Below are 274,196 nucleotides of genomic sequence, written 5' to 3' on the forward strand. Positions count from 1 at the left end.
CACTAAATTTATAAGAAAATCATGTGTGGCTGAATTGTACAATTTGGCAAAGTTTTACTGTTATTCTGGGATTTGAATCAAGTATCAGAACTATGTCACTGCCCGCCAATCACGTCAATGCAGTGTATAGAAAGTGTTGATTCATAAGTTCCACAGTGCCTGCGTGTCCTGAAGGTGTTTGAGGACGACGGTCCGTCTTTGTTAAGCTGTCACTCACGATGATACGCCCTTTCAGTTGATGCCCCGCACCCGTAGCCAAGTCAGGGCTTCTGTCGGTTCCTGGGTTCTATCTGAGGAGCTTCTGTCGGTTCCTGGGTTCTATCTGAGGAGCTTCTGTCGGTTCCTGGGTTCTATCTGAGGAGCTTCTGTAGGTTCCTGGGTTCTATCTGAGGAGCTTCTGTAGGTTCCTGGGTTCTATCTGAGGAGCTTCTGTCGGTTCCTGGGTTCTATCTGAGGAGCTTCTGTAGGTTCCTGGGTTCTATCTGAGGAGCTTCTGTAGGTTCCTGGGTTCTATCTGAGGAGCTTCTGTAGGTTCCTGGGTTCTATCTGAGGAGCTTCTGTCGGTTCCTGGGTTCTATCTGAGGAGCTTCTGTAGGTTCCTGGGTTCTATCTGAGGAGCTTCTGTAGGTTCCTGGGTTCTATCTGAGCTGCCAGCTGTTGTTTCACATGTTTGTTGATCTTTCCTATGGAGAGACAGCTGATGTCTGGGAGATTTCATTTGTTGCTTTCTGGAATCCGTCCGTTCTGCAGCTGCAGCTCTAAACTATCTGGATCGGATTACAGCCCTCCCCCCCCCCCCCCCCCGTCCCAAGAAACTAATGCAGATTCCTTTGAGCTGTGGAAAACTTTGTGGATCCACCTACAGCTCTGAGAATAAGCAACTGAGATGTTAAGAGGAGGAGACCAAGAGCGCTCTCCTGGCCCTCAAGCTGTCTCCTAGTTCTGTTGCTGTTGTTGTTGCATCATTAGCTGTCCACACGATGAGAGCAAACCATTCTATGTCCCACTCCTAAAACAAGAGTTTGGTTATTCTTTTATAGTCTGACCATGAAGGTCTAACCTCTGAGATCCATCAACAACTGATCAGTTATGGAACAGATGTCTGGGACGGGATCTGCAGTTTGTTTGTACTCTGCAGCTCATTCACAGGAATGCAGCACATGACTGACCTGAGCGCAGCGCTGCATTACCCACATGCTTTCCATCTGATTCACTGTGTGTGTGTTAATGTCTGTATGTGAGTCTGTTGTCTCATGATGTCTCAAAATTCATCATAATATCTAACGTTACTTCTCTCTGGGAAAGGAATTTGATCACTAACGCCTTTGCGCCCAGTTGAGCTGTTTGTCGCTATGTGTGTGTAAAAGCATGGTGAGTTATGTACAAACAGGCTGCGGGAACTGAAAAGGGAAAATTGTGCTTTCTGTGTCATGTATATACATTCACTGCCAGGGGAAAGTGGGAGTTTCCCATGAAGGGATAGTAAGTGATGCGTAGAGTGCCGCAGTATGCACAGAAACCTAAGCTTAGTATCACAGAGAACACTATCTGTGCGTTGGCCGTGTGCTACGTTGTGTACGTACATGAGGGCCTTATTCTCACAATGTCTAATGATGTCTAATAATGTCTCTGCATGTCTTGTACTGTCTGATAATGTCTCATAGTGTCTCAAAATGTCAATGTCCATTAGAACTGTCTCAGGGGGAGAGATGCTGGACTAGTCAGTCAGCTACAGGAGCTGGACCGACAGATTAGTGACCTGCGGTTGGACAGCGAGGTGTCACGTGACCAGCTGGAGACGGACAGCAGACCCAGTTCAGGTATGACAGTGACGTCCCATGATGAAGATGTCAGTTTAAATTATATTCATTATTAAATACTACAGTATCATCTGCATAAAGACAGCTATTGACTGTCTGTTTCTCTCAGGGTTCTTTGACTTGAGTGATGGGTCGGTCTCTCTCTCCAACTCCTCCAACTCCGTCTTCAGTGAATGTTTCTGTTCCTTTGCTGAAGCTGATGGAGGACTTCTGTCTGCAGGTATACAACTAGCACGCCGCTAGTACACGCCCAGTAGACAACTCGTACAGAACTAGTACACTCATAGTACATGCCTGTAGACAATGAGTACATGCCTAGTACACAGTTCATCACCACACTTTGTAAGTTCTGGTTCACTTTTTGTCAGCTGGTGACATGTTATTTTTCTTTTTCCTGTTACATTACACGTCTTCTCATCCCATCAGACCAGCCGGCCAGCTGTCTGCACTGCAACGGCTCTGTCGGAAGATTTCGTGATGACTCTTCCTGTTCTGGCGGAGTCCACCACTCACTCTTGGCTCCTCACCCGGCTCCTCGCCCGGCCTCACTGCTAGACCCGGTCTCCCCGCGGGACTCCCAGTCTAAGTACCGCTGCGACCTGGTCGCTCCGAACGGAAGCGACGTGTTTTACTACCCAAGCCCGCTGCACGCCGTGGTGGTCCAGAGCCCTGTCCTCTTGCAGATGTTGGGTCACGGAGGCGTGGGTGCCGTCGTTGAAGGTTCTGGTTCTGGTGCAGCTTCTTTAATATCCCAGAGTTCCACTTGGCCGGCTTCTTCTTCTTCTTATCCTCACGCTCAGTCCTACAAGCGGCTGGATGGGTACATCTACAGTCTGTTGCAGCGGAGGGTCCTGCCCGTAAGAACAAGCAGACCCAGGACCAGCATCAGCACCGATTCGTCAAAGAGCATCCTGAGGCATGCCGGCTTCTGCATGAGACAGGTTTCTGGCTCCGGTTTTGTGACTTTGAGGGGTTCTGAGTTCCGAGGAGGAGCCTTGGCAGGAGCCGCCTCGTCTCCTCAGAGGTCTGTGGTCAGTAAATGTGAAGAACAGGTTTTTCCTGATGGCAGCGTTGACTTCAAGATAAGCAACAGTGAATCGGACAAGAACCAGAACATCCAGAAAGGGTCTAACAAGGACTTTGATCCAGAAAGCGGCCTGCTGAGACACACGAGCGGACCTCCTCCTTCTCCCTCATCAGTGTCAACAGCTTCTTTGCCTCAAGAGTTCAGGGAGCCCGACATTCCCAAAACTATCTCATCCACCATAGACACCAAGCAGCCATGTTGCTTGGCTGACTCGGCCCTGCTCCTTAAGATCAGCACAAAGCCTCCAAAGGCGTTACGGACAAAGAAGGTAGAGGTGGCCGGTCGAGGTTCCTTCCCCATGAGTCTGAACAAAGGGGGTTGCGTGGCGATCGCTGAAAGCCTTGCCGCGCACCAGGAAACCATCAACTCCTGCAGATGCCGGAAGAAGGTCAAGGTTAAGACTGCTGTGACACCGAGGACAGGTCGGGGTTTGGAACCCAATGAGAGGGACGAGAGAAGAGGGGACCAGACCCACCGCCGGTATGGTTCTAAAAAGTCCCGGCTACCAGACGGACGAGGCTCCAGGATCAGGCATATTCCGTCGTCCATCCCAGAGGGCAGAGTTCTTGGCAAACACGCCACACAGGGGACATCCAGGCTCTGTCGCCATGGAAACCACCACCACAGACGCGACCAGGTGGCGGTTGTCCATAAACCGAAGCACAAACGGAACGACTACCGGCGGATGCACGCGATAACGGCTGCACCAGACACCGAGGCATTCAGGCGCGCCCAGCAGCATCAAAGGGAGGAGCTCCGCCTCCTCTCCGGGCAGACGAGTGGACCGTACCCCCGGAGCGACTCTGAGTACTCGGCTGAGTGTGGGTCTCTTTTTCACTCCACCATCGTAGACACCAGCAAGGACGTCGCATGCGAATGCAACACCAACCGCTTCAGAGACAGAGATTCCGTCAAAGCGAAGCACGCCGAGGAGAGTGGCGCCAGCAGCAACATGGAGGAGATTGGGGGAGGTGAAGCCGGAGGCAGAACGGGTGGAGCAGGGCGGGGGCGGGCTGTGACTCCGGCTCAGGCAAAGGTCTTCATCAAAATCAAGGCCTCTCACAACCTGAAGAAAAAGATTCTTCGGTTCAGGTCCGGTTCTCTCAAGCTCATGACGACCATGTAAGTACATCAAACTGGACCGCAACCCTGACCCTAACCTCTATAAACATCTGCATCTGCCAAAATGTTATTCTCGTATTGTCCTTCATACCAGACTTGTATCACACTGTAGAACCAATGCATTCTAGGGAAATATCCTTTCCACACCCTTGTGGGAACCTTAGGTTGTCACTTAATGTCTCCAGACGGCTCTGAGAGAGCAGGATTTTAGGGAGTAGTTCCAGGGAATTCTGGGGGGGGACTTCCACAGGGTTTCTGGGGAGGAGGTTCAGGGGGTTCCTCTGATGTTCCAGTGGTGTGTTGAGGTTAGAGCCACAGGGGGGACGCTGTAATTTGTTTTAGCTTCGCTTTGTATTTATCATCACCAACAAACTACTGTAAATATATTTTTTATGTCAATATTGTTGCTATTTAAAACCTAATATATTTGCTTTGCTGCTTCTTGTATAAAACACATGGTGCTAGCTGATTACATCTCTACTCCTGAAGTATCCTTTCTCTGCACCTTCTCCTGGGATAACCTGAGATGGTGCTGCTCTTAGATCAGTTGAGGGAACCTATTTCTCCTCAAACTGAGACCACTGGAGACAAATGCTTTAAAGTAGATTCTTTCAAATCTGAATGTTTGTGGTTGTTAATTCAATCAACTGGATGTTTGTAAAACACCAAATGGTGCCAGGTTTTACCTCGTTGTTCTTTTATAACTTTAATTTTTTTAGCTTTGTTAGCTCAAATGAGACGTAATCTGTTAGCCTAGCTGTGTTAGCCTAGCTTAGCATAACGACTGGAACTGCTAACCAGTCCAGCTGCAAAGCAGTAAAATCTCCATTAGATATTTGCATTTTATAAAATGTGTTCTTTGGTTTATGGGTGATTTTCTGGGAGCTACTAACAGTTAGCATGAGCAAAGGCTAGCATGTAAATGCTATAGTAGGTAACAACTCAAAGAAACACGTTAAAGAATGAAGGAACCGGAAGTGAATAACCAATGACATCATTAGCATTATGACATGACTATCTCTTTGTGCTAAGCTAGGCTAAACGCATGCGAATAAAGCTGAAACAATGAGTTTATTCTGACTTTTTATTGCTACACAGAGTTTCCTTCTGTCTTTCTGTTGAGATGTATTTCAAGTTTCTGATGATTTTGACTTTGTAAAACTTCATATTTACAGACTTTACAGTGAGTGAGTCAATGATCGTATGACTAGAGACTGTTAGTGATGTCACGCAACGTTTCTACGCTTCAATAAATGTGGACTTCAACAGTTCTGGGTTCTGGGTTCTGTTCTCCTTTGATGGCCAATGTTGGTCTCATTGTGTCTCTGACTGCGTGTTTTGCGTTTGTGTGTCTTGTTTTGTCTCTTTTTGTGTGTCTCTTATGTCTTAAGGTTTTAAACTTCTTACAGTTCTCTTTGTTTTTGCAGAAACCTTTTGGTTGTAATTTTACCACAAATCATCCTGTTGATGTTGAGATGGTTCAGAGAGAGTTCACACACACAGACACACACACACACACGCACACACACACACACAGTTGTTTTAGATGAAAGGATTTGATGCCACTTGTCCTCAAACAACCTGCGTTCTACCAACAGAAAGACAAACATGGAGACTGGATTACAGACTACATTTTAATATGCACATAAAAACAGAGAGAAGTGATTTATACGCTCCCTGCACAGGGTGTGTGTGTGTGTGTGTGTGTGTGTGTGTGTCTGTGTGTGTTTCAGCCTGCTCTGCCCCCCCCCCCCCCCTCTCCTCCCACTTCCTTTATTCCGCCTCACAAAGTGATGAACGCTAAAAACCTGTCCTTCATTTTTTCAACTCTTGCTTCATTTTGATGTGTATTTGTCTCTAACACAATGATAGTCCACATCTGACACTCACACACACACACACATTCTCACACACACACACGTTTGTTCAAAATGATTATTGATTTAAAATCTGAATGCAGCATCAAATTAGAGATATTTTTCCCTTTTTCAGATTTTTTAGGTCCAAGCTGCAGATTTGGCTGCAAGACGACAACAGACTGACACACACACACACACACACACACACACACTCACACACACACACACACACACACACACACACTGCACCACCCTGTCAGCTCGGAGGGAACAGAGGAATAACCTCACACACAAGGACTAGAGAGGGTGCTCCGTGTTCCATGTCCAAGTGTCCCTGAGCGAGACACCCAACCCCCATAAACCCCCCCCCCCCCCCCCCCCCACACACACACACTTCAGACACAGTAAAACCCTGCTGCCCTTCACAGACGTAGCTTTGTGTCGCTTTCCTGCCTTCACCTCCTAAAAATGAGGACATTGAACCTCAACATGAAGTAGAGTGAGAGTCAGTGAGGGGGGGGCGGCCCGACTGCAGAAGAGAAGAAGCTGTTGGTGTGGCGGGAGGTCTTGGTCCTGATGGACCTCAGCCTCCTGCCAGATGGAAGGGAATCAGAATCCAATTGAATAAAACAAGGTAAAGTGAAGTTAGATTAAGTTAGTACGTTAAAACATGTATGTACATTTATTTTGTGAAGCAAAGGGACAAAATGCATCTGATTGAAGTTTAAAATCAACAATAACAATGTTCTCTTGAGATGGTTTCATCAACATACAATGTTTTAATGTGAAAACCAGAACAGGAAGTGAGTCATGACAATAACAAAATCCGTGTCTGCAGCTCCACAGAACCACCTGCTGGACATAAAGTACTACTACTACAGAGGAAATACTGCTCTACAAGTACTACAGAGGAAATACTGCTCTGCATGTACTAGTACTACAGAGGAAATACTGCTCTATATGTACTAGTACTACAGAGGAAATACTGCTCTACAAGTACTACAGAGGAAATACTGCTCTACATGTACTACAGAGGAAATACTGCTCTGCATGTACTAGTACTACAGAGGGAATACTGCTCTATATGTACTAGTACTACAGAGGAAATACTGCTCTACAAGTACTACAGAGAAAATACTGCTCTACATGTACTACTATTACAGAGGAAATACTGCTCTACAAGTACTACAGAGAAAATATTGCCCTACAAGTACTAGTACTACAGAGGAAATACTGCTCTACATGTACTAGTACTACGAAGGAAATACTGCTCTACTAATACTACTACTATAGATGAAATACTGCTCTACATGTACTACTATTACAGAGAAAATACTGCTCTACATGTACTACTATTACAGAGGAAATATTGCTCTACAAGTACTACAGAGGAAATACTGTACTACAAGTACTACTACTACAGAGGAAATACTGCTTAATACAAGTACTAGTACTACAGAAGAAATATTGCACTACAAGTACTACAAGTACTACAGAGGAAATACTGCTTAATACAAGTACTACTACTACAGAGGAAATACTGCTTAATACAAGTACTACTACTACAGAGGAAATACTGCTTAATACAAGTACTAGTACTACAGAGGAAAATATTGCACTACAAGTACTACAGAGGCAATACTGCTCTATAAGTACTAGTACTACAGAGAGATGCATAGCAGGGGGCAGGAGAACCCACACACACAAACACACACACACAAACACACATATCCGTATACTTATGTCCTATAAAACAGGCATTGTTGTGATCTGGATTAAAATGTAAATGTAAATTTAAAATAAAGTGCACTAGCCCCCACTTTGACATACACACAGCATATGTGAAAGGGACAGGTGTATGTGCAGGTGGGAGGAGGGTCACTGCAGGAGAGTGAGTCAGTCACATGTCGTTTGTGTCTTCTTCTGCACTGCAGTGCGTCTCCATGGAAACACACAAAGGAATAAATCATAAAGGAAACACAAAAATGTAAAAAGAACATTCGCTTTGGATTAAAGGGTCAGCTAATATCCACATATACATATGTATGTAAATGTGTGTAAAACATATTAAGTATATATATATATATATATGCCAATACTCACAACCTCACAGAGAGAACGTACGGTTCACTTTAGTCTTACGAAACTCTGGTTTCCACAGCAACGCAAAGCAACAAAGTATTAAAGCACTTTGTGACAAAGAAAAACAAAAGTCGATCCCATAATAGAGTTTACATGACAACGCTCCTAAACACAACCAATGTGTATGTGTATATATGTATGTGTGTGTGTGTGTGTGTGGGTGTGTGTGTGTGTGTGGGTGTGTGTGTGTGTGTGTGTGTGGGTGTGGTCTAGTGTTGGAACAGGGCGAGGCTCTTCTCTACTTAAAAGACTCTTGTTTCACAGAGTGAGTTTCTGCAGCTCTCTCAGGTACGTGTTCTCCTACTTGTACTACTTCTTCTACTTCTTAATCTACTTCTACTCCTCTGTTTTGGCTGTAAATCGTTTGTTTACAGAAGCAGAAGTCTTTATTTCTGGTGTTTTCGTAGATGAGTAATAATACCACACAGTATAACTACTCTCTAACAGTACAAATACCCCGCAGTATAACTACTCTGTAACAGTACTAATACCACACAGTATAACTACTCTCTAACAGTACAAATACCCCGCAGTATAACTACTCTGTAACAGTACTAATACCACACAGTATAACTACTCTCTAACAGTACAAATACCCCGCAGTATAACTACTCTGTAGCAGTACTAATACCACGCAGTATAACTACTCTGTAACAGTACTAATACCACGCAGTATAACTACTCTGTAGCAGTACTAATACCCCGCAGTATAACTACTCTGTAGCAGTACTAATACCACACAGTATAACTACTCTCTAACAGTACAAATACCACGCAGTATAACTACTCTGTAGCAGTACTAATACCCCGCAGTATAACTACTCTGTAGCAGTACTAATATCACACAGTATAACTACTCTCTAACAGTACAAATACCCCGCAGTATAACTACTCTGTAACAGTACTAATACCACGCAGTATAACTACTCTATAGCAGTACTAATACCACACAGTATAACTACTCTGTAACAGTACTAATACCACGCAGTATAACTACTCTGTAACAGTACTAATACCATGCAGTATAACTACTCTGTAGCAGTACTAATACCACGAGGTACACAGTAGAAGTACCTCCTGATCCAGACTGGTCATTCGTGTTTCTTTGTGTTTCAGATCACAAACCAGCAGCATGAACGTGAGTCAGATTCAGCTTCTCCTGAATATCTTTGTTCCTTTTGTTCGGTCACATGGGTTTTGTGCTCTTGTTTTCTACCCTGAGGCAGAGGGAGGATCCATCTTGTGTTGCTCAGTTTCTATTTCCAGAGGAAAAACTGACCTGAAATAAGTTGTTTATTAACGACTTCTTCTTCTAACCGGCTGTTAACATTATATTAAATATATTCTACTACACATGAAGACAGTTTACATATATAAATACATAGACGTTTATGAATAGATGTGTATACGTATGAATATGAACACTGAACAGTAGGAAGCAGTGTGTGTGTGTGTGTGTGTGTGTGTGTTGGGGGGTTATGAATGTCAACGAGGTGGCATTCATCCTTTAAACCAACGCCTTCCCACAGAACATTCCTGATGAGTCCGTCACTAACACACCCTCCAACACGCCCTGCAGAGCACACACACACACACACACACACACACACTGTGCTGCGTTCAGGGACAGCAGGGTTCCATCACTCTGTCTGTCCCTCATGGATCAGCCAAAGTTAAAACAGTCAAAACAAAAACTCAGTGACAACGAAGTTACTGCTGATGCTGTGACTTTTTGATCCTGAAGCCAATAATTGTAAAGTCGGGAGGAGTTTAACATCTGATTGGTCGTCCTAGCATTTAGCCTCAGAGAGTTGTTTAACATTTGCACTGCATGGACTATTGTTTTCCTCTCTTTCCACTGGCTGAAGTGGAGTTTGGAGTATTACGGCTTATTGTAGCCAGGATTCTAACGCAACACACCAGGTGAAGTATTCATACCTGTGTTCATGCTGAGACACACTTGCTCTGTTGTGGATCTGGTGTTATGACATATTCAAACCAAGTGAAGCATCCATGTATACTTTTACATGATGAGTACCCCAACATGTTGCTTCCAGTTCAGTTCTGACCAGATGTTCTGGTACTGGGTATCCCACTTGGGAGACTTTGGGGAGAAGAGGTTCTAATTGTACCAGATGAGTGTCTGTCACAGCGTGGAAGCAGGGGGGTCTTGTCTTGTACCCCCCCACCTACCTGGGAGTCTGACAGAGAAGAAAGAGCAGCAGGGGGGGGGGGCGTGACGTCCCAAGTCTCAGGCGGAGCAAGGATATACACTCACCGGCCACTTTATTAGGTACCCCATGCTAGTAACGGGTTGGACCCCCTTTTGCCTTCAGAACTGCCTCAATTCTTCGTGGCATAGATTCAACAAGGTGCTGGAAGCATTCCTCAGGGAGTTTGGTCCATATTGACATGATGGCATCACACAGTTGCCGCAGATTTGTCGGCTGCACATCCATGATGCGAATCTCCCGTTCCACCACATCCCAAAGATGCTCTATTGGATTGAGATCTGGTGATTGTGGAGGCCATTTGAGTACAGCGAACTCATTGTCATGTTCAAGAAACCAGTCTGAGATGATTCCAGCTTTATGACATGGCGCTTTATCCTGCTGAAAGTAGCCATCAGAAGTTGGGTACATTGTGGTCATAAAGGGATGGACATGGTCAGCAACAATACTCAGGTAGGCTGTGGCGTTGCAACGATGCTCAATTGGTACCAAGGGGCCCAAAGAGTGCCAAGAAAATATTCCCCACACCATGACACCACCACCACCAGCCTGAACCGTTGATACAAGGCAGGATGGATCCATGCTTTCATGTTGTAGACGCCAAATTCTGACCCTACCATCCGAATGTCGCAGCAGAAATCGAGACTCATCAGACCAGGCAACGTTTTTCCAATCTTCTATTGTCCAATTTCGATGAGCTTGTGCAAATTGTAGCCTCAGTTTCCTGTTCTTAGCTGAAAGGAGTGGCACCCGGTGTGGTCTTCTGCTGCTGTAGCCCATCTGCCTCAAAGTTCGACGTACTGTGCGTTCAGAGATGCTCTTATGCCCACCTTGGTTGTAACGGGTGGTTATTTGAGTCACTGTTGCCCTTCTATCAGCTCGAACCAGTCTGGCCATTCTCCTCTGACCTCTGGCATCAACAAGGCATTTCCGCCCACAGAACTGCCGCTCACTGGATGTTTTTTCTTTTTCGGACCATTCTCTGTAAACCCTAGAGATGGTTGTGCGTGAAAATCCCAGTAGATTAGCAGTTTCTGAAATACTCAGACCAGCCCTTCTGGCACCAACAATCATGCCACGTTCAAAGTCACTCAAATCACCTTTCTTCCCCATACTGATGCTCGGTTTGAACTGCAGGAGATTGTCTTGACAATGTCTACATGCCTAAATGCACTGAGTTGCCGCCATGTAATTGGCTGCTTAGAAATTAAGTGTTAACGAGCAGTTGGACAGGTGTACCTAATAAAGTGGCCGGTGAGTGTATATTATATCATATTTTTAAAGTCCAGTGTTTATATTTTGGAGAAGTTCCGTCATCAAACGTTCTGCTCAGGAAACAGGAAGGAAGCAACCGCACCCCGAACAGAAGACTTGTTTCCTGTCCGTCACTACTTTCTGTTCTTCCTGCAAACCATGTAACACCTGGAAAAAAAGCAGTTAGAAGCTATTAGGACTGCTTTTGAGATTCCGTTGTCTTTACAGTAGACAGGTAGTTAGACATGTTTGGAGGTAAGCTGATTCAATAGCTGGCAGCTTGGAGAATTGTAGTTGGAGCTCAAAACAATAAACTAAAATGTGAACAAAAGGATAAAAATGATGCAGCTTTAGATCTTATTTATATGATCTTGTCTACCTTCTATTTGATGGAGGTGTTTTAAAACCTGAAGTACCTTGTGGCGCTCTGCAGTAACCATAACCGACTCGGTGCCGTCTCTCCATCATTTCAGCACAGACAGAGCTTGGTCAAAGCAGAACCTGGACGTCAGAGGAATTGGATCCAATTGCGTTTCTCACTCCCTGTTGTTCTTCACTTCTTTCTTCCTGCAGCTGGAAGATGCTCTAGGAGGTTGGCCCGCCGGAGGAAACAACCAACCCCAAGGCGGACCCTGGCCAGGTACTGTCACCATCATTAGCAATTACTTTACGTACATTTAACAATAAAAACAGTAGCAGATTAAATAGATTCAGTATTTATCCAGGTCAGCCTGCTAATCCCGCCTGGCCGGGAAGTCAGCCTGGAGGAGGAGGAGGAGGAGCCTGGCCCGGACAGCCCACCCAACCAAGCCAGCCCGGTTGGCCCGGACAGCCCACCCAACCAAGCCAGCCCGGTTGGCCCGGACAGCCCAGTCAACCCAGTCAACCTGCCTGGCCCTCTCCCAGTCCCCAACCATCTGCACCTGGAGCTGTAATTGGACCTGGACCCGGTTTCGGACCTGGACCCACTGCCCCCCAAAAGTTTGTGGTGAGTTCAGAATCAGAAACATTTATTGCCAAAGTATGTTGGACATACAACGAATTTGAAATGATAATGGATGGTTAATGGATGGATGGTTGATGGATGATGATGGATGGATGGTTGATGGTTGATGATGGTTGATGGATGGATGATGATGGATGGATGGTTAATGGATGGATGGTTGATGGTTGATGATGGCTGATGGATGGATGATGATGGATGGATGGTTAATGGATGGATGGTTGATGGTTGATGATGGCTGATGGATGGATGATGATGGATTGATGGTTGATGGATGATGATGGATGATGGATGGATGGTTGATGGATGATGGATGGATGGTTGATGGTTGATGATGGTTGATGGATGGATGATGATGGATGGATGGTTAATGGATGGATGGTTGATGGTTGATGATGGATGATGGATGGATGGTTGATGGGTGATGATGGATGGATGGTTGATGGTTGATGGATGGATGGTTGATGGATGGATGATGATGGTTGATGGATGGATGGTTGATGGTTGGGCCTAACAGCTGTTTCCCGTTAACAGTCAGCTCCATACAACGAAACTCTGCATAACGGAGTTTATGACAAACTCCTCATCACCATCGTTGGAACCATCAAACCCAACGCTGACAAGTCCGTATGAACGTTATATTATTAACCATCGACGGATGACCGGTCACCTCCGGATTTTCCGTTAAGTGAGCTGGTTCTGTTTCAGGATCACAGTGGATCTGTCATCAGGACAAGACCTGGCGTTCCACTTCAACCCTCGTTTCAATGAAGGTGGCAAGAAGAGTATTGTGAGGAACAGCTGCATAAGCACCAAATGGGGGAAAGAAGAGAGAGACCTTTCAGGAACCTTTCCCTTCACCGCAGGACAGCCGTTTGAGGTCAGAAAGCTCATTTAAGTCACAAATACTAATCAATAGGAAGTCCTTCTTAGTTCTTTTGAAGTGTCTGAAGATCCCTGAATGAACCATACGGTGTGTTAAAGGTGCCAGTCCGTGAGAAAGCAGGTTGATGATGATCCGTTTGTGGCTTGTTGTTGCAGATGAAGATCATGTGCACCAACACAGAGTTTAAGGTTGCCGTCAACAACTCCCACGTGCTGTCATTCAAGCACCGGGTCAGCAACCTCAAATCCATCAACCGCCTCAGCATCTACAACGACCTCACCCTGAGTGACGTCCGCATGGAGACTCTGCCCTGAGGCCGGTAGATCTATATTTGATCGACGGAGATCAATTGTAGATCCACTGGAGATTTACAGGAGATCTACTGGTGATGAACCAAATGTCTACAAGAGATTGTCATTAGATTGTCAGTTAAAACAAAATGTATCTTCAATAAATCAGTGATTCTCTTTGTTACATCAACATTCCCAGAAAGTTGTCATTGGGTTCACTTTTACAGTTTTTTGTTTGCCTCAAATAAATACAATTTTAATCTTCAAATTGAGTTTTGTCTTATTATATCTATTAGTACAACTACTACTAACTAAATAACCCCGTGTCTGGAAGAAGGACCTGCGGTACCTCTATTATATACTACTATACTATTACTACGATTACTTTTACTATTCAATTCAATTCAATTCAATTCATTTTATTTTGTATAGCCCAAAATCGCAAATTACAAATTTGCCTCAGAGGGCTTTACAGTCTGTACACATGCAACATCCTCTGTCCCGAAACCCTCACATCGGCACAGGAAAAACTCCCCAAAATATGAAAAAACCCTTCAATGGGGAAAAAAGGGAAGAAACCTCAGAGGGGAGGGAGAACGTCAGAGGAGGGATCCCTCTCCCGGGATGGACAGACTGCAATGGATGTCATGTGTACAGAATCAACAATGTAAAAGATGTACAATACATTCAATTTCTCTAACTGAAATGATACAAGTAATTGCAAGTAGCAGAACAAGTGTACAGCAGGACCACTGCAGGGACAACCTCCATCAGATAGAACCACCATCAGATTGAACCTCCATCAGATCGAACCACCATCCACAGAGGCTTCTGTGGGGAGGGAGAGCAGAAAGATGTTGGTTTTTGATGACAGTAATATGAATCATATTTAAAGTAATGATGATGGCAGCAGCAGGTGTCAGCAGAGCCATGAGCCAGGAGTCAGAACCGGGGTCCGCACGAAACTATGATCCACGGAGACCTGCTAGGCGAGAAAGCACAAAAAACTCCCGGAAAGAAGCTTAATTAGCGATGTACATTAATAAAACATGGATGATTGTGGGAGGAGAGAGTGAGAGTGTGAGAGTGAGAGAGGGGCTCGGAGTGTCCTAAGAAGTCCCCCGGCAGTCTAAGCCTAAAGCAGCTTAACTAAGGGCTGGTCCAGGCTAACCTGAGCCAGCCCTAACTATAAGCAATATCAAAGAGGAACGTTTTAAGCTTTATCTTAAATGAACTGACCGAGTCTGCCCCCCGGACTGAAAGTGGAAGCTGGTTCCACAAAAGAGGAGCTTGATAACTGAAGGCTCTGGCCCCCATCCTACTTTTTAAAACTCTAGGAACCACAAGTAGCCCAGCATCTATGGAGCGTAGATGCCTTGTAGGACAATACGGTGTAACAAGCTCTTTAAGATAAGACGGTGCCTCACCAGCAAGTGCCTTGTAGGTGAGGAGAAGTACCTTAAATTCTATTCTTGATTTAACAGGAAGCCAGTGCAGAGAAGTTAATACAGGAGTTATATGATCCCATTTCTTAGTTCTTGTTAATACACGTGCTGCAGCATTCTGAATCAGTTGGAGAGGTTTAAGCGATTTACAAGAGCAGCCTGATAACAAAGAATTACAGTAATCCAGTCTAGAAGTAACAAATGCATGAACTAGTTTTTCTGCATCACTTTGAGACAGGAAGTTCCTGATTTTTGATATATTCCGTAGATGAAAAAAGGCAGTCCTTGAAGTCTTCTTTATATGAGAGTTGAAGGACATATCCTGGTCGAAGAGAACTCCAAGATTTCTGACGGTGCTGTTGGATACCAGAGCAATTCCATCCATAGAGACTGTATCACGTGACAGCTGACTTCGAAGGCGCTCTGGGCCGATCATGATAACTTCCGTTTTTTCCGAGTTTAACATCAGGAAGTTGCAGGTCATCCAAGTTTTGATGTCTCCAAGGCAGTCCTGAAGTCTAACAAGTTGGTTGGTGTCTTCTGGCTTGATCGATAGATACAGTTGAGTATCGTCTGCATAACAATGGAAGTTTATGCGGTGTTTTCTGATAACGTCGCCCAAAGGAAGCATGTACAGGGTAAATAGAATCGGTCCAAGCACAGAACCTTGTGGGACTCCGTGACCAACATTCGTGGTCCTCGATGATTCACCGTTCACAAACACAAACTGGGATCGATCCGATAAATAAGATTTAAACCAGCTGAGTGCAGTTCCTTTGATGCCAATCAAGTGTTCCAGTCTCTGCAGCAGGATACGGTGATCGATGGTGTCAAATGCAGCACTGAGGTCCAGCAATACAAGAAAAGATACAAGTCCTTGGTCCGATGCAAGTAGAAGATCATTTGTAATTTTCACCAGTGCCGTTTCTGTGCTGTGATGCATTCGAAATCCTGACTGGAAATCCTCGAACAAAGCATTGTTTTGTAGAAAGTCACATAATTGATTCGCGACAGATTTCTCCAGGATCTTAGCGAGGAAGGGAAGATTAGAGATGGGTCTGTAGTTAGCCAACACCTCTGGAGCTAGGGTAGGTTTCTTCAGAAGAGGTTTAATTACAGCTACCTTGAAGGACTGTGGTACATGTCCTGTCAACAAAGACAGATTCATAATATCCAGTAGGGATGTGCTAATTAACGGAAAAACTTCCTTAAGCAGCTTAGTTGGAATCGGATCCAGGAGACAAGTGGAAGAGTTGGATTTCAAAATTGTAGAAGTCAGTTGATCAAGGTTGATGGGAGAGAAACCATCCAAGTAGGTTTACTACTATTGACCTAAGTCCATAAAGGATTATACATCCCCCCCCCCCCCCCCCGGGACATTTTTTTAAATGAATTTAAAATTAGCATCCATACAAACATCCTTTTAGAAATAATTATTTAATAAATATTCAACAAGTGCAAGTTCATAAACTGAATTTTCTCTTCAGTACCCTATTTATCCTAAAAGCCCAGAGTCTCCCCCCCTGTCATCACCTGTCAATCACTGCGAGGGGAACCCACCCACAGCTCCGTTAACAGTTTAACAAATCACACACTGATGGTTCACCTCTGTGTGGTACTTTCAACCAATAATGAACTGCTCCAGGGTGGACTATATGGGAGTGGCGGCAGGTGGAATTGTTTTGGTAGGATTAGCCAATCAGTTTCAGTGAACATCCCAGTATGATTCAATGCAAAAATGTACCATCATTTTATGAAATTATTTTAGATACAATATCCCTGTTTTCATCCACGTCCTCTTTGTGTGTCCTCACCACAGTCGTGTGTGCGTCGCAGCTGGTCCTTCAGTATATAGTGTAGCGATGTTCACGCCCTGTGGGCTGCGTGAGGCTTGTGACGCAAGTCTAGAAAAATTGGTCAATGCACGCAAACACCCAAGAAGCTCTGTGTGTGTACTTGTGTTTCTCTGAAAACGCAGAAGCATAAACTAGGCTTTAGCTTCCGTTGTGACGCCCGCCCCGGACTTGTTTGTCACTGTTTGTCGCTGTTTGTCACTGTTTGTCACTGTTTGCCACAGACGTGCCATTGCTTGCCACTGTTTGTCACTGTTTGCCACAGACGTACCATTGCTTGTCATTGCTTGTCACTGTTTGTCACTGTTTGCCACTGTTTGCCACTGTTTGTCACAGACGTGCCATTGCTTGTCACTGTTTGTCACTGTTTGCCACAGACTTACCATTGCTTGTCACTGTTTGTCACTGTTTGTCACAGACGTGCCATCTCTTGTCACTGTTTGTCACTGTTTGCCACAGACTTACCATTGCTTGTCACTGTTTGTCACTGTTTGCCACTGTTTGTCACAGACGTGCCATTGCTTGTCACTGTTTGTCACTGTTTGCCACTGTTTGTCACAGACGTGCCATTGCTTGTCACTCTTTGCCACTGTTTGTCACTGTTTGCCACTGTTTGCCACTGTTTGTCACAGACGTGCCATTGCTTGTCACTGTTTGTCACTGTTTGCCACTGTTTGTCACAGACGTGCCATTGCTTGTCACTCTTTGCCACTGTTTGTCACTGTTTGTCACTGTTTGTCACTGTTTGCCACTGTTTGTCACAGACGTGCCATTGCTTGTCACTCTTTGCCACTGTTTGTCACTGTTTGCCACTGTTTGCCACTGTTTGTCACAGACGTGCCATTGCTTGTCACTGTTTGTCACTGTTTGTCACAGACGTGCCATTGCTTGTCACTGTTTGTCACTGTTTGCCACTGTTTGTCACAGACGTGCCATTGCTTGTCACTCTTTGCCACTGTTTGTCACTGTTTGTCACTGTTTGTCACTGTTTGCCACTGTTTGCCACTGTTTGTCACTGTTTGTCACTGTTTGTCACTGTTTGCCACTGTTTGCCACTGTTTGTCACAGACGTGCCATTGCTTGTCACTGTTTGTCACTGTTTGCCACAGACTTACCATTGCTTGTCACTGTTTGTCACTGTTTGCCACAGACGTGCCATTGCTTGTCACTGTTTGTCACTGTTTGCCACAGACGTACCATTGCTTGTCATTGCTTGTCACTGTTTGTCACTGTTTGCCACTGTTTGCCACTGTTTGTCACAGACGTGCCATTGCTTGTCACTGTTTGTCACTGTTTGCCACAGACTTACCATTGCTTGTCACTGTTTGTCACTGTTTGCCACTGTTTGTCACAGACGTGCCATTGCTTATCACTGTTTGCCACTGTTTGCCACAGACGTGCCATTGCTTGTCACTGTTTGTCACAGACGTGCCATTGCTTATCACTGTTTGTCACTGTTTGCCACAGACGTGCCATTGCTTGTCACTGTTTGTCACAGACGTGCCATTGCTTATCACTGTTTGCCACTGTTTGTCACAGACGTGCCATTGCTTGTCACTGTTTGTCACTGTTTGCCACTGTTTGTCACAGACGTGCCATTGCTTGTCACTGTTTGTCACTGTTTGCCACTGTTTGTCACAGACGTGCCATTGCTTGTCACTCTTTGCCACTGTTTGTCACTGTTTGCCACAGACGTGCCATTGCTTGTCACTGTTTGTCACTGTTTGTCACAGACGTGCCATTGCTTATCACTGTTTGTCACTGTTTGCCACTGTTTGTCACAGACGTGCCATTGCTTATCACTGTTTGTCACTGTTTGTCACTGTTTGCCACAGACGTGCCATTGCTTATCACTGTTTGCCACTGTTTGCCACAGACGTGCCATTGCTTGTCACTGTTTGTCACTGTTTGCCACAGACGTGCCATTGCTTGCCACTGTTTGTCACTGTTTGTCACTGTTTACCACAGACGTGCCATTGCTTATCACTGTTTGTCACTGTTTGTCACTGTTTGCCACAGACGTGCCATTGCTTGCCACTACCACAAGGAGTCTCGATGTCTCTCGCTCTAGAGGACCACTCTGTACAAAATGGCTGATGCCACTACACAGTCGAAGACGGTCTGCAGGGGCGCTCCCTGCATTGCGAAAGACCTCCGTCTCCTCAGCTTTCATGAAGTGCATTAGTGTGATTACTCCAGTTCAGAATATAGTTCAAGTGAAAATCAATGCCTGTTCCCTGGATAGTTTGGTTTTACCATAGTTGATTTTAATGAATACATCTCCATGTATTTATATAGCTCCATTTATTTCTGGAGAACAAATTATTTGTAAATATGAAACTGTTCAAATTGATTAACTTGATCAAATTGATAACAAAACAGTATTTTTAGATTTTGTGTTTATACCAAAAAAAGAGGGGAAAGAATCCTGTCGAACACAGACGATCTTTGAAAGGCTCCTACGTCATGACGCAGCGACTGCCGCTGGACGTCGGTGGGTAAGTAGCTAGTTGTTAGCTTAGATGATCAGAATAGAGTTCCGCTTATAACCGTGATTTTGCGGTTAAAAGCATCGTTTCATCCGCAGCAGACTGGAGGTACCGACGGACAGGGGGTCCAGAATTAACGGGATTAAGGGGAGGAGCCCAGGAAACAGGGCCCTCGTGGTTAGTTTCACCCTCGGCCTCTTCCCCGTCAGTCGGTTAGCTTCTGGAGCTAAGCTAGCGCCGTCTAAAGCACGAGCTAACACGTAAAGCAACCAACACAACACGCTCACATTTACTCCAAGCACCTTGACCGTGACGTGTCCTTCGTCGCAGCTCAGTAGTTAGCTTTAAAGGCTAACCTGTTAGCCAGGTGAATCATGGCTTCAGACGGCGGTTGCTACTAGCATGCTAGATAGTGTTTGTATAGTGTGTGTGTATAATATGTATGTATGTATGTATGTATGTATGTATGTATGTATGTATGTATGTATGTATGTATGTATGTGTGTGTGTGTGTGTGTGTGTGTGTGTGTGTGTGTGTATATAATATACATCATAAAGTCTCATCCGATGGTGTGTGTGTGTGTTTTCTTCAACAGAGTGTGTTTAATATGTTTGTGCGTGTATAATATGCATGTGTGTATATAATGTGTGTGTGTTGATAATGTGTCTGTGTGTGATATGTATGTGTGTGTGTGTATAATATACATCATAAAGTCTGATCCGATGGTGTGTGTGTTTATAATATGCATGTGTGTATATAATGTGTGTGTGTGTGTGTAATATACATCATAAAGTCTGATCCGATGGTGTGTGTGTTTATAATATGCATGTGTGTATATAATGTGTGTGTGTGTAATATACATCATAAAGTCTGATCCGATGGTGTGTGTGTTTTCTTCCACAGAGTGTGTGTGTGTGTATCCTGAGGAGGAGGAAGAACCAGTGAACATCTGAGAGATGTGAAGCTGAAGGATCAGAGGAGCTGTCACTCAATACAGGACCACGCCCTCTGCCCCCACGTCGGCCAATCAGCACGCAGTCTGGAGGTAAACGCAGCGTGACACGAGAGTTATAACAGATAATTAATCAATAAGGTACCAGAGGTTGTACTATATTGTCCAATAATAATTAGTAAATATCTGCCTTTCTGCACCAAACGTTGTGTGTCACATGTCATCATTTTAGAGACAAATAGTCCTCATAGGTTCATGTGAACATCATCGGGTCCCTCACCACCTCATTCATTCACATCATGACGTCACCTTAATGTCTGCTTGTGAAAACTCAAGTTGCCTCAAAAGGATCATTGTGGGGGGGGGTTTAACCTCTCATCACTTCTGTAATAATAGCCCAAAGCGCCTTTTCAACCAGATCAATGATTTGTAGTCTGTTTTTAAAGGTAAAACTCTGAATCTCCCCCAACAGTCCAAATCACTGTGAGAAGTACTTGCATTGAGTACTAGGTTATTTTTGGACTCTAATGAAAGGGGACACTGAGGTATTCTTACATCACACGTCATTTAGCTGAAGCTTGTATCCTAGCAACTTACAATAAGTGCATTTCAACCATAAGGATACAAACATGGTGAAACCCTCCATCCCAACATCAAGCTGCTTGTTCCTCACTGAGAGCCAAACACTGGACTAGATCTCCACTCTTTGCTGTCCTGCTCCTAGATGGTGGAAGGAGCTCTGTGATGACATCAGGACCACAGAGAGCCTTCACATCTTCACACTAAACACTAACACACTGTAGACCTTAAACTGGACTCATAATGGATCTGATCTAGAACTAGTTGTACATCAGCTTATTTGATGAAATTACACTTTGTTGTTTCTTGTTCTTCTGGGTTTGTATCTCTATGGTTGAAATGCACTTATTGTGAGTCGCTTTAGATAAAAGCTTCAGCTAAATGACAAGTGATGGAATGTAAAAGAACAAAAAAAAGGTTGCAAGTTAACAGTCAGGTCCTCGGTCACTCAGTCTTTTCTGGGAACAGAAGTAGTTCAGTCGGGTTGATCTTCAGGTGGTGAGCGGACCTCCACTGAGAGATGTCAGTCAGACAATCAGAGATCTGTGTGAGGGGAGAGAATTAGTTGGGAGTCATCAGCATAGCTGTGGTAGGAGAAACCATGCGAGCGAATGACTGAGAGTTGGTGTAGATAGAGAAGAGGAGGGGACCCAGGACGGAGCCCTGAAGAACTCCAGTAGTAAGAGGACAAGGTTCTGACACAGATCCTCCAGGTTACCTGGTAGGTGGGTCCATCAAGGTAGGACGAGAGAAGGGAGAGAGCAGAGCCTGAAACACCAAGTTCCTGAAGGGAGGACATCAGGATCTGGTGGTTTACTGTGTCAAAGGCTGCAGGTCCAGAAGGACGAGGACGGAGGAGAGAGAGGCTCCAGCAGTGAGGAGATGCTCTGAGAGTAAAATGCGTACCTCGTGCAGAGCTGAGGCTGAAGGGCAAAAGTCGCCCCCATGAAATCAGACCCTCTAAAGGAAGGGGATGCTTTGGAGAAGACCATCCGCTCAGTGCTCAGTTGTTGGAACCAGCAACCGAGAGGCCATTGCTCATTGAAACGTGGTCATGTGATTCGAGTGCTTGGTGAAGTGTAACATTCAGGGTGGAATGGAGCTGCTGTTCCACCCGGTTCCACTTCTGGCTTCCATGGATGTTTGCGTGATGTACAGTTTGTTTGCATACGATATTTTTCACATTCAAACGTTTTTGTGACTTTGTAGTCCAGATCTCTGCAGCCGAGTGTGGAATCATCATCATATGGGTTCATGATCAGTGCCTGTTAGTCAGAATTAAACACTTTCTCTCTTACTGCTTTGTCCATCGCCACGTAGCCCCGAAGCTCTGAAGGTCTATCAAGTCCTTTGCTTGGGTCAGAACTAAATATAACACTTGACTTCTAGTTTTCACTGTCTCCTCAGGACCATCATGCACCTGAAGTCTTACCCTAAGCTCGCCCGCTCAGAGCTGCGTCTTGACGCGTCGTCCCAGTGCAGCCTGTTCCTGAGGACGTACGGCGGTAGCCATGGCAACATCCGCAGCAGCCGGCTCCCGCCCGGAGTCACCGAGGAGGACGCCGATACGCCACCAGACATCTGGACTGTCATCAGGCCCGGTCACGTGCGAGAGAAGATCGCCATCTATGCCTCCGACTCCGAGCGCGTCTCGCCCGGCAAGGTGAAGGGGAGCTGGGAGGAGAACTGCAGCTTCAAGAGGCGCCGCAGGTCGGGGAGCAACCAGAAGCTCCAGGGCACACTGCAGCCGTCTCCATGGCAACCTGGCAGCGAGGCGCTGACGGAGGAGCAGAAGGTCTCCGTGGTGGAGATGGTGGCGTTCCTGGAGCAGAGAGCCAGTGAGAAGCAGCTAGACTTCAAACCACTGCTCGCACTGTCCAGAGCTCCGCCCCCGGAGGTCAGGGGGGAGGAGCCAGAGAGCGTCAGGGTGTCTGACATGGTGGCCAAGCTGGAGTCAGAGTCTCTGAAGAGGAGGTCAGAGGGAGATCTGTCGAGGAGCAACAGCCTGAGGACGGTGGGACGTGTGCTGCTGGCCCCTGGGGACCAGAGCCCCGCCCCCTGCCAGCCTTCATCAATGACGTCATCGCCGGTGGCTCCAACTCGCCACCCAGAGCCAGCTGTGTCCATGCAGACACCAAAAGAAGCCCCGCCCCCTCCGCTCAAGGAGGCAGAGCCTTTGCCAGGCTTGTTGTTTCTGTCTCCACCTGCCACCTCACAGCCCCCCCCTCATCACACAATTAACTACCACGCGGAGCCCCACCCACCTCGTCCCAGTTTGGACTGCGGCGGCCAATCTGAGAAGAGGAGGAGGGCGGACCGGGCTCGGGACGACGACGACGAGGAGGAGGAGGAGGCGGCTGCTGGTGTGCCTCTGACTCGCCGCGCGTCGCAGGACTTCCTGTCGACGCGGCGCCGCCTGCAGCAGCTTCTGGAGCCGCGGCCGTTCCTCGCCGCGCTGCCCCCCCACCTCCTGCTGGCCGTGCTGCAGCTGCTGCCCACGCAGAGCCTCGCCGCGCTGAAGTGCAGCTGCCGCTACTTCTGCTTCATCATCAATAGCTATGGCGTGCGACCCGCCGACTCTCTGTGGGTGTCTGACCCCCGTTACCGCGACGACCCCTGCAAGCAGTGCAAGAGGCGGTACGGGCGCGGAGACGTGTCACCGTGCCGCTGGCACCACAAGCCGTTCTGCCAGGCACTGCCCTACGGGCCCGGCTACTGGATGTGTTGCCACGGCGCCCACAGGGACGCGCCCGGTTGTAACGTTGGTCTCCATGACAACCGCTGGGTGCCTGCGTTCCACAGAATGAATGTGCCGATTCACAGGAGCAACCACTGACTGTGTGAGAACTACAGCTCCCATCATGCAACGTTAAAGTCAGTTTAAAGGTCACGCTCCAGGAGGAGGAGTCTCAGACAGGACCTCCCTCTGCTCCTCTTCCTCTCCTTTATCCTCCTCACTGCTGCTCAGATGATAGAAATCTATATTCTTGGTTATGATCGTTGACGTTGACTCTGACCAGACCCCTCTCTTCATCTTCATCACGATGAAGAGTCAGGTCACCACAGAATGATGAATCAGAGCCTTTAATCTGCACCTTGTTTACACTTGTACATAAATCATAAGTCTTCAATCAGCTGATCGATAATCATCGTATTGTTTGAAGGGAAAAAGGAGAACGTGGCCTTGTGTCTGGAGACGCTGCAATATTACAGATCCTAAATATATATATATATATATATATATATAATGTGTATAAAGAGTGTTGTTTTTAGAGGTGGTGGTTTTCAGGCTGCTTCACTTCCTGTTTAATAAAGAGCTTTCTCATCTTGTTCAGGTTCAAAGAGACTCGACTCTTGTTTCACACGCTGGAGGAACCTTTATTTATGTCTCATGTCCACATGCACGGTGATGTCATGCTGTGATGTCACGGCGACCCCGTGACCTCAGACAGCGCCTCCAGCAGCTGGAAGTAGTTGTACTTGATGTCGTACTCCATGTCGTACCAGAAGTTAACTGCAGCAGAGAAAACAAATTCAGTACTTGTGATTGTCTTTATATTTGTACCAGTGGTGCATTCAGGCTCCCAGTGTTTGTACCTGCGATGCAGCCATGTGACTGCTGCACGTGGTGGAACCACAGCGACGGGAGGTACAACATCTCTCCGGCCTTCACGCTGCAGCGGAGCGGGCGAGCTCTCCGGTACTCAGGGTACCGGTCCAAATCTGGGTCCAGAGGGTCCAGGGGGATCCACGGGACCTGGGGGGGGGGGGGTGGGGGGTAGGTTCAGCTGCAGGGTATTAAACAGAGCGCTGAGATTAACTGGCCATCGCCTGAACGCACCTTCTCAGAGTCGCTTTGGTTGACAACCTCAAACTCACCGTCGTCCCGCTGGTGGTAAACGGCCGGCTGGTAAACACCTGACGGACGGGTTGTCATGGTTACTGCAGGCGGTCACCATGGCTGCTCTAACGGATGTTGGGCGCTATGGTTACCGTAAGGAATGAAGGGTCGGTCAGTGGGCGGCAGCAGGATGAAGTTCTTCTCCCCGGAGATCACGCAGTACAGATTCTCATAGTGATCTTTGTGCACTAAAACACACACACACACACACATGTATACTGAGACGTGTTAAACACACACACAACAGGTGATGTGTTCAGGTCTTACTGGAAGTCACAGCACTCTCCTCTCCGAGCCAAAAGTTTACGGCGTCTGGTAACTTTCCTGGTGGAAAAATAGAGCATGTCATAAAAAAATGGTCTACGTCTTGTGATGCTACTGAATATTACATTAATATAATAGTGAAGAACATGCAGCACATCTACACGCCATGTAGTGCTGTGATGCGCTGGGAGCCGCAAGGTGGGCGGTTAGAATCCCGGCTGCTCCATGTCGAAGTGTCCTTGAGCAAGACACCTGACCCCTAACTGCCCCCCAGGCACCTAAATGACATGTAAGATTTTCTTCATCACATCAGCTGTTTTTCAGCCATGGTGAGCGACCTTGGAGGACTGCAGCAAGTCCTTAAGTCCAGAGAACCTTGTGGCGTTCAGCTGGGATAAGACTACTTCCTGGACTGAGGAGAAGCGTGAAGAAACAAGGAGGATCTGACGGTTCAGGTACCACACGAGGTCCAGGACCCAGAGAGCCTGAGAGACCGCATTTAAAGGGCCAGCATCAAAACGACAGCTTTAACATTACATACATGGATCCATTGTAGCGTTGAACTCATCGGGGAGACGCTTTGAGTTTAGCAGCTTGTCCAATGAGCAGCATGAACTCACCCAGCGCGTCACTCATCCAGGGGACGTGTGACTCGAGGTCGGCGGTGAGCTCTGGGAGCTCATCCAGGAGGTTGGAGGACTGCTTCTGAACGTAGAACACACCCACGTGCTCCTGCAGCAACAGAACACCTATTACCTGAGAGGTGAAGGCCGGGACGCAGTAGAACCAGAGTAGACATTGATATAACGCGTGATAATTGATTGGCGGGGGCGGAGCCTCTCACCTTCCCCTCGATGATGTCGAGCACCGAGGAGAAGCTCATGCGTCTCTCCTCAGGCATCACGAAGCGCTCCCCGTTAACCGCATCAGCAAAGCCGTTGGGCGTCACTGCCACGCTGATGACCTTTGACCCCACCTTCTTCCTAAGGACGACAGGAAGCCGATGTGAGGCTGCATTCAGACGCCACAAAAGACGAAGAGCGGCGTCCTCCTCACCGCAGGTACTCCGGCGTCCACCTGGTCAGAGCCGGCCAATGGTTGCAGGCATTGCGGATGATGCAGGGCTTGTTTGGACCAATCCAGTCGCGGTAAAACTGCAGTGGGTCAGGTGACCCGTCCAGGAAAGGCACAGATTGGTTCAGATACAGATCTGAAAGGTAATCAATAAATAGACAACCTGCCACTGTTACTACCTGTCAGGAGCAGTACTTCTACACTAGCACTAGTCCCTACCCACCAGTACTAGCAGCCAGTAGTAGTACTTGAAGTATCCATAGCATTTGTGCGTATTTAACAGTGCGAGTAGTAGCAGTGCTGTAGTGGTACTACTAGTACTAGTCGCAGGGCTAGCAGTAGTACTAGGAGTAGTACGGGCAGTAGAGCTAGTAGTATTACTAGCAGTAGGACTAGCTGTAGTAGTAGCAGTAGAGCTAGATGTAGTACCAGCAGTAGGACTAGGAGTAGAGCTAGATGTAGTACTAGATGTAGTACAAGCAGTAGAGCTAGATGTAGTACTAGCTGTAGTACTAGCAGTAGGAGTAGAGTTAGATGTAGCACTAGCAGAAGTACTAGCAGTAGAGCTAGATGTAGTACTAGCAGTAGTACTAGCGGTAGAGCTAGATGTAGTACTAGCAGTAGAGCTAGATGTAGTACTAGCTGTAGGACTAGCAGTAGTACTAGCAGTAGAGCTAGATGTAGTACTAGCTGTAGGACTAGCAGTAGTACTAGCTGTAGGACTAGCAGTAGTACTAGCTGTAGAGCTAGATGTAGTACTAGCAGTAGTACTAGCAGTAGAGCTAGATGTAGTACTAGCAGTAGTACTAGCAGTAGGACTAGCAGTAGTACTAGCAGTAGGACTAGCAGTAGAGCTAGATGTAGTACTAGCTGTAGGACTAGCAGTAGTACTAGCAGTAGAGCTAGATGTAGTACTAGCTGTAGGACTAGCAGTAGTACTAGCTGTAGTACTAGCTGTAGGACTAGCAGTAGTACTAGCTGTAGAGCTAGATGTAGTACTAGCAGTAGGACTAGCAGTAGTACTAGCAGTAGGACTAGCAGTAGTACTAGCAGTAGGACTAGCAGTAGAGCTAGATGTAGTACTAGCTGTAGGACTAGCAGTAGTACTAGCAGTAGAGCTAGATGTAGTACTAGCTGTAGGACTAGCAGTAGTACTAGCTGTAGTACTAGCTGTAGGACTAGCAGTAGTACTAGCTGTAGAGCTAGATGTAGTACTAGCAGTAGGACTAGCAGTAGTACTAGCAGTAGAGCTAGCAGTAGTACTAGCAGTAGTACTAGCTGTAGGACTAGCAGTAGTACTAGCTGTAGTACTAGCTGTAGGACTAGCAGTAGTACTAGCTGTAGAGCTAGATGTAGTACTAGCAGTAGGACTAGCAGTAGTACTAGCAGTAGAGCTAGCAGTAGTACTAGCAGTAGTACTAGCTGTAGTCTCACCATGAGCCTCTTGTGAAAACTCAGCCACACGTTTCCTCAAAGACTCCATCTTGTTCCTACGTCATCACAGATAAACAACCGGAAGTTTGAAACACCTGCGATGTGATCAGGTATCGATTTATCGTTCATCGATCACCAATGAAGTCCTTCAGGAGACCACGGCGCCATGCCGCTCTGTTTACACCCGCTGCGCATGCGCAGAACTTCGTCCCTGGAGCGAATAAGGTGAGAAGGTTCCCCCTGCAGGTGGGAGGATGAAATAAGGTAAGAATTTAAAATGAGTTGTAAACTAAGTATACGAAGGGTATGAAGGAGATAACAAGTGTTTACTTGTGTTTACTTTATTTCCATCATGTAATGGTTTGTAGTTCACTGTGTCCTTCAGTTCACACACTGGGAAGTCGTGGAGGACCTTCTCAGCTGAAATCTGTTGATGAGCTCAGGATTGGAGGCACCTGTGCAGCTCTCTGTGTGGACCCAGAAGGTTCCGGATCAGGTCCTGGATCCAGAATACAGTCCGATGGTGCTTCTCTCATGGACGAGTCGGCACTGGAACGTTACTTTGATGACTCCATTGCAAATGTGAGTAGAGAGGTGAAGTAGAGGAGCTTTGCGTTGATCATCAGGGAACATGTGATGAGCTGAGAGTTAGGCCCAATCCCAGTGTCCCTCCTCACCTCTGACCGCTCAGGGCTTTAAACTGTGTAAATATGAAGAGACAGCATTTTGCTGCCACATATCACCTCATCATGACGACATCAAAAAATATGACTTAAACTGAGGGGGTTCATTTCAGATGCTTCACTCTGAATTAGCAAACGTATGATTTCATGTGTTTTTTTCTCCATCTTTAATCCTTAATGTTTAAAGATTCTACTTTTTATTTTGACCGTCTGAACACACGTGTGCCGTCCTCTTTGTTTACCTTTGTTTGGCCTCCATGCTTTCACAGTTATGCTGTTTTTAACGTCACAAATACTTGGGAAAGGTTTCAAAACGTTGTGACCGAACCCTCAGGTCCCCTTCAACGTCTGGGTCCGTTTCTCAGTACCGGACTCCCGTTGACTCCCAGACACATCTGGAACAGCAGCAGCAGCTCGTCTTTTTTGATGAATTTAATACAGTAATTCTTCCATCAAACCAGATGACTGCTTATGTTTCATTTAAAATAGAAAAACGCCATATATAGTAAAACACAGAGTAGGCTCACGTGTACGTACGTATGTATGTGTGTACATAAGTATTTATGCATGTACGTATGTACATACATACAGAAAAGGAAAGATTTCTATTGGCCCTAAACTGGTGTTGAGGGGGGGCAGGTTCTTCCCCCACCACACAAGACCCAGTCACTTACAATTTAAGGGTGTTCTAATCGTAATGTAAACAAAACGACCAAAGTGTGTGTGTGTGTGTGTGTGTGTGTGTGTGTGTGTGTGTGTGCAATGATTCTGTAGCACTAAGAAAAAGCTTTTGATTATCACATGTACGCATGCATGTATGTACCTACGGTACGTTGAGCAAAAACACTGATAAAGAGTAATCTTCCATCAGCTGACGGCTAATTTAAATTGTTAAATTGTTAAAATATGTATTAATTGTTTAATAAAGATTCACCTTTCACTGCAAAATAAAACAAGAAGGTGAAACTAACAACAATAATTTTTTTTGAATGAAACAACCTCTCAATAAAAGCACGATTGTTTTATTTGCAGGAAGCTGACTTTCTTCTGGAGGAGGAGCTGGACCTCCAGAGCCCGGCCCCCTCGGGACAGGGTCCCGCCCCCTCCCACCTACCTCCGAAGGCGGGGCTGAGCAGACAGGAGGAGCTCGACCTTAGCTTCTTACCTGATGAACTCAGTTTACGGGACGAGCAAAGTCGCCACGACAACACAGGTATGAACTCACCGATGACACGACAGGTAGCGTGCAGAGAAGACCAGGTCACATGATCACCTCTGTGCTTTGGGTCCAGTTGACAGTCAGACCGTCCCTCTGGACGTGTCTCAGGACAGCGGCATCAGCGGAGACTACAACTTCCAAGATCCCACAGCACAGTCCCAGCAGGGGCCGTCCATGTCCGGACCGGGGGCCGGGGTCTCCCCCTTCTACCCCATGACCCCCATGACCCCTATGACCCCTGTGACTGAGAGGTCAGGAATCATCCCCCAGCTACAGTAAGCTACTGCTTCCTCAGAAGTACTAGTGCTTCATTCGTACCTCATCTGTAGTACTAGTACTTTGAGTGTGTGTCCCACAGGAATATCGTCTCCACTGTGAACCTCGGCTGTCCTCTGGATCTCAAGTTCATCGCCCTCCAGGCCAGAAATGCAGAGTACAACCCCAAGGTACTGTAGTGTGTATGGGTCAGTTTTAGCTTAAGCACACAGTAAACATGGAGTGATTGTTGTTGTTGTTGTTTTCCAGCGTTTTGCGGCTGTCATCATGAGGATCAGAGAACCACGAACCACCACACTGATCTTCAGCTCCGGGAAGATGGTCTGTACAGGAGCCAAGAGGTCTGTCTGCCCACCTGATCACCTGGGGCCGGCATTTCAAAATGATCCCACAGGATTAATCCTCCTGGATTGGATTAAATCAGGATCAGATCCTAAAAACGGGCATTTCAAAGCAAATCTGATCCTGAAGATTCAGATTCAAATTTGGGAATCCAATCCTGCCTTTGATCTGGATTAAAGACTGTAGAGTATTTCAAAACTTTAGTGGGAAATCTGAATCGGTTTGATCCTAAAAATCAGGATGACCCTGATCCCACCTCGGAGGTGGATTTGAGGTTGGAACAGCATAAGTTTAACTGTTGCCAAAGTTCTGTTTAATACAGATATTTAAGTTTGAATATGAATGCCTTATTTAAGTAAGTCTTTTAAGTTATACCCACTGATAAAGGCCTCCAGTGAAGATCAGTGAAACGTATTTATTCACATGCATTGAGCTCACAAAAGGCCATTTGAAGCAGGTCTGTGTTAACTGACTGTTTTCTCTTTCCAGAAACATCTGTAAAGGAAAAACAAATATTAAGGCTTTAGGGCTGTCCCTTTTGTTAATAACTCATTCTTAAAAGATATGTACAACACATTTTAAAATGTACACATAATGCCTTGTGAGTAAATGCATTAAAATGTGGACTTTGGACTATAACTCGACTAAATAGACTAACACATTGTGACATTTAAACTGTACTTATAATGGCTCTTATCTATAATAAGTTGAAAATCAGCTTATTTCATGAAATTGTAATGTAATGCTAACTTGTTAGCTCCTTAACACAGAAGTCAATGGAGCAGCGTTAGCTCGCATTATCACAAACTCTGCTTTATTTGACTTCTCAGAGCTCTTCTTTCAACTTTGTGCTGATTTACGTAATTTGTTAACTCAATATATTGCTTCATCTAGTCTTAGGACGCATCAACACTTACCAAGTGTTACTAACCTGTTTCCTGTCTGTAATCCAGGGGGCGGGACAGAGTTGGAGATCTCAATCTGCCGATATCAGGATCACTCTGATCCAATCCGGCAAAGTTTTGAAATACCGGGATGGATCAGGTTGATCCGTGGCTGAGGACAGGGGGATTTGGTTATCCGGATCATTCTGATGTGGATTACACGTTTTGAAATACCGGCCTCCGGTTACCTGTCTGTGTGTTTACCTGTCTGTCTTTTACCTGTCTGCCCATCTACCACGCAGTGAGGATCAGTCTCGACTGGCAGCCAGGAAGTACGCTCGGGTGGTTCAGAAACTCGGTTTCCCCGCGCGCTTCATGGACTTTAAGATCCAGAACATGGTGGCCAGCTGTGACGTGTGCTTCCCCATCAGACTGGAGGGACTGGTTCTGACCCACCGGCAGTTCAGCAGGTAAAGACGAGACGGGCTCAGTCTAGATTATAATAAATACTGGAAGCAGGGGGAAACTGCTCGCCTAGCTCTGTCAAAAGAGAAAAAAATCAGTTAACATTTTAAAGAAGTTTACTTCTAGTGTCTGTTAGCTTCTAGATCCCGTTAGCCTGAAAGTCGGTTCTAGTATCTGTTAGCTTCTAGATCCCGTTAGCCTGGAAGTCGGTTCTAGTGTCTGTTAGCTTCTAGATCCCGTTAGCCTGAAAGTCGGTTCTAGTGTCTGTTAGCTTCTAGATCCCGTAAGCCTGAAAGTCGGTTCTAGTGTCTGTTAGCTTCTAGATCCCGTTAGCCTGAAAGTCGGTTCTAGTGTCTGTTAGCTTCTAGATCCCGTTAGCCTGGAAGTCGGTTCTAGTATCTGTTAGCTTCTAGATCCCGTTAGCCTGAAAGTCGGTTCTAGTGTCTGTTATCTTATTGTTATCTACTTGTTAGCTGTTTTCCTGAATAATTGGGTTATTGTGATGAATGCAATTACTACAAAGATAAAAAACTTCTTGGTCTCCACAGTTATGAACCGGAGCTGTTTCCAGGCCTCATCTATCGAATGGTGAAGCCTCGTATCGTCCTGCTCATCTTTGTGTCGGGGAAAGTGGTTTTGACCGGTAAAGAAACTCATATTAACGTTTGGAGTTCTTATAAGTCCCTTTATTCTCAAAGGTAACCACTGGTTTAGAGGGACCCAGCACTTGAATGTGGTTTAGAGGGCCCAAGCAGAAGAGGAGCGCTCACTTTAATCACCTTTAAACCACTGACTCCTGTTGTTGCCATAGAAACCAATGTGTTGTCCGACTGTCAGCTAAATGCTAATCTTTGTGCGTTAAGCGTATTTAACTCACAACAATCTGTGGATGTAATTATGAGATGGAAATATGAGTGTTTAGATTAATGCAGATGTCCTGATGCCTGACTTTGTTGTGGCACTCACTGTTTTATGAATAAAGTTGTAATAACTACAGAGCTGTGTGTTCGATTCCAGGAGCCAAAGAGCGAGAGGAGATCTACGAGGCGTTTGAAAACATCTACCCAATCCTGAAAGGTTTCAGGAAACAGTAACATCACTTCCTGTTTATCTGTAAATACATAATCTATTTTATTTTGGTTAGTGAGTCTCTGTTGAACGTTGTCCAGAAAGAAAATAAATGAGTTTAAAAATGTTCATTATATTCTTTCGAATCAGATTTAAGCTGATTCAATTTGAATAATTAAACACATGTATTTATTCATGTAATTATTTGTGTTAAATAATTCAGACTGTTACAGATGTTTTTCCTTCATGGACGTATTTAAATCTGATGTCACAAAACCTATAAATATAGGTTTGAATTATCAGTTTGAAGTTCAAATCATTTAAAACTTGTAACTTTTTTTAAATGTTTACGTACTACCTCATATTTCCATTGCATCAATCTCAGAATATTCAGTCTAACTTTTGATTTATTTACTTAATCTAAGTAACTATTTATAAATCTGAGTGTACAAAATTACTATTGTTTTATTTTGTAATTACTAACCTTTTACTTTTTTTGAATTTCTTATTGTTCCACAATTTTTAATAATCATGGGTAAATAACTAGTTAAGGTACTATAGGTTAAGTGAACTCAACAAAAACATATTGTATTTCTTCTACCCCCTACTCTTAAACATATTGTTCAGTTTTGCTGCAAATTTAAGTTAGTTACTTCACAGATTCAGTTAATTAAAACTAAATATAATCAACTAATAGATGACATTTTGTGACACCCACCAATGTGTTTTGTAACATTTACAAACAATATAGTTTAAAGTATATTTCATAGAAATGTTCTAACTTGTGTAGGGAAGTGAAATAGTTACATTCCACCCTCTATTTCGCTTTAGACAGGCTTCACAGCAGAGAATCGATTTAAGATGACGTTTCCTCCTTCTACGGATCGAGGCACAAATTGTGTGTCCTGTTTACAGGTGGGTGAGGAAATAATGAGTAATCAATGAGTTGGTTTGGATAAAGGACACTACAAATCTTTACAGGGTTGCAGACTTGATGCAGCGTCTCAATTCATTCTGTTCAGCTCGGATCTGTATTTTGTTTAGAGAGGCAACAGCAGTCTATTTAATGTGTACTTTTGTATGATGGGAAGTTTGCAATGCAAAGTTCTTGAAATATAATAATTCTGAAAATACCCGTGCGACCCACCTTCAATACTACTGCGACACACTAGAGGGTCGCGCCCCACAGTTTGAGAGACACTGGTGTTACTGAAGTTGCAGCATTTCCTTGACTCCGCCCACAACGATTACGTCACTTCATAAACAAACCTGTCACGTTTTTCAGAGAAAACCGGAAGTGGCGGACTCATCGTTTGCGGATCAAAACAAAAACACATCTGTTGGCTCGTTGTTTATTCTGGCCGTTAAAGCCACGTGACCGACATGGAGGGGTAGAACGCGCCGACAGCTCGTGCTAGCTTTATTACCCTAGCTTAGCTTAGCCAGTTAGCTTAGCTAGCCCCTAGCTGTCCCGTCCATGGCGTCCCCGGCGGGGCTCCAGACACTCGGCCCGGATCGCGCTGCCTCATCCTCCGGCGGCGGGAGGCCACCCCTCCGGCCCCTTCAGCCGCCCCCGGGTCCCTCCGCGCCGGGCTGCCTGATGGTGGAGTCGGTGGACGACGCGGAGGGTCTGTACGTGGCGGTAGAGCGGTGCCCGCTGTGCAGCACCTCCCGCCGCAGGCTGACCTGCGCCCGCTGCGTCAAGGCCGGAGACTTCGTGTCCCTCGACGGGAGGAACGCCGAGAGGTAGGTCCGGTGTGAGGAGCTCTGCATGCGGCTGGTGAAGCGACTTTCTCCGCTTCCAGCTGCGGCAATGACGTCATTATTCAAAGAAACATGGATTCCAACAAATCATCAACTTTTAGTGATTCACATCATTGGAGGAATAAACAAGTGCTGCAGATCACGATGCGAGGTTTAAAACAGAATGAAAAGTGAATATAATGAGAACAATACTCATATGTTCAGTTCGGATCTGTCCTCATGTCAGAAAAACAAGGCCTCCACGGGACCACCAGGGGACCCTGTGTTCCCCCTACCATTATAACAGCCCCCCCCCACGCTGATTGAGCTGCAACACGTGTGTGCGTGTGTCTGTAGACGTGCACACGCTTACCAGTGGACCGACTCCAGCACCCCCCCCTGAAGTAGTAAACCTAAAGGAAACACTGGGACCACCAGGGGGTCACAGCGAGGCCTCCTGGGTACCACGGCAACAAAATGAGCAACGATGACATCATTCCTCATGCTGATCGGATCATCTACATATTCCACTGTTTTGTTCTGCAGGTACATTGAAAAGTTGGAGCGACTGAAGAAGCTGAAGGAAGAAAAGGAGCAGCTGCAACGAAGGTGAACATAAAGACATGGTGATGTTAATATCAGCACCTTTAGACCATAACACGCATGGTTTGGTGCACAGAAACATCAGTGGAAAGTCCTTCAAATGCTAACGTTAATACGGCTACATAAACCTAGAGGACGTTGTCTCTCCTCATAGAGTCCTCCAGGACATGGACAGGAAGCAGCAGGCTGATGAGATGGTGAGTTTTGACTGGTCCTGTACACACACACACAGTGCTTTGCATAAGAGCTTCATCTTCTAGCAGGACGATGACCCTCAACACAGAGCCAGAGCTACGATGGAATGTTCACATCAAAGCATGTTCATGGTTTAAAAGAATGTGTGTATTTATATATATTTACATACGTGTGTGTTGATAATTTGTACTGATGAAGTGATGCCGCTTGCTCTCAGAAATGGAAGATCATGTCGTGTAAGATGAAGATTGAGCAGCTGAAGGAAGCCGTCGCTGGGGGCAACGAGGAGGTAAAGGCTGGTGAGTCATTTTGATGTATTCTCATCATTTTGTCCGTTTAGGTGATTTTTCTAGAAGTGTTTTGTTGTTTGCAGAAGTAACTGCAGAAGTTCAAGGTCTGTTAGTCCTCTCATGAAGCCTCCTCCTCCGTGACCTCCTGCAGATAAGGAGCTCCTGCTGCGCTGCCACGAGGAGAGCCAGCGGCTGCAGCGCCGGGCCGGACGTCACCAGGAGAAACGGGACAAGATCGAGCGGCACAACGGGCGCCTCGGGGACCTGCTGGAGAGACGCAGCCGGGAGCTGCAGGGACGCCTCGGACAGCTGGCGGCTCTGAGACGAGACCACATCCTGGAGCTCACCACCCACATCTTCCACACCCAGGAGGACAAGCAGGGCAGCAGGTGAGCCCCCCGGGGCCCGGAGGGGTCGGGGGTCTGGAGGAGTGTGAGGTCCAGAGGGGCCCGGGGCCTCTTCAATGAAAGGTGCCAACACACCTGTCCTCTGGCCCTGCGTGTGTCCCTCAGAGACCCCGCGGACGTGGTGGCGGAGTGCGACCCCGCGTTGACCTCCAGCACGGTGAGCGAGCTGGCCGAAGCCCGGAGGACCACCTACCTGTCGGGCCGCTGGATCTGGGACGACCAGAACGGAGAGACCAGCATCAGCATCACGGGGCCTCCTGTCACCCTGCCCAGCAACGGGGACTGCTCCGCCTACTACAGCTGGGTGGAGGAGAAGAGCACCAACCAGGGCCCAGGTGAGGGAGGGGGGGCTTCCTCGGGTACAAATAGTTGATGAATCAACCATTCGACCAATCGGCTGACCTTTGACCCCTGTCTCTTCAGAGCTGGACCACATCAACCCGGCCCACACCATCAGCGCTGCTCTCTGCTACTCCACCCAGCTCGTCACCGTCCTGTCTCACATCCTGGACGTCAACCTGCCCAAGAAACTCTGCAACAGGTGAGACAGGAGACGCCTGCTGCTGCGTTCAGGGCCTCGTTACAACGTCTGTAAAACGCGGCGTCAACTACTTTGAACCAGTCTGATTTCTCCTGTTTTCTTCAGTGAGTTCTGTGGAGAGAACCTCAGCCGGTACCGCTTCACCAGAGCCCTGAACAAACTCAACACCAACATCCTCCACCTGTGCTTCTCCCAGGTCGGACTCACAGAGACTCAGAGACCCTCTAATATGAAGGCTAAACAAAAAGTGGACCTGGTTTCTCCTTCTGTGTGTCTTCAGCACGTGGACAGTGAGAAGCTCCACCCACATCACACGCTGAGGAACATCATGTTTCTGGTTTCCCCCGACAACACCGACCTGGGCAGGTGTGTCTTTGTCTGAACGCAGACACGCGCTGTGATGTAAGCCGTTTGTTGGACGTATCTGACGGGTTCTGTTGTGATTCTGCTCCAGAACGGGTCCGTTTGAGGTGAGCGCCGACCTGGAGGAGTCGATGGAGTTCGTGGAGCCGGAGGCCGCCGGTCCAGCAGAGGAGAGCGGAGACGAGGCGGTGACGGACGAGGAGACGGACCTGGGGACGGACTGGGAGACTGTGCCGAGTCCTCGGTTCTGTGACATCCCATCGCAGGTAGAACACCCGGACCCACCTGGACCCACCTGTCCTCGGCTCAGACAGGTCCGTCACGTGGGTAAAACTACATAACGTGTCTCTTCCTCCTCCAGTCCATGGATCTTTCCCAGAGTGCATTGCAAGTGTCCCAGCCCTCTGCTAACGCTGGAGGGATGATCTCGTCTGCTGCAGCCTCCGTCACCTCCTGGTTCAGAGCTTACACGGGCCAGCGCTGAGCGCCCGGAACCACGCCACCCGAACCGGGTCAGGTCTCCGACTTTGGACCGGGGTCAGAGGTCATCGGCTGTACGAGGATGTCGACATGCAGTCCGACACTGATGTCCTGTACGAGGTGTCCTCTACAGGAGCAGGTGGGTCGGACCGAAGATGAAACGCATGAGCGGAGTTAAAATATTTCTTTGTTGAGACGAGAATGTTCGTGTTCTTCTTTCAAAGGAACAAAGTATGTTTTAAAGTTTGTGTATTAAAACAATTTAAAATAAAATCCTGTTTTTTGGACACTTTTCATGTTGATCTTTTTTTTTAAAGACTTGTCTTTAATAAGAAAGGAATGTCCCTCCCTGCTTTTCATCCACGTCTCATTCAACTGATTCTGTCAACAAAAGGGCTCCAAAGCTGGTTAAATATAACATCATAATAATAATAATAATAATTATAATATAAAAGATGAAACGGCAGCTGTAGACGAGTAATAACAGTAACTTTACTAACAACATTTAACCCTATTCATCTTTGCACGTGACAGTTTGGTGCACAGATCCGTTGAGCTGCAGATTAGCATGTTAGCTATGTTTGGTATGCAGCGCTGCAGAGGAACTGATCCCAGAACACGGAGCCGTGTGAAGGTTCTACGATCAGATCCAAGCTGTTGTGACGACGTTTGTCCACTAGAGGCCGCCGGCAAGTTCAAACGTCGCAAATTACACTTCCAACTTGAAACGTCCCATCAAATCAAAATACGTCTTTTTGTTTTCACACCTGTGGGCGTCTTTCTCTACGATGTTTTGGACTTTTTAAGTAAATTCCTGGAGATCCGATGCAAGAGGCCGACTGTCGGGCTCCTCATCTTCTCCACGTGGACCAAGTATGTTGTTTGAGGCGGAACAGCTTTGATGTAGCTACAGATTAAACCACGAAGACATCTGAAGGTTTGTCCTCTGAGGAGCAGGAATCGTTCTAAATCCATCCTGGTATTTAGAACGATTCTGACGGCATCACTTTTTCAAGTAAACATTCATTCATTCACAAGCCGCTTCAGGAAACTACTTCACCTCTGGAGCTTTGGGCCAAATAACATCTTCTTCAGATGATTGTCCTTAAACTCGAGATGTGTAGATTTAGCATTGCGGTTAGATGTCTCACTCCAACCCAAATCCCCGAACCAACCTTCTGACCAAATCTACTTCAGCCATTTAGCAGATTATTGTATTAGATTAAATAGAATTCTGGAGCTTTCTAACAGAAGTGACGAAACTTGTTTCTGTGAGTCGACTCATTGATCCATGCAGAATCCACCAGGATTACTGTGTGTGCGTGTGTGTGTGTGTGTGTGGGGGGGGGTATATAAGATGTGGGAGTGTTGTTCAGTAGCAGGTTTTGGTTTCAGGATGAATTCTGCTGTTCTGGTTCTGCTGCTGTTATTCTGTTTGTCACCAGCCATCGGTTGGGGACAGTTGGTGGATTCTGTCCCTCAAAAGCAGGTATTGGAGACTAGATTAGAAGATGTTATGTTAACAGAGGAGGACATGAAGATGGAGGAAGACGACGTGACGACCAGATCGGACGGCCTGAGGACCGAGGCCAGCGTCACTCCGGAGCTCACTGTCCTCTGGGACGAGCTGCGGGGTCTGAAGGAGCTGGTCCTCAGCGTGAAGACGGTGGAGGTGGAGCGGCGTCAGGCCCTGAGGAGCATGGAGAGCCGGCTGAGGGACCGGGAGGTGGAGGCCTGGCTGCAGAGACGCAGCCTGGACGGACTGGAGGAGACAGCGGTTCGGCAGAAGGAGGAGCTGAGAAGCACTGAGGAAATGATGGAGGCCGACAGGAAGCTTCTGACGGAGCTGAACTCTGATCTGAAGAGGAAGATGGAGGAGCTGGAGGGGCAGAGCAGAGGTTGGTGAAGGAGTTTAAAAGCTCTATAAAAATGATCCTCATTAGTTTTTGTACTAGAGAAGCTCAACACCAGAGACGGTGAAGACTTTGTTTACAGAAACCATCATGACTTCTGTGAGCTCATAAAAGATCATGAATGAGAAGACTGCATGAAAAATGTAGTATTAATGACATGTTCATAGGACCCAAGATGGAACCTTGTGGGACACCGTTAGTTTCTAAAGTCTCCCATGAGACAAAACCGGGTCAGAACTAGAACCGACATTTTGGGTACTCTTCATAAAAATATATGAAGCATTACTGTCTTGGCTACAATAAGCCAAAATGCACTTGAAACTACTCCAAACACAACTTTATTCAATGTAATGAATATTTATATTCTTCTCAGAGAAACCTACAGTAATGAACCCACCACCTCTTTGCAGCGATGAATCAGAAATATGGACACAGATATGCATCCTTGCATTAAGAGTCCTGGCTACAAAAAGCCATTATCCACTTTAAAATACTCCAAACACAACTTTAGCCAGTGGAGTAAGAGTAAAAAACATATTCCATGCAAATCAGTCCAGAGACTTGGCACTTGGTTATACAAAAGCCAAACTATTTTTTGATGCTAAATGCTATGACAATAAATGACGAGTAGGTTGTGCTGAATCATTTCTCTCAGACAAAAGCCACCAAGCCATCAATTCTACAGAAGTTATGGACTAAATCCACTTGGAGCGAGCAGAAGGGAAGACGTTCGTCTGCCATGAGGCCTCCGCAACTACGAGTAGTTTATCCTTACTCTATCAACCTGAAACTTGACATGTGTACCGTCACGTAGATTTAGCCTTGTTTATAAGTCTTTTATGGGATTTATAGGGCTGTGACATTTTTGAATCTCTAAATTTGAACTTTTTCTTGACAGTAACATGAACTGACCCTTACACATTATAGCACTCAGATGGGTTCCCTTTATCCCCACAAATTGACAAAGTAGTTCCAGAGTTGATACACTTTATCATGGATGTGCCTTTTTCAGAGCGAGGGCCAAAAATCAGGTTAAAAAAGCTAGAATATACAACTTAGACACTAAGTTATTGTGAAGTTATTGTTTTCATAATATTGGTAAAACTACATAAGATGTCTCTTCCTCCTCCAGTCCATGGATCTTTCCCAGAGTGCATTGCAAGTGGAGGGACAGGAGCAAACATTTTTCTTTAGGGTCCGTTGCATTTGTGACGTCAGTATTGTTTTTGCTTAATGGTGGTCAGGTTGACCACTAGAACGGGTCAAGAGCTCCAAACAGCTGGTGAGGTGCTCCATGAACAGCTAGCGTGGTATCAATTACTTTGGTTAATTATTGGTTGTTAATAAAAACGTTAAAAATCACGTTGGTTATTCATCATTTTGGTTAATTAATGATGTTAATAACTTGGATGATTAATAACTTTGGTTATAAATAACGTTGGTTAATTAATAACCTCGTCAGCTCTGGCGTTGGAGCTTCCCTTCCTGCAGACCAGACTGAGGGCGACTGAGACCACTGTGGAGCAGCTGAGGAGAAAAAGCACAGGTCGCCATCTTCATCATCTTTATCATCATCATCTGAGTATCAACGTTTACAGTTTGTTTCTTTGTGACCTGATTAGGAAACTTTGGAGGTCAGATTCACAAGTTGAAGACTTGGACAGAAGGCAGGAAGCCTCGTGGCTTTGAATGTAACTTGATGACTCGTGTTGTGTTTGGTCAGGAATCAGAAACAGTTATTGCCAAAATATGTTAGACATACAAGGTTTGACATGGTGGTCATTAGCAAGTAGGAAACTAAATCATTGACATCAATGGAGTTATTCATGTCAAGATTAATAACTATAATTAATACAGCGGGGCTCCATCCTGAGATCGGGGACCAATAACCAAATTCTGTACTCAGTAGGTCAATAGCCAGCGTAGTACTATTACCTCTGCTTGGCGACCAATCAGATCTCCATATTGAGAAGAAGACTACTGCCGACTTACCACCTCCGGCTTTTTATTTGGCCTGAATGAGAACAAACACTTTGGTCCAGCTTTCAAATGAATGTGACCAAGAACACACTAAATCACTTAATTTCAGTGCACCATGAAAAGGAAATTATTTATTAACCATGAAATGAACAAGAAAAGACACATTTGCAATGAGTGGGCTGAATGAACCACCAATTCTAACTATTGTCCTAATCGACTGTTACAACACTAACGTAACAAATGTAAGTGCAGTTCAGCTCTGAAGGTCATGTGACTCCAGTCATGTGATGGTTTAACTGAATACTGTGATGCTTTGTAGCGACTCTATACTACTCTACCATATACCCCACGACCAGTCTATACTGATCAACCATATACCCCATGACCAGTCTATACTGATCAACCACGACCAGTCTATACTGATCAACCATGACCAGTCTATACTAGTCCACCATATACCCCACGACCAGTCTATACTGATCAACCACTCTATACTGACCACTCTACATGACCACTCTATACTAGTCTACCATATACCCCACGACCAGTCTATACTGATCAACCATGACCAGTCTATACTAGTCCACCATATACCCCACGACCAGTCTATACTGATCAACCACTCTATACTGGCCACTCTACATGACCACTCTATACTAGTCTACCATATACCCCACGACCAGTCTATACTGATCAACCATGACCACTCTATACTAGTCTACCATATACCCCACGACCAGTCTATACTACTCTAACATATACCCCACGACCAGTCTATACTGATCAACCATGACCACTCTATACTAGTCTACCATATACCCCACGACCAGTCTATACTACTCTACCATATACCCCACGACCAGTCTATACTGATCAGCCATGACCAGTCTATACTAGTCTACCATATACCCCACGACCAGTCTATACTACTCTACCATATACCCCACGACCAGTCTATACTGATCAACCATGACCAGTCTATACTGATCAACCATGACCACTCTATACTAGTCTACCATATACCCCACGACCAGTCTATACTGATCAACCATGACCAGTCTATACTAGTCTACCATATACCCCACGACCAGTCTATACTGATCAACCATGACCAGTCTATACTGATCAACCATGACTAGTCTATACTAGTCTACCATATACGTTGACCTTCGGTTTGTTTCCACAGTTCTTGCAGTCAGATTGTGTCACACTGAGAGTCTGATGGAGGAGCTGACGAGGCAGTCTTTAGGTCAGATTCACCTCTTGGTTTCCTGTACCCTGATGGATCATTACTAATCAATATGTAAACATGGGTTGATTAACAACATATAATGTAGCTGTGAGCAGATCTAATGTGTCTTTACATAAGTTATCTTAAAGCTCTAATTTTCCAGCGTTCCAGGATTCTAACAGTTCCTCTCAGGCTGCATCGTCCGAGCTGGAGGAGCTGAACACAAATACTCGAGGTGACCGTACTGATCCACCGATTATTCACCAATTAGTGAGGATGCTGCTCACATCGATCAATTATTACAGTTACAAGACGTGTGTTCCTCTTTGTGTATAGATTGAAAACGTGCTGCTGCAGACAAAATTACACTTATGTGTCTGTCTGTCTCCATCTCTGTCTCTAAAGTAACACACAGACAGATGTAGCACACATTGTGAGAGTGAAACAGATGCAATACACGGTGTGAAAGAGTGAGAGAGACTTTACACACAGTGAGACTAATGTAACACAGAATGTGAGAGAGTGAGACTAATGTTACACAAAATGTGAGAGAGTGAGACTGTATGTAAATGTAACAACGAAAGAGAGGGAGAGAGAGATTTTTGACTTTTAAAAACCTTTATTAGGGGTTAGGGTCAATATCAACATGAGGACAATCTAACAGGTAAATAATATAAAATGTGTCTAGTGTAATCAATTAGGTGATCTGGACTCCGCCGTAGTCCTCCATCTCCTTCTGTCAGTGGGCCCCCCCCCCCCCCGCTCAGGAACCTCCTCAGCCGGACTGACGCCCCACTCGGTCCCGGTAGTGCTCCCCCGTTCCTGGTTGAGCTTGAGGAGGAGCTTCCTCAGCCTGAAGACCTCCTGCTGGATGCTCCTCTCGTTCTTGGTGGCCAGCAGGTGGAACTCCTTCACCTGCCCCATCCCGTACCTGCTGGTGACCGTCCCACCTGAGGAGACGCCCGGCACCCTCCCAGTTCTGGTCCTGAGAGAAGGGGGTCTTCACTGGACAACCCCTCGCCAGGCGTCCCTCTCCACCTCAACGGAAACACCTCCCATCGTCCGATGTAGCGAACATCACATATTCAAACCCCTCGATCCTCACCTTGGTCACCAGGTTGAGAGCCTGGGCCTGTGGATGTGTCTCCTGTGAGACACCACATGTCTCAGCAGAGAAGACCTGCACCCTGAGGACACTTTCCTCATCTGGGACACCACCTTCCCGTTCACCTTGCGAGCATTCTGCACGCTGTCCACGTAGATGACCAACGCATGGTTCATCCGTGCAGCAGACTTTACGCTACCGTGACCCACCAACCCCCCCACGGCGCGAGCTTCAGGCCGCCCTTCCTCATTAACCCCGTGAGGTCCATCGTGCAGCACGCTGATCGGCTGAAAACAAACACAAACTAACACAGAAAGAAACAAAAGACACACATACACACCAGAAATACCCGAAAATAAACGAAATAACATGACAATTCACGTCACGCAATTCACTCAGAGAGAAAGAGGGAGAGAGAATGAGAGTAAACCAAAGCACTCAGAGCAAGTGAAAGGAATCTTTGTGATCAAAACATTGAGTACTTATTTTTTATACCTGTAAAATTGGATGAATCCAACAGAACTGTGCTGCTGGTCTGAGTGACAGCAATCCATGAGTGAGACTTCAATACAAACATTTGAGTTGAAAGGTTTAAGACACAAACAGAACAAAATAATCTTTATAAAGGCATAAGAGGGGAAATCTGTGAATAGTTTAAATCTGCCCTCAACACAACAGTGTTTACAAAGAGAAGTTAAAGATGTGTAGTCAAACTCTGGAGGATCTATGATGGTTCCCAGTTCAACTTTCCTTGGTGGAGTCCAGACTGACAGAGAACCACAACAACACCACAGGTATATTTATATCCCTTAATCAAACTAATCCCACAGGTGTTAACCAGATGTTTACTGTTTTCTCTTCAGAGCTGGAGGTCAGACTGAGAGTCAGTGAGGAACATCTGTATAAGCTGAAGAGGGAAAATACAGGTAACACTCTGAAGGCTTTAGAGTATCTGAATATTAGTACATTTTATCTTAATAAAGTGACACAAAGTGGAACATGATTTATTTGAGCTCCAACTGTAGATGTAATTATTCTTCTCACTGAAGTTGTAGAGGATCCAGTGAGGTTCCCTGAGGAACTCCATCTTCCTGATGGTCATTGTAGGAACCTTTTCATGATTTTGAAATATACAGGAATTCTAGCCTCCACTATTCAAAACGCAATGAAATGCCTTGATTGGTATTGTATAGTAGATGTATGTTTCTGCTTCTGCTCTGGACAACCCCGATGGTTCTTGTAGGAACCTTAGGTTTTAGAGGGTTCTTTAAGGAACCTGCTCCTCCTCTGAGCTCAGTAAGAGACTAATAATATAAAGTTGTATTTTTTTTCAACTGATCACAATATGCGTTATTGTTGTATTTTCTTTTAAATCTTAGACATTTGATGATTCTGCGTTTGTGTTTCAGTTCAGTCTGTCCAACTTTCCTCGATGGAGTCCAAACTGCAAGAGAACCTCAACAACACCACAGGTAGAGTCATATTTACAGTAGTTATTCAAGTATCTATCAATGATGTAGTATGTGATCGATATAGACTTTACTGAATACTTTAAATACCGACCCATTAAATATATGAATAAATCCATTGTGAGTGTCCATCAGCTCTGGAGGTCAGACTGAGATCGAGTGAGACACAGCGGGAGCAGCTGCAGAACCGCACTGCAGGTAACATCATCCACTCTCCATGATTACTTTCAATAAATAGAAAAATAAACCATTAAATCAAACATGCTGCATTTGCATTTCAGCTCTAGAGGTCAGACTGAGAGTCAGTGAGGAACATCTGGAGAACCTGAAGACTGAAAACACAGGTAATACTCTAGTTAATAATACTCTAGTTGAAATATACAGGATTTCTAGCCTCCACTATTAACGACGCAATCAAATGCCTTGATTGGTATTGTATAGTAGATGTATGTTTCTGTTTCTGCTCTGTTTTTTCCATAAAAGTCGTCCAAATGTCACAAGTTGGTTGTGTTGATTTTATTTGTGTTTTCAGTTCAGTCTGTTCAACTTTCCTTGGTGGAGTCCAGACTGACAGAGAACCACAACAACACCACAGGTACATTTATATCCCTTAATCAAACTAACCCCACAGGTGTTAACCAGATGTTTACTGTTTTCTCTTCAGAGCTGGAGGTCAGACTGAGAGTCAGTGAGGAACATCTGTATAAGCTGAAGAGGGAAAATACAGGTAACACTCTGAAGGCTTTAGAGTATCTGAATATTAGTACATTTTATCTTAATAAAGTGACACAAAGTGGAACATGATTTATTTGAGCTCCAACTGTAGATGTAATTATTCTTCTCACTGAAGTTGTAGAGGATCCAGTGAGGTTCCCTGAGGAACTCCATCTTCCTGATGGTCATTGTAGGAACCTTTTCATGATTTTGAAATATACAGGAATTCTAGCCTCCACTATTCAAAACGCAATGAAATGCCTTGATTGGTATTGTATAGTAGATGTATGTTTCTGCTTCTGCTCTGGACAACCCCGATGGTTCTTGTAGGAACCTTAGGTTTTAGAGGGTTCTTTAAGGAACCTGCTCCTCCTCTGAGCTCAGTAAGAGACTAATAATATAAAGTTGTATTTTTTTTCAACTGATCACAATATGCGTTATTGTTGTATTTTCTTTTAAATCTTAGACATTTGATGATTCTGCGTTTGTGTTTCAGTTCAGTCTGTCCAACTTTCCTCGATGGAGTCCAAACTGCAAGAGAACCTCAACAACACCACAGGTAGAGTCATATTTACAGTAGTTATTCAAGTATCTATCAATGATGTAGTATGTGATCGATATAGACTTTACTGAATACTTTAAATACCGACCCATTAAATATATGAATAAATCCATTGTGAGTGTCCATCAGCTCTGGAGGTCAGACTGAGATCGAGTGAGACACAGCGGGAGCAGCTGCAGAACCGCACTGCAGGTAACATCATCCACTCTCCATGATTACTTTCAATAAATAGAAAAATAAACCATTAAATCAAACATGCTGCATTTGCATTTCAGCTCTAGAGGTCAGACTGAGAGTCAGTGAGGAACATCTGGAGAACCTGAAGACTGAAAACACAGGTAATACTCTAGTTAATAATACTCTAGTTGAAATATACAGGATTTCTAGCCTCCACTATTAACGACGCAATCAAATGCCTTGATTGGTATTGTATAGTAGATGTATGTTTCTGTTTCTGCTCTGTTTTTTCCATAAAAGTCGTCCAAATGTCACAAGTTGGTTGTGTTGATTTTATTTGTGTTTTCAGTTCAGTCTGTTCAACTTTCCTTGGTGGAGTCCAGACTGACAGAGAACCACAACAACACCACAGGTACATTTATATCCCTTAATCAAACTAACCCCACAGGTGTTAACCAGATGTTTACTGTTTTCTCTTCAGAGCTGGAGGTCAGACTGAGAGTCAGTGAGGAACATCTGTATAAGCTGAAGAGGGAAAATACAGGTAACACTCTGAAGGCTTTAGAGTATCTGAATATTAGTACATTTTATCTTAATAAAGTGACACAAAGTGGAACATGATTTATTTGAGCTCCAACTGTAGATGTAATTATTCTTCTCACTGAAGTTGTAGAGGATCCAGTGAGGTTCCCTGAGGAACTCCATCTTCCTGATGGTCATTGTAGGAACCTTTTCATGATTTTGAAATATACAGGAATTCTAGCCTCCACTATTCAAAACGCATTGAAATGCCTTGATTGGTATTGTATAGTAGATGTATGTTTCTGCTTCTGCTCTGCACAACCCCGATGGTTCTTGTAGGAACCTTAGGTTTTAGAGGGTTCTTTAAGGAACCTGCTCCTCCTCTGAGCTCAGTAAGAGACTAATAATATAAAGTTGTATTTTTTTTCAACTGATCACAATATGCGTTATTGTTGTATTTTCTTTTAAATCTTAGACATTTGATGATTCTGCGTTTGTGTTTCAGTTCAGTCTGTCCAACTTTCCTCGATGGAGTCCAAACTGCAAGAGAACCTCAACAACACCACAGGTAGAGTCATATTTACAGCAGTTATTCAAGTATCTATCAATGATGTAGTGTGTGATCGATATAGACTTTACTGAATACTTTAAATACCGACCCATTAAATATATGAATAAATCCATTGTGAGTGTCCATCAGCTCTGGAGGTCAGACTGAGATCGAGTGAGACACAGCGGGAGCAGCTGCAGAACCGCACTGCAGGTAACATCATCCACTCTCCATGATTACTTTCAATAAATAGAAAAATAAACCATTAAATCAAACATGCTGCATTTGCATTTCAGCTCTAGAGGTCAGACTGAGAGTCAGTGAGGAACATCTGGAGAACCTGAAGACTGAAAACACAGGTAATACTCTAGTTAATAAAGTGACACAAGGTGGTAATTGCTCTTCTGACTGAAGTTGTAGAGGATCCAGTGAGGTTCCCTGAAGAACTCCATCTTCCTGATGGTCATTGTAGGAACTTTTTCATGATTTTGAAATATACAGGATTTCTAGCCTCCACTATTAACGACGCAATCAAATGCCTTGATTGGTATTGTATAGTAGATGTATGTTTCTGTTTCTGCTCTGTTTTTTCCATAAAAGTCGTCCAAATGTCACAAGTTGGTTGTGTTGATTTTATTTGTGTTTTCAGTTCAGTCTGTTCAACTTTCCTTGGTGGAGTCCAGACTGACAGAGAACCACAACAACACCACAGGTACATTTATATCCCTTAATCAAACTAACCCCACAGGTGTTAACCAGATGTTTACTGTTTTCTCTTCAGAGCTGGAGGTCAGACTGAGAGTCAGTGAGGAACATCTGTATAAGCTGAAGAGGGAAAATACAGGTAACACTCTGAAGGCTTTAGAGTATCTGAATATTAGTACATTTTATCTTAATAAAGTGACACAAAGTGGAACATGATTTATTTGAGCTCCAACTGTAGATGTAATTATTCTTCTCACTGAAGTTGTAGAGGATCCAGTGAGGTTCCCTGAGGAACTCCATCTTCCTGATGGTCATTGTAGGAACCTTTTCATGGTTTTGAAATATACAGGATTTCTAGCCTCCACTATTCAAAACGCAATGAAATGCCTTGATTGGTATTGTATAGTAGATGTATGTTTCTGCTTCTGCTCTGCACAACCCCGATGGTTCTTGTAGGAACCTTAGGTTTTAGAGGGTTCTTTAAGGAACCTGCTCCTCCTCTGAGCTCAGTAAGAGACTAATAATATAAAGTTGTATTTTTTTTCAACTGATCACAATATGCGTTATTGTTGTATTTTCTTTTAAATCTTAGACATTTGATGATTCTGCGTTTGTGTTTCAGTTCAGTCTGTCCAACTTTCCTCGATGGAGTCCAAACTGCAAGAGAACCTCAACAACACCACAGGTAGAGTCATATTTACAGCAGTTATTCAAGTATCTATCAATGATGTAGTGTGTGATCGATATAGACTTTACTGAATACTTTAAATACCGACCCATTAAATATATGAATAAATCCATTGTGAGTGTCCATCAGCTCTGGAGGTCAGACTGAGATCGAGTGAGACACAGCGGGAGCAGCTGCAGAACCGCACTGCAGGTAACATCATCCACTCTCCATGATTACTTTCAATAAATAGAAAAATAAACCATTAAATCAAACATGCTGCATTTGCATTTCAGCTCTAGAGGTCAGACTGAGAGTCAGTGAGGAACATCTGGAGAACCTGAAGACTGAAAACACAGGTAATACTCTAGTTAATAAAGTGACACAAGGTGGTAATTATTCTTTTGACTGAAGTTGTAGAGGATCCAGTGAGGTTCCCTGAAGAACTCCATCTTCCTGATGGTCATTGTAGGAACTTTTTCATGATTTTGAAATATACAGGATTTCTAGCCTCCACTATTAACAACGCAATCAAATGCCTTGATTGGTATTGTATAGTAGATGTATGTTTCTGCTTCTGCTCTGTGTTTTTTCCATAAAAGTCGTCCAAATGTCACAAGTTGGTTGTGTTGATTTTATTTCAGGATCAGGAATCAGGAAACGTTTATTGCCATAGTATGTTGTACATACATGGAAATTGTCTTGGCGGAAGGTGCATGAAGACAACAATAACAATAACAGACAACAATGACAATAAAGACAATAAAGACAACATAGTGCAAATGAGATAAAAATAGAATAAAATAAAAGTATAATAAAATATAAGCTATGGGTTAGTACGCTAAAAACTAAAGCTATGGGTTAGTAGTTTAGAGGAGATAAGATAAAATTAGGAATAAAAATAAGGATAAAGTGCACCAGCTAAACAAAGTGACGGGTGACAGGTGAAAGTGACACAGTGATGATGAGCATGGGAGTCAGAGTCAGTCAGGGGGGGGGGCCCGGGCTCTGTTGATGAGCCTGACTGCCGAAGGGAAGAAACTGTTGGTGTGGATGGAGGTCTTAGTCCTGATGGACCTCAGCCTCCTGCCGGATGGAAGGGGCACAAACAGTTCATGTCCAGGGTGGGAGGGGTCGGCTGTGTTTTCAGTTCAGTCTGTTCAACTTTCCTTGGTGGAGTCCAGACTGACAGAGACCACAACAACACCACAGGTATATTTATATCCCTTAATCAAACTAATCCCACAGGTGTTAACCAGATGTTTACTGTTTTCTCTTCAGAGCTGGAGGTCAGACTGAGAGTCAGTGAGGAACATCTGGATAAGCTGAAGACTAAAAACACAGGTAATATGATATTTTGGATGCTGAATTAAGTATTTTACCAACAAACGTTAGAAAGAAAAAGTCAAACATTTTTGTTCAGTCTCCTGTTTTTACTAAACTCTGTTATCTGATTTCCAGCTCTGAGCTTCAGACTGAATGAAACTGATTATCTTCTGCAGCAGCTCTCAAGAACAAACTCAGGTGTCTGCAGAAAATCCATTTAAATGCTGAAAGAATTTCCAGAAATGGCTGAAAATACAGAATTGTAGTATTAGTCATCTTAGCTGTAGTACTACCATTTGTACTAGTAATATCAGTATTTATAGTAATAGTAGTTATACTATTACTTCAAGTAGTAATAATAGTACGTTTAGTATTACGGGTAGTAGTCATTTTACTATTAACAGCAGCAGAAATAGTAGTAGCATCTGTTGCAGTAGTACTACTAGTAGTATTTTTCAGCTTCATTCTGAGCTGCGTTCAGGTACAGATAATCATTGATGAACAAGCAAAGGGTTTCCATGATGTCGGTCTGAGTTGATTAGCTGCGTCATGTGACGCCAGTAATTGGCTAATTCCAATCACCTGTGTGAGAGACCGAGAGCCTCATGGGGGCCTCTGGCCAAATCTATCGGATTCCATAGCGACATGTCTACGACCAGCACAAAATCTATTGATCCAAAAATGAAGCAGGAAGAGCGAAAATTGCGAAATATTTTTTGAATTCTGACGCCGCTCTCCCCTCTAGCGCTTCAGTCTCCACATACACACACATGCAAATCTCAGAAATGCTTTGAAAAACCCATGAAACAACATCAGTGATATTGAAAAAATTTGAATTTAAAAAGAATAGCTTTGCTTTTGTAAACAGTTTAAATAGTGGTTGTAGCTGAAAGATTGAGGATAAAGAAGGATTTAAAAAAAAAAAAAAAACCTTGATTGATGTCAAACTTATTTTCTAGGTGAGCTGAAGGTGGCGTTCTCAGCTGGTCTAACTGACCTAGGACCAGTCGGACCATTTGACGAGGAGAGCACTCTGATCTTCTCCAAGACCATCACCAACATCGGCCGAGCCTACAACCAGACTGCAGGTAAACCCCGTCCCCTTAAGACCCCGGTACAGCCATTTAAACCATGTCCCCTTAACGTTAAAACTTTGTAAACCATGTCCCCTTAACGTTAACTGTGTGAACGTTAGAACTGTAAGAGCCCGGTACAACCGGAGAAGGACCCGTGTTAACGGTCACCTGCTCCGTGTCTCTCAGGTGTGTTCACCGCTCCGATCAGAGGACTTTACTTCTTCAGCTTCACGGCTGCAGATTACCTGAAGGGGTACATGGGTCTTCACCTGTACAGGAACAACCAGCCCATCGTCTTCAGCCTGGACCTGAACGACCATGGCGGCTACGCGTCCACGTCCTGCGGCGTGGCGCTGCAGCTTGAGGAAGGGGACGGCGTTCGCCTCAGCCTGCCGGCCAGCTACCGGCTCTACGATGACTCGCGGAACTTCAGCCTCTTCTCCGGCTTCCTGCTGTTCCCGCTTTGACCCCCGAAACAGTGACCTCCTCTCACTATCACTTTAGGTATCAAACTGGACTTTTATTTTGGAGGAGACTTCCTGTGGTTACGAGTGGGATGGACTAACTCCTGAATAATAACGATTTAAGAAAATAACCTCAAACTTTTATTACATTTGCAACTGAACTTTGACCTGTTTGTTAGTGTAAAAGTATTAGTGTTGTAACATATAAAAACATCAGGGTGTAACCTCTGGAGACAAAGAATCTGATCAGTAGAATAAACACAAACTTCGGTTCAAGTGAACTCAGGAACAAAATAAAATAACTTCTATTGCTGTTTGTTCCTTCAGAAAGTCTCTACGGTGTAACATTTCATCCTTAAAAAACATGCGGTGCTGAAACATCCTTAAAAAAACACGACTCAGGAGAAACTTTCGTTGTTAAAGATTCCAAATGATGGAAGCGTCGCTCCTTTAAGACCAGAGAGATTGTTGCATAAGAATAAAGGTGAAGGAGAAAAGTGGATTCAAATGCTTCATCTGTGGAGACGAGGGGACAAGGTGGGGGAAGAAGGTAGAGGTCAGAGGAGAAGAGAAAGTACAGAAGGAGGAGGAATAAGGAAGCAGAGGAGGAGAAGGAGAGCATCAGTGTGTCTCCATGTTGTCCATCCTGCGGTGAACGGCCTGCAGCAGCAGCAGAGAATATTCCTCCAGCAGAGCCGCCGTCTTCACTTCCCCCGGCCCCCCCTCTGCTCCCAGCATGCTCGGCGCGCCGACCGGCAGACAGTTAAGCTCCGCCCTCATGGCCTGGAAAGCCTCGGATAGGACGCTTGCCATTTGACGCTGGTCGGGGGAGGAGCCACTCACCTGGAGGAGAGAGACAGGTGAAGAAGGCGACCACGTTAGAACTCACCTGACAGATGATGGGGTTTTTTTCTGTTAAAAACTATTTGAAGTCAAAGTGAATCCAAAGGAAACCCTCCACTTCCTGTTAAACAAAAAAACCTGATTCTTTAAAGTAAAGCCGAAGATTCAAGTCTTCTTCAATGCAGCATGATGTTCATTTAGTGAATTATCAAACAGACCATAAAGCAGCGGATGCTTTAGGCCGGGGCTACACGCTGATTGACAGGTCTCTAACAGCCCATAAAGCAGCGGATGCTTTAGGGCGGGGCTACACGCTGATTGACAGGTCTCTTAACAGACCATAAAGCAGGTGATGCTTTAGGGCGGGGCTACACGCTGATTGACAGGTCTCTAACAAACCATAAAGCAGCGGATGCTTTAGGGCGGGGCTACACGCTGATTGACAGGTCTCTAACAGCCCATAAAGCAGCGGATGCTTTAGGGCGGGGCTACACGCTGATTGACAGGTCTCTAACAGACCATAAAGCAGGTGATGCTTTAGGCCGGGGCTACACGCTGATTGACAGGTCTCTAACAGCCCATAAAGCAGCGGATGCTTTAGGGCGGGGCTACACGCTGATTGACAGGTCTCTAACAGACCATAAAGCAGCGGATGCTTTAGGGCGGGGCTACACGCTGATTGACAGGTCTCTAACAGACCATAAAGCAGGTGATGCTTTAGGCCGGGGCTACACGCTGATTGACAGGTCTCTAACAGACCATAAAGCAGGTGATGCTTTAGGGCGGGGCTACACGCTGATTGACAGGTCTCTAACAGACCATAAAGCAGCGGATGCTTTAGGGCGGGGCTACACACTGATTGACAGGCCTCTAACAGCCCATAAAGCAGCGGATGCTTTAGGGCGGGGCTACACGCTGATTGACAGGTCTCTAACAGACCATAAAGCAGGTGATGCTTTAGGCCGGGGCTACACGCTGATTGACAGGTCTCTAACAGCCCATAAAGCAGCGGATGCTTTAGGGCGGGGCTACACGCTGATTGACAGGTCTCTAACAGACCATAAAGCAGGTGATGCTTTAGGCCGGGGCTACACGCTGATTGACAGGTCTCTAACAGACCATAAAGCAGGTGATGCTTTAGGGCGGGGCTACACACTGATTGACAGGTCTCTAACAGCCCATAAAGCAGCGGATGCTTTAGGGCGGGGCTACACGCTGATTGACAGGTCTCTAACAGACCATAAAGCAGGTGATGCTTTAGGGCGGGGCTACACACTGATTGACAGGTCTCTAACAGCCCATAAAGCAGCGGATACTTTGGGGGCGGGGCTACACGCTGATTGACAGGTCTCTGACAGCCCATAAAGCAGCGGATGCTTTAGGGCGGGGCTACACGCTGATTGACAGGTCTCTAACAGACCATAAAGCAGGTGATGCTTTAGGGCGGGGCTACACGCTGATTGACATTTGTTTCACAGATGCCCTCCTTTAGTTGAGTTCAGTTTTAAACGTTCTACCTGTAATGAATTTATGAACTTCAGGTATAAAAGTGACGACTCACCTTCCTGTACAGGTGTGTTGCTCTCTTGAAACAACTCTGCAGCTCATTGGTCAGAGCTCTGCAGGTCTCCACACTGATTGGCTGGTCTGGTCACAGAGAAAGAGAGAGAGAGGTTATGTCACTCTACCAACACAACGGTTAAAATATAACATTAAGTAAACATGAAGCAAGCTTTAAAAACTAAACCATTTACCAAATAAAGAAGTGAGAAGCTGAGATGAAGGACATTAGACAGAGGAGTGCCATCAGGGGAAGAGGAGAGGGATGAAGAGGAGGGGCGGAGCCTAGAGATGACAGTATGACAGGATGGAGGAAGATGCGAGTCCAAACCTGCGTTATCTCGTAGCTCCGTGACGCCGCCACCGCCTGCAAGAGGCTCCTCCTCCTGCCGAGGGGGAGACAGGGGGGAGACGCAGACCGGAGGAAGCCACACAGAGGAGAAGGAGGCGAGGGAGGGCTTGTCAGGGAGTGGTCTGCTGTTGCCGGGTATCCTGGCCTGGAGGCCGCGAGGGGGAGGAGCCACATGGTTACCAAGGTTACTTAGAGACGATGAGGAGGATGCAGCGACGACCACGGGAACAATGGCAACGTGGGGGGGCGTGGCCAGAGCAGCAGCGTAGGAAGGCACCACAGCAACAACAGGGGGCGTGTCTTTGGTCTGAGGGGAGGGGGTCACTGTTGACAATGAGGGCGGTGACGTCACTGGGGGCTCCTCGCCAGAGTCCGAGATGTTGATTCCGTCGCCCACGGAGACGGAGCGAGACATTTTGGCCATGGAGCTCGCCGTTGGGCTCATGTAGGAGCGTGACGCGGCCGGCGTGGAGGAGGAGGACTTCCTCGGGGTTGTAGGCATGATTGCTGCCTCCTGTAGGGGGGAGCTGGGTGTGTGAGGGGGAGGTGCTACTGACGAAGGGCGTACAGCGGGGGGAGGGAGGGTGGTGGGGCGCTGCAGCAGAGGGGGCAGATGAGGTTGGCCCCCTCTGGAGAGGGAGGAGTCACCTGAAAGATCGAGAGGTTTGGGTCATTATCTCACTTCACCTCAAAGAGGTCCTTTCTAGAAGCATCATAATGTTTAGTGTGATTTAAAAAGATGGATGGAGTTGCATCAACATCTGCATGTAATCAATACACAATAAATCAAATGAATTCAGAACTATTCAAAAACTCTTTGACGATATTCTCACCTGTGTGGGTCAGCAGGTTTTGGACTGACTGAGCCTTCCGAAGTCCGGATGAGGAACTCAGATGTGTGGCGGCGGCTCGGGCCGTCGGGCCTAGATTCCTCTTTGACTCCAACGTGGTTTGGACCCTCTTCTTTAGTGGCGTGGGGCGGTGGGTCTGCTCTGCTGCCATCTGGAGGTGACCTGGATCCTGCTGGTTCTGGCACTGTCCCTGGTCACAAACTGAAGAGGTTTGGTCCTGGTTCCACGAAACCCTCCGGTCCTGGTTATCATCCATCAGAGGACGGACCTCTGAGACCAGAGGACGGGCCTCCCCCCCCCCCCGGGTGGTCCCAGATGGGAGAGGAAACAGAGTCCGACTGAAAAAGAGAAACAGTACCTGGAGGTTCGAGTCTCAGTTGACTTGTGATATGCTGAGTCATTACAAAGTGTGGATCTGGTGTTTTACCTTCCAGATGGATTTTGGGAGAGAAACCTGGAGGAGATGCTGATGCTCTCGCTGGAGCTGTGAGAGGTTTTGCTTGGACTTCCTGTCAACACAGTTTATACAATTTACTCCACCAGAGTATCGCAGGTCAGCAACAATGTTGCATACAGACCCAAACACAAAGTGCAGTTAAACCAAATCTTGAACTTCTAGAGTTCCTAAAGTCAAGTCCAAGTCTAAAGACCGCTTATCCGCTAACCCAGGTCTGAGTCCAGAGACCGTTTACCCAGGTCTGAGTCCAGAGACCGCTAACCCAGGTCTGAGTCCAGAGACCGTTTACCCAGGTCTGAGTCCAGAGACCGTTTACCCAGGTCTGAGTCCAGAGACCGCTAACCCAGGTCTGAGTCCAGAGACCGTTTACCCAGGTCTGAGTCCAGAGACCGCTAACCCAGGTCTGAGTCCAGAGACCGCTAACCCAGGTCTGAGTCCAGAGACCGTTTACCCAGGTCTGAGTCCAGAGACCGCTAACCCAGGTCTGAGTCCAGAGACCGTTTACCCAGGTCTGAGTCCAGAGACCGCTAACCCAGGTCTGAGTCCAGAGACCGTTTACCCAGGTCTGAGTCCAGAGACCGCTAACCCAGGTCTCAGTCCAGAGACCACTTACCCAGGTCTGAGTCCAGAGACCGTTTACCCAGGTCTGAGTCCAGAGACCGTTTACCCAGGTCTGAGTCCAGAGACTGTCTACCTCAGTCTGAGTCCGAGGCCAAAGTCCAGATGTTGCCATGGGTTACAGACCTGATGTGGAGAGGTTGGCCAGTGTTACGAAGTGTTCCTTGAGGAATGCTTCCTGGTCTGGAGTCTGGGGAACGAGTTGAGAGGTTGTGACATCTGCTCCTACTCCTCCTCCTGCTCCTCCCTCATCTTCCTCGTCCTCCTCCAGCTCAGAGGAGTTTCCATCCACACTGAGAGGCTCTGTGGGCTCCGAGTCTATGAGGACAGAGACAGGTTAGCAGTGAGAGACGGACAAGAAAGGTCAGTCTGCCTTTCTTTATCTGTCTGTCTCTGTCTCACCGTCTCCTGCAGGTTTGTCTCTCTGTACCTGCCTGTGTCCTGCAGGTTTGTCTCTCTGTATCTGTCTGTGTCCTGCAGGTTTGTCTCTCTGTATCTGTCTGTGTCCTGCAGGTTTGTCTCTCTGTACCTGCCTGTGTCCTGCAGGTTTGTCTCTCTGTATCTGTCTGTGTCCTGCAGGTTTGTCTCTCTGTACCTGTCTGTGTCCTGCAGGTTTGTCTCTCTGTATCTGCCTGTGTCCTGCAGGTTTGTCTCTCTGTACCTGTCTGTGTCCTGCAGGTTTGTCTCTGTCTGTTTCCCTGTGTCAGTCTCACCGTCTCCTGCAGGTCTCAGTGGACTGGACAGCGTGGAGCTGAATCCCAGTGAGCAGCCGCTGTCTGGACTGGGTTTGTCCTGATGTCTGCCTGCAGCAGTAGGACACGCCTCCTTCACCTGGAACTCACTGACAGGAAGGGGCGGGGTTTAGAGGGGTGGCGTTCCAACATCCTACAAAGCAGAATTAATTCAAGTGGGACAAACTACTTCCTAAAATGGGACATTAAACTCTGACCCTCTATATTATACTCTTTATTAATTTTATTTTGTAAAGCCCAAAATCATAAATTGGCCTCAGAGGGCTTTACAGTCGACACAAACCCTCCCATCCCTCCTGCAAAGGATTGTGGGTCAGAGGAGACTCAACAGACCTTCCTCCCAGGCTCACTCTGTCCTCCCATTGGTCAGGGTACAGTGCCACAGCCTCCCTGTCAGGGCTGTGATTGAACAGCGGGATGAAGTCCGGCCTCTGATTGGTCCACGCCTCCCTGTCCTCTGCCTGGACACACACACCATGTTTGGACTTCAAGGTGCTCGGGGTCCTGTGACCTGATACCAGCTGGATCACTCACCCAGGCAGTGTTGACCTGCAGACTGACGGTGCTGCCCAGCTCCTGATTGGTCCTGTGAGGCCCCTCCCCCACACACTGGCCCATCCTACTCTGGTGACGGGGGTGGGGGCTGACCTCAACGGGGTGTGTCTTCACCTGGGGAAGTGGGATGAAGGGTGCTTTAAACGCGGTGTTTTCTTAATTAGTCTGTTGGTCGTTCCTAGCTGAAAGCTTCCTGACCTCTCGCTCCACCTGCTGCTCCACCTCACAGTACGAGTCCAGCAGCCTCAGGTCCAACATGGACTTCACCATCAGAGCGCCGTTACACGTCCTCCTGGACCAGCGGCGGCGGGGGAGACGCCTGCCCGACGCGCCCTGAAGAGAAGACATTGAGGTGCAGCTTCTACATTATTGTTTTATGCCTGTTCATTTTTATTTTTATTTTCGTTAAAGTGTTAATCTGTGAGATTATTGTGACCGAGGTGAATGCAGTGAAATATGTGAACGCAGCTTGGTCTCCTTCCGCTGAGCGTTGACCTCTGACCTCTGCAGCCACTTAGATGCAGAGAGCTTTTTGACAGAAGAAAGGGGACGAGGGTCAAACGGACCACTTTAGGACTGATGGTGCCTGGGACATGTTGCTAGCTGCTAGGCTAAGCTAGCTGCTAGGCTACTTACCATCCCAACATCTACCCTGTAGAGGACACCACTGTGTCCCTAAAGGACAGTGGTGTGGACACGTCCTGCTAAACGAGGGGACACTGTTGGCTTCAAACACCTCAAATGAGGGAGAGATGGGAGCAAAAAGAGTCGATAGTTCGACATGTTCCACCTTCAACATGATCACACAACAGTAATATACGTAAGATACACGCTTTCTAAAGTGAATTCACACATTTGTTCAATTTGCAAATAATGAATTTCCTGAGATAAATTAGTTAAGCGAGGGGCCAAGAATGGTTTAAAAGAGGGAAGGAGCTTCTTTAGCATAACAGTAGCTGTGTTCTGGTGCTCGGTCAGCAGGGCGGCGCCTTCCAATCCTGTGATTTTCATGGACAGGATTCACTCAGTCTGCAGCCTCCAACTCTCTCTGGAGCGGGTGGGATGAGGATCAGCACCTCAAACATCTGAGGTAGGGAGTGGGTCCTTACCCCAAGTGAAGGAGGTCAAGGACCTCAGGGTCTTGTTCATGTGAGGATGAAGATGGAGTGTGAGCTTGGAGAATCGGAGCAATGGGGGCGGTTTTACTCGCTTTACTGCCCCGTTGTGAAGAAAAGAGCTGAGCTACGGGTCGATCTTCATTCCTACCCTCACCTATGGTCATGAAGGATGGGTCATGACCCAAAGAACTAGGTCACGGGTACCAGCGGTCAAATGGGTTTCCTCAGGAGGGAGGCTGGCGTCTCCCTTAGAGATAGAAGGGTGAGAAGCTCAGCCAATCACGAGGACCTCGGAGTAGAGCCGCTGCTCCTTTGGGTTGAAAGGAGCCAGTGGAGGTGGTTTGGGCTTCTGGTAGGACGCCCCCTGGACGCCCCCTCTGTTCCAGGCACGTCCAGCTGGGAAGAGGCCCTGAGGAACACCCAGGACCAGAGAGAGATGATATCTCTGCACTGAGCTGCTAGATGTTCCCCAGGAAAGGGAAGTCTGGGGTCCCTGCTGGAGATGTTGCCCCCACGACCCATATATACATATAAATACATATCTATATATTAGGGCTGTCAAAAATAGCGCGTTAACGGCGTTAATTAGCTGTTTGTTGTTAATTACGTCAATTTTTTTGACGCATTTCAGGCATGCGCAGAAATTATTCAGGTCAGTAAAGTGCCTCTTCCTCTAGGGAATGCACTTCATCCTATACAACTCATTACTGCCACCTGCAGGCATACGTCAGGCCGTCAGGTTCAGCAAGTCGTTTGCGCCAGAGACCCGCACCTCCTCCTCCCCCCGGTTCTCGCGCAGCGGAACAGAGAAGAAGAAAAGCTCCGCCCAGCAGAGCTTTGCTAAGAAAAATAAATAAAGAGCAGCGCTGAGGTAAAGGAAAGACCATCGGAGAGACCCGTAATACTGTTCTGAAACATGCGGAGGAAGAGAAGCCAATGCGATCTAAATCCTCCCGGGTATGGGAATATTTCACACCGAAATGGGGGGTGCTGGCGGATTTCTTTGCAGCGCCAGTCGTTCTAATCGCCGCGCTCGACTTCAAGGTGTAACCTTTATTATTGTTCGGTCTGAAACGGCGCGCCCAGTGACGGGTGGTGCAGCAATATTGTTGTTCGGGTGGAAATCGGGAGAAAGGTCGGTCCGGGAGATTTTCGGGGGGGGCTTTGAAACATCAGGAGGGTTGACATGTCTGGTCATGTCTGGTCATCGCAGGAGCACAAACTCACAGCAGAGTGGGATAAACTGCAGAGGCTCGAGACCCTTCTAGAGCCATGCAGGGAAATCAGTCTGTAACTTATCAAATAACATTGCTTTGATTATTTTCTGAAATGAATTAAAAAATCAAATATCAATCAACATGTATTTATGTAAAAAATAATAATGATGATAATAATGATAATTATGTATCTGTGTCCTGTTATTTATCTTTAGTATGCATTTCAGAAAGAAAAAATGGTTAGGATTCAGGTGATTAATCATGATTAATCCACTGAAAATTCTAATTAATTTGATTAAAATTTTTAATCATTTGACAGCCCTACTATATATATGTTTCCTCCTGAGCAATATTCAATGAGACTTTTGTCCTCCGGTCCTGTGAGGACATTAAACTGAATGTCTTCTCACCTTCTCGCCAAACTTCTCCTCAGACGTTTCTGCAGAACAACCAAAAGAAACCGATTTATTTCCATCTGTAGTTTGATTTATGAGTGAAAACTTTCTGTCATGAACATTATTATTATTATGAGAACAAAAGGTTCCACATTAAGAGTTAATAACACAACTGCCCCCATAGCTAACTCGCTTTAGCATGCTGCGTCACCATAGTAACAGACCTGTGTCCTCCTGCAGGCATCCTGCTGTGACCATATAAGGACTCCTGCACTCCTGCTCCTCTTCCTCCTCCTCCTCCTCCTCCTCTTTGTCGCTGTCAGACGACATGTTGACGACACGAGGAGACGATGTCTCCTGGCTACACACACACACACGTGCACACACACACGTACACACACGCACACACACGTGCACACACACGTGCACACACACACACAGTTAATTTAACAAGTTAGTTCTGGTAAATGATCACATGACAAACACAACAGGCACTAAAAGCCAAATGTTTACCTGAGGTTCACCACTTTCTGCTGAGGTGCATTCAGGGAGGTTTGAGTGCTGCTGGGAGGTCGAAGGTCAGCGAGCCGCTGCCTCATCCTGATGGTCAACTCTGGACTGAGACGCCACACAAAGATGCAGCTACACACACACACACACACACACACACACACAGAGGTTTGACTAAGCGGTGTGAAGTGGTTCCTCCTCCTATAATAAGGCGATCTGATTGGAGGTCAGTGAGGACGTACCTGTCTCCGGACACTGTGATCAGGTGTCTGCAGTCACTGCTGAACTTCAGACCTGTGACTATCTCTGAGAGAGAGACCCACTGTGAGTACACACTCTCACACACACACACACACACACACACACACACACACACACACTGAGCATCATGGATCACGAGGGGGGGTTAAATGGTGGAACCAGGTCCTAAAGCCCTCCATGTACTGTGTCGTATGAACATCCTTGTAGCAACATGCATTCATTTTAACATAAATACGTGTGACCCCCCCCCTCACCCGAGTGTCCGAACATGGTGGCCACACACTCTCCAGAGTAGAAGTCAAAGATGCTGATGTTCTTATCTGAACAGGAAGTGGCGATGTAGAGACCCGATGGGTCGATCTGCACCTGAAGGCAACAGACGGGGGGAGTTAGCGCCGCACACATCTGCTGTTACTATGGAAACGTTGCTGCTCACCTTGATGAGAGTACCGTCTTCTCCCTGAGAGCCTTTATACATCTTCTTCTGTTTACCGTTACTGATGTTAAAGATCCTGTGGGGGGGAGGGGGGGGGGTCTTACATGTAATTCATGGACACAAAGACTAAGGTGCTTCCTGTCTCTACCTGATGCTGCGGTCCTGACAGCCCACCGCCGCGTACTTCCTGGTTGGTTCCACGTCCATGTCGTACAGGGTCGTCTTCCTCACTACGTGATGAGTGCGAGTGAACTCCAGCCCCTCCTCCGTCTGAGGGGGGGGGGGGGGGGGGGGGGGGAGAAGATCTTGTCTTAGGATGCCTGTACTTGGTCACTATCAGCTACTCGGTGACCCCCCCCATGTTGAGCCCCCCCAGGTGAAGCTCTCACCTGCTGAGCCGTGCGGAAGTAGACGCTCTTATCGGCCCCACAGCTGATCATCCTCACTTTGCCCTCATTGGCTGATAGACAGGAAGAACAGGTAGAGGTCAGAGCCATGACATCATTCACAGTGTGGGGTCAGAGGTCACAGGGTCTGACCTGCAAATCGGACGGCAGTGATGGAGGACGAGTGTTCGTCCAGAGTCTGAACCAGACTGTAGTCTCTACCGGCATCCAGCACGTGGATCAGCCGATCCCGACTGGCTGTGGCTAACAACTGGAGCCCTGGGGTGTGTGTGGGGGGGGAGGGGGGAGGGGGGGGGGGGCAGAGAGAGGAAGATGCTTTTAAATCACCTTTGTTCTTGATGTCACTCCTGCTGCGTGTGTGTTCAGGAGACTATATAGTATAATATATATATATATATATCATAGTATTTGTGTCACAAAGGTTGACTAAGTTGACATCTCTTCTGTACCCCCCCCCCCCCGAGTCAATACTAATAATTCTATCTCTGAATTTACAGCTTTCTAATCTTTGGACATCTACAGATCAGAATGTTCTTCTATTCTTCTTGAACATTCCATCGTAGCTCTGGCTCTGTGTTGAGGGTCATCGTCCTGCTAGAAGATGAAGCTCCGCCCCCCCCCGTCTCAGGTCTTCGGCCGGCCATCATGTTCTCATCAAGGATTGTCCCGTCTTTGTCTCTGTCCAGAGAAGCAACCCCTCAGCATGATGCTACACCCCCCATGTTTCTCCCCCTCAGCTGTGGATCTTTGAAGCTCCTCCAGATTTCCCATGAGCCTCTTGGTTGCTTCTCTGATTCATGTCCTCCTTGACTGGCTGCTCACTTTGGGTGGACGGCCTTCTCCTGGTGGGTTTGTGTCGTAGTCTTTCCTTCTGCTGATGATGGACCTGATCAGAGCTTGGCATATTCTTTTATGAGCTAACGTTGCTTCATCCTCAGCTACAACTTCCCAGCTGAGCTGCTCCTTGGTCTCCATGACGCCCTCCAACGCTCTCTGAGGCCTCCACAGAATCTACCCGGTCTACTAATGTGACTTGTGAAGACAATTGGTGGCACCAGATCTTTTTGAGGGGGTTCACAGTAAATCCATGTAAACTTCCAGATGTGTGTCTAGTGTTTTCTCACCCGTGTCTGGCTTGGAGAACTCCAGGCAGAGGATCTCAGAGTCATGAGCCTGAACATTCAGGATCTCCACCATTCCGTCCAGATCATGGATCCTACATTAGAAGAAGAAGACATCCACGATGAATGATGCAGCATTCTGATGCTACATCGTAGCAGGTGAAACTCAAAAAATTAGAATATTGTGCAAAAGCTCATTACTTTCAGTAATTCAACTTAAAGGGTGACACTAATATATTAAATAGACTCATTACATACATATTTTAAGCCTTTATTTTATATTATTTTTATGATTATGGCTATATAAGCAAGACTTCAGATTTCATGGGGCTGGGGAGTCTACAGCTGATCTTAGTGTGGGAATAGTCCAAGGTAGGATACCAGGGTGGGGGGGGGGGGCTATTTTGGGATGGAATACTAAGCTTGACTCATTGATAAAAGTGGTCAGAGTGGGTGTTGACTGGTGCATTTGGAATACAGTTTCCTCACAAAGGCTTCCCTTCATCTATTCCTATATTCAGCATCATGCTTCCTCTTGTCTCCGGGTCATTGGGGACATGAATGCTCATTATGTGCCAATCACATGACTCCGTTCTGTAAAGATGATCATGTGATGCTGTCAGGTGAAGTGCTTCTGCCTACAGACAGCTGTGCATATGACGTCATGGACCACTGTAAGTACAGCTGATGCACCTCCCTCATCAGGATGAATGGGCAGCAACAACTCATCACGTACCTTTTTCTATCTCCATAAATGTTGAAGATCTCCCAGAACTAACTAGCAACGGGATAAGTGTCAGTGAAGATGAACTAAACTGGTCAAGTCTCTCAAAGGAGGACTTATTGGACTATTATGCTCACACAGAAACATCTGTGAGATGCAACTATGTGTACAGATGTTAACTGTAAGGATGTGGAGATCTGTGCTCCATGTCTAATGATCAGTGCTTTGTATGAAGGCCCCACTACAAGCAGAACAATACGACTCAAAATGACCAAGAAGTTAAGAAATAATAATGTTGTTGATTTCTGGAAGGAAGTGAGAGTTCTTACCAACTGTGAAACATCTCTGCACTGTTTCAGGAGCATATTACTACATATAGTATTACTGAGTTATGGGACCTTATTTAACTGTTAGTGGGGACTTAAACCAGGTGGAAGATATTGAGACGGATGATGTCACCAGAGGTGTAGCAGGCTATAAGTAGGCTGGCTGATATCAGTGGGGAACAAAGCTCCTCTTCTCACCATCTGACTCAATGCTGTCTGTTTAAAACAAAGCTCCACATTGTGACAGGCCCATCGTCCAGCTCACCTGAGGACTCCCATGCGGTCTCCAGAGGCCAGGTGTTGTCCATCGGGACTGACCTTAAGGGTCCTAATGCCCGCTCTGCTCTGGTCAGTCTGCAGCCCGTCTGAGGCCGATGACCCCCCCTTCTCCAGGTTTCCACCCGTCACTGAGGTGCTCTCTGGGTCCAGGAGGGTGGAGACGTTGTCGTCCATGTAAATCACCTTCTGTAGATCCTGAGGGGTCAAAGGTCAGTGAGATCAGGAAGCGGTCAAAGGTGAGTGTAGGCCAGGTTGTCTTCTCGTACCTGGCTCAGGATGTTCCTGGTGACCAGCTTGTGTCCGTCGGTGTTCCACAGGCGGATGGTGTTGTCTGAGGAGCAGGACAGGTACGATCCTGGGGGGAGACGTGCCTCCCCTCCCCCCTCCTCTGGGTACACCTGTAGGAACGTAAATAGAAATGTTGTTTTAGAGCTTCCTCTCATGTGTGACTCCATTATTCTACAAAGACTTATTTTATTTAAGAGGGACATCGTTTGACAGGTCATAAGGAGGAGAACATGATGAAGAGCATTACATCAGCTGCAGACTAAACATGTTAAACATATATTCCTGCAGTAATAGACTGCCCCTTGACCTCTGACCTCTCGCTGATTGAGGCCTTCGTTGTGGACCCACTGACCTCCAGGCTCCACACGCAGGAGGAGTGGTAGAGGGCGGAGTAGAGTTTTCCCGCTCTGCGGGGGTCGCGGAGGTCACGGACGTCCCACACGTAGACACTGTGGTCGTTGTAGACGCACGACAGCCAGCGGCTGGCGGGGTCGTAGGTCACCGCCACCGTGTCCGGGTACCGGGCCTCCGGCCGGCCCGAGAACAGCTGACTGGGGCGAGACAGAAGGACGGCTGATGGGGCTGTTTCCACAGTAACCGCGTGTCCATGGTTCAGTGTGTGTGTGTGTGTGTGTGTGTGTGCCTGCGCGGTACCTGGCGTCCACCATGCTGGCCACGTCGGCCCCCAGGCAGTGGGGGCGGGGCAGAGAGCACAGGAAGTGAAGGTTGACGGGGCTGAAGGCCCGAACCGTCCCGTCAGAGCAACCACAGAAGATCAGCTCGTCTGTGACGGACAGACAGGTGGCCTGAGACGCCTGTGGGGGGACAGACAGGGGACACACAGAGAGACAGACAGGTGAGTCAGGTTGTCCACTGTGTACCGAGGACACCATGAAGATGAAGATGTGTTTGAAGACTTTGGGACGACTTTCCGGTTCCAACAGAGTAGAAATGTAAATGAAGTGAGAGAATGTGAGGAGACAAAGAGGCCGTTTACTGATCCTCTTTATTTTAGTTTATTCACACTGTAGTACTGCAATACTACAATACTGTAATACCAGAGTGCTGTGACACTGTGGTACTAATACTGATCAGTACCACAGTGGGAGCTGGACGTTAGGGGCGGTGCCTGATGCTGCTTTCAGGGTCCTCTGTGAATCACAGTGTGCAGGGTGAATTAGGTCTCTCAGCCAATCAGGTGGACGGTTTGAATGAATGACAGCGGCATGCTGTGAAATCAACCAATGGCGTGAAAGGAGGCCAATGGGCGTGTCTTGATCAGTCAGCTCAGCCAGTGAAGATTGAGATCATTTCCATCAGATTTGAGTCTGGTATAATAACTTAGTTTAGTGTTAATAAATCAGTGTTTCCCTAAACATTGTAGTTTAAAATCTAGGGGGAACACAGTGATGAATGATTCACACGTCTGATTATCATTTTATTACTATTAATTCATTATTATTTTAGCCTTAGCAGCTAAGAAGCTAACTCTGTAGTTACATCACGACTCTTTGCTGTCCACAGAGCCTTCACATCGTCACACTTGTTCTTCTGAGTTTGTTTCCTTATGGTTGAAATGCACTTATTGTAAGTCGCTTTGGATAAAAGCATCGGCTAAATGACAGTGGTCCAGCTATTAAATCATTGACATTTTGGGCTGAAGGATTAGCCCACGGTAACATTTAGCAAATTAGCAAATTAGCTTTTAGCTATTGGGTTGACACTTTAACTTCTGTTCTGTTAGCAAGCTCGCTGTTAGCAGCATGTTTTCAGCTAGCTAGCGTGTTAGCTCAGGTGGTCGTGCTTTATAGTTTCTATTTTGTGGAGCTAAATGCTAACAAGCAGCTTGATATATTGAGGTTCAGCTCATTGACTGATGTTGTCTTTTGTTTTGTTCGTTCTGGAGTAAAACCTCACAGTCTGTATTGATGATGATAAATATGGAAAAGGCCATGAGTCACAGGCTGAGCCAACGGAGTCCAGGTGAGGTGACGACTTACGGACGCAGAGTCGACTCTCTGCACAGGAAGCACGAAAAGAAACAGAGGAACTTCACATTAGAGCGATTCGGGTTAAAGAGACACAGAGATTGTTACCGCCTGTGACATCACGCCTGTGACGTCACACATGTGACATCACGCCTAGAAGCCGAACCCACCCGCAGCTCCACCCATTTGTCGAGGAGGCGCCGGTCGTTAAACTCGCAGAGCAGGCCAGAGGAGGTGATGCAGAAGGTGGAGGAGGCCTGTCGGCCTCGCCCACACGCCACGTCACTGAAGAAGTTGTTCCTGAGCTCCCCCAGCAGCCCTGAACGCCCCAGCAGGGGGACGGTGGCGTTGGCCTTGGAGGTCTTGCCGTGGTCCAGGTACCAGAACTTGACGTGGCGGTTGCCGGCGGTGACGAAGTAGGAGCTGTCGTCCGAGAAGGAGACAGCCGTCACTTTGCTGGACACCTTGTTGGCCGAGACGACCACGTTTTTCTGATGAGTGGAACAAAGACACCATCCGTCACCCGAAGAAGAAGGAAGCTAATATTAAGTCACATTTGTAAACTGAGATATCTGCGTAAAACTGTGACATTTTAAAATCCATTGAGATTTGGGCTTGCCCTACGCTGCCTGTCATCAGGGCGAGTCTCCTACGCGCCGCTTAACAACAGAACAAGAGCGACCAGCGGCAGCGTCCTTCCAAGAAGACCCGACCGAGAGAAGAACTAGAGGTGAAACAGCCGAACCCCACAACCAGACCACAGACCGGCATGAAAGAGAAGACGCACATATGACGCTTCTGTAGAGACTTCTACACCTGGGATGTTAGCTAGCTAGTTAGCTACATGCTAACACTGTCTATTCATGACGTCACCTGTTAACGTTAACATCGGTACCCAGCTGAGACGCACTCAGGACTGGTGAGGACACACAACCAGGACGTGGATGAAAAGAGGGACATTTCATCCCAAATAGTTCATTGTGTGGATAATTAGGTGTGTGGCTCCGTCCTCTTTCTCCTTTTGTTGCTGAATAAAGCTAAAACAAAAATGCTCAATTAGCAACATTTGGTTTACAGACAAACGAATGCTGCTGTTGTGTTAGCGAGTTAGCATGTTCTTAGCATGTTGTCAGCTAGTTCACTAATGTTTACCTATAGTAACTTTATAAAACCACTATACTCAAACGCACCACAGAGGTCACAATTAGAGGTCATGTGACATTAACAGAGGTCATGTGGTCTAAGGCTTTAACTCTCACTAAACTCATCCACAATGTTTATTATGGAACTACTTTTTTATTGTATACTTTTATATATTGATACCTTCATACATACATCATATATATGTATATTAATGTTGTGCAACAATTTATTTTTCTCAACAGGTACCAGCAAAACCCATCTATGGATCAATGAGTATCAGGTGACCCAGCACTCAGGACCTCTTAGTCAGTGAGAAGCTCAGTCAAAGTCATCAATAACTAAAGGAAGAAGAAGAGGAAGTTTCTCCATGTTCCTGTTCCTGTCTGCTGCAGCAGTGTCTCACCTGTGTGTGTGTGTGTCTCACCTGTGTGTGTGTGTGTGTGTGTGTGTGTCTGACCTGTGTGTGTGTGAGTGTGTGTGTGTGTGAGTGTGTCTCACCTGTGTGAGTGTGTGTGTCTCACCTGTGTGTGTGTCTCACCTGTGTGAGTGTGTGTCACCTGTGTGAGTGTGTGAGTGTGAGTGTGAGTGTGTGAGTGTGTGTGTGTCTCACCTGTGTGAGTGTGTGAGTGTGTGTGTGAGTGTGAGTGTGTGAGTGTGTGTGTGAGTGTGTGTGTGTGAGTGTGTGTGTGAGTGCCTCACCTTCCAGTTCCACACGTTGACCATCATGTCGTGTTGGTACCCCACGCTGACGATGTACTTGCTGTTGGGAGAAAAAGCCACGCAGGAGACGCCGTACTTATGCTCCTGCAGCTCAGAGACCTGAACCCGCTCTGACACCTCCCAGACTCGAACCGCCGGCATGTGACCGCTCTGAGGAAGAGGAGGAGGAGGAGGAGGTGAAAGATGGGTCCTGTTGTCTTTCTAGTGGATCAGTGAACCAATAAAGTGACTCACTTCTCCAGTGACGACGTACTTCCCATCTGGAGAAAAGGCCAACGTGGTGATGGCTTTCCTGAGACAGTGTGACGTCACATGTTAACCACGCATACCATTGGTGCTATGAATCATGGGAAATGGAGTTCCTATGTCGAGCTACAACAACGCTAATACAATAAATAAAGTAATAAAGTAAAAAGGCAGGAAGTGAGAACTGATGAAGCTTCACCTGGAGCTGTTGAAGATGTGAAGCTGTTTGTTTTTCCGAGGATTCAGCAGGACGACGACACACCTGCACACACACACACACACACACACACACACACACACACACACACACACACACACACACACACACACACACACACACACACACACACACACACACAGTGAGCGGCTGGACCAGTCTGTCTCTCTCAGTGTGGACCCATCTGTCTCTCTCAGTGTGGACCAGTCTGTCTCTCTCAGTGTGGACCCGTCTGTCTCTCTCAGTGTGGACCCATCTGTCTGTCTCTCTCAGTGTGGACCAGTCTGTCTCTCTCAGTGTGGACCCGTCTGTCTCTCTCAGTGTGGACCAGTCTGTCTCTCTCAGTGTGGACCCATCTGTCTCTCTCAGTGTGGACCAGTCTGTCTCTCTCAGTGTGGACCCATCTGTCTCTCTCAGTGTGGACCCATCTGTCTCTCTCAGTGTGGACCAGTCTGTCTCTCTCAGTGTGGACCCATCTGTCTCTCTCAGTGTGGACCAGTCTGTCTCTCTCAGTGTGGACCCATCTGTCTCTCTCAGTGTGGACCAGTCTGTCTCTCTCAGTGTGGACCCATCTGTCTCTCTCAGTGTGGACCAGTCTGTCTCTCTCAGTGTGGACCCATCTGTCTCTCTCAGTGTGGACCAGTCTGTCTCTCTCAGTGTGGACCCATCTGTCTCTCTCAGTGTGGACCAGTCTGTCTCTCTCAGTGTGGACCCATCTGTCTGTCTCTCTCAGTGTGGACCTGTCTGTCTCTCTCAGTGTGGACCAGTCTGTCTCTCTCAGTGTGGACCCATCTGTCTGTCTCTCTCAGTGTGGACCTGTCTGTCTCTCTCAGTGTGGACCAGTCTGTCTCTCTCAGTGTGGACCCATCTGTCTGTCTCTCTCAGTGTGGACCAGTCTGTCTCTCTCAGTGTGGACCCATCTGTCTGTGTCTCTCAGTGTGGACCAGTCTGTCTTTCTCAGTGTGGACCCGTCTGTCTCTCTCAGTGTGGACCCGTCTGTCTCTCTCAGTGTGGACCCATCTGTCTGTCTCTCTCAGTGTGGACCAGTCTGTCTCTCTCAGTGTGGACCAGTCTGTCTCTCTCAGTGTGGACCCATCTGTCTCTCTCAGTGTGGACCCATCTGTCTCTCTCAGTGTGGACCCATCTGTCTCTCTCAGTGTGGACCAGTCTGTCTCTCTCAGTGTGGACCCGTCTGTCTCTCTCAGTGTGGACCAGTCTGTCTCTCTCAGTGTGGACCCATCTGTCTCTCTCAGTGTGGACCAGTCTGTCTCTCTCAGTGTGGACCCGTCTGTCTCTCTCAGTGTGGACCAGTCTGTCTCTCTCAGTGTGGACCCATCTGTCTCTCTCAGTGTGGACCAGTCTGTCTCTCTCAGTGTGGACCCATCTGTCTCTCTCAGTGTGGACCAGTCTGTCTCTCTCAGTGTGGACCCATCTGTCTCTCTCAGTGTGGACCAGTCTGTCTCTCTCAGTGTGGACCCATCTGTCTCTCTCAGTGTGGACCAGTCTGTCTCTCTCAGTGTGGACCCATCTGTCTCTCTCAGTGTGGACCAGTCTGTCTCTCTCAGTGTGGACCCATCTGTCTCTCTCAGTGTGGACCAGTCTGTCTCTCTCAGTGTGGACCCATCTGTCTGTCTCTCTCAGTGTGGACCTGTCTGTCTCTCTCAGTGTGGACCAGTCTGTCTCTCTCAGTGTGGACCCATCTGTCTGTCTCTCTCAGTGTGGACCAGTCTGTCTCTCTCAGTGTGGACCCATCTGTCTGTGTCTCTCAGTGTGGACCAGTCTGTCTTTCTCAGTGTGGACCCGTCTGTCTCTCTCAGTGTGGACCCGTCTGTCTCTCTCAGTGTGGACCCATCTGTCTGTCTCTCTCAGTGTGGACCAGTCTGTCTCTCTCAGTGTGGACCAGTCTGTCTCTCTCAGTGTGGACCCATCTGTCTGTCTCTCTCAGTGTGGACCAGTCTGTCTCTCTCAGTGTGGACCCGTCTGTCTCTCTCAGTGTGGACCCGTCTGTCTCTCTCAGTGTGGACCCATCTGTCTGTCTCTCTCAGTGTGGACCAGTCTGTCTCTCTCAGTGTGGACCCGTCTGTCTCTCTCAGTGTGGACCCGTCTGTCTCTCTCAGTGTGGACCAGTCTGTCTCTCTCAGTGTGGACCCATCTGTCTGTCTCTCTCAGTGTGGACCCGTCTGTCTCTCTCAGTGTGGACCCGTCTGTCTCTCTCAGTGTGGACCAGTCTGTCTCTCTCAGTGTGGACCTGTCTGTCTCTCTCAGTGTGGACCAGTCTGTCTCTCTCAGTGTGGACCCATCTGTCTGTCTCTCTCAGTGTGGACCAGTCTGTCTCTCTCAGTGTGGACCCATCTGTCTGTGTCTCTCAGTGTGGACCAGTCTGTCTTTCTCAGTGTGGACCCGTCTGTCTCTCTCAGTGTGGACCCGTCTGTCTCTCTCAGTGTGGACCCATCTGTCTGTCTCTCTCAGTGTGGACCAGTCTGTCTCTCTCAGTGTGGACCAGTCTGTCTCTCTCAGTGTGGACCCATCTGTCTGTCTCTCTCAGTGTGGACCAGTCTGTCTCTCTCAGTGTGGACCCGTCTGTCTCTCTCAGTGTGGACCCGTCTGTCTCTCTCAGTGTGGACCCGTCTGTCTCTCTCAGTGTGGACCCATCTGTCTGTCTCTCTCAGTGTGGACCAGTCTGTCTCTCTCAGTGTGGACCCGTCTGTCTCTCTCAGTGTGGACCCGTCTGTCTCTCTCAGTGTGGACCCGTCTGTCTCTCTCAGTGTGGACCCATCTGTCTGTCTCTCTCAGTGTGGACCCGTCTGTCTCTCTCAGTGTGGACCCGTCTGTCTCTCTCAGTGTGGACCCGTCTGTCTCTCTTAGTGTGGACCCATCTGTCTGTGTCTCTCAGTGTGGACCAGTCTGTCTCTCTTAGTGTGGACCCATCTGTCTGTGTCTCTCAGTGTGGACCCGTCTGTCTCTTTTCAGTGTGGACCTGTCTGTCTCTTTTCAGTGTGGACCTGTCTGTCTCTCTCAGTGTGGACCTGTCTGTCTCTCTCAGTGTGGACCTGTCTGTCTCTCTCAGTGTGGACCCATCTGTCTGTCTCTCTCAGTGTGGACCCGTCTGTCTCTCTCAGTGTGGACCTGTCTGTCTCTCTCAGTGTGGACCTGTCTCTCAGCAGATAAAAACAGAAGAAGAAACAGCAGATTTGTTTTGACTCAGCTCCCCCGTGACATCATCAGCCCATCTGAAGAGGTGGGAGCCAATCAGAGGAGGAGCTGAAGAACATGTGTTGACATTAAGCAGCTGAGTCAGCGACCAATTATGTTCTTCATCAACACACACACTCTCATGCTCGTATTCCTGTCCTTGTGGGGACCACTTTTTTACCTCGTGGTAGATATAAAGACCAGGACTCCTAACGAGTCGCTGTGTGTGTGTGTGTGTGTGTGTGTGAGACGCCTTTAATCTGATAATCTGATGATGTCATTAGTCTTTAGAAGCCTGAACATGTCTGAGGTTTTAATCCTCTGGAATGAAGCAGCAGACACACAACAAGTCGTCCACCTTAACTTGCATCACAACGTGATTGAAACGTTTCTCATTTCAGTGATTCTGTTAACGTGCGCACACACACACACACACACACACTGTGTTCTCACCCGGCAGGATAAGCCAACAGTCCGGTTCGCGGGTCGCAGGCTAGAGCTCGGTTCCCTGGAGCCGTGATTCCCAAAACTTTCTCCAAGGTCACCTGCAGGGCAAAGGTCACAAAAGGTCATTGATCAGACAGGGAAGCAGAACTGCAATAGTAACTGGACCAATCACTGTGTGGTCCGTCACTAGCCCAGCTGTTAGCATGTTAGCACGTAATCAGTGTGCTGCCTCTGCGCTTTAGGTGAAGTGCTGTGCAACCTGATGCTAAGCTAACAGCAGCTACCTCCACCCCATTGTGTACATGTGTGTGTCCGCTCATTGGAGTTTTTGTTGTTCCGTCACATCGACCTGAGATGAATCACCAGCTGACTTTACAACCGACCCACAATCCTTCAGGGTGAGAAAGTTAACGTCACTTTAACAACAGTTCAACTGTAACATGAGTCAAAGCGCATCAATCATTTAAATAAGAGACATTTCTGAATAACTAGTTTTTCTTCTTCTGTGGTGAATCACCGGGTGGAGCCTCACATTCAAACACGTGGCCCTTGTTTAATTTAAAGCTCCACGGATGAACATTTTCAGACACAACACAATGCATTCTGGGAGCTTTAGAAGCTGGGAAGAAAGCAGCTACTGACATCTGGACAGAAGCCCTGCAGGGACACACGGGTCAACCGGAGAACTGGACCTTCAGAAACACCTCACAAAGTTTTATTTTGTAATACGTGAAGAGCTTTTTCATTTTTATTTTACCTGATAAAAGTCAAATGTTTCTGCCTATTGTGATTCATGAGAAACGCTAACTGAACAGTTTTTGTCTCAATGATTCAAAATGAACAAAATTAGGATTAAAATTATATTCAAATAATCACTCTTTTTGGTTGATTGACTTATTGATCAATCGACTAATCGTTATGATATGTCACAAATAAAAAATATCCAGTATTTCCATAATGTCATAAGATAAGGCCGACATCAATATGCAGCGTGTGCGCATGCGCCGCGCTGCGTCCACCTTGCCGCTCAGGTCCTCTTTGTGCCGCGCCGCGCCGCTCCGCCGCCTCAGTTTGATGGAGGGAGACCGCAGCAGGTTCTTGATGCGGCTCCGGATGGTTCCGCTTCCCTCCGCGGCCATCGCGCCGCTATCTGCCGCAGCTACCTGACGCAGTTAGCTGACGCAGCTAGCTCTTCGCGTCCGGGGCTCCTGTCTGTCGCGCGCTCCTCCTGTCAGTCATACCGTCAGCGAGCCGAGCCGAGCCGAGTCGGGGAAGAGCCTGTCTCGGGTTCTGGTTGGGGGCTGATCCGGGCCACGGGATCCGGTTCCGCTCCGCATCTTATTCCTCCGCCGCTGCGGAGACACGATGAAGAAGAAGCGGCTTGTACACACGAGCCAGACCGGACTGAGCCGAGCGCCCAGACCGCGTGCGGCAACGACACGAACACTTCCGGTCAGGCTTTTCAGAATAACGCCGTAAGGCACTCTGAGCGGTGATGGAAACGAGTCCTTCGGTTTCTCTTTTTACATCTGAGAACAGAACGTTCCGTCGTAGAGAATACATGAAATGATAAAGTACTAACTACACGATCACCGCATTCTGTAGTGCCACTTCCGCTCCAGTACGAGAACGACACGCCGTGCTTTTATTTTAACAGATAGAATCCGTGTCGTTTCTGACGCTCTTTGACGCTTCAACGGACAAACCGTCCAGCGGCAGCGCCCCCAGCGGCGAACACACGAACTACAGCAGGGGGCCTGGTTCTGTTATGGGTCCGATATTCTACGGATTAATAAATATAAATAAATAATATATGGACTCAAGTTCATATTTAAACTTTATTTACAGAATATTAGAGTTGTGATATGGGCATTTATTTACGTCACAGTCCTTAAACACGTACAAAAATACAAATTTAGGAAAAACAGAAGTAAAGGAGGCGGAGCAGCAACTTCTTCCGACGAGTTTCTACATCAACAGAATTTTTCATATAACACTTATATATTTATACAATATTCAGCAGCTTTCAGACGGTTCATATCTATTATTGTGTTTCTACTTGCAGTTTGAAAATAAAATCAGTTTAATGTGAATCCTTGAAATGACAATGACACACACACACTTAACATTGAGAAGTTATTGCAGTTATTTGCATTTAACTTTGAATATCAGAAACGTGAGATCAAAGTAAACGCTGCAGCAGAAACGAAGGTTCAGACTGAACTCAACAGCCAATCAGAGTCTGCAGACGACCCATGAGGTCATGCTTCTGCTGTGACATCAGAGTCTGGTGATGTCAGCTGGGGTTTCCTCTCAGTCCCAGAGGAACCAGCCTCGGCATCGGCCTCCAAGCCACGCCCCCTTCTCTACTCCAGCCGCCTCCCCCTCCAGCATCTACGTCACTGCTGGGGGCGTCCGCCACCGTGGCCCCGCCCAGCTTCATCTGGAGCAGAGGGGGCGGAGCCAGGGCATCAGCTTTCTGGATGGCGGGTGCGAGGTGGGTTCCGTCCCGCATGGTCTCTGTTGGCGGTGCCACCCCCTCCTCGGAGGAGGAGTTCTGCTGATTGAGGAGGAAGAGCTCGTCGAGGAGGGAGGTCAGGCTTTCACCCTCCCCCGTCCGCCGCTCCGTACCAAGAGGGCCCCCCACGGTCACCTGAGCCCTCGGACCTGGGCACGGAGATGAGGACGGGCCCCCCCGAGTGGAGGCCTCCGGCTGCTCCTGGTCCAAACCAGTAGAGACCAGGAGGGAGGGGCGCGCTGGTGGAGGCGGCTGGGGAGGGGGGGGTGCCGGCATTGGCTGCGGGTGTAGTAGTATTTGTTGTGGTGGCTGTAGTATTTGTGGTTGTAGTTGCAGTATTTGTGGTTGTAGTTGTACTATTTGTTGTGTTGGTATTTGGTGCGGTTGTAGTATTATTTGTTGAAATGGGAGGATCCTCTGTACTCTACTAGAAGGTTGGAACCCCGGCAGCACGTTGAAGTTTGCAGCTGTAAACAACAGAAAAACATCAGCTGATGTCAGATGTTTCCCTTCAGTAAGTCCATTTAGTGGATGAGGAGCTCGTTCGTTAGTTAGCTGGTTTAATGGCGCTTAAGGGGGCGGAGCTGCTGCGATCTTACCGATTGGGGGGTGGTTCATTGAGGCGAGACGGATCTGCTGGTTGGTCAGGTTGGAGAGGTTAAGTGTGACGGTGGTCATGCCTACAGACAGGAAGAAGTCTTACATGTCTTGCAAATAAAAGCATGGTGAGGCAGAGCGCAGTGGCGGTGAGCGGCCGGTACCTGGTGAAGGGAACGTCTGCAGAGGACTCACTGGCAGGACCTGTTGCCCCGGCAACGCACCACGGACCAGAGACCGAATCCCTTGTGGTAACACAGCCGGCCCGGTCGCTGGATTCCTACATCGAGACAGGATGTTGGGGAACGTCCTTGGCCTTTCCCTTGCCGCTGATGCATTGTGGGATACGTCAGGAGGAGCCAGGACGGGCTTGGACATCGGGGGGACACTCTCAGGCCCCTGAACACATTCGGTGGTGGGAGGAGCTTGTGGCGCCAGCTTCTGCGGGTCGGAGGTCGGGATCGTGATGACGTGATCGGTGTCGGTCGAGCGCCCCGCTGGAGGAGCTGAGGCCCCGCCCCCTGCCGCTGGCAGCTGATTGGCTGTTGGGGGTCTTTCCCCCTTCATCTTCCTCTGGCAGGTGGACTGGTTCTGCACGTCCCTGCGGATCGCCAGAGGACTTTTACCTGCAGTCAGTGGATAAAAAAGGTTTTAATAGACTGTTAAACAGTCTGAAACAGCGGAACCAGTCGTCTTCACCTGATCGGAGGGAGAGGTCTCGGATGAAGGCGTTTCTCTGCTGCCTCAGACACGTCTTCATGCTCGTCAGTCTGGCCAACTCACTGTGGAGGGTTTGGATCTCCTGACGGGCCTGAAACACAAGAGCGTACGGCGTGGTCTGACCTGTGAGCAGCTGATGCTTCTCATGTGTGCAGTGCCTAGAAAAAGAAGACCCCCCCCCATGGCTGTTTTCCCCTTTTGTTGCTTTCTACATGAAATCATGATCAATCTTTTTTTACAAGAATTTGTTATATATCACTCACACCAGTGTATTCTACATATAGATCTTTATATAGGACATATATTAGTACTATACATATTTGTCATATATGCTATCAGCGGTTTTCATACGTCATGAAGAAGAGGAGGGTGTTTCTGGTACCTGGTCCAGCAGAAGTCCCTCTGAGGAGCAGGTGGTCTTCATGACCTCACGCAGACCTCTGAAGGACGCCGTGAGGCTCAAACGGCTCCTGGAGACACAGAAGCAGCAGCATGACTCCAGTATTCAGAGCGCTGATGAAGGGCAACAACAGGTGGATCATCTCACTCAGAGTCCTCGTTGCTGACGTCCGGCCGACAGCTCTCCTCCGCCGTCTCCATGGCGACATGCCGGTCCTCACCCTCCGCCTGGCGAGACGATACGTTCCTCACGTCAAAACTCATGAAACGTAACCCCATCAATTCAAAGAGCTCTGCAACGTCAGCCTCGATGACGGATCGTTTGGTTTCATGAAATCAGGAATCATTTATTCCCAAAATATGTCAGACATACAAGGAACTTGACCTGGCGGTTTGTCGCATTCAACATCCGACGGACAATAAACAACATGGTGTGAGAAGAGTACAATATACCATACGACATTATTAAATACAATAATTATTATTTATAGTTACAATGCAAACATTTCGTACTTTGATGGCCGAGGTCACAACGCTTTCCTCGTCAGATTCCTCCGTGGACTCATCAGACGAGTCGAGCAGATCCCCGTCGCTGCTTCCTGTGACGCTGCTTCCTGTGACGCTGCTTCCTGTGGCGCTGCTTCCTGTGACGCTGCTTCCTGTGACGCTGCTTCCTGTGGCGCTGCTTCCTGTGACGCTGCTTCCTGTGGCGCCTCCCTCTGACAGCTCATTTGATCTCTCTGAGGAAGGATGACATCATTGATCTCTTATTGATTCCTGAGTGGAGGACCTCCTGCCTGACTGGGTTTCATACCTCCAAGGATGAAGCTGAGGTACTTGTCCCTCCTCTTTCTCAGCCTCCTCTTCTTCTTCTCCAGATCTGAATTGACCGTCTTCAGCAGCTGGATCACCTCCACCGCCTGACATCAAAACAACTACTCACATCGTGGAAACCAGAACATCTCACAACTCTGAGGAACGTGAACGTAAGCAAGTCTGACCGTGTTCAGCGTGAAGATCTTTGACGTCTTGTCTTCAACCAGACCGACTTCTTTCCTCAGACCTTTGAACAGCTGGAACAGCTTCCTCCTCCGAAGCTTCTCCATCACGTTGTGAAGGTGACGCTGCACAAGAACATGAGGGAGAACATCTGTAAAGAACATAGAGTCTCTGTAGATGCTTCTACAGATGAGGTCATTGTGAATGACCTCTTTCTCTCTTTCATCCATCCTGTCCAACTCTTCCTCAGAGCTGTCCGTCTCGCTGCTCCCTCCCTCTGACTCCTCTGATGGGGGGACAGGTTCGGGAGGATTGCTGGAGGGTCTGGTCTCTAAAGGGGCCTGGAATGCCCCCCCACCAGGACCTGGAGAGACAGTCACCGCTTTGACCCCGAGCTCAGCCCCCCCACTTGTGGAGGGCTTGAGGGAGATGGGGCTGGAGGAGATGTTGGGACAGGACAGGACCATCGGGTCCCTGCTGTCGGACAAGGGGATTTGGCAGGTGCCCCCCCCCGCCTGAGCCACAAAGCCAGGGTGGAGCGGGGAACTGGAGGAGGAGGAGGGGGTCACTGTGGTCCCTGGTGTGGTTTGGTTATCAGCAGGAGCCTGAAGGAGAACAGGGGGGAAGACTGGGGGGGGGGGGGGGCAGAGAGGGGAGATCGTTAAAGTCATAGAAGGTCCTACACTTCCACACAGAGACCTACGGGAGGTCTCCCATCGACCCACAGAGAGAGAACCCTCAAACACAAGGAGAACATGCAGCACCACAGACCAGAAGGTCCTGGACCCTCTGGTCCCGTAGACTTACTTTTTTGGACAAAGGTGTGGTTCTTGTTGACTGGGTTTAACTTGCTGATGGGAACCAGTTGGATCAGACGCCCGTCGGCTCTGCGGTAGTACTGCACGCCGGTCTTTGACAGGACGGGCCGCAGGAACATCATCTGACCGGTGGAGGGGGGCGGGGGGGGGGCGCATGAAGCCCGAACCGGCGAGGGAGGTTCCCTAGGAGGAGCTGGGGCGCCATTGGACGGCGGAATGACAGGTGACGCCACAGAGCTGCTCACCTGAGAGTCTGAAACACACCGGGGCAGAAAGGCCCTCATCCATTGGTCCGTGGTTCTCAACATGAGGTTCACAACCCATAGAGGAGTCACAACATCGGTCCTTTATCACAGAGATTTAACATTAAAGTGAAAGATGAGGAATTCACTCGTGACGTTGTTTTGTAAAAGCTTTTCGGTGATAAAACGTGGAATCATCAAACATTCTGTGTGTGTAAAGAACAGAAATCTACTGCGATGCTCTGAGGGAACGAGCCATGAGGGTTACCTGCAGGGGGGGCCGGCAGGGCGGGAGCCACAAAGGCTGCGGGCGGGGAAGTCGGTTCTGCACACTGCTCGTGGGGAGGTCTGCCCTTCCCGTTGGACCCCACCCGGCCCGTCAGGTATGCTGCCAGCCGGTTGGCCGGATGGAGCGCCCCCATCTTCCCCAGCTGGATCTTAGCCAGAGGATAGAGCTTCCCATTCACCTGCCAAACAGGATGGAAGCCAGCCATGAAGATACCAGAACCTGTTCAATGGTTATAAATGTTATCAAACCCACAACCTGTCGGGAATTTTCATGAACTCTCACCTGGACCAGGTGGTCTGTTTCTCCCAGCCGCTTCCTATTGGCTGAGAGGAAACCGGCGGGGGAGACTCCCGTCAGGAACGGCAGCGCCATGCTGACCATCGACTTCCTGTTCGATACGACCTCCTTCTCCTTTCTGCTGCTCAGGTTATCTGTCGATCCGTCCTCCTCCTCCTCCTCCCTGATCTCACCTTCCTCCACCTCCCGCTGCCACTCTTCAGGAGGCTCCGCCTCCACCTCCCGTTGCCATTCTTCAGGAGGCTCCGCCTCCACCTCCCGCTGCCACTCTTCAGGAGGCTCCGCCTCCACAGCCTGCTGCCAATCATCAGGAGGCTCCGCCTCCACCTCCCGCTGCCACTCTTCAGGAGGCTCCGCCTCTTCAAACCTTTGCTTCTGGGGCTCCTGTTCAAAGACACAGGCTGCGTTCAAAACCCCCCCAGAAGCCTGTAAAGCTGCCCGCTCACTGACACCTGAGTGACAGCGTGAACATTATGGGCTAGAAAACGTTTCAATAAATCATTCAGGTAACGGACAAAGCTTAGAGCTTCCTGTTTGGGGCTTCACAATAAAACGGCGAGTCGGGAGGCCTCATGGAGTATCGGGCCTCTCGGGACACCATCAGCTCATCTCTAGACCGACCTGCTGGGGTTCCCACTCCCTCCGTTGAGGGGTCTCTGGGTTGGGTCTGGAGATGTGCATCTTGTAGTGGATGCAGCGGGTGGCGGCGCCGTCCTCCACCTTGTGGCCAATGGGACTGATGAGGTAATCTCGGATCCAGAGAGGTTGGTCCAGCTGGTCCTCAGCCATGGCCTCACACAGCATCTTAAGCACCAGGTTGCGGTCGCCGGGCCTAGCCCACTTGCAATCCGCCACGATGGTCAGGCGCTTCGACGGCTTCGGCTCGGACGGACAACTGGGATGCCGAGCTGGGGGGGGCGGGGGGGTGGGAACCGGATCAGATGCTGAGGAAAAAACAAAAACCTGAATCCCTTTTTAATCCACTAAAGACTCTCCAACGGATGGACCAGAACCGGCAGGACGTGTCAGATCAGAAGAGAACCAGCAGGACTCTGCTCACAGACTTGAGAATCATTAGTGATCCATGTGTCGGTCTAAAAGGATCCAGAACATTCATTTACTGATCGGTTTAGATCAACACACCTGGTTTAGTCTTTGCGCCCTTTTGTCTCGAAGGCTTCAGTCGAACATCTTTAGGCTTCAACTCTTTGGACTCCTACAGGAAAAAGTCCCTCATTAACAAACAAACAAAAGCTCTTTTCCTGTGAATTGATCCTCCAATCACAGAGCTCATTACTCCGGTTAGGGTTAAATAAATAAAACTTACCACTGTGTGATCACATCTCTCCATGTGACCCTTCCTCATCCCTTTCCTCCTCTTCTTCTTCAATTCATAAACTCTTATTCTGGCACAGGTGCTTTCTTCTTCTGCTCTCACCTGGAGACACTGGAACAATATACATATTCCTATAGTTACACTATATCTATACTGTGTATATATCTCTCTCTATAATAAACACTCACAGTTTTGACAGAGGGGGGGGGCAGGGCTAATGCCCCTGGTGGCACGAGGACCGGTTCTGGATCGGAGTCTCCAGCGCCCCTCTTCCACAGAGTCCGGACCCGCTCAGCAGGGTGGGTGACACTGTCTGCCTCCTTCAGGACTACGAGTCCAAAACAGCAGGAAGGAAGCAGCGACCTTAATGCGACTGCAGTACTTTTTATTAGTAACTATTAGGTATTAGAGGTAAACTGACCATAGGCCATCTTCATCCTTCTCCTCCTCCTGCTGCTGCTCCTCCTCTTCTTCTTGTTGTTGTAGTGGTCCGGCTTGGAAGGGCTGGAGTCTGAGCCGTCCAGGTTCTTCAGGAGGACCACCTTCTGTTTGAGGCAGCTGCAGCCGAACATGCAGGCAGGCCGACCGCAGTGGCTGATCCTGGAGCAGTAGGATAGACTGGAGCAGATGCAGCCCAGCCTGCAGGCCTCATTCAGGCAGCGGGGGGCTGGTCTCCGGACCCACTGGATGGGGGCGGTGGGGTTCTCTCTGACGAAGCCCTGAGGGGGAACCAGAGGAGTCAGACAGGGACAGGAACTTAGACACGGTGTAGACACGGCGCATCTTACCTTCAGAGTGAAGAGTGACGTCAGAGCAACGGAGGCCCGGTCCTCCGTGATGCTGGTTCGGGGTCGGCCCCCCCACAGCACCCCGTCCTCCAGGTCCTTCTGCCGCAGTAGAGCCCGGGTCATCACAGGCCTTTTGTCCTTCTCGCTCTGATCGGTGGTCCCCAGTTCAGAGTCCGACTCCAGAGGAGCCATGTCCTGTGAGACGCGGGTCGGGGGGGGCGCAGGCTCCGCCGGGCTGAGGGTCTGGGACAAGGTCTTGGGTTTTAGCTTCCTCCTCTGCTTGGGTTGAGAAGACCAAGTTTGCGGTTTTGTGTGGTCGAAGTGGATTTTCTGCTGGTGCCTCTTTGGTTGATGAGGTTTAGTGACAGAGTTGGTGTTCTCCAACGGGGGGGGTACCGGGATCTGGACGGGAGGATTGTTAGGAGCCACGCTTGATTCATCAGGAATCTGCTGGGCAGGATCTGGTCTGGGATTAGTGTGCTTGGGACCCCTCCGCCTCCTGACCGTCTTGGCCTCCCTGATGGCCAGTTTGGGTCTCTTGGAGGGGGGGATGAATTGAGAGATGAGGTCTGAGGCTGGGGAGTCGGGAGTCTGCTTCTTCAGGACGCTGTCCAGGGTCCGGACGTAGCTGGTACTGCGGGTGGGCAGCTGGTAGACCACCGGCTCCGCCAGCGGCTGAGTAAAGGTGGAGGCCCGCTGGTCGATCAGCTTCCCCTCGTTCTCCAGGTACTCGTCCAACATGTCGCTGCAGAAGGCCGACAGGTTCCTGGGCAGGTCGGAACTGGGACCAGCTGACGGATGGAGGACACGTGGCATCATGGCCTGATCGGGAAGCTTTCTCCATGAATCACCTCTTTGTTTGCTCACCTTCGGGGTTGTCCAGCGCTGCTGCGGACGTGGCCTCCGGCGGTGGGAATTTCTCCCTCCACCCTTTGATCTGAGTCAAGTCTGTCGTTTTCCCGGTTCGGGACACAAATGCTGCAGAAACACCTGAAGACGGAGAACAGGGCGTTACGCTGCGTAGTCGGGTGTGAGATGTACGACATTAGCACGGCTAAACTCTTATTATTATGGAGGAAGACCCGGAAGAAGCCGCCTATACAAGGCAGGACCTCCGTCTGGAATGGCGGAGGTGACCTTGGGTGGGGGGCAGCTCGGCGGGCAGCGGATCCAGAGGGACGCCGGGCGGGGGGATGGGCAGGCGGACTCCGAGGTACTGAAGGTCTATGGCCAAAGTGGGATCCAGCAGGTTCATCTTCAGGCCAACTGAGAAAAGGCCAATGTTAGCATGAGCTACAGCTAAAGCTAAATGTACCAACGTGTTCAAAGGGTCATTGATCGGATAAAACCAGACAAAAAGCCTTTGACTGTTTACTAAATTATTCCAATAATTATTCCAATAATTAAAATCGACTAATGGTTAAAGCATCAGGACAAATATAAATGTATGTAATGTAATTCATAATATGTTGGAAAGCTTTTATTTGGAATCATTGAGCGATTGACTTTGCCAACTGGGGTCCAGTCTCCATCCAGGACCTGGTGAAACCCTCCATCCCAACATCAAGCTGCTTGTTCCTCACTGAGAGCAAAACACTGGACTAGATCTCCACTCTTTGCTGTCCTGCTGCTAGATGGTGGAAGGAGCTCTGTGATGACATCAGGACCACAGAGAGCCTTCACATCTTCACACTAAAGACACACCTCTTCAGACTAAACACCAACACACTGTAGACCTTAAACTGGACTCATAATGGTTCTGATCTAGAACTAGTTGTACATTGACTTATGTGATGAAATTACACTTTCTTGTTTCTTGTTCTTCTGAGTTGGTTTCCTTATGGTTGAAATGCACTTATTGAGTCGCTTTGGATAGAAGCTGAGTGACATGTGATGGAATGAAGGTACCTTCCTGCAGCACAGGATGGATCGCCTGTCTGTGTCTCATCTGCTTCAAGTCTTTCAGCAGGATCTCCTCAAAGGAAGCAATGGGCTCAGCTAAGCACTCTGCTGGGGTTCAAAAACATCCGTATTAAATAAGTACACTTTTCTTTAAGAGAAACTCAGAATCACAAGATCTCAGGTTTGATTGGGACATGGAACCTTTGTTTCATGTTAACCTTAGATCTGAGATATATTCACACTAAACATAGCATTACCGTTCTCAGGTGTGACTGCTGTTAGCTGCAGGTGACCTTCAGTCTGCGGCTGTGAGGCCGTTCCATCGGAGTCTGCTACGTGAAGTCTGAGGGCCTCCTGAAACATTATTTCTGTATTATTGTATTAAGTACATCATATGTTAAATTCAGTGTCAGAGAGGCTGCGATGCTACACTTTATCTCACGAAAACATATCTAATAACGGGGGAAGGTCACTGAACTTTATCGTAGTAAAACAGTCAATCAGTAGAAATATGTAATAAAAATAATCTGCTAACATTTACCCTGCCAGTATTCCAAGATTCATCATCTTGGAATACCATCTGTCTTTATGTTTGAACCAGTGAACTACGTGACCATATATGGACTGAGGATGACGAGACCAGTGTCTGTTAGAGACCTGTCACTCAGCGAGTAGCCCCGCCCTAAGGCATCCCCTGCTTTATGGTCTGTTTGACTCCAAATGTATGAAGGCAAAGTGATGTCCAATTCTGAGATCACCAATCAGGTCGCCCCCTGCTGGTCACTACACAGAAGTAGAGTCATTTCCTCATAGACGTCTATGGGAGCAGAGGAGTCGCCCCCTGCTGGTCACTACACAGAAGTAGTCATTTCCTCATAGAGGTCTATGGGAGCAGAGGAGTCGCCCCCTGCTGGTCACTACACAGAAGTAGAGTCATTTCCTCATAGACGTCTATGGGAGCAGAGGAGTCGCCCCCTGCTGGTCTCTACACAGAAGTAGAGTCATTTCCTCATAGACGTCTATGGGAGCAGAGGAGTCGCCCCCTGCTGGTCTCTACACAGCAGTAGAGTAAGTTTCGCATAGACATCTATTGGACGAGTTGCCCCATGGTGGTCACTAGAGAGAATGCAGCTTTGACTTCACTACAAATGACCACAGGTTAAACCAGGGAGGTCCGTCTAGTTGTTAGACATAAGTGGGCGTGCTGCAGACCCCAGTGGGGGGTGAAGTTAGTCTCTGTTACACATTATTGCATCCCATGAAAACGCACTGCATTGTTTGGTCTTACCTTCGATGTGAAGGAGATAAATAACTGCTCCTCAACTTCCTCCAGGTTAGGCTGCATTTTAGCATAGGTGGAGGCATCCATCTTCTCATCCTCCTCATTCACAAGCTTTTGCCGTCGACACTTCTTGTTCCTGCAGGGTTTGTCAATCGGGATCGGCGACACCGGCTGAGGAGGCTTCTCCACATTTGCTTCTTCTATTACCAGAGGCGCACAGGGAACAGCCACCACCTCCGTGTTTGAAAACTCCACCCCCATCCCGAGGTCATCGTTGGTGGAGAAAAAGTGCACAAGGTCGGCGATGGAAGGTGTCGGGGACAAGCCGTCTCCGTCCAGGGACGAAAAGCTTGGAGACAGGGTCATCTGGAGTGCGAGGGGCGAAAGTCCCGCGGGGAAGGGCAGCGGCTGCTCGTTGTCCTCAAATGACGGCACTGGATCCGGCGCAGAGGTGAAGTTGGAGGGGTAAGGAGTCTGCTGTTCGGGGTAGGACGGAGTCTGGAGAGGCAGCAAAGGTGACGTAACAGAAGCCCGAGGAACAGTTTGTGGCGGCGGCTGAAAGGTGGTGTATGAGGGGTCTGCATAGGCCTCAGTCAGGGGCAACACTGTGTGCCATTTGAACACGGACGAGTCTTCGGCGAGCTCTTCGGGAGAAGCCGCTTTCAGTGTCACTTGTGAAGCGGCAGAGTGGAGCTCCAGGTCAAACGGGACAGGCAGGGAAGGCAGTGGCTCTGGAGAGCTAGTGGGGGAAAGAGGCTCGAAGCCAAACGATGACAATTCTGGGTCTAGCAGTGGAGGATCTGACTTCGGCAAGTCGGGCGGAGACAGCAAGGAGTTTTCAGCTGGCAACTCCGCATTGTGCAGAGGTAAGAGAGAAGAGGTGGGTGAAGATGTGATGAGGGACAGCTGATAAGAGTCGGGTAACCCGGGTGGACCATCTGGGCTTCCGCTTTTGGCAACTGAATCGGAAGTGAGGAAACCGTTGGGTCCCTCCTGGTCCGTAGAGGACACAGCGCTTGAACACGAAGGACCGAAAGGTTTATCGGCGGTTTCAGCTGCCAGGGCCGTAACATTCAAAACCTCCCCCAGATGAAGACGTGGCTCACTGTGTCCAGAGGCCTGGGGGGGGTCAGGTGTTGAGTCATCACCGGCTTTGGTCCTGGGGTCAGACAGTGGACTTTCAGTGCAAGACCGGCACTCGGGTGGGAGCGCCGGTGCAGGAGAGTCTGGCTTGGTCTTGGTCAGTCTGGATTTCGAGGAGTGCTGCCTTAGAAACCGAGCGAGGGCCGGCAGAGGCAGAGGTCTTTTGTGCTGCTTCAGCTTGGCCTCTGATGGAGCCTTGGCTTTAATTTGAGGGTCAGAGTCCGCAGAGGAGTTGCAGGAAGCCACCAGAACGGAATTGCTCAGCCCAGAACAGTCCGTCCCGAGGGCGTCTTTGGAGGTCACTGAATTCAAAGGGCTGTTATCTTCTCTGACTTTCCTCTTTGTAGCAATTGTTTCCCCGCTCTTTGCAGGACCCCCATTCCCTCTGGGTTCATATGTTCCGTTGCTTCTCAAAGCTGTGGTTTTGTTGTTGCTTTGCTCAGATCTGTTGTCGATACCCAGCTGGTTCATGTTGCATCTGTGCAGCGAGACGTGAGCCTCGCGAATGAGTTCAGAGAACAACTTCTGAGCCGGACTGGAGTTTCCACTGAAGGAAACCGGAACAAACAAAAAGATCATGTAAGTGTCATGTAAAATTGATTGACAAAGCCAACAAACCAATGTTAGCAAATCACGACCAAGCATAATTTATTCTACTAATGTTTGGTATTGCGACTGACAAACCGGCCTTGTGGAAACTCTCCCATTTAAAACCATGCAACAGTGAAGATTCAACTTTATGCAAATGTCTTTTCAGCCCCTGAGGAAATTAATCAGTTGGAACTGAAAAGCTCTGGGAAGATAGTGTCTGAAGGAAGGTGCAACAACATATTTAAAAATCACTGTGTCAAGACAATTGTATGAAGGTAAACGGTATCATATTGAAGTTCTGCTACATGCAAAAGTATCAAGGTTCACTATGTATTTTTTTTGTACCACAGATCCTATATTGAGGGACGTACGCAATTATTTTGAGAGCGGAAGAAACAAAATACTTATATTCCTATACATGGCCTCGTACTTTGTTGCAAACTTGACATTCGGGACAAAATATCTGAAGCACAGAACACCATCGTAACCATCACAGCTGAAGGCTTACCCCGCACTGTCCTTGGAGGCTTTGGTGGCCGTTTGACCATTGTTGGAAGTGGAATTCCTCTGAAGGTCACTTGATTCAGAAAGCTTTGCGTCCGCAGCTTTGGTGCTTCTAGGTTTGTGGTTCACCAGCAGCGACTTCAGACTCCTCTTCACAGGATGCTGCTCGGCGACCACCGTTCCTGCGTCTTTGCCAGAAATCAACTTCAGTTTCGGGCCGCCGGAGCCGTCCTCCTTCAGCCCTTTGGCGAATGGGTTGTAGTCAACCTTTAGCTGAGAGAACCTTGAGTTCTGATAAGTAGTGACCGCCGTGAACGCAGTCTGGTGGAAAGCGAACGTGACGACAGCAGGGCCGGTCAGCTTCAGGTCTTTGGCGTCCGTGTCGCTCTGGACCACGTGCATCCGTGGCAGGTAGCGGTGCATCGGGTGCAAGACAGTATTTCCCTCCAGATCCAAGGTGCAGTTAGTGAGCTTCAGCTGGTAGAAGGACACCGGGCTCAGCATCCAGTGTTGACCCGTTGACGGTGACTCGGGGTGGGCAAACGGCCGGCTCTTCACGTGGCCCTCGGCCTTACCGGCTACCTGCCAGCTCTTACCGGTCCATCTGTACCGATTGCCATCCAGCGGCTGGATGTCCATGAACAGAGAGTACTTCTTGGAAGGCTGCAAGCCGGAGATGCGAAAGCGACAGTAGGGGAACATCCGGCTCCCCTGTTTGGTGAGGATCATCTCGGTTTTGCACCTGAAGAACTCGTTCCACATGCTGTTGTTGTCCAGCGTCACTTTGACGCCTCTGCAGACGATGACGGGCGACAGGTTGTCCGACTGAGGTTTTGAGCCAGCGGAACATTTACCGGCGGTAAGTCCATCGGAGGTCCTATTGTGTTCCTGTGACGGGAACCCTTTAGGTTTACCCGTCAGTACCTCCTCATCTTCTTCAGCGTGAGGGTTTGGCTCTGTCGCGCCATCACTCACCCTCCCCGGCTTGGGAAGGAGGAGGCATGCGGCTGGATGGTTGGTGGCAGCTGGGCTGGTTGAACAGCCCTGATGGAACACCATTGCTCTCTCCTTATAAGCCATGAAAGGCCTTCGGACATCTAAAGGGCGGGAGGATCCTGCTCGTTAAACATTGTTGCGGCGGCGGCTCAACGCAACATCCTAGAACACAAAAATTACTTTTTTAAATTAACATCATTAAAGAGGATCAACTGGTGGTTTGATGGATAACTCAAGTGAAGTTCTTCAGATACACTACATAATAAAAGTGTTGTGTCATCTACTGGTTGGTATCCTGTGTTTGTCTCTCAGTCTGGTATTTCAACACTAAAGAGGAATTTGCAAATGGATGTCAAGGAAAAACATCTACACCAAAGCGCCAAAGAGATTTGTGATGAAAACATCTGGATCTGTATTTGGTCCCGTTGTGTTTTCTACACCTCAGTGGAGACAACTGAATGAAGACGTTTGGAAAACAAAATTATGTTTGTGTATACCATTGCGTGGATATATTCTTCTACTTAGATATGAATGTGAAGCTTCTCATCACTGAGGACAAAAGTTGGAGCCGGTCGTTAAATGAGAATAACTGGTCTACTTTAAGGTGAAGATTTTTCATTGAATCACACTGCTGCTTTCTCAGCTATGATATACAATTGAAAACCAGGAGCCAACCTCTGGTTCATTAAAGTGAAGTCAAACCATCTATTAAAGCTGCATTCTGTGTAGTGACCAGCAGGGGGCGACTCCTCTGCTCCCATAGACGTCTATGAGGAAATGACTCTACTTCTGTGTAGTGACCAGCAGGGGGCGACTCCTCTGCTCCCATAGACGTCTATGAGGAAATTACTCTACTTCTCTCTTGATTTATTCCCTCAGTAAACATTGTAAACATGAGTTTATGGTCTCAGTCTCTAGTTTCAAGTCTTCTTCAATGCAGCATGATGTTCATTTTGTGAATTATGGTCCATTTAGAGTCAAACAGACCATGAAGCAGGAGATGCTTTAGGGGGGGGGGCCCTAAACGCTGATTGACAGGTCTCTACCAGTAGTATACAATAGCTGCTTCTCATTTGAGGCTGCTCATCATTCGTTGACTCCATTATGCTGTTCCGTCAGCTCCTTCAATGAAAAAATCACTAAAGTTATGAGACATATTTGGTAACCAATGTCATGTTTTTAAATAAGCATAAGATGTGAGAACAAACTGCTTAGTTGGAACATTAACTCGGTCACTCTGTTATAGACTAACTATACCTTTAGTTTAGTGGTGTGATAATAAAACTAACTTTTAATTGTGTGTGTTCTGAAGGAGAACAATGTGTGTGGTGACATTCACCTTCTGTAACATCCACCTTTTCTGAAAAATCTTAGGTTACAGTTAAATTATCTCGTACATGCAAGAAACAAAAGAACCTTACAAGTTATTATAGGTGTTTGCTGTTGCGTTTTTTTATTTACTGGATTGATTGATTTTATGATTAAAATATTACTTTTAGCTTCAGGTTCAGGGCTTCAGGACCAAATTGTATTCTTTTATTTGAAATATTATCATGCTCAGAGTGAAGCATATACATTGAAATAAGACAAATATTACCGTCTATCTGTATTTAATATGGTTTGTGGGTTTTAGGCTTTCACTGTCAGGTGCAGCATGTTGCTAGGCAACGGGAGGGCGGAGGAAAAGCAGCGGGCAGAGAGCACCCCCCGGTCGGCCGACCCGTTTGCCCGACTCTACCTCCCCCAAAGAGGAAACACTGTACCAGCTAACATCTACATGACCTTTGGGGGAAACCTCACAGGGTCAAGGAAAGATGGTCGGGGGAATTTGAAGAGTTTGAGGAAAACACAACTTTCACTAAACTACGTAGTTCTGATGAGACAGGAGACGCATGTTAGTGACCGTTCTCCTAAGAAGGACTACACAGAAGCATCTTTGATGCCTTCATGTGTCGTTACAGTGCTGAGTCATGTAGACAACCTCAACAACAACATTCAAAGTATTACTCTATTAACATTTTGCAATTTGAATGAGTTACGCTTACACGTACTTTGATGATCTGTGTTTCTCGGACATGATCGTTATATCTCGTGAACGGCTGAATAATATTTCACTATTTAAATATTACTGCCACAAGGAATTATTGGACGGAATTATCTCCTTTCCTTTCGTAAAGGATGATCCAGTGTTTCCTATGCTAAAGGAAGTAAGGAAGCATTGAAGCTCCTTTCCTAAGCATTAGAGAATTTCAACAGCTTTTACACTACTTTTGGGTCAGTTCACTCAGAGAGGAACCTTTCTAAGCTAATTTAAATTTCTATGTTATCCTGAGTTCACAACATCAGTCCCTAAACTACCTAAATAGCCTGAATACTGACTGACTCACGGTTCAGTGTTTCCCCTACCATTGAACAAGGGGCCCTTGCTCTAAATTTTCCTCCCGGGCGGCAATAACAACACACATCACTACACAATACTGCTGTGACATGATTTAAAGTCACATTTATTCATTGTTGCACACATTTTTTATGCGTGTATCACAGAATATAAAGGACTGTGGCCATAGCGCCATCACCCACATAGTCTGGCATTTAGGCCGTTGCCATCTTGTTGATTAACTATCAGAAGGAGGCGGAGCTAAGTAGCGCTGAGCGCTGACTGAGAAATTTAATGGTAAAGTTGTTAAAAATAACCAATGTAGTGAAAACATTTACATTTAAAAAAAAAAACAGACTTGTGGTAGAGAACTGTCAATCACTGTGTAGCCCCGCCCTCAAGCATCCCCTCTTTATGGTCTGTTGACTCTACATGGAGCATCCACTAAATGAACATCATGCTGCATTGAAGAAGACTAGAAACTAGAGACTGAGACCATAAACTCATGTTTACAATGTTTACTGAGGGAATAAATCAAGAGAGAAGTAGAGTCATTTCCTCATAGACGTCTATGGGAGCAGAGGAGTCGCCTCCTGCTGGTCACTACACAGAAGTAGAGTCATTTCCTCATAGACGTCTATGGGAGCAGAGGAGTCGCCCCCTGCTGGTCACTACACAGAAGTAGTCATTTCCTCATAGACGTCTATGGGAGCAGAGGAGTCGCCCCCTGCTGGTCACTACACAGAAGTAGAGTCATTTCCTCATAGACGTCTATGGGAGCAGAGGAGTCGCCCCCTGCTGGTCACTACACAGAAGTAGTCATTTCCTCATAGACGTCTATGGGAGCAGAGGAGTCGCCCCCTGCTGGTCACTACACAGAAGTAGAGTCATTTCCTCATAGACGTCTATGGGAGCAGAGGAGTCGCCCCCTGCTGGTCACTACACAGAATGCAGCTTTAACTCATGAAGCCTTGACATAACCAGAGGTCATCTCCTGGCTCTTTCACAGCCTGACAAACATGTCACTGAGCCTTTGAGTAGCAATGGCGGTAAAGTAACTTTGATACCGTGAACACACGCAGAAAACCACTTCATCAGGTGACAAACTTCCGTTACCTGCTCAGTGAAGGGCCCTCTACATGTTAAACACGTGCCACTCATCGCGGCGTGAGGCCCACCAGCTGGTAGCATGTTACCATTATTCACCAATAACACGCTTAAACAAATGTGACTCAACGTGCCCAACAACAGGCAAACTCACCCTAACTCATAGCAGCTTTAAGTGGAGACCAGAGCCCACAAGAACCCAGTTGATGTGTGATGTTCAGTTGCAGCTAGCTAAACGCAGGCCCAGTAATGGCTGACCCACGGTGCAGTAAACCTCCCGGTTCCGGTCCTGTAGAGACCGTTCACGACCACGTGCAACCTTCACAGCACACAGACTACCTTCTGTCTCGACGGTGAGCCGTTAATCCGCGCGTTACCGTGTGTTTTCCGTCGTGTAAAAGCCCCGTCGGCATCGTGGCTCTTTTCTAACTGGGGGGGGGGGGCGGCGGACATGCGGTGTGCTGGCTCCGCTACGTCATCGCCTCGCTCTTTTTACGCTTGTGCGCAGACGCGGACGCCATCTTACTGCCGCCAGACGTGGTTTCAAACCGCGGGCCCGGTTGACCTCGCGGAGCGACACCGAAGGATCTACGGTCCGTTTCCCGGGGGAGAAGAGCACACGGCGCCCGGTCCGGTGGCGGAATCTACCGGTGCGGGCTAGTTAGTGGGACGTCCAACCCGCCCGGGAGCGGAGAACCGACGCCATGACGGTTTCACAGAGTAGTTAGTGCCCTCCGGTCCGGTACCGAACGTAAAGCGGGTCAAACGGAGCTAATAACGGTTGGCCGGTAATCGATACGGTCCATCTATAAACGAGGGGGGCTTAACCGGAACCCAGCCGATGGTTTAACCCGCTGGAGGGGCGATGGTTCACTGAATGGAGCCGCTTCCCTCGCGATGGATCTTAAACCAGTTCAAGGCTTTGGAACCGGATCGCGCGGTTCTCCGCTCCGTGATACCGACACACGAGCCCTCCGAAGGGCTGCCGGAGCCCCGACACCTCGGCCGCGACCGGCTCCGTAGTAACACACCCGCAGGTCGATGCATCGACCGACCCCTTCCCGTCAGAGACCCTGAACGCACCTCTCGGTTAAAGCGCTTCAGCCATGTTATTATGTCACGTGTCACGCGTCCGCTGTGACGTAGTGCCGCGAGCTAGTCAGCAAAGTCAGACAAGTTTAATAGCAGCATTGTTTATGGGATCGATGACGTACATCCCCACATACATGAAGTCGGCGGTAGGCCGCGCGTGCACGTTCGTACGTCACTGGGGGGCGCGGAATACGGCGCATGCGCAATGTGAGTTGTGATGGAACGCGTTATTGATCTAGTGGAGATGGAGGTAAACCCTCTGCTAGCTTAGCTCCTGAGCTAACAGTTGGTCAGGTTGAACATGAAGATCAATCTGCAGAGCATTGGGTGGGTGACGTCATGGAACGTTAAGCTCCAGATCGATAGCACCAAGTCCTCTCTTGATCTCTGAAGCTTCTGTGACGCATCGATCATCAAACCGCAGGAAGTTCTCCGGTAATCCACCGGAAATAATGGTCTTTGGTAAAAATAAATATGTTCAGTACACTTTCAACAGTTCTACAGATACTTCTAGCGTTTTCATGTTATTATTCATATTTATGGGAACTTTTAAGTTAGATTTCAATCAAATAGTTTGTTTCTCATCAGTCGAATTGTTGGTTAAAATAAAGAGACCATAAAAATCACTTTGAATTAATAACAGAAATGCAGCATCATAGATGTATGATCCATACGTGTTCTGTAACATGTTGTGTAGTCTGTTTTTGTAATATATTCACATACTTTAGTATGTTAATGTACACTGGAGTGTATTCGGTTGTCTTTTTATATCATGTGTTCACTAGCATGTTTACATGTAGAATGTACATGTTCACATGTTCTAGTATGTTTAAACATTGTGTTTCCGTGTTCTCTAACATGTTCCGTACACTGATGTCTGGAGTCTGGAGAGAAATGTGACACAATAACACTTTATTAACAGATCAGTAGTACTCCAGTGAATCCATATAAAACACACGCTCCCTTTATTGGGTCAATAAGACTTATTGGTTAGTTTTAGTCTGCAGCTCCCATGAAACCTTCAAGTAATCAAACGTTCATTTTTAACCCCCCCATCATTCTGTATTTTATTAAATGTAACATCAATAAAAACGGAATGTGACAGATATTGCACATAAACATTATAAAACTGCTGAGAATATTTGATCAAGAAAATATAATAAAATTAGATTTAGTGAAATTAGATTGAATAAAAGTTACGTTTTTAGTTAAAGTGACATCTTCACTTGCAAGTCATTTCTGTCACAGTCATTGATCTCAGAGGGATCTCCGTGGTGGTTAGCACGAGGCTAACGCTAGCTGACTTGTGATGAAGACTGAGGATCAGGTCCTCTAAGTCAGTTTAGTCTGTCCCCTCAGCGAGACAAAAACATTACCTGTACACGGTGAGTACTACTAGTACACGGTAAGTATTAACAGTACACAATACGTACTAGCAGAGAATACTACCAGTACACAGAGTAGCAGTATTTTAGAAGTACCGATTGTGTGTCTCCACCCGCCTGCTGCTGCTCGGTGCCATAAAGTGAGCGTCTCTTAGGTCCTTCAGGTGAGCGGAGGACTGCTAATTGGTCAGACATTAATGACATCATCGTCGTCTCTGACATGGAGAGCGTCCATTGGCTCCTCCTCTGGGGCTCCACAGCGGCCAATGATGTACCTGTAGTCTCCTCCGATGGCCAGCGCGACCTCTGACCCCACCATCAGCCAGTCCTTCTCCTCGCTCTCTGCCCGCCGCTGCCAGGGAACACTCCAGCTTGGGGCTCCGCCCCCCCCCACCTCTGGCCCCCTCGCTTCGTCCTCGCCCCCTTCCTCCAGGTTGACGTAGAGCAGGGGATCCTTGAGCGGGGGGGCGGGGCTCAGACCGAGACACAGCGCCTCCAGCTGACTCACCAGATGCTGGAAGCTGGGACGGCATTTAGGGACCGGACTCCAGCAGCTGTGCATGACCTCATAGCTGACAGGAAGCACCACCAAAGAAGAGTCAGGCATACAGATTGATTTAATCAACAATCATTCATCCTACAATTATGTCCTGCTTTATGCTCTGTTAGACACCTGTCAATCAAATCAAGAGTAGAGTCCTTTCTCAAAGACTTGTAGTATATATTGTATTTAGCATACAGCATGTAGCATATAGTATAAAGTATGTAGTATATCGTATGTAGCATGTAGCTTATAGCATGTAGTTTATAGTATGTGGCATGTAGTATATAGTATGTAGTATATGGTATGTAGCATGCAGAGATGCTCACGAGTCCCAAAGCTCGAGTCCGAGTCGAGTCTGAAGTCACGCGTGTGTGCGACTCGAGTCACACTCGAGTCCGAGTCTCAAACTCGAGTCCCCATCTCTTATCAACGTCCCTTTTACCCTAAAAAAAAACATACCAACAACGTTTTACTCCTCCTTTACTCTTTACTTAATGTTTTTTTTTGTGGTTTTTCCCATAAAATGAAAATACGAAGCGTAGCCGCTAAACCGGAAGTACGTAGATTTTCACAGTAAGAATCGACGCAACCTTCTAATGACAGCGGTTACCAGGGTAACAAGAGGAGAAAAGTTCATTAACGGATATAAATAAATAAGCCTGGTCTGACGGGATGTGTTAGCAGCAGTAGGTGACTACACTCGCTGCTCTTGTCCACGTATTGTTTTGCTTCAGTGAGCAGAGCAGAGACAGTTTAAGGAGATCGCAGAGTAAACGCATACGTCCCGACGTCAGCGAACCGTCGGTCGGACCCTCAGCCCCAGCCCCCCCCCCCCCCCCCCCCCGTCAGCGCCACCCAGCAGCGGCTGCTGTCTTTCTCGTGTGTGGCCGCGCGCGCAGCCAGCAATAGATGTCGATGTACGTGTTACGTAGGCAGGTAACGGAGGGAGCGGTATAGCGAGCTCATCAGATTTTTCCTAAAATTAAACATTGTTCACGAGTCCCAAAGCTCGAGTCCGAGTCGAGTCGGAAGTCACGCGTGTGTGCGACTCGAGTCCGAGTCTCAAACTCGAGTCCCCATCTCTGGTAGCATGTAGATTATAGCATGTAGTATATAGTACATAGCATGTAGTGTATTGTATGTAGCATGTAGTATATAGTATGTAGCATGTAGTTTATAGTATGTAGCATGTATTATATAGCATGTAGTTTATAGTATGTAGTATATAATATGTAGCATGTAGTTTATAGCATGTAGCATGTAGTATATAGTATGTAGCATGTAGTTTATAGCATGTAGTTTAGTATGTATCATGTAGTTTATAGCATGTAGTATATTGTATGTAGCATGTAGTATATAGTATGTAGCATGTAGTTTATAGTATGTAGCATGTAGTTTAGTATGTATCATGTAGTTTATAGTATGTATCATGTAGTTTATAGTATGTAGCATGTAGTTTATAGCATGTAGCATGTAGTTTATAGTATGTAGCATGTAGTTTATAGTATGTAGCATGTAGTTTATGGTATGTAGCATGTAGTTTATAGTATGTAGCATGTAGTATATAGTATGTAGCATGTAGTTTATAGTATGTAGCATGTAGTTTATAGTATGTAGCATGTAGTTTATAGTATGTAGCATGTAGTTTATAGTATATAGCATGTAGTTTATAGTATGTAGCTTATAGTATGTAGCATGTAGTTTATAGTATATAGCATGTAGTTTATAGTATGTAGCATGTAGTTTATAGTATGTAGCATGTAGTTTATAGTATGTAGCATGTAGTTTATAGTATATAGCATGTAGTTTATAGTATGTAGCATGTAGTTTATAGTATATAGCATGTAGTTTATAGTATGTAGCATGTAGTTTATAGTATATAGCATGTAGTTTATAGTATGTAGCATGTAGTTTATAGTATATAGCATGTAGTTTATAGTATGTAGCATGTAGTTTATAGTATGTAGCATGTAGTTTATAGTATATAGCATGTAGTTTATAGTATGTAGCATGTAGTTTATAGTATGTAGAGTGTAGTGGTGGTCAGCAGGGGGACTGCAGGACGACTCACATGTCCTCTCTGCAGTCTGAAGGTCTCTTCAGTCGTTCTCCTCTGATCAGGAACTCGTAGACCTCAGAGTTCTCCACTCCAGGATACGGAGTCTGACCTCGAGTCAGGACCTCCCACATGGTGACCCCGAACGCCCACTGAGACACACACACACACACACACACAATGAAATATTCTGCTGTACTGTATAGTGTACTGTATGTGTATGTGTGTGTGTGTGTGTGTGTGTACCACGTCGCTCTGCGTTGTGTACACGTTGTCAGCAAGACTCTCCAGAGCGATCCACTTCACAGGAAGTTTAGAAACAGAACCTTGTCTGTAATAATCTCCACTGTAGATCTTCTTAGAGAGGCCGAAGTCTGCTACACACACCACCATGTCCTCATTGAGCCTGAGACAGGGGGACACAGGGAGGGAGACAAGTGGGGACAGAGAAATGAGCTATTACATTCAAAGTGAATGTGGGGTATGTAAATGAGGGGGCGGGGCCTGGGCGTGCAGCAAGCTGATTGGAGGACTGACATGCAGTTTCTTGCGGCGAGGTCTCGGTGGATGATGCTCCGACGGCTCAAGTAGTCCATCCCTCTGGCGATGTCCAACATGAAGCGCAGCAGGGTCTGCAGAGACAAGCTCTGGTGGGGGACACAAGGACATAGGACATTAGGAGACAAGGACACAAGGGTTCAAATAACTGAACATCATTTTGCGGATGTAAACAACTGTTTAAGTGAAATGATGTAGACAAAGAGGTGAATTGTGGGTAAAGCCTGAACTGAAGGTAAAGTCTCAGAGTATCGTCCTGAGGCCTTTGACCTTTGACCTTTGAGCCCATGACACAGAAGTAAGAGGCCGTCTCACAAAGGGAGCGTCCCCCAGGCGGGACAGCAGCAGGAAGGTGTGCAGGTCCCCGTGCTTCATGAAGGGGAGAACCACCATCGGGACGGGCAGCCGCCATCCGGGGCGCCGCTGGAGACTCACGCCTATTGGACGGCAGGGACTGTCAATCAAACGCACCGCGCTCACATGACCCGTGTGTGAGTGAGAGAGTTACCGAGGAGCTGGATGACGTTGGGATGGTGGAAATCCTTCATGTAGGCCGCCTCCTTCAGACACTGCTCAATGTCACTTGACGAGGTGATGTCAGCTGGACACACACACACACACACACACACACACACCTCTTAATTTGTTTCAAAGACAAACAAATGTATTAAACGTGGTTGTGAGTGTTTATCTGTCACCAACGGAGAAGAAAGGTCTCACATTTCAGCACTTTGACGGCCACCTTCAGGACGGACGAGTCCTCCTTCTTCAGGAAGGCCTCTCGCACTGAGCCAAACTCACCTGTACAACACACACACACACACACACAATTAAATCCATTTGCTGTGTGTGTGTGTGTGTGTGTGTGTGTGTGCACTAGTGGGGTGTGTATCAGTGTGTAGTTGTGTCACCTTTCCCCAGCATGTGTCCCAGTGTGAGAAGTCTCTCTGAGATCAGAACGTCCTGAAGTTTGTTCTTCAGGTCCTCGTTTATACCCAGACTGTCCACTGGAGACACACAACACACGCACAGTAACACAGACACACACACAGACACACACAGACACACACACACACACACACAGACACACAGAGACAGTTATTTTCATATTCCACACTTTTCTTTGCCTTCATTACCCAGAGTGCACCTCTCTACTAGTTTACTCCTTTGTCCCGTTCATGAAGTGACGTCACAACTGAAACAAAGCTTCATATTGTCTTTGAGTGATTAAACGGGTCTGATCCGGTCTGATCTGGACTCACAGGTGGACTCCTGCTGCTCCGCACTGGTCCTGCTGAAGGTCCGAGCCGCCGTGAAGGAGACCGAGCTCTCTGGACCCGGAGGCTTGAAGGCCGACCTGTCGGCAGGAACACGCATCACGCGTCGGTGGGGACTACTTTCTGCGGTGGATGAATCCTCATCCTGAGCCGGTGTGTGTGTGTTTTTACCCAAATTGCGTCTCTTTGTTGCGGCGGCGTGCGGCGGCGGCGAGCAGCAGCCCGACCACGGTGGCAACCAGCAGGCCCAGAAGCAGCCCGACCCACATGTGGCTGCGCTGGTCCCGGGCCGTGACGGGGGGCAGCACCAGAACCGGAGCGCTCCAGGGCCCGCAGCCCGCCGCCGTGCAGGCCGACACCTGGAAGGAGGCGTTGAAGAAGCGTCCTCCTCCTGAGAGCTGAGCCCGGTTCTCCTTGAAGAGCAGCGGCTCCTGAGCACACGCACAGGAGGAGGCGTTCAGTGGGAGGAGCTAAACCAGCTGACCCACATCCGACCAATCAAACCCGTCACCTGTGCTTCTCCTCCCACAGTCCACTGCACCTTGTAGGCCAACAGTCGGCCCTGAAGCTCCTCCTCCTGCAGCCCGGCCCAGTTCAGAGCCAGGTGCTGCTCGGACAGCTGGAAGGAGAAGTTCCTGGGGGCCGAGGAGGGCGCTGGGGGGGTAAATACCAGAGTTAAATCATATAAAGGTCTTATATCAGGCCCTAGAGGTGATGCTGCTGTGGACAATGTGGATGTTTCCAGATGTTACATCGTGGTTCAAAGAGAAGCAGCTCCTGGAGGTGCACCTGTACCGTGTGTACGTATCTAGGTTCTGTATTTAGTCCTCATTGCTCGTCACAATTGTAATGCGGCTGAGACTCAATGAATAAACGGTTTTAGGTGACACTCGGACACGGAGGTCCAGGTGGTGAGATCCGCTGTGGCTCCAGAGACAGGTGCAGCGTACCGAGGGGGTGAAGGGCGGGAAGGAGGCGGAGCAGCGAGTGTGGGAGGGGCTTGTGGTTGCTATGGACATGGACTTCTGTTCGGCACCACTCGGCCGATAGTCGAACCGAGGATTGAAGAGGAACAATGGGGGAGTGATGAGCTCATCCAGCTGACAGATGGGTTGCTATGGTGATTTTGCCAAACTTGTGGAAACGAAAAGCCTGACTTAGGTCATCTTATCCTGAAAATGATCCGGCTAACTGAGTTAGCCAGGTACGAGGACCAGAGCCCCGTTTACCTGGTGATCCGTGACTTGTTACCTGACTCAGGTGTGATGAAGTGCAGCCACGGGCAGAAGGGCGACGCCCCCACCTCGTTGACACAGGACACTCTGGCGCTGTAGTTTGAGTGACTCCTCAGACCAGAGAGCACCTGAAGGTGAGGAGGAACCTGCACCTCCTGCTGAGGGAGGTCCCACCTTTGGGCCGCACGCCTCGACAGCTGAGGGGGGGTTGAGGAGCAGGACGAGGATGAGACGGGGGAGAAAGAGGGGGGAGCAGGTGGGGGGGGGGCTTTAATTGGTTTCTAATTAGAGTGTGTGTGTGTTGTTGTGTGTTACCTGGACAATGCAGGTGGACACCTCAGAGTAACCTGAGAATCCCGGTTTCCATGACAATGTGACGTTGTTGTCCACCATCCTCACCTGCAGCCTGACCGGCACCGCCGGCAGAACTGAGATGGAGGCCCCGCCCCCAAAGAGTTATCATCCAATCACAGCAGAGCAACAACTTCATTGTGTACAAATACTTATTTACATAATAGAATGTACACTCAGCTTCAATGCTACATGTGTAAAACACACATGTAGCATTGAGTCATTATGATCCACACAGGTGAACTCACCTTTGATGTGAACACTTCCTGTTCGAGACACAGAGATCCCTCTGGTGTTCTTTGCTTCACAGTAAAACTTCACACTGCTGTTCACTCCTGGAGAGACAGACAGGAGGAGACAGACAGGAAGAGACAGACAGACAGGAAGAGACAGACAGGAGGAGACAGACAGGAAGAGACAGACAGGAAGAGACAGACAGACAGGAAGAGACAGACAGGAGGAGACAGACAGGAAGAGACAGACAGACAGGAAGAGACAGACAGGAAGAGACAGACAGGAGGAGACAGACAGGAAGAGACAGACAGACAGGAAGAGACAGACAGGAAGAGACAGACAGACAGGAAGAGACAGACAGACAGGAAGAGACAGACAGGAGGAGACAGACAGGAAGAGACAGACAGACAGGAAGAGACAGACAGGAGGAGACAGACAGGAAGAGACAGACAGACAGGAAGAGACAGACAGGAGGAGACAGACAGGAAGAGACAGACAGGAAGAGACAGACAGGAAGAGACAGACAGGAGGAGACAGACAGGAAGAGACAGACAGGAGGAGACAGACAGGAAGAGACAGACAGACAGGAAGAGACAGACAGGAAGAGACAGACAGGAGGAGACAGACAGGAAGAGACAGACAGACAGGAAGAGACAGACAGGAAGAGACAGACAGACAGGAAGAGACAGACAGGAAGAGACAGACAGGAGGAGTCAGACAGGAAGAGACAGACAGACAGGAAGAGACAGACAGGAAGAGACAGACAGGAGGAGACAGACAGGAAGAGACAGACAGACAGGAAGAGACAGACAGGAAGAGACAGACAGGAGGAGACAGACAGGAGGAGACAGACAGACAGGAAGAGACAGACAGACAGGAAGAGACAGACAGACAGGAAGAGACAGACAGGAGGAGACAGACAGGAAGAGACAGACAGGAAGAGACAGACAGGAGGAGACAGACAGGAAGAGACAGACAGGAGGAGACAGACAGGAAGAGACAGACAGGAAGAGACAGACAGACAGGAAGAGACAGACAGGAGGAGACAGACAGGAAGAGACAGACAGACAGGAAGAGACAGACAGGAGGAGACAGACAGGAAGAGACAGACAGGAAGAGACAGACAGGAAGAGACAGACAGGAGGAGACAGACAGGAAGAGACAGACAGACAGGAAGAGACAGACAGGAGGAGACAGACAGGAGGAGACAGACAGGAAGAGACAGACAGGAAGAGACAGACAGGAGGAGACAGACAGGAGGAGACAGACAGACAGGAGGAGACAGACAAGAAGAGACAGACAGGAAGAGACAGACAGGAAGAGACAGACAGGAGGAGACAGACAGGAAGAGACAGACAGGAAGAGACAGACAGGAGGAGACAGACAGGAGGAGACAGACAGACAGGAAGAGACAGACAGGAGGAGACAGACAGGAAGAGACAGACAGACAGGAAGAGACAGACAGGAGGAGACAGACAGGAAGAGACAGACAGGAAGAGACAGACAGACAGGAAGAGACAGACAGGAGGAGACAGACAGGAAGAGACAGACAGACAGGAAGAGACAGACAGGAGGAGACAGACAGGAGGAGACAGACAGACAGGAGGAGACAGACAGACAGGAGGAGACAGACAAGAAGAGACAGACAGGAAGAGACAGACAGGAAGAGACAGACAGGAGGAGACAGACAGGAAGAGACAGACAGGAAGAGACAGACAGGAGGAGACAGACAGGAGGAGACAGACAGACAGGAGGAGACAGACAAGAAGAGACAGACAGGAAGAGACAGACAGGAAGAGACAGACAGGAAGAGACAGACAGGAGGAGACAGACAGGAAGAGACAGACAGGAAGAGACAGACAGGAGGAGACAGACAGACAGGAGGAGACAGACAGGAGGAGACAGACAGGAAGAGACAGACAGGAAGAGACAGACAGGAAGAGACAGACAGGAGGAGACAGACAGACAGGAGGAGACAGACAGGAAGAGACAGACAGGAAGAGACAGACAGGAGACAGACAGGAGGAGACAGACAGACAGGAGGAGACAGACAGACAGGAGGAGACAGACAGGAAGAGACAGACAGAGGAAGGGAGACAAGGGCATCAGAGTAGCTTTAGCTGGAGGAACACCGGACCCTACATCGCCCATAATGCACCTGGGTGGCGTGTTTCACTCAGAGCCCTCTCACCTTGAACGTGGAGGACGGAGGGCGACGGTTGGGGCCCCCCCTCCTGGACCCCCCCCAGCCACCACAGCACCTCCACAGGCTCGGGGGGGCCGACTGCAGCACAGGTGAGGTTGAAGGACACGTTGGGGAGCGTGGAGACGTCCTGGGGCTCCTGGAGGAAGTGAGGGACACCTGCAGGAGACAGGGAGCATCATGGGTAATCCCAACACAACGGTGGGAGGTGGCAGATCAGGTGCCTTCAGGGTCTTCACCTTCCACCGTGATCCAGGCTCGCTCAGAGGAGAAGGTCATGTCATGGAACTCCACCTCGCACCAGTACTGACCCGCATCCTGCTGCTGGACTGACTTCACACTGGGGACCAGAACCAGAACCCGTGAAGCAGGGAGCCCATGAAGTCTCCATGAGTCCCACGATCATTGATCACATTCATCACCAGTAGCGCCGTCACCATCTCACATTTTGGTTGTGCGATTATTGCACCAACATTTATTTCAATAGCAATAATCAGACTATACAGACCACTGATAACGTGATGAGGCGCCGCATCATAAGCCCCGCCCCCGACCAGAGGGAAGAGCCATCGGCATGTCTATGTAAAATGAGTGATGTGCTGGTACGTACCTGTGGTAGGTCTCCCAGTGCTGCTCTCCCAGCGTGAGGAACATCTGGTCGGTGCTGTAGAGCTTCTCTCCGTCCTTCATCCACATGATGTCCGGTTCCGTGAGACCCAGGACGGCACAGCCGAGCCTGGCCGCGTTGCCCTGAGACACCGTCTGATTGGCCGGCTGCTTGGTGAACGCTACGCCTGGAGGAGACGAGAAGAAGAGTCAAATTCCTCTAACACAGTGATGGGTGAACGTGTTACTTTGAGTCTCAGTGATGTGGAACATTATGGCTGAATAATGCACCCCGTGACTCACTCTCAACCAATCAGAGCGCTGGATTTCATCTACCACGGTTATAATTCATTTTTTATTACTCCATATCATATATTAATTACATTTATATTTTCTCTGTTTTTTAACAGTATTAGTTATAGTAATAGTAATAGTTATTTTATTTTTGTCTCAAGCCTTTATATTAACTGTTCATGAATTGTTAGGTAGTGTTTGTGCAGGTTTAAATAAGATAATAAATAAATGTCCTTGTGATGATCCTGCTATCAGGTTTCTGCTTGTTAAACTTTTATTTTATTATTTTATTTAGTCATTGAATACAAATCCAACCTTGAATGAATCAATTAGTTAATCCAAGACAGGGTTCTTATTTGAGCCACTTTGCACTTAAAAAGTTGGGCCCAGAGGTCAAAAAGGTTAAGAACCGCTGGTTTAATTCCTTACTTTAAAGAATACACACAGACAGCTTCCTTCAATAGAAACTACGATGATCTGTTTATTTACTGTAAAGATCAGTGTCATCATCTCCATGAACGCTGTCACATTTCATGTAATGAAATATGTCAAAAGGGTTTTTATGTTTCCACATGTTTGCGTTTTCTAAATGTGTCTACAGCTCAGCTGGGGGTGAATGTCCCGTGACCTTTGACCTCCCACCTCTAGTGCTCTCAGTAAGTTTAATAAAAGCTGCGTTAAGCCCACATTCCCTCAGAAACACGCGCACGCGCACTTGGCCCGGGGGCCGCAGCACCAAACTCCATTCGAAAATACCCGAAACATAGAACCACGGAGGCTTGTTTGCAGACTCCTCTCGGAGCAGCGGGAGGTGGCGACGCTCTGACGGATCGTTCGGAGACCGCCCGGAGAACCACGGAGCACCGGAAGTCTGCGGGGACGGAGGTTTGTACCGGTCGGAGGAGAAAGGTGCGCTTTCCGCTGAGGTTTGCGCTCTTTAATCTTCATTGTGGTTCTTAGGAGTCCGGACCGTGTGGACTTCAGGAGCTTCGTTTGGACCCCGATAAACGAACCTTAAAACACGCATTCATCCACTCACCACTTCCACAGATCCCTCCGCGGCTCCGCACTAGAAACAGCAACATCCACACGGACGGCTTCATGTTCTCATTACACTCGCGGACCGGGTTCGCTCGGCTCGGCTCGGCTCGGCTCGGGTCTCCCTCTCCGTCCCCCGGGAGAAGAGGGGGTTGGTCGGCGGTAGTTTGGAGGATGAGACGCTGAACTCATGGACGAAAACAAACTGAACTTTGGGAAAAAGTTCAGTTTGTTCTTCGGCAAAAGGACGAAAGCGCAGAAAGTTCGTGTTGTCAAAAGCGAACGCGCTCCTAGCGGGGAGCGTGACGTCAAGCTACGTGCGTGAGGTCACACACCGGAAACGACGCCTTCAAAATAAATCCGTTTAAATTTGAACGGATTTCTGATTTTCTGCACTTTGTATTTCATTTGTTTCATAATTTACATTTTAATTGTAATACTAGTGATGGATTTGGATGTACAACACATTTTAATATTAGTACATATTTAAATTAATTTACATGTCTTTAACACATTAAGATGTTTATATTAGTATTTTTATTAACCACAAAGTTAAACGTGAATTACTGACGTCACCGGAAGTGCTTAGACATTCAGTCCAGTTTGACGCGGGTTGTTGATCTCTCCCTCGGGAAAATGTTGCGTGTTGCGTGCGTGTGAGCGCGTGAGAGAGGGTTCACTGCGCATGACCACTAGCTGGTGGTGTGACGTCACAGCGTACAGAGTTTATACACACATTACACACACATATAATCAAAGACATCAGAAGATTTGGATTCATTAGCACGTTTTTATTTCAATAAATCAAATATGAAATAATGTTATAATATAATGTTATTGATTTCATAATTTTTATTGATTAAATATAAACAATGAAATTCTATTATACAAACTCACCTTTTCTATTTCAGCCTCACATCCAGGATGAAATCCATCGTGTATTCATCTCAAATGAGATCATTCAGTAAATGATTACTTTATTATTGTTTTCATAAACTGCTTTATTTTGAGCATCGCTGGATGAAATAAAACATCTTCTGCTTCATAACAGGATACTTTATCCATTTAAACAGATTCACAAGAAGACGTTATGTGCATTAAATATTAAGGTCAGAAAAGGAATAACGCTGTTTTATATAATGTTAGTGAATGTTAGTGACTGTAAATGCATCCCTGAGGAACACTGGCGCCATCACAAACAGAGGTCTTCAGGTGAACTTCTTCTTGGTGGCCGTGAAACGCTCCATGTACTGAGGAGGGAACAACAGAGACCATCACAGACCACTGGGGACCATCACAGACCATCACAGACCACTGGAGACCATTAGAGACCATCAGAGACCATCACAGACCAGTATCTGCTCCTTGGTCTCTCTCATCTCCCACGGGCCCTGAATGCAGCATGACAGGAAGTGGTTCTAACCTTCTCGTATCCCTCCAGGTCTCGCAGGTCCTTCACCTCAAACAGGTTCCCCTCCACCGAGAACAGGGACACCTGAGAGGCCCCCAGGACGGACTGAGGGATGGAGGACAGCTCCAGGCAGTTCTCCTCCAGACGGAGGACCTTAAGACGAGGACACAGGGAAATGTCCTCCGACAGCACCGAGATCTGGATCAAGAGCAGGACCGGACTAGATCAGGCCAGGAACCAGGACGCGTCTTCACACATGACAACACTGACTTCATCTACTTCCTGTTGGTCCGTCCTCAAGACTCCCCCTTCCTCAATCTCACTTCCTCCTCCTCACCATCTCCCTTCGTCTCCCTCACTCCTCCTTTGCTCCTCCTCACCTCCTCTCTGCTGCCCCTGGTGTCCATTGGACAGAATGCATCTTTAACTGGCCCGTGGTACCTGGTTCTGGTTGAGGTTCAGCTCGATGGTCTGCAGCTCGGACACGGTGGCCGGGATGCTCCGGATCTTGTTGCGGGACAGGTCCAGCAGGTCCAGGTGCCTCAGCGTCCCCAGACCGGGAGGGAACTCTGAGATCTGGTTCCCTGACAGGTTGAGGGTCCGCAGGGCTCTGAGCTGACCCAGGGTCGGGGGCAGCTGCTGGATCCGGTTTCCGTTGAGACTCAGAGTCTCCAGCTTTTTCAGCTTCCCGATCTCTGCAGGGAGATCGGCTGAAGACAGAAACATCTGGAGGTTAGTGTAAACATCAGGAGCCGGACCGCACCGGAGTGTGAAGGCCTTGTAGAACCGGACCAAGGGAACCGAAGCAGGAAGAGTTCTTCTTCTGCAGTTTAGAAAATATGATCTCCACTACAATATTGAGTCTCACTGCTTATTATGTGAGACATCTACTTCCTGCCTGTCCGCCCAGGAGACAGGACCTGCCACTTATTTCTCTTCACTTCCTGGCTTCCCCCATTTCCTCCTGCTCATATGCTCACTTCCTCTCTCACTCTTCCTCATTTCCTCCTCCACTTCCTCCCTTCCCTTTAGAAAAAGTGATGTCATTCTTCCCACGCGGGGTTCAGCAACGACAAAAAACAACAACAGATGTGTTGTGGTGACGCAGCATTGCATTATGGGAGTTCCTTTGGTCTACACACTCACCGAGTCGGTTGGCGTTGAGCGTCAGACTTTTGAGCTGCAGGAAGTTCCCCACGGCGCCGGGAAGGACCTCGATCTTATTGGCCGACAGGTCGACGGTCCGCAGGTTGGCGACGAGTTTCTGCAGCTCCTCTGGGAACTGAAACGAGAGGCGGAGCCAAACGGAGGTCAAACCCACGGACAGGTTTTCAGCTGATGAACCAGTGGGATGTCCACGGGTTCATGGGAGGCGTCTGCTGGCGGGACTTCTGTTGTTCCGATGTTTCTGTGTCACCACGGCGACGTTGAGCCTAAACAACAATGACGTCATCGAAGGTGTGTGTGGGCCCCTCTCACCTCCTGCAGGCCCTTCGACGTCAGCTGGAACACTCCGGTCTTCTGGGAGGTCTCCAGGTGAGACTTCAGCGCGCTGTTCCCCATCTGGACGCTGGAGACAGGTACCTGCCCGTCTGTCTGTCTGTCTGTCTCCCTCTCTGCGGGACACACGCAGTGGAGAAGCAGCTCCACCCTCTCCACCTACAGCGGGACAGCTGGAGCCTCGGCGCTCACATCCAGACCGGATGTGACGGCTATTTCGGTCCTCCGTTGATGTGATCAGACGGAGCAATGACTGCAGAAGAAGAAACCCTCGTGAACAACGAGCATCAGGCTGAGGGAGCTGGACACATTAGCTCGTTAGCTATGATGACAACAGACAAACAGACAAAAATAATAAAACACACATGAACTACGTTAACGCTACTAATCCATAGCTAACGTTAGCATAGCAGCGTTAGCCTGCTAGCCACCGACCACTACAGCCGTAAAACCCGGAAACACTTACACAAAATGTCGCTCCTGTTCCGAAATGTAGAACCTGTATTATATAAAAGCTGTTAAAATAATAAGAACAATAATGGTAATAATAACCTTAAAGATGAGAGTAGACGCCCCGTCCTGCTGAGGACCGAACGGCTGGAGCTGTGTGAGCCAATGAGAGAAGCGGAGAGAGGACGACGTCATGGCTTTTTCTTCTTCGCTTGTGGTTTTTTTGTTACAGTTTAGCTTCTGGTCGCAATACCGCCACCAAGCGACTGATTTTGAGAACTACAGTCTCTCAACACTTACATGCTATAAATATATACATACTGTAAGAGCCATAATGCTCTCAAATGGCTGTTGTAGTTCCACTGGAGAACACTGGGTGGAGTATGGGTTTAAGGTATATAGATAATCAGAGAGCAGGGTAGGCCAGGTGTAATGGGGAAGCAAACAGTTTTTGACCGTGAGGATCAAGAATCATGGTGGACCATAACTATGGATTGCAATATGTTTGAGCATCAGAACCGAGCCGAAATAAAGAAGATAAATGCAGTATTGGACTGGAAGTGGATTTGTTTGGAACCACACGTCAGATAGCCCTACAAACACCTCTAACTAGTGACAAGATGGTAATTTGTCGCTACACATACTACATTATATTTTTTATCTAAAGCGACTAACAATAAGTGCATTTCAACCATAGAGATACATATTCAGAAGAACAAGAAACAAAGTACAATTTCATAAAATACGCTGATGTACAACTTCTTATAGATAAGAGTCATTATAAGTCCAGTTTAAGGTCTACAGTGTGTTATTGTTGGAGGTTTAGTCTGAAGAGAAGACGCTGTCTGAGTGCTGGAGAGATGTTTCCTGTGTGTTAGGAAGTTGTTGTATCTAAAGAGTAGCTAAGAGATCAAATAACTGACCGGTGTGTGAGAAGATTCTAAAGAAGACGTAAATGTCAGGGAAAACTCATCAATAATGATTCTGTATCTTCAATGAGCTAAAACCATTCATGTTTTATTATTTCAACTTATTGAAAACCATGATGCTGAATCACCAGCGGGGGCGCTAACGGGCCAATTCCATGTCTACCAGGAAGAAGAAGAAGAAGAAGAAGAAGAAGAAGAAGGGGTTGAGCGCGCGCTCTGTTGGATCCCGGTGAGGTCTGCGGGAGGAAGTCCCGGTGAATTAACGGTAAGAATCACGCTTCTAACTTGAGGGTTCCCGCAATATTCCGGCTCGCGAGCTACTTTTCTACTGACAAGTCACGGTGATCTACAGCCCCCCCTCCGAGGACCGACGGAGCCCCCAGCGGGGCTTGACTTACACACCAGGGGTCTAGACAATTGAAACAACACACCTATATAACTATAAGAATAAAGAGTAAAAATACAAACCGTACCTACCCTGCCTGTGTATTTAGTCCATATTCTTCTAGTCTACCTGTGTATTTAGTCCATATTCTTCTAGTCTACCTGTGTATTTAGTCCATATTCTTCTAGTCTACCTGTGTATTTAGTCCATATTCATGTAGTCTACCTGTGTATTTAGTCCATATTCATGTAGTCTACCTGTGTATTTAGTCCATATTCTTCTAGTCTACCTGTGTATTTAGTCCATATTCTTCTAGTCTACCTGTGTATTTAGTCCATATTCATGTAGTCTACCTGTGTATTTAGTCCATATTCATGTAGTCTACCTGTGTATTTAGTCCATATTCATGTAGTCTACCTGTGTATTTAGTCCATTTTCTTCTAGTCTACCTGTGTATTTAGTCCATATTCTTCTAGTCTACCTGTGTATTTAGTCCATATTCTTCTAGTCTACCTGTGTATTTAGTCCATATTCATGTAGTCTACCTGTGTATTTAGTCCATATTCTTCTAGTCTACCTGTGTATTTAGTCCATATTCTTCTAGTCTACCTGTGTATTTAGTCCATATTCTTCTAGTCTACCTGTGTATTTAGTCCATATTCTTCTAGTCTACCTGTGTATTTAGTCCATATTCATCTAGTCTACCTGTGTATTTAGTCCATATTCATCTAGTCTACGTGTGTATTTAGTCCATATTCATCTAGTCTACGTGTGTATTTAGTCCATATTCATCTAGTCTACCTGTGTATTTAGTCCATATTTCCATCATTTTATCTTTCAGATGCAGTGGAACTCGTCTCTTCTCTCTGTGACTCCAGCTGTGAGCTTCTTATCCAGATGTGTCTCCAGAGAGATTTTGTCTCAGGTCACATGGTTTATTCCTAAAGACTTTATGTTGGAGGTGAAGATTAAAACATGAACTAAATAAACGCTTCTTCCTGTCCTCAGGAGGAAATAGACTCCGCCTCCTCTGGGCTAAGCCCCGCCTTCTCCTCCCAGCTGCACATGGCTGAGCAGCGAATCAGAACGCAGCGACAGCTGGAACAGGTTCTGTTCAGTGTGACATCACATCCTGTTGATCAGTTCATATATACATTCATATAATATACGTCCTTTAGTATATATTAGAAGTATAAACGACGTCTAAAGGCTGAAAGGAACTTTTCACTAATGACTACAGACGAGCTGCTTGTTACGTTGATGCTCACAGGAAGCAGCACATGGCGAGGTTATGTGAGGGGGGGGCAGCAGCAGGATGGAGTTCTACCTAAAGGCTGGAACATGAGTCTTGTGTCGACCGACTCGTTTAAATTCATGGATCTAAAAACCACCAGGTGGTTTCCTTAAAGACGACTTGGAGAGTGATGTGTGGAAGTTTATTTATTTATCAGACTTTTTTGTCCCGTGCATCAACGCTTCTGCTTTTCATCACCTTTTTTTCGCAGACATATTTGTCTCGTATTTTCCTCCATAACTTTGTTCACCCCTCAGATCTACAAACCCACGTCTGTGGAGATCTTTCTCCATGAATCAGAGGCCATCATCACATCTTTACAGTCCACCAACTGGTTGTATCAGAGGTCATATTTATGGGTTCCTTCTGACAAAAACTCTTCAATCTGATTCATTCTCACGTAAAAAATCTTTGTTTTAATAATGGTGGAATTATGCCATGAAACTGGAAACCTGAGCCTCCTGAAAGGATGCAGTCAGCAGACCAATCACAGCAAGAGGCTCACGGAGCTTTTGACACAAGTTTTAAAAAAATGGTCAATGCACCAAAGAGGTTCTGTGTCTGTCTCAAAATAAAACGCTTCAGTTCTTTACAGGTTTTCACGTCTTTTATTGATTCCCTGAAGAAGGATCTTCTGAACGGTGTCTGGAACGACTCATTTTAATGTTTTCAAGGACAAAATCAGTAGAAGTGAATTCTAGTTCTTTAAAAGCCTGACTCTCCTGATAAAATACTACTTTGTTGCAATGCATGCTGGGATATGTTGGCGAGGTTCTGTGTGTCTGAATGAAGACCTTCATCCTGAAAATTATACCTGGTTCTGGTCCTTCTCTCAGATGCAGCTGCAGGTGGAGCTGCTGCAGGTGGAGCAGCGCAGCGCCGACGTGTCTCACAGCTTCTACCTCGGTGAGTCGCTGTCTTTGGACTTTTCTTCTGAGCAGGATCGACTCCTCACTAACAGAACCTGGGATGTTCTCCTGCAGCGCCCAGGTTCCAGGTGCTGCAGACGTTCTGCGCTCACCTGCAGCACCTCCTGAAGGAGCAGAGCGCTCTGAGGCGGAGGCTGGCGAGGCCGCTGGGCCGCACCAACCTGCCGCTCCGGGTCCACCTGCACAGGTGAGGTCCTACCGGCCCCCTCTGGTCCCGGGTGGGACCCGGTGGTCTCAGGAGTCTGCTTGTGGTTCAGGTCTCTGGTGGAGCTGGTGCAGCTGCTGCTGGACTTCATGGACACGCTGGAGGAGAAGCTGGACGCAGTCCGCCGTGGTCCGGCCCTGGGGGAGGAGCTGGCTCAGCTGGTGGGTCACATGACGTCATGGCGCCATGACCCTGTGAGGTCATCGTTGACTCTCTCTCTGCTTCAGGACTCTGCTGTCACTCAGCTGCTGGCCCACGTGGTGGAGGTGGAGGGTTTGTCCAGTCGGGTTCTCCAGAGGGATGACCTCTGACCTCTGGACGATGACATCATCTTTGGACTTGTTTTGATAATAAAATGTGACTTTGGTTTAATTCAACGTGAACCTTTGTAGACTTTTAGTTTAACTTGAACACAAATCCTCATAAATCATGACACTGAAACTAAAGTTATTTTATTAACATTCTCCCTCAGGTAATAAAACCTTTACATTAACAATGAAAAGTCCCTTAAGAAGCAGGAAGTCATGTGACTAAAGAGCTGGAGACCAAAGTGACCCTCACAGGCCACCATCTGATTCACCACAAACCAACTATTGATTAATAGAAATAAAAAGGCTCTTCTGCGTTATGGACATTTACTCGTTTCTCAGGTTCTTGTTGAAGAAAGAAAAGTTTATGACACGACGAGCAGAACGCTGCTCATCAATAAAGTTTCACATTAAACACCTTTATTAACAATTATACAACACAAAGTACTACATGGAGGGACTAAACGTTGTACTTCTATGTAACTTTAATAAAAATACAACTAATATCTGTCATTAAAGCTTTTTTTCAGAGGTTTGCTGAAGCTTTAAAAAGGAACAAAGCAGATATCTTTTACATTGTTGATTGTGTACACATGACATCCATGTCAGTCTGTCCATCCCGGGAGAGGGATCCTCCTCTGACGTTCTCCCTGAGGTTTCTTCCCTTTTTTTCATATTTTGGGGAGTTTTTCCTGTGCCGATGTGAGGGTTTGGGGACAGAGGATGTTGCATGTGTACAGACTGTAAAGCCCTCTGAGGCTAATTTGTAATTTGCGATTTTGGGCTATACAAAATAAAATGAATTGAATTATGTGAAATGATCTTTAATGTGACACATTGAAATATTTGAAGTTAAAATTTGAGCACAATTTATCAAACAGATACATTAGTCGTATAAAATGTCTTCTTGAACATTGTGACACATAAAGATTAAGATTAAACTGTAATTAGGAGCCAACATCTAAATGATGATTATTGATTCATCCACAGAGGCATCGAGCACAGAGACATTAAAACACACCTCGCTGAGCTCTTTCACACGTTCATCTGCAACAGCACAAGTCCCAGAGAGCTGTGGACCCCCAGAGTCCAGACCAGCTCAGGTACCCCTCACCTGCTCCACCTGCACCTACATGGACCTTCATCAGCTGTACACACTGAACTATGTGGTGAGCAGAGAGGAAGGTTCTCCACCAGGAGGAGACTCTCCGTCCTGAAGAGGACACAAAGACACTGAGGAACCAGGACTGAACCAGGACCCAAACCCAAACCCAAACCCAAACCCAGGATAAAGAGGTTCAGTGAATGTGGTGCTGAAGGTGTGGAGGTGGATCAGTGAGTCAGAGGAGACTCTGTAGAAGGACAGAGAGCCAGCAGGACAGTCCACATACACTGCTACTCTACCAGAGGAGGAGGAGGAGGAGGAGGAGGAGGAGGTGGGTGTAAATGTCTTATTGTGACGGACAGAGTAACCTCCATCAGAGCATCTCAGACTCCAGGACTGATCATTGTCTCCAAACACACAGTCATCACTGTCTCCTTTCCTCTTGATTCCTCTGTAACTCACTGATACATGAACTTCTCCTCTCCACTCGACCTCCCAGTAACAGCGACCAGTCAGACCAGTTCTACACAGCAGCTGAGGATAGGAGTCAAATCTGTCTGGATGATCAGGATATGACTGAACCTCCTTCACACGTGTCACCTTCCTGTTGTTGTCCAACAGTTTGAGTTGTCTGTTCACTGTGTTTGTGTCGATTGTGAGTTCACAGGAATCTGATGAGAGAACAAGACACAATACAGCTGCAGTTATGAATCATGTGTTCATCTAGTGACATCACAGAGGTGAATGAGTGATGTCACAGTGTGATGAATCCAACTCAAAGCTCACTTACACTTCCTCAGACCTGGTGTCATCCATCGGACTCCAGCAGGCTCCACCCTGAAAGGAGGAGGGGGGTCAGAGCAGCATGGAGACATGGACATGACATCACTCTCATACACACAGCTTGGTCCTTCATGTCCACATGGACCACCTCTTCTTCTTCTGATTGGCCCATGACCACAGCTCATCATGTTCACTCATTCATCATCTGTTAGGATTAGTGCATGTTAACGTGTTAAAAACGTGTTATAAACGTGTTAACACACTATTGTTGTTGTTATTAGATTGCTACGTTAACAGCATTTATTTTATTTGTTTGAAGTGGGAGGAGCTTAACTCTCATTAACACATTAACAGAGTCTAAACAAACGTCTTTGTGCTCTGACACATCAGGTCCACCATCATCTGCTGGTTCTTCTCTGAAGATGGTTTTGGGGAACTCCTTTAAAACACCAAACTTTCTGCTGTGAGGATCCATCAAGACGCTATTATTGGTGGTAGTAATAGTTTTAGTAGAAGTAGTAGTCTATAAATGCAAATTAATAAAGCTTCAATCATCTGTAATACTTCAGGATCATGTAAATACACCCAAAATATGACCTCAAACTTCCATTTGTTGTAAACGACTTTCAAGCCCATTCTTGATGGTTTCATCATGTTGAAGAACTTCACTGATCTGGGTTACAGGTGAAGGGACATGTAGGATCACACCTGCACAGCAGCCAGTGAAACACAGCATGCAGCAGGTAAGACTATTTAATCATCTTTATTTTACACCTAAAAGCTTACAAAACACGATTTATTTACACCTAATTCAAATGTTTGAATACTTGTTTACTCCATTAAACACCACTGATCTTGATAAAAGAAAACAATGATTTAGATGTATTTACTGCGTGTCGTATTAAGACTCACAAGATCAGTGATAAACCTCAACATATGAACAGGATCAGTTGTATTTCCTGTTGTCATCACGTATCTGTATTAAGACGAACATCTAGTGGATGAATTTGCCTTCAGGTGAAGGAGCAGAAGACACAACCCGCCCTGATTCTGCAGACACTTCAACAAGTTCTGCTCTCCATGAGTCCATCAGGGGAGAACTAGTCAGTAGAGGACCATATCATACCAATCCACATCTCACCTTTCCAAAACCATCGGATGGACAAAGTTTCCATCACAACTATTTTTACCCACAGTTAGTGAACAGAGAAAAAATGAGGAGAAGCTGGTTGGTCACAGGACAAAAATAGTCTTTCCTGCTTCTGCTGCAAGCTTCTCTCAATGGAAATGGACAGTATGATATATACTACATAGTGTACCTATAATGTATATCAGAATGATGAATGGATGTAGTTCAAAGTAGCCCTAGGGGGGGGTGGGGTTGGGGGTGGGGAGGCAATTCTTAGGGCAGCTAATGGGCTAAAAATGACCTTGCTGTAGTAAGACGACCAGCATCTACTGTTCCTCACTACTTCAGTCTGTGTTGATGGTCTCATGAGGGACACAAACAGACTCAAACTGAGTCTCTGGTAGTTTGAGGTCAGCTTGGTGTCTCAGGGTCACATGACCAGACTGACAGTGTGACAGAGAAAAGGTCTCCAGCTCGACCTCCTCTACCAGACTGATGGTCTGTGAATGCAGCAGGTGTCTTCATACCTGAGAGTCTCCAGTCTCCAGTGAGGATCCTTCAGTCCATCAGACAGCAGCTTCACTCCTGAGTCTCCTGGATGGTTGAAGCTCAGGTCCAGCTCTCTCAGGTGGGAGGGGTTGGATCTCAGAGCTGAGACCAGAGAAGCACAGCCTTCCTCTGTGATCAGACAGCCTGACAGGCTGCAGACACACAAAACAACACACATGTCACATGACCTGAGGGAGCTGTAAGGGCTAGAAGGTCACTGCAGGACGGAGATACTGTCAGGTACAGAGGGGTCACATTAACATGGTCACTGCTGGCTTCTAGTCAAAAACACCCACTAATGTCCATCAACAATCTTTGTAAAATACATATTTGATTTAAATCCTCTGAGCAGAAAGACTCTAAAGAAGGTCAGAAATGTACCATTGATAAACATAAAGACACCAAGTGGACATTGAATCCTGACCTGAGAGTCTCCAGGTCACAGTGTGGACTCTTCAGTCCATCACACAGCAGCTTCACTCCTGAATCCTGCAGGTCGTTGTTACTCAGATCCAGTTCTTTGAGACTAGAAGGTTGGGAGCTGAGGACTGAGGACAGAACTTCACAGCTTCTCTCTGAGAGGTTACAGCCACTGAGTCTGAAGAGACAACAACCAACAAGAAAAATAACATGTGTGTTAAAATTAAACTCTCTTTAGTGATGAGTTTGAACTAAAATGAAATCATGATGATCAAAGAACATTTGTTCAGTGAAAGTTTTTACAATTGTTCTTTTTCTACTTTAAAACAAGAGGAAAACATCAGTTAATTTGCTCTCTTGTTAACAGGAAGTACTGTAGTATCAGTATCAGGATGAGGAAGGAAGATTTAATGTTGTTAAATAGAGCTGAAAATACAAAGTTGAGCTTCTCCATCCTCCATCTGACTCGTTTTAAAGAAAGATACAAAAATAAATCTTTATCTTCTGATTTCATGTTTTTCATGTTCTGAATAAGAAATAAACAACCATGATGTTGACATGATGTCATGATGTTTGAATCTAACTCTTTACTTACAGAACTTTGTTGGAGGCTTTGACCACTGGCAGCAGCCTCAGAAGAGCCTCCTCTGAAGCAGAGTATTTCTTCAGGTCAAACACCTCTAGATCTTCTTGTGATGACAGTAAGATGAAGACCAGAGCTGACCACTGAGCAGGAGACAGTTCATCTGTGGAGAAACGTCCTGATCTAAGGGACCGTTGGATCTCCTCCACTAGAGAACCATCATTCAGTTCATTCAGACAGTGGAACAGATTGATGCTTTTCTCTGGAGACACATTCTCATTGATCTTCTCCTTGATGTACTGGACTGTCTTCTGATTGGTCTGTGAGGTACTTCCTGTCTGTGTCAGCAGACCTCGTAGGAGACTCTGATTGGTCTCCAGGGAAAGACCCAGGAGGAAGCGGAGGAACAAGTCCAGGTGTCCATTAGGACTCTGTAAGGCCTGGTCCACAGCACTCTGGTAGAGACGCACTGGTTCAGGTTCTCCTGACAGCAGATTGACACCAGAGCTGAAGAAGGTCAGATGGACATGAAGAGCAGCCAGAAACTCCTGAACACTCAGATGGACGAAGCAGAACACCTTGTCCTGGTACAGTCCTCTCTCCTCTCTGAAGATCTGAGTGAACACTCCTGAGTACACTGAGGCTGCTCTGATATCGATGCCACACTCTGTCAGGTCGGATTCATAGAAGATCAGGTGGCCTTTCTGCAGCTGATCAAAGGCCAGTTTTCCCAGAGACTCGATCATCTTCCTGCTCTCTGGACTCCAGTGTGGATCCGTCTCAGCTCCTCCATCGTACTTGACCTTCTTCACTTTGGACTGAACCACCAGGAAGTGGATGTACATCTCAGTCAGGGTCTTGGGCAGCTCTCTTCTCCCTCTGGTCTTCAACACGTTCTCCAGAACTCCAGCAGTGATCCAGCAGAAGACTGGGATGTGGCACATGATGTGGAGGCTTTGTGAGGTCTTGATGTGAGAGATGATCCTGCTGGCCTGCTCCTCATCTCTGAACCTCTTCCTGAAGTACTCCTCCTTCTGGGGGTCAGTGAACCCTCTGACCTCTGTCACCATGCCAACACACTCAGGAGGGATCTGATTGGCTGCTGCAGGTCGTGTGGTGATCCAGAGGCGAGCAGAGGGAAGCAGCTTCCCCATGATGAGGTTTGTGAGGAGCACATCCACTGAGGAGGTCTCTGTGACATCAGTCAGGATCTCATTGTTGTGGAAGTCCAGAGGAAGTCGACACTCATCCAGACCGTCAAAGATGAACACAACCTGGAACTCTTCAAACCTGCAGATTCCTGCTGCTCTGGTTTCACTGAAGAAGTGATGAACAAGTCCCACCAAGCTGAACTTCTTCTCTCTCAGCACATTCAGCTCTCTGAAGGTGAATGGAAATGTGAACTGTATGTCCTGGTGGCCTTTGTCTTCAGCCCAGTCCAGAGTGAACTTCTGTGTTAAGACTGTTTTCCCAATGCCAGCCACTCCCTTAGTCATCACTGTTCTGATTGGTTCTTCTCCTCCAGCTGAGGCTTTGAGGAGGTCTCCTTGTCTAATGGTTGTTTCTGGTCTGGCTGGTCTCCTGGATGCTGCTTCAATCTGTCTGACCTCATGTTCTTCATTGACCTCTGCAGTCCCTCCCTCTGTGATGTAGAGCTCTGTGTAGATCTCATTCAGAAGGGTTGGGTTTCCTGCTTTAGCGATGCCCTCAAACACAGACTGGAACTTCTTCTTCAGGTTGGATTTGAGTTCACGCTGACAAACTGGAGCAGAAAGTCCTGAATGAAGACAACAGAGAAGATCAATGAGTCACAGAATAGATTTTAACATGTCCTTTCCTCAGAGAATGACTCCATGAATATATTCTGTCCATCTCTGGAGACATCAGTGAAGGTCTCATTCATCAGCATGGGAAGTCTGTAGAGAAACCCTCTTACTGCTCTGCAGACGCTCAGCCAGCTCCTCCTGCTTCATTCTCCTCAGGATGTGCACAGAGATCTTCATAAATGCCTCTCTGCTCCTCCTCTGCTCTTCATCCAGCACCTCCTCATCCTCCTTCTCTAAGCATTCTGGGTAATCTGAACTCACAACCTTCTGGATCTTCTTCAGCTCGTTCTTCACAAAGGTGAGGATGTTCTCCTCCAGCAGCTGGAACAGAACATTCTATGAATGACACCAACTAGAACCATGGAAGCCACCATCAGGTCCATGTTGGACAGAGGGACAATCCACTGGTCTACAAAGTGCAGCATGGAGATGATGGTGAACTGAGAGATGTTTAAGTAGTTGTTCATGTACACACCATGAAGATGGAGTCCAGCTGGGTTTGATGCTGCTGGGCAGACTCTGTGGGAACCTCTGAGCTCTCCTGGTCCTCTCTGTGGAGGAACATGAACCATCAGCTCACATGGTGTTTGGACCATCAACACCAAGAGAACATTAGCTAAAGATATTGGCTTCTGTCATGATTTATCACCATGGAAACCAGATGCTGAAGACTGATGACGGACAGTTTATTAGTTGAGTGACAGCCGTCAGTTTCATCTGTTTTTAGTTCTTACTGTGGGTCATAAAAACAACGTCTCCAGACCTCTGCATCTGGTACAAAGTCTTATGGAACTACTCCAAACCTCTTTAGTCCGTCCCCTGACCTCTAGAAGTCTCCTTAGATCTTATGAAACTAGTCTTTGGACCTTTTCACAGAGTCTACTGACTTTCTCCAAACCTCTGCATGGAGTCCAGAGACCACGTCAGCTGGTCCACAGAGCACTGAGTTCATTCTGATCACATGATCAGTCCCAGTCATCTGTCTCCAGAGACCTGCAGCTGTCTCCAGATGTGACCTCTGCTGATCCTGATGTGGAGGAACTAGCTCACATTGTGTTTACATCTGAGGATGTTTACAGTTAATGATTCACACTTAAACACATAAGGACCAGTTAGATGAAGATAAGGAGTTCTGTCATGATGGATCGTCATGGAAACAACACTTTAAATAATGAATGAACATTTCTGTGATTTACAACTGAGGATCAGAACAGTTCTTCATCTGTTTAAGAACTTACTGTGGGTCATAAGAACGGCGTCCATCTTTGAAGTTAATCCAATCATCCATAGACTGATCATCTTTGAAGTTAATCAGATGATCAATAGACCGATCACTCTTCATGGACACACATCTGGGTTCAGGAGACTTTCTTCTCTGCTGATGTGAACTGAAAGAAACACTGAGATTACATCATCACATCATCATCTAATCATGAAGCATCAGCTCACATGGTGTCTGTCCTCACAGAGACCAAAACAAGGTAAAGGTCCATGACGTGAGGTCTGGATGTGGACCACATGACTGTAGTGGTCTAGGTCTACTGGTCCTGCTGGTCCCACTGAGAATCAACAGCTCACTGTGTTCTTCACCAGTCAGTTTGGTTTAGTCCCATCAGGTCTCACCAAGTCCTCCATGGAGCTCTCCCTCCCTCACTGGACTCTGCTGAAGGGCCCTGGAGCAAGAAACCCAGAACCTCCACCAGAGAGTCTGGTAGAAACACCTCACCATCAGCCTGAGACCCTCACCTTGCATCAGCAGAGGGACGGACGTCTTTGAAGACTATAGGACGATCCATAGACCGGTTACTCTTCATGGAGACACAGCTGGATCCAGGTCCAGGTTCTGGTCTCTGATGGGTCCTGGTCACACATGTAGAACCAGAGTCAGTGAGTCAAAGACGTTGGGACATGGAGACGAGTGGAGGACAGTTGGAGATGGTCCTCTCACCTCTGAGCTTTGGTCTGTCTGTCATGTCCCCCACACAGAGGGGCTTCAGAGGGAGGGACTCTGTCCTCTGGGTCCTCAGTCTGATTCATAGCAGAGTCCACACCTTCACACCTTCATAACAACCTGCTGGGAGATCTCACACATTATTCATCTTCATCAGGACAAACACACAGAGCTCATTCACCTCACATTCACGTCACAGCAGCAGATGCTGTCGGCCTCTGTCACACAATCCCAACCTGCTCCCTCAGCGACTGTGGCTTGGATCCCAGGTCCTGTTGACCTGTGTCCATGTGTCCTTGAGCAGGACACTTCACCCACATTGCTGCTGTGGCTGTGAGTCCTGTGTGAATGTTGGTCACTGATGGACAGGTGTCTCTGTGTGGTAGCTGCTGTCATTCATCAGTGTGTGAATGATGACATGAAGCCTTAAAGCGCTTTGAAGGGTCAGAAAACCAGAAAAGAGAAACAAGTTCATTCCATCCACCATTTAGCAAACAGACTCACAGACTCACATCTGTCACAGTGTTTGAGTCCTTTATGAATCATTTCCTTAAGTCAGCTTTGGATGACTGAATCGGCCCAAAGAAATTACCCAGAAGTCATTGTGACGTTAAAAAAGTGTGTTCAGGCTGTCATAATAACATGTTTACATCATTATTGTATTTTTGCGACTATAAAGGTGCACTTAAAATCCTTTTTTTTCTAAAAAAACGACGCGTGCGCCTTACAATCCGGAGCGCCATGTATATGGATCAATTGGTTGATCCATATTGGTTAACGAGGATCCATTGGAGGGAAAGTCTGGTGCCAGCAGCTCCAACAGCGTATATTAAAGCTCGTAGTTGGATGTCGGGATCGCGCTGACGGTCCGCCGTCTGTTCCAGCGCTGCCTCTCGGTGCAAGATGCACCAAAGCATTTACCAAGAATGTTTTCATGAATCAAGAAGGAAAGTTGGAGGTTCAGAGATATTGTTGATATCCACATTAACGTTAGAACAACGTTACCATGGGAGTGAACGCTTAATAACGTTTGATTTAGCACAGCCCGATCTAGTGGATGCACAACGCAGCCCCAGTCAAACCTTTTACTGCAGTATCTTCTATTCTATGCGCCTTATAATCCGGTGCGCTCTATATAGGAAAATAGTTCTAAAATCGCCGATTCATTGAAGGTGCGCCGTATAGTCGCGAAAATACGGTACTTAAAATGACGTCAGCAAACAGCCTAAAAGACGTTCAAATCAGAGTAAAAAGTACAATAAACCTATTTGACGTTGTCATGGTGACGTAGCAACAAAGTGTTCAGATTTACAACATTTACGGAAATTCCGGACTATAATCTGCTACTTTTTTCCTCTATGACCACTGCATCATAGATATTAAATACTATGTAATCACTAATGATGTCACCTATCTAACTGTAGCTTCCATTGATTACTGCATCATAGATATGAAATACTTTGTTAATCACTAATGATCATGTCATCTATCTAACAGTATGTAGCCTCATTGATCACTACATTATATACATACAATACTATGAGGTTAATCACTATTAATGTAGAGACACAGAAGAGGTTCAGGTACATCACCATTTTAATGAATAGTGATGTTTGTGCATTTAACGGTACGATGACACCACACTGATGATCAGCCTCTTGATGTTTGAGTAACAAGGAGACAAACGGTAGGTGTGTGTGGAATGTGTTACTATCCAGTAAAATATGTACTGTTTAATTGTTGTTACTGTGCCCAACGTCCTCCTTTATGAAACCATACAAAAATAAAGCTAATGCAGTGTGATGTAATACAACAGCCCTAATTTAAACGTTCAACTAAGTAACGTTTTTGTTTCTTCCATCTAATATGAATAAATATTAGATTGACACCTGTCATTGTAATCCAGTAAAGTTCAGCAGCACCACAAACTACAGCTGCTCCTCTTCATCTGCTTTAAAAAGATGTTGGACTGTATAACAACTCTGATCTGATCCATTGACATACTTTGCCTAATTATTTTATGACTGATTATATATATTTAATGATCAATATAATATATATAGTTTCTAATTTTAAATAAAAATAAAACAAAAGCTTGATAATAGTAAAATACTCAACATAAAACGTATTAGCGAGACCAACTGACGTGGTGACGTCATCAAGTCAGCTGCTGTTCCGATTGCGGAAACGACCGATCTCCCGAAAGCGCGAGTCCGTCTCCCGAGTCTGTTCTCGCGGGAACGCAGGTCCGTTCTCGCCGTCTTAGTTATTGAGAAAGGGCCATTTAGAGCAGATGTTCTCTACTGACGGTTATACAGTGACGTCACAGCCACTGACGAAGAAATGCGTTTAAGAAAAGATAAAAGGAAAGATAGAAAGTTTTTTACATTTCCGTTTTAAAACAAACAAACTGCAGAAAACTGGTTTCCGGGTTTCTGTATTTCCGGGTTTGTCGTATAAACGGTTTAAATGAACCTTAAAACGTTTCACGGCCCGTTAACACATAAACACACACATAAACAAACACACACTAAAGCACACATTGTGTATCACGGACATACTCACAGGATCTGAACACTTTGAGATGTTAAAGTGAAGCTCCGGTAACTTTCTGCTTACGCGCTGTTGCGCTTCTTCTTCTTCTTCTTCTTCTTCTTCTTTTAGTGCTTATTGGCGGTTCGGTGCATTACCGCCACCATCTGGACTGGAGGGTGGAGCAGGAGATTATGCAGAACACTAAGAGATGAACTAAAGTACAGGAAAAAAAAACTAGATCCGTTTAACTAAATTCGTTTCTCATAAAAACTAAATAATAAAACCATACGTTTTATCTGCTTGATTCCCCAGTAGACCTGACAGTGATCAGTCCTGGTGTTTTACCTTCTTTAGTGACTGATGAAGATGTTCCCCCTGTATACTGTAACTCCTGCATTGTAACAATACATGTTCCACAGTTCCTGGTTGGTCACATTGTGAGCTTTTCCCAGTTGGGTTCTTGCCTATTTTATGTAGTGAATGGTTGAGTCCTGTGTGTCCTATTCTCCATCGAGTGATGACGTTTCCTTCCCTTCTTTCCCTCCTTACCCAAACATGCTTTTGAATTTTGTAGAGATGCCTTCCAGTTTCCTGATCATCCCAGTACTCCTGCCATACTATATTTGCATATTTTCTAATGCATTGCATGACCTCAGATTTGCTTAATGGAACTTGTAAACCTATGTTCTTAATTCTGAGCGTTTGTTTGGCCAGAATATCAACGTGTTCATTCCCCTCCACACCAACATGGGCTGGAACCCAGATGAATTGCATGGTTTGACCTCTACTTTCCATCCTATACATTATGAAGAATATTTCATTGATTATATCCTTCCTGATATCTGATCTACTGGATTCTATGCTGGAAAGTGCTGAGAAACTGTCAGATGCAATGACGGTGTTGTTAATTCCCCTCTTATCCAGCCACTGCAGGGCCAATAGAATCGCTAATAGCTCTGTGGTATAAACTGACACATGATCTGATGCTCTTTGCCTGATGCAGATCTCACTCTCACACGGGATATAAACTGCTGCTCCCGCACATCCTGTTTTGGGGTCTTTAGATCCGTCCGTAAATATGAACGTAAAGTCTGAGAAGTGCTGATCAAAATAATTCTGTACTATGCACCATGCTGGTTTTTGCTTCGACTTCTCCTTCAATTTTTGCTGTATCCCAAAGTCTACCTTTGGAGATGGGAATAACCAGGGAGAGATGGAGGAGATTGAGACTGCAGGGCGATACTGTAGTTGACACAACCCTGCTTTTCCTGCCATTACATCACCTACCCACCCAAAGCTTGTGTGGTTGGGTTCTCTATGTTCCCAGCAGTCTGTCAGAATGCTTTTGGTTGGGTGAGTTCCACGATGCTCCTGGAGATGAACCCAGTGTGCCAGCATTAACTTAACTCTTCTAATCCTCAGGGGCATCTCTCCCACTTCCACCTGCATTGCTGATACCGGAGATGTTGTGAATGATCCACTGATGATTCTCAACGCTTGAGCTTACATCCAATTTGTTGAGGTTTGTTTCTGCTGCTGACATGTAAGCTACACACACATCTCATGATGCCCAATATGTATTTTGCAACGATGCTCTACTTGCTCCCCACTCCCTCCCTGTCAAACACCGGAGTATATTGACGACTTTTGACATTTATTCTGGACCTTGTCTAAATGTATGTTCCATGTGAGCTTTTCATCGAACCAAATCCCCAGAAATCTGACAGTTTTAACTTGCTCCAGATTTTTATTATACAATTTTAGGGCGATGGGTGCGATCAGAGAAGCAGATAACTTGTGTTTTGGCTACAGACAGCTTGAATCCCCATTTTCTGACACATTCCTCCTCCACCACTATTGCAGCTTGCATTTTGCTCTTAACAAATGAAACATTACGGCCTCTTACCCAAAGTGCTCCGTCATCTGCGCACATAGACTTTTCTTATGTTCTCCTCAACCTGAGAGAATATATCATTTATCATTATATTTAATAACAACGGACTACATACACTACCTTGCAGAGTTCCATTATTCACAATACATACATATATATTTGAATGTTCTGTATCTACTCTACTCTGTATCTCGACATCTAATCCTCTCAGGCTGTGTTACTTGAACTCTTGTAGCTGAGGGTTATGGTACGCCTTTACTTGGGTTCATAAAAAAACAACAACACGGCTCCGGTTCTGCGCCACGCCGGCCGCAACTTTATTACTCCTCACTTATTCTTCACAACCTTGCACCCTTCCTCTACTTCCTCTCCTCCTTCACAATAAAAGAACTTACACCGGAACAGGAGTGCAATAATAGTTTACACTCTCATCAAGTTTGGGAGGATGAAATATTGCCTGAAAAAAATGATCACAGAGGGAGTGATTACGAAATGCATATTGTTTGCATTACAGTAGAGGACACAGGACATGAGAGGACATTAGTTCTTCACTAGGCAGCTTACAGAAGACAGCAGACCGGATGGAACCTCATACAGGACTCAGGTGATGGGTTCCAGCACATCTGGGTCAGCAAGGACCTGCAAAAGAGTTGAAGTCAACTTCAGCAAAGCAGAAACCAAAAGTGTTCAAAAGAGGTTCAGAAAAGGTGGCACGTTATTCTTCACATTTACACACACTACTCAGTGCCAGAATATTACAGTACAATACAAACACAAAGGCCCTTTCTCACTATGCGTTCTTGAGTGGACTTTAGTTCTCGTGGACTCGTGAAACGTCATCAGTCGCAGCCCGAGTACTGATCCAATTCTCAAGTCCGCATCTGGCCGAGAACGGTCATAATACCCGGATGTGACTCGCCCCGCCCATTTTACCCAGAATGCATCGGAGCAGCTCGTCTGTTCTTGTGAGAGCCAAATATCCCAGAATGCATTTCACCTCAGCAACAGGCAACAAAATAAACACAACTTTATGTCGAAGTTTATAAATACTACTTTATTTAAGTAACGGGATGTAATTTGATGACGATGATTAGTTAGTTAGTTAGTTAGCCTTCGTAACAGTGTGCTCCGTGGATGGAGATGTGAGGTGTAGTTCACGGACCGTCAGACCCTCCAGCACCGGGCGGTCAGCTCATCTCAGCCCGCAGAAAGCAGCCTGTTTTCGGCGAGTCTTCTGTGAAATGCTCCGCTGGTTTTCACGTCTCCGTAGCAGTTTTACATGAGGTTTAACTGTACTATAACGAGTCTTCATACGTTTTAATGTGGTGTCAGAGACTGATGCTGTTCACCGGTAACGTGTTTGAGGACAGAGTTTAGATTCATAACTTCATGGTTAAATGTAACTTTAACGTCTTGTCTGTATCCACAGAGTGCAGCTTGTTTATTGTCCATCATTGTGCGTTAAAACGATGTTTTAATTAAAGGACAAGAGGGGACCGTCATCGAGACTCTAAATCGGCAGCAGAACTTCAGCTTCAAAGAAACTCTGAAGCTCTGAATTATAATAATAATGAATAAAATTATTGTATAGTTCTCTGTAAGATCTTTGATGTGTGTTCAGCAGCTTGCTGTACGAGCATCACTATACTGATTATCAGCCTCTTGAAGTAACAAGACAAACGGGAGGTGTGTGTGCATTAAAATATTTTTGTATAATAGTTAATTTTTTGTTACTGTATCCAACCTCCTCCTCCTAAAATGATGAACGCTAATGATTTTATGACTGATATTATATATATATATGGTGCTCAACATTATATATACCATTTCTAATTTTAAATGAAAATTAGACAAAAGCTTGTTAATAGTCAAATATTTAAGTCAAAAACTAAATTAAAACGTATTAGCAAGACCAGCTGACGTGGTGACGTCATAAAGTCAGCTGCTGTTCCAATTGCGGAAATGACCGTCCTCCGTTCTCCAGAACCTGCGAGTCCGTCTCCCGAGTCTATTCTCGCGGGAACGCGAGTCCGTTCTCGCCGTCTCAGGTATTGAGAAAAGGCCCTGTCATCCTGAGCCACACTCCGCACCAGCTGGTGGCGGTAGAGCAAGAAGGAGGAGGAGGAGGAGGAGAACGTCCGGTCGAGAACCCAGCAGCGGATTTAAGCATCCCGGTAGCGGACCGGACTAGAAGCTTCTCTCGGTCCACCGGAGGAACGCGTCCCGCAGAGTTCTTCTTACGCCGCCACACCGGGGCCCGCGGGCGAAGCTAACGGCTAACGCCGAAGCTAACGGCTAGCGGGGCGATGTTCGGCTGCCTGGTCGCCGGCCGGTTGGTGCAGACGGACGCGGCGCAGGTCGCGGCAGACAAGTTCGTGTTCCACGTGGCGGACTACGAGAGCGTGAACCACGTGGTGGTGTTCATGCTGGGCACCGTGCCGTTCCCCGCCGGTACCGGCGGGGCGGTGTACTTCTCGTTCCCGGACCCGGCGAGCGGCGGCGCGGTGTGGCAGCTGCTCGGCTTCATCACCAACGACAAGCCGAGCGCCATCTTCCGGATCTCGGGGTTGACGGCCGGGGAGGGCGGGGCGCATCCATTCGGCTCCTCCCCCTCCTCCTCCGTGGCTCAGGTGGGCGTGTCCGTGGAGGCCCTGGACCTCCTGGCCCAGCAGACCCCGGTGTCCGGGGCCGCCGCGCCCACCGCCGACTCCTTCGCGCAGTTCGCCCAGAAGACGCTGGACAGTTTGTACAACTTCGCCGCGTCGTTCGCTGTGACGCAGGCGCAGATGACGCCGAACCCGTCGGAGACCTTCATCCCTTCCAGCTGCGTCCTCAAGTGGTACCAGAACTTCCAGAGGAGGATGAGCCAGAACCCAAACTTCTGGAAGACCTGAGACATTGAACTACACACGGTGCCTTCAGGTGTTTATCGCCTGTTACGCCTCATTCATTCAAATAAAGAATACACCTTCATAAGAAATACTCTTTGTGTGTAGTTGCAATTTAATTTTTCAACAGTTTGATCGTTAATCAAATCTCTGCATCGACAAAGTGATGAAATAATTGGTTTCATAAACACAAACGTCTTAATAAATGAAGATTCTCTTTGTGTGAAGCTAAATCCTGAGTTAACTTACTGCATGAAGTTTAATATGCAAATTATACTCCAATGTTTTATGTAATAATGCAGTTTACTTAGTCTCCTTTGTTTTATCAGACACCTGCAGATTATTAGAATGTCGTCCATGTGAAGAACAGAGTTTTTTGGGGGGGGTCGGTCAGTGATTCTGACATTAAAACAAGGGGCCTTTCACACGCTCTCAGTCTGCATCCTTAAGGACGCATTCGACCGCATACGTCACTTCCGCTGAGACTCGCCTGTCTCATTCAGTCAGCTGCTCTGAACGAGGTGGGGGGAGTTAATGGATCACCAATTTCACCAGTTTATTCCGTCCTGAATTAATTAAATGCTCGTTTGCTGCACTGCATGCTGGGATATGCTGAACCGCAAAAGGATGGATCCGATGTGTCCTCCAAAGCGTCTTCATTTCACTCCTAATGCAAGTTACCGCTGATACTGGATTAATATTAGTATTAATATTATTACCGTATACATGTTTCAGCGCATCTCAGATCTTAATCAGTTCAGTTCAGAACCACCAACATGATTAGAGCTTCGTCCTGATAGAACCTCTTTGACATTAAAGACAAATACAAACAGATGTTTGTTGACTTTTACCCTTTAAAGTATTTAGTTGTTTGCCTGATAAACATTTAAAGAGGTTCTGCAGGTCTCATACTGTGTTTTTGTCATTGGTGACAGAAAGAGATCATTGAGACACATTGAAACGTTTAGAACTGTCCCTGTGAGGTAAAGATTAGTAGAAAGTCAATTAAAGTACTGATTCTGGTGTTTTAATACTTTAATCGTCCACCAGGTGAAGCTGAAGCTCTTCATCTAACATTCAAAATGAAGATGAGCATTTTGAAGGCAAAGCTGATCTTTTTTTTTAATTTCCTTTTATTCATTTTGATAAGTTTTATCTCAACATAGATTATCTTAATTTTATATTTTTTAGGTAATTTAAAAGACACTTTATTTTTATTTTCTAAAGAAAACATTATTTTTACAAAAAGTATCATGTCATTATATCATAAATAATATTGTTATCAAAATCAAAGTATTTAAATATAACCTTAATTTATTGGTTATTATGTCCAGAATATTCTTTCTCCTTTTCGGTCATTTATAAAAACGATGTCGTCACCTGGATTTTATTTTGAAGGTTCCAACCGGAAATCCCGTCCCCGTGTGCACAGTAGGTGAAAGTTCAAACAGCAGCAGAAGTTTCAGCTGAACGATGAGGACCGAGAGCGGAACCGGTCCAACCGGACCGGGCCGAGGCACCCCGCCCCGGGCAGGTAGAACCGGCCCGGCGGGTGAGTCCCGCCAGGTGTATAAGAGGCGGTCCGCGGGCCTCGGCGTGCTCCTCACTCCGCTGAGACCATGTTCCACCTGCTGCTGCTGGCCGCCGCGCTGCTCGCAGCTTACCTGTTCCTCACGCGGACCCTCTTCAGGAGCTCCAGGTGCGAAGGGAACGCGGCGATGGACGGCAAGACCGTCATCATCACAGGTGAGTCAGCGGGGGGCGGGGCTACAACCGCCGATAGCTTTAACGTTCGGGATAAAGAATCTGATCAGTGTACCGTTTAAATTAGGATACACTCCCTAAATACGAGTTATTACTACTATTCACATGTGCATGTTGCAGAGAGTTAATTTGTGACCTTCTTGCATTTTACTGAGTTTGTCACCATCCGCTGTGTTGTGCAGGGTGGCTGCACAGTTCTACAGTGAATCCATCTATTTCACTTCTAATCCAGGAACCACTCAACTAAATCCACCATGAGTTTAAAACTAATACGCCGGTCAAACCAGAACATCTCAAGAACTTTGAATGTCTCTTTAAGTGCAGTCGAGATAACATCAAACGCTGTGGAGAAAGTGTCTCTCATTAAGCCCCCCAGGACAGGAGTCCATTAGTAACCAGCCTCAGAAATGCAAACAAAAGCAATGCATAGGAACCAGTGGACATCTGGACTCTGTTCTGAGTCCACATCTGAGATCTTTGGTTCTATCCGCCGTGTCTTTGTGAGACGCAGAGAAGGTAAGCGGATGGGTTCTGAAGCACAGAGGAGGAGGTCTCCATTCCTCATGCCATCCCATCTGGTTCCAGCTTAGTGGACCAGCATCTGTATTCAAACTGGACAAAGACCTCAAACGCACCTCCAGGCTCCGGGAGGCTATAAGACGGAGAAGATAGTGATGGAGTGCTGGGTCACATGACCTGGCCTCCACCACCACGCCCCCTAAACCCACTTGAGAAGGTCCGGGATGAGTTGTCTCCAATATTCATCTACAAGGTAGAAAATAGCCTGGTTGTATCTAGCCTTGGTGCTAGCTGGGTTAGCTTAGCATCCCTCTCCTCTCTGGATGGGTTTTTGATGTCATGAGCGATGAGCTGCCGTTGACATATTTCTGTGGGGGGCGGGGAGGCGGGACTTATCCTCCTTATCCGTCCTGTGAGGACCCATAAGGCGACTCGTGAAGCAGAAGGAAGTCTCATGTTGGTTTTCCGTCTCCAGGAGGAAACACCGGCATCGGTAAAGCCACGGCGCTGCACCTCGCCAGCAGGGGCGCCAGGGTGGTCCTGGCCTGCAGGAACCGGGAGAAGGCGGAGCGCGCCATGGCAGAAATACGGCAGGTAGGAGGCGACGTGTACCAACATGCAGCCGGTGGATTCCATCGGCTCTGAGGGAGCTGAAGTTAAAGCGTAATCTTTGGAAGAGGCTGACTGCAGGAAAGCAGCTGATTTTAAGTCTTCTGACAGGAAGGGGAATGTGAATCTGAAGCGTCGAGGGGTCATTTGAAGTATTTGCACTGAAAGCAGTGTTTTGCATCGGTGAAAGACTTTTAACCCACTGACACAGATTAAAGGGTTTAAACGTCACTGATGAAACGAGTTGAAACGTTAAGAACCGTCGCTGCAACGCGCCGCCGTTCACTGCGTTGAGCTCCAGTTTGTTTCATCAGAACATTACGAGTATCTGACTCTGGTGACCGTCGTCTTCACAGGAAACGGGAAGCACCAACGTGCTCTTCATGCAGCTGGACCTCGCCAGTCTGAAGTCGGTCCGCAGCTTCTCAGAGAGGTTCCTGAAAACTGAGCCCAGGTTGGACCTGCTCATCAACAACGCTGGTAAACCCACCAGAAGACTAATGGGGACATTCATTTAAATGGGACCCGCCAGATTGAGAGCTGAAGAGCTTTTGCTTCTCGTGGCTCCAAATGAATTAAAAACCAAAGAATGAGTGTAAACCTGAGAATGTCACAAAGTAAACTAGCAGATGAAAGGTCGTAAATGTCCATCTTATAGTTGTTTTTATTATCACCGTCATGTTTATCATCATCTTTGAGGCGTCGTTAAACCAGCTGATTTCTGATTGGCTGCCTGCAGGTCTGGTGGCTGACGGACGGACGGAAGACGGCTTCGGCATCGAGTTCGGGGTGAACCACCTGGGTCACTTCCTGTTGACCTACCTGCTGGTGGAGCGCCTGAAGGAGGGGGGTGGAGGACGCGTGGTGACCGTGTCCTCCATGGCGTACCGATGGGGACACGTCGACCCCGAGGTGAGTCACCGCCGCTTCACCATGAAGCTTTTATCCACACGAAGCCATCTGAGGTCAATAATAATAATAATAACTAACAGGGAGACGAGCTGCTCATTAGCTGTTAAAAAACTGATTAACTGTCATGTTTAAAATCCTAAATCCTAAATTATTCAAAAAATGTGCTTTTTGAATAATGTACGTCACCCTGAAGCTCATTTCAGATCTGATCCACATCGTGCTGTGATTTATATCTCTTCAGGGCTTAATTAGTGAGAGCATCAATTATCTTTCCCTCCTGCATCATCCAATCAAAAGAAACCGATTAAATGTTCTTGTTGTTTCTACATGACGATTTTCACATCCTGAAACAGCAGAAATTGGTTATTAAGGAGCACCTGAACGCACCATAGACGCTGACTCATGAACACGTTAAGGACACAAGCTCAGTCCACACCTGTCACTCAGGTGAGCCCGTGCTAACAGCGCCCTTGTTGTCGTGATGCGTTCAGGCTCTGGCGGTGAACAGACACCTGGGCACCGGACGCTACAGCTGGCAGTTCTTCCAGGCGTACTGCAACAGCAAGCTGTGCAACGTGCTCTTCACCCACGAGCTCGCCAAGAGGCTCAAAGGATCCAACGTCACCTGCTACAGCGTCCACCCAGGTAACAGGAAGTGAGCCTACCACCTGCAGGAAGCAACGTTCCACTTCCTCCCAACACGCAACAGGAAGTACTTTTATCCACACTCACATCTACATCCAGATGTTTCTGCTTATTAAGTCTGTTTGGACTGATTTCTACTGGATGGAGTCTTAAGAACCAGGGAAGCTTAGACCCACTCAGGGACAGCCAGGTGAGGGACAGCCAGGTGAGGGACATGAAGAAGAACTTCTCAGGGAAATCAGTTTGATTTCTGATTCAAAACGACAGACCTCTGGTCTTTAAGCTAAAAGCGTCCTACTGGAGACTCCAGCTCGGCGAATAAGCTGATTCCCCAAAACGACAGGTTGTGACACCCGGACCCCTTTGTGACCCCCCAGGTGTGGTGCGCACCGAGCTGTCCCGTAACGTGGGCCTGTGGCAGAAGGTCTTCATCGAGCCCATCGCCCGGCTGCTCTTCCTGGAGCCGGAGGCCGGAGCTCAGACCACGCTGCACTGCTCCCTGCAGGAGGGCATCGAACCGCTGAGCGGACGCTACTTCTCCTGCTGCGCCGCAGAGGAGGTGCAGCCCCGCGGCCGGGACGACGCCGTGGCCCGGAAGCTGTGGGACGTCAGCGAGCGTCTCTGTGGACTCTGAGGAGGACCTTCTCCTCTCCTCCACTGTAGTGTGAGGCCTTTCCTTCATGAATAAAGTGGTTCAAAGCTTTCTCTGTGTGGCGTCTTTCCATCAGGGGGGTGTGTGAGGATGAGCTGCTGCCCCCTGGTGGCGGACACCTGACCCATCAGGGCTATGGACGGAGACTGGACACGATGGACAGGTGTCTCCACAGGAAGCCCACGCTGACTTTTAGTTTCCTCCTCTTCTGTTTCAACGTAGTTCTTTTAATTGATTTAAAATCAAGGTTTGATCAGTCGTCATGTAGCGAGATGCAGAATGCCAGGGGTCACTCAGGGGTCATTCAGGGGTCACTCGGGTCACTCCGGGGTCTGGGATTACCCACAATTCACAGCGTTGTTAAATACAAGTGGCGTAAGCATGAAGACGTGAACATTGGAGCCACACAAACGTTCACGTTAAAAGTAGAACATTAAAACTCACAAAACCAGAAACTCATGCAATAAACCTTTTAATTACACATTTCTTTTGAAGCAGATAAAAACTTGATACTCGACTGTTGTTCCTCGTCTCCTGAGGAAAACATTCAAATCAGAAAGACTACGTTATTACTCGGGTCTCTGAGGGACCGAAGAACATCTGAAGACAAGACTACAAGGTACCTGGAGACAGAAGACCGAAGACAGTGAGACGGCGCCCACTGGTGGCAAAGAGGACAAAGTTCTGGCACCTGCTCGTCAAACTGTGTGCTGCTTTTTGGTGATATTGTTTGAGTCAATTTCTGCTTGTTACACAAATACAGACTTTACAGAACAAACCTAGTTTGTGTTGCTACTAAAGTACACATGTTCTGGTTCTCTTTTCTTTGGCCTTACATCTTCATCTTATGACCTTTAGCCTGGAGCAGCACTATTCTGTTCCATATGATGTCTTTGTCGGTGAAAACATTGCAGGAGTAGATACCGAAGTCTCCCTCAGTGAGGTTAGTCAGGGTCAGGCTCAGATCACCAGATCTCAGCGGGTCTTTGTCCATGTTTGTGCGGCCTCTGAAGATCTGGTCCTGCCGCTCAGGCTGGTCTTTACCGTTCTGATACAGATGGACAATCACCCATGAGCACCACTCCACTGATGCATCCTCTGGTAGGTCAGCTGTGTATTTCCAAGGCAGCTTGACGGTCTTCACCCATTTGTCCACCTCCACCGTTACACACGATGCTGCGATGTGAGACAACAAAGAATGATGTCCACAACTCAAGCAGCTGTGGCTGAATTGTGTTGGAAGTACTTACCTTTAAATCTATTCTCCACTACTCTCTGTGCCAGGATGTCTCCGTCCCTGTGGACAGTGCAGGTATAGGTCCCACTGTCTTTGTTGCCATAGATACGAATGGTTAAGCTCAGGTCTCTGCTTTGCAGTGGGTTGTCCCTCATCTTGGTGCGACCATGGTAATATCTGTCTTGTTCGTCTGGCTGGTTTTGGCCATCCTTAAACATGTGGACCATCATGCTTTGGGGCCCGGATCGCCTCCACTCCACCGTTGCATCTTGAGGCAGTCGAGCGGTAGTTTGGAAGGGCAGCGTGAAAGATTTGGCATGTTCCCCGAACTCCATCACCTCGTGGACGACTTGGTAGGAGACAAACCACATCATCATTTCACTGTGGCGCAGTGACCACAAAGGTAGAAGAAGGTCTCTGACTGGTGTCGGCCCCACTGACCTGTGACTCTGAGTCGTACAACCCTCTGGGTCACGACTTCTCTGTCCCTGTGGACGGTGCAGATGTAGGTGCCGCTGTCCCTGAAGCAGGGTCCCTCAGGGTCAGACTGAGGTCTCTGGTTGTCAGTGCCGCCTTTTCCATCTTTGTGCGGTCGCAGTAAAATTGGTCCTGTCTGACCAGGTAATTGGCGCCTTTCCGGTACTCGTGGACCTTCATGGGCTCGGGGCCACAGCGGGTCCACTCGACCGTGGCGTCCTCAGGAAGCTGGACTTTGGATTTGAAGGGAAGCTTCACCAACCACACCCCCTCCCTCACCTCCACCCTGGAAACTGAGAGGAGAACCGACCACAACGTCAGCTGCACAAACACAAACCGTAAGGGAGGCCCTCACACGTCCTGTGACCACATGCAACGTACCCGTGATGGTGTTGTCCCAGAGATATACTGGTATGGCCGTGACTAGTAGCAGAACCAGTAGAACAACCAGAAGAGCCACCAGGAACAGAACCAGAGGAGTGAAAGTGGCCAGATCTGTGGGCGATATGACCAACAACATGTGACGTGTTGAAGATTGATGACACATTTCTAACATCACATTTCTAAGGCAATCCCCATCGTGTCCTTCGTCACCTCCTCATCTCAATCTTACTTCCTGCAGACAAAGTCAAGGGTCTTCAGGTCCCTTTGGAAGTCTAGAACAGGGGGCTCCATGTGAGGCCATGCTGGAGGCCAGGTTACCATGTTCATCTCCCTCTTTTGTGAGTGGCTGTACTACGTGGACATGAAAGGGGGCGGCGGCCTCACCGTTGACAGTAGGTGCGTGGCAGGACAGCAGGACAGACTCCTCCCCCTCATTCACTGCCACGCCAAGGGCATGCTGGGAAACTGGGAGGACACACAAACAGTATGTTGAGTATGACTCAACAATTATTCTTTTTCAACATCAACAATGCAAACATTAGAAAGTAGATGATCTTTATACAAATACTTCATATACTCAAATAAAGAGACTGGATAAATAAATATTGAAATGCCCTAAAGAACTTAAATCAATGTTTAGTTTACTTTTAGACGCTCAGTAAGTTTTACAAAAACTCCAAGATACAGACGGACTAAATAATACGTCTCAAAACTTCTCACAGAAACATTTGGACCTCATCAAAATACAGATGTGGAGGTAATCTGAACTTTTACATCGGATAAAGTATAAAGTACCACAGTTTAGAAAATACTCTTCATTCAAAATGTACAAAAGTACTAGAATCAACATATAATGAGAGTAATAAAAGTGAATTAAAAAGATTCAATAAAATTGTGATCTGAAGTACGAGAATAGATTCGTCTCTGATTCAACAGATTATTAATAATCTTTATCTTATAAACACAGCTGCTGGTAATCGAGGTTCACTCACTGTGTCCAAGGATCAGGACCACAAACGCCTCCATTGTCTGGTCCTCAGAGACACTTTGTCTCTTCTGGAAGAGATTTCTAAGTCATCTCTACTTTTCAGTTCCAGGTTCCGGTGAGAAGCCTCGAGGCAACGTGCTGCAGGAATGTGACGCGTCCAGTTTGAGTCAGACACTCCCCCTGGTCCTCCCTCACCGCTACAGAGGAGGAACCCTGGTGGCTTCACAGCTTCTAAAGACCTTCTGAGCAGCTCCTCGGCTCCTTCCCGTGAGGAGAAGAGGAGGAGATGATGGCCATCAGCACCTACTGGGAGAGCATCAAGACCAGCAACCAACACAGGACTCAACGCCAGACATTTGGAGTGTATTTATTATAATAGTAATAATACCCAGAATGCAGTGCAACCTTCGGTCCATCTAACTGCAGAGAATAATCACAGTTATAAAAATATGTTTTTCCACTGCAGAGTGAACAGAAGACGTAGGCGTGACGTGATGAGAGCCTGATGGACTCAACCGAGTTTATTTATTTATTACAGAAATCTTTCATTGAAACGTACATTTTATTCAGACTTTTATTTACAGACGTTGTTTGTATTTAAGTGTCTTATAAAGTGAGTTTAGTCTCAATATTATAACATAAATTACTACATTATATTATTGGAGGCAAAAATGTTTTTTTATAAGTTAATCAATGATTATTTTGTTATTAAAATTCATGGAAGAACTCCGAAAATAGAGGAACAATTAGTAAATAATAAAACAAGTTATATAAGATATATAGTTTGTCATTTGAATTTATATATATATATATTTATTATATTTTAATCAAGATTTCCTTTCTATCGGCATCACAGGGCTTCCATTAAGAATCCAACATTTAGATCTGCTGTTTCATCCTGTGATCATTGATTCAGAGTTTAAGTCAAACTGGAAATGAATGATTGACGCTGCTAACAGGATGATTGACACCTTCATGATCAACAGCTGCAGTGGAAGAACACAACATGGAATAGAAATAAATAGAAATAAATCACAACTCTTCAGTCGAACAAAACGACTCAAACTCAAGTGAATAAAATCTATAATCAGAAGGTGTCGCGTTGATGTTTCACTTTAAAGGGAATTTCTGGTTGAAATAAGAAGTCCAGCTGATGTACAAAGGCTCATGGACATCAAATAAATGGATGGAATTTTTAAAAACCTGATTAAATGAATTAGAAATAAAATCAGAATCCTTCATTTTTTAAAGCAGAAATAAGACTTTTAAAAGTGATGTGATATTGAATCAATCTTTTTATTCTTGCCTACTTGACTTTTATTTTAATTGGTATGATCTTAACTTTGCATCGATTCCTCCACTTCTTTGATGTGTGAACACAAACATTTAGTCTTTTTGTGCTTTTTAATGAAACTTCGTCGTATCGCTTACTTTTATCAGCAGGAATCAAATGTGAAAAACAACATGATGAACATCTTTACAAGAACCCTGTGATGACCCCCCCCCCATGTATCCAACCAAACAAAAGATGAGCAATTAAACGTATCATTAATATCAATATAAGATTGGATTTAGTACAATGTTGTTTAAGGTAACTGATGATCAGTCGGAGTCTCCGCCCTCTTCTGAAAACCCTTATTTTGAAATACTAAAGTTGTTCTGAATCCCATTGGCTCAGGGTTAAAATTGTACAAGCAGGAAGTCTTTTATTCTGAAATCTCCGGTCACGGATCCTCCGGGTTGTGATCGCGAGTTGTTCTGTAGGCTTTCGAGTCCAACGTCGTCCCACATGGCTTCCTGTTTCCCAGAATCCTCTTGTGTTCACAAACATGTTCATCGTTAGAAAAAAGAAGGAATATTCTGTAAGAAACTAATTCCCTGCATAATCGGACCAGGAAGAATTCATCCGTTATTTCTTCTCACACTCTGTTTGTCTCTGTCGTTTCCGTGACGACGGCGGCCATCAAACCAGTGGCGCTGGGCCCAGTGGACCCCGTCCCGACAGCCTGGGCCCGCCGGCGGCGTCCTGCTGCGAGTCTGAAGGCACTTGATGTCGTGGCAGAAGATTACGTTTCCTCCTCAGACGTCAAAAAACATCTCGCAGTACAGTACTGTTCTGGGGAGGAGGGGGGGGGGGGGGGTATGAGTGGGGGGGCATTCAAGCTTTTACTTCCCCTTTTTACAAATGGTGAAAAATGGTAACATTTTCATTTCTGTGCTTTGTAGCCTTTGAGCTAAAACCAGAATTTCAAGAAGCTTCAACTGAAAATATTGATGAAGATAAAAAAAATAAGAGTTAAAGCATCTGGGGCGGGGCTACAGGCTGATTGACAGGTCTTTAATAGACCATGAAGCAGGGAATGCTTTGGGGCGGGGCTACACGTTGATTGACAGGTCTTTAGTAGACCATGAAGCAGGGGATGCTTTGGGGCGGGGCTACACGCTGATTGACAGGTCTTTAATAGACCATGAAGCAGGGGATGCTTTGGGGCGGGGCTACACGCTGATTGACAGGTCTTTAGTAGACCATGAAGCAGGAGATGCTTTGGGGCGGGGCTACACGCTGATTGACAGGTCTTTAGTAGACCATGAAGCAGGAGATGCTTTGGGGCGGGGCTACACGCTGATTGACAGGTCTTTAGTAGACCATGAAGCAGGGGATGCTTTGGGGCGGGGCTACACGCTGATTGACAGGTCTTTAGTAGACCATGAAGCAGGAGATGCTTTGGGGCGGGGCTACACGCTGATTGACAGGTCTTTAATAGACCATGAAGCAGGGGATGCTTTGGGGCGGGGCTACACGCTGATTGACAGGTCTTTAGTAGACCATGAAGCAGGAGATGCTTTGGGGCGGGGCTACACGCTGATTGACAGGTCTTTAGTAGACCATGAAGCAGGGGATGCTTTGGGGCGGGGCTACACGCTGATTGACAGGTCTTTAGTAGACCATGGAGCGGGGGATGCTTGGGGGTGGGGCTACACGCTGATTGACAGGTCTTTAATAGACCATGAAGCAGGGGATGCTTTGGGGCGGGGCTACACGTCCACCACTTCCTGTTGCTATTCTCTATATCATCAAATCCACTGAATCATGACACTCGTCTGCTGGTTTATTGCAGCTGTATGAATACAAAATAAATGTCACTGTGATTTAATAACAATAAAGGGATTAAAAAGCAAAAAGAAAACACATAATGATGAGGAAATGTTGTAATTGGAGTCTGGTTTGATCGTCGCTATGCTACGCTAACACCATGACGACATCAATGCTGACATGACCTCATATGGGTGGAATTACAGCTTATTACAGGTTATTGTTGGTCCATTCAGGCCTTAACATTTACTTTGTTTGTAATTATCTCACACAAGACCTGTTTAGCATCTGCCCATTGTTAGCTTAGCATAAGCAGCTGTAATGGACTCCTCCATTAAGTGACCACTTCTCCATGTGATCTTATGACTTTTTGTATCAACCAAAATGGCATGACGTGTGATTGCATCTTTGGTTGTGTGTGTGTGTGGGGGGTGATGGGATGGATATGGGGGGAGGGGGCAGAAGAGTCAGAGAGCTGGTTGGGGAGGTTGGGGGGGGTCACCTCTGCCGGCCAATCAAAGCCAGACTTAGAGTGACGCACAGCTGCCATATATGAGCAGATGAAGGCGGGGCGAGCGACCTCAGATCTGTGAGAGAGAGAGAGAACTTTAAAACAGAACTTTAAGTCACATTTTCTTTTCTTTTAAATGTTCCTTAAATTAAATCACATTAAATCTTCCCTCTGCGTTAATTATCATGAAAGTAAATGAAGGCCTACTTACTGTTGGGCGGGGGGTCTTTACACTCTCCCTCTTTGATGCTGACGTCATCGATGGCGATGTCTCCCTCGATACCGGCGCCACGGACTCCCTCCATCACCACCTACCACAGAAGAAGAAGACAGGAAGCTCAGAGAGGCTGTTTCACCATAAAATCCAGCCAGGTTGTTTATTGTTAACCGCGGGGTCATCATTAGCATTAGCATTAGCATGAGCTATGCCTCCTCCTGGGGAAGCAAAGTGGGCGTGGCTTGTACCTGGAAGGCGGAGGTCGGGTGGATGTTGACCTTGGCCTGCCGCCACCGGTCTCCTTGGTTACCGGTCAGACTCCACACTGAGCTGTTGGTCACCGCCGGAGTCTTCTGACGCAGGAAGACATTGAGAGCTCCTGCAGACGCCAAGTACTACTGATCATGTGATCATATACATCCAAGTACTACTGATCATGTGATCACATCCATCCAAGTACTACTGATCATGTGATCATATACATCCAAAAAACTACTGATCATGTGATCATATACATCCAAGTACTACTGATCATGTGATCATATACATCCAAGTACTACTGATCATGTGATCATATACATCCAAGTACTACTGATCATGTGATCATATACATCCAAGTACTACTGATCATGTGATCATATACATCCAAGTACTACTGATCATGTGATCATATACATCCAAGTACTACTGATCATGTGATAACATCCATCCAAGTACTACTGATCATGTGATAACATCCATCCAAGTAGTACTGATCATGTGATCATATACATCCAAGTACTACTGATCATGTGATCATATACATCCAAGTACTACTGATCATGTGATCATATACATCCAAGTAATACTGATCATGTGATCAAATACATCCAAGTACTACTGATCATGTGATCACATCCATCCAAGTACTACTGATCATGTGATCATATACATCCAAGTACTACTGATCATGTGATCACATACATCCAAGTACTACTGATCATGTGATCACATACATCCAAGTACTACTGATCATGTGATCACATACATCCAAGTACTACTGATCATGTGATCATATACATCCAAGTACTACTGATCATGTGATCATATACATCCAAGTACTACTGATCATGTGATCACATACATCCAAGTACTACTGATCATGTGATCACATACATCCAAGTACTACTGATCATGTGATCATATACATCCAAGTACTACTGATCATGTGATCACATACATCCAAGTACTACTGATCATGTGATCACATACATCCAAGTACTACTGATCATGTGATCACATACATCCAAGTACTACTGATCATGTGATCACATACATCCAAGTACTACTGATCATGTGATCACATCCATCCAAGTACTACTGATCATGTGATCACATCCATCCAAGTACTACTGATCATGTGATCACATACATCCAAGTACTACTGATCATGAATTCACATATGGTACTACTGAAGTAGCGGTGTATTGGCGGCTTACCGACGTGCTTCCCGTACATGTGGTAGTAGAAGGCGAAGCAGTAGGTGGGGCTGTTGGTGACGGACGAGGAGGAGGAGGTCTTGGCGTTCATGTTGAAGGTGGGGGACAGCAGCCGGGCCTTGTCTCCCTCCTGCCTCGGCCTTGATGCCTCGATGTACATGTAGAAACCTGTGAGAGCACCAGGACCCAGAGGGTCAAAGGTCAAGACCTCTGCCTGCACACAGTGTACATTCATACGTTCATTCTGACACTAATAAAACACTGGTCAGCCTCACGCGTTCCCTCTGAGGCTGACCAATGAGGATGCTGCAGCGTGTGTCTGATTGTGTCTACATGTGTCTGCTTGTGTGTTTGCGTGTGTTTGCGTGTGTTTGCGTGTGTCTGCGTGTGCGCACCCTGCTTGGAGCCGCTGTGGTCGGCACTCGGCCCGGTGTTGGGCGTGTACTTGGTGTCCCGTGTGGCGGCGCTGTGACGAGTCCAGTCAAAGACGTCCGTTTTGTCCTGAGAGAACAAACACAACGCCTCGTCCTCGAAGCCACACTGGAACTCCCCTGGACACACACACACACACACACACACACACACACAATAGATGTATCTGCAGGACTTGTGGACATATGAACCCATGAATGTGTGTGGAGGGGTTAGGAGGATACTCACTGAGATGTGGGTTAACAGGAGCTGAAGGGACAGAAGACAGGAAGTGTGTCAGATGCACTGAAGTAAACGAGGTAAGGTCAAAGGTCACGTCCCGGATATAGTTGACATAGAATATGTTAAGCATGTGTTTAAGACGTTCATCCAACTCCAACCCATTTAAGTGAAAAAGCTTCAAGTCTTAAAGCGTCATTCTGTGTAGTGACCAGCAGGGGGCTGTTGTTGTTGTTGTTGTTGTTTATTGTTGTTTGTCAAGGGGAAGAAGAACCAACAGAAAACACGTGGACGTACCGTTGTATGTGATGGTGCGCTCGGTGACGTCTCCCTCGCCGTAGCGGGTGATGGGGGTGAGGCGGACCAGGTACGACTCCGGCTTGATGAGCTCAGTGAGGTTGTAGGTCAACAGCTCCCCCTTCTGGATGCTCGTCTCCATGGCGATCTCCTGCTCCCACCAGCGGGCCTGACTCATCTGAAACACAAGAAAAGGCCTCTTCATCCCCTCGCCATCGCCCCGACATCGCCTCGCCATCCCCTCGCCATCGCATCGCCATCGCCTCTTCATCCCCTCGTCATCGCCCCGACATCGCCTCGCCATCCCCTCGCCATCGCATCGCCATCGCCTCTTCATCCCCTCGCCATCGCCCCGACATCGCCTCGCCATCCCCTCGCCATCGCATCGCCATCGCCTCTTCATCCCCTCGTCATCGCCTCAAAACTGCTATTTCAAGCTACTTTAGACTCTTCCTCCTTCTCCTCTAAACTTGTCCATGTTTTTCATCATCTTCGTCTTCATCTTAAAATATTCTGTTCTATCAGCACTTCCTCTTTCCGTCTCTGCAGCACTCTGCTCTGTATGAATAGAAAGACAGGCAGGTCGTCGTGGCAACAAGCCCTCCTCCTCCTCCTCCTCCTCCTCCTCCTCCTCCTCTCTAAATCCAGGCTGATGCTGCAGGAGGCTCACACTCAGCATCCTGTCCAGTCCAATGTTTTTACGTTTTATTTATTATATAAACATCTCCTAATGTCACAGCTTTAATCTCCGTTGTTCTCAAATCTCTGGAAGCAGCATCTGATTCCAAAGCGCCATCGAGCAAACAAACAAGAACTTCAGAGCTCCACGGATTAAATTAAGAAAAGGCAGAAAAGTTGTTTGTGATGAGGATTACTGCTTTAAATATGTAGTCTGGACGGAAACCTGAAAATCTACCAGCTGTTTATTATTTTTACGTCTCCTGAAGGGACCTCGTGTGACTCACTGGGTTCAGTTTGGACTCATTTCTCTGCAGATTTGACCAAACACGAGCAAATAGAGACTTTTAGGGACTATTTTCAGCGGCGGATGAATCCCCTTCTGGTGCTCCGGTGAGTCTTTGTATGTGTCTGAATGTGAGGATGAGGATGAAGATGATGACGACAGTGAGGCTCCATCAGACTGTGACACACACACACACACACACACGTACCTGTCTGATGCCCAGTCTGTAGGCCAGGATCCGGTCCACGGCGCCGGGCTCCATCTGCGTCCACTGCAGCTGGAAGCCGTAGACCCGAGGCCGGTTCTGCCACAAGGCGCCGTGGGTGTCGTAGTAGAACTCTGGAGCGTAGGCCTTCCCTGAGACACACAGGGGTCAGAGGTCACCTGCCATCCAATCACCACACATTATGTCTTCAAAGTGTTCACAGTTGTCAAACTCTGGGTCAGTTTTGTGATGAGTCCAGTCGTCACGGCAACAATGTGAACATTTTATTACGTTTGTTTGGTCCAACGAGGGAGAGGAGGAAGAAATGATGAAGAGCGTTAATCCCATCGGCAGAAGGATTATAAAACTCAAGTTAAAACGAGTGTGTGTGTGTGTGTGTGTGATTATGCTGACGTGCAGTGTGGGGAATTAAACCACCACAGAAGAAGAACTCACCTGACTAGAAGAAACCTTCAACCTTATAATGCAGCGCTTTGTCCTGATTGGCTGAATCAAGCTGAGAAACGGGGGGGGGGGGCTAATCGCTGGCGTGGTGTGAAGACGCGTGTGGAGGGTTATCTGTTAAGAGGACGAAGTCCTGGGACCTCCACAGGCCTACTGGCATGAAGATGAGTCCACAAGGGACTTCATGACGAGGCGTCATTAATCCCATCATGCACCAGTCCAGCACACTCACCTGTGACCAAGAAGGTGCAGCGCCCCGCCCCGGCCTCGTTGGTGATGTCACAGGTGTACTCGCCGTAGCCCTCTCGGTTCAGCGCTCTGACCAGGTAGCTGGTGTCGTCCCGCTGGTCACTGAACTGCCCGACGGTGAGGAGGCGGGCGCCCAGCTTCCACTCGTAGCGCAGGAGGCGCGCCGGGTGAGCTCGCAGCAGGCGGCAGGTGAGGCTGAAGGCCCGGCCCAGAGCCTGGCGGATCTCTGTGAACGCCGGCTCCACCGTGGGGGGGTCTGTGTGACACCAAGGAGAGCAGATGCAGCAGCGTTCTCTCTAATCGAGGACCAGTGAACAGGGAGTGACCACATCTGGGCCGAGGAGGACGTGTCCCCCCCCCCGGACCTTTCTACACCACGTCATGGTACCAGCACAGAGTCAAATGAGTCTCAATGACTGAAGCAACACAAACCCCCCCCCCCCGACAAACAATCATCATAACTGTGTGTGTTTTAGAGGTTCTTGCTGTGCCTGGGGGAGTCGTAGTTTGGGTGGAGGTCCCTGCTGCATCCACCAGGTGGGGGTGTACCTGATGACCAACCCTCTCATGACGTCACAGGGTGTAGAAATATGTAACTGTGTTCATGATGAACAGTAATCCACCTGTAATCTTCTTAGTGAGGAAACAGACCATCATCTCCTCTTCATAAAGACTTCCTGTTGTGTGTCACTAACTCAAATCATCCATTCATTACGATACAATTCAATAACGCTGTCACATGATCTGATTCCATGTGACAGAGATCACCTGTGTGTGACTACAGCTGTGTGTGTCTACATGCATGTGTGTGTGTGCGTTACCCACACTGCACCACCAGCTGGATCAGAGCCTCCCTCGGCTTCACGTTGAACCCGTTGTACTGACTCGTCCGGCAGCAGAAGGTCCCGCCCATCTCTCTGCTGACGTTGGTGATCCTCAGCACGCCGTCGTAGCTCTCCGTCTGCTCCGAGCCGTCCGGCATCAGAGCCGCCGCCGCCCCCCCGCTCTCCTCCGCCCGGGACCACAGGATGATGGGTTTGGGTTTCCCTGAGACCAGACACTGCAGGTCCACGGTGTCGCCCTCCTGGGCTACGAGGTGGGAGCGCCCCCTGGGGACGGACAGCTCCGGAGGAACTGCGGGCAGAGAGACCTCGGGGTCACGTGGTGTGGTCACGTGACGTGCTGGGCGGAGCATAGATATTGTACATATATATATATATCTGTGAGGCGGAGAGCTCAGCCCTGATCTTGAGACGTGTGACCTGCAGCCAATGAGAGCGCAGGACAGGGGCTGAGGAGGAGGGGCCACCTGTCACTCAGCCAATGATTGGCTGATGGTCATCAAACATGTTTTACATCATTAATATTTAATAGACGGTAAAAAGTATTTTCTTATGACTTAGCATTTCTTGGATCAAGAAACTAAACGTTAAAGATGATCTAAAAACACACTCTGCCCCCCCCCCCCCCGGTCAGGTCTCACCTGTGGTGGAGGAGATGTTGACGTCGATGCTGATCTCCGGCGTTCCTCCGTTCCTCAGCGAGGCCACACATGTGTAGGTGCCGAAGTCGGTGAACTTGAGGTCGATGATGTCGAGGTTGGTGGTGCCCGGCGTGAGCTCCGTGTCGCTGTGGGTGATGACCATCCTCTCGGAGCTCCTCAGGGGACGCCCGTTCTTCAGCCAGCCGAACTGAAGCTCCTCGGGGGGCGTGGCTTCCACCTGGCAGCTGATCTTCACCTCGCGCCCGATCTGGATATTGTCGTCGTTGTGGTACGGGTCGGGCGTGATCCAGAACCGACCTTTACGGAGACCTGAAGGGACGGAGACAAGACACGAGGGGACACATTCGTCATCGGAGTGACAGGTGAGGACCACAGGTGAACCTGCATATGAAAAGGGGACGTCACGGAGACGTGTCTCAGAATCCGCAGCACGTCCTGCTGGAGGGACGGGACACCCGGGACTGAGAGGGACAGGATGTCTCTGCTAGGGGACACTACCAGGTCAGACCACAGGGGGCTGGACATCACGACTCTTTCATCTGAGGGAGGTTTGAACGAGGGTCAAACAGCAGGTGGCCATCAGGCCCGTTAGAACATGTCTTCCTGCTGGGGAGGACTAATCCGTCCAAATGGAGCTTAATTATGACGGGAAGCCATTTGTTCCGTTTTAATCCGTCCACAGCGACCAGCTGCTGCCCCCCCCCCCCCCCCCAACTCAACATGAGGTCATGTGACCAGCCGTCCCAAAGCCAATCACGCAGCATTAATGGCTGGAATCACCTGATCATCGAGGAGGGAATTATTAACCAGTGATGGTGAAGATTTCTGTGTCTTATGATTCAGTTCAAAGTTTATTGTAATATCAGGAAAACCTGAGTCTCACGTGAGTTTATGTTGTTGTTGACTGAGGTCTCCAGCTCTAACTTCATGTATTTCTCTTCAGACTTCATGAATCTTGTGACTGTGGTCATCGTCTCAGAGACCCAAAAACATCTGTCTCCTCTACAAGCTGCTGAGTGCACAATGTTGAGGTTCAGATCCCACAGTGAGTGTGTGTGTGTGTCTGTGTGTGTGAGTGAGAAAAAGTGAACACACACACACACACACCCACCCACACACACACACACACACACACCCACACACACACCCACACACACACACACACACACACACTAAACACAGACACACATGAGGAACATGAGGTGTGGAGAAAAGCTCCAGAAAAAGATTCCTTGGTGGTGAAGACCACATCTCATCCTCACCCTCACCATCTCCCATCTCTTCCTCTTCTCCTCATCACCTCCTCCTCTTATTGCTCCTGGTAATGATCCTCCTTCACCTTCTCATACCCTTCTCCTCCTCATCTTCCTCGACAATCCCTTCTCCTCAGCACCTCCTCCTCCTCCTCTGTATTCATCTCTGCCCCCCCCCCGACCAGGTCTGCCTCCCCACCTCGATTAAATTCTCACTTTCTCACACACACACACACACACACACACACACACACACACACAGACACACACACACACACACACACACACACACACACAGTCCATTCCTTGTGTGTCAGACTGGGAGGACTGGTGGAGAGACACTGACAGACAGAGCAAAGAGAGAGAGAGAGAGAGGTGCATGATGGGAGTTAAATAAGTAAAGAGAAGGGCTGACAAGCTGCAGGGTCAGCAGCTCACACACACACACACGTGCACACACACACGTGCACACGCACACACACTCACACACACACACACACACACACACGTGCACACACACACGTGCACACGCACACACACTCACACACACACACACACACACGTGCACACACACACACACACACAGCGTTAGCTTTAGCATTAGCTTCATCAGCAGGTTTTTTATAATTATTGATGCGAGAATACTGATTGAAGCGTTTTAACCTCTGAGTATGAAGGTAAAACAACGTTCCTACATCTTGTAATGTGGCACGTTGTACCTGAAAGGCCTCGCCGTATCCTCACGTTGAAAACCGTACGGTTTTCAATATTTTTAGTAGCAGTGCTTCATTAAAAAAGCAGCAACCAGAGCTCAGCGTTCTGCTGCCTGCACGCATTGGCTGAGTGGGCGGAGCTACCAGCTCTCACAGCCAGCTGTCACTCACAGAGAGTCATCTCAGGGAGACATGTCCTCATGAGCAGGAGCTGTTGACCACCGTCAGCTTGTTGAAAGACAAGATGCCAGAAGTGAGATGTGGAAATACTTCATGTCCGGGTAAAAGAGGACGTCTGCTTGGCCTCGTGTTGCACCTGATGTTTGACTGTAAGGAACGTTGTTGTGAAGCACTCACAGCTACAAGCTGCCACTTCACGGTCCCCGTGTGACTCACAGCACGCCATCCAATGTCTCACGCCAAAAACACCCCGCGCTGGCTCAGGTAGAGTCACATCACTACCATCTTTACATTGTTATAAATCAATGTTCAGTCTCTAACGCACTAATCAGAAGATTCGTGTATTGGCACAAACATGTGTGTTCGCTGAATAACAATAATAATAATAATAGAATAATCTTAATAATGAGAACATCACTGAGCTGAAGGAGCCTTTGGACTGAAAGACATGATTCTGCGGGACGCTTCATGACGTCATCGCGGGGGAGAGAACACTGATGGCGCTCATGGTAAAAGCGAGCGTAACCATGGTAACGCAGGGGGGGTGATGTCTTTGCTGGAACGACGTCGTACCTCTGACCAGGATAGTCGTGGACTTCTTGGCGGGGTTTCCTACGTTGTTGGACGCTACGCAGCTGTAGACCCCCCCGTCGTCCACGGTTACCGCGGGGACGGTCAGCGTCCCGCCGTTGACAACGCTCCTCTTGGGGAGCTCCTCCCCCCCGGGCCTTACCCACAGCAGGGAGGGAGCAGGGTCTCCGCCCGACGCAACGCACACCAGGGTGATGGTCTCGCCCGGTTTCACCACCAGGGGGTCGTCCAGGAGGAGCTTAATGGAGGGAGGAGCTAGAGGAGGGGGAGGAGTTTCACTTCATCAATAATCAACTTCACTAATGCAACAAGAATAAATGAATGGGTCTTCATGTTGCATGAAATAAACATAACTTCTGTCAGAAAGTAAAAGTTCAATAATATAAAAAACAAATAACATTAGCATAAAGATTTAAACTTTACTAATATATTTGTTGTTTTAAGATTATTTTGACTCATTACATTCATTTCTCAGTGATATGAAGGACTTATGATGTTTATTATTATGGGTCTGCATATTTTAGAGCTAATATCCAGGTGCATGATGGGATTTCTCTCCAGTGTTTACATTTGATTTTTAAGCTGCGAGAGTTTAAGAGCTTCACAGATTCAGGGGGGGGGGGGGGGGGGGGGGTCGTGTAAATCCCATCAGCCACTGGGGCGACGGGTTCAGAGAGATTCATGATTTATTCATGATTTACATGTGAAAGTCATATCAATTAAAATAAGATTAATATGATAAATGATAAAATGATTATATCATTTCATTTATTTAGATTGTTTCATATAAAATTTAATTAAATAAAACTAAAAGGACAATAAAGAAAGAAAGTACATTTAGGAATAAAACATAAAAATGTATAGTTAAAGATTTAAAAATGTAAGAGATTATTAGAATGAATTATTATTTATCTTTTAATCCATAATCCTAAACCTAGAATATTGGATTAATTTCAATGAATTAAATGATCTGAAGATTAAATCAGATAAAAAGTGTTTCATGGAGATTATTGTCGAATCAGAATATTTTGTAAATTGTGTTATTTAACAGAAAGTAAAACGCAACAATTAACCAATTAGTTAAGAGCAACAAGTCAATGTTCACTTCGGCTTTGTCCCTGTGGATTGTGTCCCTGTGGTTGTGTCCCTGTGGTTGTGTCCCTGTGTCCCTGTGGTCGTGTCCCTGTGGTTGTGTCCCTGTGGTTGTGTCCCTGTGTCCCTGTGGTCGTGTCCCTGTGGTTGTGTCCCTGTGGATTGTGTCCCTGTGGTTGTGTCCCTGTGTCCCTGTGGTTGTGTCCCTGTGTCCCTGTGGTTGTGTCCCTGGGGTCGTGTCCCTGTGGTTGTGTCCCTGTGGTTGTGTCCCTGGGGTCGTGTCCCTGTGGTTGTGTCCCTGTGGTTGTGTCCCTGTGGTCGTGTCCCTGTGGTTGTGTCCCTGTGTCCCTGTGGTTGTGTCCCTGTGGATTGTGTCCCTGTGGTCGTGTCCCTGTGGTTGTGTCCCTGTGTCCCTGTGGTTGTGTCCCTGTGTCCCTGTGGTTGTGTCCCTGTGGTTGTGTCCCTGTGGTTGTGTCCCTGTGTCCCTGGGGTCGTGTCCCTGTGGTTGTGTCCCTGTGGTTGTGTCCCTGTGGTCGTGTCCCTGTGGTTGTGTCCCTGTGGTTGTGTCCCTGTGGATTGTGTCCCTGTGGTCGTGTCCCTGTGGTTGTGTCCCTGTGGTTGTGTCCCTGTGGTCGTGTCCCTGTGGTCGTGTCCCTGGGGTCGTGTCCCTGTGGTTGTGTCCCTGTGGTTGTGTCCCTGTGTCCCTGTGGTTGTGTCCCTGTGGTTGTGTCCCTGTGTCCCTGTGGTTGTGTCCCTGGGGTCGTGTCCCTGTGGTTGTGTCCCTGTGGTTGTGTCCCTGGGGTCGTGTCCCTGGGGTCGTGTCCCTGTGGTTGTGTCCCTGTGGTTGTGTCCCTGTGGTCGTGTCCCTGTGGTTGTGTCCCTGTGTCCCTGTGGTTGTGTCCCTGTGGATTGTGTCCCTGTGGTCGTGTCCCTGTGGTTGTGTCCCTGTGTCCCTGTGGTTGTGTCCCTGTGTCCCTGGGGTCGTGTCCCTGTGGTCGTGTCCCTGTGGTTGTGTCCCTGTGGTTGTGTCCCTGTGGTCGTGTCCCTGTGGTTGTGTCCCTGTAGGTCTGTCCCTGTGGTTGTGTCCCTGTAGTTGTGTCGCTGTGGTTGTGTCCCTGTAGTTGTGTCGCTGTGGTTGTGTCCCTGTAGTTGTGTCCCTGTAGTTGTGTCCCTGTGGTTGTGTCCCTGTGGTTGTGTCCCTGTGGTCGTGTCCCTGTGGTTGTCTTACCCGTCCTGTTGTTCAGTCTGAAGGTGGCGCTCTTGTCTGAGATGCCACAGACGCTCCTCACTGAGGAGGTGCAGGTGTAACTGGCGTAATCCTGAGGACGAAGGTTCTTCAGCTTTAAGATCTTCGTCTCCCCCTGAAACACACACACACACACACACACACACACACACACACACACACACACACTCTCCTTTTATCAATTCAATTCATCATTCAGTCTTCTCTATCTAGTCCTCCTCCTCCTCCTCCTCCTCCTCCTCCTCTTCCACCTCCTCACTGCTAAACCATCTCCTCTGGCAACCTCTCCTCCTCACAGAGAGATGAGACCCTAACCCCTAAACGTCCTCTGACCCTGGATGGACATGTGACCTCTAACGTCCTCTAACCCTGGATGGACATGTGACCTCTAATGTCCTCTAACCCTGAATGGACATGTGACCTCTAATATCCTCTAACCCTGGATGGACATGTGACCTCTAACGTCCTCTAACCCAGGATGGACATGTGACCTCTAATGTCCTCTAACCCTGGATGGACATGTGACCTCTAACGTCCTCTAACCCAGGATGGACATGTGACCTCTAACGTCCTCTAACCCTGGATGGACATGTGACCTCTAATGTCCTCTAACCCAGAATGGACATGTGACCTCTAACGTCCTCTAACCCAGGATGGACATGTGACCTCTAACGTCCTCTAACCCTGGATGGACATGTGACCTCTAATGTCCTCTAACCCAGAATGGACATGTGACCTCTAACGTCCTCTAACCCTGGATGGACATGTGACCTCTAACGTCCTCTAACCCAGGATGGACATGTGACCTCTAACGTCCTCTAACCCAGGATGGACATGTGACCTCTAATGTCCTCTAATGCTGATTTTTCTTTTGCGGACCAGTGGACCGTGTCTCCTGGAAGGTTCCTGGTGGGTTCTTCTGAGGACCGCGCACGGCGCGCAGGTACCAGAGGTCCGTCTCCTCACCTGAGTGAAGAACGGTTCGTAGATCTCCACGCCGGCATCCGAGCCCTGAGTCAGCGCCTCCCGTCCTCTCCTCCAGCTGTAGTGGACCGGTGGGTTGGAGGAGGCCACGCAGCGGAGGAACACCGTCCGCTCAAAGTAGAACTGCTCCTTGGACTCACCCACGCTCTGGTGCACCGTGATCACGGGGTCATCCAGGTCTGAGGGGGCGGAGGGGAGAGGAGGAGAGGGAAGGAGTGAGAGGATGAGTGGAGGAGGAAGGAGAAGAGGAGGAAGTGGAATAGGGAGAAGAAGGAGGAAGGAGACAGTGGAGGAAGAGGTAAAGGAGGAAAAGAGTTGATAAGGAGGAGAAAGTTTCTGTTACTAATTCACATATAAATACATAAATAGATTAAGATATAAATGTTTTCTCATTCAATTCAATGAGACAGAGACTGAGGTACTGTAAATATATAAAGGTGTATTATTATAAATGTAACATTAAGTGGAAAATGTATATATTTACGAAAAAGCCAAGCGCAAAATATCATACACACAAACACATAAATATATACTGAACAATAGTTCAGGTCGGGGGAGACACAGTGATTGGTCAGCTGACGGCAGACGACCAATCAGCTCACCGGGGTTAACAAGTCGGGTTCTGACCCCGCCCACCAGCAGAAAGGCGGTGCAACATCCTTCAAAGACCAACGTTCTGCTGGATGAGGAGCGCCGTAAAAGCCTGCGTGCCCTGAAGGCAGCACTCAGCCGCGATACATTCAGGTACCACTTAAATCCCTGTGATCCCATCCAGGAACATGCTAATATTATGGATGTTACACAACCACACGCTCGCGGCTCGGTATTCTTTGGCACTTTAGGAGGAAACATCTTTCAGGCAGCAAAACCATGAGGGAGGTCGGAGAGAGAAACACCTGAGGATGTTTCTGTGCATTACTGGAACAATAGACACCAACGTGGTGAAACATCTCGTCAGACAGCAGAGCTCCAGGAGGCTTCAACGAGGAAGATGAGGAGATGTGAGGAGCAAACTGGAAACTCAACTGGGAATAGACGTTTTATCTCCGTTATTGATGAAGCTGAAACAGACTTAGCGGGTACTGCTTCCCTCAAGTCTCAAAGCTAAGCTAAGTGGTTACCCTGGGCGCAGTCTAAAGCTAAGCTAACTGCATCCCTCTTTTTACAGTCTCAAAGCTAAGCTAAGTGGTTACCCTGTGCGCAGTCTAAAGCTAAGCTAACTGCATCCCTCTGTTTACAGTCTCAAAGCTAAGCTAAGTGTTTACACTGGGCGCAGTCTAAAGCTAATTTAACTGCTTCCCTCTGTTTACAGTCTGTAAGCTAAGTGGTTACCCTGGGCGCAGTCTAAAGCTAAGCTAACTGCTTCCCTCTGTTTACAGTCTCTAAGCTAAGCTAAGTGGTTACCCTGGATGCAGTCTAAAGCTAAGCTAACTGCTTCCCTCTGTTTACAGTCTCTAAGCTAAGCTAAGTGGTTACTCTGGGCGCAGTCTAAAGCTAAGCTAACTGCTTCCCTCTGTTTACAGTCTCTAAGCTAAGCTAAGTGGTTACCCTGGATGGAGTCTAAAGCTAAGCTAACTGCTTCCCTCTGTTTACAGTCTCTAAGCTAAGCTAAGTGGTTACCCTGGATGCAGTCTAAAGCTAACTGCTTCCCTTTGTTTACAGTCTAAAAGCTAAGCTAACTGTTTGCAGTTAGTTAGTTAGCCTTAATGCTAAGCTAACCAGCCGTGTGGGCTCTTACAGTAGACGTCGACGCGGATGGACCGGATGGCGGGGGATCCCAGTCCGTTCTCAGCCTTGCAGTAGTAGCGCCCCCCCGTGTGGCGGCTGATGTTTGTGATCTTCAGAGTTTCGTTGTGCAGCGTTGAGTCTCCTTGACGATCCGAAGCTCCGCCTGCCGTCTTGGTCCAACGAATCTACATGGGTGGGTTATTGGACAGGTTCATATGACATTGACACACTGGTTTAGGTGAACTAGTTTAGACTGGTTTAGATAAGAGGTAATACCCGACGACTGTTTGTGTGTGTGTGTGTGTGTGTTTGTGTGTGTGTGTGTGTGTACCACATGAATGTGTTAATTTCATCACATTGAGCTGCATGTCTTCATCTAAAATCTGTGTTCGTCGGGAACGTTGATGAACTGAGGACTCGTTGTCATGACAACTGTACTGGATACATTTAAAACCACATTCATTCATTCATTCACATTCTGTCTCTGTGGGATCTTGTTGTGAAAGAAAAGAAGGAAGGAGATCGCGTTTGTGATATTTAAAATGACACTGAATGAAAATATTGCGGTTTTAATGTCATGATAAATCTAAATCTGTATTATCTTACAGAAAAATATATTATTTACACAATTAAATTCTACTATCACAATATGAGTAACACAACCTGAGTGGAAGGAAAAAAGTGATGAAGAGGATGAAGAGGATGAAATAAAAATGCAGAGGAAGCAGGGCTCTGCAGTGACGCAGTGTGTGTGTGTGTGTGTGTGTGTGTGTGTGTGTGTGTGTGTGCGTGTGTGCGTGTGCACAGATTCAGACTGAGCCAGCAGCACATCTATTTATAGCCTCAACAGACTGACAGCACGGAGACCAAAGAGGAAGAAATGAGAGGCACGATGACGATGATGAAGATGGTGAAAAGAAGAGGAGGTGAAAGGAAGTGTGACATCTGATTATTGATGCAGGAATTGATTAATTCTTTACTAATAATTATGTATATGTACATAAAATATAAGTCAATAAATATATTTATACTCATATGAACATATATATTTATAGATAAGATTATATAAACAAATAGATATAACTTTATATTTATATATTCATAAATACATATTTTATATATTTTATTTAAATTAAACACGTAACCCTCCAAAATCATCAACTGCTTCTTAGAATGATGAAGTATTGATGCGTGTAAATATGAAAATATCTATTTAGCTGTTGTGTGCGTGTATGTATAAAAAGCCTCCCCCTCTTTAAGGTCTGTTTGACTCTAAATGGACCTTCATTCACTAAATGAACATCATGCTGCATTGAAGAAGACTTGAAACTAGAGACTGAGACCATAAACTCATGTTTACAATGTTTACTGAAGGAATAAATCAAGAGAGAAGTAGAGTCATTTCCTCATAGACGTCTATGGGAGCAGAGGAGTCGCCCCCTGCTGGTCACTACACAGAATGCACCTTTAACAGAGTTCCCAGTGTGAGGCTACCTGAGGGCGGGGGTGTCCCGTCACCAGACACTGCAGCTCCAGCGTCTCCCCCTCCCTGATGGTGTAGACTCTCTCGCTGTAGCGCTCCTCCTCCACGTTACAGGTGTGACCAGAGTGCACGATGCGGACGGTAGGAGGAGCTGAGGAGAGAGAAAGAAGCACACCTTCATCACAACTTCATCTTCATCATACCTTCCCATGGAGGCATTAGTGATACACAAAGAGAGGAGAGGAAACAAGAGGTGAGGAGATGAGGAAACAAAAAGGAGTTGAAGATCTGGTTTTACTACTTTCTTTCACTTTTCTATTTTTAGAAGCCTTTTTTTCTCTTTGTCCCTGCTGATGTCATCAAGCCCCAGAACACACACACACACACACACACACACAGGACCCCCTCTGAGTGACTGATTCCTTCCCAGCATGCACTTCAATCAGAGGTTTCGTCTGAAGAGGAACAACTCGGACATTTGATTTTTTATAATGATGCTGCACAGTGATGTCGCAACACCTCATATTCAGAAATTACACCGCACCCGCAGCCCTTCACATGCACTGCTGGACCAGGAATTAGACCAGACCCGCTACTGCAGACGTTCAGAAGTAAAGAACAGCAGACCAACATGGAGACACATCTGAGTGTGACACACACACAGTCTGACACTCACATGTCACCCTCACACACTACACCACATAGTGGGAATATACTTCCTGTTTGCACCTCTGGGTGTTTAAACATATAAACATATTACACACTAAATTAAATAGCTGGAGGTCACAGTGAGGAGCTGAAATATATATATTTATTACAGGGATCTCCTCTTTAAGCAGCGATGATACACACACTGACACACACTGACACACACACAAACACACACACTCATACAGCGTGTGTGTGTGTGAGTTGGATCTTATTTTAGACTCTTGTTATCTTCTAGTCTTCATGAATCGACTGATCTCAGACCAGTTTTTAGGTGAATAGCCGATGTGATCCTCGCTGGGGGATCACGACGATGTTTCTTTTATTGAAACCAAGAGCAGCAAGACACACGAGAGCTAAGTATGAAAACACTAAAACATTACATACGTTTGTTTATCTGCAGTCAGTTACATGAAGAAGCTTTTTGCTTTAGAAGTAAAACAAACAGAAGAACTGAGCAATTACTCCACATAGCACTGCTATGCTAAGCTAGCTGCTATGCTAAGCTAGCTGCTATGCTAAGCTAGCTGCTAGGCTACTTCCACCTCAACTTGTAACGTTACTCTGCGCGGCACACAGTCTGCAGAGGACACCTCTGTGTCCCTAAAGACAGAGGTTTGAAAACGTCCTGCTAAATGTGGGACCTTGTTGGCCGTTAAATGATGGAGATGAGAGCAAAGTGCACGAGGACATCAGGAAGAGACGTAGTTCAACATGTTCCGCCTCTAAAATAACATTAACAATTAAACAGCATGTCTAAAATACACGCTTTCTAAAGTGATTACTCATTACTTGTAAGATTTAGAAAAACAAAACTAGAAATTCCATAAGAACAACATTGTAACAACAACATTCATCACCATTAATCAAGATGAATCGATGAGTCCTAATTAGAAGCACTGGTCTCAGGTCAGATGCCTCCTGCCTCTCTCTCCTTGTGTTACGTATTCTCTCTCGCTCTATTTCTGGAGCTCAGGATTCCTCACAGGAAGCTGCCGAGTCAGTGGGCCGGCTAAAAATAACAGCCCTCGCCTGATTGGCTGAGGCCCCGGGGCTCCTGCTGCATACACAGTGAGTAAGGAGGGGGGGGGGCTGTCATTTATATACGTCACAGGGCAGCTCCGTGGACCCTGTCTCTGATTGGTCGCTTACGTGATGAGGTCATCCGCAAAGAGTTCAAGGGGTTTCAGGTCCTCAAGCTTGTTCTAGAAATCCTTCAGACGTTCTCCACGAGTTCTTGACACAGTTCACAGTTTCACTGGTTCCGTTTAGAGATAATAAGGCGTCCTTTAGGAGCCAGAGGTCTTTAAGGGGGTTCTAGTGGTCCTTGAAGAGGAGAACACTTTGTTTCCTCATCTGAATATTAACTATCGTCAACATTCAGATGGTTCTGTAAACGAAGAACATCCAAACGACAACCTGTTGTTCCTTAAATGAAGTCAGAGCTTCAAAGCGTCATTCTGTGTAGTGACCAGCAGGGGGCGACTCCTCTGCTCCCATAGACGTCTATGAGGAAATGACTCTACTTCTGTGTAGTGACCAGCAGGGGGCGACTCCTCTGCTCCCATAGACGTCTATGAGGAAATGACTCTACTTCTGTGTAGTGACCAGCAGGGGGCGACTCCTCTGCTCCCATAGACGTCTATGAGGAAATGACTCTACTTCTGTGTAGTGACCAGCAGGGGGCGACTCCTCTGCTCCCATAGACGTCTATGAGGAAATGACTCTACTTCTCTGTAGTGACCAGCAGGGGGCGACTCCTCTGCTCCCATAGACGTCTATGAGGAAATGACTCTACTTCTGTGTAGTGACCAGCAGGGGGCGACTCCTCTGCTCTCATAGACGTCTATGAGGAAATGACTCTACTTCTGTGTAGTGACCAGCAGGGGGCGACTCCTCTGCTCTCATAGACGTCTATGAGGAAATGACTCTACTTTTCTGTAGTGACCAGCAGGGGGCGACTCCTCTGCTCCCATAGACGTCTATGAGGAAATGACTCCACTTTTCTGTAGTGACCAGCAGGAGGCGACTCCTCTGCTCCCATAGACGTCTATGAGGAAATGACTCTACTTCTGTGTGGAAATGACTTCTTTCTGGATTTATTACCTCAGTAAACATGAAGGCCAAAACAAGAACCAACTATCTTCTCGACAAATGCCAGGAGTTAAATCCCCTCCTGAACCCAGCGGCTGAGGGAGAACGTGAGGAGGAGGAGGAGGAGGAGGAGGAGGAGTCAGGGAGAGGAGAAACATCTGAGCTGTGAGAGGATTATGAAGCAGGAAATATGAGTGTTGAGGCCTGAGCTCACTGGTCTTCACTACTAGGAAGCTGATAAAAGATCGATATTCGATATCTCAATCAGCACCGGGGGGCGGGGGGGGGGGCTTAAGGAGAGTCTGTGTGACTTGTTGAGGTGTCCTGATTGCCTCCACCTGTCTCCTCCATCATGTATGCGGGTGGATGTAAGCTGAGCTCTCAGAACGAAAGCTTACATAAGCAAAGTGTACTGAGTATTATTCTCCCAACGTGGCCTTAATCCTCAAACAGAGGGTGTGTGTGTGTATGTGTGTGTGTGTGCGTGTGTGCGTGTGTGTGCGTGTGTGCGTGTGTGCGTGTGTGTGTGTCTCCCCCAAGGTGGAGATGAGCAGCTGTGATGCTGCTGCTGTTAACTTCTCCTCCTCTTTGAACTTGTAAGGTAAACCCTCAGTTCCTCCTCACAGGCAACACATTAATATGCATCATCTATGTTAATCCAGATCTATGTTCACATGTTGATACACATCTCTCCTGTTCCTTTTCCTTATTTCCTCCACTGTTCCCTTCCCTTATTTCCTCCACTCATCTCCTGTTTCCTCCCCTCTTCTCCTCCCTCCCATTAATCTAAGCAGACACTTTCATTTCTTCACCCAAATGTTCAGTGGAAGAGAAAAGAGGCCGGTAGACCAACAGAGATGTTCTCTGAGCCGCGAGGTGTCACTCCACCAGCAACCAGCAAAACCAACGCACCCAAACACGCAGTGTGGCAGCCAGAGGTCAGAGGTCAGACTGTCAGAATGTGTGTCCCACTCCGACTAGAAAGGAGAAACCAGATGATCAACTTGAAATATATTTTAAAACTGTATTGCTCTTTTATTTATTTAGCTGACAGAGGGGTCTCTACATTAAATGATACATTAAACCGACTACAGACAGTGAAGCTTGTCACCAACACGTCCTTCCTTTGTTCAATGTCATGTTATCATCATCATCATCATCACCCCCACCAGTCACCATCACCATTCAGATGAGGTCATCATCTCCATGAGGATCCATCAATACAGACTGAAGACTCCATAAGTCACATGGTTTACGTTGTCATCGTTGTTAACCCTCTAACTTTTTCCTTTTTTGAATAATAAATTCAGTATTTTCTTCCTCCTCTGGTTCCTCACAGTGAGTAATGTAGGTGGAGGTTAGTTGGGTGTGGTAGCGGTATAATACAGGTGGAACCTTCCGGGTTGCTCTGCCTGGTCGGGTGGTGTAATAAAGGTGGAGGCTGGTCGGGTGGTGTAATGCATTCAGAGGTTGGTCAGGTGGTGTAATGCAGGTGGAGGCTGGTCGGGTGGTGTAATGTAGCCAAAGGCTGGTTGGGTGGTGTAATGCAGGTGGAGGCTGGTCGGGTGGTGTAATGCATTCAGAGGTTGGTCGGGTGGTGTAATGCAGGTGGAGGCTGATCAGGTGGTGTCATGCAGGTGGAGGCTGGTTGGGTGGTGAAATGCATTCAGAGGTTGGTCGGGTGGTGTAATGCAGGTGGAGGCTGGTCGGGTGGTGTAATGTAGCCAAAGGCTGGTCGGGGTGGTGTAATACAGGTGGAGGCTGGTCAGGTGGTGAAATGCATTCAGAGGTTGGTCAGGTGGTGTAATGCAGGTGGAGGCTGGTCGGGTGGGGTTGACACTGAGCAGCAGAGCGGTCATGTGACCTTTTCCTTCCAGATGAACTCACATGGAGTTAATGAGGCAGAAAATGGGTCCATATGGCTGTGAAATCTCATCAGTGTCATAGCAACGGATCACAGTCAACAACAACAACAACACACTGATCATGGTTTGTTGTTACCACGTGTGCTACCACATGTGTTATCATGTGTGTTATCATACATCACGTGTGTTATCATGTGTGTTATCATACATCACGTGTGTTATCATGTGTGTTATCATACAACACGTGTGTTATCATGTGTGTTATCATACAACACGTGTGTTATCATGTGTGTTATCATACAACACGTGTGTTATCATGTGTGTTATCATACAACACGTGTGTTATCATGTGTGTTAGGGTCATTGTGTTAGAATCAATGAGAAGCTTCCTTTTATCTCACGGATGCTGCATCCTACCCCCCCCCCCCCCCCCGGACAGGAAGAGGGACTCTCAGTAAAAGCCTTTCCTTTTCCTTCCAGAGAGCAAAGAGTTCCCTGAGCTGAAGTAACAGTGTGATGTAATACGCCTCCTGCTTAGCAAATCTGACAGATTTGAGATTACAGATAATCTGACATGTGACGTTGCACAGGAAGCAGGCCGCGCGCTCTTATTTTGACGGGGAGTCGGAGTGAGGAAGCGCAAATCAGCTTCTCCTCAGATTTAAAAACAGACGGATTTATTATTGAAATCATGAACTTTATATTTAACATTTCAGAGTCCTGACAAAGGAGCGTAAAAGTATTTTAAAGACGGGACTCTGCAAATATCACCACGGAAACGCCATAAAGACAATATATGAATGAATACTAAATTAATATTAATACAAATACCAAATACTAATATTAATACTAAACTGAAATAAATGCAGAGACAACGAGTCCCACAGAGACCCAGTGGACCTGCAGAGACACTGCAGAGACAACGAGTCCCACAGAGACCCAGTGGACCTGCAGAGACACTGCAGAGACAACGAGTCCCACAGAGACCCAGTGGACCTGCAGAGACACTGCAGAGACAACGAGTCCCACAGAGACCCAGTGGACCTGCAGAGACACTGCAGAGACAACGAGTCCCACAGAGACCCAGTGGACCTGCAGAGACACTGCAGAGACAACGAGTCCCACAGAGACCCAGTGGACCTGCAGAGACACTGCAGAGACAACGAGTCCCACAGAGACTCAGTGGACCTGCAGAGACACTGCAGAGACAACGAGTCCCACAGAGACTCAGTGGACCTGCAGAGACACTGCAGAGACAACGAGTCCCACAGAGACCCAGTGGACCTGCAGAGACACTGCAGAGACAACGAGTCCCACAGAGACCCAGTGGACGGGCAGACAACAGGTAAACACTGTCACTAAAGCAGATTGACGTGGACCTTGAAGGGTCTCTGTCCTGGTGTCCACAGGTGTGTGTTTGTGTGTAGCAGTGCACTTGTAGACTGAACGAGCAACACACACACACACACACACACACACGCACGCACACACACACGCACGCACACACACGCGCGCGCGCGCACGCTGAGTCCCTCACAAGGTCAAGTCGGTGAGGGGGGCGTTCACGTGGTGTGTGAGTGACGTCCTCACCGTACACGCCCTGGCCGCGCGCGCCCTGCAGGAAGCCGGTGAACAGCCACAGGAGAGCGACCGCTAGACCCATCTTCACATCCTCCAAGGGCCGCTGCTTCTCTCCCCGTCAGACCGGCTCCCTCCGCTCGGAATCCGGTTCACATCCACAAATCCAAGCGCGCCCCCCCCACTATACCCTAAACTACCCGGTCAGATGCGGCAGGAGGGTCCGGCTCATACCGTCGGTCAGCGGAGGCAGCGGGAGGCCGAGCCGCGTCTCCTTGGTGGTGACATTGTGCGAAAAAGAGTCTCGTTACGCCGGTGCGACCGGATCCTCGGACCGGTAGGACGCTCACAAATCCCCGCTGCCCTTCCGCCGAGTCCACCGGGCTCCTTGTCCGTCGGTCGTTACCGGAGCTCCGTCCATCATCCCGCGGAGAAGCGGTACCCGCGTCCTCGCCCCCCCTCTCCTCCCTCCCTCCCTCCCCACGCTGTCAGCGGCGCGTCGTGGCTCCGGTCCCCCGGGAGAGTCTCCGCGATGCCGCGACGCCGCGCAGAGGAGAGACGGACCGTCCGGTCGACTGCTCGGTGCACTTTGCCGGTGAGAGACGTCACCGAGAGAACCGAGCGGCACAGTTCAACCGGGTGGACGAGGGTGCTGCTTCCGGAAGGAAACAATTTTCAAAATAAAACCAGACACTATTGCTTTTAATGGATTATTCATCACTATCGAATACAAATGAATAACACAGTGAGGCCCAAACTGTGGGTCGCGACCCTCCATGATACATCTGAAGATTGTTTCCCTTACAAACAGAAGAATATGCTGCAATAACAGATTAAAATAAAAAACTCTCAATGGGTAAAGATGAACTTGAAATATAAAGACAAATGCTCTCAAATGGTTATATTATCATGTGACAAGGCTTTAGTACGTGGATACAGGTGCTGTGTGATCGATTTATTTTGGTTAAACATTCAGGATTTGACGTTCTTTTATTTTGACGATCTGTTTCCGTTTCAGGTGTGACAAGTGGCGGCTGGTGGAGTTTTTGGTAGAGTCAGCTAATCAGTTTCAACAATATTTAGAATATAATAACTACCATAGCTATTATAAATATCCAATATACATCAAATATATATATATATATATATATATATATATATATATATATATATATATATATATATATATATATATATATATATATATATATATATATATATATATATATTCATTGAGATGCACCTGTGAACCTAGTTTGTCCCGATCAGTGTGTTGAGTAAAGACTTAAAGCCTCACAAAACACAATGAACTATTTGGGATGAAATGTCCCTGTTTTCATCCACGTCCTGGTTGTGTGTCCTCACCAGTCCTGAGTGCGTCTCAGCTGGGTACCGATGTTAACGTTAACAGGTGACGTCATGAATAGACAGTGTTAGCATGTAGCTAACTAGCTAGCTAACATCCCAGGTGTAGAGGTGTCTTCTCTTTCAGGCCGGTCCGTGTTCTGATGGTGAGGTTCGGCTCATCTGGGTCCAGCTGTTTCACCGCTAGTTTCTCAGCGAAATTTCTTCTGTCAAACGTCTCTTTGAGGTGAGAATGTACCGAGGTTGGGTTTGTCTTGTTGGAGGGACACTGCTCGCCATTGTCATGTCCCTAAATGGGTGCGTCACGAGACGAGAGAAACCTGACGAGAGGCAGCGCAGGGTTGGCCCCAAATGTATTTCAGTCTAATACCTTCTTGTAAATGTTCTGTGTTTAATGTGGAGAAAACATTTAAAGTCGTATTCAGTCGTGATGTAAGGTTAGTGAGGAACATTAAGGCTTCTTCTCTGTGGTCCAAACTCTTCAGGGAAAGCAGAGCGAGACCATCGGGACTCAACATCCTGCCTCAGAAGATCTGACACTAACCGGACAAACTCTCCCAGGAGCTCATTAATGGAGGAAGTGTTATTGGTTCCTGCTAACCTCAAAATATTAAGACAACAAAGTAATGGAGCGCAGCCTAAACTGATGCTCATAGATGAGACAGCACAACAAAGGAGGACAAGAAGAAAGGAGGATGGGAGGAAAATAGGACAAACGGTCATTTGGACAAGAGGAGAAGTTGAGGAAGAAAAGGAAAGATGGAGAAAAATCATCTGGACCATCAGGAACATCTGGAGATTCTGGAGCATCAGTAGTGTAGAATATAAGAAATAAACTGACGACCCAGTTCATAAATTAACTATTAATAAAATGCATTTAGGGTACACCAGAACACAGCCTTGATTCTGGAAGGATTGCGACTATTGTAAAACCACTGTAATTTTTAAAACTAATCAATAGAATAATACGAATGTAGAGCTATGATTGTATTCAATTGTATCTACTGAAATGCATGCATTTAATACTTGATAGCACCACGACTGATATTGACTGAGAGATATTAGGAATCTGAGCTACATTGAACTCACCAGGAGACCACTCCCAGGGGGCGGGGCCACACCTTTACAGATCTGTATAAATACCTGTAGGCATCCATTGATCCAGAGACACTAGGGATGGTTAAAGGACGGCCTGTGACCTGTTGATGGCAGAGACCAGCAGCTCCTCAGCTGAGATGTTCTTTTTAGCACAACACCTTTTTCTTTTATTGAATACTTCTGATTTTAACTTTTCAATCCAAGATGTCTTCTGTCTGTCTGGTGTTTCTTCATTTACTTTTAACATATCTGGAGCATCATTAGCAAGGATCAACATGGATCTCTAGATTTGAGGACATTGTGTCAGACCACGTTTAGAGAGCGGACATTGGACTAAGAAGACAGACACAAAGCAGAGAAACTGGTGACGAAACATAAAATGAAGAGAAGACAAAGAAAAATAGACTGATCAACGAGAAGTGGAGGTCCAGTAGAGAACGTCTGGTTTATGATCGAGCCAAGAAAATAATTTCTGGCACTGATTGTAGGACATACAGCAGTGAAAAGGTTAAGGGGTTGTAGTTGGGAGAAGTAACTTCACAGTGGAAACAAGAAAGGGGCTCTGGACCAGTTCTATGCAAGGAGCTTCTCTGTTGTCTTTGTCTTAATCAGCTGCAGATGTTTTCATACAAAATTAGCTTTTCACACTACGATTTGGTGACTACATGTACATGTCATGTAGTCTTGATTTGAGTGTTTATAATGGTCATTTACATTTGAAAAGATTGTAAATCTAGTTCTTTAAATTGTAGCAAACTGTAGTCCAATTAAACTCAATTTCTCAAACACAACACTTATCGCCGAGTGGTTAGAATCCAGCAGCTAATGTGAAGCTGCATCTGAGCTCTGACTCCACCTCGTGATCCACATCAGCTGATTATAAACTAGGAAGTAGAAGAAAAAGGAGAAGGAGATGAAGGAGAAGTGAGAGAGAGTCACCAGTTCTACTTTAACGTCTTAAGGTGACCAGATTATGTGAGTATGTCTGTGATATACTGTGTGTGCTGTAGTGTGTGTTTGTGTGTTAACGGGCCATTAAACTTTTAAAAATGTATTTTACTGTTTAAAAATAGTTTTATTGTTTGTTCGTTTTAAACCAAAAATGGCAGTTTTCTTTGTCCAAGAAAAACCACGAAAGGAAGATCGATTTTTATTTTTGTTTTATTTTCTTTTTTGACTTTAAAACAAAATCGCAGCGAAACTGGAAGTACGTAAGTTCACAGTAAAGGTTAACGCGATTTAAAGTTTGTATGCCAGAAAGTCTTCTGCGATATAACCAAATAGCAGAGTTAGAGCTGTCACATTATGTAATTTTGCTGAGGTACAATAAGTACATTTCAACCATAAGTATTGTAGGATATTAAAAAATAAATTGACGACCAGGTTCATAAATTAACTATAGATAAAATGCATTTAGTGTACAACAAAATACAACCATGATTCTGGAGATATGTATTTGATTCAAAGTAATGGGAATGTTGTAAAACCACTGTAATTTTGAAACTGTAATCAATAGAATATTATCAATGTACAGTTATGATTGTATTCAATGTAATGTGATCTACCGAAATGCATTCATGTAATACTTGATGACGCCACTGATCAACTGATGTTGACTGAGACCTTTGAAATCTGAGCTACATTGAACTCACCAGGAGACCACTCCCAGGGGGCGTGGTCACCACTCCCAAGGGGTGTGGCCACCGACTTTCACACCTTTACAGATCAGTATAAATACTTGTAGGCAGCCATTGTTCTTGAGTTGGCTGGTCGTAGACAGCAGACGTGGTCTAGGGATGGTCATGAGACCGTCCTGTGGCCTGTTGGTTGCGGAGACCAGCGGCTCCTCAGCTGAGATGTCCTTTTTAGCACAACACCCTTTCATTTATTAAATACTTTTGATTTTAACTTTTCAATCCATGATGTCTCCCGTCTGTCTGGTGTTTCTTCATGATTTGAACACAACAGTATACAAACTCAAAAGAACAACAAAGTGCAATTTCATCAAATAAGACGATGTGCAGTTTAAGGTCTACAGTGTGTTAGTGTTTTAGTGGAGGTTTAGTCTGAAGAGGTGAGTCTTTAGTTTTAGTTTCTAGTCGAGTGTTTTGCTCTCAGTGAGGGAGGAACAAGCAGCTTGATGTTGGGATAGAGGGTTTCACCAGGTCCTGGATTGAGACTGGACCCCATCCATTCACTGTGTGAACCAATGCCTTGAACTGGATGAGGCAGCCACTGGTAACCAGTGAAGAGAGGAGGAGTGGAGTAGTGTGGGTAAATTTCGGAAGGTTGAGGGCCAGTCGAGCTGCTGCATTCTGGATGAGCTGCAGAGGTGGAATGGAGCAGGGAGACCTGCCAGGAGAGAGTTACAATAGTCCAGGAGATGACAAGAACCTGAACCTTCAGAGTGGGGAGGGGTCGTATTCTGCTGATGTTGTAGAGCGTGTTTATGAAAGTAAATCTGTGTCATCGGGATGTCATTTGAAAGAAAGTGATTGAATTTCTTGCACTGAATATTTATGCATTTATGTATCTGAATGTTTTCCAACGTTAAAATACTGCAAAATATTCAACCACAAAAAATTCAACCGCAAAAAATTCAACCGCAAAATATTCAACCGCAACATTCGGGACCTCAAGGAAGAGCAATTGATTCTAGATTTAAGATCAGCAGCGTGCGTCAAGCAAAAGGAGCGAGCACCCAATACACCTTGTATGGGCTTGTCGGCAGCTTGGTGACCGGATTGTAGCCATGTCCAATAATAACGGGGCTTTAACTCTTTACGCTTTAACCTTTTTCTTTCAAAACCCGATGACACAGATTTACTTCCATACGTGTTGTCGTGATGTCCCTTCAGGGCCCTACTAATAGATAGAAAAAAGAGAGAGAAAAGAAAAGAATTAGAAAAGGTTGTTGGGAGGACGGGTTTTTAAAATGCTCACTGGAGAACGAGAAGAGTGGGTTGAGCTGTATTTATAGAAATACCGGAAGTAGTGTGTTGGAGGCGTGGTCTTGCTCCCGGAATGATGCTAATTAGCTTCACATGAAGGTTTTGTTGTGCGCTTATTGCAACAACATTAATTGCAAAAAACAATATTTTTGCAATTTCCACACCATTTTATGGCACTGATTACGTTCTTATTTATATAAACGATATATAATGCCTAGTGCAACATAGTGTGCAACATAGTGTGGATGCGTCTCAGCCTCAGTAAAATATTAGTCAGCTCCATAAGTGTGAAAGTTAAGTAATTAAAGAGACCTTTCACTAATAACTACAGCGGAGCTCGCGGTAACGTGAGCAGCTTGTTGTGTATTTGTTATAATGTGTGTTGGTACATTGATGCTTCCTTCTTCTCACAGACGAGAGGCTCGTTGGTTTCATTTTGCGCTCACGGGTTGCAGAGCTGTTGTTTCGTCTGGTTACTGCTCCTTATTGTTATTAATCGGGAAAATCATGTTTCGACATTTCATTCAGACCAAAACTTACTTGTGGTAAAAGTGCAAAAAAAACATTAGAGACGTAAGACTGGGAGAGCCGTGGATAAAGGGATGTGCACCAATAGTCAGCTTTTGATGTTGAGGGTTCGTGTGCTGATTTGTACACACACTATACAGAGTAATGATTACATCACATGTCATTTAGCTGACACTTTTATCCAAAGGAACATACATTTCATTACAACCCATGTGATATTTGGCCTGGTGGCCATTCAGGGTCAGTGACATGTCAATATGACACATGGAGCAGCTGGGATTCAAACCACCAACCTTGCGGCGCCCAGCACATCACACTACTTCATGCGCCACCATCACCCTGTGGAACCAGCTGCAGCTTCAGTCCTTCATGTTCCTCCAGAAGTCTTTAAGAGACAGAAGACAACAACAAACCAAGTGTCCCCTGAGAGTTTTAGTGTTGAGGTGAATGAGCTCTGTGTGTTTGTCCTGATGAAGATGAATAATGTGTGAGATCTCCCAGCAGGTTGTTGTGAAGGTGTGAAGGTGTGGACTCTGCTATGAATCAGGCTGAGGACCCAGAGGACAGTGTCCCTCCCTCTGAAGCCCCTCTGTGGGGGGGACATGACAGACAGACCAAAGCTCAGAGGTGAGAGGACCATCTCCAACTTTCCTCCACTCGTCTCCATGTCCCAACGTCTTTGACTCACTGACTCTGGTTCTACATGTGTGACCAGGACCCATCAGGGACCAGAACCTGGACCTGGACCCAGCTGTGTGTCCATGAAGAGTAACTGGTCTATGGATCGTCCTATAGTCTTCAAAGATGTCCGTCCCTCTGCTGATGCAAGGTGAGGGTCTCAGGCTGATGGTGAGGTGTTTCTACCAGACTCTCTGGTGGAGGTTCTGGGTTTTTTGCTCCAGGGCCCTTCAGCAGAGTCCAGTGAGGGAGGGAGAGCTCCATGGAGGACTTGGTGAGACCTGTTGGGACTAAACCAAACTGACTGATGAAGAACACAGTGAGCTGTTGATTCTCAGTGGGACCAGCAGGACCAGTAGACCTAGACCACTACAGTCATGTGGTCCACATCCAGACCTCATGTCATGGACCTTTACCTTGTTTTGGTCTCTGTGAGGACAGACACCATGTGAGCTGATGCTTCATGATTAGATGATGATGTGATGATGTAATCTCAGTGTTTCTTTCAGTTCACATCAGCAGAGAAGAAAGTCTCCTGAACCCAGATGTGTGTCCTTGAAGAGTGATCAGTCTATTGATCAATCGATTAACTTCAAAGATGATCGGTCTATTGATCATCTGATTGACTTCAAAGATGATCAGTCTAATGGTCGATGGATTGACTTCAAAGATGGACGCCGTTCTTATGACCCACAGTAAGTTCTTAAACAGATGAAGAACTGTTCTGATCCTCAGTTGTAAATCACAGAAATGTTCGTTCATTGTTTAAAGTGTTGTTTCCATGACGATCCATCATGACAGAACTCCTTATCTTTATCTAACTGGTCCTTATGTGTTTAAGTGTGAATCATTAACTGTAAACATCCTCAGATGTAAACACTGTCACTCAACTAATAAACTGTCCGTCATCAGTCTTCAGCATCTGGTTTCCATGGTGATCAATCATGACAGAAGCCAATATCTTTAGCTAATGTTGTCTTGGTGTTGATGGTCCAAACACCATGTGAGCTGATGGTTCATGTTCCTCCACAGAGAGGACCAGGAGAGCTCAGAGGTTCCCACAGAGTCTGCCCAGCAGCATCAAACCCACCTGGACTCCATCTTCATGGTGTGTACATGAACAACTACTTAAACATCTCTCAGTTCACCATCATCTCCATGCTGCACTTTGTAGACCAGTGGATTGTCCATATGTCCAACATGGACCTGATGGTGGCTTCCATGGTTCTAGTTGGTGTCATTCATAGAATGTTCTGTTCCAGCTGCTGGAGGAGAACATCCTCACCTTTGTGAAGAACGAGCTGAAGAAGATCCAGAAGATTTTGAGTTCAGATTACCCAGAATGCTTAGAGAAGGAGGATGAGGAGGTGCTGGATGAAGAGCAGAGGAGGAGCAGAGAGGGATTTGTGAAGATCTCAATGCACTTCCTGAGGAGAATGAAGCTGGAGGAGCTGGCTGAGCGTCTGCAGAGCAGTAAGAGGGTTTCTCTATGAGACCTTAACTAATGTCTCAAGAGATGGACAGAATATATTCATGGAGTCATTCTGAGGAAAGGACATGTTAATATCTGTTATGTGACTCATTGATCTTCTCTGTTGTCTTCATTCAGGACTTTCTGCTGCAGTTTGTCAGCGTGAACTCAAATCCAACCTGAAGAAGAAGTTCCAGTCTGTGTTTGAGGGCATCGCTAAAGCAGGAAACCCAACCCTTCTGAATGAGATCTACACAGAGCTCTACATCACAGAGGGAGGGACTGCAGAGGTCAATGAAGAACATGAGGTCAGACAGATTGAAACAGCATCCAGGAGACCAGCCAGACCAGAAACAACCATCAGACAAGAAGACCTCCTCAAAGCCTCAGCTGGAGGAGAAGAACCAATCAGAACAGTGATGACTAAGGGAGTGGCTGGGATTGGGAAAACAGTCTTAACACAGAAGTTCACTCTGGACTGGGCTGAAGACAAAGACCTCCAGGACATACAGTTCACATTTCCATTCTCCTTCAGAGAGCTGAATGTGCTGAGAGAGAAGAAGTTCAGCTTGGTGGGACTTGTTCATCACTTCTTCAGTGAAACCAGAGCAGCAGGAATCTGCAGGTTTGAAGAGTTCCAGGTTGTGTTCATCTTGGACGGTCTGGATGAGTGTCGACTTCCTCTGAACTTCCACAACAATAAGATCCTGACTGATGTCACAGAGACCTCCTCAGTGGATGTGCTCCTCACAAACCTCATCAGGGGGAAGCTGCTTCCCTCTGCTCGCCTCTGGATAACCACACGACCTGCAGCAGCCAATCAGATCCCTCCTGAGTGTGTTGGCATGGTGACAGAGGTCAGAGGGTTCACTGACCCCCAGAAGGAGGAGTACTTCAGGAAGAGGTTCAGAGATGAGGAGCAGGCCACCAGGATCATCTCTCACATCAAGACCTCACGAAGCCTCCACATCATGTGCCACATCCCAGTCTTCTGCTGGATCACTGCTGGAGTTCTGGATGAGGTGTTGAAGACCAGAGAGGAAGGAGAGCTGCCCAAGACCCTGACTGAGATGTACATCCACTTCCTGGTGGTTCAGTCCAAAGTGAAGAAGGTCAAGTACGATGGAGGAGCTGAGACGGATCCACACTGGAGTCCAGAGAGCAGGAAGATGATCGAGTCTCTGGGAAAACTGGCCTTTGATCAGCTGCAGAAAGGCCACCTGATCTTCTATGAATCCGACCTGACAGAGTGTGGCATCGATATCAGAGCAGCCTCAGTGTGCTCAGGAGTGTTCACTCAGATCTTCAGAGAGGAGAGAGGACTGTACCAGGACAAGGTGTTCTGCTTCGTCCATCTGAGTGTTCAGGAGTTTCTGGCTGCTCTTCATGTCCATCTGACCTTCACCAGGTCTGGTGTCAATCTTCTGTCAGAAGAACAAACAACCTCCCTGTGGTCTAAAGTCTTCAGTGGCAAACTTAAACGAATGCGTCTCTACCAGAGTGCTGTGGACCAGGCCTTCCAGAGTCCTAATGGACACCTTGACTTGTTCCTCCGCTTCCTCCTGGGTCTTTCCCTGGAGACCAATCAGAGTCTCCTACGAGGTCTGATGACACACACAGGAAGTCACTCACAGACCAATGAGGGAACAGTCGAGTACATCAAGAAGAAGATCAGTGAGAATGTGTCTCCAGAGAAAAGCATCAATCTGTTCCACTGTCTGAATGAACTGAATGATGATTCTCTAGTGGAGGAGATCCAACGGTTCCTTAGATCAGGACGTCTCTCCTCAGATAAACTGTCTCCTGCTCAGTGGTCAGCTCTGGTCTTCATCTTACTCTCATCAGAAGATCTGGAGGTGTTTGACCTGAAGAAATACTCTGCTTCAGAGGAGGCTCTTCTGAGGCTGCTGCCAGTGGTCAAAGCCTCCAACAAAGTTCTGTAAGAACATAGAGAGTTAAATTCATGAGTTAAACATGTTGCCATCTTTTCTACTTATTGTTCAGATTTTCTTCATCATTGTCTCTTCAGACTCAGTGGCTGTAACCTCTCAGAGAGAAGCTGTGAAGTTCTGTCCTCAGTCCTCAGCTCCCAGTCCTCTAGTCTGAGAGAACTGGATCTGAGTAACAACGACCTGCAGGATTCAGGAGTGAAGCTGCTGTGTGATGGACTGAAGAGTCCACACTGTGACCTGGAGACTCTCAGGTCAGGATTCAATTAATGTCCACTTGGTGTCTTTATGTTTATCAATGGTACATTTCTGACCTTCTTTAGAGTCTTTCTGCTCAGAGGATTTAAATCAAATATGTATTTTACAAAGATTGTTGATGGACATTAGTGGGTGTTTTTGACTAGAAGCCAGCAGTGACCATGTTAATGTGACCCCTCTGTACCTGACAGTATCTCCGTCCTGCAGTGACCTTCTAGCCCTTACAGCTCCCTCAGGTCATGTGACATGTGTGTTGTTTTGTGTGTCTGCAGCCTGTCAGGCTGTCTGATCACAGAGGAAGGCTGTGCTTCTCTGGTCTCAGCTCTGAGATCCAACCCCTCCCACCTGAGAGAGCTGGACCTGAGCTACAACCATCCAGGAGACTCAGGAGTGAAGCTGCTGTCTGATGGACTGAAGGATCCTCACTGGAGACTGGAGACTCTCAGGTATGAAGACACCTGCTGCATTCACAGACCATCAGTCTGGTAGAGGAGGTAGAGCTGGAGACCTTTTCTCTGTCACACTGTCAGTCTGGTCATGTGACCCTGAGACACCAAGCTGACCTCAAACTACCAGAGACTCAAACTGTTTGTGTCCCTCATGAGACCATCAACACAGACTGAAGTAGTGAGGAACAGTAGATGCTGGTCGTCTTACTACAGCAAGGTCGTTTCTGCCCTAAGAATTGCCTCATCACACCCACCCCCACCCCCACCCCCACCTAGGGCTACTTTGAACTACATCCATTCATCATTCTGATATACATTATAGGTGCACTATGTAGTATATATCATACTGTCCATTTATATTTGATAAATGTACTACAGGCAATATAATGGTCTCAGAACATTTTAATCTTTAGTACCTTTGGAACAAACTCAAACAACAAATGAATTATCTCTCTGGCTTCATGTGCCCCTCGTTTATCCATTTTGCACTTTCCCTGACAAATAAATACAAGATTTAAAAGATACATTAGAAACCACCGACCTTTTTTTAAACTGTAATTTGAAATATTTAAAATAAATCAAATGTAGTGCAAAAGTGCAGTAAATAAACTTGCTGCAAATGTTCTGACTATTTCCATGACAGTTGGAAGTCATTGAGTCCACTGCTGCACAGGTTAAATCTTTCCATTGAGAGAAGCTTGCAGCAGAAGCAGGAAAGACTATTTTTGTCCTGTGACCAACCAGCTTCTCCTCATTTTTTCTCTGTTCACTAACTGTGGGTAAAAATAGTTGTGATGGAAACTTTGTCCATCCGATGGTTTGGGAAAGGTGAGATGTGGATTGGTATGATATGGTCCTCTACTGACTAGTTCTCCCCTGATGGACTCATGGAGAGCAGAACTTGTTGAAGTGTCTGCAGAATCAGGGCGGGTTGTGTCTGCTGCTCCTTCACCTGAAGGCAAATTCATCCACTAGATGTTCGTCTTAATACAGATACGTGATGACAACAGGAAATACAACTGATCCTGTTCATATGTTGAGGTTTATCACTGATCTTGTGAGTCTTAATACGACACGCAGTAAATACATCTAAATCACTGTTTTCTTTTATCAAGATCAGTGGTTTTTAATGGAGTAAACAAGTATTCAAACTGTCACGGTTTGGGTCTGCTCTGTCTTATTTTGTAGTTTTCATGTCTCTGGTGTTCCTGGGTAACTTCACTTCCTGCCTTGTCCTGTCTTCCCCTGTAATTGTCTGCCGTGCCTGATCGTTTCCACCTGTGTCCAATCACCTGCACCTCCCTTGTGTATTTAAGCCCAGTGAGTCCCTTGTCTGGTGTGGCGTCATTACATGTCGACGTTCTTGTGTCCCGTCAAGTCTATGTTTTCAAGTCCAGGTCCCTGTTTTTTTGTCTGTTTTGTTTTTGCCTCCTTCCTCCCCTTTTTTGGTTGGAGTGATTTTGAGTTTGAGTTTTTTGACAATTAAAGTCTTTTATTTTTCAAACTCCGCATCTGAGTCCTCCCTCCTTGCCCTCGACCGCGTCCCCCCCTGACACAAACATTTGAATTAGGTGTAAATAAATCATGTTTTGTAAGCTTTTAGGTGTAAAATAAAGATGATTAAATAGTCTTACCTGCTGCATGCTGTGTTTCACTGGCTGCTGTGCAGGTGTGATCCTACATGTCCCTTCACCTGTAACCCAGATCAGTGAAGTTCTTCAACATGATGAAACCATCAAGAATGGGCTTGAAAGTCGTTTTCAACAAATGGAAGTTTGAGGTCATATTTTGGGTGTATTTACATGATCCTGAAGTATTACAGATGATTGAAGCTTTATTAATTTGCATTTATAGACTACTACTTCTACTAAAACTATTACTACCACCAATAATAGCGTCTTGATGGATCCTCACAGCAGAAAGTTTGGTGTTTTAAAGGAGTTCATCTTCTGGTTTTGGGGCTTTGCTCTGATAACCAGTTCCTAGATGATAAGTTGGATCTACAGTCAGAGAAGAACCAGCAGATGATGGTGGACCTGATGTGTCAGAGCACAAAGACGTCTGTTTAGGACTCTGTTAATGTGTTAATGAGAGTTAAGCTCCTCCCACTTCAAACAAATAAAACAAATGCTGTTAACGTAGCAATCCAGTAACAACAACAATAATGCGTTAACACGTTTATAACACGTTTTTAACACGTTAACATGCACTAATCATAACAGATGATGAATGAGTGAACATGATGAGCTGTGGTCATGGGCCAATCAGAAGAAGAAGAAGTGGTCCATGTGGACATGAAGGACCAAGCTGTGTGTATGAGAGTGATGTCATGTCCATGTCTCCATGCTGCTCTGACCCCCCTCCTCCTTTCAGGGTGGAGCCTGCTGGAGTCCGATGGATGACACCAGGTCTGAGGAAGTGTAAGTGAGCTTTGAGTTGGATTCATCACACTGTGACATCACTCATTCACCTCTGTGATGTCACTAGATGAACACATGATTCATAACTGCAGCTGTATTGTGTCTTGTTCTCTCATCAGATTCCTGTGAACTCACAATCGACACAAACACAGTAAACAGAGAACTCAAACTGTCTGACAACAACAGGAAGGTGACACTTGTGAAGGAGGTTCAGTCATATCCTGATCATCCAGACAGATTTGACTCCTATCCTCAGCTGCTGTGTAGAACTGGTCTGACTGGTCGCTGTTACTGGGAGGTTGAGTGGAGAGGAAAAGTTGATGTATCAGTGAGTTACAAAGGAATCATGAGGAAAGGAAACAGTAGAGACTGTTTGTTTGGATACAATCATCAGTCCTGGAGTCTGATGTGCTCTTATGTAGGTTACTCTGTCCGTCACAATAACACATCAAGACGCATCATCACCTCCTCCTCCTCCTCCTCCTCTGGTAGAGTAGCAGTGTATGTGGACTGTCCTGCTGGCTCTCTGTCCTTCTACAGAGTCTCCTCTGACTCACTGATCCACCTCCACACCTTCAGCACCACATTCACTGAACCTCTTTATCCTGGGTTTGGGTTCTGGTTCAGGTCTGGTTCCTCAGTGTCTTTGTGTCCTCTGTAGGACGGAGAGTCTCCTCCTGGTGGAGAAGCTTCCTCTCTGCTCACCACATAGGTCAGTGTGTACAGCTGATGAAGGTCCATGTAGGTGCAGGTGGAGCAGGTGAGGGGTACCTGAGCTGGTCTGGACTCTGGGGGTCCACAGCTCTCTGGGACTTGTGCTGTTGCAGATGAACGTGTGAAAGAGCTCAGCGAGGTGTGTTTTAATGTCTCTGTGCTCGATGCCTCTGTGGATGAATCAATAATCATCATTTAGATGTTGGCTCCTAATTACAGTTTAATCTTAATCTTTATGTGTCACAATGTTCAAGAAGACATTTTATTAAAAGGTCCCCCCCCCATACAATGAGATAATGTATCTGTGTGTTCTTCATTAGCATTAATGCTAATAAAACAAGGTGATGTTTTGAATGATGAAAATAATTAAAATAAGTGTGATTCTTTGACTTTATTTTAATATTAAATTCACAAAATAATTTCACAAAATCAATTTGTTCCTTTCAGCAAACCTCTGAAGAAAAGGTTTATTGACAATCATGAATCCAGCGTTCTGATTGGTTGAGAGTGAGTCATGGGGTTCATTATTCAGCCATAATGTACATATGGTGTTCCATATCACAACGCACTCAAAGTAACACAACTTTGTGCGACTGTTAGTTGACATTTCAGCTTTTATCTCGGTCCCACAATGATCCTTTTGAGGCAACGTGAGTTTTCACAAGCAGACATTAAGGTGACGTCATGATGTGAATGAATGAGGTGGTGAGGGACCGGATGATGATCACGTGAACCTATGAGGACTATTTGTCTCTAAACTGATGACATGTGACACAAAACTATTTTGTGCAGAAAGGCAGATATTTACTTATTATTTATAATGTCTCTGGTAACGTGTTCTAAAAGCAACAAGGTACTTGAAGCTGTACTTTATCTTTAATAATGTAACCGTTCGAGGGCCTAACTACGCCTCTGGTAACTTATTGCTTTAGTACAACGTTTAGCCCCTAAAAAATGTAACATTTACATACTGTAAGATTTAGATTTATTCAGCAGAAGTTTATTAAATGACAGCCACTGCTGAACAGAGTCAAAGTCATGTTGCAATGAATTATTTATGTCTGCAATATTTGGTTTGGAACAGTATATAATTGTATCATCTGCATACAGATGAATGTCGCATCTTGAACAGCTGAGTGGAAGGTCATTAATAAAAATGGAGAATAACAAAGGTCCAAGTGAAGAACCCTGGGGTACGCCTTTATCTACACCTATAAAATTCGACTGACTGCCCCCGAAGGACACACACTGAGGTCGGTGATGAAAATAAGAGTTAAATCAAAGAAGAGATGAACGGGAAAGGCCAATTGAATATAATTTATCCATGAGCAGATAATGATCAACCAAGTCAAATGCTTTTGAAAGATCTAAAAAGATGGCACCAGTACACATATTGTTATCAAAGCTAGAAAAAATATCATTTGTAAATTTCTAAAGAGCAGTGGTAGTGGAGAAGTGTTTCCTGAAACCTGACTGGCATTGAGAAAGTAAATTGTTATAAGAGAGATAGTTAGATAATTGATCAAAGATAATTCTCTCAAAAATGTTGACGATACTGTTAATTATTGAGATAGGTCTGTAATTATTCATATTTAAGGTGTCTCCTCCTTTATGTAATGGAATGACTTTGTTGCATTTCCATGCCAGAGGCACTTCGCAGGTTAAAAATGACAAATTAAAAAGTTCAGCCAAAGGAGAGGATAGAACATGTGAAGAGAGTTTTATAAATTTACCCTCAATGCCATCAGGGCCAGGTCCACTGTTAGCGGATAGCTTGCAAATGGCCACCTGGACATCGGTTGAACTAACTTGTCATTTATACTTTATAATACTTTATACTACCTGTATTTATACTCCCAATGTGTATTCATACGCCCTACGTGTATTTCTACTCACTACGTGTATGTATACTCCCTACGTGTATTTATACTCACTACCTGTATTTATACTCCCTACCTGTATTTATATATTCACTACGTGTATTTATACGCCCTACGTGTATTCATACTCACTACCTGTATTTATACTCCCTACCTGTATTTATATACTCACTACGTGTATTTATACGCCCTACGTGTATTCATACTCACTACCTGTATTTATACTCCCTACGTGTATTGATACTCCCTACGTGTATTTATACTCACTACGTGTATTGATACTCCCTATGTGTATTTATACGCCCTACGTGTATTCATACTCACTACCTGTATTTATATTCCCTACCTGTATTTATATACTCACTACGTGGATTTATACTCCCTACGTGTATTTATACTCACTACCTGTATTTATACTCCCTACGTGTATTGATACTCCCTACGTGTATTTATACTCACTACGTGTATTGATACTATGTGTATTTATACGCCCTACGTGTATTCATACTCACTACCTGTATTTATACTCCCTACCTGTATTTATATACTCACTACGTGTATTTATACTCCCTACGTGTATTGATACTCACTACGTGTATTTGTACTCACTCAGTGTATTTATACGCCCTACGTGTATTTATACACTCACTACGTGTATTTATACTCACTACGTGTATTTATAATTCCCACCTGTATTTATATACTCACTACGTGTATTTATACTCCCTACCTGTATTTATATACTCCCTATGTGTATTTATACTCCCTACCTGTATTTATACTCACTACGTGTATTTTTACTCACTACCTGTATTTATACTCCCTACATGTATTTATACTCACTATGTGTATTTATACTCCTTACGTGTATTACTCCCTACGTGTATTGATACTCCCTACGTGTATTTATACTCACTACGTGTATTTTTACTCACTACCTGTATTTATACTCCCTACATGTATTTATACTCACTATGTGTATTTATACTCCTTACGTGTATTACTCCCTACGTGTATTGATACTCCCTACGTGTATTTATACTCCCTACGTGTATTTATACTCACTACGTGTATTTATACGGTTCGTAAACAAAGACACAAGACTTCTGATGCTTTTTATAGCCTGTATTGTTGTTATTTTACATAATCAGGGACCCCCCCCCCCTTCTTGGTATTGGTCCCTGAAGCACGTGGCTCCTCCTACCCGGCGTAGGGAAACCTGAGGAGCGCGGCCTGTCCGGGGCCGAGCCGCAGCTCTGTCAGGTCCACCACGCCTCCGCTGCCGTCGGTGCGGAGCACCACCTCCGCCTGCCGGGGCAGCGCCGCGTCGCTCAGCTGCAGCCGCGCCTCCTCCTCCGCCCAGTTGAACGCAGCCAGGTAGCGCTCGCTCTGATCCCAGGTACGCAGGTACGCCAGCGAGGAGGAGGAGTTAGAGAGGAGCAGGAAGTCCCCAAACAGCAGCGAGCGCTCCTTCCCCCGGAGCTCGCTGACAGCGCTGAAGAAGCGAAGGCAGGACAGACGCTCCGCCCGCTCCTCCTGGAAGACGCATAATAGTACAAGGAATCAGGATCAGGAATCAGGTACTACAATAAATGCTAGTACTACTAAAGCATTTCTACTATTTGTACTTCCCCTACTTCTTCTCTTTCAATACTAGTACTTGTACTCCTTGTACTTCTCTCAGTATCTCATGTTTGGTTTCTTTTACCTTCAAAGTCCCGTTCAGCTCCTCGTCAGAGTCCCAAAGCATTCTGGGAAACGCGTTGCCCTTTAAGACAAAAGGTGATAATAAACATCACATCAGGTGACCTAAAGGACTCCTCCGGCACCACCTCGTCCTCACCTCGTCCCTCAGGCCTATCTCGTCCCCGTAGTTGAAGACGGGCGTCCCCGGCAGCGTCAGCAGCAGCAGCTGGTGCAGCTTGACAAGCGCCGCCCCCCCCAGCGAGGCCAGGTGGCCCCCAGCCCGCCCCCCCAGGCTCCAGGCCAGCCTGAGCTGGCTGTGGGACGAGTACAGCAGCTGGACGGAGGCCGCGTGCTCCTCGGCCTCCGTCCCGCCGGCCCGGAGGACTCCAGAGACCAGCAGGTCCACGCCGCTGGAGTTGAGGAGGACAGAGACGTCCTCGACCGAGGAGCGCTCGGTGACGCCAATCAGGACTCTGCAGGGACAAGGTACCAACGTCACCAAGGTCCCAGTTTACTCACTGGTCCCAGTGATGTCAGTGGTCCTAGAGAGAGAGGTGTCACAGACTCTGACCTCTTGTTGGGACTCTCCTCCGTCCCGTTGTGGACGATGGCTCTGATGTCTGTCCACAGAGACGGCACCATGGCGGCCACTCGCTCCACCCCCGACAGCTGCACGCCGTCCACGCCTTGCTTCATCCAGAAGACCAGAGCGGACTGAGGACAGAGGGACGGAAGAGTTCGAAGACCAGGTCACAGAATCAGAACACTTGTGTTCAGGGGACAAAGAGGCTGTACTACATGTCCCATGATGCTCGAGGGGATGTAAGCAGGGAGTATAATAGTAAGCTAGCCAATACGTCTCTCAGCCTGTCCCTCTGTCCCTCTGTCCCCCTGTCTCTCTCACCTTCAGCCTCTCAGCCACGTTGGTCACGCTGCCGTTGGAGAACCAGGGTCCAGATGAGCCCTGGTAGTTTGGAGTCAGATCCAGAACCACAGAAATACCTGCAGAGACATGGTGAGGTAATGACGTCAGCGTTAGGATGCCGTCATGTCAGCGGTCAAACATGGGGTATTAAATGTGTTCGTCACCCTTCTTATGCGCCGCGTGGACCAGGTCTTTAAACTGGTCCAGGGTTCCAGACTCAGAGGAGACCTCCTCAAACCTCAGACCCACCACGTCATCTGCTGGAGCCACGTGGATCGGACCAATAAGCAGACCTTTGACCTTCATCTGAGACAGACGGTCCACCTTCTGCTCCACACCTGAGGGGACAGAGGAGGAGGGAGAGGACATGAGGAGGAGAAAGGAGAGGAAGGGAAGGCAGAGGAGGGTTAGGAGGAGTAATCAAACATCAGTGAGTGAAAGAGGAGGAGCAAGTTTCCACCTTGCTTTACCTCTTCATGCTGTCACGGTTTGGCTTCGCTTCCTGTTTTAGTTTGAAGTTTCATGTCTCTTGTGGTCCTGGGTTAACTTCACTTCCTGCCTTGTCTTGTGATTGCGTGATTGTCTCCACCTGTGTCCAATCACCTGCACCTCCCTTGTGTATTTAAGCCCTGTGTGCCAGTTGTCCTTTGTCGCGTCATTGTCTATATGTCCCTCGTCGTTGGAGCACGTCTATTAGTTTGATAATAAAGAGCACTTTTGATTGAAAACTCTGCGCTTGAGTCCTCCCTGCATCCTGCTTCAGCGGCGAACGTGACACATGCATAATGTTTATTGATATAATATAAATATATTCTCACCCTTCAGGTCCATCAGGGCGCTGAAGGCCCTGATGTCACCGATCTGGTACATCGGCCCCTCGTTCCACCAGCTGGACGACGGAAGGTCTCTGCAGCGAGGAGCCTGCAGGACGATGAGGACGGCTCCACCCAACATCCCCAACCAGCCCAACCAGAACACCACCAGCAAAGACCAGCGCGTCCTCACCCAGCTGAGGAGACAGGGAGGAGGAGGAGGAAACAGGGAGGAAGACCGGAGCAGAAGGAGGAGACATGGTGGGAGAGGGACGGAGACAATATATAAATATAAATGTGGTATATATATATAAATATATATATATACCACATATATATATACATATATATTATATATTTTATATATATATATATACTGTATATATATATATATATATATATATATATATATATATATATATATAGTGTGTGATATATAATTAGTGTGTGTGTGGGTCGAGGCCTCCTCACCCCGGAGTCCCCGCCACCCTCAGCAGCTCCTCCTTGTTCAGTCCAGTGAATTTCACCTCCTTCTCCTCCTCCTCCTCCTCCTCGGAGATCTTCAGCTTCACGGAGCCGTTCTTCTCCTCCACTCCGCCGGCAGACGGCGCGTCCTCCGCCCGCTCCGCACCTCCGGTCATCGGCTGCTTCTCCTGCTCCTCCTGGTCCAGATCCGCCTCGCTCACATCGGCCTCGGTCGCATCAGCATCGGCGGGGACCGGGACCGGGACCGGAGCGGGATCCGGGACCGGAGCGGGATCCGGGGCCTCCTTCTGATCCGCATCTTTGTTCTCAGCATCCTTCAGGTCCACGTCGGTCTCCTCCGTGTTCATAGCGGCGATGATCCGGTCCGGATGCGACAATCCCACAGCGGCTCGGTAGCGTCAGAGGTCTGTCTGTCTGTCTGTCTGTCTCTCTGTCTGTCTGTCTGTCTGTCTCTCTGTCTGTCTCTCTGTCTCTCTGTCTGTCTCTCTGTCTGTCTGTCTGTCTCTCCCTGCAGCAAATGATGCCTTCAATGCGGTTGGACACACGGGAACTGCGGCTCTCCTCTCGCGTGTTCTACGGCTTGTTGTTAGTTGTGTTGCGTCATTCAAATAAAACACGGATATGAGTTACGTGTTTGTACACATCTCTACACACTTAGAGTACACAGCAAATAATCATAATAACAATAACAAATTAGCATGTGGCCACCAGCTGGCCAGATGTTGAAACTGATCAGAGAGAACAGCTGGTAGTTTATGTTCACGTGACTTTCAGGGGGGGGGGGGCTCGCGCACAGTGGTTCTGGTCCAGAGAGAGCGACGGTGTTAATTGTTGTTGTTTATTGTATTTAAAAAAACATTTTACAAATAGTCAATATTTATCAATAGCTAGCTAGTTAGCTACATGCTAATATCGTATATTCATGATATCACCTGTTAAAAAACAGGCACATTTCATCCAAAATAGTTCATTGTGTGAAGTTGTGAGTTGGTCTTTCCCCAACGCATGTAATAGAGTCATATGAATACATTTATATTGTAATATATTGATTCTTTAATAAAATATGTTTATCGTGTGATATTTATATTGGATATTTATAATAGTTACGATATGGTAGTTATATCCTATTCTGAATATGGTATATGGTATATATATATATTCATTGATATACTGACCTGTTTAAATAAGATGTCCTTATTATAGTGTTTGATACCCTTTTTTGCATTGAATGGGACGTTTACTGAAAGTGACTGGCCCTAAAATAAACGATTCACCAGCCGCCACTGGTTTTTCAAAACATGACGACAGAATGACAGACATATATTTATATTTAAGAGAAAGCCTTTGTTAACATATCCACACTGTTGCTGTCAGATGTGAAAGATTAAAAAACGTTATCTGTGAAGAACAAACGTCATAGCGCCCCCTGACGTCAGCTCTAAATGCTGCCTTCACAGACCGTTGGAAACCACGGACGGATCAGATGCTTTCTTTGTCATCCAAATACAATCAAGTCTTTTATATCTAGTATATCAACATGATTATCGGAAACAGATGTTTGTATTTCATGAATTGGTTTAATTGAAAACATTATGCTCCATTTGTAATGAAGGTAATGAAAGTTACAGTTCATGCAAGAGACCAAAAGAGGGTGATTACAAACATGATAGAAAATCAACTTAAATAAATCAAATGTACATTTATTTGAAATAGTGATGATGACTCATGTGTAATATGACACATTAATAAATACACAATCATATAAATACATTTAAATCTTAGTCTAAAATAAATAAAAGCTATACTACATCTCATAAGTATTGTACTTTTTAACTGACTAGTTTTGTCTGACAGTGAGAGTTACTTTTAAAATATGAAGAAAAAATGATATTGTAGTTTACTACCTTCTTTACCTTGCAGTGAACAATCAACTACACGCTCTTTAACATCAGGAGAATGCGTCTCCTTTTCACTCAGAAGGAGGCGCAGGTACTGATTCAGGCTCTTGTCATCTCCTGGACTATTGTAACTGTCTCCTGGCAGGTCTCCCTGCTCCATTCCACCTCTGCAGCTCATCCAGAATGCAGCAGCTCGACCGGTCCTCAACCTTCCAAAATTCTCCCACACTACTCCACTCCTCCGTTCTTCACTGGTTACCAGTGGCTGCCTCATCCAGTTCAAAGCACTGGTGCTCACGTAGCATGCTGTGAATGGATGGGGTCCAGTCTCCATCCAGGACCTGGTGGAACCCTCCATCCCAACATCAAGCTGCTTGTTCCTCCCTCACTGAGAGCAAAACACTGGACTAGATCTCCACTCTTTGGTGTCCTGCTGCTAGATGGTGGAAGGAGCTCTGTGATGACATCAGGACCACAGAGAGCCTTCACATCTTCACACTAAACACTAACACACTGTAGACCTTAAACAAGACTTAGAATGGTTCTGATCTAGAACTAGTTGTAAATCGGCTTATTTGATGAAATTGTACTTTATTGTTTCTTATTCTTCTGAGTTCGTATCTCTATGGTTGAAATGCACTTATTGTAAGTCACTTTGGATAAAAGCATCAGCTAAATTCAATTCAATTCAATTCAATTCATTTTATTTTGTATAGCCCAAAATCGCAAATTACAAATTTGCCTCAGAGGGCTTTACAGTCTGTACACATGCAACATCCTCTGTCCCGAAACCCTCACATCGGCACAGGAAAAACTCCCCAAAATATGAAAAAACCCTTCAATGGGAAAAAAGGGAAGAAACCTTAGTGAGAAGGTCAGAGGAGGATCCCTCTCCCGGGATGGACAGACTGCAATGGATGTCATGTGTACAGAATCAACAATGTAAAAGATGTACAATACATTCAATTTCTCTAACAGAGATGATACAAGTAATTGCAAGTAGCAGAACAGGTGTACGGCAGGACCACTGCAGGGACAACCTCCATCAGATCGAACCACCATCCACAGAGGCTTCTGTGGGGAGGGAGAGCAGAAAGATGTTGGTTTATGATGACAGTAATATGAATCATATTTAAAGTAATGATGATGGCAGCAGCAGGTGTCAGCAGAGCCATGAGCCAGGAGTCAGAACCAGGGTCCAAACGAAACTATGATCCACGGAGACCTGCTAGGCGAGAAAGCACAAAGAACTCCCAGAAAGAAGCTAAATTAGTGATGTACATAAATAAAGCATGGATGATTGTGGGAGGAGAGAGTGAGAGAGTGAGAGTGTGAGAGTGAAAGAGGGGCCTCGGTGTGTCCTAAGAAGTCCCCCGGCAGTCTAAGCCTAGAGCAGCTTAACTAAGGGCTGGTCCAGGCTAACCTGAGCCAGCCCTAACTATAAGCAATATCAAAGAGGAACGTTTTAAGCTTTATCTTAAATGAACTGACCGAGTCTGCCCCCCGGACTGAAAGTGGAAGCTGGTTCCACAAAAGAGGAGCTTGATAACTGAAGCTCTGGCCCCCATCCTACTTTTTAAAACTCTAGGAACCACAAGTAGCCCAGCATCTACGGAGCGTAGATGCCTTGTAGGACAATACGGTGTAACAAGCTCTTTAAGATAAGACGGTGCCTCACCAGCAAGTGCCTTGTAGGTGAGGAGAAGTACCTTAAATTCTATTCTTGATTTAACAGGAAGCCAGTGCAGAGAAGTTAACACAGGAGTTATATGATCCCATTTCTTATTTCTTGTTAATACACGTGCTGCAGCATTCTGAATCAGCTGGAAAGGTTTAAGCGATTTACAAGAGCAGCCTGATAACAAAGAATTACAGTAATCCAGTCTAGAAGTAACAAATGCATGAACTAGTTTTTCTGCATCACTTTGAGACAGGAAGTTCCTGATTTTCGATATATTCCGTAGATGAAAAAAGGCAGTCCTTGAAGTCTTCTTTATATGAGAGTTGAAGGACATATCCTGGTCGAAGAGAACTCCAAGATTTCTGACGGTGCTGTTGGATACCAGAGCAATTCCATCCATAGAGACTGTATCACGTGACAGCTGACTTCGAAGGCGCTCTGGGCCTATCATGATAACTTCCGTTTTTTCCGAGTTTAACATCAGGAAGTTGCAGGTCATCCAAGTTTTGATGTCTCCAAGACAGTCCTGAAGTCTAACAAGTTGGTTGGTGTCTTCTGGCTTGATCGATAGATACAGTTGAGTATCGTCTGCATAACAATGGAAGTTTATGCGGTGTTTTCTGATAACGTCGCCCAAAGGAAGCATGTACAGGGTAAATAAAATCGGTCCAAGCACAGAACCTTGTGGGACTCCGTGACCAACATTCGTGGTCCTCGATGATTCACCGTTCACAAACAAAAACTGGGATCGATCCGATAAATACGATTTAAACCAGCTGAGTGCAGTTCCTTTGATGCTAATCAAGTGTTCCAGTCTCTGCAGCAGGATACGGTGATCGATGGTGTCAAATGCAGCACTGAGGTCCAGCAATACAAGAAAAGATACAAGTCCTTGGTCCGATGCAAGTAGAAGATCATTTGTAATTTTCACCAGTGCCGTTTCTGTGCTGTGATGCATTCGAAATCCTGACTGGAAATCCTCGAACAAAGCATTGTTTTGTAGAAAGTCACATAATTGATTCGCGACAGATTTCTCCAGGATCTTAGCGAGGAAGGGAAGATTAGAGATGGGTCTGTAGTTAGCCAACACCTCTGGAGCTAGGGTAGGTTTCTTCAGAAGAGGTTTAATTACAGCTACCTTGAAGGACTGTGGTACATGTCCTGTCAACAAAGACAGATTCATAATATCCAGTAGGGATGTGCTAATTAACGGAAAAACTTCCTTAAGCAGCTTAGTTGGAATCGGATCCAGGAGACAAGTGGAAGAGTTGGATTTCAAAATTGTAGAAGTCAGTTGATCAAGGTTGATGGAAGAGAAACCATCCAAGTAGGTATCAGGGCCCACGGCTGCATCCAAGGATCCTACATCCGCGGACGGGTTGGCTCCGGTTGGGGGTAGTAGACCTTCAATTTTCTCTTTGATAGTCAGAATCTTATTATTGAAGAAGTTCATAAAGTCGTTACTACTGAGGTCCACAGGAATACACGGCTCGACAGCGCTGTGACTCTCTGTCAGTCTGGCTACAGTGCTGAAGAGAAACCTGGAGTTGTTTTTATTTTTCTCGATTAATGATGAGTAATAAGATGCTCTTGTGTTACGGAGAGCCTTCTTATATGTTTTAACGCTGTCTTGCCAAGTTAGCCTAGATCCTTCTGATTTGGTGGAACGCCATAACCGCTCAAGTTTCCGCACAGTTTGCTTTAGGTTCCGGGTTTGAGAGTTATACCAAGGGGCGAACTTCCTTCTTGTTGCCATTCTTCTTTTGAGGGGAGCAATACCGTCCAGCGCCATTCTCAAAGAGCCTGTGGCAGTATCGACAAGATGGTCGATTTGTGACGGACTGAAGTTTTCACAGGAGTCTTCTGATATCTTGAGACAGGACACAGAACTTAGAGCAGAGGGAATGGTTTCTTTAAATGAGGCTACAGCGGTGTCCGATAAACATCGACTGTAGAAACCCTTGGCAGGAGGAGGAGATTCTGGCAGTAGAAATTCAAAGGTTATCAGACAATGGTCGGACAGGAGAGGGTTCTGTGGAAAGATTGTTAAGTGTTCCATCACAATACCATACACAAGAACCAAGTCGAGGGTGTGGTTAAAACAATGAGTTGGTTTGTTTACAGTCTGACAGAAACCAATTGATTCCAGCAAAGAGAGAAATGAAGTACCAAGGCTGTCGTTATCGGCATCCACATGAATGTTAAAGTCACCCACTATAATTACCTTGTCCGTTTTAAGGACCAAACTCGTTAAGAACTGTGAAAATTCACATAAAAATTCAGAATGAGGACATGGGGCCCTGTACACTATTACAAAGAGAACCGGCTGGATTATTTTCCAGGTTGGTTGTGAAAGACTGAAAGTCAGACTTTCAAATGAGTTATAATCCAGTTTAGGTTTAAGGTTTATTAAAAGGCAGGAGTCATAAATAGCTGCCACTCCACCCCCTCGGCCTGTGCCTCGGGGGATATGAGTATTAACATGACTTGGAGGAGTTGCTTCATTTAAGCTAAAGTACTCCCCATCCGATAGCCATGTTTCAGTAAGACAGAAAATATCAACATGGTTGTCAGATATTAGTTCATTTACTAAAACAGCTTTAGAACACAGAGATCTAATATTCAAAAGACCCCCTTTAATTCTCCTAGTTTGTTGCACAGTTGTATTGTTACATTTAACTTTGATTAAGTTATTAAATATAACTCCTCGGTTGTTTACCTTTAACTTAAATAACGGTGTCCGTGGGGCAGAAACAGTTTCTATAGAGTTAATTACGAGTTAAATGACATGTGATGGAATGTAACTAAACTAAACTACATTATTATAATGCTTTTATTTAAATATTGAATAAAAACAACAGAAAGGTAATACACGCAATTATCATATCACTTTCAATTGAGTGAATTCCTTTAATTTCTTTAAACATCTATTCTTGGGGAAACATTTTAGGTGAGGTTTCATATTTCCGAGCTCAGGACTCGCTCCTGAACGCCGCCGCATCAGTCGGCTCAGCGCTCCATTTCGGTCCGCTGTGTTCTGGTCGTCGCCTCGCGCTCCACTCGGACCCTTTTACACCGTTTACCGAACAAAATGGGAACGCCTTGATTTAACCGGAACCGGAGATACACGCAGCGGCTTCCACCACGACAGTTGAGCCAAAGTCCCGTCGCCGCCGAGGCTCTCTGTGCCGAAGAAAAAGCACAGAAAACGGTGAGTGGCTCATCACGGGGCCGGCGTCAATCGTTTGCCGGAGTCCCCGGTTCAGCGCTGCGGCCTCCGGCGCTCCCGGAACTCGAGCTCCGCGGTTCGCGTCCGGAGCCTGAGGCCTCCCTCTGGGTTCCGTTCAGGCCGCTGAGTAGACGTTAACGCTGCTGTTAAACCACACGGGCCTTAGTTCCGTTTTTGCTTTTAGTTATTGAGAGGGTTTTAGCGGATGGTTACTGGTAATAAATACTGTTTGTGTCCTCAAAACCGGATGACGCCGCTGTTACTTAAGCTAGTGTTAGCGTCTGGGCTAGCTAGCGTCAGTGTCCGGACTGGTTAGCCTGCTGCTAATCAGCTAACGTTACTATTAGCGGGGTTTGTAACTAGTTTATTTATTTGCTAGATAACAAACCAACGGTCTTCTAACGCTGTAGGACATTTTCTGAGAGTCTCAGTTTGTTGCACTGGCCTGACAACATCGCAGCTGCTAATTAGCCACTCATTGCTAACGGCTAGCTTAATGTAGCCGTGAAACACCACCTTGTGTAGCCGACTGGACAGCTCGCTAGACGGCTTAACGGTGGTGGAAACGCGTCCCCGTGTTATCCTCTTACGTCGGCGTGTGTCTGCGGGGGGGAGCGGGCTTCTTGTGTCCCGGGCAGGTGATGAGACCCGGGGTCACTTCTACTGTTTACTCGTAACAGCAGTTTGTGACGTCTCAGACAAAGCCGGTTTAGTAGAGGATGGAACCTACGTGTAGTACTTTATGATATAACATCTGAGAGGTAAGTGTTGTACTTTTTGAGTATCGACTTATTAAACTCTATAATGTAACATGATCCAACTGGATAGAAATATCCGGTTTATTGGACCTTCTTCCCACAGAAACCCGTCAGCTGTTCTGGAGCCCACGTCTTCCTCTGGGTGGAGGGACCCTTAATGGGGCCTTAGATATTTAAGTTAACCTTTTTAGGATTTCCTAACCACGTTGTCTTGTAGACATATATATAATTTTATAGAACAATTTTAATTGGTCTTAAATGTTGTTATTTTAATCATTAACGTCTACTTTAAGTTGCTAAAATGTTCATTTATTCCAACCAACTTACCAAGCAGAATTAACAGCATTTTACCCAGTAAACAGTCAATTATAAGTGTGAGTATGATACCTCTGTTTCACTCCAAGTACTGACATGTTGGTATTTTTAACAGCTGGATGTGAGTTAAACCCCATGATACGGAATAAGATCAGATACAAATCTCAGCAGAAATTAAGTGAATTGCGGTTTATTCTAAAAGTCCAACTTGCACCTTTTCCCCACCGAAGCACCGACGTGTGCAGGCCGGGTGTGGGGGGGCTTGTTTGGGGCAGACGGGGTCCGAGCTCACTGTGGATTGTGTCTCTGCGGGAGTTTGACTCGACGGCCTTTTGTTCTCTAGCAAACTGTCCCCTAATTCACCGTCACTAAAGGACGTGTTGGAGGTTTGTGTTGGTAGCGTTTATTTCTCTGTGGATCGGCTTGAAATCAGGACTCAATATATATGTAATAGCCCGGAAGGTTCTGGGGGGTTACGACCCGGAACCTTCTTCTGTGAGGACACTATGCTAACCACAGATCAATCAAAGCTCAATGCAAAGTCCTTTCGCTCCCCTTGAAGTCATAGGAATGTCATTTAATGAAGAAGCTTTCATATTTTATTTTGTAGAAAGCTCCCGACAGGAAGCGGTTTTCTGGGAGTTTTGTGAAATTGCCCAAACGTGGCTTTCTGCTGCTGACCTCAATGAAAGTTGGGGGGGCGAAAGCAGAAAGGGGTTCGTTTGGTCACTCGTTTCTGCGGTGCCCCCCCCCCCAGGAGGTCGGGACGCTCTCTGATGATTAATCTGTTGATAAGAGGATCTGTTGAGCACAGCCGGTTTGCAGGCAGACAGGCTGCCAAGTTACAAATTAGGCCCTAATCAACTTAGTCTGGACCCATTGGGGGGGGGGGTACACTGTTAGGATGAGGCTGTATCCATCAATTGGGGATTAAAATAGAAGGAATGCGAAAGTACTAATAAAACAACTATCAATAGTTCTCTTAATTTAATAATAATCATCAGCAGGTTTTTAGATGGTGAGTTTCTTCTGCTGGAATTAACATTGTTGGTATGAAAAAGGTTTCGTGGACCCGTAGCTCCACAGCAGCATGTCACACAGACACCTTCTGACTGAGGGGCCCAAAATACGTCTCCACAATCTGTGACTTGTTCTTGTTGCTTTGCGTACATCCAGGGTTCTTCTCTGAAGTGTTTTCAGTGTGATGATGGTTTCATTGACTTGGAGAAACAGGTTCTGGTCCTGTGGAGGACGCAGCTCTGAATAAAGCTTCCTCTCAAACACGCCCTGAGGTTTGTTGTTGTTTACGAGGAGCGTTTTCTTGGCTTTCATTGTACGTCTTCATCTGAAAAGAGTCCTCAAGCTGCAGCTGGTTTTGTTTGAGGATTAAAACTAGAGAGCTTGATTTTACAGATGGTTTGTGCAATCAGCTCAACATGCTGCTGTAAAGCGTCAGGTCCTCGGTGTGTTTGTGGTTCAAACCCCGGCTGCTCAGTGTCCCTCAAGACATCTGGCTCCTTACTGCTCCTTACTGCTCCTTACTGCTCCTTATTGCTCCTTATTGCTCCTTACTGCGTGGGACGGGTTAAATGCAGCATTCCCCACTGGGAAGATACTTTCTTCTTCTTGATTGGTCCTTGCTTACTGGAGATTATTTTTTCTGGTGAAACCCTCTATTGTTCTTCAGGAGTCCGCCTCTACTCGGGGGCAGTGAGCTGTGGTGTGAAGTAGTTTGTGTCATTAAAGCCGTCGGTTGAAACTTCCACCGTAAATGTCTCCATTGTGTTGTGTTTCAGTGGAGACTCAATGACCCAGAAAGCAGCCACTACTTCTTCTTTCTGGCCGTGTTTCCGCTCCCCCTCCGTCCGTTGGTTGGATGAGTCCCAAACAGCAACAGAACTGTGAGCAGTGATTGGCCGCTGAGCCGGACCGGGTAGCCAACGGGAAGCCAGGTGAGAGGTCAGGTGACGGCTTGTGGTTTACTTTGAAGCCCCCCCCACATCAATTCCTTCTTCACCCTCAAACCAAATCTCAATTTGCATCACTGATTCAAGAACTTAACCTTTTTATTTCATTAAATCATCTTTGCCGAGCCAATACATTTTTTTAGCATTCTTTTCTATTTGTTTTTATTAAGCATTATAATTTAACCAAAATAGTTGGTGCATGCTGGGTGCGCAGACTGAGCGGCGCTGGTCTTGTCCCTGCAGGCTCGCCGTCATGGCGGACGTGGACCCAGACACCCTGCTGGAGTGGCTGCAGATGGGGCAGGGCGACGAGCGGGACATGCAGCTCATCGCTCTGGAGCAGCTCTGCATGCTGCTGCTCATGTCGGACAACGTGGACCGCTGCTTTGAGACGTGAGTGTTACCACGGCGGGGGGTGTGGGGGGGGGGGGGGTCAGAGGGCTGAATGACCCTGCGTCTCTTTCCCCCAGCTGCCCACCTCGGACGTTCCTCCCGGCGCTCTGCAAGATCTTCCTGGACGAGAGCGCCCCCGACAACGTGCTGGAGGTCACGGCCAGGGCCATCACGTACTACCTGGACGTGTCGGCTGAGTGCACGCGGAGGATCGTGGGAGTGGACGGCGCCATCAAGGCGCTGTGCAACCGGCTGGTGGTGGTGGAGCTCAACAACAGGACCAGCCGAGACCTGGCGGAGCAGTGCGTCAAGGTAGGAGGACCAGCCCAGGTTCTCTAACACGAGGCCTCGTTCACCTAAAGGTTTCATGTGTTGTAGCTCACAATTAGGACGTGATTGTGACCAACAAGAGGACTCCTTTCCTTCTCACACAACAACCAAAAGAACTGCTAACGGTATCCATGACGATAACCATTACCTCCACGGTTGACCCGTGCGTCCTGCAGGTTCTGGAGCTGATCTGCACCCGGGAGTCTGGCGCCGTGTTCGAGGCCAGCGGTCTCAACTGCGTGCTGAGCTTCATCCGAGACAGCGGCCACCTGGTCCACAAAGACACGCTGCACTCGGCCATGGCCGTGGTGTCCCGGCTCTGCAGCAAGATGGAGCCCCAGGACCCGTCGCTGGAGACGTGCGTGGAGTCTCTGTCCAGCCTCCTGAAGCACGAGGACCACCAGGTAAAGCCGCGAGGCGGCGCTTTAGATCCGGCTCCGGTCTGTGGGTGGAGCTAACGGCTTCACCTTCCCTCAGGTGTCGGACGGCGCTCTGCGCTGCTTCGCCTCGTTGGCTGACAGGTTCACGCGGCGCGGCGTTGACCCCGCCCCTTTGGCCAAACACGGGCTGACTGAGGAGCTGTTGTCCCGCATGGCGGCCGCCGGTGGCTCGGGGTCGGGCCCCCCCTCTTCCTGTAAGCCCGGCCGGACCTCGACGGGCGCCGCCCCCTCCGCGCCGGACTCCAAGCTGAGCAACCAGGTGTCGACCATCGTCAGCCTGCTGTCCACGCTGTGCAGGGGGTCGCCGCTGGTCACTCACGTAGGTCGACTCGCGTCAGCCGGGCGCCGCGCTAAATGGTTTCAGGGCTTCCACGTGGTCTGATCCTCTCGCCCGTCTCCAGGACCTGCTGCGCTCGGCGCTGCCAGACTCCATGGAGTCCGCCCTGGGGGGGGACGAGCGCTGCGTGCTGGACACCATGCGGCTGGTGGACCTCCTGCTCGTGCTGCTGTTCGAGGGGCGCAAGGCGCTGCCCAAGTCCACGGCGGGCTCCACGGGCCGCATCCCGGGCCTCCGCCGCCTGGACAGCTCCGGGGAGCGATCCCACCGGCAGCTCATCGACTGCATCCGCAGCAAAGACACGGACGCTCTGATCGACGCCATCGACACCGGAGGTAAGGGGGGGGGTCCTGGTTTGACGCTCGGCTCCATCTCGCTGTGAGTAACGCGTCTCCTGCTTCCTCCGTCGCAGCCTTCGAGGTGAACTTCATGGACGACGTTGGACAGACGCTCCTGAACTGGGCTTCAGCCTTCGGCACGCAGGAAATGGTAAAAGTGTTTTATTATAATGAGCCGGTCGGTTTGATCCAGAGGGAAATGTAGTGTTTAATACTGATGATTATTATTACTGTTCTACTGAGAATGAATAATAATTACAATAACAAATGTCTCCTCTAACAATTGCAATCATTCTAATAATGTCATAAAAATACTACTGAATAATAATAAATATCTGGAGGCTACTTCCTGTTTGTTGTTCCAGGTGGAGTTCTTGTGTGATAGGGGGGCGGACGTCAACAGGGGTCAGAGGTCATCTTCACTACACTACGCTGCCTGTTTCGGACGCCCGCAAGTAGCCAAGGTAACACACACACACACACACACACACACGCTCTCCTCTGGAGCCATGCTGTGTTCTGCCCTCTGATTGGCTGTGTGTTGTCATGTGTGTGTTTGTGCAGACTCTACTGCGTCACGGGGCGAACCCCGACCTGAGGGACGAGGACGGGAAAACTCCTCTGGACAAGGCCCGAGAGAGAGGACACAGCGAGGTGGTGGCAATACTGCAGTCTCCTGGTTAGTACTACTAATACTACTACTACTACTACTGTAAGCTGTCCAATAATAACTCCACTGTGACTGAATTATCAAAGAATACTTCTGCTGCTGCTGTCCTCAAATCCTGGTTTCACCTGATCCTCCCTGCAGAGGAAGCCTTGCACATAAAGTATGTGTAATGAAGCATGAGGTGTGTGTCTGTGCTGCAGGAGACTGGATGTGTCCCGTCAACAAGGGAGACGACAAGAAGAAAAAGGACGTGAACAAGGAGGAGGAGGAAGGCGGCGAGCCCAAAGGAGACCCGGAGATGGCCCCCATCTACCTGAGGAGGCTTCTGCCTGTTTTTGCACAAACGTTTCAGCAAACCATGCTGCCTTCTATCAGGTGGGAACCGAGAACTCCTCCTCTCTGAGGATGTCAGTGAAGGGCTCGTCTGATGCGATCATGTATATGATCATGTGTTCTAGGAAAGCCAGTCTGGCTCTGATCAGGAAGATGGTTCACTACAGCAGTGAAGTTCTGTTGAAGGAGGTGTGTGACAGCGAGACGGGACACCACCTCCCCACCGTGCTGGTGGAGATCACCGCCACCGTCCTGGACCAGGAGGTACACACACACGGGTCATGAGTCAAGTCATCAACTGTCCCCATGGCAACCGTCTGAGTGTTGAATTTTAATGTCCTCATAATGACATAATGACTTTGTCTCAGGACGACGACGATGGACACCTACTGGCTCTGCAGATCATCAGAGATCTGGTGGACAAAGGCGGAGACGTCTTCCTCGACCAGCTGGCTCGACTGGGCGTCATCAACAAGGTGTCCACGCTGGCCGGCCCGGCCTCCGACGACGAGAACGAGGACGAGGCCAAGCCGGAGAAGGTCTGTCTCCATCTCCTCCGTCCAATAAGATCTGAGGACGCCAGACGTTTCTTTACATGTGAAAACACGACGAACGTCACTGAATATAAAGTATCATGTTTAAGTACATTTAATAAAAAGAAACAATTGTATTTGAATTTAAAAAAGTAAATAATGTTTGTTCAGATTTTAATGAATGTTGTGGTCCGTTCACTCCCTTCTGTTTGGAGTAATTCCTCTGCACGGTTCTGTTTTACTTCCAATGTAAAAAGTTCTCCATCTCGATGTAACTGACTGCAGCTAAACGTACGTTAATTAGGTAAAAATATTTAGTTGCATTAATTCGTCCACATTAATCGCATAGATTAATGCGTTTATGTTGACAGCCATGATTTAAATACATTTATATTTACTCTCAGGATTTTAAAGTTTAACATATTTAAAGTCAGTACAAAGAGCAGCAGGACCTGCAGTTAAGCTGCCTGGACACTGCTGGACTTTCAGTCTCAAAGTTCTAACCGTCTGGTTTTCTTATTCTCGTGTCCGTGCTGCTGCAGGAGGAGGAGGTGCAGGAGGACGCCAGGGAGGTCCAGCAGGGCAAACCGTACCACTGGAAGGACTGGTCCATCATCCGGGGGAGGGACTGCCTCTACATCTGGTCTGACGCCGCCGCGCTGGAGCTCTCCAACGGGTCCAACGGCTGGTTTCGCTTCATCCTGGACGGCAAGCTGGCCACCATGTACTCCAGCGGGAGTCCAGAGGGGGGGTCGGACAGCTCCGGTAGGGGGGGCACGACGGACTGTGGGCTCAGATACGGGTCTCTAGGGATCTTTGTTGCTATGACTGATCTACTCTCTTCTTTCCTCCTGCCTTCCTCCTCTGTGTCCTCTTCCCTCATGTGTCATCCTGCCGTCTCCCCCTGATCCCTCCTCCTATCCCCCCCCCCCCCCCCCCCCCCCCTCCCCCGTGCAGAGTCCCGCAGTGAGTTCCTGGAGAAGCTGCAGCGGGCGAGGAGTCAGGTGAAGCCGGTGACGTCCAGTCAGCCCATCCTGTCCAGCGTGGGTCCCAGTAAGCTGACGGTGGGGAACTGGTCTCTGACCTGCCTGAAGGACGGCGAGATCGCCATCCACAACTCTGACGGGCAGCAGGCCACCATCCTAAAGGAGGACCTGCCGGGCTTCGTCTTCGAGTCCAACCGAGGGACCAAGCACTCCTTCACCGCCGAGACGTCCCTCGGCTCAGAGTTTGTGACGGGCTGGACGGGCAAGCGGGGCAGGAAGCTGAAGTCCAAGCTGGAGAAGACCAAGCAGAAGGTGAAGAGCACGGCGAGGGAGCTGTACGACGACCACTTCAAAGCCGTGGAGAGCATGCCCCGAGGGGTGGTGGTCACCCTGAGGAACATCTCCACCCAGCTGGAGTCGGCCTGGGAGCTTCACACCAACAGACAGGTACGCCAGCACCTTCCAGACCTGCTGGGATCAGGACTCTCTGAGCCCAGGTGTCAAGCTCCAGGCTCCGCTGGGGGGTCCAGCTCGGCCCCCGGATCACTTTGCCACTGTGAGAATTACAGAAACATAAATTGTGTTTCTATAAAAGTAGCTTCTGTTCCCTGAACGTCCAGCGGGGGTCACACTGACTGTTGGACCAGAGGACCCGATGGGTCACCAGCACAGTGCTGGTAGACCCCCTCCATTGGAAAAAATATAATAATAATCACAATAATAATCACGTCAAGTCACCATGCATGCGTACGTGAGAAATTCAAACCATTACAGTAATACGACTCTCACTCATGAACATACACTTTGTCACTTTCTGTTGGCTGGTCCACTTTTTTATTTTTTTATTTCTATCTTTAGTTCTTAACTAGCATAAATTTCTCTATTTTTATCTTATTCCTGCACTACGTTGTCTGCTGTCAGGCACCAGGCGCCAAGTCAAATTCCATGATGTCTGACATGTGATGGCAACGATTCCTGAAGTTATTGCCTTGAGAACATGCAGGTTTCCCTCATTCTCAAATTAAATTGACTTTAAAACGAACACTTGGAAACGTACTAGAGGATGGAGTCTGTCGGCGTTCATGCTTTGGTTCCTTTAAAGTTTCCATGTGGACTTCAGAAATAGGTTTAATAAAGAAAGGAGAACATTTAGATTGTCCTCCTCAGTGAAGGTCATCTCGCTAGTCTCTAGTCGGCCATGTTGGATTTCTCCTGACCAATCGAAAGACGAGACGCGAACAGGAAGTGAATTTGGCGTCATGTTTGATGCGCTCTGTGTCCTCAGTGCGTGGAAGGGGAGAACACCTGGAGGGACCTGATGAAGACCGCTCTGGAGAACCTGATCGTGGTGCTGAAGGACGAGAACACCATCTCCCCGTACGAGATGTGCAGCAGCGGCCTGGTCCAGGCCCTGTTCACCGTGCTCAACAACGTGAGTGGGGCGGGCGGCGTGACGGCGCCGACTCCCAGAAGTCCCAGCGGTAACGTCTTTGTCGGTTTGTGTGCGCAGAGCGTCGATCTGGACCTGAAACACGACTGTAAGCCTTTGATGGAGAGGATCAACGTCTTCAAGGCGGCTTTCAGCGAGAACGAGGACGGCGAAAGGTAACGTGTTCCTCTCCTTCACACCAACGCCGTTCGTTAGCACGCCTCGCCGTCCCTGAACAGCCGCCTCCTGAGGACTAGAGAATGAAATAATCATGCTGTACATTGTGATCTAAAGATCCAAAAGGCGCTGCAGTTTTTACATTTGAGAGGAAACGCTTCCATATGGATGTTTTTTTCTCTCTTGTGGCAAAGATGTATTTAAATTTGTAAATGTTAAATTAGACCTAAAGAATAAAATGTTTTTTAATTCTGAAATGTGTGTCCGTAGCCGACCAGCTGTTGCTTTGATCCGTAAGCTGATCGCGGTGCTGGAGTCGATAGAACGTCTTCCTCTGCACCTGTACGACACTCCGGGCTCCACCTACAACCTGCAGGTGAGCTGCTCTCTTCTTCTCTCTCCTTCTCTCTCCTTCTCTCTTCTTCTCTCTCCTTCTCTCTCCTTCTCTCGCCTTCTCTCTCCTTCTCTCGCCTTCTCTCTCCTTCTCTCTTCTTCTCTCTCCTTCTCTCTCCTTCTCTCGCCTTCTCTCTCCTTCTCTCTTCTTCTCTCTCCTTCTCTCTCCTTCTCTCTCCTTCTCTCGCCTTCTCTCGCCTTCTCTCGCCTTCTCTCTCCTTCTCTCTCCTTCTCTCTTCTTCTCTCTTCTTCTCTCTTCTTCTCTCTTCTTCTCTCTTCTTCTCTCTCCTTCTCCGAGCTGCCGGCTTAACAGCGGCGGCGCTTTTTTCCTCTGCAGATCCTGACGAGGCGGCTGCGGTTCCGTCTGGAGCGAGCGCCCGGCGAGACGGCGCTGATCGACCGGACGGGCCGCATGCTGAAGATGGAGCCGCTCGCCACCGTGGAGTCTCTGGAGCAGTACCTGCTGAAGATGGTGAGCATGCGCCCGGGGCCCAGAGCGGGACCGTGGACGCAATTCTCACTCATCCTCCTCTTCTTCATCCTCCTCTTCTTCATCTCTCAGGTGGCAAAGCAGTGGTACGACTTTGAGCGATCGTCCTTCGTCTTCGTGAGGAAGCTGAGGGAAGGACAGACCTTCACCTTCAGACACCAGCACGACTTTGACGAGAACGGGATCATCTACTGGGTCGGAACCAACGCCAAGTGAGACCATCCGTCCGTCTGTACAAGATGTTAAATGATGCTCAGAGTAATTGGTTTTTGGAACATCGTCACACTTCTTTTCTGTTCAGGACTGCCTACGAGTGGGTAAACCCCGCCGCCTACGGCCTTGTGGTGGTGACCTCATCGGAGGGGCGTAACCTGCCCTACGGGCGCTTGGAGGACATCCTGAGTCGGGATAGCTCCGCCCTCAACTGCCACACCAACGACGACAAGAACGCCTGGTTCGCTGTCGACCTGGGCCTCTGGGTCATTCCCTCAGCCTACACCCTGAGACACGCCAGGTAGTGAACCAAGCGCACACCCTGAGACACGCCAGGCAGTGAACCAGGCGCACACACTGAGACACGCCAGGCAGTGAACCAAGCGCACACACTGAGACACGCCAGGCAGTGAACCAAGCGCACACCCTGAGACACGCCAGGCAGTGAACCAGGCGCACACACTGAGACACGCCAGGCAGTGAACCAAGCGCACACCCTGAGACACGCCAGGCAGTGAACCAAGCGCACACCCTGAGACACGCCAGGCAGTGAACCAAGCGCACACCCTGAGACACGGCAGGCAGTGAACCAAGCGCACACCCTGAGACACGCCAGGCAGTGAACCAAGCGCACACCCTGAGACACGGCAGGTAGTGAACCAAGCGCACACCCTGAGACACGCCAGGCAGTGAACCAAGCGCACACCCTGAGACACGGCAGGTAGTGAACCAAGCGCACACCCTGAGACACGCCAGGCAGTGAACCAAGCGCACACACTGAGACACGCCAGGCAGTGAACCAAGCGCACACCCTGAGACACGCCAGGCAGTGAACCAAGCGCACACCCTGAGACACGCCAGGCAGTGAACCAAGCGCACACCCTGAGACACGCCAGGCAGTGAACCAAGCGCACACCCTTAGACACGCCAGGCAGTGAACCAAGCACACACCCTGAGACACGCCAGGCAGTGAACCAAGCGCACCCACGGGTACATTTCATCATCTTTTTTCTCCCCCCCCCCCCCCCCCCCCCCCCACACAGGGGTTATGGCCGCTCTGCGCTGAGGAACTGGGTGTTTCAGGTGTCGAAGGATGGTCAGAATTGGACGACTCTCTACACCCACGTAGACGACTGCAGCCTCAACGAGCCGGGGTAATCAATTTCTCTCAATCTGCTGGGGTGGTCATCAAATTACCCAGAATGCCCCCGCTCATTGACCAATGGTTGTTGCCCCCAGGTCCACAGCTACGTGGCCTCTGGACCCGTCCAAAGAGGAGAAGCAGGGCTGGAGACACATCCGGATCAAGCAGATGGGGAAGAACGCCAGCGGTCAGACTCACTACCTGTCCCTGTCGGGCCTGGAGGTGTACGGCACCGTGACCGCCGTCTGTGAGGACCAGCTGGGTAAGACACCCCCCCATGTAGACCAGGACCGGGGTTGCACTAGGTCACTGTCCAAAGGTCCCACATGATGTGTGACCCTGACCAGCGTCTCTTCCCCCCCCCCCCCGCCCCCCCCCCCCCCGCAGGTAAAGCCGTGAAGGAGGCAGAGGCGAACCTTCGCCGGCAGCGGCGCCTGTTCCGCTCCCAGGTGATGAAGTACATCGTCCCGGGGGCGCGGGTCGTCCGCGGCATCGACTGGAAGTGGCGCGATCAGGACGGCAACCCGTCCGGAGAGGGCGCCGTCACCGGGGAGGCTCACAACGGTAAGACGCAGGAAGCTGGGGTCATTCCAGCTACGGTAGCTTCCATCGGGGGGGGGGGGGTCCAACAAGCTGCTGGTTCAGATGTTTTAACCCTGTGATCCGTGTCCTCAGCAGGTTCCTGTCACACAGAAGAACGTTTCCTCAATAATCCAATAGAGATGATTCATATCATCTGTAGTTGTTCTGTTTCTTAAGAAAGAACAGTTTATTTCTTCTACCAATAACACGGCCCTTCTTAAGATATTAGTTTCTATGGCAACGCTTCCAACAGATCACCCCCCAGTCAGTGTTTAATCGAAGCAAATCCTTTAAATTTGTTCTTGAGCAGGGAATAACGAACCCTTGCTCCCTCCTCGTCTCCTCTCCTCCCTCCTTTCCTTCCTCTGCTCTCTTCATATCCTCCTCCCCCCTCGCTGTCTCTTTGGAGTCGGATCAGATGTTTGTGTCACTGAGCTGAACCAGCAGCTCTTGATTTATTGTTTTTAAGAATCATTGTTGTTTCTCTGTTCAATTTCTCTTTGTGGCTTTGAGGCTTTTTTTTAATTTGCATTTACCAGAAATATTTTCTACTTGTGCTTTGAAATTTTCTGTGACTGTTCATGTTTTTCTCTCTGGTGGCTCCAGCTGGACCTGAAAGCTCCTTTAGTGGATTCCTAAAGAGGCCCGTTCACTATCAGTACATTTATAGATCAATATTGTATTTAAATCTTTAAATAACAATTTAATAATTCACTGTAATGTATTTGATTATAGATTTCCTTTCTAAACCTGCTGGAGGATGCAAAGGAGGGCGGAGTCACGCATAATTAGCCATGTGCTTTTGTTTTTTAGAGGTTGATGCTCTGATCTACTTTAGAACTCTCAAACTACAGTTTTACATTGAAAATATCCACAGGCTTTATATGACAGGTTGATGTTTAATCCCCATCAGAGCAATAAACCTCTTTAAAACTAAGCTGAGCGCCATTATGAAGCCTTAAAGCAGCTGGCTGGTCCGCTGAGGAGCTGCTTCTGTCTGCCTGCCTCTTCTACCCGTCTGTCCCTGTCTGCCTGTCTCTCTCTCTGCCGGCTCTCTGACATCCATCCGCCCGTCTCCCTCCTATCTCTCTGTCCATCCAGGCTGGATTGATGTAACCTGGGATGCTGGCGGCTCTAACTCTTACCGTATGGGCGCTGAAGGGAAGTTTGACCTCAAGCTTGCTCCAGGGTACGACCCTGAGTCGGCTGCCACAGCGCCGTCACCCAAACCTGTCTCATCCACTGTTTCAGGCCCCGCCTCCTCCACGGTGGGACCCTCCGCCACGCCGGCGGCCAGCGGCGGCACCGCGACCACCACCTCCTCCTCGTCCTCCTCCACGTCCTCCTCCTCACATCAGCAGTCTTGGAGCAGCCTGGTGAAAAATAACTGTCCCGACAAAGGCGGGGCCGCGTCGCTCGGGGGGGCGGGCTCCTCCAGCAGGAAGGGCAGCAGCAGCTCCGTCTGCAGCGTCGCCTCCTCCTCCGACATCAGCCTGAGCTCGTCCGGCGCCCTGCGGCTGGAGAGGCGGGCCGAGGGGCTGCTGCTGGACCAGGGCTCCGGGGCGGGGGGGGCGGCGTGCATCGGCGCCGACGGGCACGAGGCCCTCGTCGCGCTGTCCTCGGCGGCGCAGGGCGGGTCCGGCTCGGCGTCCAGCACCGGCACGCTCACCGCCGACGCGCCCCCCCAGGGCGCCGAGGACGACGGCAGGAACAAGGACTCGTCCTCCGACCCGGCCGCCGCCATCTGCATGGGGCTGGTGAGCGTGAGCTCGCCCGACGTCAGCTCCGTGTCCGAGTCCTCCGGCAAGGACGCGCCTTCCCAGAGGCCCCTCTGCTCGGCGGCCAACGCCCGCCTGTCCGTCAGCTCCCTGCTGGCCGCCGGCGCCCCCATGAGCTCCAGCGCCAGCGTGCCCAACCTGTCGTCGCGGGAGGCCAGCCTCATGGAGTCCTTCGTCCGCCGGGCGCCCAACATGTCCAGAACCAACGCCACCAACAACATGAACCTGAGCCGCAGCAGCAGCGACAACAACACCAACACGCTGGGCCGCAACGTCATGAGTACAGCCAGTGAGTCCAGTACTTATAGTACACTGATACCACACCGAGTCCAGTACTTATAGTACACTGAGTCCAGTACTTATAGTACACTGATACTTGTACTTATAGTACACTGATACTTGTACTTATAGTACACTGATACTACTACAGAGTCCAGTACTTATAGTACACTGATACTACTACAGAGTCCAGTACTTATAGTACACTGATACTACTACAGAGTCCAGTACTTATAGTACACTGATACTACTACAGAGTCCAGTACTTATAGTACACTGATACTACTACAGAGTCCGGTACTTATAGTACACTGATACTTGTACTTATAGTACACTGATACTACTACAGAGTCCAGTACTTATAGTACACTGATACTACTACAGAGTCAATTACTTATAGTACACTGATACTACTACAGAGTCCAGTACTTATAGTACACTGATACTACTACAGAGTCCGGTACTTATAGTACACTGATACTTGTACTTAAAGTACACTGATAACCGGCGTGTCACTTATTCGGCGGTCGTCCGCTTCTTCCCAAAGGAACCAGATGTGGAAGCACTTCTGTAATGGACCAGGAGGGAGGTCCTTAGCTTCCTCCAGCCAATCAGCAGCGTGAATCCTAACAAGCCCCGCCTGCTGGCTCTGCTGCTCTGACCCACTAACTGTCTGTCTGTTTGCAGCTTCTCCTCTCATGGGGGCGCAGAGCTTTCCTAACCTCACCACCACGGGCACCACCTCCACCGTTACCATGTCAACCTCCATAGTAACCAGCAGCAATAACGTAGCCACGGCCACCACCGGCCTGTCGGTGGGCCAGTTGCTAAGCAACACCCTGACGACCAGCCTCACGTCCACATCCAGCGAGAGCGATACGGGCCAGGAGGCCGAGTTCTCTCTCTATGGTTGGTGACCACATGGCTTCAGCTAACGAGCTGCCTAACTCTTCTGTCCCCAGAGCTGCTAAAGTACCAACACGCATTATTTAATCCTACTTTAGTTATTAATTAAGATCAAGATGAACGCATTTATAACGATGCATTCTCTTGTCTCCTCTCAGACTTCCTGGACAGCTGCAGAGCGAACACGCTGTTGGCCGAGCTGGACGATGAGGAGGACCTGCCTGAGCCCGACGACGACGATGACGAGAACGAAGACGACAATCAGGAGGACCAGGAGTACGAGGAGGTCCTGGTAAGAGACCTCTTTGCCTCCACAACATCTCTCACAGGAAGTGATGTCACAGGGTGTGATGCAAGTGTGTGTGTGTGTCTCAGGAGGAGGAGGAGTACGAGACCAAAGGAGGTCGCAGGAGGACATGGGACGACGACTTTGTCCTCAAAAGACAATTCTCTGCTTTAGTTCCTGCTTTTGACCCGAGACCAGGACGGACCAACGTCCAGCAGACCACCGACCTGGAGATCCCCCAGCCAGGTACCCCCCCACTCTCCCCCCCAGCAGAGGTCTGCTGCATACAGCAACACTCACAAATACCCCTCTTTACATGTTGGACAGTTGCAGATGTCTTTTTGTGGCATTTATTCTTCAGTTATTTTCCACACGTTACTGAAAAGCTGCTCTGTGACGTAATAACGGAAACTGTCTCCTCCTCCTCAGGGACGCCTCGCTCCGAGGTGCAGGAGGAGGTGGAGTGTGCGCCGTCTCCTCATCTGTCTCTCACCCTGAAGGTAGGTGTGTGTCTGTGTGTCTCTGTGTGTCTGTGTGTGTGTCTGTGTGTGTGTCTCTGTCTCTGTGCATGTGTAACAAGCGGCTGCTTTGTGGGTGCAGGTTGCCGGTCTGGGCACCACCCGGGAGGTGGAGCTCCCTCTGTCCAACTACAAGTCCACCATCTTCTACTACGTCCAGAGGCTGCTGCAGCTCTCGTGCAGCGGAGCCGTGAAGACGGACAAGTTGCGGCGCATCTGGGAGCCGACGTACACGTAAGAGCGGCCGCGGCGCCGTAGAGTCCTGGTGACGCGTTCCATGTCTGAGCCTCTGTGTCCCTGCAGGATAATGTACCGAGAGCTGAAGGACTCCGACAAAGAGAAGGAGAGCATGAAGATGGTAACCCCCCCCCCCTCTTCACATATAAATGATCAGAATCAATGCACCCAGCTGACCTCTGACCTCCTCCCTAGGACCTTTGTGAGCACGGCATCAGTGTGTCCGGCGGTCGCTCTGGCGGTCTGAGCCCCGGCTCCGTCTCGGCCAATCAGAGCAGCGAGATCCTGTGCGTTGCCCGGGAGACGGCGCAGGCGAAGGCCGGCTGCAGCCAGAACGCCTGCGGGGTCGAGGACGTCCTGCAGCTGCTGCGCATCCTCTACATCATCGGGGGGGACGGGGCGTCCAACGCACGCACACTGCAGGAGGGTACGTGCACACGCACATGCACACACACTGCAGGAGGGTACGTACACACACACATGCACGCACACTGCAGGAGGGTACGTACATACGCACATGCACACACACTGCAGGAGGGTACGTGCACACACACACACACACTGCAGGAGGGTACGTGCACACACACACACACACTGCAGGAGGGTACGTGCACACACACACATGCACACACTGCAGGAGGGTACGTGCACACACACACATGCACACACTGCAGGAGGGTACGTGCACACACACACATGCACACACTGCAGGAGGGTACGTGCACACACACACACACACTGCAGGAGGGTACGTGCACACACACACATGCACACACTGCAGGAGGGTACGTGCACACACACACATGCACACACTGCAGGAGGGTACGTGCACACACACACATGCACTCACTGCAGGAGGGTACGTGCACACACACACACACACACACTGCAGGAGGGTACGTGCACACACACACACACACACACTGCAGGAGGGTACGTGCTCACGCACACACACACACACACACACACACACTGCAGGAGGGTACGTGCACACACACACACACACACACTGCAGGAGGGTACGTGCACACACACACACACACACACTGCAGGAGGGTACGTGCGCACGCACACACACACACACTGCAGGAGGGTACGTGCGCACGCGCACACACACACACACACACACACTGCAGGAGGGTACGTGCACACACACACACTGCAGGAGGGTACGTGCACACACACACACACACACACACTGCAGGAGGGTACGTGCACACACACACACACACTGCAGGAGGGTACGTGCACACACACACACACACACTGTGAACATTTGAATAAACTTTCATTTAATGAAATAACATGTGATATTTATTGTATTTGTCACTGATCACTTGTGAAATCATTGCAGACTTTGACGAGCTGCAGTTTAATGCGTCTCCAGAAGAGTTCACAAGCAAGAAGATCACCACCAAGATCCTGCAGCAGATTGAGGTCAGCTGACCCCATCACTTCCTGTGTGGGGATCACTTCCTGTTTGGAGGCAGCATGTGGTTTTCATCTTGATGTCTCTCCTCAGGAGCCTCTGGCTCTGGCCAGCGGAGCGCTGCCCGACTGGTGTGAACAGCTCACCTCCAAGTGTCCTTTCCTCATCCCCTTTGAGACCCGACAGCTGTACTTCACCTGCACGGCGTTCGGAGCCTCCAGGTGAGTCGGGGGGGAATAATGAATTAAATTAATAATAAGCGCTAATAAACACTTAAAGAGGAACCGTTGAAAGCTGTTACACATGAGATCCCCATATTGGTGCCAAAATGAGCGGAACCAGCTGTGATGTTCAAAAGATTCAAGCTACAATCTTGAAACACTCCAACGAGTTAATATCATATGCAAATTAGTCCAGAAATATGCACATGCCGTTGCATTTGTAACATTTCTCAGTGAAGCTAAAAGCTGACAAAAGAAAACGAGGCACTGAAGCGCGAGCCGAGAGACCATCCAGCATGTAGGTCACGATGCCACAATTATGACTACGATACTCTGCCAAAATATAGACACCCAATACGATGCCACAAATAAGATACTGGAATATTTATCTATTTTTATTGGATGTGTGGCGTGAGTCACACGGGGAACCGTGAAGTGGCAGCTTGTAGCTGTGATTGACAACTTTTCTACCAGTGAATCATCAAGTGCAACATGTGACCAAGCAGACGTCCTGTTTTACCCTCTTTTTATGAGTGACAGCTGGCAGAGACATACAAGCCCCAACTTCTGTTTGTGTCTTTTGCTTCTGGGTTTAAAAGCTGTCAATCATTTCCGTGTGTTTAGTCGTATCCAATAAATCAGTGTTTGAAAGGCGCCGATCTGACAAATACGGAGTAAATCCACCTCGAAGACTGATGTCCATGATAGCTGATTTTGTATTGATTTTTTTGTGTGTAATACAGATTTTTTCTTCTTTAGTAACATATAAACTGCTTTTACACTTCTTTGAGCGACCTCTGACCCCCGCGTGTCCCTCAGGGCCATCGTGTGGCTGCAGAACCGGCGCGAGGCGACGATGGAGCGCAGCCGCCCGCCCACCACGGTGCGGCGGGACGACCCCGGAGAGTTCAGGGTGGGCCGCCTCAAACACGAGCGGGTCAAAGTGCCCCGAGGGGAGGCCATGATGGAGTGGGCGGAGTCGGTCATGCAGCTGCACGCCGACAGGAAGTCTGTGTTGGAGGTGGAGTTTCAGGGCGAGGAGGGAACCGGCCTGGGTCCGACCCTGGAGTTCTACGCTCTGGTGGCTGCAGAGTTCCAGAGGACGTCTCTGGGCATCTGGCTCTGTGACGACGACTTCCCCGACGACGAGTCCCGACAGGTGGGCGGCGACGGCCCCATGGGTGACAAAGCCGAGAGGCGACGCCCTGATCCCCGCTCTGTGTCTTTCAGGTGGATCTGGGCGGCGGCCTGAAGCCTCCCGGCTTCTACGTGCAGCGCTCCTGCGGCCTCTTCCCGGCGCCCCTCCCCCAGGACAGCGAGGAGCTGGAGCGCATCAGCAAGCTCTTCCACTTCCTGGGCGTCTTCCTGGCCAAGTGCATCCAGGACAACCGGCTGGTGGACCTGCCCGTCTCCCAGCCCTTCTTCAAGCTGCTGTGCATGGGAGACATCAAGTCCACCATGAGCAAGCTGCTGTACCACAGCCGGGGGGCGCCGCCGGGCCACGGCGCCGACCGGCCCCTCCCCTTCCTGCTGCTGTCCGAGGCCTCCACAGAGGAGAGCCTGGAGAACTACTCCCTGGGGAGCTTCGACGAGGACTCCAAGTCCGAGTTCATCATGGACCCCCCCAAACCCAAACCGCCCGCCTGGTACCACGGCATCCTCACCTGGGACGACTTCCAGCTCGTCAACCCACACAGGTGAGACGCTGCTGGAAAGAAGCCTCTGATTGATGATGAATGTTTAGTTTCATTCATGGATTCATCATTAATAACGAGGCGCTCTACAATGTTTCTTCCTCCTCCTCCTCCTGCAGGGCGAGCTTCCTGAAGGAGGTGAAGGAGCTGGCGGTGAAGAGGAGGCAGATTCTGTCTAGTAAGAGTTTATGTGAAGACGAGAAGAACACTAGACTTCAGGACCTGATGCTGAGGAACCCTCTGGGATCAGGACCTCCGCTCAGCATAGAGGACCTCGGGTAAGACCACCTCCCCAACCCTGACCTCCTGGTCCCCGGGGGGGCTCCTGGTCCATGTGTCCTTGGTCAGGTTGAACTAACAGGGGTTCTGCTTGTCCTCAGGTTGAACTTCCAGTTCTGTCCGTCCTCGAAGGTCCACGGCTTCTCTGCTGTGGACCTGAAAGCCAACGGAGACGACGAGGTAAAAACCACGTCTGTGAACATCTGGTTTATGGCCAGAAGTCCATTTGACGGGATTCACAAAGATTCTGCCGCTTAATTCATTGACCCCAAAAGTACAACTGACCACCTTGTTACTGTGTTAGCGTGTTAGCGTGTTAGCGTGATGTGGCTGCTAGTGTCCAAACACACAGCTCCTCTCGTGGGACCAAGTTGTGCATCTCTGGTCCCGTTTGAACGGCCCAGCCCTGATCTGCTCCCAGTTCCAGACGCAGTAGAGGGTCCCTGAACGCCTCCTGGTGTCTCACTCCGTGTTGTTGATGTACACAGATGGTTACCATGGAGAACGCTGAGGAATACGTGGAGCTGATGTTGGACTTCTGTATGCACACGGGGATCCAGAAGCAGATGGAGGCCTTCAGAGGTACACACACACACACACACACACACACACAGGTCGCACTATGAAAAGGTTTAATCATCATTCTCCTCCTCAGAGGGTTTCAATCGAGTTTTCCCGATGGAGAAGCTGAGTTCTTTCAGCCATAAAGAAGTTCAAATGATCCTTTGTGGCAACCAATCACCGTCCTGGACTGCTGATGACATCATCAACTACACCGAGCCAAAGCTGGGTTTCACCAGAGACAGGTGAGTCCCTGTCCTTTAGACGGGCGAGTGCCCGGGCCAGCTGAGTGATCCGTGACCTTTGACCCCTGCAGTCCCGGCTTCCTGCGCTTCGTGCGCGTCCTTTGTGGGATGTCGTCTGACGAGAGGAAGGCGTTCCTCCAGTTCACCACCGGCTGCTCCACGCTGCCCCCCGGAGGCCTCGCCAACCTGCACCCCCGCCTCACCATCGTCAGGAAGGTAAGCTGCTCTCCCATTGGCTCCTTGCCCGCGCAATGGGTGAAGCCCCGTTGCTGACGCTGCGCTCTGATTGGCTGCAGGTGGACGCCACGGACTCCAGCTACCCGTCAGTGAACACCTGCGTGCACTACCTGAAGCTTCCCGAGTACTCCTCCGAGGACATCATGAGGGAGCGCCTGCTAGCCGCCACCATGGAGAAAGGCTTCCACCTCAACTGACCTCTGACCTCCCCGAGCTTGCCCCTCAAGCCTGCCTCGCCGCCGTGTGACGGACAGATCAGCCGGAGGATCCTGGTGTGTGTGGGTTTGGATCACACTTACACACAGTCCTGCTTCCTCATCATCCTTTTTGTTTTTATTTTCCGTGTGTGTGAGTTTTTGGGTTGTTTTGGCCCGGCTGTAGAGGTCAAAGGTCATTTGGTGTTCCTTCCCGACACTAGAGACAAACACTGGTTGTGTGCGAGGCGGAGAGGGAAAAAAAAGCTACGCTCTCTCTCTTGTATTTTTCTTTGTATATTATTATAAACATTTATTTAACTCAAGTTGCAGTTTGAGGTAAAACGGAAAAAAGATATTTTCAAATGTGTAATGCTCCAAAAAAATAATCATTAAAATGTTTGCAAAGTATGAAGTAAAGAGGATTCCTGTGTGTTTGGTGTAAAGTGAGACATCCGTTTATTTAAATGATATAGATATAAAATATGAATAGATTCCCTTTTGATGATCAGCGTTAAAAGAAGTTTCATTGATTTTATTATTGTAAACAATTAAAATTGAGAGAACAGATGTGACATCACTTCCTGGAGCCACTCAGCCGTCGGCCATCTTGTCGAGGGCGGTGAGCGGCGCCAGGACGCGGCTCTTGTTGGTCTCCACCACGTGTCCATTCTGGATCATCTCGTCCAGGATGATGTGGACGCGGTCCAGGTTGAACATGATCTGAAGATGCTGAGGGTCAAAGTCAAACTAACAGGAAGTGGTGCTCGGATGAAGGGCTGTGATTGGTCGGATTAAAGGATACGTCCAGTTCACTCTGTTGGAGACAAAGGGAAAGAAAAACAAATGGAGATCAACTTCTCCAGAGGACACCCCTCCAAAATAAAATACTGAAGCCAATTACATACCAACATCAAGCTGATAAGTCACATTTAAATAAGAACTCACCACTCGGCTGAAGTATTTGTCCAAAACCTCCACGAAGTTGTGAAGCAGCTCGTAGACCGAAAGCTCGTTCTGAGGAGACCAGACCATAACTTCATTTATTACACACATCTTCGGGGGGGGGACCGTGTACTAGTACTGCGGCTAACATCACCAAGTACCACGGGTACTTGGTGATGTTCACTGGAGTGACTCACCTCGTTGTCCGTGACGCCGACCACGATGTAGAGAGCCGCGTACTGCCGGTACACCAGTTTAAAGTCTCTGTAGTCCACGAAGGAGCACTGGGGGTTATTACCAGAGGTTATTACCAGGTCCTAAACCACACGTGTGCTTCCCAGACGTCATAACGGGGACACACAGGTAGCAGGTACCTGGTCCTTCCGGCGGCTCAGGCAGCAGCGCACCACGTCGGCCTCCAGCAGCGCCCTCCTGCTGAGCTCCACCGGCTGGTAGTACCGGGACAGGCGGGTCTGACCCTGTCGGTTCACCATCAGCATGAAGCGGATCATCCTGAGAGCGCGCGCCTGCTTTCATTCAAAGATTATAGGACGAAAACATCTCCCTCTGAGATGCGAAGGTCTCAGGTAAAGTACAAGTACCTCAAAGTAACGTTACTCTAACACAGGACGCGTTTCCCAGTGTCCGAGCAGCACTTGAAGGCGGCATCCCGCCGTACCGATGACGCGTTTGTCCCCGTTGATGACGCGCCTTTAACCGACAGCTAAAACCGTCTGTTCAGCTGTTAAACGGCACCACAAATGTTTCGGAAACTTACCGGTTAGCTTGTAGCTAAACGAGTGCCATCACGACGCAGGCTAACAACACCATGCTAACTGCTGCTAGACGAAGGTCGTAACGAGTCGCAGCGGTTCGGAGCTTCTTGGTTTAAGATTAAACTTGTAGTTCAGTTGAATATTACAAGTGAAGCGGAGTGAAACAAAAGGAGAGACTGCGCAGTGGAGCTAACTGCAGCAGTTAGCATGTCTGACGCATGCTCAGTGAAGCCCTCGCCTGGTGCGTTCACGGAACAAATGAGAAATACAATCGTTCCAACCTCAGACCTTATGTTATTAATAAACAGAAGAAAACAATACAGATTCGTCTTTTTTCACAAATGTTTATATTTAATGGTTCAACTAAACAAAAAAGTCCATCCTGAGTTGGGAGAACCTTATTAAATTCACTGTTTTTAAAATGTTACCTGGAACGTGTCCGCCTCCACTTAGTGATTTTAATAAACAGAGCCCTCGAAGCAGCAGGCTCACTACCTGCTTCAACAGGTGATTGTGTTATTTCACAAAGGTCAAACTCGTTTAGCTGTGAAGGCAGCTCTCACGCACACAAAACCTCTAAGGACAAACTTAAGGATTGGCTTGTTGCCACTTTTCTTTTATTACGATATGTTGTACTGCAGGACGCATGCTGTGGCCTGTTATTGTAAGCTTTTCCTTTACTGTCAATTACTATTTTAATTCTGCTTCTATTTAAGATTTTAGGCTGCTGTAAAACATCTGGCTGGGGATAGCAGATGTAAATTAGCCTCTTTGTTAATTGGTGTGAATTGTCCCTGCAAAAGGAATCCATAAATGTTTAATCAAAAATGTCTTCATTAGATAAACTAAACATTACCATGAATCAGGAAACGTTTATTGCCATAATATGTTGGACATACATGGAAATTGTCTTGGCGGTTGGTGCATGACAGAAGACAGAAGACAATAACGACAACATGGTGCAGCAATAAAATAAAATAAAAGTATAATAAAATATATGCTATGGGTTAGTTCAATAACTATAAATATTTTGACAATAAGAAAGTTGCTAGAATGCGTGTAGATAATTATGACATTGTAAATTACACTGAGAATGCTTAGAATAGAGTGATTTGTTGATGAGTGATTAAGTTGTATGTGTAATATTAGTGTTAATTATTCCTTTATTATTAAAATCCATTTCTCTATTTGTATATATATATATATATATATATACATACAATGGAAAAAGCAAATTACATTTTAGAGACTGAAAATAATAACATTTAAAAGAGATGACAGCGTACTGTTTTTCTCGCGTTGCCACTGGGAGGCTGACGTGTGGAATCCACATTCTATACACTTTGCCTTTTAAATAAACCGCATAATATTCCAAAGGTCATAAATGATAAATGATCTAAATCCAGATGGGAGGTGTGATTTCCTAAATTCCCCGAGGTCCCTGAACTCCACATAGAGGATGACAGGGAGGAAAAGTCAGGATGGCTCTTTCCCATGATGCAGCGCAGCTGGCTTCTCCCTCCGTAACCATCGCATCCAGGGAGAGAGCAGTAATGGCGGCCGGTTAGTGCCACACACCAACAGCGCGTCCTCATTCAGCCGCACTCACTGCAGCCCTCCGGGGGCAACCTGCCCGTCTCACGGCGGCGCGACACACACGGACCGCAGACACGGAGCTCCTTTAAGGCGGTCGGGGGGGTCGGGGGGCGGGAATCCTTCAGCCCAGGGACTTTCCTTCTACTTTTCTAAAAAAAAAAAAAAAAACATGGATGAGCATCCCGGCGGAGGAGGAGGGTTCGGAGCAGGGAGCCCGAGGCAGCAGCAAGGGGGCAACGGCAACGCTAATCCGGGTGTCATGGTGCCGCACCAGCCGGACGAGCTGCCCCGGCAGCAGCAGCAGCAGCAGTACACCATCCCCGGCATCCTGCACTACATCCAGCACGAGTGGGCCCGGTTCGAGATGGAGCGGGCGCACTGGGAAGTGGAGAGGGCCGAGCTCCAGGTTAGCATGCTTAGCTAGCTAACTGTCAGTAACTACCGGGGAGAGGGGGCGGTTTGCGGGGTAACTTCAGCACTCTACGTCGAACAGATTATAATCAACAAACGTGAAAACGTGAAAAGTTTACGGCAAGCCAAATGTTTGTAGCCCAGCCGGCTGCGGCTAACGGGGCTGAGGCACGATTAGCGGATTGCCCAGTGCCTGGAGTTTACCGTTAGCTTAGCTGTTAGCTCCACACCGGGCTGTCAACGGGGTGTCGTTAACATTCCCAGGTGTCGTCGTCACTCTCCACCCGTTTTTTAGCGATGCTTAAACTCGTCGGACCCTTTGTTTCAACCGCGGAGACACAAGTGTGTTGAAATGAGAAGTTAGCTCGAGCTAGCTGGCTAGCTAATCCGCATCCATTTTGGTCGGTCACGCTAGCTGCAGCTAGCGGTGTTTACCGGTGAGTTTAAACAGCCGTGACGAGTTAGCGTCACACACCGGTCTGTGGGTCTCACACCTGACCTTTGACCTTGGCAACACCTGTGTCAAATCACGCGTGGTTGCCTTAATGTTTATCGCGTTAAATATGAACAAGACAAGTTGTTTCTACACGTGAACTGATTCGATGTCACGTGACAGGCATCCCACGGACTTGGTTATTGATCAGTAAAGTCAAAGTTTAAACTGGGATTAGTTAGACTGGTGTTCCAACTCTGGTTCAGCGTGAAGACTGGAAGCAGAGGAACGCCTGGACAAGTTGAATACCCCTCTGATATTAAATCTAACATGGAGATCAGCTGATCTATTGATCAATATCGAAACACATGAACTGGATGTGAGCCGATTCGGTGTCATGTGACACAATCCTCTTATCTGTTGATCAGTGAATATTGATTTGAAGAGCTTTCTCTTTCTATTGCGACGTCTAAGGAAGTTTAGTTTAGTCTCTGCTCGTCATCACCGTCTCTGTCCCAGCGTGAGGACTCTGTTAAACTGTCCCTCACACGCAGCGGGGACTGGACGCCTGTCCCTTAGTCGGTGTCTCACCGAGAGACGCTGAGCCACACAGCATCAGACCGGCTGCTGGTCAGAACCAAGACGTCATGAACCCGAACACAACGCCGTCTGCAGTGCTGACGTAACGTAGATTAAACCACGCCCCCCCCCCCCAGGCGCCAATGAAGCAAACTGACCAGAACTATTCAGGCGAGCAAAGCATGGCGGGCATAAGCTTCGCTTTTGGTGTGAACGCAGTACAAGATGATGAAGAGTTGTAAAGTGATGAAGACAAGTTTTTATTTTTTTCAGCAGTCTGAAAACCAGCTGATGGAATGTTGGGTTGTTCTCACCCTGTGGACCAGGGCTGAGGCCGGTGTGACACCAGCATGTTCGTGGTCAATGAATTCATGTGTTCACATACTGTGAGTCAGTCAGCTTTCTAAGTCCCGGGATATGGACCATTGGACGTCACGCACAGCTCTACTGTGGACACACTGTACGAGAACCTGCTGGACAACATGCTTTGTTGGTCATTTCACCCACTTTTATTGAATCATCAGATCAGTCAGAGGAGTTTAGTTAATACTCTGCTCATTAATCCATGACCTTTGACACATGCTCCCAGCCCCACCGGGTCAAAGGTCGCAGGGTTTACCTGGGGAGCAGCCGGGCGGTATTTTGGTAGAGAGCAGAGCGAGGCCTCCTGAGCCCAGCAGGGCGCTAAAAGTAGAGCGGCCCCAATAACGCACACATCCCTGGTCTCATTTAGCCTGACTGGTCATCGGGTATGTTTGGGTTGGTGAACTCACCCCCCCCCCCCTCGTCATCATCACTGCAGAGCGAGTGGTTCAAACTCCCCGGGGGGGGGGGGGGAGGAGGTTCAAGTGATTTGTGGAGCCATTTCTCGGTTACTCCGTTATTATTAAAGAATGATTCATCAGTGCAGCAAACCCGCTCAGACCCAACAGCACCGTCCAAGAACCAGAGACACAGACAACGTGGACGAGACGGTCGTCTCAGTAACGGAGGACGCGACCAATACGTTACACCAACAGCTAGTACACACACACACACACACACACACACGTGGCGCTGTGGCTGTCAATCACTGAGCTGACCAGTGACAGCAGGGCTGCTAAAGTGCGTTATGTCATCTGTCTCTCGTGGACACGGAGGACCTCCTGGTTTCGCCTTGGCAACCCTAACGAGAGAAAGTTGCGACCCCCAGATGCCCACCCCCTCGGCCCTCGTTGCCATGGTCACCCTGGCAGACAGCAGCCTGTGTTTTGTGTATAAATAGATCTGCGCCTCCTCGGCCTTCTTTGGTTTCGGGAGCAGCTGCTCACAGACAGCCGGGGGGGGGTCGTCCTACGGGGGTGTCCTGGTAGTCCAGAGGTTTGGGGTGATGTCACCGTCCTTCTTCCCCCTCTCAGAGCAATAATAATAATAATAATAAAGAAGGTGTGGATTTGAGTAATGGCGCCTGATTGGTTGTCAGCTGGTGACGTCATCACATTCTTTGCTTTACACGAGGAATCTTCAACAGTTTAAGTACAAACTTCACACAGAATAATGTGGTTATAAAAGCAGTCTCTGCTTCATCTCTCCTTCTTAACCCACTTCAGGTTAAAGTTCTTGTGTGAACATTCTTACAAGGAAACAATTTCAAATAAATAGAAAAAAAGACCTTTTTTGTACTTTCTATAAACTTATTTAGAGAAGCATCAGCTGGGAAAGAAGAAACCTCAGTGTGCGTGCGCCTGCTTGATGTGACCTTTGACCTCTGTCCACAGGCGAGGATAGCGTTCCTGCAGGGGGAGAGGAAAGGTCAGGAGAACCTGAAGAACGACCTGGTCAGAAGAATAAAGATGTTGGAGTATGCTTTGAAGCAGGAAAGGTAAGAATCCTGATGTCGCTGTGTGGTGCATTCAGGTGCACTTGGTAAACCAGAGAATGAAAGTGTAGTACAATAATTCCACTGCAGAAGAAGAGGTGTCGACATGTTTCGAGGTGAAACTGGTGCGATGTTTCTATTTTTGTGTCCCTCAGAGCCAAATACCACAAGTTAAAATATGGAACGGAGTTGAACCAAGGAGAGATGAAGATGCCCAGCTTTGAAGCAGGTAGGGATGAACATCTGCTTTAATCTCTTGTCCTCCTCCTGAGGCCCCTGAACTCACCGCGGTGCCGGTTTGTCTCCTCAGAGACCAAAGACTCGGAGGTCTCTGCTGTCCCTGCCAACAGTCAGCTGACCTGGAAACAAGGGAGACAGCTGCTGCGACAGTAAGAGCGACCTCTGACCCTCTGATGTTCTATTCATGGTTCATCTCCACAGAGTCGGGAAAGAAAAGCTTATCTTTAGCTGATTTAATTTATATAATGTGACCGTTGTAAGAATCAAACAATGATTCATAAAGCACCTTTTTAAGACCAGAGTTTGCAGAGAAGAAACCTGAAAGCAGTTGATTCCACAACAACCTCAGAAATCCAGCTGGTGGTGTGTTCAGGTACCTGCAGGAAGTGGGATACACGGACACCATCTTGGACGTGCGTACCCAGAGGGTTCGCTCCCTGCTCGGCCTGTCGGGCTCCGAGCAGAACGGCTCTGTGGAGAACAAGAACCTGCAGCACCTGATCAACGGCACGGAGCGCCGCAAGGACGGCAAGAGGTAACGTCAGGGTCAGAGGTCACACCTCCCCCTGGGGGTCGCACAGGCAGTCACACCTCCCCTCCTCGGTTTGCAGGAGTCCGGGGGACGTTCTGGAGACGTTTAACTTCCTGGAGAATGCGGAGGATAGCGACGAAGAGGAGGAGGAGGAGGAAGAGGAGGAGGGAGACCTGATGGCCGACATCAGCACAGAGAAACACCAACGAGCCAAGAAGCACAAGGCCAAGGTACACACACACTCACACACACACACACACAGTATCACTCCTCTCTCTCCTTATCGCCTCCTCCTCTTCCTCCAGGTGGGGAACGAGGGCTTGGCATCGGAGGACGACGCAGACACCGAGGAGGCCCTGAAGGAGTTTGACTTCTTGGTGACGGCGGAGGACGGCGAGGGAGCCGGCGAGGCCCGGAGCTCCGGGGACGGGACCGAGTGGGGTGAGGACACGAGGGAGGGGCTTTATTATTTATATAAACGTCCAAATAGTGAGTAGAGCCTGAATGCATCACTGTGCGACTCAGTTAGCCGTTAGCCGTTAGCTCCATTATTTGACAGCTGTCCAATAACTGAAAGGGAAGGAGAGGCTGGAGCCACCTTCAGTCAGTCGTTGCTCTTGTGAGGTTCATTGTGTGTGTGTGTGTGTGTAGCGGAGCCCCTACCCTTCCCTCCTGGGGGGGGTAAGTCCTTCCTGTTGGGCTCTGACGACGTGATGGAGAGCGTGCTGGGCCTGGGCGACCTCGCCGACCTCACGGTCACCAACGACGAGACGGATTACGGCTACGACGTAAGACGCCGGGCTGCTCCACGTAGCTCCGCCTCCCACCACGCCTGCTTAACCTGCCTGTCGCCCCCCCCCACAGCTCCCTTCCAGTAAGGAGTCTTCGTTCAGGAAGACGTGGAACCCCAAGTACACGCTGAGGAGCCACTTCGACGGCGTGCGGGCGCTGGCCTTCCACCCGGTGGAGCCCTGCCTGGTCACCGTGTCCGAGGACCAGACCCTGAAGCTGTGGAACCTCACGAAGACCGTCCCCGCCAAAAAGTACCCGCAGCACGCACCTCCCATCGCACGCACCTCCCATCGCACGCACCTCCCATCACACGCACCTCCCATCGCACGCACCTCCCATCGCACGCACCTCCCATCGCACGCACCTCCCATCGCACGCACCTCCCATCGCGCGCACCTCCCATCACGCGCACCTCCCATCGCACGCACCTCCCATCACACGCACCTCCCATCACACGCACCTCCCATCGCACGCACCTCCCATCGCACGCACCTCCCATCGCACGCACCTCCCATCGCACGCACCTCCCATCACACGCACCTCCCATCACGCGCACCTCCCATCGCACGCACCTCCCATCACACGCACCTCCCATCACGCGCACCTCCCATCACGCGCACCTCCCATCACACGCACCTCCCATCACGACCACCTCCCATCACGACCACCTCCCATCACACGCACCTCCCATCACACGCACCTCCCATCACACGCACCTCCCATCACACGCACCTCCCATCACACGCACCTCCCATCACGACCACCTCCCATCACACGCACCTCCCATCACACGCACCTCCCATCGCACGCACCTCCCATCGCACGCACCTCCCATCGCACGCACCTCCCATCACGCGCACCTCCCATCACGCGCACCTCCCATCGCGCGCACCTCCCATCACACGCACCTCCCATCACACGCACCTCCCATCGCACGCACCTCCCATCGCACGCACCTCCCATCGCACGCACCTCCCATCACGCGCACCTCCCATCGCGCGCACCTCCCATCACACGCACCTCCCATCACGCGCACCTCCCATCACGACCACCTCCCATCACGACCACCTCCCATCACGACCACCTCCCATCACGACCACCTCCCATCACGACCACCTCCCATCACGACCACCTCCCATCACACGCACCTCCCATCACACGCACCTCCCATCACGACCACCTCCCATCACACGCACCTCCCATCACACGCACCTCCCATCACGACCACCTCCCATCACACGCACCTCCCATCACACGCACCTCCCATCACACGCACCTCCCATCACGACCACCTCCCATCACGACCACCTCCCATCACACGCACCTCCCATCACACGCACCTCCCATCACGACCACCTCCCATCACGCGCACCTCCCATCACGCGCACCTCCCACCACGCGCACCTCCCACCACGCGCACCTCCCACCACGCGCACCTCCCACCACGCGCACCTCCCACCACGCGCACCTCCCACCACGCGCACCTCCCACCACGCGCACCTCCCACCACGCGCACCTCCCATCACGCGCACCTCCCATCACGCGCACCTCCCATCACGCGCACCTCCCATCACGCGCACCTCCCATCACGCGCACCTCCCATCACGCGCACCTCCCATCGCGCGCACCTCCCATCGCGCGCACCTCCCATCGCGCGCACCTCCCATCGCGCGCACCTCCCATCGCGCGCACCTCCCATCGCGCGCACCTCCCATCACGCCCTCTAATAAAGCTGCACAAAACATCAGGCTTCCGACGGCCCTTGAACGCATCATGTGTTTTGTGTTCCAGAAGTGCCTCCTTTGATGTGGAGCCCGTCTACACATTCAGAGCTCATGTGTATGTATCACACACACACACACACACACACACACACACACACACACACACACACACACACTCTCTCTGAGGTCTCGGGTGAACACGTGTCTCCATCCTCAGGGGGCCCGTGTTGTCCTTGGCGATGACCTCCAGCGGCGAGCAGTGCTTCAGTGGCGGCATCGACTCGACGATCCAGTGGTGGAACATCCCCAGCTCCAACGTGGACCCCTACGACACCTACGGTGAGCTCCTCCACCCGGACACAGCCCTCCTCCACCTCAGGGTGAAGGGGCGTGGAAATAAACTAATCTGATTAATGGATTATTAAGATGACAGAGCGGTATAACGTGCACCACTGATGACAGACCACTCTCCCCTCGTCCAATCAGAACCCAGCGTCTTGGCGGGCTCGTGGTTGGGTCACACGGACGCCGTGTGGGGATTGGCCTACAGCGGCATCAAGAACCGCCTCCTGTCCTGCTCGGCCGACGGCACGGTGAAGCTGTGGAACCCGACGGAGAAGAACCCCTGCATCAGCACTTTCAACACAGACAGCGGTGAGGTTCCCCCCCGCCCCCCCTCCCTCCCCCCCCCACGGCCAACAGCTGCTCAGTGGGTCCCTCTGTCTGTCTGCAGAACACGGCGTCCCCACCTCGGTGGACTTCAACGGGTGTGACCCCGCCCACATGGTGGCGTCCTTTAATAGCGGAGACGTGGTGGTTTATGACCTGGAGACCTCCCAGAATGCACTGGTGCTGAAGGGCCAGGGAGACGGCAGTAAGACTCTCACACACACACACACACTTGATGAAACCAGCACTGAGGTCATGAGTCCATATTGACCCCCCCCCCCCCCATCAGCCCTCCCAGGGTCCAATCACATCAACAAGGTGGTGAGTCATCCCACGCTGCCCGTCACCATCAGCGCCCACGAGGACCGACAAATCAAGTTCTACGACAACAAGTCAGGTCCGTCTGTCCCTCTGCTCACGGCTCCTTTGATCTTCACCTCCCTGTGAGTGCTTTAGGTGATGAACCTGAATGTGTGTGTCCAGGTAAAGTGATCCACGCCATGGTGGCTCACCTGGATGCAGTGACGAGTCTGGCTGTGGATCCTAACGGGATCTACTTGATGTCTGGAAGTAAGGAGACGCTTCTTGTCTTCGTCCACTACCGCCTTCATCATTTTCACCTCTTCTTCCTCTTTTGTCCACCTCCATCTCGCCCTCTTGTCTCCTCCTCAGGTCACGACTGCTCCCTGCGCCTGTGGAACCTGGACAGTAAGACGTGTGTCCAGGAGATCACGGCTCACCGTAAGAAGAGCGAGGAGGCCATCTACGACGTGGCCTTCCACCCCTCCAAGGCCTACATCGCCTCAGCAGGAGCCGACGCCCTCGCCAGGGTCTACGTGTAGACCAGGAGGAGGAGGAGGAGGAGGAGGAGGAGCAGAGGGGGCACTAACAGTATTCAGGTGTCAGAGCACAGATGACTTATTGATGAAGACACAGGAGGAGGTGCAGCTGTGTCTCCTCCAGCTGAAGCAGAAACAGTGTTTAAACTCTGCAGGTCCCCCCCCCCCCCCCCCCCCCCCCACTACCAAGGACGGGCTGGAAGGACAAACAGCCCACTGATGGTCTCTGATGATGCAGCAGAGACACCTTCAGGCTGTCGTTGTCCCTCAGACGCTTCAGAGCCTCTCGTCCTGCCGCGGGTTTGAATCCCAAACCTCGAGGGGGACGACGGTTCTGCTCCATGAGGTTTGTCTTCATGAGGGAGGACATCGGAGGACATTAAAGCACAATAGAAGCCTTTAAAGGATGATTAAAGATGATGGAGGACAATGGACGGCCGTGGACAACGTTAGACTTCTGTCGAGGACATTACGAGACGTTCGAGGACGCTGGGAGCTGCTTTGAGGGTCCCAAACCGTGACTCGTCCTCCATCAGGTGGAGCTGCTCGAGTGACAAACATCACGATCCATAGAGTAGAACAAGGTTTGAACTCTTCGATGATTCGTTCTATTTACGTTTTTTACGTTTTTGAAATCTGAAGTAGACTCAGATTGACGCTTTTTTACCGTGTTTTTAAGGAGTTACTTTAGTTCAACCAGCTCGTTGGGTTCAAACTCTGTCGTCCGTCCTAACGGGCCAATCAGAGCCCTGCGTTTAGACCGTGTGGACGTTTTCTGTTTGTAAAATAAATCTAGTTTTATAATCGTTTTTATAAAAATGCAATCGGCGCCAAGGGTGACCCTGGGTCCTAAAACCTGCCGAGTTCTGTCATCGCTGTGGGAATGTAGGGAAGTGTTTGGCTTTACGCACTGGTACCTGAACGCACCACGGCCTCTTCCTCACCCCCCCCCCTGTGAGTTTCTTCTTCACGCTGAGAACGCTCTGACAAGCAGGAGTAGATTTATTTATGTTTTCTTTTTGTCTCTATCATCCTAATGAGGTTTGTGCTGCAGGAGAAACGGTCCAATCAGAATCCTCCGTGGGCGGGCGTTAAACACTAAGGCTGCGGCCTGATTGGCTGAACATGGGCTGTGGTTTGCTTTAAAGACGGTTCTTTATTTCACCACTTACTGTGTAGCTAAAGACTTTTTCTTTGTAATGCATGATTAATACAATAAAAGTATTTTTTCTAGTCTTCCGGAAAAATGGAAAAAAAAGTTCTGATCCGTTTGAGTTTTGATGAGTTTTGTTCTTTTGTTTCTTTTCTTTTGATTCACAAAATATGAAACATCAGATTTTAAAGATTGAAGCACCTAGCAGAACACGTATGTATATAACATGTCTATAATAACTATTAAATGGTGTATCTGTACAGAGGCTGCCTCTCCACTCCTCATTCTGTGAACCAAGCCTCAGGAAGTGTACCGCCAAAATAAAACCCGCTCCTCTAGCTTCTCCTGAACGTGATAATTAAAGTAACGTATTCCTCTGGAACCCCGCTGTCCTCGTCATGGTCCATACGGGATTTCAAAAGGGTTTCTATGGAAACCTAATTGGTTATTGATGCTGTGGCGTCTCCCTCAAATGTTTCATCAATCAACAGGTTTCAGTTCGATGAATCTGATTGGCTCAGAGTGAAAAGTCAGGGAATGTTGGGTTTAATTTATTTACCATTCATCACAGGAAACGGGTACAGTGTTTAGAAGGTTTAATGACGTCTGGCGGCGTGCGCGCCCTCGATGACGACGTGGCGCCGGAGGGCGAGGCGCCTGCCGGCCTCCGGGAGGACGGCGGTGGTCGGGGCCCCGCCCACAGCAAGCGGCGCCGGGTCGCTGACCGTCAGGGCGTCCAGGCGCTGCTGCAGCAGCAGCTTCAGCTGCAGGTTGTCTCGGGTCAGAGCGTCCCGCTGTGTCCTCAGGGCCTCCAGCTTCAGGACGGACACGTTGGTCCTCAGCGTCACCGCCTGCAGCGCCGACGTCTCCTGCAGAACCTCAGGTCAGTGAAGGCAACCTGGACATCTCCTACGCTCTGTCCTAGTCTACTATATCCTGACTTCCTTCCTTTGCCTCCTTGTCCATGTGTCCAACTTCCTGTCTTCCTACGGCTTGTCTTTGTCTCCTGGTTGAGTGTCTTTCCAGGCGTTAGATGGTGTAAATGTGTAGGGACACCTTCACGTCACCATGACAACGGCACAAATATGATTTACCTGAGTGGATTTGTTTGATGCCTTTTACTCTAACTTCCTAATTTGATTTACTAATGAATGAATAAATGTTTTTGTCTCCATCTTTGATCCTTAATGTTTAAAGTTGTACATTTTGCGGCTCCATTTGTTCACTGGGACGTTTTTGGCGTCGCGTTGCAATGACTTGTGGGTAATTCCCTGGTCAAAGAGCAGTTACCTCGTCTGGTCCCTCTGTCTCCTCCGGAGGGGACGTCAGTAGGTCCTCCTGGTCCCTCTCCAGCCTGCGGCACAGCTCGGCCCCCCGGAGGACCTTCTCGCCCTGGAGACCGAGGGGACAAGTGAGCACACGGGGACAAAGGGACCAACGGGGAGTGAGACGGACGCCCGTCACCTTGGCGACGACGGCCTTCAGCTTCATGGCGGCGGCGTCGCTCTGGACGGCGAGCTGAGTCAGACGCCTCCTCGCCGCCCCGCCGCCCCGAGTCAGCTGGTCCCGGAGCTCCAGGGTCCTGGAGGTCACCTTCTGGGTGGCGTCCCTCAGCTCCCGCTCCAACGCCTGGTTCCTTGTCTCGCTGGTGATCAGCTGGCGAGACATGAGGTTGGCGGTGTCCTGGAGGACAGGAGGGAGGGTCACATGGGGGCGGGGTCACCTGTCAGAAGCTCATACCAACCTGTCCACGGTTTATTTTGACTTCCTGTCTCTTGAGGGACAGAAATCTCTTCCTGTTACTGTTTTAGAATCAGACGAAATGGGTTTTGGACCTGAAGGTTCTTGGCCTTCTTCTCGGTGACGTCCTTCATCCTGAGCAGCTGCTGATGTTCCTCCTGCAGCTGCGGGGCGAGAGTCTGGTCCTGGGGGGTCTGGTCCTGGGTGGTCTCCTCCTCCTGCAGCAGCAGAGCAATCTGTCCACAGAGAAGACATCTATGACTTCCTTTATTCTCTCCTCCCTAAATGAGGGCATAATGAGAACTGTCCCTGGATCAGGTACCCGCTGCTGGTGGGACATCTGGTGCGCCATCACGCTGCTTCTGTACAGATCCTGGATCTGCTCCATCAGCTCCTGGTGCTGCTGCTCCAGCGGGAGGCCGGCGTCCTCCAGGTCGGCCCGCCGCCTCGCCGAGGCGGAGGTCATCTGCCTCCTGAAGGAGCAGGGGTCACAGAGAGGACGTGAGCTGCAGGGAGGTGCAGGAAGCAGCAAGAGGAGGAGGAGGAGTCTCCTCCTCGGACGCACCTCTCTGAGATGAACCTGGAGTGTAGCTCCTGTAGGAGGTTCTCCCACTGCTGCTTCACCAACTCCACCCGTTTGTGCTGCAGAGATCTCAGACGCTCCAGCTGCTGCAGGTGGACCCGGCTCACCTGGGCCCACTGAAGCTCCGCCTCCTGCAGGTCACGCTGCAGCGTCTGCAACGCAAAGAGGGAGACCGAGAGGAGGAAGTGGAGGAACAGAGAGAGGAGGAGGAGGAGGAGGAGGGAGCAGCAGCTGACCTTGACGGAGCTGTCCAGGCCGTCCAGCTGTCTCTCAAACGTCTGTCTCAGAACCTCCATGTCCCCTCGCAGCTCTCGTGCTCGGCCTTGACGGAGAATCGACCTCCACCCTTCGTTGAGCTTCAGCAGGTTCCCCGCCGTGTTCTTCTCCTCCTTCTGCAGCTTGTCCTGGTCCCACAGAGAGGAGGCGCAGCATGTTCACCACTTTGTCTGATGGCTCGGTGCAGAAAGATCATCTACATATCCATGCTTTTATTTTGAAAGTGCTGTGAGGAATATTTGAAACTTTGTCCAATTAAAATGTGTGAAAGAGAATTTGTGTGTAAGTTGATGCTTTCCATCAGAAACCTTCCAAATAAAAGCAGACTGGCGTGATGTGACGTCATGAGGACACCTTCAGAAACAGGGTGAGGGTCTCCTCCTTCTTCTTGGCCATCTCCTCCTCCGCCTGAGCTCTTTGCAGAAGGAGCATCCGCCTCTCCTCCTCCGTCCTTCCTCCACCTCTCTTGGATTCTCTCGCCATGCTCCTCTTCTTCCTCCTCCTCCTCTTCCTCTGGTTCAGAGGAATGTTGGTGAGATGTTACCTGGATGAGAAGCTGTTTCAGTAATAACGGGAGGAACTCGTGACCAATGGATGAAGACTTCTGAACAGCTGCTGCTCGCCGAGCCGTTACCGTGTGTGACGTCACCAGTGACCGGCCTTACCTGAGCAGCGGGACGCTTTCAGCCGCCGGCAGTGTGTGTTTGCGTCCCGTCTCCATGACAACGGCTCCGAAGGCGAGCCGCCATTTTGGATCAAACCAACTGACGGGTGGAACGCGGGGGAGAATTAATTTACATTTAATAAAATGCGAAAAATAAACTTCATATTACCTAAAGTGAGTATTAACCTTTGTTTAACTGGAAAGAGAACTAACAGCACTTCTGAAAATCTAAAGGAAGTAGTTATGAATAAAACACATAGGAAGGTAAAAAGTACCTTTTAATTTTTGTTTTATTTATAGTATAAATTGCAAAATAAAATGATTAAATCTGAATATTCTTTAAATAAAAATAAAAACGTTCTTGGGGTTATTTGGACCATCAGGACCGAGACGTCCGTTTCCTCCCGTCATCAGTCGTCACCTGTTGAACGCACCTGTTCTTTGTATTCTGTCACGTGACTAACCCTTGTGTAACACACGAGGCGGTGAACGGCTTCTCGTTCTGAAACAACAGTCTGCACGCGGCCGAAGACGTGGAACTACGGCGTGATGTCAAACGTCAATCGAGCCGTGTTGATGGAGTGTCCATCATGCAGCACACCGGTGTCACTGTGGATATTTCATACATCATATTATTACAGCACATGATGTATTACCGGAGAGACTATAGGTTGTGATTCATTGATCTCTATGATCTTATATTTGTTTGAGTAAAAGTATAAACTAGTAGAAAGTGGAGATAAAAGCTCAGAATTCTCCACTTTGAGGTAATTTGCCTTCCGGCCTTCGGGGGCGCTGACGCGTCAAACCGGATGCAAAGAGGGACCCCCGAAGAAGAAGAAGCACCGGAAGCGGAAATACGAGCCCTTTGTTTTGATAGAGGGAAATTTAAAAAGTCGACGGATATTCCGACGTTTAAAAAACAAGCGGAATAAATCTCACGAAACGACGCCGCGATGTTCCGACGTGACGCTTTTATCCGTGAATGTAAAGAATGTTTAATGTTTGAGTCCCATTCCTCTCATTTCGATCGTTTAATGACATTCACTTTACATGTATTTATATTATGTATTATTTCTATGTTCTACGGTTCCATATTATATGTTTATCCCACATTGTGTTGTTGTCTGTGTGCAGAGGCGCGTCACACCGACATGAGGAGGAAGAAGGCGAGGAGGTCGCAGGACCTCGTGGACCAGGAGCAGCGTGAGTGATGACGTCATCCTTACGTCCTCCCCCGTTGAAGCATTGATTATTACAGATGTCAGTAGATGTGACACGTTATGAGTGATCACATCCGGGGGGGTTGCAGGAAACCAGGGGTCCGTTTGAAGAAGGAGCTTCAACAAACTGAGTCAAAAGAACCAGGTGAGGTTCACAGGTTGTTACCGTAGCGACTGACCCTGAGCTTTAGTTACCTCCCTTCATAAAACTCATCTCAAGGTGAACAAACTCTGAGGTTCCACTGAACCTGCTTCTTCAAACGGGCCCCTGGATAAAGGATTAAGTCGGGAGTAATTTAGCTTGGACTTGGTTGCCAAGCAACCATGGAGATTTATTCTTTGAAGCTAACCTGCTCCAGACCCGGCTAAGATTAATCTGGGAGTCTCATGTGTCAAATCAGCTGATCTGATCCCAAACAAACGTCTTTAACAGCTGAGGGCGACATATAAAGTCCATCCACCTGTTTCTTCCTGCTCCATGATGCCCGTTTCTGAACCACATGCTGGATGAAGAAGCTCTGATACTGAGATGTTCTCTCAGACGTGAGAAGGTGTTTGTGGACAGATGGACCAGCGTGAAGCTCTCACCATCCCATCTGCACATTATTTTAGAAAGATATTTAGAATTAGACAGAACTTACAGAGATTTGTGCATATTGTAAAACATATTCTCACATTGTATGAAATTAGTCTTGAGTGTAAATTTCCAGAGGAACATTAATTCCCTCTGTTCACTTTTAAGGCAAAGTATAGACTAAATAATCATAGGTGTTATAAGGGCCTTACACGTTGCTACTAAAAGACACTTTACAGTAAAACCAGCGCAAAATAACATAATTAAAAAACTCCTTCTTCTCTGTGTGTGTGTGTGTGTCTCCAGGCTGTGCTCTCTGCAGACTCTGTGATGATGACCCCGCCCTGTTAGGGGAGAAGGTCACACTCAAAGATCACAACCTCTGTGTCCACTACTTCTGTCTGGTGAGTGGGTGCACTGTGGTAGTGATGAAGCTCCTCCACCTGCACATCTGCATGCTCCATATGATACACATCTGAATGCTCCTTATGATGCACATCTGCATGCTCCATGTGATACACATCTGCATGCTCCATATGATACACATCTGCATGCTCCATATGATACACATCTGCATGCTCCATATGATACACATCTGCATGCTCCATGTGATGCACATCTGCATGCTCCATATGATACACATCTGCATGCTCCATGTGATACACATCTGCATGCTCCATATGATGCACATCTGCATGCGCCTTATGGTGCACATCTGCATGCTCCATATGATGCACATCTGCATGCTCCATATGATACACATCTGCATGCTCCATATGATACACATCTGCATGCGCCTTATGATGCACATCTGCATGCTCCATATGATGCACATCTGCATGCTCCTTATGATACACATCTGCATGCTCCATATGATACACATCTGCATGCTCCTTATGATACACATCTGCATGCTCCATGTGATACACATCTGCATGCTCCATATGATACACATCTGCATGCTCCATATGATACACATCTGCATGCGCCTTATGATGCACATCTGCATGCTCCATATGATGCACATCTGCATGCTCCATATGATACACATCTGCATGCTCCTTATGATACACATCTGCATGCTCCATGTGATACACATCTGCATGCTCCATATGATACACATCTGCATGCTCCATATGATACACATCTGCATGCTCCATATGATACACATCTGCATGCGCCTTATGATGCACATCTGCATGCTCCATATGATGCACATCTGCATGCTCCATATGATACACATCTGCATGCTCCATATGATACACATCTGCATGCGCCTTATGATGCACATCTACATGCTCCATATGATGCACATCTGCATGCTCCATATGATGCACATCTGCATGCTCCATATGATACACATCTGCATGCTCCTTATGATACACATCTGCATGCTCCATGTGATACACATCTGCATGCTCCATGTGATACACATCTGCATGCTCCATATGATACACATCTGCATGCTCCATGTGATACACATCTGCATGCTCCTTATGATACACATCTGCATGCTCCATGTGATACACATCTGCATGCTCCATGTGATACACATCTGCATGCTCCTTATGATACACATCTGCATGCTCCATGTGATACACATCTGCATGCTCCATGTGATACACATCTGCATGCTCCTTGTGATACACATCTGCATGCTCCATGTGATACACATCTGCATGCTCCTTGTGATACACATCTGCATGCTCCATGTGATACACATCTGCATGCTCCATGTGATACACATCTGCATGCTCCTTGTGATACACATCTGCATGCTCCATGTGATACACATCTGCATGCTCCATGTGATACACATCTGCATGCTCCATATGATACACATCTGCATGCTCCATATGATGCACATCTGCATGCTCCATGTGATACACATCTGCATGCTCCATATGATACACATCTGCATGCTCCATATGATGCACATCTGCATGCTCCATGTGATACACATCTGCATGCTCCATATGATACACATCTGCATGCTCCATGTGATACACATCTGCATGCTCCATGTGATACACATCTGCATGCTCCATATGATACACATCTGCATGCTCCATGTGATACACATCTGCATGCTCCTTATGATACACATCTGCATGCTCCATGTGATACACATCTGCATGCTCCATGTGATACACATCTGCATGCTCCTTGTGATACACATCTGCATGCTCCATGTGATACACATCTGCATGCTCCATGTGATACACATCTGCATGCTCCTTGTGATACACATCTGCATGCTCCATGTGATACACATCTGTATGCTCCATGTGATACACATCTGCATGCTCCATGTGATACACATCTGCATGCTCCATATGATGCACATCTGCATGCTCCATGTGATACACATCTGCATGCTCCATGTGATACACATCTGCATGCTCCATATGATGCACATCTGCATGCTCCATGTGATGCACATCTGCATGCTGTAGTTTTGCTTTCTTTCTTTTACAAATCGTACTTTCTTGATTCTTGTTCGTCTGGGTCTGAAGCCTCTTGGTTGAATGCACCTATAAAAGCTAAATGAAGAATGCAAATGCTGCGTTTATGAATGTGTTGTTGTTGTTGTTGTTGTTGTTTTGTCTCAGCTGACGTCCTGTGGAGTCTACCAGCGAGGAAAAGAGGACGAGGGCGTCTTCGGGTTCCTGGTGGACGACATCAAGCAGGAAGTCCGCCGCTCGGCCCGACTGGTGAGAGAGTTCACCTGAGACCTTGTTTACCCTCTGATGACCTTGTTTACCCTCTGATGACCTTGTTTACTCTCTGATGACCTTGTTTACCCTCTGATGACCTTGTTTACCCTCTGATGACCTTGTTTACCCTCTGATGACCTTGTTTACCCTCTGATGACCTTGTTTACTCTCTGATGACCTTGTTTACCCTCTGATGACCTTGTTTACTCTCTGATGACCTTGTTTACTCTCTGATGACCTTGTTTACCCTCTGATGACCTTGTTTACTCTCTGATGACCTTGTTTACCCTCTGATGACCTTGTTTACTGGTTGTCTGCGTGTGTGTTCCTTTGTTTACCTCAGGTGTGTAGCGGCTGTAAGAAGAAGGGGGCGTGTGTTGGCTGTAGCGTGCGGCGCTGCAGGAGGACGGTCCACTTCCCTTGCGGGAGGAGGCGGGACTTCCTCTCTCAGTTCACGGGACAATTCCCGTGAGTGAACACCTGAAGCACGCTGGCCCCCGGGTCAAAGGGCAGGTGATGACCTCTGACCTCTGTGTGTGTCCAGGTCGTTCTGCCCTGATCACAGCCCCACTCAGAGCGCGTTGGGGGGTCCGGACCTCAGTCCACCTCTGTCCTGCTCCGTCTGTCTGGACCCCCTGGACCCTGTCCTCAGCTTTTCCGTCCTCAAGTGTCCGTCCTGCCACAGCAGCTGGTTCCACAGAGACTGTGTGCAGGTGTGCTGGGTGTCCTCTGTGATGCTATGCTAGTAGCGCTAGTAGCGCTTTAAGAAGGTAAAAGAAGAAGAAACCTGTAACTAATGAGAAAAATACATTTCCCCCCCCAGCGTCAGGCCCACAGCGCCGGCCTCTTCTTCTTCCGATGTACTCTCTGCAGTAACCAGGAGGCCTTCCAGGAGGAGATGCTCAGGATGGGCATCTACATCCCGGAGAGGTGGGCATGTGATCACATGTGATGACGCTTAAGCTGTTGCACGTTTTCTTTTCATCGTGTTTGTTGCCAAAATGCAGGAGATTGCTGTTTGAGCTTCTTCTCTTCTGCAGAGATGCATCATGGGAGTCGGAGGCCAATGCGTATTCGGAGCTGCTGGAGGTCTACACGCGCTGCGACGCCCTCGTCTGCCTCTGCAGCGATGGACGGACGCACTCCGCCAAGACCGGGTATTCTTCTTACACATAAAACAAGCGCCCCCTCGAGGCTTTGGGGTTCATTGCACAGAACGTCTGGTATTGAGGGAATCACTGTGTATTTGTATGTTTCATTCAGCTCATCCATAAAATCAATGTAGAAAGGCTTGTGGGTGTGTAGTGAATGTGGAGCCTTGCATTGTGGGTACCAGGTTTATCCCCCCCCCCCCCACACGCACAGTGTGACCTTGTTGCTGTTGCTGCAGGTGGTTCCAGGTGATCCGCTGCCAGCTGTGTGGCTCCAGAGGGACTCACAGGAAGTGTTGGGGGCTGCAGCTGGACTCCAGAGACTGGACCTGCAGCGACTGCTCGCCGGCCTCCGACGACACGGGTGGAGTCTCTTAATCGACCAATTACAGCTGTGGTTATAAATGTTGTTCTGTGTGAACCATGTGCTCGTTTCCTCCAGCTTCCAGGGTCACGTCTCCTCGGGGAGGACAGAGGAGTCTCCTGTCCAAACTCCACTCGTCCCCCATCAGCTGTAAGAGGTAAGTAAACCCAACGCACCTCTCCATCAGCTGTGACAGGTGCACATACCTAACGCACCCCTCCATCGGCTTTGAGAGGCACACCGGCCTAATGTGGCGCTGCATGTGTTGTTGTCATGACGATGCATGATGAGTGGTCGCTTGGGTTTGATTGACAGCTGCGTGACCCCTCCCCCTCTCAGGGCGGCGTTACCGGTTGGCTCCGGGTCACCTGAGGGGATCCTGCAGAGTCTGGGCCTTCAGCTGTGTCCCCTCAGCACCTGGGTGGAGGTGGACGGGGACCAGGCTCTGTCTGCGGGGGTGGAGCTAGTGAGGAGGGCCGACTTTGACCCCACCCGCACTCTGTCTGTCTGGTGAGCGCATGACAAACGCTCCACTCAGTCTCCACCCGGTTATTGGTCTGCGTGGTGACTCACAAACATAGTCATCGGTTTCTTCTCTTCATCTCCGTCCAGCTTCAAAGACCCCCAGATGACTACATTTCCCAGCAGCCTCCAGGAAGGCGACACGGCCAGGCAGCACTTCCTGAAGCTGCTGGTGCAGCAGATCCAGGACTCGGTGGTGTTTGAGGGTCCAGATGGGTGCAAGAACCTGGCGCTGGATTCCCAGGGTACGAATCTTCAATTCAGTCTCTGTTAAAATGAGTAAATATTTATATATCAGGTTTAATGAGGAAACTATGACACCATCCTTGATTTATGACCCCAAAGGTCATGTGACCATAAATGAGAGAAACCGTCTGTGTTCTTTCCGATGGTGGTCTTCTCTCCTCCTGGCGGCCCGAGGGGAGCAGGGCTTTTATTTTGAAGGCTGTGTGTGTGCAGCTCTGAGGGACGACCTGTACCTGGACGCGGGCTGCCTGCTGGCTCTCTCATTGGCTCACGGCGGCCCCCCCCCGGGCTTCTTCTCCCCGGCGCTCTACCGGTGTCTCTTCAACCACCCGCCCGGGCGCCGGCTGGGCCTCAGGCACATGACCCCCGGCACGCTGTGCACGCGCCGGGTCAGCCGGGTGAGTGCGGGGCGACGCCCTCATCACGCTGTGACCCACAAGCCATTGCAAAGTGACGTAAATGGGGGTTCAAATAAAGGACAAATAAACTGACCATTTTAAATTATTTATTCATCAAATATATCATTTTAAAAAGATCATTTCGCGAGGAAAAAGCTCTGAAGACGTTCCAGTCAGAGAGTGTGTTGATATCCTGTTGTCATGGTGACGGATACGTCCCATTCGGGGATTCTCTCCGGGTTGAAGGCCTCAGGGCGAGACCTTGTGATTGGACCGTTGAGTTGAGCTGTTGGTGGGCGGGGCTTGCAGATGGCGGAGGCGGAGTCTGTAGACGAGCTGCGGGAGGCGGCGTTGGGGAGTCACGAGCTCCTGGAGCTGGCCGGCTGCAGCCGACCAATCAGCAGCCTGGAGGAGAAGGAGGCCCTGGTGGAAGATCTGGTTCACTTCACCATGGTAACCAGGATGCAGCTTCCTCTGCAGAGGTATGCAGCCCTGATGACATCACACCTCAAGGGTCCAAGAGGTCACGACCTCCTGTGATGAACAAGAACATGTGATTCTTTCCTTAATCAATTAGCTCCACAGTCATCATCTATCAGTACTTATGTTAGTACTTATGTTAGTACTGACAGGAATACTGAGAAAGTATTCTTACAGGATGTGATCTAACAACATGAATACATAACATCATGTACTAGTACTAGTATTATTACAATGTATTTATATATATATGATTACACTGTTTTCTCTGCTGCAGGTTCCGTGAAGGTCTGCAGACCCTGGGCGTCTTTGATCAGGTGACTAAAAGACACGTGAACTGCTGCTTTGCAAACTGGATTTACCCACAATGCATTAGTGAAAACTCCGACGCAACGTGGCGCGCTTGTTTTCCTCATCTGGAGAGCGACAGGACACGCCTCTTCTTTTTAATGCTGCTCCACCTGATCCAGGTGTTAATGCTGCTCCACCTGATCCAGGTGTTAATGCTGCTCCACCCGATCCAGGTGTTAATGCTGCTCCACCCGATCCAGGTGTTAATGCTGCTCCACCTGATCCAGGTGTTAATGCTGCTCCACCTGATCCAGGTGTTAATGCTGCTCCACCTGATCCAGGTGTTAATGCTGCTCCACCTGATCCAGGTGTTAATGCTGCTCCACCCGATCCAGGTGTTAATGCTGCTCCACCTGATCCAGGTGTTAATGCTGCTCCACCCGATCCAGGTGCAGCGCTTCCCGTCGGTGTTCTACAGCGTTTTCTGTGAGGCGGAGGATCGCCTGTCGGCTCAGACGCTCCATCAGCTTTTCTCCGTCCACTTCTCCCAGCAGGAGGACAGGAGGAGCAGGGAGACGCCCGTCTCCTCCTTCTGGAGGCGCTTCCTGCAGGACTGTGAAGGTAAAACCAGCTCCGCCCACTCAGGCTCCGCCCCCAGTAGGTTTAAATAAACAGAACCTTCAGTTGGTGAGGAAACTATTTGATCTTCTCTCCTCGTATTTCCTCTCCTCCTTAGTTGGGAGGAGCTCTGTCTCCCTGAAGGACCTCCTTCGATTCGCCACAGGAGCTGAGGAGCTCCCAGCGGCCAGCCTCCTCCCTTCTCCTTCCATTTCCTTCCTCCATCAGGGGGGAGGAGGAGGACAGAAGAGGAGACTCAGAAGGAGGGAGCCTTTGAAGGAGGAGGGTCTCCTCCCTGAGAGAGAGCTGGGCTCCAAACGCCTCCTCCTGCCCGTCACCTCCTCATATCAGGCCTTCAAAAGCTGCATGGAGCGGGCAGTCAGCCCCCACGTGCACCTCCTCCCCCCATCCAGCTAAAGGAGGAGCCTTGTTTATTTCACATCTCCGTCACTGATGAAGAGTCAAATGTTGTTGTTTTCATTTATAAATCATGTTTCTGATCTTTTTTTGCTTGGATCTCATTTCATGATTTTCGGGTCGTTTTCTGGGAAGTGAAAACTTAGTTTGTAATTTGACTAGTTGCTGTTTCCACGTAGCTGCGTCCTGATTGGTTCTTAGATCTTCACAATATGTGACGTGTAACTGTTCTCCTCTTCAATAACTACCACTCTTTGTGTATTAAACTCACCGAGAGCTATTTAGGTAAAAGGCTGTAGTTTTTCTTTTTTAAATTCCATTACGTGTCATTTAGCTTTAATCCAAAGCGTCTTACGTTGCATTATAACCCAGCGCATCACACTACTACACACCACCATATATATGTAAATATATCATTTTGATTCAATACTAAATACCAAAATCACTACAGCAGTTATAAAGCTGCTGATCATCAGTTTATGGATTCTACATTTACTTTTCTGTCCTTTTTTTCATGAACTTGTTTTCTGTGTTTTGAGTTTGCTGCAAATTTTTATTATTTTTCCCTTTTTGTTTATAGTCGATAAAACATACAGAAAAAAACCTATGTTGTTTTCATTTATTTATTGATTTCACAACTGAACTCACTTTGGCCATGAAAATACAAAAAAATATATAGTGTGCATGAAAATAATGTGTAATTATCTGATAATATATTTTATTCATATATGCAGTTTTCTAATCAAAGTAATACAATTTGCTTTATTGTTTTGGTGCATAACAAAAAAATAAAAAGTAGGAGATTCAAAATCTACTAAAAAGTAATTTAATACATTTGAGGAAAATGTTTACAGGTTTCCTTCCTGTGAAAAACTCCACTAGTAAAATGCAAATCGACACCACAGAGGGACAAATGTTATATTTATAATTTATTATTGTTGATGCAATGTTCTAGTAGCATTTAGACCTTTATTCAGACTACCCTTTTTTACCATTTATTGTCTCTGGAAACAGTAGCAGAGTGAGACTTCTTTTAATTATCTCTTTATTGTTCGTCCGTGGAAAGGGCAGCAGAGTGAGACTTCCCTCCATTTACCTGCTCTCCGACTGGCTCCTGACACGTCATCACACTCCCCGTCACCACCAACAACATCCAACATGGCGGCGTCCGTCCGGGAGAAGCAGACAGGTTGGTCAAACTGCTTTTAGCCCCCGTCAACGGTTTGTTTTCCGCGCCCGACAGTCGCGGTAACCGGCGGCGGAGAGTTTGACCCCCGGCAGTCCCACCGGAGCGGATGGATCCGCGCGGTCCCGATGCTAACCGGCTAACGAAGCGCCGCTCGTCACAGGCTGCCGCCCGCCGAGCAGATAGATTCCTCAAAGAAACTCCTCCACATTTACATTAATACGCCGACTAGTCTGTGACGTGGTAACGGAAGAGTTAACTAGTAGCGTAACTAGTTAACTAATGCTGCTGTTAGCTTTCTGATGCTACTGCTAGCTAGCTAGCTAGCTAGGTGAAGCTAATGGCTGATTTCTGCCGATAAAGACGATCATTTAGTCTTTAGAAGTGTTTTAGAGCCTCTAGTGTGAAATATCCCTCATTTAAACCCTTTAATGTGTTAACGTTGTTAAAGAAAAACTAACGAGAACATCCGTAACAGTTCAGAGACACCAGAGACACCCTGTCCAACCAGTAGACGACTGAGGGAGCATAGGGACCATGGGACGAAGGAGACAGGACTGAGGGAAGACATAGTGGTCATAGGACGTAGGACATAGGGAGCGTACTAGTAATGTTGTTCATTTCTGAAGAAGGACCAGGACCTCATGTCCATGAGCTGAGGACCAGATTGACTATTCCTCTGTTCCTCTAGTGGCTCTGAAGCGGATGCTGAACTTCAACGCTCCTCCTCTGAAGAGCACGGCAACTGAGCCCGTATGGAAGGTAAAGACAGAGGGGACAGAGGGACACTGTTATTATTACCTGTGTCCTGTGCTTTAACGTGTGTGTGTGTGTGTTCAGGTGTTGATATACGACCGGTTCGGCCAGGACATCATCTCCCCTCTGCTGTCCGTCAAAGAGCTCAGGGACATGGGCATCACGCTGCACCTGTAAGAGACTCACCTGTATCCTGTCCTCACATCGTCCCCACATTGTCCTCCCCTCGTCCTCCCATTGTCCTCCCATCGCCCTCCCCTCGCCCTCCCCTCGTCCTCCCCTCGTCCTCCCCTCGTCCTCACATCGTCCTCCCATTGTCCCCACATTGAGAGCCAAGCTGCTTTTTATGAAGTCTAAGTTCTATTTGCTTTTCAGTTTACTTCACTCAGACAGAGATCCAATTCCAGATGTTCCAGCCATCTACTTCATCATGCCCACAGAGGAGAACATCGACAGGATATGCCAGGTACACACTCTGAGACACACACCCACTCGATCACTGACAGAAGTAACGATGCAGTCCTGGTGTGTTCTGCTGTGAATGTGTAACCGTCGTAGTGATCCAGATGTTCTGTGCAGGACCTGAGGAACCAGCTGCACGAGTCCTACTTCCTGAACTTCATCTCTGCCATCAGCAGAAGTAAACTGGAGGACGTCGCTAGCGCCGCTCTGGCCGCCAACGCTGTGGCCCAAGTCACCAAGGTTACCATGGTTACTGTGATCCTTCTCGTTAGGTCCTCCTCCTTCTTATGTCTTAAGACGTTGGAGGTCCAGCACTCGTTCTGAGTTCATTTCTCAGGTGTGTGTGTGTGTGTGTGTGTGTGTGTGTGTGTGTGTGTGTCTCAGGTCTATGATCAGTACCTGAACTTCATCACTCTGGAAGACGACATGTTCACCCTCTGCCATCAGAACAAGGAGCTCATCTCCTACCATGGTAACAAACGCACACAGACGCCTGTCTGTCTCACCTGTCTGTGTCTCCTGTCTGTCTCACCTGTCCGTCTCACCTGTCTGTCTCACCTGTCTGTCTCACCTGTTTGTCTCACCTGTCTGTCCCCTGCAGCCATCAACCGAGCAGACATCCAGGACACAGACATGGAGGCCATCATGGACACCATCGTGGACAGTCTCTTCTGCTTCTTCGTCACTCTGGGTGAGTTTCTGCTCACAGTATTACTAGTAGTACTAGTGTCATTACTACTGTTAGTATTATTGATAATATCTATATGGTTTTAGAATGAAGATACCTTTGGACTCATGTTCATGTGGTGGCTGCAGGACCCCACCCCCTTTCTGTCCATTACATCATCATTACATTGCATCATAACACATGCGTTACATTACCTGGGGAGACATTAGGGGTCAGGTGTCTTGCTCAGGGACACTTGGACATGTCACATGATGCAAACCACCAACCTCCTGGTTCCCAGCAGACCGCCATCGCCCCACTAGGGGGAGCTGTTCAGCCTCCCATCATGCTCCTCTTCTTGTCTCCTCTTCAGGCGCCGTGCCGATCATTCGCTGTCCCCGTGGCAACGCAGCAGAGATGGTTGCCGTGGTGAGTTCAGTGGGCCGATCTGATTGGTTCAGTGACTCCTCCCTTTGTTTACCACAGTTTGAATTATGACTTGTTTCTCTAAAGGTTTGATGGATGAATGAAGAGTGATTTCTGTTTAAATGGCACCTTCATCTAATGAAGCCTTTATTGTGTAGAGTTCGATGTGCCGTGATGTTTTTACAGATGGAGGCATAAAGAAACCTGTAAATGAACAAATGCTGACGTTGTCTCCTGCGTGTTTGTAGAAGTTGGACAAGAAGCTCCGTGAGAACCTGCGGGACGCCAGAAACAGCCTCTTCACCGGAGACAACATGGCCGCCGGACAGTTCAGGTACAGCCGTCACCGCCGAAACGCCACCTCCCACAATGCATTGCTGGGTGTGTGTGTGTGTGATGATGCTGCTCTCCAGTTTCCAGAGGCCTCTCTTCGTCCTGGCTGATCGTAACGTGGACATGGCCACGCCCCTCCACCACACCTGGACCTATCAGGCGCTGATCCACGACGTCCTGGTGAGCTGTCGACCGTCCCCTTTCTCTCTTCCCTTTGAACATGTCGGAGTCTGAACCACATTCCCCCCCCAGGACTACCAGCTGAACAGGGTGGTGATGGAGGAGGGGCTGGGGGCGGAGCCATCTCCCGCCGGTGCCAGGCCAAAGAAGAAGAACAGGAAGGCCTACGACCTGACCGCCGCCGACCGGTTCTGGCAGAAGCACAAAGGAAGGTGTGTCGTAACGTTACATGAATATGAGTATATATATATATATATATATATAAAATATATTCTTATCAGCTCATTGATGACGTGATTAATGCTCTATTAACATTAAACAGGAGACGATGTCACTGTTGTTGTTGTCACTATTTATTCATCTCAAACGGAGTAGAATCCATGTGCTGATGATGCTTCATCGTGGACTCAAGGTTCCAGCACTGTGATTGGCTGCCTGTCTGTCTTAAGAAGCTCTTCTATTGGTCCGTTGCAGTCCCTTCCCGGAGGTGGCCGAGTCGGTGCAGGAGGAGCTGGACACCTACAGAGCCCAGGAGGACGAGGTCAAACGCCTCAAGTGCATCATGGTGAGACACGCGAGTGGAAATGTCCAAGTCTCTTCAGTTTGTCTCCGAGTCCCTGAAGACATTTCCAGATGTGCAGCAAACATCTGTGGCTCCTCTGTGTCTGCAGGGCTTAGAGGGAGAAGACGAAGGAGCCATCAGCATGTTGTCAGACAACACAGCCAAGCTCACCTCCGCCATGAGGTACTGAGGCCCCGCCTCCATCACCTCCATCACCTCCTTCATCTCCATCACCTCCATCACCTCCACCTCCAGAGTCTCACGTGTGTGTGTGTGTGTGTGTGTGTGTGTGTGTGTGTGTGTGTGTGTGTGTGTGTGTGTGTGTGTGTGTGTGTGTGTGTGTGTGTGTGTGTGTGTGTGTGTGTGTGTGTGTGTGTGTGTGTGTGTGATGCAGCTCTCTGCCTGAGCTGCTGGAGAAGAAGAGGCTGATCGATCTGCACACCAACGTCGCCACGGCCGTCCTGGACCACATCAAGGTACCAGCTGCCAGCCAGTAGTTAGAGTACATGAAGTAGTACTAGTAAACGGTAGTAGTACTAGTAAACAGTAGTAGTACTAGTAAACAGTAGTAGTACTCGTGATGCTCTTTGTGTCCTCAGAGTCGTAAACTGGACGTTTACTTTGAGTATGAAGAGAAACTGATGAGCAAGTTGACTTTAGACAAATCTCTACTGGACATCATCAGTGACCCCGACGGTACACACACACACACACACACACACACAACCTGAGTTTCAGTAACATTTATTGTGTTTTAAATGTTTGTTTATCAGCTGGAACCCCTGAAGACAAAATGAGGCTGTTCCTCATCTACTACATCACTGCTCAGCAAGCTCCTTCAGAGGTAACACACACACACACACCTACACACACACACACCTACACACACACCTACACACACACACACACACACACACACTCTGAATGATCTCTTTCAACACAAAGTAAATAAAGATGAATCCCTGTTTGGCCACAACAACAATCCTCCTCAAATCTGTTCCACTTTTTATTCTCCCAAAAGAATGTGAGTCCAACCGCTGTGAGACGATTGTTCTCAGAAATGTGTCCCAGTGAGTGTCCCCCAAAACCCAAACCTCAGGCTGAGGAACAAAGCTGTGAGTCTTTGGAGAACTTTGTGTGCTCCTCTTGTGGTCCAGGGAGTCTTCTCAGGAGACCTGGAGGGAACAAGGAGGATCCGGGTCGATGGATAAAGACCAAACCTCCACTTCTGCAGAGATGTGTTGTGAATGAATAAATGCAACGGGTCGTTGTCTCGAGGCTCCGTAGCTTCAGGGTTTGGACCGTGGCCGCGCCTCCTTTAGGATGGAGGTGTTTACACCATTCTCAGGGTCTAAAAAGAACTACGGTGGCCTTCAGGGGACACGAGGTGTGGTTGGTCCTCGCTGCTACGGACTCCGTCCCCAAGGTCACGATGCAGCACGGAGACGCCTGGTCTCAGCTGATCGAGGCCAGTGAGGACACGGAGGTCTCCTTTAGCCTCTGAGACTTGAAGGTGTTGATTGTGTTGCAGGGCGACCTGGACCAGTACCGCACGGCTCTGCTGGACGCCGGCTGCGACCTTTCACCCCTCAACTACATCAAGCAGTGGAAGTAAGTCCGACCTCTGGCTCCTCTCCAGAGGAACTGCAGGAGCTCTCTCACCCACCAACACACGTTCTTCTCCTCTCGTCTCTTGCAGGGCCTTCACCAAGATGGCCGCCACGCCGGCTAACTACGGCAACAGTGGCGTCAAACCCATGGGGTGAATGTCGGCCTCCACGAGTCACGGGTGGTGTTCATCACAAGTAGAACTGACCTCCTCCTCCTCCTCCTCCACCATCCCTTTCTCCTCCTCCTCCCTGTGCAGGTTGTTCTCCAGAGTGATGAACAGCGGCTCCCAGCTGGTGATGGAGGGAGTGAAGAACCTGGTGCTCAAACAACATGTGAGTTATTGGTTATGAGTTTATGGATGGAGTAGTTTGTCAGATTGTTGCAGTACTGGTTCTGTCCACCAGAGGCTGAACCTCCATGATCTCCACACCACGTTCATCCACGGGTCCAAATATTAAAACCTGCAGGCTTTTCTCCGTGTTGAAGCTTCGAGGTGAAGAACCTCAGAGTCACTACAACAAACCACTGTTGTTTGGCCCAGAAAGGCTTCTGTCCTCTTCCTCCTCCTCCTCCTCCTCCTCCTCCTCCTCCTTTCATCCTCTGGTGAATCCAATGCCAAATACCTGCTTTTTCTTCCAGAACCTTCCAGTGACCCGTATCCTTGACAACCTGATGGAGATGAAGTCCAACCCGGTTTGTTCTTCTCGTCTGTTTGTCTGACAACTAAAGAACGAGAACATTATAGAACGAGAACATTATAGAACGAGAACATTATAGAACGAGAACATTATAGAACGAGAACATTATAGAACGGGAACATTATAGAACGAGAACATCATAGAACGGGAACATTATAGAACGGGAACATTATAGAACGAGAACATTATAGAACGAGAACATTATAGAACGAGAACATTATAGAACGAGAACATTATAGAACGAGAACATTATAGAATGAGAACATTATAGAACGGGAACATTATAGAACGGGAACATTATAGAACGGGAACATTATAGAACGGGAACTATAGAACGGAAAACATTATAGAACGGGAACTATAGAACGAGAACATTATAGAACGGGAACATTATAGACGGTATTTTGTTGTCCTTTAATGCTTTTGTTTAAAGTTTCTTTGTGGATTCATTCTGAAGAATGTGCACATTTTGGAGGATTTGGCTCCTCGGCCCATGTGGTCTGATCTCTCACACACACACACACAAACACACACACACACACCCGCTGTGAAGGTTTCTCAGCGTCTGCAGTTACAGACGACCAACAAAGATCCTGTTGTTGTTAACCTGATGGGGGAGGGGGGGGGGTGAAGATGAAAGTTGTGTGTTTTGAGGTAACGTCAGATACCAGAAGTCCTGATATAGAATGTAGAAGAACTAACGTTATTAATCAAGAGGCAGCGTTTTTTTGTTTACAATGTTTACATGAATCAGCTGATCATCTCTTCCAGGAAACCGATGACTACCGGTACTTTGACCCAAAGATGCTGCGAGGCAGCGAGAGGTACCACTCTGACCGGTATTCACATCACCGTATTCTTACCCACTGAGTCTCACTCTGTCTTCTCCTGCTGCTCCTCCTCAGCTCCATTCCCAGGAACAAGAACCCGTTTCAGGAGGTGAGTTCAGGCTGAAACACAGACTGACTGGGTTAATTATTTAATTATTATTTGTAAAACAAACAGACATCAATCTCTCAACTGTATAAATGAAGTTCTATTAAAGGTCCAATAAATTGAGAAATACGTCACACCAAACCTTTTATATCTGGATATGAAATAAATACCAGCGTGGTGTTCTGAGCGCTGCAGTGCATGATGGGTATTACTGCTGCTGTGCACTATGATGTCTTCCAGGCCATCGTGTTCGTTGTGGGAGGAGGAAACTACATCGAGTACCAGAACCTGGTGGACTACGCCAAGGTACTGCAGTACTGAGAGATACTATTAGTGCCATGCTATTACTATAGTATTATTAGCATATTACCATGCTATTAGTATGCTATTATTAGCATATTATCATGCTATTACTATGCTATTAATAGCATATTACCATGCTATTACTATGCTATTAGCCTATTACCATGCTATTACTATGCTATTAGCATATTGCCTTGCTATTACTATGCTATTATTAGCATATCGCCATGCTATTACTATGCTATTATTAGCATATAACCATGCTATTACTATGGTATCATTAGCATATTACCATGCTATTACTATGTTGTTATTATTAGCATATTACCATGCTATTACTATGTTGTTATTAATAGCGTATAACATGCTATTACTATGCTATTAGCATATAACCATGCTATTACTATGTTATTAGCATATTACCATGTTATTACTATGTTATTAATAGCGTATAACATGCTATTACTATGCTATTAATAGCATATTACCATGCTATTACTATGCTATTAGCCTATTACCATGCTATTACTATGCTATTAGCATATTGCCTTGCTATTACTATGCTATTATTAGCATATCGCCATGCTATTACTATGCTATTATTAGCATATAACCATGCTATTACTATGGTATTATTAGCATATTACCATGCTATTACTATGTTGTTATTATTAGCGTATAACATGCTATTACTATGTTATTAATAGCGTATAACATGCTATTACTATGCTATTAGCATATAACCATGCTATTACTATGTTATTATTAGCATATTACCATGCTATTACTATGTTGTTATTATTAGCGTATAACATGCTATTACTATGTTATTAATAGCGTATAACATGCTATTACTATGCTATTAGCATATAACCATGCTATTACTATGTTATTAGCATATTACCATGTTATTACTATGTTATTAATAGCGTATAACATGCTATTACTATGCTATTAGCATATTACCATGCTATTACTATGCTATTAGCATATTACCATGCTCTTACTATGTTGTTATTAGCGTATAACATGCTATTACTATGCTATTAGCATATTACCATGCTATTACTATGCTATTATTAGCATATAACCATGCTATTACTATGCTATTATTAGCATATAACCATGCTATTACTATGCTATTATTAGCCTATTACCATGCTATTACTATGCTATTATTAGCCTATTACCATGCTATTACTATGTTATTATTAGCGTATAACATGCTATTACTATGCTATTAGCATATTACCATGCTATTATTAGCATGTTACCATGCTATTACTATGCAATTATTAGCATGTTACTATGCTATTATTAGCATATTACCATGCTATTATTATGGGATACTATAAAGTGGAGAAGCATGACGCGGCTGTAGTTTAAAGCTCTTTGGGTCTCCAGGTGAAACCGGGGAAGAAGGTCGTGTACGGCTGCAGTGAACTGTCCAACGCCGCTCAGTTCACCAAACAGGTGAGACCCGCACCTGTCCTCCCATCATGCACCTGTCCTGTTAATCTCCACCCACTCCACCATCTAACCCCTCCTCTTGGTCTCCTCAGCTCTCCCAGCTGGGCCAGAAGTGATGTGGACGCCCCCCCCCACCCCTCGGAGGTCGTGGAGGATCTCTTTATTCCAGATGTTTTCTATTAAACTCTTCTGTAAATGGACATTTCTCGTCTTCATTGTAATTTCCGTCTCTCAGCATCAATAAAGATTATAAAAGGAGCTGAAGTCAGCTGACTCGCATCCAACATGGCGTCCGCCGCGTTCTTCTGCTCCTCCTTATTTATTTTAATACACGTTGTGTAAATACCTCGTGAGAATGTCTTCTACGGAATTAAAGAATTTAAAAAACAAATTCATTTATTAAACAAATACAGTATTTTTACTATATTATTGCTAAACAACCCGTTTTCCTGATGATTAAATGAAGTTTCAGAGATTTATTACAGGTTGACCCTCAGTCCCCCCCAGATGGCAATGCATTGTGGGTATCCAGAGAGGAAAAGCTCTGCTCCTGGAAGAGGAGGAGGAGGAAGAGGAGGAGGAGGAGGAGCTGCTCCCTCTGGACACTGGTTCACAAAGAGGATCAGAACTAAAGTTCACTTCAGTGTGACTGTATCCATTGTTTCTACTGCAGAGACACACAGACACACACACACACACACACACACACACTTAATCCCGGCTGGTGTTCGTGATGTCGACTCTGTTATGTTGACTTTTCGACCTGCAAGCTGAAATAATGAGGAGGAGGAGGAAGAGGAGGAAGAGGGAGGAGCTGGTTGAATAACTAAAGGAAAAATAAAATGGAAATGTAAAGAATCCTCTTAATAGAAATTTAGTGAATTGTTTTTTCAAATAAAATTCTGGATTTTATAATTGTTAAAATAATAAAATAATGTTAAAAGAATAAATAAATCCTTAACGTGAACCAATAATACAAACTCCTAATGCTTGTCAGACCTTTAATTCTTGTCTCCTCTCCTCCCTCCTTATGTCGTCTCTCCTGTTTTGTTGCACTCTGAAAGATAATTAAATTCATGAAATCACAGCTTTCATATATTTTCGTTAATAAATGCATAGATCCTTGGTCTGTTGATGGCTCCGCCCCCTCATTGTTATACAGACGACATGATTGGCTCCCGTCAGGCTCTTCGCAGAGACCCTGCACGTCGGAGGCCACGTGGCGGCTCGCACAGAGAGACGTTTGTCCCGTCTGCACTCAGGTGTCTGATTCTCAGGTGGGATCTGGGGGGATTCCCCCCCCCCCCCCCTCGTCCAGGTGGAACAGGATACAGGTGTTGAGACAGGTGAACATTTCAGATGTCCTTCCTTCAGCCAGTGGACGAAGTTGTGTAATGTTGATTCATTCTTCTTCTCTGAAAGGAGTCAAAGGAGAACTTAAAATTCCTTTAGATATTAATAAAAGACATCACAGAGGACATGAGGAGTCCCAGCCTCATGAGACAAAGCTGCCTTTTCTCTAGTGACCACCAGGGGGCGACTCCTCTCCCATGGAGAGAAAATGACTGCAAAGCTGTTAAAACTTGTTTAAAAGCTACGAACTATAAATCTACCATGAACTCACCTGCGGGAAGTCCCTCATGATTCTGTCCTCTTTTCTGTTTCTGTCAGTCAGTGAAGCCCCGCCCCCCTCTGATGTCACCACTGTAAGGTGTGTGTGTGTGAGAGAGATTATTTAAAGGGCAGCTCACCGTCTGCTGCTTCCAGGGAATAAAGTCTGAGCAGTTTTCCTGAGAGGCGACTTCTGAGGAAACCCACCGTCGGTAAGTTTCAGGATGAATTAAACAATGATGGATTCATGTTGTAAAATAGTGGAGAAACAATTCATTCGATTGTTAATAAGTGCGTTTTTACTAGTTAACCAGTCAGTGGTTTCATGTGGTTTAGCTTAGTTAACTGGGCTGCTTCACTAGTTACTGTCTGGTTTACAAAGTGACAGCTGGTGAACTTCAGTGAGTTTATGATGTGACCACAAAGTAAAGTGCGTTGTTGCTTTAAGACGTAACGCGTCTACTAACTGCTCATTGTGATGGATAACGATTCAGGCGCAGAGATGTTCCACCTTTCACTCCTGCTACCTCTGACAGGTGAGCCGCTCTTCTTCTTCTTCTGTGGTCTAACTTCTCAGTGATTGTGCAGGATGTGAAGGATGATCTTTCTTCTCCTCTGCAGGCCTTTTCCTCCTCATCTCCTCAACGTCTGGCTCAGATTCCGCTGGTCAGTATTCCAGGTTCCTCTTTGCATCTTTAAGGTCCGCCACCTACAACGTGACCTCCTCACAGAACTCACCTGAGCTTCCAGGACATTTATCAAACTGATTTCACCCCGATGACGGTATGAAAAAAACGGGGTTAACATGTTTTATCAAAACCAAAAACAACAAGAAACTATTCAGTGGATCCGTGAAAAGCAAACGTTGAACCTCTTCATAAGAACATTGTTTCTAGGAGACGGGCTTTAACATTTGAACAGGTCATGAGTCGTTGTCTCATGGGCTTCTCTGAGGTTTTAAAGTGGGCCCTTGTGATGGATGCGTGTGCTCAGCGTACCCGGTGACCTGCGGGACCCGGGGAGCCGACCTGCCGGAGGACGGCCTGGTGGCGTTGTGTCCCCCGGACTGCAGCCGGAGGACGGTGTCTGTGTTCGGGACGGAGACCTACGCCTCCGTCTCCTCCGTCTGCGGCGCTGCCGTCCACAGGTGGGACTTTGACCCTTTCCCTTGTTTTCTGCGTTTCTTGGCGTTGGCGCTTCACACCCGACGCGTAGAGCAGATCTCTGAGCTCATTGGAGGACGTCTCAGGGCTGGAGGGTTTGGAGGGGGGGGCGGAGGGGACGGAGGGGGGGGGGGGGGGGGGCGGATCAAACCCTGCTACCGACTGCAGCTGCAGAGGTGACATAATAACGAGTCCTGCTGTCTGCTGAACCTGAACCCAACACCAACACCACGAAGGAATGTGCAGCGCTGAAGGATTAAGCCTTCAACCCTGAACGACCTCTCCTCCCCCCGCAGGGGGGGGGGGGCTCCTTCCTCCACCGCTGCACATCTCTTCGTCCCGTCCTCTCGGCTGTAGTTTCACAAACTGAAGTCTAAATATCTTCAACCACATCCAGCAAGGCCTCCTGTTCCGAGGTGTGGGCTCTGGGAGACACCCCAGCATGTGGTACCTTCAGTAATGATGTATCCGGTCCAATAACACGTGTTCATATATTATTATTGGATCAGTTCAGGGTCTCGTTCCGACCAATAGACCAAGAGGACCAATCACCACAGAGACTCACATTCCTGTCAACATTACAACATCACAACATTTCATTTGTACGTTTAATATTTAAAGTCATCGTGTCGAAAGCCATTTATTTTCTTCCAAGTCATCAAAACAGAGACTCAAATCAACATCTCATTTCCAGTCTTTATGCTAAGCTACGCTAACCTGCTGCCGGCCACAGCTCTGTGATTAATTGGATGGACAAGAGGGTTTTCGATGTATTCTCTAAAGATGTCAAAATGTTGCTTTAACACAGAAACGTAAACGAGTCAAAATCAATGAGCAAATAATAATACGACATTCAGTCAGATCCCACGAGACAATCTTCTATTATCAAACTTTTTAGTTCTGGATATTCCAGAGAACATTTGGAAGGATTCAATGTGATGCATCTAAACTTAACCCTCCACATAAATTGTACATTTCTGCATATTCTTCTGAATAAAGTGAGAAGGTCTGATGCTCCGACGTGTCTCGGCTCTTCAGGGGGATTCTGGGTCGGGCCGGCGGCCTCGTCAGGGTTCACAAGCTGCAGGGACGACGCGACTACGAGGGCTCCTACGCACACGGCGTCCGATCGCTGGCCCTGTCCCGCTGGACCGCCTCCTTCAGCCTCACCAGTAGGTCATCCCACCCATCGGGCCGCCTCCTCGTCCTGTGAAGGTTAATCCTTTCGGGTTTAGGGAAACGAGGTATTTGAAGATGGTGCCCAGGAAGATGGTACTTCACAAAACCATCTCCACTTAAGGTCCCAGCTGGTTCTGGAGCTTTCCACAGCACCTCACTGGCTTTCTTTTACTGAGTTGAGACTTTAAAAAGCCTCCAAAGTTAGAAATAGTTTGAAAAACAGCTCGCTCACCAGGAGGATTTTATACCTGCTCTGTAAATAGTTACACTGCCCCCCAGTGGAGAAACATAGACGAGTACGAGCATATTGATATCAATAATAATGAATCATCGTCACCATCTTTGTTCAGAGGTTAAACTGCTTCACTGAAATGAAAGAAATGACCTGAGATTGTTGATGTGTGTTAGTATTAATTATAGAATTAATAATAATAAATGAACCCAAACTGTTTGTGTGTCTGTGTGTGTTTGTGTGTATGTGTGTGTGTGTGTGTGTGTGTGTGTGTGTGTGACCAGAGCCTGTCAACGTCCCACTGGAGTTGACCAGTGACACCAGTACCACCCCTCTGCCTGCAGCAGCACGACCAGGTAACGAGAAATTACTGGTCTCTGCTTTCATGTGAAGTCATTTTCAGTCGTGACACCGAGGCAAAGAAACACTTGCACTTCCAAACAACAGGAGTGGAATGTTCCCCCCTGACATACTGTGTTACCCTAGCTGCCCTTGTGTGTGTGTGTGTGTGTGTGTGTGTGTGTGTGTGTGTTGCAGTAGCAAAGAAGCCGCTGAAGAAGCCGTCAGTGAAGAAAGCTTTGACAGCTGGAAACAAAGGTGGACTGTGTGCTCTGTGTATTTGATATTCTGGGAGTAAAGATTGAACATGGGCTAAGGTTGTGAGTGTGTCTGTGTGTGTCTGTGTGTCTGTGCAGACTGTCAGTTGGATATCGCCATGGTGATCGACAGCAGCAAAAACATCGGGCATCGTAGGTTCAACCTGCAGAAAAACTTTGTCTCCAAATTAGCGGCCATGTTGAGGGTCGGATCAACAGGGCCACATGTCGGACTGATCCAGGCCAGGCGAGTCTCACACACACACACACACACACACACACACATGGGTAAAAGATCATCGTTTTATGGATGAAGTTTAAGCTGTTTCACTCAATTTAGGGCTAGCTACTTAGCTAGTTAGCGTTCTAATTCCTTGCTGGTTAGAAAATAAATCTGAAAAGAGGCAGTTCTTTCACTTTAAGTACTTTGAGTACATGTTGCTTATGATACTTTTACTTGAGGAAACATTTTCAACTTCCCTGTTGTTCACCTGATTTGCGTTTTCAGTGATTCTCCCCAGACTGAGTTCTTACTGACCAACTACACTCAACCAAAAGAGCTGCTGTTTGCCATCAAGGAGCTGGCCTACCTGGGAGGAGACACCAACACAGGTAACACACACACACACTTTCATGTACTTTTCATGTAAAGCATGGATGATTTCCCCTACAGCAGCCTCTGAGGTAGAGTGTCCTCACTCGCCCAGTCCTAGCGGCAGTCCTCACATAGGCATATAAAGCAACACACACACACACACACACAGTGCATGCAGCCCTGCTGTGGTCGCATTGACTTGCTTTATATTGTTTTCTCTTTTAAACTGAAAGCTCTCCGTCGCAGGTAAAGCCATCATGCACGCGGTGGAGACCTTCTTCGGCCAGGACCGCGGGGGGAGGCGGGGTCACCCTCGGGTGCTGATGGTGCTGATTGACGGCTGGCCGTCCGACGACCTGGAGCGGGCGGCCATGTTGGCCAGAGAGTCCGGCATCAACGTCTTCCTGGTGTCTGTGGCCAAACCGGCGCCTGAGGAGCTCGCCATGGTGCGAGACAAGGACTTTGTGAAGAAGGTTCATTCATTCATTAAATATTTATGTCAAGTACAAAACCGTGTTGCATGAATCAGCAATTATTTAATCCGACGAGGATCTCCTCTCCTTCCATAGCAACCAATTATTTTATTTTCCTTTTATTTACATGTGAAATGATTTGAACCTCCTCATGTCAGATTTCTGTTGAATCAGTTTGATTATTAATCAGGAAATATTGATTGGAGAGGTTTATGCTATGATTAGTTTAGAACAGTAAAGAATATATTATCTTTCTATTTCTATTGTGAAGTCTAAAGAAGTGTCTCTTTAGTTGAACCATCGAGCAGCGTTTAGGTCTCCGTCCACGGACAGACTTTCCCTCAATAAAGTGTCTCTTCTTCCTGCAGAGCGTGTGCAGGGACAACGGCTTCTTCAGCTACCCGATCTCCAGCTGGTTCAGCACCACCAAGCACGTGAAACCTCTGGCTCAAAAGCTGTGCTCGCTGGACCACCTGCTCTGCAGTGAGAGACCCCTCAGCCTCCAGCACACCAGGAGCTCAGAGAGCAAGACACTGGACCTCAGGGAGAGATGGATACGACATCAGAGCGGCACACACACACATCTAGAGACACACACACACACATCTAGAGGCACACACACACACACACACATCTAGAGACACACACACACATCTAGAGACACACACACACACATCTAGAGACACACACACACATCTAGAGGCACACACACACATCTAGAGACACACACACACATCTAGAGACACACACACACACATCTAGAGACACACACACACACATCTAGAGACACACACACACACATCTAGAGACACACACACACATCTAGAGGCACACACACACATCTAGAGACACACACACACACATCTAGAGGCACACACACACATCTAGAGACACACACACACACATCTAGAGACACACACACACATCTAGAGGCACACACACACATCTAGAGACACACACACACACACATCTAGAGACACACACATCTAGAGACACACACACACATCTAGAGGCACACACACACATCTAGAGACACACACACACACACATCTAGAGACACACACATCTAGAGGCACACACACACATCTAGAGGCACACACACACATCTAGATACACACACACACACACACATCTAGAGGCACACACACACATCTAGAGACACACACACACACATCTAGAGACACACACACACATCTAGAGGCACACACACACATCTAGAGACACACACACACACACATCTAGAGACACACACATCTAGAGACACACACACACATCTAGAGGCACACACACACATCTAGAGACACACACACACACACATCTAGAGACACACACATCTAGAGGCACACACACACATCTAGAGGCACACACACACATCTAGATACACACACACACACACATCTAGAGACACACACACACATCTAGAGACACACACACACACATCTAGAGACACACACACACACATCTAGAGACACACACACACATCTAGAGGCACACACACACATCTAGAGACACACACACACACATCTAGAGACACACACACACACATCTAGAGGCACACACACACATCTAGAGACACACACACACACATCTAGAGACACACACACACACACATCTAGAGACACACACACACATCTAGAGACACACACACACACATCTAGAGACACACACACACACATCTAGAGGCACACACACACATCTAGAGACACACACACACACACATCTAGAGACACACACATCTAGAGGCACACACACACATCTAGAGGCACACACACACATCTAGATACACACACACACACACACACATCTAGAGACACACACACATCTAGAGACACACACACACACACACATCTAGAGACACACACACATCTAGAGACACACACACATCTAGAGACACACACACACATCTAGAGACACACACACACATCACATATATTTTCCTAGTTGATAACTAACCTTTCAGGATAAATCCAGTGCAGCAGAAGGGACATCTGGTTTCAGGTCACATGTCACATGTCACATGTCACATGTGCATGGTGGTAAAACGCTGAGAAATGTCTGGTTCTTGGTTTCTAAGGTAAAACGTGCTACAACTCGGTGAACATCGGGTTCCTCATCGACGGATCTTCCAGCGTCGGCGAGGGAAACTTCCAGCTGGTCCTGGACTTCCTGGCAGCCGTCGCCACAAGCTTTGAGGTGTCGGACGTGGGAGCTCGCATCGGTCAGCTTTACCTCATGAACACCTTGTGATCCACGAGGAGTCGACCGTCCGACTGACTGCGCGTGTCTGCAGGTGCGGTGCAGTTCACCTACGATCAGAGGCTGGAGTTTGGCCTGTTTGACCACGCCAACAAAGAGGAGACCATCGACGCCCTGAGGAGGATCCCCTACATGAGCGGGGGGACGGCCACCGGAGCCGCCATCAGCTACGCCACCCAGAGCCTGTTCAGGTGAACACCATCCTATCCTACTACACCTTAATAACACCACAAGTACGGTGTCTTTGGGCTGTCGTTTAGTTTAGAATGAATCTGGAGGCACAACAGCCGCCATCTTTCTGCAGAGAACAAAAGAAACCCGTCTCTAACGAGAGCAGAAGGCGAGCAGCTCTTGAAGGCATCTGGTGATGACAATAGTCCCAATAAAAGCTCTCCCTCCTGTTTTGGGAATAAAAACTTTTTCAGGGAGCTTTTTCAAACAAAAGCCTTGGATCCATGTTCTTAAGCTTGGTTTAATTCCGTGTGTTTGGCGCTGAGGAGCACGTGAGATTAGTTAAATATGTCGAGGCGTCAGAGCCAGTGAGGCCTCGCCCTGAAGCTGACATTTGATCGTCTCTCTCCTCCAGGAGGGCGGGACCAGGGCGGAACTTCCTCATCGTGGTGACGGACGGCCAATCGTACGACGACGTCAGACTTCCTGCGGCGGCGGCACACAGACAAGGTGGGTGTCGAAATGAAGGAAAGTCGACAGCAGCCCGGGTTCACTTCTCACACACGTTTCACCCATCCACCAATCGACAGGCGTTACCATCTACTCGGTGGGCGTGGCCTGGGCGCCGCTGGATGACCTCAACGCGATGTCATCAGAGCCAAAGGAAAGCCACACCTTCTTCAGCAGGGAGTTCACCGGCCTCGCCGAGCTGGTCCCTCTGCTGGTCAGAGGGGTGTGCAAGGACTTCACAGAGAACAACTAGCACACACACACACACGTGCACGCACGCACACACACAGTGTATACCGTATTATGTATAAAACCTAAAAATACACCTAATAGTACTGATCCATCCAAAATACACACAACAAAGAAGGATACATGTAAACCAGATGTATATATACATGTATATAAAATGTACATATATATGTAGAATTATACTTGGTTCATATTCATGAATAAATAAAAAAGGAGATTATCATCAACATCAGTAGGAACCAAAAGTTTTCAATAAACATTTCAGCGTTTGATTCTGTGATCAATTGTATTTTACAAAATAAAAGTAGAACAAAGAAACTACTAATATTTTAAATTTTTATCTACTGTATCTGTATTTTTATTTCACGTTGCAGACTTCAGCACTAGTGTTTTACTGCAGGTTGAAAGGGTTAAAGTTAATGTATTTAAAATAGATTCTACAATAAAAGCCTTTTGGATCCAATAATAAACTGAAACAATGTCTCTATTAGAAGAGAACACCATTCTTATCTGATTGTATTCATGCAGCAGATTTCTCCATAGACCTTTTTCCTTCTATTAATCTGGAATTAAGACAAATACATCATATTTTGGAATTGTGAGATTTTCATCTTAGGATAAGGGTCTAAGGCAAGATTGAAGAAAACATATGTATTTTTTGTCTTGCTTATCTTTCATTGTAAAATAAAAACACTAGAATGAACAATCGGACGTAAATGAGCTGTTTGGATTTGATAAAAATGACTTTTTGTTTGTGCCTTTTATCCAAACGCGTTCATGCTCATGAACACATAATGATTACATTGATTTGAGTCCATGTTGGAAAAGGAATGAGACCATTTGCTTTTAAAAAGTTAGTTACATTTCCACAGAAATAGAAGTAAACAGAACATCTGAAGGTTGATGTTGTTAAAATGACCCGAATGGAAAAGTTATTCAAATGCGGCTTCTGTCTTTTTCTCTGTATTTATTACCCGTTTCCTTTGTTTTTACAGCTGGTCGACTGATTTGTGTTAAACTATTAAAACAACATTTCACTTTATTACATTCCATCACATGTCATTTAGCTGATGCTTTTATCCAAAGTGACTCACAATAAGTTAATAAGTGCAAAGAGATACAAACCCAGAAGAATAAGAAACTAGAAAGTACAATTTCATCAAATAAGTCGATGTACAACTTGTTATAGATCAGAACCATTATAAATCCAGTTTAAGGTCTACAGTGTGTGAGCTGGAGAAGCCTCCTGTGAACCGATACTGATGGTCATATGAGAATAATATTATACTATTCATGCTTTATTTCACCTTGTAACTGTATGGTTCATTACTTCTGTTAGTTATTAAATTCTTTCTATTTTTAGACTCAAGCCAGTTGACTTTTTATGACTTCTGGTCTCAGAAGGCCGAGGGGAACAGTAGTGATCCTTGATCAGAACTCCACACTTTCAATCAATGTTCTCAACTGTCTTCACATCTCCTTGCTTTATGTCTGGATGGTTTTAATGGTTTTATGTGAAACCCTTTGAACTGTTAGGGTTAGGTTAGGGTTAGGGTTAGGGGGTTAGGGCTACAAATAAAATTGCCTTGTGTTTTATATTGAGTAGGAAAGTCAATTATTATTATTAGTCAACAACCTGAACTTGGGCTGCGGTTAAAAAGCTGAAAAAGCTTCAGGAAATACACCATATATGATCAGTGTTGAGTTAACTGTTTAGAACCTCTGTGTAAACTTCTCCAAGAGATGTTTCATACCTTTTCTGCTTTAGATGCAGAGTATCGGAGGACAAACACTCGCATCTTCCCCTCAAGAGCTTCCTGCTCTGTAGACACTCCGTCATGATGGAACTGGAGGGGACGCAGGACTCTGAACCCCAACAAGACCTTCTTTTAAATCTGAAAACTGGAAGGCAGGTGTGTAAAGTAAGAGGGGCCTAAACGACGGAGACACTCATCTCACTAGTGAGATTCTCACCGATTCATCAGCTGCTGACACTTAGTTACAAGCTGTAACGTCTCTCTGAAGGACTCTGATGGATGATGATATGGAAGGAAATGATAAGACCACACAACAGATAGGAACGTCTTAGCATGTCCGGGTTGCCATGGTTACAGGTCTATAATCTACCATCAATCAGCAGTTTCACGGAAAGGCTTTTCAGAACGGAAGACACATACTGACCGCCAAGCTAAAAACTATTTCTTATATAATCACTAAAAGACATATTGCAACAGCAGAGAGACTCTAAAGAACCACAAATAAACTGAAATACTACAAGTAAAGCCTGAATGAGTGAAACCAAAAACAAATGTTTTAAAAAGACGACAAAGAGACTCAAACAACAACCCAAACCACAACAACTACTGAGAGACAAAACTAACAATTTTTAAAAGCAATGGTTTTAAAATGAATACAAAAGGGTCTCAAAACTGCAATACAAGATTTAAAACACCACAAAGACCCACAAAGACTACAAAGCATCTATGAAAAGATTCAACACAAATATACAAGTTATAAAGAAACTTCAGATCTAAAACAACCAGAAAGGGACAAGAACCAACTTCAAAGAGACTCAAACAACCACAAATGACTCCTAAGAGATAAGAAAACACAACAAAGACACAAGCAACAACTTCAAAGAGACACAACCGACACCCAGAGACTCAAACAACCACAGAAGTTCCAACACAGCTTCATCAAGAGACTAAATAATACAAATAAAATCATCTGGTAAAACTGTAAATCTGGTGGACAGAAGAACCTGATCATGTGACAGAGACGGAGACCAGGAGCCAGATCAGTGAAGCTCCGCCTCTTCCTCTGTGCAGATTCACACTGAGGACACAACGCAGACACAGGGCAGAGGGACAAACGGCAGAAGGACAGACGACGGAGGGCACAAGGACAAGGACAGACGTCTAGATCCGTCATGGGTCACCTGTTGATGCTGCTGCTGTTGCTATGGAGCTCAGGTAGGACTCTGACTTAAAGCAGCTCATCGTCTCTAAAGCAAAGAAGAAACATACACATGCACATACACTGACACACACAGACACACACACACACACAGAGACACACTTGCTCACTCACAAACTAAGGAAATATTGTGTATTTTAAAGTCATTTAAATTGATCGGCATAAACTCGACCAGCCGCCACAACGTGAAAGAATGTCCTAAACTTTAAAAAGATCTTGATCATTCAAGTTAAATTCTCCCAAATTCAAAGCAGATCCTAATTTACGGATTTTATTTTAACTCAATTAATATTGTGCAATCAGTGTGCATTCAGTAATCGTCTCCCCATGCAGTTTCCTGCTGTCAGGGGCGGAGCCAAAGACTCTGTTACCGTCACATGACTGTGATGACATCAGCCTCTTTGTTTCCTCTTCCGTCTCCTACAGACGTGTCACAGACCTGCTGTCGTCTGGCCCCAGCAGGTCGCTATGAGCACGTCAATAATCAAATCAATATGACAAACTAAGAGCGGACAATGAAGGATTCAAGTCAAAGCACGGACTAAAAACACCAACTATTGAAGCAACAACTTACCTACAATAATGGACGTAACGTTGTGTGGCGCCTAAGAGTCCCTCCGGAGGACGAGTTCAACTGTCAAATTGTAGCAACATCCAAATATGTTTCCAACGATAATTTACATTCAAACGGTCTTTTACATTTACTGAAAACAACAAATGTTTTTTTTTCCCAGATATCCGGACTGATGGAAACACACCAACAGGTAAATATCGAATGATTCATTGAAGCACAATCAGAGGTCAAGTTTACTTTGATATTTTCTTAACTGAATGAACTTCTTTGCTGACGACTCTCCTGCTTCTGTTCATAAGCTGTGAGGCTGAGGGAAGGTGACCGTCGGTGTTTCGGAAGACTGGAGGTGAAGCATGAAGGAGAATGGAGACCAGCTGATGTTGGTGAAATGACGCTGAAGTCTGCAGATGTTTTCTGTAGAGAGCTGGACTGTGGCTCTGCGGTTTCTCTCAGCTGGAGAAGGGAGTCCTCACAGAGATCTGTGTGGCTCCTCGACAATCACTGCGTTCAGTCTGGATCTGATCTGAGGAAGTGTATAGAGTCACGTTCCTCTTACTCCATCCTGGTTCTGAACTGCTTGGGTAAGCCCACAGGCCTCATCTGTTACAGTAATGGAGGAATCACAGCTAGAATCACTTCAGACTTGTCTGATGAACTGCAGTAAATCAGTTACTGAACTCACCAAGAAATCTTGGTAGGCTATAGGAAGACTACATGTCTACCAACCAGCCCGAAAATACTCCTCCTTCAGCTTCACAGCTTTATTCACTGTTTTCCACCAGCAGGTTGAACATTTCAACAGTCAACATCTCTTTCAGACTCTATGGATCAGTTTATAAACAGATTTATATTCTGAGCCAGAGATCATCTAAGAGAAATAAGAATGTTTTTTAATTTCTGGTGTCTTTAAACTCTTTCATCTTCTATCTTCTCTCCAGACTCCATCAGGCTGGTGGATGGGTCTGGTCTGTGCTCAGGCAGACTGGAGGTGAGGTCTAACCAGTCTAACCAGTGGTCCTCAGTGTGTGAAGAGGACTTTGACCAGCAGGATTCAGAGGTGGTCTGTAGGGAGCTTGACTGTGGGGCTCCTTCAGTCCTCCAGGGGGCGCTCTATGGAGAAGTGGAGGCTCCAATGTGGACCAAAGGGTTCCAGTGTGGAGGCCATGAGTCTGCTCTCCTGGACTGTAGAAGCTCAAGCTCAGAGAGAAACACCTGCTCACCTGGTAAAGCTGTTGGACTCACCTGCTCAGGTAGAAGAGGAGCTGCAGCTTTCATCTGGTTCATTTCTGTTCTACTGAAACTCACTTTGTTCTTCTACTGACGACTCTCTTGTTTCTGTTCAGAACCTGTGAGGTTGGTGGGAGGAGCCAGTCGCTGTGAAGGAACCCTGGAGGTGAAAAATCAAGGAGAATGGAGGCCAGTAGCTTATAAGGAAATCACCCTGAAGACATTAGTAGGTTTCTGTAGAGAGTTGGACTGTGGTTTTGCTGTTTCAATGAGGCAGAGAACGGAGTCCTCACAGAGATCTGCGTTTGGGATCTGCACTCACTGTCTTGAGTCTGGATCCGCTCTCAGGGAGTGTGTAATATCACCTTCCTCTTCATCCATCCTGGATCTCACCTGCTCAGGTAAGCCCATCAATGTCATCATCTTTGACAGTAATGTATCCAGGATGCTTCCCTTTTATATCAGCTAGAATCACAGTAGACTTGTCTGATGAGCTTCTACCTCAGTAAATCAGGTGCTGAATTCACCAAGACAGCTTTATATATGAAGCCTACATGTCTGCTGCTTCAGGAGTCCTCTGGACCAACCACCAATCAGTCTGAAAAGACTCCTCCTTCAGCTCCACAGCTTTCCTAGTCACTGATTTCCACCAGCAGGTCCTTTGGTTTCCACCATAACAGGAACCAATGACCTACTGGACATAACTTGGATTAGCTCAGCTCAGCCGGGGGCTCGTCAGTATCTCCACACTGTTCTTCAGCTTAGAAACTCCTTAAGGAGAGGGTCCACGTTTCTTTCAGACTCTAGGGATCAGTTTATAAACAGATTCATATTACGGTTCCAAGATTGAAGAGAGATGTTATTTAATTTCTGGTGTCTTTAATATCTCTTTTTCATCTTCTGTCTTCTCTCCAGACTCCATCAGACTGGTGGATGGGTCTGGTCTGTGCTCAGGCAGACTGGAGGTGAGGTCTAACCAGTCTAACCAGTGGTCCTCAGTGTGTGAAGAGGACTTTGACCAGCAGGATTCAGAGGTGGTCTGTAGGGAGCTTGGCTGTGGGGCTCCTTCAGTCCTCCAGGGGGCGCTCTATGGAGAAGTGGAGGCTCCAATGTGGACCAAAGGGTTCCAGTGTGGAGGCCATGAGTCTGCTCTCCTGGACTGTAGAAGCTCAGGCTCAGAGAGAAACACCTGCTCACCTGGTAAAGCTGTTGGACTCACCTGCTCAGGTAGAAGAGGAGCTGCAGCTTTGATCTGCTTCATTTCTGTTCTACTGAAACTCACTTTGATCTTCTACTGACGAATCTCTTGTTTAGGTTCAGAACCTGTGAGGTTGGTGGGAGGAGCCAGTCGCTGTGAAGGAACACTGGAGGTGAAACATCAAGGAGAATGGAGGCCAGTAGCTTATAAGGAAAGGAACCTGAAGGAATCAGATGTTCTTTGTAGAGAGCTGGACTTTGAATCTGCTGTTTCTAGCAGACCCAGAGTGGAGTCCTCACAGAGATCTGGGTGGAGGTTTACATTTGAATGTCTTCACTCTGGATCCTCTCTGAGGGAATGTTTAACATCATTTTACTCCTCCTCCATCCTGGATCTCATCTGCTCAGGTAAGCATACCTATGAAACCATCTATGACATCATCTCTGAAAGCAATCCCAGGACTCACCTGTCTGTCTGTCTGTCTTCCCTGGAGCATTGAGTCCTTATTCCGGGTCCATCTCGTTCAACGACGGGTAAACATGACCTGTCTCCATCTCTCTGTTACAGACCTGCAGCTCCAGCCGATCATCTCTGTGTCCTCCTCCATGTACGGGGTCTCCGAGGCCCAGCAGCAGAGGGCTCAGGTCCTCAGGGGCTCCACCTTCACCATCTGCTGCTCCATCCAGCCAAAGTACCCAGGAGGCTTCTTTCAGCTCACCTTCACCTCCTCCAACTCAGCACAAAACTACACCAAGACAGCTGTCAATCACTCGGCCCACTTCCTGTTTCCACCTGCAGAGCCCGCCCACCAAGGAAGCTACAGCTGCGTCTATCACGTTTCTGTTTATTTGCATAACTTCTCCTCTGAGAGCCGTGTGCTCTCTGTCTCTGTGGAAGGTAAGCTGACTCTTTACATGATGATTGGTCCAAACTGACTCAAGATGATCAGCTGACCACAGAGTCCAAGCATGTTGTTGTTGTGTACATGGTATGTTTTGTTGTATGTAAGTACGACAACTAAATGATTGATCATTAGAATTATTATTATTTTTATTATTATTTACTATTACTATTCACATATAAAAATAACTGGGCATACCCCTCAGGGATCAGGGTCCAATGACCAATACATGAATTCTCATGATTGGTTCACTACTCCATCAAGTGTGAACAATGAAGGTGTCAAGTTAACGGTGGAAAGACGAGTAAAATGAAAACCAATATTTCACTGAAACAAATTTGACAAAGAAAATCACACAGAGTCACAGCAGGAACAGGCCATCGGGGAGTGTTTGGTTCCATGGGAGGTTCATGATGTCATGTGATCACTCTCCATGTGTGTGAGCAGATCCAACACCTCTCATCATCAAAGCGGTCCTCCTGCCTCTGATGCTGCTGGTGGTGAACGTTGGCCTTTACTTCTACTGTAAGGTACGGACACACGTCTGTTGGACCACATGAAGCTCTGTGACTAGTCAACTGAAGACAGGTGCTGTCATGTCTCTCCAGACCACCAGGGGGCGGAAGCTGGGCAGACGGGAGGACTTTGAGCTGGATCATCATCACCTGGGTGTTCCTGCAGCTGAAGAAGAAGGAGCTCAGGGAGCAGAGTAGCTCCTCCAAGGAGCTCCTCTCACATCCAGATGGATTTGTAACACACAACCAGCATCAGCTCACTTTCATACGCATGTTTGCTTCCAACAAGAAGGCTGGAACATCATGTGACTTCATTAGAGCAGTGTTTCTTCATTCCTTCTGTACGTCTGGGGCTCTGTCAATTTGCTCATTAAGGATTGATTCTTTTTGGGGGATTACATCCTCAATTCGTTGTAATTATTGATTTGGTCTACTTTTCATGAAGGACTTTTTAATATCTGAAGAAATCTATAGCCCAGCATAAATGTTGTAATTCATAAAAGTACTTATTTTACTTAAATATTGTTTATTATTGACCTTCAGGAATCTACTTGATCAGTTAATAAAGTATTTTACTTATTGTTTTTATAATCCAAGTGTTTTACTCAAACCACCTGCTTTTTTGCTATTATTTAGTATCAAGGAATTTGTATTGTTATTATTATTGTTCTTCATGACTATAATTAATGTTGCAATCAAGAAATTGAAGGAAGTTTTGCTCACAATTTCAACATGGATTTGGCCCGTTTTGCAGATTTTTTTTTTTACTTTGGAAATATAATTTTGTTATAAACAGATTTTTAAATAATTGAAATTGAAATAAAAGATTTTACTTAAATTGTGAGCGTTTCACTCGATTCTTCTTTTATTCCGTTCATATTTGAATGAACTGGGCGTCCAGCAGGGGGCGCCACAGGACCGCGACACACGACGACATGATGACGACGACGATGATGATGATGATGATGATGATGATGATGATGATGATGGGATGACCTGCAGCCACACATAACACTCATTTATTTAACGAAGCAAACCGGTTTAAAGAGGAACAGATTCCACGCGGTCACGAGTGACGTCATCGAGGTATTACTTAAGGATCCTTATGATTGTTTCACATTGACCACCGATCTGCAGGTTGCTCCTAATAAATGAGAATAAACGGACGCGTGTGCGCGTGCGTGCGTTAGGCCCCGCCTCCCAGAGGGGAGAAGGGCGGTGCCCCCCCACCACCACCCAGGTAGGAGCACCAGCGGTGGGCACGTCACCACAAACACGCGCACAGAGGAGGCAGTGTGCAGAGCCGCGGAGACCACAGCCGCCAAACGCGCACGCACACGGACGCGCGTGCACGCACACTCACACGCGCACCCTCTTTCCACCGCCTCATCGGTCCGGAGGAGCGACGACGCAGCCGAAAACAGCCGGAAGTTCCGTTTGGACCCATCGAAACAGGGAAGTTCGAGACGGAGAGAGGGACAGAGGGACAGAGGGACAGAGGACCATGTTCAGCTGGGTGAAGCAGGAGCAGGGAGGACGCAACAAGGACGGAGAGATGTACCAGACGGTGACGGAGGGCCTGCAGAGCCTCTACCTGAAGAAGCTGCTGCCGCTGGAGGAGACCTACCTGTTCCACGACTTCCACTCCCCCGCCCTGGAGGCCGCCGACTTCCAGAGCAAGCCCATGGTGCTGCTGGTGGGGCAGTACTCCACCGGGAAGACCACCTTCATCAGGTGAGGAACCCAAAACGGGACTTTAGGAAGTAGAACACGAGTTTGTAAAGTCCTCAAAGCTCTGCTCCAACTACCACACGTCTTACAGGGACACTTTGCTAGTGCAGTGTGGCGTTGTCTCTCCTCAGGGGGCCACTGTCTCACGTTGTCTCTCCTCTGGGGGTCCACTGTCTCACGTTGTCTCTCCTCTGGGGGTCCACTGTCTCACGTTGTCTCTCCTCAAAGCGTCCACTGTCTCACGTTGTCTCTCCTCAAAGCGTCCACTGTCTCACGTTGTCTCTCTTCATGGGTCCACTGTCTCAAGTTGTCTCTCCTCATGGTGTCCACTGTCTCACGTTGTCTCTCTTCATGGGTCCACTGTCTCACGTTGTCTCTCCTCTGGGGGTCCACTGTCTCACGTTGTCTCTCTTCATGGGTCCACTGTCTCACGTTGTCTCTCTTCATGGGTCCACTGTCTCATGTTGTCTCTCTTCATGGGGTCCACTGTCTCAAGTTGTCTCTCCTCATGGTGTCCACTGTCTCACGTTGTCTCTCTTCATGGGTCCACTGTCTCATGTTGTCTCTCTTCATGGGGTCCACTGTCTCAAGTTGTCTCTCCTCATGGTGTCCACTGTCTCACGTTGTCTCTCTTCATGGGTCCACTGTCTCACGTTGTCTCTCTTCATGGGTCCACTGTCTCATGTTGTCTCTCTTCATGGGGTCCACTGTCTCAAGTTGTCTCTCCTCATGGTGTCCACTGTCTCACGTTGTCTCTCTTCATGGGTCCACTGTCTCACGTTGTCTCTCCTCTGGGGGTCCACTGTCTCACGTTGTCTCTCTTCATGGGTCCACTGTCTCATGTTGTCTCTCTTCATGGGTCCACTGTCTCACGTTGTCTCTCTTCATGGGTCCACTGTCTCACGTTGTCTCTCTTCATGGGTCCACTGTCTCACGTTGTCTCTCCTCTGGGGGTCCACTGTCTCACGTTGTCTCTCTTCATGGGTCCACTGTCTCATGTTGTCTCTCTTCATGGGTCCACTGTCTCACGTTGTCTCTCTTCATGGGTCCACTGTCTCACGTTGTCTCTCTTCATGGGTCCACTGTCTCACGTTGTCTCTCTTCATGGGTCCACTGTCTCACGTTGTCTCTCTTCATGGGGTCCACTGTCTCACGTTGTCTCTCTTCATGGGTCCACTGTCTCATGTTGTCTCTCTTCATGGGGTCCACTGTCTCACGTTGTCTCTCTTCATGGGTCCACTGTCTCACGTTGTCTCTCTTCATGGGTCCACTGTCTCATGTTGTCTCTCTTCATGGGGTCCACTGTCTCAAGTTGTCTCTCCTCATGGTGTCCACTGTCTCACGTTGTCTCTCCTCATGGTGTCCACTGTCTCACGTTGTCTCTCTTCATGGGTCCACTGTCTCACGTTGTCTCTCCTCTGGGGGTCCACTGTCTCATGTTGTCTCTCTTCATGGGTCCACTGTCTCACGTTGTCTCTCTTCATGGGTCCACTGTCTCATGTTGTCTCTCTTCATGGGGTCCACTGTCTCAAGTTGTCTCTCACCATGGTGTCCACTGTCTCACGTTGTCTCTCCTCATGGTGTCCACTGTCTCACGTTGTCTCTCTTCATGGGTCCACTGTCTCACGTTGTCTCTCTTCATGGGGTCCACTGTCTCACGTTGTCTCTCTTCATGGGTCCACTGTCTCACGTTGTCTCTCTTCATGGGTCCACTCTCTTGAGGCACACTGACACGTGGGTTGTTGTTTTAAAAAACAGCTTTATTGTGAAAGGTGGAGCAGCTGCTGAGGCTCATGGGATTGTTCTGTCTCTCGTCTTCCTGGACCTGCTGCTGGTGATGAAGATGATCTCAGGTGTGCAGTGTCTCTGACGGATGGGACCTCATGGACCAGGAGCACAAGTTCATTGTGGGTCCAAACGTCACAGTAACTGTTATTGTCTCTGAAGTTACTCGTGACTTCCTGTTAAGGCTGGCGTTCTCTGCCTGGAGGCTGCGACGTCGTCACGGGTTAAAGAGCTGATCAAGGCGTGCTGCCCCCCTGTAACACACACACACACACACACACGCACACACACACACACACACCAGACTCTCACTACTGCTCCTCATCACACGTGACATCACATCCTGTCCGGTGGCAGGTGATGCGAGTGGTCTGGAGTCAGAGCTCTGAGGGGTTGTGTTTGGATGGACCTGGTCCTCTCTGGACGTCTGCCTGCAGGACCAAACATCCTTTGGTCCTGCTTCTTCTTCACAAACAGCCGAAACAGAAGAAGTGAAGGAACAAAAGAAGAAGAAGTCAATCCGGCGTGTGGTTTGGTCCTGTGGACCTTTTACATGTTATTATTGAATGATTACCACCTTGATGATGTCACAGCAGCCTGTTTATCAGAGTGTCCTTGAACGCAGCAGCTGGATGACCACATGAGAGGCTGAGAGGTGTTTGAAGGTTCATTCAAATGCACCATGTGACTCTACGGGGGCCGAGCAAGAGCTGCAGTTACATCTCAGCTTATCTCATGTCTGCAGAGAGGGGCGTGTGTGTGTGCGTGTGCGTGTGTGTGTGTGTGTGTGTGTGTGTGTGTGTGTGCGTGTGCGTGTGCTCCCGAGGCCCCACCCTGTCCTGAGGAATGCTATGAATCATGGGAACTGAAAAAAATGCTATGAATCATGGGGAGAAGTTGGCAGTAAATTGCAGAGTCGACGTATTCGGGGCAGTGTAACCAGCGCGGCCTCTGATTGGTCCACAGCGTGTCCGTCTAAACGCGTCTGATCCGTGTGTCAGATTGACGCCTGACCTGCAACCACCGAGGTCACATGACCTACGGGTTTAGCTATTAGCTATTGCTAATGCTAAGAACGTCGCTATTCCTTATTATAAATAATTATTATACTTATTTATCCTCTTCTTTGACTCTGTGATGACAGAATGACTGGGAACTAACCCCCCCCCCCATCCCCCCCCCAGGTACCTGTTGGAGCAGGACTTCCCGGGGATGCGGATCGGTCCGGAGCCGACCACCGACGGCTTCATCGCCGTGATGTACGGCGAGAACGAGGGCGTCGTCCCCGGCAACGCCCTGGTGGTCGACCCCAAGAAGCCCTTCAGGAAGCTCAACGCGTTTGGAAACTCCTTCCTCAACAGGTGAGAAGACACACAAAGACACACAAAGACACGCAAAGACACGCAAAGACACGCAAAGACACACAAAGACACACAAAGACACGCAAAGACACACAAAGACACACAAAGACACGCAAAGACACACAAAGACACACAAAGACGCAAAGACAAAAAGACACGCAAAGACACACAAAGACACGCAAAGACACACAAAGACACACAAAGACACACAAAGACACGCAAAGACACACAAAGACACACCAAGACACGCAAAGACACGCAAAGACACGCAAAGACACACAAAGACACACAAAGACACACAAAGACACGCAAAGACACGCAAAGACACGCAAACACACGCAACGACACGCAACGACACGCAACGACACGCAAAGACACGCAAAGACACACAAAGACACGCAAAGACACAGACACGCAAAGACACAGACACGCAAAGACACAGACACGCAAAGACACAGACACGCAAAGACATGCAAAGACACAGACACGCAAAGACACGCAAAGACACAGACACGCAAAGACACGCAAAGACACGCAAAGACACAGACACGCAAAGACACGCAAAGACACACAAAGACACAGACACGCAAAGACACGCAAAGACACGCAAAGACACAGACACGCAAAGACACGCAAAGACACGCAAAGTCACGCAAAGACACAGACACGCAAAGACACGCAAAGACACAGACACGCAAAGACACGCAAAGACACAGACACGCAAAGACACGCAAAGTCACGCAAAGACACAGACACGCAAAGACACGCAAAGACACGCAAAGTCACGCAAAGACACGCAAAGACACACAAAGACACGCAAAGACACGCAAAGACACAAAGACACGCAAAGACACAGACACGCAAAGACACGCAAAGACACGCAAAGAACCCATTGAAGTCAAGTATTACATTTGTGTAACCCCATGTGTGTTGTTTATCACTGGACTATTAAATCATGTTTCATCATAATACATCATATTAAATCATATTAAGTCCAAATAAATTGTATTAAATCAGCGTCTCCACGACAACGAAACCAACTCTGGTCCAAGAACTGGACGTAGCGCCGCTAAAACACCACCCGTCTCCGTCCAGACACACACGCACACGCGCTCACACACACACACACACACACGCACACGCTGTGAGTTAGTAGCAAGTGTTTAAATTTAGCTGAAACACTATTTCCTCTGTCCTAAAATATTTTTTTAAGAGTGGCAGCAGGAAGCAGAGAGACAGCCAACCCTCCGGTGTGTGTGTGTGTGTGTGTCTGTGTGTGTGTGTGTGTGTGTGTGTGTGTGTGTGTTCAAGGCTTTCCATTAACCAGGATTCCTGCTCTGAAGGAGGAAGTAACAGTAACTTATTGTTTCCAGGGGGATGTGTGCGCTCAACGCTTTGTTTTCATGTCAGGATGACATTGAGGTCACGCACACACCCATATATATAACTATGACCAGTCCGTGGTTAGCCTAGCTTAGCATAAAGCGAGGTGACTTCCTAATGTCCTCTGGTTGTCTCTCTCTGTCTGTCCAGGTTCATCTGCTCTCAGATGCCGAACCAGGTTCTTCAGAGCATCAGCATCATCGACACGCCTGGCATCCTATCTGGAGAGAAACAGCGAATCAGCAGAGGTAACACACCGTGTGTGTGTGTCTGTGTGTGTGTGTGTGTGTGTAATTGTCGTTGACATTCTTTCATTTCCTCGTATTGTATGAAGTCAGAGAGCAGCCGCCCTCCTGGAGTTTAGATGAGTGGCAGAGGTCAGAGGTCACGGTCCTGATAGGTCAGGGAACTCGCTTGTGTGGAATTGGGTTATTTGATGATCCTCTGAGTCTTCAAAGAGACATCAACATGTTGACGTGTTAATAAGACTTTCCTTCATGAGAAAATGCCGTCAGAAGGGAGGACGTCACATGGAACTATGGACAAGAGTCCATTCTGACTGTTTAGGACAGAACTTCTGTTTGGACTGTCTTGACCTGGCATTACATTACATTACATTGCATTACATTACATTACATCCATCCATCTTCAACTGCTTATCTGGGGTCGGGTCGTGGGGGCAACATCTCCAGCAGGGACCCCAGACTTCCCTTTCCTGGGGAACATCTAGCAGCTCAGTGCAGAGATATCATCTCTCTCTGGTCCTGGGTGTTCCTCAGGGCCTCTTCCCAGCTGGACGTGCCTGGAACACCTCCCAAGGGAGGCGTCCAGGGGGCGTCCTACCAGAAGCCCAAACCACCTCCACTGGCTCCTTTCAACCCAAAGGAGCAGCGGCTCTACTCCGAGCTCCTCGTGATTGGCTGAGCTTCTCACCCTTCTATCTCTAAGGGAGACGCCAGCCTCCCTCCTGAGGAAACCCATTTGACCGCTGGTACCCGTGACCTAGTTCTTTGGGTCATGACCCATCCTTCATGACCATAGGTGAGGGTAGGAATGAAGATCGACCCGTTGCTCAGCTCTTTTCTTCACAACGGGGCAGTAAAGCGAGTAAAACCCTGAGGTCCTTGACCTCCTTCACTTGGGGTAAGGACACACTCCCTACCTCAGATGTTTGAGGTGCTGATCCTCATCCCACCCGAGCAGAGCGAGGATCCCATCAGGACCACATCGTCTGCACAAAGCAGCGATGAAATCCACAGCCCCCCGAACTGTAGACCCCCCCCCCCCCCCCCCCCCACTACGCCTCGATATCCTGTCCATGAAAACCACAAACACGATTAGTGATGAGGGGCAGCCCTGGTGAAGGCCGCCCCCACCGGAAACACCTCCGACTTGCTGCAGAGCACCTGAAGCTCTGGCTTTGGGGGTACAGGGATTGGATGCCCCCCCCCCCCCCCCCCCCCCCTCACCCTGTACTCCCGCAGCACCTCACATGTTTTCTCTCGGGGGACCTGGTCACAAACCTCCTCCAGGTCCACAAAACACATGTAGACTGGATGAGGACACCGCCAGACCCCCTCCAAGGTCCTAAAGAGTAAAGATCTGCTCCGTCGTTACAGGTCATTTTTATTTAGCTTCCAAAGCGACTTCATCAAATAACCTGATGTACAACTGGTTCTAGATCAGAACCATTATGAGTCCAGTTTAAGGTCTACAGTGTGTTGGTGTTTAGTCTGAAGAGGTGAGTCTTTAGTTTTAGTTTCTAGTCCAGTGTTTTGCTCTCAGTGAGGAACAAGCAGCTTGATGTTGGGATGGAGGGTTTCACCAGGTCCTGGATGGAGACTGGACCCCATCCACTCACAGCATGCACCAGTGCTTTGAACTGGATGTTCACTACTGGTAACCAGTGGTGAGAGGACATCTCCCCCTTCTCTCTCCCCCAGTGTGCAGACTTCTTGTGAAAGTCTTGTCACTTCCTGATTTGTCTCTCGTGGTTTCCTCCCATGAATCACGGCTGCTGGTCTTCAACCACACAAGCTGGTAAAAGAGGACCTGAAACCTCCCAGTGACACCATTACTTCTCCTGTACCTTCACCCTTTGTAGTGCTGATTGTACTGAAGACAGAAGCCTGAATGTACATTAAAGGCAGAACGAGTATGATTTTCTCTAAATACAGTGAATAATATAAATATACTCACCGGCCACTTTATTAGGTACACCTGTCCAACTGCTCGTTAACACTTAATTTCTAAGCAGCCAATCACATGGCGGCAACTCAGTGCATTTAGGCATGTAGACATTGTCAAGACAATCTCCTGCAGTTCAAACCGAGCATCAGTATGGGGAAGAAAGGTGATTTGAGTGACTTTGAACGTGGCATGATTGTTGGTGCCAGAAGGGCTGGTCTGAGTATTTCAGAAACTGCTAATCTACTGGGATTTTCACGCACAACCATCTCTAGGGTTTACAGAGAATGGTCCGAAAAAGAAAAAACATCCAGTGAGCGGCAGTTCTGTGGGCGGAAATGCCTTGTTGATGCCAGAGGTCAGAGGAGAATGGCCAGACTGGTTCGAGCTGATAGAAGGGCAACAGTGACTCAAATAACCACCCGTTACAACCAAGGTGGGCATAAGAGCATCTCTGAACGCACAGTACGTCGAACTTTGAGGCAGATGGGCTACAGCAGCAGAAGACCACACCGGGTGCCACTCCTTTCAGCTAAGAACAGGAAACTGAGGCTACAATTTGCACAAGCTCATCGAAATTGGACAATAGAAGATTGGAAAAACGTTGCCTGGTCTGATGAGTCTCGATTTCTGCTGCGACATTCGGATGGTAGGGTCAGAATTTGCCGTCTACAACATGAAAGCATGGATCCATCCTGCCTTGTATCAACGGTTCAGGCTGGTGGTGGTGGTGTCATGGTGTGGGGAATATTTTCTTGGCACTCTTTGGGCCCCTTGGTACCAATTGAGCATCGTTGCAACGCCACAGCCTACCTGAGTATTGTTGCTGACCATGTCCATCCCTTTATGACCACAATGTACCCAACTTCTGATGGCTACTTTCAGCAGGATAAAGCGCCATGTCATAAAGCTGGAATCATCTCAGACTGGTTTCTTGAACATGACAATGAGTTCGCTGTACTCAAATGGCCTCCACAATCACCAGATCTCAATCCAATAGAGCATCTTTGGGATGTGGTGGAACGAGAGATTCGCATCATGGATGTGCAGCCGACAAATCTGCGGCAACTGTGTGATGCCATCATGTCAATATGGACCAAACTCCCTGAGGAATGCTTCCAGCACCTTGTTGAATCTATGCCACGAAGAATTGAGGCAGTTCTGAAGGCAAAAGGGGGTCCAACCCGTTACTAGCATGGGGTACCTAATAAAGTGGCCGGTGAGTGTAAATATATATATATATATAAATATGTAAATATATCATTAGTTCACGTTCAGTTGATCCGTTATCAAGAAGAAGAGTGATTTGCTGTTTAGGATCAATCGATAGAACATGAATACATAGAATGAAGCAACGTTCTCTTCTCTCTGTGCTTTAAATCTGACTCACTGTTGGCTCTGAGCTTTCAGCCAGTAATCTTCCCCAGAGACCCTGTCCTCCCCTGTCCCACCCTCTCCAGGCCAGTCCTGGTTCTGGGTTTCATGGGTCAGTCCTGCTCCAGCAGATGAACTCAGTGACCAAGGATCACAGTAAACAAACCAGATCTACTAGTTTCTGTCAGTATGAGACTGAGTTCCAGTTCAATTCACTGTTTCATCCCGTCGACGTCCTTCATGCTCTTTTAAATCCTGCGTTGTGGCGAGGTCCCCTCTTTGTATGCTAAACACTACCGTGTGTGTGTGTGTTTTGGAGTCCTTTTTGTATTTCCGTGTATTTTCTGCATCATGGAGACTAGATGGTTTGTGCAGAAGCTGCTGAACAAGGTGGAGCGTGATGGTGACGACAGAAAAGAGTCAAATAAAACACATGGCTTCATCCGCTCTGCACACCGCCCCAAAGAGGAAGTGGGATTGTTCCAATGAAGGTGTTTCCTTTCAAACAGGAAGTGGAACAAGTGGAGCAATCACTCATCCTACAACCAGCGCAGAGCCGCTAGGAAGCCCTGCTCGTGATTTCACTCACTCACTCACTCACTCACTCACTCACTCACTCACTCACTCGCTCACTCACTCACTCACTCCTTCATCAGCACACACACACACAACGCTTCGTTGTTCCTGCTCACATCTTTTATTCATGAAACATTTAATAGAGAAAACCTCTTCAAATGAATGAGTCTGAGGCTCCAGATCAGTTTGAAGGACATTAAGATGAATTTAACTAAATCTATATTAAGCTTTTAATAATTAAATTGATATTTAAATGTGTTTTTTAAACTTGTTAATGAGATTAAATGTTGTTTTTTAGGATGATGTCGGGACGGGAACGTTTTTATCTTTTTTATTGTTGTTCTTTATATCAGGAAGTGAGTTGCCGTCCCGTTGTCATCGTACGACCTTGATGGAGTGTGCGTTTGTGTTTGTTGTGTCCACAAACAGTTTTATTGTGAGTGTAGACAGCAGCTTTTTAATGTGATGCAACACAATGTTCTACACAGCAGCCTCACAGACATTGTGTGTGTTGTGCGTCTAGGTGTGTGTGTTGTGCGTGTGTTTTTAGGTGTGTGTACTTTAAAGGTGACCTTTTAGCTGAATACAGAGTGGGTTAAAGGAGACATCAGCTGATGTTTGGTGTCCTAACAGGAAGTGCAACGTTGCTTTTTAAAGGGCCGGTACGTCTAAATCCCCCAACGCAGTGAATCAGTGAAGTAGAATATATTAAAACACAAGTAGATCCAGTGAAGTAGAACACAGCAGATTACTGATCTCCAAAATCTGTTTCCAGTTAAATTTGGAAAGCTGTTCTCTTGGTTTAGTTTCAGAGCCGAGGGTCACCCAGTTTTAGAGGAACCACACCCAAACTGCTGGCACATATCACTTTACACACACACACACACACACACATTTAAAGACGTAGTGCAGCAGCAGCTGTGCCCTCACTGCTCTCCTTTGTCCTCTTCTCAGTTTTCATGTTTGTGTTTCCTTCATTGAATATTGAAAAGCTTCATATTAGTTAAAGATTAATGTGTTAAAGCTGCATCCTGTCCAGTGACCAGCAGGGGGCGACTCCTCTGCTCCCATAGACGTCTATGAGGAAATGACTCTACTTCTGTGTAGTGACCAGCAGGGGGCGACTCCTCTGCTCCCATAGACGTCTATGAGGAAATGACTCTACTTCTGTGTAGTGACCAGCAGGGGGCGACTCCTCTGCTCTCATAGACGTCTATGAGGAAATGACTCTACTTCTGTGTAGTGACCAGCAGGGGGCGACTCCTCTGCTCCCATAGACGTCTATGAGGAAATGACTCTACTTCTGTGTAGTGACCAGCAGGGGGCGACTCCTCTGCTCCCATAGACGTCTATGAGGAAATGACTCTACTTCTGTGTAGTGACCAGCAGGGGGCGACTCCTCTGCTCCCATAGACGTCTATGAGGAAATGACTCTACTTCTCTCTTTATTTTATTCCCTCAGTAAACATTGTAAACATGAGTTTATGGTCTCAGTCTCTAGTTTCAAGTCTTCTTCAATGCAGGCCATTGTGTTAAAGCGTTCATGCATTAAACCGTGTTTTTGTTTGCTTTTAGTTGTAATCTCGACATTTTTTCTTGTACATAAACATATTAATGATGAAAAGTAATGCTATACGTTGACATAACTAAAAATATTCATATTCACTGCAACAATTATCAAACACTTTTTTGTTAATATTTTCAGCTCCTTTGAGCCTCTTCATTGTTTGGACCAAAGCAACAAATGTATAAATAACTAAAATTTGTTTATTGACATATTTGTTTGAATATCTAAGAAAAAGGAAATAGCAAATAAATATGATGAAAATTAAAACAAAATATTTTGCACAAAAGCTGAAATGAAGCTTAATGGAATTCACCTTGACTTTGGTGCAAGCGGGTTCGACTTTTTTCGTGTGGCCTTTATTTTGAAAGGATGAACTTCCTGTGTGCAGGTTATGACTTTGCGGAGGTGCTGCGTTGGTTCGGGGAGCGCGTGGATCGCATCATTCTGCTCTTCGACGCTCACAAACTGGACATTTCAGACGAGTTCTCCGAGGCCATCCGAGCCTTCAAAGGACAAGACGACAAGATCCGAGTGGTCCTCAACAAGGCCGACCAGGTGAGAGGAGGACGAGGAACCTGAGGAGATGAAGACATGGACGTGGAGCAGATCTAATCCCGCCTTCCTCACCTCTCAGGTGGACACGCAGCAGCTGATGAGGGTGTACGGCGCCCTCATGTGGTCACTGGGGAAAGTGATCAACACTCCAGAGGTGGTGAGAGTTTATCTGGGATCCTTCTGGGCCAAACCGCTACAGAACTCTGAGAACAGGTCAGGTATTCATCCGTTCATTCGTCCATCCATTCATTCAACCAATCATTCATTCGTTAATGACATTACATTACATGTCATTTAGTGGACGCTTTTATCCAAAGTGACTTAAATTGCATTTTATTCATTCAAGAATTCATTCATCCATTCATTCATAAATTCATCCATGCATTCATTCATTCAACTATCATTCATCCATCCGTTCATTCATCTATCCATTCATTCATGGATTGATCCGTTCATCCATCCATCCATTCATTCATCCATCCATTCATTCATCTATGCATTCATTCATGGATTCATTCCATTATTCATCCATTCATTCACTGAGACCAGGTCCTTCTCTTTGTTCGTTCTTACTCTTTTTGTGTCACTGATTTAGTCTTTAACGACTTAGTTAATTGCATTTTGTTTTATATATTGATGAGTTAGTTAATCAATTCACCCGTTCACTTCCCCCCCAGGCGTCTGTTTGAGGCGGAGTCTCAGGACCTCTTCAAGGACATCCAGAGTCTACCGAGAAACGCGGCGCTCCGTAAACTCAACGACCTCATCAAGAGAGCGAGGCTGGCCAAGGTGAGACAGGAAGTGACGCCGAGGCCTTCGGTTTCACCCGCAGGAGGAATTCTGGGAATATTCCGGGATATTTGGTTGTGTTTCAGAGACGGGAAAAAAGGCAGGAAATGAAAGCGCTCTGTCAACACATTAAGTTTCATGAGGCCGATGTTTTGGTTTCATGGAGGAATGTTCAGTGCAGACAGGACGTGGACAGCTTAGATGGTCATCATTCATTCATCTATTCACCCATTCTTCCATATATTCATTTATTCTGAGAACATGACTGAATGAATTCATCAGTTCATTTCATCCATTTTTATCCATTCCTTCATCCATCATTTTATTTACTTCTGTGTATTGATTTATTCAGCCATCCATCTAAATGACAGATATTCATCCATTCATCCATTAATTTGAAGAAGAAGAAGCAGAAAGTCAACGTGAAGCTTCTGTTTCTTTTTCCAAACTGATTTGTTTGTTTGTGAGGTCAAAGGAATTCAGAAGTCTGTTTGTGCTTCTGGAACCTGAACGTCTCACCAGTCTGGTTCTCCTCCTCCTCCTCCTCCTCCTCCACATCATGAGTGATGGCTGTTTTTATTCCTTCTTCACCCTCCCCCCAGAAGATAACCCTTCAGCCTCCCTCCTTCCTTCCTTCCACCTCCCTTACTCCTGTTGACTGGTATGATGGATCGAAGAGTTGTGAACTCCTACATTCCTCCTCCTTCTCCACTCCGCGTAGCATCCTACTTCTCCTTCTTTCTTAATGTTCACCTCCCCAACCCTCTCCGTTTCCCCCGTCCTCTCCTGCCTCTTAGCTTCCTTCTTCTATCCTTTCATCTTCTCCTCTCCTTCTTTTGCTTCCTCCTCCAGCTCATCTTCTCCTCCCGTGCGCCCCCAGGTTCACGCCTACATCATCAGCTACCTGAAGAAGGAGATGCCGTCTCTGTTTGGCCGTGAGAAGAAGAAGGAGGAGCTCATCGCTCGTCTTCCAGAGATCTACTGCATCCTTCAGAGGGAGCACCACATCAGCCCGGGAGACTTCCCCAACGTGGCCAAGATGCAGGTGCAGGAACCCCCCCCACACACGATGCGTTCAGGGACCGTCGGCAGTCTGAACACAAAGACGCTCTTTAGTCATTGTGAGGGTTAAAGAAAAGATCGTTGTTTTACTTAAATGTACTTTAAGCATCAGGTAACAATAAGTAGTACATATTAATAGTATGGAAGTAATAGTACTCTACTAAATGGAAGTGAAAGTACTCCTGTGAACCTACTTTGAAGGGGACATTCATGTTGTTAGTGCTTCTTCACGTTTTGTGTCATTTGTGTATCTGCCGGTTCTTCAGAAACGAGATGCTCCTCGTTCTCTCGTCACTGAACGTTCTGTTATTGACCAAAAGTCTTCTACCTCACGGGAACACCCGCCTCCCCTGATCTGCACCAATCACGGGCCGCCCCCTGCCCAGCATGTGACGCCCGTGAGGGGATGGCGTGACACACGGGACTTAAACACACACACACACAGACACACACACACACACACTCCCACACACACACATGCACACATGCACATTACAGTACAAGTATACGAGTATGAGGCGACATCAATAAACACAATCGACTACCATTGTTTAACTAATTGGACAGGAAGCAGACATGGCCTTTCAAAATAAAGGTGATACACATCTGTTTTGGATAATAATGGTGTGTTTAGGCGATCGATTAGTACTTCAGGTTTGATGTACTGTGAATACTACTTGTACTTCAGTAGGATGAGCGTTATTCTGAATGCAGTACTTTTACTGAGGTCAGAGTACTTCTTCCAGTAAGAGAACACAATGTGATCTGTGGGTGTCGCTCTGCAGCTGGTGTGTGTCTCTGTGTGTGTGTGTGTGTGTGTGTGTCTCTGTGTGTGTGTGTGTGTGTGTGTGTGTGTGTGTGTCCCAGCTGCACTTTTATTTATCAGATTATTGACGAGAGAGATTGTTTCA

General features: G+C 47.6%; 29 protein-coding genes and 2 long non-coding RNA genes across 58 annotated transcripts in view; 20 read left to right on the top strand and 11 right to left on the bottom strand.

Annotated features, from left to right (window-relative positions):
• Positions 1-5,299, top strand: part of dact1 (dishevelled-binding antagonist of beta-catenin 1) — a 6,268-nt gene extending 969 nt beyond the window's left edge. The window contains exons 2-4 of the mRNA XM_037487333.2: positions 1,691-1,820; positions 1,930-2,040; positions 2,247-5,299. Coding sequence (XP_037343230.2) covers positions 1,691-1,820; positions 1,930-2,040; positions 2,247-4,033 — 2,028 coding nt within the window. The 3' untranslated portion in view covers positions 4,034-5,299. The remainder of the gene's footprint in view (positions 1-1,690; positions 1,821-1,929; positions 2,041-2,246) is intronic.
• Positions 5,300-8,199: 2,900 nt separating this feature from the next.
• lgals3b (lectin, galactoside binding soluble 3b) lies at positions 8,200-13,802 on the top strand. The gene is made up of 7 exons (XM_037487312.2): positions 8,200-8,318; positions 9,147-9,168; positions 12,089-12,155; positions 12,241-12,503; positions 13,053-13,141; positions 13,227-13,398; positions 13,560-13,802. The coding sequence occupies exons 2-7, from the start codon at positions 9,163-9,165 to the stop codon at positions 13,716-13,718; spliced, it is 756 nt and encodes a 251-aa protein (XP_037343209.1). The 5' UTR covers positions 8,200-8,318; positions 9,147-9,162; the 3' UTR covers positions 13,719-13,802.
• A 5,532-nt stretch (positions 13,803-19,334) lies between these two features.
• Positions 19,335-24,355, top strand: fbxo34 (F-box protein 34). Of its 6 annotated transcripts, XM_037486436.2 has the most exons (4): positions 19,335-19,490; positions 19,580-19,658; positions 20,386-20,527; positions 22,421-24,355. In XM_037486436.2, the coding sequence occupies exon 4, from the start codon at positions 22,428-22,430 to the stop codon at positions 23,847-23,849; it is 1,422 nt and encodes a 473-aa protein (XP_037342333.2). In that variant the 5' UTR covers positions 19,335-19,490; positions 19,580-19,658; positions 20,386-20,527; positions 22,421-22,427; the 3' UTR covers positions 23,850-24,355. The 6 variants fall into 6 exon arrangements, with proteins under 6 accessions (XP_037342333.2, XP_062413258.1, XP_037342336.2 ...); XM_062557274.1 differs by lacking the exon at positions 19,580-19,658 and having other exon boundaries at positions 20,388-20,527; XM_037486439.2 differs by lacking the exon at positions 19,335-19,490 and having other exon boundaries at positions 19,497-19,658; positions 22,403-24,355.
• A 15-nt stretch (positions 24,356-24,370) lies between these two features.
• jmjd7 (jumonji domain containing 7) lies at positions 24,371-27,890 on the bottom strand. Of its 4 annotated transcripts, none has more exons than XR_009941583.1 (9): positions 27,687-27,873; positions 26,235-26,388; positions 26,023-26,161; positions 25,799-25,910; positions 25,182-25,238; positions 25,007-25,102; positions 24,893-24,931; positions 24,611-24,801; positions 24,371-24,527 (listed from the first exon to the last, which is right to left on the bottom strand). XR_009941583.1 is itself a non-coding variant. In XM_037486443.2 (9 exons), the coding sequence occupies exons 1-9, from the start codon at positions 27,813-27,815 to the stop codon at positions 24,439-24,441; spliced, it is 918 nt and encodes a 305-aa protein (XP_037342340.1). In that variant the 5' UTR covers positions 27,816-27,890; the 3' UTR covers positions 24,371-24,438. The 4 variants fall into 4 exon arrangements, 3 of the variants coding, with proteins under 3 accessions (XP_037342340.1, XP_037342339.1, XP_037342341.1); XM_037486443.2 differs by having other exon boundaries at positions 24,611-24,770; positions 24,855-24,931; positions 27,782-27,890; XM_037486442.2 differs by having other exon boundaries at positions 24,611-24,770; positions 24,855-24,931.
• Positions 27,891-27,979: 89 nt separating this feature from the next.
• On the top strand, positions 27,980-32,768 carry tbpl2 (TATA box binding protein like 2). The gene is made up of 8 exons (XM_037486441.2): positions 27,980-28,268; positions 29,402-29,582; positions 29,662-29,863; positions 29,947-30,034; positions 30,114-30,205; positions 31,393-31,560; positions 32,104-32,198; positions 32,573-32,768. Exons 1-8 carry the CDS (start codon positions 27,993-27,995, stop codon positions 32,647-32,649), a joined length of 1,179 nt encoding a protein of 392 aa, XP_037342338.1. The 5' UTR covers positions 27,980-27,992; the 3' UTR covers positions 32,650-32,768.
• Positions 32,769-33,879: 1,111 nt separating this feature from the next.
• Positions 33,880-37,539, top strand: atg14 (autophagy related 14). 2 transcript variants are annotated; one of them, XM_037486434.2, is made up of 11 exons: positions 33,883-34,369; positions 34,913-34,975; positions 35,124-35,166; positions 35,382-35,463; positions 35,606-35,843; positions 35,967-36,196; positions 36,285-36,402; positions 36,508-36,598; positions 36,683-36,768; positions 36,857-37,031; positions 37,127-37,539. In XM_037486434.2, exons 1-11 carry the CDS (start codon positions 34,101-34,103, stop codon positions 37,247-37,249), a joined length of 1,518 nt encoding a protein of 505 aa, XP_037342331.2. In that variant the 5' UTR covers positions 33,883-34,100; the 3' UTR covers positions 37,250-37,539. The 2 variants fall into 2 exon arrangements, with proteins under 2 accessions (XP_062413418.1, XP_037342331.2); XM_062557434.1 differs by having other exon boundaries at positions 33,880-34,369; positions 36,508-36,768.
• Positions 37,540-38,643: 1,104 nt separating this feature from the next.
• LOC119227867 (uncharacterized) lies at positions 38,644-42,794 on the top strand. The gene is made up of 5 exons (XM_062557386.1): positions 38,644-39,143; positions 40,621-40,704; positions 42,325-42,387; positions 42,533-42,604; positions 42,775-42,794. The coding sequence occupies exons 1-5, from the start codon at positions 38,762-38,764 to the stop codon at positions 42,792-42,794; spliced, it is 621 nt and encodes a 206-aa protein (XP_062413370.1). The 5' UTR covers positions 38,644-38,761.
• A 387-nt stretch (positions 42,795-43,181) lies between these two features.
• Positions 43,182-51,753, top strand: LOC119227687 (ankyrin repeat domain-containing protein 26-like). 5 transcript variants are annotated; one of them, XM_062557222.1, is made up of 21 exons: positions 43,182-44,400; positions 44,884-44,946; positions 45,079-45,141; positions 45,225-45,287; positions 45,476-45,670; positions 46,154-46,216; positions 46,349-46,411; positions 46,495-46,557; positions 46,746-46,940; positions 47,424-47,486; positions 47,619-47,681; positions 47,765-47,827; positions 48,118-48,180; positions 48,250-48,312; positions 48,796-48,858; positions 48,991-49,053; positions 49,137-49,199; positions 50,122-50,184; positions 50,302-50,364; positions 51,126-51,254; positions 51,429-51,753. In XM_062557222.1, the coding sequence occupies exons 1-21, from the start codon at positions 44,316-44,318 to the stop codon at positions 51,707-51,709; spliced, it is 1,893 nt and encodes a 630-aa protein (XP_062413206.1). In that variant the 5' UTR covers positions 43,182-44,315; the 3' UTR covers positions 51,710-51,753. The 5 variants fall into 5 exon arrangements, with proteins under 5 accessions (XP_062413206.1, XP_062413205.1, XP_062413204.1 ...); XM_062557221.1 differs by having other exon boundaries at positions 46,746-46,808; positions 46,878-46,940; positions 48,118-48,312; XM_062557220.1 differs by having other exon boundaries at positions 45,476-45,538; positions 45,608-45,670; positions 48,118-48,312.
• Positions 51,754-51,834: 81 nt separating this feature from the next.
• Positions 51,835-74,349, bottom strand: mapkbp1 (mitogen-activated protein kinase binding protein 1). 2 transcript variants are annotated; one of them, XM_037486693.2, is made up of 31 exons: positions 73,749-74,349; positions 72,736-72,827; positions 69,073-69,135; positions 68,862-68,919; positions 68,607-68,777; positions 66,935-67,255; positions 66,777-66,794; positions 65,431-65,591; positions 65,129-65,327; positions 64,755-64,886; positions 64,475-64,683; positions 63,163-63,254; positions 62,171-62,296; positions 62,021-62,091; positions 61,780-61,901; positions 61,632-61,707; positions 61,450-61,561; positions 61,177-61,240; positions 60,938-61,066; positions 60,649-60,785; positions 60,440-60,468; positions 57,893-58,027; positions 57,674-57,808; positions 57,473-57,600; positions 57,101-57,228; positions 56,514-56,705; positions 55,740-55,821; positions 55,295-55,650; positions 54,441-55,109; positions 54,111-54,196; positions 51,835-52,549 (listed from the first exon to the last, which is right to left on the bottom strand). In XM_037486693.2, the coding sequence occupies exons 1-31, from the start codon at positions 73,866-73,868 to the stop codon at positions 52,328-52,330; spliced, it is 4,635 nt and encodes a 1,544-aa protein (XP_037342590.2). In that variant the 5' UTR covers positions 73,869-74,349; the 3' UTR covers positions 51,835-52,327. The 2 variants fall into 2 exon arrangements, with proteins under 2 accessions (XP_037342590.2, XP_037342592.2); XM_037486695.2 differs by lacking the exon at positions 66,777-66,794.
• A 210-nt stretch (positions 74,350-74,559) lies between these two features.
• On the bottom strand, positions 74,560-92,832 carry mgaa (MAX dimerization protein MGA a). Of its 5 annotated transcripts, none has more exons than XM_037486689.2 (26): positions 92,718-92,832; positions 87,159-88,312; positions 84,923-86,606; positions 83,892-83,988; positions 83,641-83,742; positions 82,870-82,998; positions 82,600-82,722; positions 81,733-82,523; positions 81,366-81,663; positions 81,133-81,272; positions 80,936-81,055; positions 80,752-80,824; positions 80,230-80,552; positions 79,594-79,992; positions 79,291-79,489; positions 78,770-79,033; positions 78,172-78,590; positions 77,965-78,087; positions 77,778-77,883; positions 77,468-77,703; positions 77,112-77,191; positions 76,947-77,034; positions 76,544-76,655; positions 76,009-76,470; positions 75,847-75,927; positions 74,560-75,714 (listed from the first exon to the last, which is right to left on the bottom strand). In XM_037486689.2, the coding sequence occupies exons 2-26, from the start codon at positions 88,232-88,234 to the stop codon at positions 75,026-75,028; spliced, it is 8,214 nt and encodes a 2,737-aa protein (XP_037342586.2). In that variant the 5' UTR covers positions 88,235-88,312; positions 92,718-92,832; the 3' UTR covers positions 74,560-75,025. The 5 variants fall into 5 exon arrangements, with proteins under 5 accessions (XP_037342586.2, XP_037342588.2, XP_037342589.2 ...); XM_037486691.2 differs by lacking the exon at positions 92,718-92,832 and adding an exon at positions 91,789-92,075 and having other exon boundaries at positions 83,641-83,739; XM_037486692.2 differs by lacking the exon at positions 92,718-92,832 and adding an exon at positions 91,789-92,075 and having other exon boundaries at positions 77,477-77,703.
• Positions 92,833-93,623: 791 nt separating this feature from the next.
• tyro3 (TYRO3 protein tyrosine kinase) lies at positions 93,624-104,819 on the bottom strand. Of its 2 annotated transcripts, none has more exons than XM_037486696.2 (18): positions 104,509-104,817; positions 103,180-103,363; positions 102,809-102,909; positions 102,558-102,728; positions 100,381-100,467; positions 100,097-100,209; positions 99,798-99,978; positions 99,058-99,200; positions 98,718-98,977; positions 98,532-98,626; positions 98,181-98,276; positions 97,990-98,070; positions 97,778-97,870; positions 97,585-97,706; positions 97,249-97,358; positions 96,958-97,117; positions 96,727-96,863; positions 93,624-94,683 (listed from the first exon to the last, which is right to left on the bottom strand). In XM_037486696.2, exons 1-18 carry the CDS (start codon positions 104,570-104,572, stop codon positions 94,299-94,301), a joined length of 2,583 nt encoding a protein of 860 aa, XP_037342593.2. In that variant the 5' UTR covers positions 104,573-104,817; the 3' UTR covers positions 93,624-94,298. The 2 variants fall into 2 exon arrangements, with proteins under 2 accessions (XP_037342593.2, XP_062413222.1); XM_062557238.1 differs by lacking the exon at positions 93,624-94,683 and adding an exon at positions 94,692-95,098 and having other exon boundaries at positions 104,509-104,819.
• LOC119227689 (uncharacterized) lies at positions 103,370-105,366 on the top strand. Its single transcript, XR_005121373.2, has 2 exons — positions 103,370-104,354; positions 104,430-105,366. It is a non-coding gene; the product is annotated as an uncharacterized LOC119227689 (long non-coding RNA).
• Positions 105,271-108,058, bottom strand: lrrc57 (leucine rich repeat containing 57). 3 transcript variants are annotated; one of them, XM_037486701.2, is made up of 6 exons: positions 107,971-108,058; positions 107,398-107,671; positions 107,065-107,200; positions 106,360-106,628; positions 105,931-106,116; positions 105,271-105,757 (listed from the first exon to the last, which is right to left on the bottom strand). In XM_037486701.2, the coding sequence occupies exons 2-6, from the start codon at positions 107,479-107,481 to the stop codon at positions 105,716-105,718; spliced, it is 717 nt and encodes a 238-aa protein (XP_037342598.2). In that variant the 5' UTR covers positions 107,482-107,671; positions 107,971-108,058; the 3' UTR covers positions 105,271-105,715. The 3 variants fall into 3 exon arrangements, with proteins under 3 accessions (XP_037342598.2, XP_037342596.2, XP_037342597.2); XM_037486699.2 differs by having other exon boundaries at positions 107,885-108,048; XM_037486700.2 differs by having other exon boundaries at positions 107,398-107,740; positions 107,885-108,048.
• Positions 108,059-108,923: 865 nt separating this feature from the next.
• On the top strand, positions 108,924-111,987 carry haus2 (HAUS augmin like complex subunit 2). Of its 2 annotated transcripts, XM_037487624.2 has the most exons (7): positions 108,976-109,062; positions 110,024-110,107; positions 110,191-110,289; positions 111,313-111,382; positions 111,460-111,592; positions 111,663-111,771; positions 111,838-111,987. In XM_037487624.2, exons 2-7 carry the CDS (start codon positions 110,024-110,026, stop codon positions 111,919-111,921), a joined length of 579 nt encoding a protein of 192 aa, XP_037343521.2. In that variant the 5' UTR covers positions 108,976-109,062; the 3' UTR covers positions 111,922-111,987. The 2 variants fall into 2 exon arrangements, with proteins under 2 accessions (XP_062413223.1, XP_037343521.2); XM_062557239.1 differs by having other exon boundaries at positions 108,924-109,062; positions 111,663-111,987.
• A 131-nt stretch (positions 111,988-112,118) lies between these two features.
• On the bottom strand, positions 112,119-123,000 carry LOC119227383 (NLR family CARD domain-containing protein 3-like). 2 transcript variants are annotated; one of them, XM_062557236.1, is made up of 11 exons: positions 122,830-123,000; positions 120,262-120,387; positions 120,060-120,173; positions 119,552-119,701; positions 118,789-118,864; positions 118,424-118,634; positions 116,500-118,264; positions 115,909-116,082; positions 115,463-115,636; positions 113,814-113,860; positions 112,119-113,694 (listed from the first exon to the last, which is right to left on the bottom strand). In XM_062557236.1, exons 2-11 carry the CDS (start codon positions 120,348-120,350, stop codon positions 113,081-113,083), a joined length of 3,414 nt encoding a protein of 1,137 aa, XP_062413220.1. In that variant the 5' UTR covers positions 120,351-120,387; positions 122,830-123,000; the 3' UTR covers positions 112,119-113,080. The 2 variants fall into 2 exon arrangements, with proteins under 2 accessions (XP_062413220.1, XP_062413221.1); XM_062557237.1 differs by having other exon boundaries at positions 120,262-122,525.
• A 3,783-nt stretch (positions 123,001-126,783) lies between these two features.
• On the top strand, positions 126,784-127,758 carry hikeshi (heat shock protein nuclear import factor hikeshi). The gene has a single exon (XM_037486177.2). It carries the CDS (start codon positions 127,000-127,002, stop codon positions 127,585-127,587), a length of 588 nt encoding a protein of 195 aa, XP_037342074.1. The 5' UTR covers positions 126,784-126,999; the 3' UTR covers positions 127,588-127,758.
• A 1,270-nt stretch (positions 127,759-129,028) lies between these two features.
• On the top strand, positions 129,029-132,724 carry LOC119227410 (dehydrogenase/reductase SDR family member 13-like). Its single transcript, XM_037486174.2, has 6 exons — positions 129,029-129,327; positions 130,340-130,458; positions 130,830-130,953; positions 131,213-131,385; positions 131,877-132,030; positions 132,408-132,724. The coding sequence occupies exons 1-6, from the start codon at positions 129,201-129,203 to the stop codon at positions 132,662-132,664; spliced, it is 954 nt and encodes a 317-aa protein (XP_037342071.1). The 5' UTR covers positions 129,029-129,200; the 3' UTR covers positions 132,665-132,724.
• A 598-nt stretch (positions 132,725-133,322) lies between these two features.
• On the bottom strand, positions 133,323-136,088 carry LOC119227414 (uncharacterized). Its single transcript, XM_037486178.2, has 6 exons — positions 135,773-136,088; positions 135,165-135,245; positions 134,778-134,891; positions 134,361-134,689; positions 133,933-134,268; positions 133,323-133,858 (listed from the first exon to the last, which is right to left on the bottom strand). Exons 5-6 carry the CDS (start codon positions 134,252-134,254, stop codon positions 133,515-133,517), a joined length of 666 nt encoding a protein of 221 aa, XP_037342075.2. The 5' UTR covers positions 134,255-134,268; positions 134,361-134,689; positions 134,778-134,891; positions 135,165-135,245; positions 135,773-136,088; the 3' UTR covers positions 133,323-133,514.
• Positions 136,089-136,119: 31 nt separating this feature from the next.
• On the bottom strand, positions 136,120-161,046 carry mdga2a (MAM domain containing glycosylphosphatidylinositol anchor 2a). Its single transcript, XM_037486134.2, has 17 exons — positions 160,931-161,046; positions 154,685-154,824; positions 153,201-153,375; positions 151,445-151,641; positions 150,461-150,593; positions 148,123-148,395; positions 145,383-145,712; positions 144,725-145,033; positions 143,883-144,155; positions 143,189-143,337; positions 142,017-142,194; positions 141,729-141,749; positions 141,464-141,619; positions 141,069-141,236; positions 139,839-139,969; positions 139,585-139,684; positions 136,120-139,449 (listed from the first exon to the last, which is right to left on the bottom strand). The coding sequence occupies exons 1-17, from the start codon at positions 161,001-161,003 to the stop codon at positions 139,361-139,363; spliced, it is 2,895 nt and encodes a 964-aa protein (XP_037342031.2). The 5' UTR covers positions 161,004-161,046; the 3' UTR covers positions 136,120-139,360.
• A 1,270-nt stretch (positions 161,047-162,316) lies between these two features.
• On the top strand, positions 162,317-174,845 carry LOC119227369 (protein NLRC3-like). Its single transcript, XM_062557288.1, has 11 exons — positions 162,317-167,487; positions 167,576-167,689; positions 168,048-168,100; positions 168,137-168,233; positions 168,571-168,646; positions 168,801-169,011; positions 169,148-170,948; positions 171,039-171,212; positions 171,489-171,662; positions 174,039-174,085; positions 174,205-174,845. The coding sequence occupies exons 1-11, from the start codon at positions 167,399-167,401 to the stop codon at positions 174,744-174,746; spliced, it is 3,378 nt and encodes a 1,125-aa protein (XP_062413272.1). The 5' UTR covers positions 162,317-167,398; the 3' UTR covers positions 174,747-174,845.
• Positions 174,846-177,789: 2,944 nt separating this feature from the next.
• On the bottom strand, positions 177,790-181,307 carry LOC119227398 (amino acid transporter heavy chain SLC3A2-like). Its single transcript, XM_037486154.2, has 8 exons — positions 180,574-181,307; positions 180,109-180,299; positions 179,455-179,628; positions 179,270-179,367; positions 178,937-179,079; positions 178,523-178,838; positions 178,388-178,447; positions 177,790-178,215 (listed from the first exon to the last, which is right to left on the bottom strand). Exons 1-8 carry the CDS (start codon positions 180,933-180,935, stop codon positions 177,880-177,882), a joined length of 1,680 nt encoding a protein of 559 aa, XP_037342051.2. The 5' UTR covers positions 180,936-181,307; the 3' UTR covers positions 177,790-177,879.
• A 5,846-nt stretch (positions 181,308-187,153) lies between these two features.
• Positions 187,154-208,508, top strand: hectd1 (HECT domain containing 1). The gene is given in 43 exon segments (XM_062557287.1): positions 187,154-187,378; positions 190,266-190,421; positions 190,680-190,829; positions 190,907-191,141; positions 191,336-191,563; positions 191,637-191,918; positions 192,001-192,271; positions 192,349-192,425; positions 192,640-192,738; positions 192,839-192,953; positions 193,145-193,319; positions 193,403-193,541; positions 193,646-193,816; positions 194,353-194,575; positions 194,768-195,243; positions 196,082-196,228; positions 196,307-196,401; positions 196,673-196,778; positions 197,133-197,267; positions 197,358-197,497; positions 197,587-197,799; positions 198,542-198,652; positions 198,738-198,904; positions 199,030-199,206; positions 200,326-200,370; positions 200,476-201,291; positions 201,969-202,190; positions 202,346-202,552; positions 202,555-202,719; positions 202,903-202,973; positions 203,074-203,225; positions 203,295-203,349; positions 203,424-203,655; positions 204,583-204,665; positions 204,751-204,878; positions 205,698-206,037; positions 206,109-206,575; positions 206,692-206,850; positions 206,953-207,031; positions 207,340-207,433; positions 207,507-207,657; positions 207,729-207,873; positions 207,954-208,508. Coding segments are annotated over 41 exon segments (7,671 nt in total). The 5' UTR covers positions 187,154-187,378; positions 190,266-190,421; positions 190,680-190,689; the 3' UTR covers positions 208,092-208,508.
• On the bottom strand, positions 208,509-210,055 carry ap4s1 (adaptor related protein complex 4 subunit sigma 1). Of its 3 annotated transcripts, none has more exons than XM_037486182.2 (6): positions 209,812-210,055; positions 209,408-209,560; positions 209,231-209,317; positions 209,037-209,105; positions 208,894-208,905; positions 208,509-208,811 (listed from the first exon to the last, which is right to left on the bottom strand). In XM_037486182.2, exons 2-6 carry the CDS (start codon positions 209,543-209,545, stop codon positions 208,683-208,685), a joined length of 435 nt encoding a protein of 144 aa, XP_037342079.1. In that variant the 5' UTR covers positions 209,546-209,560; positions 209,812-210,055; the 3' UTR covers positions 208,509-208,682. The 3 variants fall into 3 exon arrangements, with proteins under 3 accessions (XP_037342079.1, XP_037342077.1, XP_037342078.1); XM_037486180.2 differs by having other exon boundaries at positions 208,510-208,811; positions 209,636-210,055; XM_037486181.2 differs by having other exon boundaries at positions 208,510-208,811; positions 209,408-209,600; positions 209,812-210,054.
• A 1,153-nt stretch (positions 210,056-211,208) lies between these two features.
• Positions 211,209-220,900, top strand: strn3 (striatin, calmodulin binding protein 3). The gene is made up of 16 exons (XM_037486138.2): positions 211,209-211,811; positions 214,586-214,689; positions 214,842-214,915; positions 214,997-215,075; positions 215,300-215,461; positions 215,538-215,688; positions 215,764-215,899; positions 216,110-216,246; positions 216,323-216,501; positions 218,042-218,089; positions 218,192-218,313; positions 218,461-218,628; positions 218,708-218,848; positions 218,933-219,040; positions 219,127-219,213; positions 219,316-220,900. The coding sequence occupies exons 1-16, from the start codon at positions 211,575-211,577 to the stop codon at positions 219,483-219,485; spliced, it is 2,103 nt and encodes a 700-aa protein (XP_037342035.2). The 5' UTR covers positions 211,209-211,574; the 3' UTR covers positions 219,486-220,900.
• Positions 220,901-221,216: 316 nt separating this feature from the next.
• ccdc65 (coiled-coil domain containing 65) lies at positions 221,217-223,983 on the bottom strand. Of its 2 annotated transcripts, none has more exons than XM_037486166.2 (9): positions 223,900-223,983; positions 223,589-223,778; positions 223,195-223,362; positions 222,941-223,110; positions 222,698-222,848; positions 222,471-222,611; positions 222,100-222,318; positions 221,926-222,027; positions 221,217-221,504 (listed from the first exon to the last, which is right to left on the bottom strand). In XM_037486166.2, exons 2-9 carry the CDS (start codon positions 223,715-223,717, stop codon positions 221,232-221,234), a joined length of 1,353 nt encoding a protein of 450 aa, XP_037342063.2. In that variant the 5' UTR covers positions 223,718-223,778; positions 223,900-223,983; the 3' UTR covers positions 221,217-221,231. The 2 variants fall into 2 exon arrangements, with proteins under 2 accessions (XP_037342063.2, XP_037342064.2); XM_037486167.2 differs by having other exon boundaries at positions 223,589-223,790.
• A 737-nt stretch (positions 223,984-224,720) lies between these two features.
• Positions 224,721-233,902, top strand: g2e3 (G2/M-phase specific E3 ubiquitin protein ligase). The gene is made up of 17 exons (XM_062557292.1): positions 224,721-224,885; positions 225,036-225,104; positions 226,002-226,099; positions 228,308-228,409; positions 228,756-228,880; positions 228,957-229,125; positions 229,236-229,342; positions 229,453-229,569; positions 229,803-229,927; positions 230,006-230,084; positions 230,267-230,437; positions 230,540-230,694; positions 230,909-231,093; positions 231,403-231,575; positions 231,851-231,890; positions 232,314-232,485; positions 232,601-233,902. Exons 2-17 carry the CDS (start codon positions 225,053-225,055, stop codon positions 232,897-232,899), a joined length of 2,169 nt encoding a protein of 722 aa, XP_062413276.1. The 5' UTR covers positions 224,721-224,885; positions 225,036-225,052; the 3' UTR covers positions 232,900-233,902.
• Positions 233,903-233,930: 28 nt separating this feature from the next.
• Positions 233,931-242,794, top strand: scfd1 (sec1 family domain containing 1). Its single transcript, XM_037486148.2, has 25 exons — positions 233,931-234,088; positions 234,777-234,847; positions 234,926-235,014; positions 235,217-235,307; positions 235,421-235,543; positions 235,688-235,775; positions 235,905-235,994; positions 236,344-236,399; positions 236,645-236,730; positions 236,810-236,909; positions 236,982-237,121; positions 237,384-237,474; positions 237,581-237,654; positions 237,866-237,947; positions 238,071-238,167; positions 238,245-238,315; positions 239,003-239,082; positions 239,171-239,233; positions 239,339-239,414; positions 239,722-239,775; positions 240,552-240,604; positions 240,686-240,719; positions 240,957-241,022; positions 242,424-242,492; positions 242,582-242,794. The coding sequence occupies exons 1-25, from the start codon at positions 234,058-234,060 to the stop codon at positions 242,603-242,605; spliced, it is 1,899 nt and encodes a 632-aa protein (XP_037342045.1). The 5' UTR covers positions 233,931-234,057; the 3' UTR covers positions 242,606-242,794.
• Positions 242,795-244,234: 1,440 nt separating this feature from the next.
• coch (coagulation factor C homolog, cochlin (Limulus polyphemus)) lies at positions 244,235-252,647 on the top strand. Of its 2 annotated transcripts, XM_037486149.2 has the most exons (15): positions 244,235-244,312; positions 244,595-244,636; positions 244,722-244,766; positions 245,094-245,247; positions 246,302-246,435; positions 246,959-247,030; positions 247,212-247,271; positions 247,370-247,517; positions 247,779-247,882; positions 248,112-248,338; positions 248,707-248,821; positions 250,413-250,556; positions 250,629-250,785; positions 251,181-251,275; positions 251,356-252,647. In XM_037486149.2, the coding sequence occupies exons 2-15, from the start codon at positions 244,603-244,605 to the stop codon at positions 251,526-251,528; spliced, it is 1,662 nt and encodes a 553-aa protein (XP_037342046.2). In that variant the 5' UTR covers positions 244,235-244,312; positions 244,595-244,602; the 3' UTR covers positions 251,529-252,647. The 2 variants fall into 2 exon arrangements, with proteins under 2 accessions (XP_037342046.2, XP_062413277.1); XM_062557293.1 differs by lacking the exon at positions 244,235-244,312 and having other exon boundaries at positions 244,569-244,636.
• Positions 252,648-253,104: 457 nt separating this feature from the next.
• LOC119227436 (uncharacterized) lies at positions 253,105-255,624 on the top strand. Its single transcript, XR_005121356.2, has 4 exons — positions 253,105-253,437; positions 254,353-254,496; positions 255,235-255,264; positions 255,374-255,624. It is a non-coding gene; the product is annotated as an uncharacterized LOC119227436 (long non-coding RNA).
• Positions 255,625-256,428: 804 nt separating this feature from the next.
• LOC134104005 (scavenger receptor cysteine-rich type 1 protein M130-like) lies at positions 256,429-259,665 on the top strand (the record flags this gene model as incomplete). The annotated part of the gene is made up of 6 exons (XM_062557294.1): positions 256,429-256,531; positions 257,217-257,528; positions 257,622-257,906; positions 258,067-258,396; positions 258,848-258,930; positions 259,009-259,665. Coding segments are annotated over 6 exons (1,218 nt in total), but the record flags the coding sequence as incomplete, so codon positions are not given.
• Positions 259,666-259,945: 280 nt separating this feature from the next.
• The window catches only part of ehd4 (EH-domain containing 4), a 16,937-nt gene continuing 2,686 nt past the window's right edge, over positions 259,946-274,196 (top strand). Inside the window, exons 1-7 of the mRNA XM_037486155.2 lie at positions 259,946-260,649; positions 263,616-263,792; positions 265,326-265,423; positions 271,268-271,434; positions 271,514-271,647; positions 272,112-272,223; positions 273,104-273,268. Of these exons, the coding sequence (XP_037342052.1) occupies positions 260,420-260,649; positions 263,616-263,792; positions 265,326-265,423; positions 271,268-271,434; positions 271,514-271,647; positions 272,112-272,223; positions 273,104-273,268 (1,083 nt within the window). The 5' untranslated portion in view covers positions 259,946-260,419. The remainder of the gene's footprint in view (positions 260,650-263,615; positions 263,793-265,325; positions 265,424-271,267; positions 271,435-271,513; positions 271,648-272,111; positions 272,224-273,103; positions 273,269-274,196) is intronic.

This window comes from Pungitius pungitius, chromosome 14, assembly GCF_949316345.1.
Source record: "Pungitius pungitius chromosome 14, fPunPun2.1, whole genome shotgun sequence".
NCBI classification, from domain to species: Eukaryota; Metazoa; Chordata; class Actinopteri; order Perciformes; family Gasterosteidae; genus Pungitius; species Pungitius pungitius.

Coding starts and splice junctions, on each gene's coding strand:
- lgals3b (XM_037487312.2), top strand. Junction 13,142..13,226: donor ATCAAACCCAACGCTGACAA/GTCCGTATGAAC, acceptor GTTCTGTTTCAG/GATCACAGTGGATCTGTCAT. Junction 13,399..13,559: donor CCGCAGGACAGCCGTTTGAG/GTCAGAAAGCTC, acceptor TTGTTGTTGCAG/ATGAAGATCATGTGCACCAA.
- fbxo34 (XM_037486436.2), top strand. CDS start 22,428: ATGCACCTGAAGTCTTACCCTAAGCTCGCCCGCTCAGAGCTGCGTCTT.
- jmjd7 (XM_037486442.2), bottom strand. CDS start 27,735: ATGGAGTCTTTGAGGAAACGTGTGGCTGAGTTTTCACAAGAGGCTCAT. Junction 26,162..26,234: donor TGGACGCCGGAGTACCTGCG/GTGAGGAGGACG, acceptor TGTCGTCCTTAG/GAAGAAGGTGGGGTCAAAGG. Junction 24,771..24,854: donor ACCAAAGCGACTCTGAGAAG/GTGCGTTCAGGC, acceptor CCCCCCCCCCAG/GTCCCGTGGATCCCCCTGGA.
- tbpl2 (XM_037486441.2), top strand. CDS start 27,993: ATGAAGGAGATAACAAGTGTTTACTTGTGTTTACTTTATTTCCATCAT. Junction 30,035..30,113: donor ATGCAGAGTACAACCCCAAG/GTACTGTAGTGT, acceptor GTTGTTTTCCAG/CGTTTTGCGGCTGTCATCAT. Junction 31,561..32,103: donor ACCCACCGGCAGTTCAGCAG/GTAAAGACGAGA, acceptor TGGTCTCCACAG/TTATGAACCGGAGCTGTTTC.
- atg14 (XM_062557434.1), top strand. CDS start 34,101: ATGGCGTCCCCGGCGGGGCTCCAGACACTCGGCCCGGATCGCGCTGCC. Junction 35,464..35,605: donor CAACGAGGAGGTAAAGGCTG/GTGAGTCATTTT, acceptor GACCTCCTGCAG/ATAAGGAGCTCCTGCTGCGC. Junction 36,403..36,507: donor CCCAAGAAACTCTGCAACAG/GTGAGACAGGAG, acceptor TGTTTTCTTCAG/TGAGTTCTGTGGAGAGAACC.
- LOC119227867 (XM_062557386.1), top strand. CDS start 38,762: ATGTTAACAGAGGAGGACATGAAGATGGAGGAAGACGACGTGACGACC. Junction 40,705..42,324: donor GCTGAGGAGAAAAAGCACAG/GTCGCCATCTTC, acceptor TTGTTTCCACAG/TTCTTGCAGTCAGATTGTGT. Junction 42,388..42,532: donor GCTGACGAGGCAGTCTTTAG/GTCAGATTCACC, acceptor CTAATTTTCCAG/CGTTCCAGGATTCTAACAGT.
- LOC119227687 (XM_062557219.1), top strand. CDS start 44,316: ATGTTTACTGTTTTCTCTTCAGAGCTGGAGGTCAGACTGAGAGTCAGT. Junction 50,185..50,301: donor GCTGAAGACTAAAAACACAG/GTAATATGATAT, acceptor TCTGATTTCCAG/CTCTGAGCTTCAGACTGAAT. Junction 50,365..51,125: donor GCTCTCAAGAACAAACTCAG/GTGTCTGCAGAA, acceptor CTTATTTTCTAG/GTGAGCTGAAGGTGGCGTTC.
- mapkbp1 (XM_037486693.2), bottom strand. CDS start 73,868: ATGGCCGCGGAGGGAAGCGGAACCATCCGGAGCCGCATCAAGAACCTG. Junction 69,136..72,735: donor CTGTTGGCTTATCCTGCCGG/GTGAGAACACAG, acceptor GTGTGTGTGCAG/GTGTGTCGTCGTCCTGCTGA. Junction 61,562..61,631: donor AAGACGGTACTCTCATCAAG/GTGAGCAGCAAC, acceptor TGTTGCCTTCAG/GTGCAGATCGACCCATCGGG.
- mgaa (XM_037486689.2), bottom strand. CDS start 88,234: ATGGCTTATAAGGAGAGAGCAATGGTGTTCCATCAGGGCTGTTCAACC. Junction 79,034..79,290: donor CCTGCCGGCCCCCCCTGCAG/GTAACCCTCATG, acceptor GGTGTGTTTCAG/ACTCTCAGGTGAGCAGCTCT. Junction 77,704..77,777: donor CCTCAGCTTCATCCTTGGAG/GTATGAAACCCA, acceptor ATCCTTCCTCAG/AGAGATCAAATGAGCTGTCA.
- tyro3 (XM_037486696.2), bottom strand. CDS start 104,572: ATGAAGCCGTCCGTGTGGATGTTGCTGTTTCTAGTGCGGAGCCGCGGA. Junction 100,468..102,557: donor CTCCGTCCTCCACGTTCAAG/GTGAGAGGGCTC, acceptor CTGTCTCTCCAG/GAGTGAACAGCAGTGTGAAG. Junction 97,118..97,248: donor CTCGCCGCAAGAAACTGCAT/GTCAGTCCTCCA, acceptor CCCCTGTCTCAG/GCTCAATGAGGACATGGTGG.
- lrrc57 (XM_037486701.2), bottom strand. CDS start 107,481: ATGGGGAACAGCGCGCTGAAGTCTCACCTGGAGACCTCCCAGAAGACC. Junction 106,629..107,064: donor GCTCAACGCCAACCGACTCG/GTGAGTGTGTAG, acceptor TTCTGTCTTCAG/CCGATCTCCCTGCAGAGATC. Junction 105,758..105,930: donor ACCTGGAGGGATACGAGAAG/GTTAGAACCACT, acceptor TTCCCTCCTCAG/TACATGGAGCGTTTCACGGC.
- haus2 (XM_062557239.1), top strand. CDS start 110,024: ATGCAGTGGAACTCGTCTCTTCTCTCTGTGACTCCAGCTGTGAGCTTC. Junction 110,108..110,190: donor CCAGAGAGATTTTGTCTCAG/GTCACATGGTTT, acceptor TCCTGTCCTCAG/GAGGAAATAGACTCCGCCTC. Junction 111,593..111,662: donor CTCCGGGTCCACCTGCACAG/GTGAGGTCCTAC, acceptor CTTGTGGTTCAG/GTCTCTGGTGGAGCTGGTGC.
- LOC119227383 (XM_062557236.1), bottom strand. CDS start 120,350: ATGAATCAGACTGAGGACCCAGAGGACAGAGTCCCTCCCTCTGAAGCC. Junction 118,635..118,788: donor AGCTGGACTCCATCTTCATG/GTGTGTACATGA, acceptor GTTCTGTTCCAG/CTGCTGGAGGAGAACATCCT. Junction 116,083..116,499: donor AAAGCCTCCAACAAAGTTCT/GTAAGTAAAGAG, acceptor TTGTCTCTTCAG/ACTCAGTGGCTGTAACCTCT.
- hikeshi (XM_037486177.2), top strand. CDS start 127,000: ATGTTCGGCTGCCTGGTCGCCGGCCGGTTGGTGCAGACGGACGCGGCG.
- LOC119227410 (XM_037486174.2), top strand. CDS start 129,201: ATGTTCCACCTGCTGCTGCTGGCCGCCGCGCTGCTCGCAGCTTACCTG. Junction 130,459..130,829: donor CCATGGCAGAAATACGGCAG/GTAGGAGGCGAC, acceptor TCGTCTTCACAG/GAAACGGGAAGCACCAACGT. Junction 131,386..131,876: donor GGGGACACGTCGACCCCGAG/GTGAGTCACCGC, acceptor TGATGCGTTCAG/GCTCTGGCGGTGAACAGACA.
- LOC119227414 (XM_037486178.2), bottom strand. CDS start 134,254: ATGGAGTTCGGGGAACATGCCAAATCTTTCACGCTGCCCTTCCAAACT. Junction 133,859..133,932: donor AGTGGAGAATAGATTTAAAG/GTAAGTACTTCC, acceptor CTCACATCGCAG/CATCGTGTGTAACGGTGGAG.
- mdga2a (XM_037486134.2), bottom strand. CDS start 161,003: ATGGGTCTAGCGGTCGCTCTCCTGTGGCTGTTCACCGGCTTCCTGCAG. Junction 145,034..145,382: donor CAACATCTCCTCCACCACAG/GTGAGACCTGAC, acceptor CTCTGCCCGCAG/TTCCTCCGGAGCTGTCCGTC. Junction 141,620..141,728: donor TCCTGTTAACCCACATCTCA/GTGAGTATCCTC, acceptor GTGTGTGTCCAG/GGGAGTTCCAGTGTGGCTTC.
- LOC119227369 (XM_062557288.1), top strand. CDS start 167,399: ATGAATCAGGCTGAGGACCCAGAGGACAGTGTCCCTCCCTCTGAAGCC. Junction 168,234..168,570: donor CGCCGTTCTTATGACCCACA/GTAAGTTCTTAA, acceptor GTTCCTCCACAG/AGAGGACCAGGAGAGCTCAG. Junction 171,663..174,038: donor TGGAGACTGGAGACTCTCAG/GTATGAAGACAC, acceptor TCCTCCTTTCAG/GGTGGAGCCTGCTGGAGTCC.
- LOC119227398 (XM_037486154.2), bottom strand. CDS start 180,935: ATGAACACGGAGGAGACCGACGTGGACCTGAAGGATGCTGAGAACAAA. Junction 180,300..180,573: donor AGGGTGGCGGGGACTCCGGG/GTGAGGAGGCCT, acceptor CTGTCTCCTCAG/CTGGGTGAGGACGCGCTGGT. Junction 179,080..179,269: donor ACGTGGCTGAGAGGCTGAAG/GTGAGAGAGACA, acceptor CTCTGTCCTCAG/TCCGCTCTGGTCTTCTGGAT.
- ap4s1 (XM_037486182.2), bottom strand. CDS start 209,545: ATGATCCGCTTCATGCTGATGGTGAACCGACAGGGTCAGACCCGCCTG. Junction 209,318..209,407: donor TGAGCCGCCGGAAGGACCAG/GTACCTGCTACC, acceptor AATAACCCCCAG/TGCTCCTTCGTGGACTACAG. Junction 209,106..209,230: donor TCGGCGTCACGGACAACGAG/GTGAGTCACTCC, acceptor TGGTCTCCTCAG/AACGAGCTTTCGGTCTACGA.
- strn3 (XM_037486138.2), top strand. CDS start 211,575: ATGGATGAGCATCCCGGCGGAGGAGGAGGGTTCGGAGCAGGGAGCCCG. Junction 215,076..215,299: donor GGGAGACAGCTGCTGCGACA/GTAAGAGCGACC, acceptor TGGTGTGTTCAG/GTACCTGCAGGAAGTGGGAT. Junction 215,689..215,763: donor CCAAGAAGCACAAGGCCAAG/GTACACACACAC, acceptor CTCTTCCTCCAG/GTGGGGAACGAGGGCTTGGC.
- ccdc65 (XM_037486166.2), bottom strand. CDS start 223,717: ATGGCGAGAGAATCCAAGAGAGGTGGAGGAAGGACGGAGGAGGAGAGG. Junction 223,363..223,588: donor CCCTCACCCTGTTTCTGAAG/GTGTCCTCATGA, acceptor CTGTGGGACCAG/GACAAGCTGCAGAAGGAGGA. Junction 222,849..222,940: donor TCCAGGTTCATCTCAGAGAG/GTGCGTCCGAGG, acceptor CTGCTCCTTCAG/GAGGCAGATGACCTCCGCCT.
- g2e3 (XM_062557292.1), top strand. CDS start 225,053: ATGAGGAGGAAGAAGGCGAGGAGGTCGCAGGACCTCGTGGACCAGGAG. Junction 228,881..228,956: donor CAGTTCACGGGACAATTCCC/GTGAGTGAACAC, acceptor GTGTGTGTCCAG/GTCGTTCTGCCCTGATCACA. Junction 232,486..232,600: donor CTTCCTGCAGGACTGTGAAG/GTAAAACCAGCT, acceptor TCTCCTCCTTAG/TTGGGAGGAGCTCTGTCTCC.
- scfd1 (XM_037486148.2), top strand. CDS start 234,058: ATGGCGGCGTCCGTCCGGGAGAAGCAGACAG. Junction 237,948..238,070: donor CCGTCCTGGACCACATCAAG/GTACCAGCTGCC, acceptor TTGTGTCCTCAG/AGTCGTAAACTGGACGTTTA. Junction 239,776..240,551: donor TGGAGATGAAGTCCAACCCG/GTTTGTTCTTCT, acceptor CATCTCTTCCAG/GAAACCGATGACTACCGGTA.
- coch (XM_062557293.1), top strand. CDS start 244,579: ATGGATAACGATTCAGGCGCAGAGATGTTCCACCTTTCACTCCTGCTA. Junction 248,339..248,706: donor ACAAGGACTTTGTGAAGAAG/GTTCATTCATTC, acceptor TTCTTCCTGCAG/AGCGTGTGCAGGGACAACGG. Junction 248,822..250,412: donor GCTGGACCACCTGCTCTGCA/GTGAGAGACCCC, acceptor TTGGTTTCTAAG/GTAAAACGTGCTACAACTCG.